The sequence below is a fragment of the Leucopleurus acutus genome, assembly GCF_964270905.1.
Source record: "Leucopleurus acutus genome assembly, chromosome: 17".
Classification (NCBI taxonomy): Eukaryota; Metazoa; Chordata; class Mammalia; order Artiodactyla; family Delphinidae; genus Leucopleurus; species Leucopleurus acutus.
The window spans coordinates 47,460,749-47,749,106 of record NC_139159.1 but is presented as its reverse complement, the minus strand read 5'-3'; the positions used below and the strand labels follow the sequence as shown (position 1 = coordinate 47,749,106).

Below are 288,358 nucleotides of genomic sequence, written 5' to 3'. Positions count from 1 at the left end.
AGGATCCCTGAAGTCATTTCCAGCTCTGACACTGGATAATCCTATTATTGCCAACCATTTGGCCACAGAATACTAGTTGAGAAAATGTCAGAGAAAACTTAAGCCCATCTGTGGAGAGAGAATGGGGAAAATTGGGACATTTTGAACTGACCAAACTTGGTAGCATGTCTGAGAAGCCAGAAACAAAAGACAGAGCAGCTCTTTATTCTGATTCACTTTTAGATTAGGTTGTTAAATGGAGAAAATATAAATTAGCTTAGGCCCAGAGTCAGGTCTTCCAGAAGGATTCAAGGGGCAATTTCCCCAGCACAGTGAGGTGGCTTTTCTCAGCCTTCTCTGTTTAATGCTCACAGCCAAAACATCACAGAGGAGAACTCCAGGCTTGAGAAAGTCATGCTATTAATACTAACACAGCCCGCCCTACTGATAACAGATGTGGTTATAATGGGAGCTGAGTGAACAAAAACACATTTCCCCAACTCCAAGCCTCAAGCACATTTTCCATCCTCTGTAACAGACTGAAACACTGGCTCAGAGCAGACGCTTTTCCTTGCTCATTTGTGGGCATTGCTTCATGCCCTCATGGAAAAGGAGAATCTGAGGTCTCTACTGGCAAGTATCTGCAGGAATTGGCAGGGCTGCAGAGAATCCCTCTCCCTTGCTTATAGGAACTGCTCTGGGGCTGGTTCCATGAAGGCCTTTTTGTCCACACACTTCATCTCTGAGATAACACATTTCTCAGAGAAAGGTTCCAGAAAGCTGAGCATTGCTGAGCTGAACCTTCACAGTCTTATGACTTATGCCTTGGCCAAAGCCACCTCCATAATCCTCTGCCGTGAACTTCATCCTGTGTTAGTGCAAAACCACATGCCATCTGGAAATAGCCTTGAGGAACTCATGCAGTAAGAGACTGAACCCCAAAACTTTACCCTCCCAAAGCCAAGCCACCACAGTTGATCACTTTGTCAACCCTGCAAGTTTCTCTGGGAAAAGAGACTGAGAAATGACGATGTGAGAACTGAATACTACGTCAGCAGCAGAGGCCTGATTTGAGCTTCTGGCTTCCAATCTTGCACTTAATAAATTAGTCCAGCCACTTCTTTGTACAAATTTACTTCTGTAGACTATGGGGAGAAACCATTGTCAACAACGTGCATTTTATAGACAAGTTCCAAACCACATAGCCTTTCATTTTTCTCAACACAGCCCTCTGTGTTGAATGATTCACTGTGGCTCTCTGAATAGCCTTCATCTGAGCATCTGGCAGGAAGGAATCTGATTTTCCAATGGATCAGTATTGGCTAAAGTGTTTGTCATTATATATACCCAGGAGTTCTGTATGCTTCGTTAGGTCAGCTCCTGTCCTTTTCGGCAGTAGCCTCAAAATCATTGTCAGGGAGCTTGGTTTACACTACCGCTGTGAAGTCACCCAGGGAAGCTCTTGTTTAGACTGGAGTTAAAGCCCTTGACTGGATACTTAAGCTTTCCCTTCCCTTTGTCCAAACTCCCAAGGATGGAGCGCCCCAGCTAGTGCCACACCACATCTGTATTATGTCTACTAAAGATGAGTTTTAGTCACCCAGAGCAGCATCCTTTAAATATTGTGTAATCTGGCTACCCAGCAATGTCTACAGTATGATCCATATTTGGTTATAATATATGTGTTAAGACTGGAAGGAAATTCCCCGATCAATAACTGTCTTTCTCAGGATGGTAAAAATCTATATGATTTGTTTTCTTCCTCCATCCTCGTATTTTCCAAAATGTCTACAAAAAACGGTATTAGTCTTTTTGTTTTAGTATTTATTTATTTATTTGGCTGCTCCGAGTCTCAGTTGCGGCATGCGGGATCTTTCGTTGCGGCATGCGAAATCTTAGTTGCAGCATGAAGGATCTAGCTCCCAGACCAGGGATCGAACCCGGGCCCCCTGCATTGGGAGCGTGGAGTCTTAGCCCCTGGACCACCAGGGAGGTGCCAAAATAGGTATTACTCTTACAGTAGGAAAAAAAAATAAAATGTGTGTGTGTTGAGTGTGATATGGCTGTAATGCCATAACCAGCATAGAGTTTTCTCTCTAGAGAGCTCAAGCTCTCATACTTAGACTGTTTATTGAATTTCCTAGAAAACTTTCTTAGCCTCAGCAAAAGTGTTTTGAAGCAATGGAATCATTCCCAATAATATCAGAAAAGATGGGTTTGAGCACTTATAAACACCAGTCCCATCATAATGGTGAAGAGTAAAGCCTACCATGATACAACTTAAAAAGCCAACAGTGAGTTAGGACAGGCACAGCAACACAGCCTAGAAAACCAAGACTTGACGGGTTAAAAAACTTTGAGAAGCAGAGGTTAAGAGTCAGCATTTTTAAGATGTCCTTGTATGACTGTACATAGGAAGAAAAATTTTTTTCAAAAACAAGGGCTCATAGGGTAAGTTTTAATAATTTAGGCAGCTAACAAAGGAGCTTTATTAGACTCAAAATTGGCATTAATCAGAATTTTCCATTAGACTCACTTTCCTTTCCATGCAACACTCAAAATCTCAAAATGCTTAGACATTAACCAGTTGTTATGAGGACTGCATGTTCGTTATTATTTTACACAGGCTGTGGGATTATTTTTCACAATAAAATTTTAGAAGTTTATAGTTGCCTGATAAAGATTCGGCCTTGCCAAATTTTGGCATGCCTTGTTTCAGTGCCCTTCCCAGACTGGATGTTTATTAGGATAATATGCTGTAATGATACTTTATGAGAGAGGAAGTTTGCATGAGACATACTTTTGGAAACAGGCCAGGATACTCAGATGTGCTATTTTTGAATTCCTAAATCCTTTCTTGTTTTAACACCACTTGATTCTAATAGTTATTAAGTAGCCCTGGAAGAAGTGGCAGAGTTTTCTTTAGTAATTCATAAGTCATACACATAAATGCCAAATCCCTTAAACAAAAGTTAGGATAGAAGGGTAGGCACAGAAACACACACACAGACACACACACACGGAACCAGAAGACAGTGTGGGCAGAAGAGATTTTTCTGAAATCCCTCTTTGTGAGCAGAGTTGGGGAGTTGTGAAAGGGAAGCCCATTTTTTTCTATAACAATGGTATTCTCTTCCCATAAAGATGTTTCTAGCGGTGATGAATCTGAATGCATTCATCCACGTACTCCAATCATATATCTTTCATGACTAAAGAATATGTTTTTGCAAGATGACTGCCTGAAATAGAGATGGAGGAGGGGAAGGGGAAGGTAAATGAGCAGCCTGTAGCCCCAGAACAGGAAAATGCATCTTCTTGACCTTGGCCATGTGACTTAACAAGATAACCGCTAGTTCTTGGTGTCCCTGTTCTAGCCAAGAGACTCTGTGACATATTATTGGGTTTATAGATAATGTGAGAGAAAAGCCATGCTCCCTAAGCCAGCATCTCCTTTTTGTATCCTGAAAGGGCCTAAAAATTTGCATTTTATAGTCACTTGAACAGGGGTGAAGATTAGAAAGAAAACATGTATTAGAAGAGCACTAGTGTAAATGGTTGAAAGCACAAAGTCCCAGGCCAGACAGCTTGGATTCAAGTTCTGACCACCACTTAGGGCTGCCAACTTTGGGCAAGCTTCTTTAACTTCTTTGTGCCTTTGTTTTCTCATCTGTAAAGTGGGGGATCATAACACTACCTGCCTCACAGAGTTTTTGAGTAGATTAAATAAAGTGAGATATATATATATATATATATATAGTGCTAAGTCTACAGGTATCGTATGTGTGTTATTATATATTGAATACCCAGTAGGTGCCAGACTCCATGTTAGGTGCTTTTATATAATGTTTTATTTAATCTTTATAGCAAATTTAAAAGGCAGGTAATATTATTTCCATTTTATATTGATAGATAAAGACATTGAAGCTCAGAAAAGTTCAGAAAATTGCTCAAGTATACATGGGTAAGAGGCCCAACTGGAAAGCATCAAATCCAGGTGTGTCTGCTCCAGCGTTATATCAAACACCATTAGTGATCCTGGCTCACTTCAGGAGCTAATTGATAAACACCTACATTATAGTCTAGACCATTACATTGCTAATCAATTTTATTGATTAGAAAATTATTCTTCTCTGCATCATCATTTGTCTAACTCATTAAAATTAATGGGCAGCATTGGGAAATATGTTTGACACCTGAAATTGAGTCACTCTGGACCTTGGGAGAAAGCCCCGTGTGTCATGGTTTTCAATGCAGTTGGAAGGAAAGAGAACAGTTGTTCCTTCCTTCCCTCCTGCACCAGACAGGAAGGGCCAGCAAATGTACAGCTGCCTCTCAACAAAGTGACAAAGCCCAGGGCAGCCTTCTTTCCTGAGCTGGGCAGCATCTGCTAGCTCAGTTACCTGGAAGTCATTCTCAGATGGGTTTTCCTTTAGGGGCCCCAAAGCACTCAGAAATTTGGGAACAGGGCTTTCCTCACCAAGCACACTCAAGCAGGAGGCCAGCCTTCCTCACAGGCTACCCTGCTCAGCTTCCTGGTTACACACAAGGAAGAGGGAAGAAAATGCAATGGAAAAACACTAATCAGAAAAAAAAAAACCCACAGCAAGCGACAGTGTTGAAATAGCACAATGATTTATAGTTTGAGTTTATAGGAGATGTTGTAGTCCTGGCTGACATTTATCATCTTTATCTGCCAAACGTTGACAAAGTCCTTTGGAAGCTTTTCTAGGGGTCTCCTGCTTGGGCAGAGGGGCTGGGGGTGGGAGAAGAGGGTGAGTATTGCTGGAGCCCAGAGAGGTAATACCTAAAAGACCCAGCAGACAGGACGCTATGACACCACCATCAGAGAGAGGCTTACAAGGGGTTGGTCTCTGTAGGGCACATGGGCTGGTCATGGCCAGAGAAAAAACATAGCTCATTGATACATCCAGAGATGAGCTTGTGACCTAACCAAAGTTACTAACTAAAGCTTTACTTTAGCACATCCAAACTGGTGTTTAAGATGAAAATAATGGATAGGCAGAAGGGGCCAACTTTCTCTGTTGGAAAAATGCTCCTAGACAACTTCTTTATACATGTGCCCTCTTTGAAGGAAATACAATGTATACATACTTGGATGCATAGAACTGATTAGCTTTTATTCATGTTACAAAGAGTTCTTTTCTTTACAAAACTTATCTTTCTGTCTACTCTTAAATAGCAAGTTCTTTTTCAAATACATGCATCTTTCTAGGCACACAACTCTTTCTAGGCGCACAACCAATACTCCTTGCTTTGCGTCAGTGATTCCCAAATAAGAATCCTACGTGGTTGCATCAGAATCATCAGGGTGTTTATTAAAAATAGATTCCTGAGCCCTTCCCCAGTCCTACTGAATCTGAATCTCTGGAGATGGAAATCTGTGGAATCTATTTGTGTGTGTGTATGTGTTTTTAAATTTTCTATTAGTTATAGTCTTTTTTTCTTCCAGTTTTATTGAGATAAAATTTACATACATCACTGTATACGCTTAAGGTGTACAGTATAATTATTTGACTCACATCCATCATGAAATGATGACCACGATAAGTTTAGGGGAATCTGTATTTTTAGGGTCCAGGTGATTCTGATGTGTGTGTAGAGCTGGAAAGCAACTCTCACACAATAGATTTCTAAAGTGTTGCATAATTTGAGTTCGGGATTAAAAAGAAAAAGGCAAAAATAAAGAGGTATAGAATACCTCTTTATTTTACTTTAATTGTTTAAAGTTTACCTAACCATGAACTATTTGAAACATATGGAAGAGCACAAAACATAATAAGAGATGCTTGTGTATCCACCAACTCCATTCCTCATTCCTTTCACTGACCTGCTTCCCCACCAATGGTGTATTGCTAAGTCTACTCTCTGTACTCTGTTATTTCCATTACGGCACTTAAATGGCTTGATATTATCTTATAAATTTGTTTGCTTTATGAGATTTTTTAGACAGGCTCATATTTTGCACTAGATTGATGTTCTAAGAGGGCAGAAGTCATATCCATCTTATTCATTCACCACTGTATTCTCAGCATCTAGCACAGTGCCTGGCGCATAGTAGGCACTCAATAAATACTTGTTGAATGAATGAATAAGAATATACCCATCCCAAATGACATATTTTTTTGGTGGCAGGAAATAAAGAAATTTATAAAATAATGATAATAGTAGACAGTAGTGCTTTTTAATGATCTTGGTTGGCAAAATTCAACAGACTCCAGAGTTCCAAAGTACTTTTTATCATGAAAGTGTGTTGAATTTGTAAACAGCTTTTTTCTGCCTCAATGGAGACGATCATGTGGTTTTTTTCCGTATCTTGAACTTTCCTTGCATTTCAACAAACTAGGAATAGAAAGAAACTACCTCAATATAATACAAGCTATATATGAAAAAGCCACAGCAAATATCATACTTATTGGTAAAATGAAAGATTTTCCTCTAAGACCAGGGACAAGGCAAGGATGTTCCCTTTCACTACTTCTATTCAACATAGTACTGGAAGTTCTAGCCAGAGCAATTAGGCAAGAAGAAGTAGTAAAAAGCATCCAAAATGGAAAGGAAGAAGTAAAATTATCTCTGTTCACAGTTGATATCTTACATGTAGAAAACCCTAAAGATTACACACAAAAAATTGTTGTAACTAATAAATGAATTTAGCAAAGTAACAGGATACAAAATCAACACATAAAAATCGGTTGCATTTCTGTACATGAACCATGAACAATCTGAAAAGGAAACATATAAACAATTTAAAACAATTCATTTAAAATAACATCAAAAAGAATAAAATATTTAGGAATTAACTTAACCAAGCAGGTGAAAGACTTGCACAATGAAAACTACAGAACATAGCTAAAAGACATTAAAGACATAAATACAGTAAGTCCCCTACATACAAACGAGTTCCATTCTGTGAGTGCGTTCGTAAGTCCAATTTGTAAGTCCACTTTGTTTGTAAGTCCAACAAAGTTAGCCTGGGTACCCAACTAACACAATTGGCTATATAGTACAGTACTGTAATAGGTTTATAATACTTTTCACACATATAATACATAAAAAACAAACACAAAAAATAAAACATTTTTAATCTTATAGTACAGTACCTTGAAAAGTATGGTAGTACAGTACAACAGCTGGCATACAGGTGCTGGCATCGAGTGAACAGGCAAGAAGAGTTACTGACTGGAGGAGGGAGAGGAGGTGGGAGATGGTAGAGCTGAAGGATCCTCAGCAATGGGAGATGGAGGGCAGGCTGCAATCTCACTCACGCCTGACATTGATGGAACGCACGTTTGCATCTTTGAAAGTTCACAACTTGAAGGTTCAAATGTAGGGGACTCACTGTCATTCAAAATGTTTAAAAAACTTGTACATGGATCTTGTGCCTAAACTCTGGCCTCAGATTTGCTACCCTGGTCAGAGGCACAGAATTGGACTGACTTGAGGGAAGGAGGTGGAAGTTGTGAGAAGGAAGGAGCCTGTTTGGCTTCCAAAAGCACTTGACCCCAAAGAACTGGGTTCTGGAAAGGCGGGGTCAAGTCCATCCCACTTTGAGGCACACCTCGAAAGTAGTAGGATCTCTGCTAGGGCTGTCTGCATGCTGTGTGAGGACCAGAAAATTGAGGCCCAGAGAAGTTAAGTGACTTTAGAGTTTCTAGGCTCCTGATTTTCAGCCCACTGCTTTTTCTACCACAATGTTCAACATCCCAAAATATGTACTATTCCATCTTCATGTGTGCATTTAGTATAGTCCTTATTTTTTTTAATAGATTTTATTTATTTATTTATTTATTTATTTATTTATTTATTTATGGCTGCATTGGGTCTTCATTGCTGTGCACAGGCTTTCCCTAGTTGGCAGCGAGCGAGGGCTACTCTTCGTTGCGGTGCGCGGGCTTCTCATTGTGGTGGCTTCTCTTGTTGCGGAGCACGGGCTCTAGGTGCGTGGGCCTCAGTAGTTGTGGCTCGCGGGCTCAGTAGTTGTGGTGCATGGGCTTATTGCTCCACGGCATGTGGGATCTTCCCAGACCAGGGCTCAAACCCATGTCCGCTGCATTGGCAGGTGGATTCTTAACCACTGTGCCACCAGGGGAGTCCCTCATCATTTATTTTTTTCAATTACTTCCTCCCATAAGTGGGCTTTTAAAAAAATTGAGGTATATGTCACATAACATACAATTCATCATTTTAAAGTGTATGCTTCCATGGTTTTTAATATAGTCACTACTGCTTTCTAATTCCAGAACATTTCCATAACCCCAAAAAGAAACCCTGTACCTATTAGCAATTACTCCTCATTCTCCATTTCCTCCAGGCCCTGGTAAACACTAATCTACTTTCTGTCTCTATGGAGTTGCCTATTCTGGACATTTCATGTAAATAGAATCATATGACCTTTTGTGTTTGGCTTCTATCACTTAAGTGTGATAATTTCAAGGTTTACTCATGTGGTAGCATGTATCAGTGCTTCATTCCATCTTATTAGCTATATTTATGGGATTTTTTAAAAACAATTAGACGTTGAATTATTTATTTATTTACTTATTGACTTCACCACGCAGCATGTGGGATCTTAGTTCCCCAACCAGGGATTGAACCTGTGCCCCCTGCAGTGGAAGCACGATGTCTTAACCACTGGACCGCCAGGGAACTCCCAGAGCTCTCTGTAGGCTTTCTATAGCGGATTCTAGACTGATAAAAGAGTAAGAGTCTTTCCCTCTGAAGATGTTTTCCTGGAGGTAGAACTTAGACGTATCTGATCTGGGGAGGATGCAGCCCTTTCCTAGCAGGCAATTTCATTGCATGCAACTCACCATGTGGACTTAATTTTCTCCCTCTTTGTACACACTCTTTCTTCTCTTTAGCTGGAGAGGCCTCATAACAGGAAGCATGCTTTCAAATTCAGCCAGGATATTGTGACCACCTTGTCCAGTCTTTAGCAGTAATGTAACTCAGAGATGCAATCAGGCAAGTGCTGCCCTGTAATTAATTCCCTTGCTTAAATATAATAAGATATCACAGAGGAAAATTCTGCTAGACATTGTGCCTAATTGTACCTGAACATAGCCCAGGATTACTGAGCCAGTTCTTCTCAAGCACAGTTCGCCTAGCAGCATACCCAGACGAATACATAGCTGGAATCAGAGGTAAACCAGCCCTATTTAAGCTACAGCTAAATACAATTCACTGCCTTGTTTCAGAGCTTGGGGTGGGTTGGGGGTAGGGGTGAGGTGGAGCGGGGGGGAGGCTGGGCTGCCATTTGCTCTTTTTCACCAGGAATATGCTCTGCTTTCTTTGTATTATAAAATAGCCCCCAAATGTGAAGGTTCTATAATTGGGAAAGCTGTAGTACCATTGGATCCATTCCAGGTGGATTTATCATCTATCATAATATAAAAGGGGGATTTGGCTTTATTTTTTAATGTTCAAATCTCTTTTAATAGGTTATATTGGGCATTCAGAATTTTTGGATTTTGTGATTGTCTTTTTTAAATTTGTTACTTTCTAGAAATTCCTTTGCTAGCTGATTTTCAAAGTTCTTCCTTGGAATAGGTGAAATGTTTCAGAAACCAGGAAGTCTTTCCTCCGCCATGTTCATGGATAATTTGGTGTGTTTTCTTAGGAAGTTTAGGTAGGATTTCATTATGAGTATTTGAATGTTTGAGATAGAGAGGAAGATGAGCTGGGGGAAGTCACTACTTGATGGCAGGACAAAAATGGGAAAGTTCAGCATTATTTTTCTCTAAAGCATGAAGTCCTACTCATGTGTCTCACATGAACTGAGAAAAGCATGTCGTGTAGAATTATTTGGCTTCAGAAATGCATTGTGAGAAGATCAAGAAGGCGTGAGTACTACAAGCCATCCACTCTTCCAGCACCTGTTGTTTGGCTGACCCACCTGTGGGCCCTTCCCATCTCCTTTTGCCCATCTCCAATCATTACGTGTTCACTTTCTCAGCCTCTGTAGCTAGGAAAGTCCATTTGACACAGTCACATGGAGAAAGCTTTTGCTTTTCTGATAAAAGAGGAAAGTATTGTCACTGTGACCCACTTCTCCTTTTCTTCCTTCCTTGAAAGTGGTATAATGCCTGGAGCTACAGCAGACTTTGAGGGCCGTCATCTTGTTAGGATAAAGAAAGGCCAAGAGAACTGCAGAGATATTAGCATGCATCACATCACTGAGCTGATGAATCGACATCATTAACTGCCTACTTCTACCCTTTGTGTGTTTGGAGAAATGTAAACCCTGTTTGTTGAAATCGCTTTTAGTCAGATTTTTGCTACTTGAATGCACTGATCACTGATACAATTTATGGAAAGAACTTCATTACATACCCATCCTCTGCTTTACTAATATTTATTCTAACACTTCTTCCTAAATGTCCATCATTTGCCTCTTTTCTCTCTCCTGTGGATTTCAGTACTAAAGTCTGTTTTTATTGTCCCTGCAGGTTCTTCTCACAGAGAAGTTTAAGTTTTAATTTTTTGCATGTGGTGGGGGGAGAGTTACAATCAATTTTGAAAGAAATACATTCATGAGTAGTTTTATTTTCAAATCTAATGTGTGTTGTTCCATTTAGATTAAAGTGTTTCCTGAGGCAGTTGCAACCCACACGTGGCAGAACCAGTTGGTGTAGAACCAAAGAGGGAAACTGTGACTGGTCTGTAAGCACAAAGCTGTCTGACTACAGGCCTGTTTGTGCATGAAAACAATGCTTTCAGAAACCCATAACCTTTAGCAACCTCAAATGCCAAAAGCAGAATGTGAAGTAACCAGAGGCAAAAAAAAAAAAAAAAAAAAAAAGAATGGGAGCCTTATTATTGAACTTTGTTACAGTACTATACCTTTACATTTTTATTTCTTAGAAGAAAACAAAAATCTCTATTTTTAATCATTTTCAATTTAATGCCTTGAATATGTGCATCTGGTCTGTTTAAGAGACTGAGTAGCTGATACATTGTTTTGTCTGTCAAGGATATTGTCCATTGTATCACATAGTTTCCTGTTTATCAAAGCCCTTGGAGAAATTCATCTGTCTGATCATAAAACTGAGAATATTTATAGCTGAGCAATAGGTTTATTTTTATCTCATGAATTGTAGCTGATTTAATTGTCAATGGGCTGCTGATTTTTGTTTTATTGGATGTTTTTTAAAAAGGTATCTAAAATGGTGCACAAGTCTCACAGTGTTAGTTTCTATTTGAAAAAAATGAGTTAGGTCAGGTTTTGATGTAAAGGGCAAGAATGACTCTGAACAATCATATACCCAACACCTCCACTTTGTGTTTTCCATTGACTCAGGACGTGCAGCGTTAACTAACATTATATGAATTTGATTCATCACTATCACCAGCTTTAAGGATTTTTCATTCTAATGACAATAAACAAAGGTTAGTGGTCATTTAAGTTAACATAACAAACAGTTCCAAAAGATACATAATTGCTTTAACATCATGATTGAAGTTTATTTTTCACTCAGGTCAAGTCCAAAATGGATGCAGCTTAACTTGAAGAAGAGACCAGCCTGGGAATCATGAGACCTTGTGTCTAGTTGGAGTTTTGCCACAGATTCACCAGGCGACCTTGAGTGAGATAACCACTTTTCCAATCCAGAGCCCTTGCAACTCATGGCTCTACCATCTTTAATACATAGCTTCCATGATTGCCCTGCTGCTCAGCATCAAGTCTGCAGAAGAGGAAAGATCCTGGATGACGGAGCCTGGGGAGGTTTTATGGGGCGGACTACTCATATTTCATTGGCCGAAAATCAGCCCCATGGCTACACCTAACTGCAGGAGAAGATGTGAAACGAAGTCTGGCTCTGTGCCCAAGAAGAAGAGGAAACAGGTGAGGTGAGGACCCAGCCAGTCTCTGCCACAATGAAACAGATAATGAAGTAAAAGATACAAAGAGTTCTATAAACTGAAGAGGATGGAAAATTCAATTAAATCTAATCACTTGGTGAAAAGATAGGCTACACCCCAAGGGGGACTGCAGAATTCTATCTACCCAAATCATGTGTTAAAAAGTGAAAGAGGCTATGATAAAATTAGGATAAGGGTGAAATTTGAAAGACACTCTGGGATGCATGGCACACTCCTCCTCCGGTGACACAGTAGACAGAACCAATCCAACTATGAAAAGCAGCTCAGTGTGTTAACCCGTTGCTCAGATAGGATCATCCAGGAAAAAAATCCTAGTCTTGTATGTCTTACTGAGAATCTGTGTGGCAGTTCTAAATAACTCCATCCTGCCTGAATTGCCTTCCTGCTCCCCTTGGCTGGTTAAAGTGACTTTACTTCCATGGAAAAGACGTAGAAAAAATATGCAGATGATGAAGCCAATCAAACTTGTAGTATTATTACTTCCGTGTTAAGTTTTATGAATTAAGTTTGTGTGTGTTATTTAAGGACTTTGAAATGTTTAAGAGAATCTAACCAATTAGCCTTGTGATTTTATTTTGAAATGATAAATTGGTACTCCATTTGTGATTTTCATCTGAAAGTTGTAAATAATTGAACATGTTCGTAAATAGTGTTTGAATGTTTAAGAGAACCCAGTTTACGACAGGTATAAGTTAGTTTTATTAGATTTGTAAGAGTTAATTGAGATGTAGAAAGATTTTACTTGCTGGGTTTTGTAAGTGTTGCCCCATCAGGCATTTGAAATATTTCAGAAAATCAAATATATCAAATTTGTAAGGGTAGTTGAAAAATATTTTAGGAAACTTAATTACATGTGTAAACGTGGTCAGTTGAGGAAACTTAGTCTTTTTAAATATATAAGTTAATTGAACACTAATCAAATAACAAAAAAGCAGTCGTTCTCATTTTTACATAAATCACTGTATTTACAAAAAGAATTTATAAGTTAGATTTATAGGTTAAGTTTGAAGGCTTAAAAAAGGTAAAATAAAGTGTTCAACTTTAATAAACTGAATATTAATTAGAGTAGATATTAGTAGTTCCTTTTGCTCACAGATCTCTCGCACTTAAATAGGTAATCGATAGGAGTAAAGAAGAGGAAAGAGAGAGAATGATAGGCATTTTCTAAAAAGCAGAACCAACAACACTTAAACAAACTGGTTTCTTTCAAAGAAAGATATCTAAAGTAGTCAAACTCCTAGAAGCAGAGAGGAGAATGGTGGTTGCCAGGGGCCGGGGGACGGGGAAAGGGGAGTTGCTGTCCAACTGGTATGAAGTTTCAGTCATGCAAGAAAGTTCTAGACACGTGCTGCACAATACTGTGCCTATGGTTAGCAATACTGTTTTGTACACTTAAAACTTTGTCAAGAGGGTAGATCTCATATTAAGTGTTCTTACCACAAGAAGAAAAAAGATAGAATGATTTGCTTGTACTTAAATTTTTTTTCAATTATTTTTCTAGTTGGTACATTGGCTTAGTTTTTCATGTTAATAATTAATATATGTTTACCATTATAAATCTATTTTTAATGCATTTAAACATAGGTATGTTACTTCTCTGGGGTTCTTAACGTTCCTGTTGGAAAACCGATTTTGTTTAAACCACAGAGCCCATTATGTTATTAGTGAGCGGACCACTAATCACCTAGTGGTAACAATAAGAGGCAAAGGGCATAGAATGGTGGAGGAAAGCACAAAATACCTTTAACATCTTCCCCCAAATACCAGGTGTAATAGCAACATTTCAGAGGAAACTCTGGTTGGATTAGCAGGGTGAGTAAGATTTTGATGGATCTGGGAGGCCAGGCCAAGAAGTTGTTTTAAGGTAGTGGGCACTGGAGCACAATATGTTAGTTACATGGTGAACACAGTTCCACGTTGTCAGCAATGCCCTCGGAAGAGTCTTCAGGCATTGGTAGGCAGGGTGGACAGCAGAGGGGAGAGATGCACTAGGATGGGCTACAACGCAAAGTAAACCAAGGGAGTTGGCTGCTGGAGCTCAGAGCCAAAGGAACGCAGTGTGGCAGTTACTGCAAAGCTGTGCTTCTGAGTGAGGACAGGGTTTCCATGAGGCTCACATTGTTGGTTTACAGTTCACTGAATTTAACAATGTAATGATGATGATGGATTTATTTTCCTTTTAAAAGTGACTCTGAGAAAGAGTTAGTAAGCCAGGGTCATAAAGACCTGGACAAACCAACTGCTCTCACTGCTTTAGACAGCCTTGACCGTGGAGTAAAATCCAGTGTTATCTGCAAGTGAGGGGATTATTATGTCTCAAGGCTAGTCAGCTTCAAGATAAAATTCTAGGATGGAATCTTCACTTTAAAAATCATTTTCATTAAGATCTGGAGAATAATTTTCAGCTATTATGAAGATACAACCTCTTAGCCATGGTTTTTAAAATATATATATATATATTTTATGACACTGTGGCAGAGAAGACAAGAGAAGCCCCTATATCCATTTTTAAAAATCTCCTTCAGTAACAGAATCCCTTGTTTTTCAGCTGGGGATATGGGTTCTCAGACACCACACCTTATGTCCCAGCTTCCCTGTTGCTAAGTTCTGACTGATGAGATGGGGACAGAAGTATCATGCGGCAGCGCCTGGGAATTTTCCTTACAAGACACCCAGTGTCTGCTCTTTGCCCTCTTTTCTCCAGCCCCTCTGCCAGGACCCAGCCATCCTGGGCCATGAGGAGGCTGACCACTCTTAGGGATGACAGAGTGGGAGGCCGAGGGGGCCTGGGGCCTTGAGGACTTTGAAGCGCTTTCCACACCAGCCCTGGGTCGCCTAACTGGACCGTCACAGGAGACAAAAATAATCTCATATTTTGTATAAGCCTCTCTTTGGGGGATTTTCTGTTACTTGAAGTCAAACTAATCCTCAGTAATATAAAAAATAAAATTCTGTTCTATTTTCTCTCACTCACTCTGTTAAAAATATTCTTTATCTTCTCTCCTCCTTCATTTCATTGTCTTCACAATTTGTCGAAGACTTTCTTTTCCAAAGACCACACTGTTTCCTAACAGCTCTCTCCATCATTCTCCTTGGTATCCTTCTTTGATGGTGTCTTGTCTGATTAAAACATACTCGGTGATTGAACATCCCCAGAAGTACATAGTCTCATTACTTAACTTACTTTGATAGAGCTTTTTTTTTTTTTTTGCAGTACGCAGGCCTCTCACTGTTGTGGCCTCTCCTGTTGCGGAGCACAGGCTCCGGACGCGCAGGCTCAGCGGCCGTGGCTCACGGGCCCAGCCGCTTTGCGGCATGTGGGATCCTCCCGGACTGGGGCACGAACCCACGTCCCCTGCATCGGCAGGCGGACTCTCAACCACTGCACCACCAGGGAAGCCCCTGATAGAGCTTTTTGCAGTTCCAATTTTATAGCTGATACCAGATTTACTTCTTAATTACATCCTCTGTCCAGCCCAACCAACAGTCCTTTGCCTCATCTATTCTGTCACTGAGGAATAAGGTCCTGCTATCTGGGTCAGGTCACGTCCACACAATCAGGCCAGGCTACACTACATGCGGCCCTGGGTATTGGAAGTCATGATCCTCCCCTAATTTCCTGCTCACATAAATTTCCCGAAACTCGCTTTCCCCTTTTGTGAACACACACCTCCAGTCAGCTCCCCTAATCTTTTCTTCCTCCTCTTCTGTTCCTAAAGGCCATTCCCAGCAGTCATTCAACCTGCATCGAATCACAGTGCTCTCAGCTCTCCTCATTTCCAAAGTTTTCTTCTGTTCAACAGACCTTTATTGATACGCTCTCTCACGCCAAGCCCTGCACTATGCTGTGGAGATATAAAGAAGATGAAGGCATGGTTTCTGCTCTTGACGGGAAGGGCATATAGCTTCCCCCTTTCTTTTTATATACTTAACACTCCTTCAATCATTGGTCCACATGAATAGAACATTTCCTAGGAATCGCCATGTTTTTCAGGGACGGGGGCTATACCACATGACCCTACTGTTCAAGCCGACAAAAGACATTCAGATGAATGTCTCTCAGGAGAAAGAATCTATCTCTCTCATTCCTCTTTCCTTACTCCAACAAATTTTTAAAGATATTTATTTATTTATTTGGTTGTGCCGGATCTTAGTTGCAGCAAGTAGGCTCCTTACTTGCAGCACGTGGGCTCCTTAGTTGTGGCTCGTGGGCTCCTTAGCTGTGGCATGCGAACTCCTAGTTGTCGCGTGCGTGCGGGATCTAGTTCCCGACCAGAGATCGAACCCGGGCCCCCTGACAATTTTGCATCAGAAATGCCTAATTTGACTTTTCCTATATGCTGCAGGTGAGATTTGGGAGGGAAGGGACTTGCTTGTTGCTTTTTTTTTTAATAAGTTTCTTTTTTAATATTTATTTATTTGGCTGTGCTGGGTCTTGGCTTGCCAGCACGCGGGATCTTCGTTGCCTCATGTGGGATCTTTGTTGCAGTATGCAGGATCCTTTAGCTGCGGCATGTGGGCTCTTAGTTGCAGCATGCGGGATCTAGTTCCCTGACAGGGGTCGAACCCGGACACCCTGAGTTGGGAGCATGGAGTCTTAACCACTGGACCTCAGGGAAGTCCCTTGCTTATTGCTTTGAAGCAAAATGAAACTTAGGTCTAGAACACTTAAACCAATTGATTGGCTCCTATTGTTTCACCCTAACAGAATTATCTGGGTATCTTGCATGACAACCTGGTAAGTAGAAGAAGGTCCATCATCAGGGGAAAAAAAAGAAAGAAAAGAATGATGGAATAGGGTATACCAGTTGTCCCAAGGAAATGTGAGACGAAGATGGGAAGAAAACTCTGAAAATATAAATCTATGAAAGGTTGTATTTCCTTTGCTTTGATTCCTCCCATTCCCCACAACTCCTGGGCTTTCCTCCTTGTCTTTGATCTGGAGGAAGTATCTGTAGCTCTTCTGTGGGGAGAAGTAAGTCCACCAAGGAGTCAGTGTTACTACTTCGCTAGCTAGGCCATCTCCGCACATGGTCCCCTCCTCACTGGTGGCACTCCCTAAAGATATCATCTTCTGGTTAATCTCTGCAATTAGCACCCACTAGGTCTTTATTATACTTTTTAAATATCTCTCTTCTTTCCTATTTTGAGTTTCATTACAAAGCCTTCCTCTGTGAACTTAGGGCACCGTGCCTGATCTTGGCCTTCCCCCATCAGCCACATGAGCATGTGGATGGGGATGGGGGCATCCAGGACAGTCCCCTCAAATGATAACTGACAGGAAAGATGAAAGTCAGGGACAATTACTACTGGAGACTTTTGAGATTTCTTGAAGTTTTTTTGCCTCCCCAGTGTTTGTCTTTAGGTATATGTGTATATGTATGCATGTGACTTTATTTCCACCAAGCAGTAAAAACCTTTAAAAATAAAAATGAGGGGCTTCCCTTGTGGCGCAGTGGTTGAGAGTCCGTCTGCCGATGCAGGGGACACGGGTTCATGCCCTGGTCCGGGAAGATCCCACATGCCGCTGAGCGGCTGGGCCCTTGAGCCATGGCCGCTGAGCCTGCGCGTCCGGAGCCTGTGCTCCGCAACGGGAGAGGCCACAACAGTGAGAGGCCCGCGTACCGCAAAAAAAAAATAAAAATGAGATTGTGTGCTTGTCTCACAATCACAGCAGAGGATGAAACTGAAGGGTGGGATGCATGCCTCTACACTATTCTGAAACTCAAACTAAGCAAAGAAAGGGGCTCACAGTGAAGAGTTGCCGGAACCCTGGGAAGAAGATGTAAGCAAAAGACATCCTTGGGACTTGTGTTATCAGTAAGAAGGAAAGGGTTGAGAAAGGACCCTGCTTGGGACTGAAAAGAGAGGGTTTTCATCGAAAGAGAGGCCCAGCTCCCCAATATTTCTGTGGCATGATAGTAGGTTTTTGACATTTCTGCACGTTTATATTGTAGATGAATGAGAGTCCAAGTACTCTAAACTCAGTCGCTGGGGCTTTCTCCTGGAAGCACCACTGTGTTTCAAGACAGAGGCCAGGATTCAAGTCCTGGGTCCTGAGACCCCTAGCTGTGTGATCATGAGTCTGCTCTTATACTCACTGGCTTCTTGGTTTCTTCCTCTGTGAGGGGGATAATAATACCTGCTTACCTACTGCCCAGTCAACAGGTATCTATAGAATATAATTACACTCCAGGTACCAAGCTAGATGCCTGGAGCCAGCAGCCTCTCGTAGCTTACATTCTAGTTTGAAATTGGACATGAACAAGTAACTGCAAGTGTGACATTGTCACAATGGAAAACTTCCCAGACGTATGGGCATATTCACCAGGGCACCTCACCTAGGCTGGGAGGTCAGGGAGGTTTTCATTGAGCAAGTTGTTTGAGCTGAGATGCAGAGGATGAATAGCAGTCAGACAGATGAAGGGGGAGGTGAGAGCTGGTCACGGTAAAGGCACAGTGGTGAGAAGACTCAGTGGGGGAGCATGTTGTGTGTTGAACCAAGAAGAGGACAGAGTGACCAGGAGCACAGAACCACACGGGGAAGGTGGAACAGACCATGCTTAGCCTCATGGGCTATAATAGATGGATTCTTAGGGGAAACAAAATGATAACTAAATGTTAACATTTCTTGGGCCAGGTGGCCTGGTCATCACCGTATGGGTATCATCTCATTTATCTCTCCCAACAGCCCCAAGGTCACATAACTATTTAATGGTGGAGCCAGAACCCAAACTCAGGCAGCCTGTCCCAGCCCCCTCCCGCTGTAATGTGCTTTATATAAAAACTCTGCAGACTCGAAGGCAGTAATGCCACTGTCATATATGGACAGTTTAAACCCGAAAGGAGTCGTTTCTCCTTAATCTCTTTTGGATAGTTCTATTTTTGTAGAAGGTGTTTCCCGAGGCCACAGAGAATGTGAAAATAAAGAAATCAGCTTCTTTTTAAAGAAACTCCTGAGGAACAAATGATTCTTAGTCAGGCTGTTTCTCTCTCTGGTCAACATCCTGGCAGGAAACTTCCAAAGCAAAGAGACTTGCTAAGGAAGGAGTGTTTTCCTTGCCTATAATTTGACTTCCTGTTTTGCTTTCCAAAATTTGCATAGATTTTTAAAATGCTTTTAGGAAAAGTGGGTTGTTTTTTCATCTTTTCCCTGAGACAAGATTTATGTTGGTGAGAGATCAGCCACAGGAGTTGCACAGGACCAGCTAGCTTGAGTTGCCTGGATATAAACACGGCTACCTCCTCTTTGAAGCCTATTCTGTGTCCCTTTACCTGTTCACTTAGAAATACCCACTCCTTCATATGTGCTCTCACTCTGGCCCCACGTATTCCTGTGGCACGTGGTCAAACTTATTTGTTTATGTGCCTGTCACTCTACCAACTGTCAGCTCCTTGGAGGCAGGAAATGTCTGACTCATGTGTTTATCCCAATGCTTACCCGGTGCCCAGCACACAGCAGCCACTCAATAGATGCTTATGGAATGAATGAGCAATGACTGCTTGAAGGGTAGCAGGCTTGAGTTAGTGCCTACTTTGTGACAAGCACTATGCCAGTTGTTTGCATGCATCGTCTCTTTAAATTCTTATGAGTCTGCTAGGCAGTTTCTCTTATTCCCCACCTTTCAGGTAAGGAAGCTGGGGCTCAGGGAGCTAAGTAAATCACACAGATAATAAACAGCTGAGCCAGGAGTCAAGCTCAGGTGTTCTTTCCCATTACATCTCTTTGCCTCTTCCCCTAAAGTGGCAGATGAAGGAAGTCAGCAGTTCAGAGCCTTTGCTGATCCTAACAGATACTGATGAGTTATTACCAGCTGTCTCCTATTTAGCATGATAAAGCTTGCTTTGGGGAACTCCGGCAGGATAACTGCCTTGATTTTCTGAGATCTTTCCTAGAAGAGGCTGCATGGAGCGGGGGACGGAAGGAGGCTGTGGGTCAACTAGCCGGGGTTCGGATCCTGGTTCTGTCACCAGCTGTTTGACTTTGGCAAGGCGTTCAGCAGTTCTGTGTCTCTCATAGAGGGACAACCACACCTACTGCACAAGAAAGTGAAGAGTCCATCAGAAGTTTCAAGCAGAGTTGCCGGCGCCCGGTGAGTGAGCACCGTATAAATGGTAGTTGTCTTTAATGTGAACATGCCCAAGAGGTGACGATGTCACTGCATCAGTGGCCTCTGGCTAGCCCTGTCCTCTAGCTTTAGCAGGCACAGGGCATCAGGCACAGCTCAATCCCTCTGCCTGTAACACCCTCCCCCTTATCAACTCGGATGGCTTGATCCTCTACAAGACACCTTCCCTTACCTCCTTTAACCCTGCTGCATGGTTTGTTTGTTGTTTATTTGGTGGTTGATTGGTAGTTGGTTGGTTTCCGGTTGGTTGTTAGTTGACTGGTATAAGGGGGATCTTGGAATCTTGACATAAGCCAGGGGATGACAAATTAGAATCTACAGGCCAAATTTCTCTCTCCCCCTATTTTGGGCCACGAAATAACAAAGGTTTTTACATTTTTAAATAGCTGAAAACATTTTTTAAAAGAATACCATTTCGTGACAAATGAAAATCACATAAAATTCAAACTTCAGTGTTCATAAATAAAGTTTTATTGAACTCAGTCATGCTCATTTGCTTACGTATTGTCTACAGCTGCTTTCCTGTTACAACGGCAGAACTGAGCAGTTGCAATAAAGACTGTATGGCCCCTAAAGCCTAAAATATTTCCTGTCTGGCCCTTTGCAAAAATAGTTTACCCGTATCTAGCATAAGCAAATAGCAGCAGAAATACCCGACCAAACCTCTTCCCTTACCCCATCCCCCAAAACAGCCTCAGTTCAGAAATCCTTTCTGATTAACAAACTGCAAATACTGCCTGAGAACTTTACAGAGTGCACACCATTCTTCACACTTTGATTTTTATTGGATGTAATCACACCTGAGCTCAGCGCAAAGGAGAGAAAACAAGGTGGAAGTAAATGAGGAAGAGAAAGAAAGGGAAAGAGGGAGGCAGTGAGAAGACTAAGCAAAGTCATAAAGAAATTTGTTCCAAACAAGCAATAACGCCAGTTAGAGAAGATGATTAATTGAGCAAATGTTGTTGAAACAGTCTAGTATTTACTCAACTGAGGAACTGACCAGTTGACAGAGATGAACTCAAAACTCCTGGCAAAATTTGCCTGTTCCAGCACATGAGGTGAGGAGTGAGGTCTCTCTACGAGAAGTCACTGAATCCCTTATGAAGAAACAAGCAGCAATTTCAGTGGTAAAACCTTAATGTTAAAAGACTATAATAATCAACAAGGAAAGCCTCCATGGAAAAAAGATGAGGATATTATTTTTAAAAATAGAAATTAAGAAGTATACACATTCACTTGATTAGCATAAATCTTATTTTTTTGAGAGAAAGAAAACCCCCAGTGATGGTAACATCAGAAAAGATCTGGTTTTATCCTTGGAGCCTAGGAACCTCATAGCAAGATTTCTAGGCACAGGCATAGGGATGGTTAAAATACCAGAATAAGCCTAGCAAGGCATTTCTCCTTTTTAAGATGAAGACCAGAGATGAAGACCACAGGAGCACAAGAGTTTGCCAAAGTCGAATCCCAGTGGGCTTTGTTTTTTCCGAGTATGCACTTGATACAGAGGAGAGATGTAAACTAAAGGGGACTCACTGAGGGATGTGAAAAGCTGAAAAATCTCATTTCCTCACCTCCAAGGCACCTGCTAGTAACAAAAGAAGATAAAAAAGGAGAAAGCAGAAAAGCAAAGCAGTGCAAGCAAAAAGATGCATGCACCCCAATGTTCCTTGCAGCACGATTGACAATAGCCAGGACATGGAAGAAACCTAAATGTCCATCAGCAGAGGAATGGGTAAAGAAGATGTGGCACATATATACAGTGGAATATTACTCAGCCATAAAAAACCTAAGTAATGCCATTTGCAAGAACATGGATGGACATAGAGATTGTCATACTGAATGAAGTAAGTCAGATAGAGAAAGACAAATAGCATATGATATCACTTATATGTGGAATCTAAAAAAAGGCTACAAGTGAACTTATCTACAAAACAGAAATAGAACCACAGATGTTGAAAATAAACTTATGGTTACCGGTGGGTAACTGGAAGATTGGGATTGACAAATACACACTACTATATATAAAATAGATAACTAATAAGAGCCTACTGTATAGCACAGGAAACTCTACTCAATACTCTGTAATGGCCTATATGGGAAAAGAATCTAAAAAAGAGTGGATATATGTATATGTATAACAGATTCACTTTGCTATACACCTAAAGCTAACACAACATTTTAAATCAACTCTACCCCAGTAAAAATTATAAAACAAAACAAACAAAAAAAGGTGGTACAAACAAGAAGAATAGTATACCAGTTGCAATGCTGTCCACACCCTGGTTCGTTCAGCATTTGCTTGTGCTCCTGGCTCTCCCAATCCAGGGGTCCTTCATCTCCCATTTGGAAGAGTTTGTTCACAGGTTTATGCAAAAACTGTAAAGGGCACCCCAATGGTTGATTTCCACCAATTAAATAGCAAAAGGGGAAGAGGAAAATTAAAAGGAACCATTCTAATCAGTACTCCTGCAGACTGTCAAGGTGACCAAAGAACAAGCTAGTCTGAGAAACTGTCACAGCCAGGAGGAACCTAAGAAGCCGTGACGACTAAGTGTATTAGTGTCATGGATGGGGTCCTGGAACAGAAACAGGATATTGGGTAGAAAAAAAAGAAATCCGATTAAAGTATGAACTTTGGTTAATAACATATCAGTATTGATTGATTGTGACAAATCTACTACAGTAACAGAAGATGCTAATACAGGAGAAAACCTTGTGCAGGGTACATGGGGACTCTGCGTTAGCGTCACAACTTTTCTGTAAATCTAAAGCTGATCTAAAACAATAAAGTTCATTTTTCCACAGAAGGAATTATTCATTCAGTGGACATTTAGCAAATGTCTACACAGCAGGCACCCTGCCATGAGTCTCACTTGAAGTCTGGAGTTTCCGTGAATTTGCATCCTCCAAACTTCCCAATTGTCTCACTACAGAAAGGGTTAAAGGAGTAAACTGTCCCCTTGACCTTGCAGTAACCAATGTCAGTGTTTTCCAAAGGTAAATAAATTCACTGTGAGATTTAATGGGTGTTAGAGAGAGAGGGAGAAGAGGGGTCATCTCTGGTTCAACAAATTTCAGAGAAATTAGATTAAAACAAATTAAACACGTTTCTTTATTATAGCACCTCTCAGAGCCTTTATTTTGCTTATGCATATTGCAGCTATCCAAAAAATATCTATAGAATGCAGCATTTCCCCAACTTATTTAACTATGAAACTCTTTTATTGCAGAACACTTTTGGGGATTAGCTTCCTCCTGAAAATACTTTGGAAAACACTATGCAATCTAAAAAGAGGACTGAAATAGCTGAAAACTACCAAAGGAAAGGCCTGATACAGTGAATTGAAAAGAAACACGATGAAAATGATCTCGTTAGACATTACTGATTTTTAACTGGTTGCCTCAGGGACCTCAAGAGCCAGAAATTCTGCCAAACTAATTGCTGAAAATTTTTCATTTTATCCCCAAGGCCTTAAACAAGAGCCTAATGGACTATGTATCTTGTTAAATGTAACTGCACGAGGAAACTATTAACATTAGGCTCAGTTGATGTCCTTTGTGGCTGAACAAAAGGCATTTGTATCTCAATCCTTTGAAAAGTTACACAGATTTGGGTGGGCAATGAATATTTGGTCGAGATTGGTTACTGCAGAGATGAATAAATCATCCCTATCTTGGGGAACAAAGACAATTCAGTTTGCAAATAGCTGCAGACACCCAAATGTACCTTGGACAGCTAGAATCTTAGGAACTCATTTATGGAAACTGTACATTTTATTCCTTTAGACATGCAACTTTCTGAACCTAAATTGCATTTTAATTTAATCAGTTTGGGCAGTTGAATCTCTTCAGCAGAGATTAAAATAATAATAGGCTCAGACGGTGGGGGGGGTGTCAGTGGTCTTACAAATTTGTTTCAAAATATAACACATGACAGGGGATAAGACTTGACTCTTGACAACACAGGCTTTGTTATGGGATACAGAAGTAGCATTTTTACCAACCTCTGACTGCCTTTAGCACAATCCTTGAAGAATTGGAAAAATCTTGCTTGAGATGCATTTAAAGTAGCAGAAAAATTATTCTTGAGGAAACAGAAGACCTGTGATAGCGGAATAGGGTAAGGAATCAGAATTCAGCAGAAAGAGTGCAGGCTTTCTCCAGGGTGAAAGAGGTGGGTTTGAATCCTAGACCCATCGCGTGGAAGCTGAGTAATCTTGGGCAAGTGACTTTTGGAACCTCATCTTCCTCATCAGAAAAATGGGAACAATAATATCACATTTGCAAGGTTGTTGTAACAGAGACAGGGTTTGCAAAGTGCCTTTTATGGTACTGGACACCTACTATACCCTTAGTAAATGTTTACTCTAATAAGAAGGTACCATCTTCAATCTTAAACAGCAGAGTTTAGCAAGGATTCAAGCAAGTACTGGAGCATCACCACAGAACAACTGGAAACCATGTTTATAAGAAACAGAGGAGGGAAAATTTTTCAGGCCAGCTAAAAGTGAATGCTGTATGGAAAGAACAACTTAATTTGCATCAGCAGGGTTTTGGAAGGCAGGCAAGACTAATAAACTTTTAGCCATTTGGCATAACTGAACTCAATTACAGTGGTTCTGCTTAAGTCAAGTTTGTCAAATGGGCTTCTCTGTACTTCTCAGGTCAAAACCTTCTAAAACTAGTAACTTCCTAGACTCAAATAAGAAAACTATTGGATCCTCAAAAATGATACAATGAAAGGGAACCAAGGAAATGTTTCCTAAAGTACATTCTGCATGTTATTCGGGGGGAAAATCATGGAATTATATAATTTAGGAGCTGTTGGGTTAAACAAAGTGAAACCAGTTTCTAGGCTTCTTTGAAAAGTAATGCATATATATTCAACACATGATAAAAATTCAAACAGTAGAAAAGCACATAAAATGAAAAGTAAGATTTCTTCTCACTTCACCTTCTGTCCCCCAGTTCTTCACAAAATCAAGAATTGTACCAGTTTCTTGTTCTTCCAGAATCATTGTACACATCTATAAGCATCTTATTTAATCAATATATAGCTAGATATAGGTAAATAGCTTACATAAGTGGTAGCACACTAAACACACTTCTGCATCTTTCTTTCTTCACTTAATATATCTCGGGGGAAATATTGGTTCACTTGGATCAGTAGTTTTCAACTGGGGGTGATGTTAGATACATCTTTGATTGTCACATCTTGGGGCGTGTGGGTACCACAGGCAACTAGTGGGTAGAGTTCAGGGACGCTGCTAAATATCCTACAGTGCACAGAACAGTCTCCTCCAATAAAGAATTATCTAGCCCAGAGCAGCAATGGTGCCGCTGAAATCTTGGTTTAGATCTATATCATTCTTTCCAATGGGCACATACTATTCCACTATATGGTTGAATCATAATTTGTATAACCAGTGCAATATAGTGGTCGTTTAGGTTATTTCAAGTCTTTGATTAGAAAAAAAAATCTGAAATGAATATTCTCATGCAATTGCAGAAGCATATCTATAAGATAATATTCTGTAAGCAGAAGGGGGGAGTCAAAGTTTGTGTGTATTTTTATCATAAATATTGTCAGTCGTCTTCCAAAGATAATATTGCAATTTACATTGCCTTCAACAATGCATGCAAATTCCTGTTTCCTCATATCCTACCCAAAACAGTGTAGTAACATGATTTTCTTTATTTGCCAATCTGGTTTAAATAGTGATAGTTTTAAAATTTGTGTTTACTTATAAGTGAACTTGAACTTTTTTTCATACATTTAAAATCCATCAGTTATTTTTGTAAACTACCTGATCAGTTTTATTTAATACAACACTTCTCAGAGACTTTAATATGATCATCTGTATTGTGACTGTCCAAGACATAGTGTTCAACATTTCCCAACTTTTATCCTTATAACCTTATTTTTAATAAATCACTTTCAGTAAACATGGTTCTATAAAACACTCTTGAAAATTACTGAAAACAAGATACCAGAATAAAATTGACTTGTGAAAGGACTTTGAAAATTGTCCAAAGAATGTATAATAGTGATTATTATTTGGTGGCATTTTTAGCAGATCTGGAAACCCCTAACTCATAGTTAGAAGCAAGATCAATGAAAACTTGAGTTTTATAGACCCCTGTCAGTACTCATCAGGGTTCTTTTCCTTGCAGACTAAAATCCAGTTGACTGAAACCCAACCAACTCAAACTAAGCTAGGCAAAAACCAAACCAAATCCAAACAAAACAATTTATTTGCTCATATAAATAAGCTTTGGGAAGGTCTTCGATTAAGCTGTGCCTCAAGCATAAGAGGTGCCAAGAACTCAGAATGTGAGGTTTTCCTCTCTTGCTCTCTCGCTTTTCCCTGCTCCTCCGTTCAGCTTTATTCTTTCAGCTGAGACACTCGTCGTTTCTATCCCCAGTATTTCACTACTTCACCATCAGAGAGATTGAAACACTTGCTCTCAGGCCCCAGGTTCAGAAGTACCAGGGAAGAGCTGGCTTATTGCCCATATCTGAGCCAAACAGTGGTGCCAGGACCAGTAACCATGAAGAGGCTGAGCGCCCATTGGTGCCTCGTGATGGCAGTAGGAGAGGAGCTTTGCCGAGAAAAAGAACAAAGAGCGGTTCTCTTTCACCAGTAGATGACATGACCTCCTCCATGTTAACAGAAGAGACAGAAACATCCCTGGAGAGTATAATCATCATGAACTAAGTGAAACTTGGCAAAGAAATTTTAAAGAATTTAATATTCAATGTCCTTGTGCAGCTTGTACAGATTTGCTAATGTTAAAAACAGCATCAGACACTGGAAAAAAGGTTCTTAATTCACTGGATTTGGACAGGTGAAGTAACAAATAACAAAAGGATTGCCAGCTGTGGGCCTTATGTAGATTTATAAGCAAGCCTTGCAAGATACAGAAAACCAATTCTCTGCTTCACATTCAAACGGCTAGAATAGTACCGAATGGGGAAAACTGGACTACTCAGTACAATAGTTTGAGCATTTATAAGTTGTATTAGCTTTCTATCCTCCCCGCCCCCCCACTTTTTTTTTTTTTTTTTTTTTTTCGGTACATGGGCCTCTCACTGTTGTGGCCTCTCCCGTTGCGGAGTACAGGCTCTGGATGCGCAGGCTCAGAGGCCATGGCTCACGGGCCCAGCCGCTCCGCGGCATGTGGGATCTTCCCGGACCGGGGCACGAACCCGTGTCCCCTGCATCGGCAGGCGGACTCCCAACCACTGCGCCACCAGGGAAGCCCCAGCCCCCCCAACTTTTTAAATTGAAGTATAGTTGATACTGTGTTAATTTCAGGTTACAGCAAAGTGATTTAGTTATATACACACTTTTTTTTCAGATTATTTTCCATTATAGGTTATTACAAGATATTGAATATAGTTCCCTGAGCGATACAGTAAAACCCTTGTTGCTTATCTATCTCACGTATAGTAGTTTATATCTGTTAATCCCATATTCCTAATTTATCCCTCCCCCCTCCCTTTCCCCTCTGGTAACCATAAGTTTGTTTTCTATGTCTGTGAATCTGTTTCTGTTTTGTATATAGATTCATTTGTATTCTTTTTTAGATTCTGCATATAAGTAATATCATATAATATTTGTTTTTCTCTGTCTGACTTACTTCACTTAGTATGATATCCTCTAGATCCATCCATGTTGCTGCAAATGGCAATATTTCATTCTTTTTTATGGCTGAGTAATATTCCATTGTGTGTATCATATATATATATATATATATATATATATATATATACACACACATACATATATATATGTAATCTTCTTAAACCAGTTGTCTGTTGATAGGCACTTGAGTTGTTTCCATGTCTTGGCTATTATAAATAGTGCTGCTATGAACACTGGAGTGTATGTATCTTTTCAAATTAGCGTTTTCATCTTTTCCAGATATATGCCCAGGAGTGGGATTGCTAGATCATATGATAACTCTATTCTTAGTTTTTTAAGGAACTTTCATACTCTTTTCCGTAGCAGCTGCACGAATTTACATTTCCACTGACAGTGTATGAAGGTTCCCTTTTCTCTACACCCTCTCCAGCATTTATTATTTGTAGACTTTTTGAAGATAGCCTTTCTGACCAGTGTGAGATGATACTTCACTGTGGTATTGATTTGCATTTTTCTAATAATTAGCAATGTTGAGCATCTTTTCCTGTGCCTGTTGGCCATCTGTATGTCTTCTTTGGAGAAATGTCTATTTAGGTCTTCTGCCCATTTTTTGATTGGGTTGTTTGGTTTTTTTGATACTGAATTGTATGAGCTGATGGTATATATTGGATATTAACTTCTTGTCAGTTGCATTGCATCATTTGCAAATATTTTCTCCCATTCCGTAGGTTGTCTTCTCATTTTGGTGATTGTTTCCTTTGCTGTGCAAAAGATTTTAAGTTTGATTAGGTCCCATTTGCTTATTTTTGCTTTTATTTCTTTTGCCTTGGGAGGCTGATCTAAGGAAATATTGCTACAATTTATGTCTGAGAACGTTTTGCCTATTTTCTCTTCTAGGAGTTTTATGATGTCATGTCATATTTAGGTCTTTAAACCATTTTGAGTTTATTTTTTTAAATGGTGTGAGGGAGTGCTCTAATTTCATTGAATAACATGTAGCTGTCCAGCTTTCCCTATACCACTTGCTGAAGAGACTGTCTTTTCTCCACTGTATATTCTTGTCTCCTTTGTTGTAGATTAATTGACCATAGGTGTGTGGGTTTATTTCTGGGCTCTCTATTCTGTTCCATTGACCTATATGTCTGTTTTTGTGCCAGTATCATGCTGTTTGTTTGTTTTTTTCTTAAACTGTTTTTTTTTTTTAATTTATTATTTGGCTGCGTCGGGTATTAGTTGTGGCACGCAGGATCTTTCATTGCGAGGTGTGGGCTCTTCATTGTGATGCATAGGCTTCTCTCTAGTTGTGGCACGTGGGCTCCAGAGCGCATGGGCTCTCTAGTTGTGGTACGCGAGCTCAGTAGTTGGGGCACCCTGGCTTAGTTGCCCTGTGGCATGTGGGATCTTAGTTCTGTGACCAGAGATTGAACGGGTGTCCCCTGCATTGCAAGATGGATTCTTTTTTTTTTTTTTTTTTTTTGTGATACGTGGGCCTCTCACTGCTGTGGCCTCTGCCGTTGCAGAGCACAGGCTCCGGACGTGCAGGCTCAGCGGCCATGGCTCACGGGCCCAGCCGCTCCGCGGCATGTGGGATCCTCCGGGACTGGGGCATGAACCTGTGTCCCCTGCATCGGCAGGCGGACTTTCAACCACTGCGCCACCAGGGAAGCCCCCGCAAGATGGACTCCTAACCACTGGACCACCAGGGAAGTCCATCATGCTGTTTTAATTACTGTAGCTTTGTGGTATTGTCTGAAGTCTGGGAGGGTTATGCCTCCAGCTTTTTTCTTTTTCCTCAGGATTGCTTTGGCAATTCTGGGTCTTTTGTGCTTCCATATAAATTTTAGAATTATTTGTTCTAGTTCTGTGAAAAATGTCATGGGTATTTTGATAGGGATTGCATTAAATCTGTAGATTGCTTTGGATAGTATGGCCGTCTTAACAATATTAATTCTTCCAATCTAAGAGCATGGGATATCTTTCCATTTCTTTGAGTCATCTTCAATTTCCTTTATCAATGTTTTATAGTTTTCAGCATATAGTTTTCAGTTTTATAGTTAACTCTTTGGTTAAGTTTATTCCTAGTTTTTTTGTTGCTGTTGTTGTTGTTGTTTGTTTGCTTTGATGCAATTTTAAATGTTTTTTACTATCTTCTTTTTCATATTTCATTTTAGTATAATTGTAAGAAATGCAACAGATTTCTGTATATTAGTCTTGTATCCTGCTACCTTGATGAATTCATTTATTAGTTCTAATAGTTTTTGTGTGGAGTCTCTAGGGTTTTCTATATAGAGTATCATGTCATCTACAAACAGTGACAGTTTTACCTCTACCCTTCCAATTTGGATACCTTTTATTTCTTTTTCTTGTCTGATTGCTGTGGCTAGGACTTCTAATACTATGTTGAATAGAAGTGGTGAGAGTGGGAATCCTTGTCTTGTTCCTGAATTTAGCAGGAAGGCTTTCATCTTTTCACCATTGAGTATTATGTTGGCTGTGGTTAGTCATAAATGGTTTTTATTTTGTTTAGATATGTTCCCTCTGTACCCACTTTGGTGAGAGTTTTTATCATGAATGGATGTTGACTTTTATCAAATGCTTTTTCTGCATCTATTGAGATGATCATGTGGCTTTTGTCTTTTCTTTTGTTAATGTGGTGTATCACATTGATTGATTTGCATATATTGAACATCCTTGTGACCTGGAATGGGTCCAACTTGATCATGGTGTATAATTCTTATGTCTTTGGATTTGGTGGGTTTTTTTTTTTTACTGTCTTATTATTTTCAGTAACTTTAATTATATATTTAAATTAGAATCCCCGATTCTTAAAAACCTTAATTTCCAGTGACAACCAAGAGGCAAGTAATAGTTACCAAAATCTGGAGAAACTATTTTAGATGATTTTTAGAACATAATTATTCTTATGGTTTACCTAAAAGCTCTTATCTCATTTATATTTAAAGTTTCATCATATCAAGTTATTTTTCTTGCTGACAAATTTGCAACAGATATAACAAGATTTCATTGAACTTTTATTAAACCTAGATGCAGTGAAAGTACTATACTTAATGTTGATGGCTCTAAAGACATGTCTATATTAATTAGATCAACAAACTTAAACATTAATACCAGGTATTAATTTAATACTATGTATTTCCCAGTTCACATGAACCTGAAACTCATTTAGCTTAATTTCTCTTGTATTTAGAATGGTTTGGTTTGTAAGCGCTTACTTTTCTTTAAGCCAATTAAATAGAGCTCATTTACAGATTAACCTCAGCAATGTTATCCAAAGACAAACAAACAGAGAGACATCATAGTTCTCATTTCAAAATTTCAGCCCTGAGTCAGGTACAGCAATGTAAAACCCATCAGTTTACAAAAGAGGATTAAAGTTGGTTTTCTGACAGATGGAACAAATCAAGCTCACTTGTCTAGATGGCTTGTCTAGATGGCTAAACCCTTTCTACTAATATTTATGGAAAACAAGTCAAGTTCTGAATTACTGTACCCGCTTTTTCAAAATTTGCATTTTAAAAAGATGGCAGAGGTAAGGGTTCTTGAGAAGACCAGATAGGACATTTGTATCCCAAAGATACAGGCAAGTTTCTCCTGGGATGACTTTGTTTCCCCTTTGTTTAGTATTTACAAGCCTCTTAAGATCTCCCATATTTATTAGAAAATCAATCAATTTGTTCCCCGCTGTCAATGTTACCCGGCCCCCTGTGGGGAAATCAGAATCCGATGCTTCAAGTGCAAGGAAGTCTGATGGCCTCTTACAAGATATTGGGGCAAGGGAAATTGCCCTGCTGCATAAGTGGCTCCTGGTCCAAATTGGGTGCCCTGTCTGGTCTTAGATGGTGATACTAAACCAGGTCCCTGTGCCCCGGAGGTTACCGTAGAAACTTCTATTTGATCCCCTTGGGTAGGGGAAACAGGAGGCAGTGAATGTGTTGGCGGCATGGGAGGGGGCAGTTGGAACAACTGCCAGTGCCGCCAGCTCGGCCACTGGGGGAGCTGGATAGGCTGGAGGGGGGTTTCAGTTTTGAAATAACATGTCCCCACTCTCATTTTTTTCTATTCACTTGTAGAACAGGTTTCCCCTTGGGTTTCCTTTCAGACCCCTGAACCATAAGGTGGCAGCCCTCTGACTCCTTTTCCTCCTGATGCAATATAGCATAAATGCTCCTACATATGGAATCTCAACTCTTTTCCCTGCTCTTTTTTTAAATAAATTTATATATTTATTAATTTATTTTTGGGTGTGTTTGGGTCTTCGTTGCGGTGCACAGGCTTCTCATCTCGGTGGCTTGTCTTGTTGCGGAGCGCAGGCTCTAGGTGCGCAGGCTTCAGTAGTTGTGGCACGCGGGCTCAGTAGTTGTGGCTTGCGGGCTGTAGTGCACAGGCTCAGTAGTTGTGGCACACAGGCTTAGTTGCTCTGCAGCATGTGGGATCTTCCTGAACGAGGACTTGAACTCATGTCCCCTGCATTGACAGGCGGATTCTTAACCACTGCACCACCAGGAAGTCCTTCCCTGCTCCTCTGCAGAACATTTCTAACTGTGAGATTGTGTAATAATTGAGTGAGCCATTCAGGGGCCATCGTTCTTCTGATCCTAACATATATTGGGTCCACACCCTATTACAATAATACATCATGTCTTTCTTAGTCATAGGCTCACGGGTATGTTTTGCCCATTTATCTAATATATTCCCCAAAGGGCTCTCCTTCAGGATAGATATTTTCCACTTTTAAAAGTTTGACAACACGAAGACAGAAAAGACGCAGACAAATTCCAACACAAAAGGCACAAATTCTAGCACTGATGCACACAAAACCAAGAGAAAACCAAGACAAGACCAACGAACCAGTTCCCAAATCGGGTAGACTTACCCTAAAAAACCAATGAACTAGTTCCCAGTGAACCGCTTCCCAGAATCAGGTAGAGTCCAACAACAATTCCCCCCTCTAGCAGGGTACCCCCACCAGATTGGCTTTCCCATAAAGGAAAAACCCAGACTGAGGGGGAATATGTTCCTAGCGTGCATGCCGGAGTGACTTACCCTCCAGAATCGAATCGAGTCCATCGACTTGTAGCCCCAGATGGAACCGAAGTTCCCGAAATGGAAGTTTGTTGGTTCCTTGCCTCAACTGCCAAGTGCTGGGGTAGCTGGTGCCGCTTCAAGGGAACTTTGAAGGGAAGATCCTCAGGACAATGGTCCTGGCAGCTGCTAGGGCCCTGCCCCAATATTCCCTGAGCGGGGCCGGCTAGCCATGAGCAGCAAGGCTCCTGGCTGGCTAAGGCAAATTTGTTACTGAGTCCAAGCTCGCCCTGCTCGCTGGACGACAGGCTAACGAATCGGAGATGAGGTGTTGAGGCAAAGGAATACAACTTTATTTGGAAATCTGGCAGACTGAGAAGACGGCAGACTAGTGTCTCTGAAAAACCATCTTATCTGGGTCTGGATGCCAGTTTCTTTTATAGAATCAGAGAGGGAGAGGCGGTGAGGAAGTGAAGTAAAAGGGCCATCAGTCTTGCAAAACATCTCCTGGAATCTAGATGCGGTTTTGTAATAGCTTTCTGTTTGCTGCTCTAACATTACCACAAGCTTAGTGGCTTACAGGATACAAATTTATCTCACAGTTCTGGAGGTCAGCAGTACAAAATGGGTCCCAGTGCTAAAATCAAGGTGCTGGCAGGGCTGCATTCCCTTCTAGAGACTTCAGGGGAGAATCGGCTTCCTTGCCTTTTCCAGTTTCTAGAGGCTGCCCACATTCCTTGGCTCTGGTCCCTTCCCCCCATCTTCAAAGCCAGCAGGTTCAGCCTTTCTCACATCACATCATTCTGACTCACGTCCATTGTCACATTTCTTTCTCTGACTCTGTCTCCTCTTCTGCCTCCCTCTTCTACTTTTAAGGACTCTTGTGATTGCATTGTGCCCATGTGGATAATTCAAGATAATTTCTCTATGTTGAGGTTGGCTGATTAGAAACCTAGATTCCACCTTCAATCTTTTTTAAAAATTAATTAATTAATTTGGTTGCTCCAGGGCTCCTTAGTTGCAGCAGGCAGGCTCCTTAGTTGCGGCTTGCAGGCTCCTTAGTTGTGGCATACGAACACTTAGCTGCAGCATGTGTGTGGGATCTAGTTCCCTGACCAGGGATCAAACCCGGGCCCCCTGCATTGGGAATGTGGAGTCTTCACCACTGCACCACCAGGGAAGTCCCCATCTTCAATCTTAATTCGCCTTTGCCATGTAATGTGCCACGTTCAATGGGGATTAGGATGCAGACATATTTGAGGAGGCATTATTCTACCTACCACACAAATTAAGAACTTAAAGACAGCATCAGGAATTTACTGGGACATGCGCGTTCCTGCCGAAGGGGGGTGAATTTCCCAGCTCCAGGAATTTGTGGCAGAGTGGGCAAATAACTGCGGCTCTCCAGGAGCCCCGATGCTCGCACCACGTTGAGGCGCCAAGCAGGCGAAACCGCAACACATCACCTGGGAGGAGGACCAGGGCGACCAGGAGGACAGCAGCCGCAGCAGGGGGCCCCGGAGCGTGCATACGCGGCGCCGGCGGCGGGGGAGCCGGGTGCTCCAATGAACTCCCCAGGGGGTGGCGATGACGTGACTGTGGACCGAGCAGGGATAAAGAGGCCTCGGCGGGAGGAGACTCACATCTGTGAGAAACGCCGTGCCAAGTTGTTCAGTTTCTCAGAGTTCTTAGACCATAAGAAAAATCGCACTAAACATCCACCTGTCCTCATCATGAACGACAGCGAGGGGCCGGTGCCTTCAGAAGATTTCTCCGGGGCTGTGCTGAGCCACCAGTCACACAGCCCAAGCAGAAAGGATGGTCACAGAGAGGATGATGGCAGCTCAGGGGACACGAAGGAGAAGCCGGGGCAGAGTCCGTCGTGTACTTCAAGACGGAGGCCGCCCTGCCACCCACACCCCAGGACATAAGCTATTTACCCAAAGGCAAAGTGGCCAACACCAATGTCACGCGTCAAGCACTACGGGGCACCGAGGCGGCCGTGAACCGGCGGAGCGTGGACGCGCCCCCAGCCCTGCTGCCCGGCGCCAGCAGCATCCCCTGGGTCCTCGAGCAGATCCTGTGTCTGCAGCAGCAGCAGATCCAGCTCGCGGAGCAGATCTGCATGCAGGTGAACCTGTGGACCTCCCACGCCCTCCACTCCAGCGGCGTGGCCGGAGCCGACTCCCTGAAGACGCTGGGCGGCCACGTGTCCCAGCAGGCTTCGGCGGCTGTGGCTCTACTTATCCGGAAAGCGGGGAGACCAGCTTTGCCCCCTGAACACCTTGAAACCAGCCAAGCTACCTCACACCAGCATCCCTTCCGTTGCCAGCTCCGCGTCCCCGGCGCTGACGCCCTTCTCCCTGAAGCCAGATGGGACCCAGGTGCTCCCCAGTGTCCTGTCGTGCCCCTCGGGGGTGTTGCTACCTCAGGCCCCAGGCTCTGTGCTCTTCCAGAGCCCCTTCTCCGCCGTGGCATTAGACCCGTCCAAGAAAGGGAAAGGAAGCCACCGAGTGTCTCCCCGGTACATGTCAAACCCAAGGACAAAGTCCTCTACAAGCACAAGTGTAAGTACTGTAGCAAGGCTTTGGGGACTGATAGCTCCTTGCAGATCCACCTCCGCTCCCACACTGGAGAGAGACCCTTCGTGTGCTCTGCCTGCGGCCACTGGTTCACCCCCAAGGGCGACCTCAAGGTGCACGTTCATCAGCATCCCCAGGTGAAGGCAAACCCCCAGCTGTTTGCCAAGTCCATGACAAGATGGCGGCAGGCAGTGGCCTTCCCTACGCGCTCTCTGGCCCTGTCTCCGTAGACGAATCTCTCTAAGGAGGGCCCATCTTTGCGATGGGGACCCCCAATGTAGGGCTACCTCAGAATCTCTCTTTGGGGACTAACCCCAAGGACCTCATGGTGGCCCATTGCCCACCAATCTGCAGCCCAGCCCTTCTCCGGAAAGTGAGGATGGATCCATCCTACCCGGGGAGAGGTTAAACCATAATCCCCTGAGGGCTGGTGGCTTCCAAGGGAGTGGGACACCTGAGCTGGGGTCAGAGACCCTGAAATTTCAGCAGCTGGTGGAGAACATCAACAAGACCACCACCGATCCCAACGAATGTCTCATATGCCACCGTGTCTTAAGCTGCCAAAGTTCCCTCATAATGCATTATTGCACCCACACCGGGGAGAGGCTGTTCCAGTGTAAGATCTGTGATTGAGCCTTCTCCACCAAAGGCAACCTGAAGACGCACTTTGGGGTGCACTGGACCAACACGTCCATAAAGATGCAGCATTCGTGCCCCATCCGCCAGAAGAAGTTTACCAACGCGGTCATGCTGCAGCAGCATATTCAGATGCACATGGGCTGTCAGATTCCCAACACGCCTCTACCGGAGAATCCCTGTGACTTTATGTGTCCCGAGCCAATGATGGTCGATGAAAATGTCAGTACAAGCATCGTCTGTCATGATGATGTCGAGAGCATCGATGTAGAGGAAGTCTGCTCCCAGGAGGCCCCTGGCAGCTCCTCGAAGCTCCCCATGCCCCTTCCTAGCATCCACTTGCCATCACCTACTCTAGGGCTGGCCTCGGTGGCTTCCCTAGATGCCCTGGGGAAGGCGGGTCTCGCTGGTCTTGTCCTGCAGCGACAGAGCAGCTGAGAAAATGGTTCAGTGGAGAGCGGTGGCTTGACCAAAGACTCTTCCTCCTCGGTGATGGGGGACCAGGAGTATCTGAGCCGAGGTCCAGATGTCCTGGAGACCACGTCCTTCCAGGCAGTCTCCCCAGCCAATAGCCAAGCGGAGAGTGTCAAGTCCAAGTCTCCCGATGCTGGTGGCAAAGTGGACAGCTCCGAGAACAGCCGCACTGAGATGGAAGGTCAGAGCAGTGGCCCACAGACATTTATCTGAGCCCAGCCAACCTATGTCAAAGTTGAAGTTCCTGGTGCATTTGTTGGTCCTGCGACCATGTCCGCAAGTATGACACCCTTGTTAGCGGTCTAGCCCCGAAGACAGCCCAAGCAGCACAGCTGCACAAGGTGCAGGAAGAACTTCTCACCTGCGAGCGTGCTTCAGATTCACGAGCAGACTCACACTGGGGAGAAGCCTTTCGTGTGTAACATTTGTGGGCGAGCTTCTACCACCAAAGGCAACTTGAAGGTCCATTATATGACGCATGGGGCCAACAAGAGCTCAGCACGCCGTGGCAGGAAGCTGGCCATGGAGAACACCATGGCTCTATTAGGAACGGACGGAAAGAGGGTCCCCGAGATATTTCCCAAGGAAATCCTGGCCCCTTCAGTGACGGTGGACCCTGTTGTGTGGAACCAGTACACCACCATGCTCAACGGTGACCTGGCCATGAAGACCAACGAAATCTCCGTGATCCAGTGTGGTGGCATTCCCACCTCCCAGTGTCGCTGGGGGCCAGGTCTGTGGTGAATAACACTGCTACCTCCAAGATGGACGGCTCCCAGTCGGCCATGAGTGCCGAGATGGAGAAGCCGGGAGCTGCCCGACAGCATCCCCAAACACCAGTTCCCTCACTTCCTGGAGGAAAACAAGATGGCCACCAGCTACGCTACAGGAGAGTGCACGTCGAAGGAGCAGTGCAGTGACCTCTCTAGAACTGTACCTTTTTTGTTTGTTTTCCTTAAAGATCCCCATCTCCTCCAGTTTTCTTCCTGATGTGCAAATAATGTTTTGAGTTGTGACCGCAACCTCAGGCACATCCTACAGTCACAATGTTGCTATGCTGCTTTGCAAAAACAAACAAACGAAAAGAAAAAAAATCATACTAAAACAAATACAGACTAGTAATTTTTTTTAATTTTGGAAAGAAGCGAGTCTTGCAGAGTACTTTTGTTACTTGCAACAAACTATATACATAAAACCTTTGTAAAACCTAGAGTAACTGTTTCCAAAGACTGTCACCTATTTCAAGTTGGAAGGTGTTGAACCACCATGGAGAAGACAACTGTTTTGCCTGTTTGGGGGTTGGGAGTGGGTAGGTGGGTACTGTGTACTTACTTCTGGGGTGACTGTATGCTGGTAAATGGACGTCTGTTTAGGGACCTGTTTTGTATTCTCCCAACCCTACACCCATTTTTCTCTTCTTTTTTGAATGTACTTTTTTTTTTTTTTAAACCAAGGTTGTAGAATTCCAATTTTTTTTTCAACCTTGGAACCTTAAGTAGAATGCCCTAAAGTGGACGGATTTTAGTCCTTAGAGAGTCAACATGTGTGTTGCTGCTTATTTAAATGCAGTTCAGTTGGAGCCCCAAGAGTGCCAAGGTCCTCCCTATGCTTTCCAGATGCCTTCTTCTTCCTAAAACCAGGAGAGGTGAGCACCTGAGCAGGGAATCTCAGGTGACTTAATTTAGTTCACCAGTGCCTACTCTGAAGAGCTGGGTATCCGTTCTTGAAGAAACAAGCTCACCAGAAGGGCATGTTTTCTTATTATATACTAATAACTTCTTATACTAATTTGTACCAGAAGTTCCTTGATTGTGACTTATGCCAAGTAATTATGAAGATTTTTTTTTTTTTCTGAGTATTGCATGAAGGCTACCAAGTTGGAACAGGCAAGTCTTGGGTGTGAAAGCTTTCATTTATCTACATCATTCATGTGTTATTTTTGTAGCTATAGTCTCTATTTTCTTATTTGATGACCGCTGAAGTGTTCCTAGGCCCTGTTGTAAACCTAAGAGTTGATGTATTCGTGGAGCAGTTGGAAGTTCAAGATGTTGTTGTGGTTCTTTTTTTCTTAATCCCCCTTTTGTATATGTGATATTAAGCAGACAATGAAGCTTTACTCTTGAGGATTTAACAAGGAAGGAGAAAGAAAGACCCACATTTCTAGGTGAAGTCTTTGCCCCTCAATGTGGAAAAGTGGATTGTGACTGTTCTCAAGTCTGTCTCTCGGTAATTGCACCTGATTTTAGGATTCAAAAAAATTTTTTTTTGTTTTGCCAAGTTGTGCCTTTCCTTCTGGAATTGTAAGTGAACACAGTAATAGGACCTGTTTACACTGTGAAGTGGATATTGTTACAGAAAATACACCAGAGGCTTTCTCACTTGTTAAGCTAATAATGCCTCGTGAATGTATTATCTACAGAGAAACCCCTGTAGTTTTTACCTGCTGATGCTGTCTGTCTGCTGGAGAATAAATTTTGGATGTTTCTTTGTTTCACCAAAAAAAAAAAAAAAAAAAAGACAGCATCAGCATTTTCTCCTGAACCATCAAAAAGATGATTGACATTTGAAATACTCCAAATGTATAAATTCTAAAGTTTAAATGTTTGAAATGCTCAGGAGACAGTTTACATGGACATGGAAAGGTAAGTCTCTCTGTAGGCTAAGCCCTAATTTAGAGGCAAGAAATTTATTGGAAAAAAATCAGGTTATTTTTACAAACTGGCTATTTATTTTTGAATAATTCAGGAAAAATTCCCCATTGCTTAATTTCAATTATATCCTCCCAGCAACAGTACTAATCATATACAATATAACCATAGCATTACATAGTACCCACGTATTAAATTTTGAAATGTAAAATACCCATAACATAAAACCAGAGGGGAAAAATTCTTATAAAGCATTTTAAAATCAGCAAAGCATTATCCTTTTCTTAGCCAACTGGGAAGCTTCTTCATAATACCACTGAGATTACTCCCTCCTTCCCTGAAGACAAAGTTATGCTTAAAGCTGCCCAAATATGTAAAGACAATGATGAATAGAGTTTACTGCAGATACATCACCAAATAAGAAAAAGGGTGAATTTTATGGTACATGAGTTATGGTATTGAATTATATCTCAATAAAGATGTTACTAAAAAAAAGTTCAGAGACTCATAAGTGGTAGATCTTCCACATTTAAGTAAGACTAGGCTTTTCAATAAGTTTATATGTCCTGAGTACTTATTAAGGACCAGAATTTTTCTAAGTATTCTCTTAGAAATACTCATCTAATCCTTACAATAACCCTATAAGATAAGCACCCCACACATAAAGAAACTGTGGCTTGCCTAAGATCACACAATAGTAAATGGCAGAATTGGGATCTGAACTCAGGCCATCTAAATTCAGAGTCCTATTTCTTAACCAATTCACTGCTTATGTCCTTAAGCGCTATACTAGGCCATACTGCTTTCTTGAATGCATGGAGTCCCTTACTAGAACACAATTCTTTGGAACCCAATTCAAATACTACTAGATATTCTAGCAAAGAACTATGGTATAAGAGGAACTTATTATTGCACTCTAAATAGTTGTATATTTTGGCAGAACTAAATAATATAATCAAGAAGAATCAGCCTACAGTCAAACCTGGTTTGATAAAATATGAAAGGTTATAAAGTAGAACAAGTCATCATAGACAAAAACCCCTTCCTCCCAAGTCCAATAGACGTTTGTTATTCTGCTGTATGCCCATTTAAATTTTTCTCAAGAAGAAAAATGATGCAATTAGAGAAGACCGTATATTACACATCCCATAAACATTTTCTTTAGTAGTCTAAACAAAGTGGTTTGACGTCAAGATAAAATATAAATATCTTCAATAACCACTTTGGTGTATAACTGCCATTAGAATTTCTATGTCACGTAAAAAAAAATACCTTTTTCTTTTGTTTCGATTTCTGTTAAGTTATGTTGGTGGGGAAAATTGAAGTCTATATGAGAAATGAGGGAAGATTTCAATAGAATTTGTTTTTTGTCTTCACAAAATAAAAGGCATACATCTGTTAAACAGAACACAAAAGGATAAGGTAGTAACAGTTCATGCTTTATAATAAAGGTGACATTTCTTTGATCTTTTGTTTTAAAATTAAGCTCAAGGGTCCTGCTTGACTAACTAACATTCACAAACCTAATGTTTTGTGCCTTACAGGCTGCACAAAGTATAGTCTTCTCAGAAACTGATGGTGCTGTTTACCCTAAAAATTTCCTGCATACAAAGGCATATTATCACTCTCACCCTGTGCCAGGGTTTCACAGGATACTAGGACAGGGGGATGGAGTAAAAACTGCATCAGAAGAGCAGGCTAGTTGGCTTGGATGTGTGCCTGTATTATAATTCCCATTACAAATGTGAGCAGTATGCCTGTGAGCTTCTCTCAGAGATGTGGAAAAGAAGAAAATGTGGCAACTAGCTACTTACTGATTGAGCTTCTTCCATTGCTTTCTTCCATGTCTCTCTTATCCAAAACCCCAGGCTTCATCTCCAAGATGCCTTTCTGATGCCTTCCGACATCTGTTCTATACTCCGCCACCGCTGAGTCTTTGTGCAAGCTGCCCAGATCCCTGGAGAAATCGTCTTCTTTCTACAAAACCCAACCTCCCTACCACCACCTGCAACACATACATACATACACCTTCTATGCTTTTTCTTCTTCAACTCACCACTGAACTCGCTTAATTCCAGGATTTTTTTTTTTTTCGATACGCGGGCCTCTCACTGTTGTGGCTTCTCCCGTTGCGGAGCACAGGCTCCAGACGCGCAGGCTGCGGCCATGGCTCACGGGCCCAGCCGCTCCGCGGCATGTGGGATCCTCCCGGACTGGGGCACGAACCCGTGTCCCCTGCATTGTCAGGCAGACTCTCAACCACTGCACCACCAGGGAAGCCCCAGGAATTTTTCATTATCTTTCTCATTCATTCATTTGATAATTTTGTTCAACCAACATCCACTCATTTAGAACAAAAACTATGTGCCAGACATTGCGAAAACAACCTTTAAGTGACATTTCTTCTAAGCAGTTTCGCAACTAACTAGCGCACGTGTATATTTATAGGATAAATCTGTCTCACTCTCCGTCCTGTTGCTAGATGGGGGCTTGCTGGCTCTTTGTAGCACTCTGGACTCTGGCATACTACTGATACTCAATAAATTCTAGCTAACCTACTAAGAGACTGATGCTGCCAACAGCAGCTATTCTAGCTACACTTCACAGTAAGAGAAAGTAAATGCCCTTTGTCTCACATTTCTGAGCCACGCCACTCCAGTCGACTTTTGACCCATCCTCCTCCCTCCCCCATCCTAGTCACCAAAACAAACATGGACTATTTATGCCCAATAAGTAACCACATATCCCATTCAACTTTGGCCAAAAACAGGAACCCTGAGGTTCAGAATCCTAGTTTGTTGTTTAAAATACTGCTTGTTATCTGTGAATTAAAGTGATGTCTTAGAATACAGGGACAAGGAGACAGGATTTGAGTCCCAGGGCTGCCACAAATCAGCTGTGATATCCTGGGCAAGCCACAAGTTTTTGGAGGTTTAGCGTCCTTATCTGTAAGACAGAAATGCTGGTACCTGCTTTCAGAGGCTCCTTGGGAGCATGAAATAGGGACTGTATAAGAGGGTGTTTTGGGGACTTCCCTGGTGGCGCAGTGGTTAAGAATCTGTCTGCCAAGGCAGGGGACACAGGTTCGAGCCCTGGTCAGGGAAGATGCCACATGCTGCGGAACAACTGAGCCCATGTGCCACAACTACTGAAGAACTATGGTCAGAGTTCTGCATCTCTCTCTCCTCCCCAGTGGGCTTTCCTTATTGACAGGAGGGGGGAGTGCAAGTTTTGATTTGTGGTTTAATTACATACTAGCTTTTGAATTTCTGAAAAAATCTTTCTAAGTAACAAATATCTGCTAAGCATTTTTTATACATTATCTTAGGAGGAAGATTTGAATTTATTATTCTGATTGGGAGTAAAAAGATAGAGTAAAAGATTGTATAATAGGTGGTTTTCAGATCAATGGATTGGGGATGATACAGTTTCCCACAAAATATTCGTGGCATGGGTTTTCCAACTTCGTAAACTTCTGCCTGACCCAAATGGACCCCCTGCTTCAAAGTGGAGCTCCAGACGTCAAGGTCTTACAGATGGGGTCTATTTTACTCCTAAGTGTCTAGGGAACCAGTATGCCCCCTACAATTCATGCCCACCCCCAATGACCCTGACTAGTGAAAATGCCAACCCCGGTGAAGCATTTCTTTTATTTTCTTCCGTATCCAACCTGTCCATTTGCTCTGCTGCATTCCCGGAACACCTTCTAGGTGTCCCTGTTGCCATCAAACCCCTGCCTTCTGCCCCAGGGAGAAGGAACATGCCTGTAGTTCCATTCAGGAACTAGAACCTCAGATGCCCCCAAAGAATATGTGAGGGTTTGATAGGGTCGTTTTGAGTCTGTCTTTTGATGCTATCCATATTTTCACATTTGCCTCTCTTTTATAAAAGGTAAAACATCTAACTTTTGGCCTCGTTTGATTACTAAACAATGTGTCCAATAGATGTGGCAATCCCATCTCTGTGCCACTCATCCCTGACACCCATCCCCAACACCTGTCCCTTAGGAAGCCACACCATTCTTCATGAGAGGTCCAGGCTGCCCCTTACCACTCGGCCTGAACTGGGGTGAGGCTTCTTCTCACAGCCATGCTCTTTGGTCCTGTGCACCCTGCTTTACTCCTCTTGAAGGAGGAAGTTTGGCCCTCAAATCAACTCTAATACTCCACTGCCTACTGCTTCCTTCTCTCCCTCCAGCTGCTTCCTCTCTTCCCCCAGAGGAGCTCTCCAAGCTCAGTGAATAAATTCAGCCCCATGACATTTGCCCCCTCTTTTTTAGAGTCTCTCATTACAGTTGCACTTTGCATAAACTTACACAACAAAATCGTGGCCAAAAATGTCATGATAATCCAATTCATTTGCTCCCAGGAACTTTCTCCAGCAAGCTGACTCTGTTGAATTAACTGAAGAGCCCTGTCTCTCTAATGTATATTCTTAGACTATTGGTCCATCATAGTCAACTCCTTTGTGCTAGTTTTTTATTTAAATTGCAGGCATAGCTGTCAAAAGATCAACAGCAACATTGAGACATAATTTATCTGCCAGCAACAAAGAAGGCTCATAGGTAAGGAAGACGGACAATCGGGAAAAAGAAAGGTCTGTGGATAGACTTGCTTCCACTTTGAGAACAGTCTGAGTCAGAACAGACAATTACAAGCGTGTTAACTGGGACACCAGCAGGACGAATCTCCTTCCATTCTAATTCACAAAGGTGTTTATGCCCCAGTTACCATTGGAAACTTTTACTTATTTCTTTGGGCTTTGAGGTCTATGACCTGGTTTTCAGTTTACCTTTTCTACTTGGCCTACAGCTTCCGTATTCGAAAGCACAGGGCAATTCCATTTTATTCGAGGCAGGAATGATCTTTCAGGACTACTCCTGAATGAGAGTCAGGAGCAGGGGAAAGATTTCTCCTCTCTTCCTCTCTCATCTCCTCTGCATTCTTCCCCACACAGCCCCAGGGCCCTCCTGACTGAACTCGAATTCTCCTATCAGCTCTTCAGCCTTGAGTGTAATCAAATGGGTTTTGCACTAAGTTAAACTTGAAATATCATGAGAAGAGATACACATTAAGTCTTATCAGTCATTTGCATTTTGATAAAAAGTAGTTGATAGTATCTCTTTTCCACTTTCCCACAGGGCAGGTTTTAAGAAAAGGGAAAAGAGCAAATGGGTCATGGACACTGAGGGGGAATAAGGGTCATGGAAGACTCTAGAGTCCAAGTGCCTACATCACAGTCTAGCCAAAAGCAGGGTCAATAGGGATTCCTATTTCCAGTTCTGCCACATCCCTTTGGCCCCACGTGGTGTCCAAAGGCAAACAGCTCACTCCTCTCATCACTAAGACATGGGAGGGAGAAAAAGTAAATGGATTGCAAGTGGGGAGCCAAAAAGAGATCAAGTCAATAGTTTGGGGTGAGGTGCGATTCCTTAAGTTTAACCTTATTTTCTTGTTCGTACCCCAGTGCAAGTTCAAGTCTTCGACTGATCTTTGTTTTCAGAGTTACAGGAGCCAAGTGACGTACAACAAAGGCACAATGATTCCTGGAGTGAGATGGGGAAGGAACCCAATGGCCATCATCTTGGGACATTGAGTCTGATTTTTGATTAAAAACTTGACCCAGAGATTTCTGAAATGTGAGTGGAAAAATAGGCATTTCAAGACTGCAAGCAGTTTTCAGTCTTATGAGCAAGGACATCTATAAGGGCCAGTCAGGACCAGCTGTATAATGTGTGAGGCCCAGCGCAAGGTGAAAATGCAAGACCCTTGTTCATAAATTTGTAAAAATTCCAAAATGGTGACAGCAGAGCACTAAAACAAACACCCCTTCTAAGCGTGGGCCCCTGTGGAATTGCACAGGGTGCAGCCACATGAAACTGGCCAGGGGGCCATTTAATTACTCAAATGTGGAGTGTGGAACCGCTTCTCACATGGAAATGGTTGAAACATGACTCCAAGGAGCATAACTGCTGTTTAAAAAACATGACTTTCATAAAGACAAGAATCTGGACCGTTTGGCTTATCACCATATCAGTGAATACAGAGCAGCTGCTCACTAAATATTTGCTGGGGGAAAAATATGAATAAACGAGCATAAAATAACGTGTGCAGTAGGAAGCTGTGTCGTTACAGACTTGTGTCTGCTTCCAAGTTTTCTCTGTAGTGACCAAGAGACACATGAAAAGATGCCCAACATCACCAATTATTAGAGAAATGCAAATCAAAACTCCAATGAGGAATCATCTCACACTGGTCAGAATGGCCATCACCAAGAAATCTACAAAAAATAAATGCCGGAGAGGGTGTGGAGAAAAGGGAACCCTCTTGCACTGTTGGTGGGAATGTAAATTGATACAGCCACTATGGAGAACAGTATGGAGGTTCCTTAAAAAACTAAAAATAGAGCTACCATATGACCCAGCAATCCCACTACTGGGCATATACCCAGAGAAAACCGTAATTCAAAAAGACACATGCACCCAATATTCACTGCAGCACTATTTACAATAGCCAGGTCATGCATGGAAGCAACCTACGTGTCCATTGGCAGATGAATGGTTAAAGAAGATGTGGTACATGTACAAAGGAGTATTACTCAGCCACAAAAAGTAACAAAATTGGGTCATTTATAGAGACGTGGATGGACCTAGAGACAGTCATACAAAGTGAAGTAAGTCAGAAAGAGAAAAACAAATGTAGTATATTAACGCATATGTGTGGAATCTAGAAAAATGGTACAGATGAACCTGTTTGCAAGGTAGAAATAGAGACACAGATACAGAGAACAAATGTATGGACACCAAGGGGGGAAAGGGGGAGTGGGATGAATTGGGAGATGGGGATTTACATATATACACTAATATGTATAAAATAGATAACTAATGAGAACCTGCTGTATAGCTTAGTGCTCTTGGTGACCTAAATGGGAAGGAAATCCAAAAAAGAGGGGATATGTGTATACATATGGCTGATTCACTTCACTGTACAGTAGAACCTAACTCAACATTGTAAAACAACTATACCCCAATTAAAAAAAAGTTTTCTCTGTAGGAAACTGACCCTTAAGTGCAGGTAAACCATTGCCTGTGCTTATGAAAACATGAATATTCTTTAGGAAGCATTTACTCAAGAAAACCAAGGGGCTGTTCACATTAAAGGGCTTGAGAGAATCTGAGCACATATGATACCCTAGAGTTGAGAGGACTGAGTGTAGCCCCAGTAGGGAGCAGGCCCTTCTTATCACTCCTGAAAGGAACCCAGAGCCTTTCTTTTACCTCAACTGTTAGAAGCATCAGGAGTGTGTCTTGAGGCATTAGTACAAGCAGTGGGCTTAAGACGATGGGCACTGCTGTCAGACTAGCTTCCTTATTGGGCAAGCTTCCTTATTGGGCAAGTTACTTAATCTTTCTGTGTCTTAGTTTTCTCATCTATAAAATGGAGGGATAATATAGTATCTGCCTCACAGGGCTGTTTAAAGGATCAAAGGAGTTTTATGTGTCACGCCCTTAGAACAGTACCTGGAACATGGTGAGTGCTTTATAGGTATTTGCTGCTTATTATAACCCTCTTTGGAAGGACACCATTGCCTGTGGCAATAACGAGGCCCCTTCAAGCACCTTCCCAGACAGTAAGCGTTGATGAAGGGAACAGGAACAGAAGAGAAGGAAAAGACTGGATGCTGCCAATCAACAAGTGTGTGAGCACTTCCATGCCTCTTCCCCTACCTTAGCCAATTGCCCAAAATAGCCAAGGAAAGGAGGGTTCTTTACTTGGTGGGGCCTTGGGGTGAGAGGGTATTGGGGGTTGACAGCCTGCAGGCACAGGAGCTTCAGGCACCGATGCTATGATGTGACTTGACACTACTTTTATTAGAGGCAGAGTTGCACGGTGGCATCAACACATCTTGATGGACATAAGCAAGGGTTCTAGAGTCAGACTGAATTCAAATCCTGGTCTATCATGTGGTCAAAGCTAATCTAATGGTGTAATTAGAACTCAACCATGAGTGATAATCTTTCTAAAAGGGCAAAGTTGAACTGGGGAGTCTAAGTCCTCCTAATTTCTCACAGAAGACCAAATCTATGTTTGAATAACCAAAAAGTCTGCTAGCCTAACAGGCACCTACGTGCTAGTCAGGAAAAGTCTTCATTTCTTGAGCCTGACAAGGCTCATGCTGGACTTTACTCCCAATTCCCCCTCTTTCCAGGAGCCCTTGTTCAGCACCAAGGGGGGACACCTTAACACATATAATCTGAGCACAGTTAACCAATGTAGTTAATATTTTAATTTGAAGGAAAAAAAACTTGGAAGAAAAATGTCATTTAATTAAAAAATAATAAAGTCTATGGATTTTACATAAATTTTTGCAAATATTCAAGATCAGGAAGACTGAATCCTGAAAGCCAGGGCCAGTCTTACTCTTGTAAGAGAATTAGGATCCTAAGCAGAAACCAAGATATATGATCATTCTTAGACGGAAGTGTTACTAAATGGTTTGCCAAACAGAGATTGGAATTGAAAACTAATGGTTACTCTCACCGCCATATACGAAGCATAGCAATAGTAATAAAACAATTTTCCTCATGAATTCGTTAAGCAAAAAATCCTAAGAGTAATTTGAGAAAGTTGTATAGTAAATTATCTCTGCCTTTTTGAAATAGGGAGAAAGCAGATACATTAAAATATCCTCTACATGTAATTTACATATAGCTGCAAGGTATAATGAAGTCAGTAGTAAGAGATGTGAAACCCTTGGATTAGGAGAGAAGAAATGATTTAAAATTTTAACAGTTACCACCGATTTTGTGTATTTTCCTGGCTTGTATTCTCCCGTGATCTCTAGAACAGTCCTGTCAAGAATGCTTCCCAAGACTGGGGATTTCTTTCCCTGGTGGTATGGAAGGATGAGGGCTGGACTGAGTGAGGATATGGGAGTGTCAGTTTGCACTTTACCACCAATCAGCTGGACTGCATGAAATGACCTTCTTTTCATTCTCCATCTGGGAAACTCCTACTCATCTTTCAAAACTCAGCTCAAGTGCTACTTCCTCCCGGAAGCCTTCAAGGACACCCCCAGGGAGAGTCTCTGGGTGCTTATACACTTTGCTCAGTCTCTTTTAGAGTATTTTTTGCTGTTTCATAATTTTGGTTTACCATACATGGTCTACTGACTAAAATATAACTTTCTCAAAGGCAGGCAACGTGACCTGCTATCTTTATTTCTTGGGCACCTAGCACGGTATTTGACTAAATAAATGATTAATTGAATTAATGTCCCTAGATACCTCATGCAAACTCTCTGGTACTGCATTTTCTTCATCTGTAAAAGGAAGGCATCCATCTGTTTTCTCAAGTTCCCATCCAGTTCAAATGTTCCTTGAATGTATAATATTTAGTTACAGATATTCCATCCAGATCTTTTCTAGGGGTAGGGCAGACAGAGTTACCTCTGGGATTCTGCCATCTCCTCTTTGTACCCTCTCCATGCATCCGATTCCCCTGCACATCCTGGATATGACTCTTTTCCACAGGCCCTTGCACTCAGCTACTTGTCAGTAGTGTCAAGGTTAAGAGCACAGATCCTGGAGACAGACTGTCTGAATACAAATACTGGCTCTAGCACTTATTAGCTATATGACCTTGGGAATGTTATTTAACCTCTCAATTCCCTAATTTTCAAATAGGGACGATGATGGTGATGATGATAATGATGGTGATAATAAATTGCGTCTACCTCATAGAGTGTCTAAGACAGGTTCTGATCAATCAGAATGAATGCCAGCCTTCCTGGACATAGGACTCTACCCCACCCCATGCTGAGTGTGTTGTGGTTGTTGACTGTTTTAGAGAATGGGAAAAATAAGGTTTTAGTAAAAGATACTACAATAGATATTTTCAATAGGCAAAGGGGGAGGCATAATCCAGGTCAAGTCCAGGTCCTAGAAGGCTCACCCCAAGACAGGTTTCCAAGCTCTGTTGATTTCACAGGCAATAAATAATGAGTCCAGGCTGTGGAACTTACTCTTCCTCTGTCTACTTTTTATCAGAAAACAATATTAGGTGGTTTCTCAAGAGTTATGTTTCTCTGATCATATCTGCAACTTAAGAAACTGTTATTTTTAATAATAGTAATTAATAGTAGAATAACACTTTATTTTTTTCATAAGATTCTCACAATCCTGTGAGATGGGTAAAGAAGTTATTATCTGCTCTTTTAAAAGAGTGATCACTAATCTATTGTATTTAGGAGTGTTAAACATGTAAGATTTTTGGCAATGCTTTGGGAACTTACATGGACATTGATGAATCAGCAGAGTAACTCAGATTCTCTCCATCAATTTCCTGGAATCTAATTGTAAATCTTGGATGATTTTAGAGTCTAAGTATAATAACTTATATTAAATGGATCCATAGCTTAGAAATTGTTGCTGTCACAAATAATATATTACTTCCCTTACTGCAAGAACACAAGGTAAGTAACTTTTTAAATTCACAGAGCAAACTAGAAATAGACATGCCAAATTCATAGATTAGGTATAAAATGATGTAGCAGGATACCTTTGAAATACAAATCTATCAGGAGCTCTATAGACCACCTCTCCTTTATGGAAATGAACATGGTGTTTGGTCACAAATTAAAATTCCACTTGACAGATTACATGGTGCAGAATGAATAATCTTCACTCAAGCAATTCACAATTATACTCCTAATCCTCTCTCACTGTTCATTATATTAATACAGACTTGACTTTTAAGGGAATGCTTGACAACGGTTAAAACTAATGCCTTAAAATGTAACCTTGGGTATAGATACAGGTCTATGGAATAGATATTAATATATAATAGCTGGATCTTCTGTATTGAATTCTAGATGGGTATTTGTTTGCTGGTAATCTTATTTGACAAGTCCAGAGAAAAAGAATTATATCAGCTCCTCACTGAATGCAATTCCGGTGATGCTTTCTTATTCCTGAGAGCAAGTGAGGTAAGCAATCTTTTTTTATTGAACAGATTGATGGAATAATATTTTGGAAAAATTATAGGGAGTAAACAGATAGGAAATGGGAGAAAAGCCACATGGGTAAGAAAAATCATGAGTTTTCACTATATAACTATAAAATATAAAGGACAATTCTTTTGGGAACTCCATAGGTCACTTGATTCAACAACAGTGATATATTTTCGTTTCAGCAAATCTTCTAAACTTTGGGAGTACGGGAGTTTTATGACATACGGCTCTCAGCACCAGCTGTGACAGAGAAAAAGGCCTGTTGATAGAATAATTCTGATTAAGATAATAAGATCCTTGGCTGGCCACATTTAATAGCCTCACAGGAAATTTTAGGGTGGAAGTCAGCCAACAAGCCCATCTTCATTTGCCCTTTCCTTTGAGTTGGCATAAACAGTAGACACTTACTTATTTCTTTGAAAAATCAACTCCTTAAAAAATTTTTAATGGAGTCATTTCACATGGTAGTCCAGCCTATATTTTAAATTAGGTAAAAGCTTTAAAATAACTCCCTATCTTACTGGCTTGCTACATCCCCTTCTTGTCCTCATTATGTCATCCTGGGCATTGTGTCATGACTACGAAAGGTGGAGGGAACATTCAAGAACTGGAACCATTTGAGATGGGAGTGCAGGAAGGAAATGCCCCATAAGGAACTCTGAATCCATGTAGAGAAGGATCTTAAATGTCTAGGATTAGACCACAGATGATTTTTTTTAAATTAATTAATTTACTTTTGTCTGCGTTGGGTCTTCATTGCTGCTCGCAGGCTTTCTCCAGTTGTGGCGAGCGGGTGCTGCTCTTAATTGAGGTGCAGACGCTGCTCGCTGCGGTGGCTTCTCTTGTCGCGGAGCACAGGCTCTAGGCACACGGGCTTCAGTAATTGTGGCGTGTGGGCTCAGTAGCTGTGGTTCGCGGGCTCTAGAGCACAGGCTCAGTAGTTGCGGCGCGCGGGCTTAGTTGCTCTGCGGCACGTGGGATCTTCCCGGAACAGAGCTCGAACCCGTGTCCCCTGCATTGGCAGGCAGATTCTTTTTTTTTTTTTTTTTTTTTTTGGTGGTACACAGGCCTCTCACTACTGTGGCCTCTCCCGCCGCGGAGCACCGGCTCCGGACGCGCAGGCTCAGTGGCCATGGCTCACGGGCCCAGCCGCTCTGAGGCATGTGGGATCCTCCTGGACCGGGGCACGAACCCGTGTCGCCTGCACTGGCAGGCGGACTCCCAACCACTGCGCCACCAGGGAAACCCCAGCAGGCGGATTCTTAACCACTGTGCCACCAGGGAAGTCCCGCACAGATGATTTCTAATTAAGAGTGTTATGGATTGAAGCATTGTACCGTCTCCAAATCCATGTGTTGAAATCCCAACCCCCAAGAGGATGGTATTAGGAGGCGGAGACTTTGGGAGATGATTAGGCCATGTGGTTTGAGTCCTCGTAAATGGGATTATCACCTTTATAAAAGAAGCCAAGAAAGTACCCTTGCCCCTTCCTCCATGTAAGGTTACAGGGAAAAGGCAGCCCTTAATGAGACAACAAGCTCTTACCAGACACCAAATCTGCCAGCACTATGATCTTAGACTTCCCAACCTCTAGAATGATGAGATATAAATGTTTGTTGCTTAAAAGCCATCAAGTTTATGGCATTTTTGTTATAGCAGTCCAAATGGACTAAGACAGGGAATTTGGCATAATCAGATTTGTGCTTTAAAAAAATCACTCTGGTGACAATATGGAGGACAGATTGGAAGGGAAAGACATTGGACTTTGTGATATTACTTGGAAGATTCTAGAAATAGGCTGAGGGGAGAAATGCTGAGAAACTGAACTAAGACAGTGACTCTGGGAATAGAAAGGAGAAAACAGATTCAAGACTGGTCATCAGGTCTTGTCCTTTCTCTCTCTGAAGTACCTCTACCAGTTTAGTCAAATGTCTCAATAATGCCCTTTAGAGCATCTTGCTTTCCTCCAGTCCAGGATCCAGTCCAGGATCACGTATTGTATTTGGTTGCTGTCTCTTTAGTCTCCTTTAATGGGGAAACATTCATCAGTTTTCCATTATCTTTCATGACACTGACATTATTAAAAAGTACAGGTCAGTTCTTTGATGGACCATTCCTTAGTTTTGGTTTGTCTGGTGCTTGCACATGATTCGATTCAGGCTATGCATTTCCAGCTGGAATACCACATATGCAATGTCATGGCCTTCACAGGGTCACATCTGGAGGCCACATGATGTCTGCCTGCTCCTCATTGGTTATATTCATCTTGATCACCCGGTCAGGGTGTTGTCTGGTTACTCCATTGTACAGTTACTGTTTCCCTTTTTGACCAATAAGCAATCCATGGGGAAATACTTTATTACCATATAAATGTTCAGCTCTGTGGCAAACGTCCCCCCCTAGACTGAGCATTCTCTTTTTTTAAAAAAAAATTAATTAATTAATTAAATTTTGGCTGCGTTGGGTCTTCATTGCTGTGCGCAGGCTTTCTCTAGTTGCAGCGAGCGGGGGCTACTCTTCATTGTGGTGCACAGGCTTCTCATTGCAGTGGCTTCTCTTGCTGCGGAGCAGGGGCTCGAGGCGTGCGGGCTTCAGTAGTTGTGGCACGCAGGCTCAGTAGTTGTGGCGCACGGGCTTAGTTGCTCCGCGGCATGTGGGATCTTCCCCGACGAGGGCTCAAACCCATGTCCCCTGTATTGGCAGGTGGATTCTTAACCACTGTACCACCAGGGAAGTCCGATTGAACATTCTCTGATGATTCCTGTCCAGATGAATTTTTACCATGTTGGTTGAAAAATGGTCATTTTTCCAGAAGCTCCTTTTTTAACTAGACATAGTGTTGCCTGAAATCTATATATATGTATATGAAATATATATGTGATATATAGTTGTGGTTTTGTGGCTAAATTCTCATAGAACTGTTCTGTGGGACTTCCGGGAAGTCTCCTTAAAAGCACAGGGGTCGGGGGTGAGAGGGTGGCAGGTGTTTATCTCCCTCCCTCCTCCTTCCTGCTGCCTATAACACAAACATGATAGCTGGAGATCTGTCAGTCAACTTAGACCACCTTGTATCTTGCAAATAAAATCCTCAAACAGGATTTTGAGGATGCCGTAACATCCTCAAAGAAAAGAAATTGGGTCCCTGTTGACAGCATGAAACTTCCAACCAGCCCTGGACTGCCTACGTCCAGACTTCTATCTTGTTTAAGCCACTATTTTGGGGATCTCTCTTACAGATGAACAAAAGCTTCTAGCTAGATACATACTTAGTAGTTGAATCTTTGAGAAAGTATGGGCAGCTTCCTCGGTAGAGCATGAAGTAAGAAGAGAGAAGGGTTAAGGATTAGGGCCCTGAAGAATACTGAAAATTACTGAATAGTAAAGGGGCCAGTGTAGAAATCTGTGAAAAAATCAAACATCAGGACAGAGTGGTGCTTCCAAAATCAAGGGAATAAAGAGGTTGAAGGGAGAATGGCATGAACAGTTCAAATATCGTAAGAGTTCAAATGAGATAAAATTGAAGAGCCTCCACTGAGTTTGGCCATTACAGGTCTTTGGTCACTTGCCAAGAAGAATTTTATTAAAATGCTCATTTTCAGTGGTTTCCAGGAAAAACATTTTACAAAAATGAATAAGAAAATTCTCTGCCCTTAGGAGCTTACTGTCTAGAAGGCAAACAGAAATTCATAATCACCATATATAGCATATTATAGGACTTAAAAATCGGTACATGATAGGAGCCGTGAAAAAAGGAACTAATTTCAGCTTGATGTACTAATTGGAGGTTATACGGTTTGAGCTGAACCTTGAAAGATGATTGGAATTTCCCCCATGAAAAGGACATTCGAGACTAAGAAAACAGAAAAAGCAAAGATTCAGAAGTTACAAAGTATAGGATTTACTCTTGAAACATCTCACTTTTCTGGTGGTGGTAGGATAGGGTTTTAGAGACTTGGGTGTAAGGTGATAGGGCTTCAGAGGTGGGCTGGGGCCTCACTGTGGAAGGCTGCATAAAACAGCAGAGAGGATGGACTTTCTTCTGTAAGCACTGGGGAGCTACCACAGGTTCTTAAGGGGCAAGTGATTACTATAAATGTTTTATAAGGATGTGACTAGAGGCCAGGTATCGGGGGAAGAAATTAGTGATGGGGATTACTTAGAAGATTTTGCCATGGTTGTGGCTAAATAGCATGAGCATAAATATGGGCAATGGCAGTAGGAAGGAAAGGAAGAGGATGAATTCAAGAACCATTGCAGAGGGTGGTGAAGGGAAAGTGTCCTGAAAATATTATTACCATAGGATTCCTGTCTTTGTAAAGCACTACCCCTAAACCAGGCTTGGGAGACCTAAACAAACCATGGAGTGATTCCTGCTGCTGTTGGTGTAGCCTTCCTCCCTAATGCCAGCTGGAGTAGCCTTCTGCTAACTATGATAACAGTGGAGAGCAGTCTGTGGTCATCAGAAGTCATTATTCTTTAGAATACCCATCTAACAAAAGCTTGCCACCACTTATTAAGTACCTAAGTGACAGTCACTGCATGAGCGCTTCGTGTATTTTACCTAGAGATCTTTACATCAATACAGTAAGGAATAATTTTCCCATTTATCAGGTGTGGAAAATGAAGCCCATTGAAGGGAGAGAACTTGCCCAGGGTCACTCAGGACTTTCCAAGTCCAAGGCACTTAGCCTGATGGAGATGATGACCAAAATGCACGAAATCCTTTGAACCTTTACTAAAACGTTTGCCTTTTCAGGATAGCTAAATTTCGGTCTTTTCCCTTTACTTAAAAAAAAAAAATCCTCCTATCTAATCTCTTGTCTTTCTTACTAATATACATCCAAATACATTGCAAGTATTTCTGAAAAAATGATTTCAACATTAGGCCTTCCATGTACTTGACTTTCTTTTTTTTTCTTTTTGCGGTACGCGGGCCTCTCACTGCTGTGGCCTCTCCCGTTGCGGAGCAGAGGCTCCGGACGCGCAGGCTCAGCGGCCATGGCTCACGGGCCCAGCCGCTCCGCGGCATGTGGGATCTTCCCGGACCGGGTCACGAACCCGTGTCCCCTGCATCGGCAGGCGGACTCCCGACCACTGCGCCACCAGGGAAGCCCTATCTGACTTTCTTGACTTCAATCCACAGTCATATATTAGATGATGCTCCTAGGTTTCCTCCATGTGCTGAACTTGGATTCTTTGTGTTCCAGCTAACAAATGATTATTTAAGGTCGGAGAGGGAAGTTGGCTGGTAGGCAACAGTCTGCCTCACACTGTTTGGACAAATATTTGAATAGTTTACTGCATTTTGCCTTTATTAAAAGAGTATAAAATATAGATAAAAGTGTTGATAATAGGAATAAGAAGCATTGGTCTTATACATTTAATACAACCATGACAGTCAGAAAGGAGCAAATCTTCAGCCTCCTCAGATGCTTTTTAGACGTCAACTGATTAATTTTTTATCCAGTTGTGATGGAAAAATGCAAAATTGAGAATATGAGTAAAGTGCTAGAACCACATTATCAGAGATTACATCTACACACACACACACAGGAATAAAATCCTCCCTTAAAATATATAATTCTCTTATTTAGCTTTCACACATTTTACTCTAATTCACGTTTTCACAAACTCATATATGAAAAGGGGACTCTCTGCTTCTCTTTATATTCGTAGTTCTTAAATCTTGTGGGCTTTTTAAAATAACTTTTCTCGTTTCTTCCTAACACCCACCTTCTTTTACCCTTAAGAGAAGTCTAATGCTGCCGTTTCCCTATGTTTAGCTCGAACTTTTCCTCTCTGTTCTGAACTGCAACCCTCACACCTTCATTCCTTTCTATCAGTTGCACTTGCTTTCCTTTCCCCTAAAATGTTTCCTAAATGTCTGGATGATTTTTCTTCCCAAAGTGATCCTAAGTGCCTTTAAGCAAAGAAATTAGGAATACAGTCAACATAAAGAAGTAAGAAGTAGAAATAGAAATAACTGATGTATTGACAGCTTCTTAGTATTTTATTCCACGTGGATTATTTCTTGATTGTGCACTTTAGACCACAAGAACTATTAGAATTCCTTTGCTTGGCACAGTCTTGAGAATCCTGTTATAAGCACCAAAGGTAATATTAAGAAATGAGATTTAGTGAATAGTGCACACAGAGGACCTAAATTCCAATCTCATGTCTGCCTTTTGTATAATAATTAACCCCACAAAATCTTGCTCATTTTAGACTTAGTAGAAGGAAAAACAAATCTAAATTCATGAAAAATGTGAATCAGGGACTATTTTTAAAAGCCAAATCGTTGTGTTATTTTCCTATACCTAGAGTAACTTGAACTGCTGAGGAGGGTTTTCTAAGCTTTGCCTACTCTAATGATCGAATAACACTTTGGGTAGTTAGTAGGACCAATTTAAATATAAATAGCAAATGCATGTATCGCCTTAAAAACCTTTCTTCTTTTAAGTAGGCTAGCATCCTAACCACACAATCACTGTCTCACTTAGGGGACTAATTTGCTCTTGGGATAGCACTGAGAGTTAGTCCCTCTATGAATGGTTTCGTTAGAGATTTACATTTTATTTTAATCTCAAGAATGAGGGTTACATCTCTGACAAAATTAGAAAGGGATTCACTGAATGAAATAGCATATGTGATTTCAACTGTGAGGGACGGGGTCAAACATTGTCTTAAGTGGTAACCCCCAGACTATCACTTTCCATTTATCATAAATAATTAGGTGGTAGTTTTGTTATGTCATCAAGTGCATGGGCCTTGGAGTTAGAAAAACAAATCTGGATTATACTGAGAATTTGTGGATTTTGAAACACTTAGATACAGCACTTAACTGATGCCACCCCATGGCCCCCCACCCCCCAAATTCTTAGGGACAAAATAAAGGGACAGCAAAGTGCCATTCAAAACCCACAAGATTTAGAGTAAAATGACCAGTTTGTATCTGGAGCACATAGCACTGTGACTTTAGACAAGTCCTGTAACCTCCCTGAGCCTGTTTCCCAGCTACAAAATGATACTACCACCCTCAGAATGCTGTTTTGAGTATTAAGTTCAATCATGCATAAGAAAGTGCTTGAAAACTGTTTAGTATCATTCAAATGCTAGAGTAAAAATGGAGGAACATTTCATTTGCATTTGCTTGTTTTTAAAATGAAACTGTTCTTGTCTTGGCCAGGGAGAAAAATTTCCTCCAACACTTGGCATCTTTTGAAAAACCAATAATAAACTCTTTCACCCATGATTGACTTGTAATCATTTCATACTTTTGTGAAAAGAAGGAAACATGATTTCAAAAGTAGTGATTTTAGACAAATTGTCAAATCACCCCTACATTTGTGACAACTTTTGGGTCAGGAAAGCATCTCCTTGTAGATGCAATGTGGAGTTTAAAGTGTTTTTTCACAGAAACATCAACAACAACTTTTAGCTACGTTGTTAAAAATTAAATTTTCCTTATGTTTCGTTTAACATGAACTTAAGTTTTACAAAGATAATCCAGTAATAGAATCCTGAGAGATGACAGGCAAGCATTGAAGGGAAGAATTGCCTTTAATGTATTTTGTATTTATACATGAAGGAAAACCAAGATAGTGACTTTTGACTAGACTAGATCATCTAACTCCAGATAGTGAAGTAATATCATCAACAATTTGTTTATTGTTAGCAGGACTCTAAGCACTGAATGGAGAATAACAAAGAGGAAACAAATATGTAATAACACATCACCTGTCAGAGTCCAGAAATATAGAAATTTCACTCTGGCTGAAATGCCAATCATTTTCCCCCTGCTGAAGTCTCCTCAGAGAGCCTGTTGCTCTCTGACCAGCTAATTTGACCAGGGACAGATACTTGGCCCAAACTGAGTCAATCAGATTTTCAGAGACAGGAAGGCTGAATTGGAGGGTGCTGGCATTGAAGATGCAAGGTCATGATGCAAGGTCATGCATTGCCAAAATCGACAGCATGGCAGCCCAAAGCCAGTGTTATGAAGGAAAAGAAAGTAAAAACTCTACAGAGAAGCAGAATAACTAATTTGCAGAGAATAAGGTGGAGCAGATGTGAAACAGGACAAAGAGATTAGGGAACCAAGTAGCTAGAAGGAGAAAGGGAAAGAGAAAGAGAATGAGAGAGAAGCTCTCCGACCATGCATACTTCCTTCAGTTGGGTTCTGAATAATGTCTTAAAATAAGTCTCCTTTCCTTTCCTTGTATGTTTTGGTTCCTGAGAATCAAGGGATACTTTAATAAGCCATTCACTGATTAGACTAGAGCCAAAAGTAAACAAGAAAGGCATCTGAACAGTCAAATTACATTTCGAAAATACTATCTACTAAAGTTCACGTGACACTAAAAGTCTTTCATTGCTTATTTAATTTCTTATAACAGCTTTATTAAGATATAATTCACATAATATAAAATGCACCCCTCTTTAATTACCTGTTTACTTTAAATTTGTTTTAATTCCACCAAGCTTCCAGATTTCATGTCTAACTCTATGAGTAGCCTTAATGACGAAGAGAGAATGGCTAGTAGAAGCTGGCACACTGCAGCAATAAAGTGAGTTGACGGCCTAGCAGCCAAGGAGGAAATAGAAAAACTGTAAATAGGAGAACAATAATTCCAAACGGGGAAAAAGGAGCAATCTGGGGCCACGTAGAGTGTTTTCATCAGGCTTTTCTAGTTCCGAGGAACAGCTCAAGTTACATCTAATATTAGGGGAAGGAGTTGTAAGGAATGAAGAAAACAAGGATCTCAACCCCTCAGGGCCTCGTGGGAACCACCAACGGCCAAATCACCAAACCTCTGGAACACCAGGCGCTGTAGCAGCGCCAGACCTCAGGAAGACTGGGACTAGGACGCCATCGAGAATCCAAGGTTACCCCGGGACTTCAACATCGCACATCATCACCTCAGTGATCAGTTATTTACGGCCTCAGCTCTCCCCTCTGGCTGCGCTTAGCAGTGTCTTGCGTCTTCTCTGTCTCCCCTGAGCCACTTCCTCAACCCCTCTTTGGAATTTATAAGCTACCAGCTCTTGACCTATTGCAACCTGCAGACTCATTCTGTTTGGCCGGTGTGGTGCCTTCACGTTTAGAGTTCCAAAGTCTTAGGGTGGGGCATGAACTTGGCCGTCACCCGAATCTTTGCCAAGCCCGGGCTACCTTCGCCACGCCCCCTTCTCTCATTTGCATAGCCCACCCCCGCTGCTGAAGGTCGGAGTTGGTGATTCCTGCTCTCTACCTCTTTTCTACCTCACAGCTTGTGCTTAGCATCAGACTTGCTTCCTCATAACTTTGGCTTATTCTACCCCATTGGCTCTCTGTGTACATGTTTCTAGCTCCCACTGTTCACCAGTAATTCCCAGCTCAAATTCCCCAGAGGGAGAATCCGAACCACACCACCCAGTTGTGGCTAAACTTTTTCCACTGGTCCATGCTGTAGACTGCTGGCCAGCCTAGAGCATGGCTGCTTTAGGACAGGAGTCCACTCTGTGTTATCAGGTGTGGCTGAGGAACTGCAGGGCCTGCGGAGAACAGAACACAGCTGTCTGGGGCTGACACCTCAGCACAGGGCCCATGAGCAGCGCAGGTACCTTTAGTTGGGGCTGAGGGAAAGGTGTCTGCAGTAATTGTCCAGCCCAGTGAAGTCTGAGGGACCTAACTAGGCAAAACCTTAAAAAGACTGAGAGAATCAGGTTCCATCTAGCGTCCTCAGAGTCTGTGATCCTAACATGGAGTCTTCAAGAAAAGGTTAAATTGTGTTCGGTGCTCTCTGTCTAAGGAAACAGTGATGTGTATAGTACGCTTTGGAAGAGTTTTGAAAATCATGAAAGTAAAAATAATGGAAGGTATTTAATGTGTATTCAGATATTTGAGAAACCTTGGATGGTAAAAACAAACAAAAACAACAACAACCAAAAAAACTTCATTTTCCATTGAAATAGGAATTTGTCCTACAGAGTTAAGAACAGAAGCTCGGAACGTTTTCTAATCCTGGCTCTGCCACTTACCAGCTAGCAAAATCTTTAGTAATTCATTTCCTCAACTGCCTCATCTATAAAATGAGGGTAATAACAGTACCTATCTTGTAGAGTTGTCAGATTAAACTAAATATTCCAAATAAAACCTTTAGAATGGGTACCTGGTGCATAGTTAGTGCTAAAAATTTATTATTATTATTGCTGCCATTGTTTTGTTATTATATAAATAAGGGAGTTATGTACTAATACATTAGTAGGATTTTTGTAATGGTTGATAACTGTCGAGATTTTTCTCTTTGTACATATATATTCTCTTTAACCTTTTGTTCTAGCTCTGTCACACAAATTATGTTGTATTTCCACATGAAACAAACTGCTTCAGTTGACTTGCTATACTCTATAACAACAGTGTTTTGTTTGAGGGGATCTGAGTTTATTTTAACCCTAGTGCTGGTCTGTCTATCCATTAGCTTATCTTGGTGCCTAGACTAAAAGGCAACCCTGGCAAGGCAACCTTCAGAGCAGGCCCCTACGTGGATAGCTGTCAATTCAAAAGTAAACACCTTTGAAAAACAACAAAGGCTATAGCTGATGCCAAAGGATTTATCTAAAGTCAGTCTCTTTGGTGTCTCTGGCCAGTTCTAGGTTGACTTCCTGCCTGGAAATAAGACAGGAAAGTGCTGGAATGGGTGCACGCCAAAAGGGCTGAGACCTGAAAGAAGTGGCACTCAATGAAACCATTAGAATCAGTGAGGGAGCTTTAGAAAACATATCACTGCTGGTCCCACTTTACACCAATTAAATTCTAAACCTCAGGGGTAGGGCAGGGGATGGGAGAGGGCAAGCAGCCATATTTTTTTAAATTAATTTTTATTGGAGTATAATTGATTTACAATGTTGTGTTAGTTTCTGCTGTACAGCAAAGTGAATCAGTTATACATATACATATATCCACTCTTTTTTAGATTCCTTTTGCATATAGGTCATTACAGAGTTTTGAGCAGAGTTCCCTGCAAGCAGCCATATTTTTAAAGCTCCCCAAATGCTTATAATGTGTAGCCAGGGTTGGAACCCCACTAGGGCTTCTGCTAATTTTCTTCTGCCACTGGGCAGGCCCTCCTCAGAAGAGAGGCTTCCGGGCAAGAACAGAGGAAAGGCGAAAAGAAGACCTTGCCCAAGAACCTGCTCATCATTGCAGCCACCTCAGGCGTTGGCCAGGCCTTACCCTCGGCTCAGCACTGGGTAGAAACCAAGTGGGAGGAGACAAGAAGATTGTGATTAGCGTCACCTGCCTTCACAGAGCTTTATAACAGTTAGGGAGTCAATATTAGCACACAAGAAATGGTCGCAGAACTGTGAAGCATTACTTTGTGGCTGTGATAGAAGGGGCATGCTCTGAGAGTTCAGCCAAGGGTGAGGTGAAGGTCAACACGGAGGAGACAAAAACCTCCTGAGGATGAATCAGATCTGGGCACAGAGGGAGCCTGGGGAAGGCAGTTACAAGAACAGTGAACAGAACGAACAAAGAAAGGGCGTGGGGTGGCACAAACAGTGATGAGACCACTCTATCGAGGATGCAGGATATTCCTGGGGAGTAGTAGGAAATGCACTTGGATGATTTAAGTAGACTGGGGCCAAATTTTAGAGGGCTGGTGTATTAGCCTGAGTCATTTAAATGTCATGAAATAGGAATGCTGTCCTGGGGTCTTCAGTAATAATAGGCAGTGTTTCTGAGTAATCTAACAGAATATTGGAGGAGACTAGAGATAGCAAGACTGAGTAATATTGATTGTTTCAATAATCCCAGTGTGGAAAAGAAAACCCTGAAGGCCTATCGGTTATCATAGAAACAGATGAAGAGTAAATCCTAGAAATAGCTGTACGTTCCTTTTGTATGTGCTTATTTTGATTTTTATCAGATTATATAATATATGCACATTATAAAATTTGAGAAATCACAGAAAAGTAAAAAGGAGAAAAATGCATAATCTCTCTAAATACAAGCAACCACTGCTTTGACATATTTTTTCCAGTTTTTCATATATTTTTATGTGGTTGTGATCTCACTGTCTAAGCAATTTTGTACCCCATCTTTTTTTTTGTTTTTTCTTTTTGCGGTACGCGGGCCTCTCACTGTTGTGGCCTCTCCCGCTGCGGAGCACAGGCTCCGCGGCCGTGGCTCACAGGCCTAGCCGCTCTGCGGCATGTGGGACCTTCCCGGACCGGGGCACGAACCCGTATCCCCTGCATCGGCAGGCGGACTCTCTACCACTGTGCCATCAGAGAAGCCCTGTATCCCATCTTTAATATAATATGTGTGAGAATTTTTCTACATCCTTAATAGCTTTAAACTTTATTATTACATTAGCTGTGTTGTCTCTATTGGTATGGATGCACTGTGATTTATTTGTAGGACAATAGATTTCAAATTTCTTTCAGTTCTTCCCCTGTTAAAACAGTGCTGAGGGCTTCCCTGGTGGCATAGTGGTTAAGAATCCGCTTGTCAATGCAGGAGACCTGGGTTCGAGCCCTGGTCCGGGAAGATCCCACATGCCGCGGAGCACCTAAGCCCATGCGCCACAACTACTGAGCCTGCTCTCAAGAGCCCACGAGCCACAACTACAGAAGCCCGCGCACCTAGAGCCCGTGCTCCGCAACAAGAGAAGCCACCACAATGAGAAGCCCACAAACCACAATGAAGAGTAGCCCCCCGCTGGTCACAACTAGAGAAAGCCCATGCACAGCAACAAAGACCCAACACAGCCAAAATTAAATAAATAAATTTATAAAATAAAAAAACAAAAAACAGTGCTGAGTAGAAGTATATCTCTATATATTAAATGTGCCCATCTTGGTTGTTATATCCATAAGATAAATTCCTAGACATGCCATTACTGAATAAAATTTTTTTTTAATTTAAAGCTCTTGCTACTTACTGAGAATTTGCATTTCAAAGTATTGAATTAATTTGCACTCCTGCCAACAGAATATAGCAATGCTGTTTTCACTCTAATTATCTTTCCTAATTTGCTAGAGTAAAAAAATGAAATCTAATTTGTATTGTTTTAATTTGTGAGGTTGAACTTTTTATGTGTCTATTAACCACTTGTACGAATGATTTGTCCATTCTCTTTTCCCATCTAGAAATAGTAAGAACAAACAAATTTTAGAATTAGTAATATACTGAGGATGAAAAAGAGAGAAGATTCAAAGTTCTTGGCCAAAATAAACAAGAGAAAGCAAAAAAATAAATAAACAAAATGAAAGGTCAGATAGCAATCTAGATAAAAATTGCAACACATATGGCAGAAAAAAGTCTGCTTTCCAAAAAATAGAAAGAGCTTATACCAATCAACAGGTCAACAATCTAATAGAAAAATGGGCAAAGGACATGACAAGTAGTTCTAGAAAAGGAAATACAAGTGGATTTTAAACGCAAACTGATACTCAGCCTCACTCCCAATAAAATATGCAAGTTAAAATGAAAATGAGATGGCGTTTTCACTTAGATTTGCAAAGACCAAAATGTTTAATAACAGACTTTCTCAAGGAGTTGTTGGAAAACAGGCACTCATCCATGGTTGATACACTGTTAATTTATGTGATCACTTTGGGGGATAATTAGACAATAGATATCAATGTGGAAAGTAGACACATCCTTTGACCAACAATTCTACTTTTGGAATTTATCCTACAGATAATTCACAATTTGCACAAAATACTATATAACCCAGATAATCATTGCAAATTTGTTTATCGGAGCATAATATTGGAAACAACCTGTCAATAGAAGATTATTTAAGTAATGCGTGGTGTATCTGTACAGTTGAATATTATGCATCCATTAAAAAGAACAGTGTGCCTTTGTGGGTACTGATATAGCATATCTCCAAGGTATTTTGTTGAAAAAAAAAGTAAGGTGCAAAGACTACCACTCTGTAAAAGGGGTGAGGGTGGGCAGGATAGATATTCGTTTGCTTGTATGTGCACAAACTTGTTTTGCATTGATACATGAGACACTGACAATAATAGTTGCATGGGGGAGGGGCATTGTGGGAACTGAAGGGCAGAGGTTTACAAAGACAATTTTCGCTCTATCCTTATGTTCCTTTTGAATTTTGTGTCATATATCTACAATGGGAAAATGTGACTGTTAAGAGTATGGCTTTTCTACATTGTGTAAAACCAAGGTTCAAAAAGGCAGCTGCTTGGATTCTCTCCAAGTTGTGATTTGGAGTAAACTGTATTGTTAGCATTCTACCCTGGACTGTAAGCCCAAGTTTGCAGTGGCTGTCAACGTTGACTTCCCTGTTGAATCACCAGCATCTAGCCCAGATGGGAGGTGTTTAATAAACATGTCTTAGATGAGTTCCAGGATTCTAATCTAAAGAACAGAAAAATGAAGCTGCCATAGAAAGAAACAGGTCAATGTGAAAGGAAGAGTCAGAGACAAAGGCATTTAGGAGTGTAAAGAAGATACCTTGCAAAAATGTTGCAAGGTTATCAGACTTCAGAAGGAGTGGGTCAGTGCCAGCCTGCTCCTCCTGTACCAGCGCTGTTGTCCACAGCAATGTCAAAGCTGTGGCGAGGAAGCTGGAGAGGTGGGCAGGGCCGAATTGTGACGGGCCCTAGACAGGATGCAATGGAGTGAGAAGAATGAATGACAGAAGTCAGAAAGAAATTGAAAGCCCAGACATATTGTTCAGACTACTTTGGCTTCAAGAAACAGATCAAAACCAAAGAGGGACTTTATTGGCTTGTGTAACTGGGAAGTCCAGAGATTTGACAGTATCGGTTAGGATATTCTTTCTTTCTCCAACCAGCACACCCACTTTTCTGTGCTGGATTTATTCTCTTGTAGACTCTTTACACATGCTGGCTTCTGACAACTCCAGTTTTATAATTAACCGGTAGGTGGTCCCAGTAGTTCCTAACAGTTCTAGTAAAATCTTAGAAATGATACTTATTGGACAACTTGAATCGCATGCCCATCCCTGAAATAATCCTGTTCAAACTACTAGAAGACCAGGCAAGTGTCATAGATCACCGCTAAAGGGTTAACACCACTTTAATCTTATGAACCAAGAGTGAGGGAGGGGTAGTCCTCCAAAGAAATCAGGATGCTGTTTCCAAACACAAAGTGCTGAACAAGTAAAAACAATAATAGCACTCCACTCTAAGCAAAAACAAAAGATCAAATGAATATTTTTCCATTCTTTAATAATAAAAATTGGAAAGCATCTTTGGAGGGAGAAAAAGTCAAGATGCTAGAGATGGTGGGAGAAATTGTGGGAGCAAACTCTGGAAGAAATGGGAAGTGAGGGTGTTCAGATGGAAACACTGGTGGTAGAAAATAATTATGGACTCATAGGGCTGGGAAGGATCATGGAGGCCACCTAATGCAGCTCCCTTTCTTCTATTCTGCGAGCCTCCACACATGAATTAGGCTCCCTTACAGGACCATTCGAACTCTACTTGAACATATTCGTAATGGATAGCTCATGATTTCAGAAAGTATTTAATTTCATTGTCATACAGGTTTGATTCTTTAAAATGTCTGCTTTTCATTGAGCTGAAATCTAGTTCTCAGTTTGCCCTCTGGGTTAACAAACCTCAAGGCTACTCTTTTCATCAGACGATCCTTTAAGAGTTGGAAGACACTTACATTCCTTCCCCAGTCTTTTCCCTTTCAGCCAAGCACAACCAGTTCTTTTGACCACATATCAGGCAACGTGGTTTCCAGCTTTTTCTACAGCCTAATTGTCTTTCTCTGGATTCACACTGATTTATATGTGTCTCTCTATGTCTTTGTCTTTATTGCCTCCCTTTATCTGGACACTATACTTAACTAATGCAACTTAAGATTTCATTGGCTTTTTTTGCAACACTGCACAAACTCTCCCATTTTGAGCTTGTTACCAGTAAAATCCCCAGGTCTTTTTTCTCATGAATGGTTGCCAAGTCAGGTTTTGTAACTATGCAAGTGGTATTTTTTTTTGAGCCAGAAGAATGGAACTTCCTAATTTTTTCTTTTCAGTCTCTTCTTGTTGTTTCTTTCAGACTCCACCCTGTTACTTCCCTGCCAAAATATGACTCTTTATAACCAGGTGGTATAAGGCCTATAGACCTTGCTTCAAAAGAAGAACCCTCTGGCGTTCCATTAACCCAACAGGTCTTTTGGCTTATGCGTGGGTCAGTTCTCATGCCTGATTCCTAAATAATCTGATAATCTGGTTTCTATTCTTTGCTGATGCCTTGGTCATATGTCGCACCACTAATAAGTGGGCAGCCTTTCTAGCCCATAGCTTGTATGTGTGTGTGTGTGTGTGTGTGTGTGTGTGTGTGTGTGTGTGTGTGTGTGTGTGTGTAACAGTTGATGAGCTTTGACCTGTGTTTCAGGTCAGTCAGCTTTGTTCCAGCTGTTCTAGGTGAGCAGACACCAGTGCCTATAAGCTGTCCCCTCCCCGACACCCATGGCCAATGAAACAGTAGCAGCCAGGTCAGCTCCAGAAAGATTTAGAATTAGTCACATCTGGCCTGTGCTTTAAAGCAGAGTTGTGAGAGGCCTAACTAACCATCACCCTGTAGCCAAACTGTCTGATGAGTCTTTGTTCGACCAAAGTCCCAGATTCCTAGATGTCCCCCCACCCTGCCCCAGTCCTTATTGGAACTAAAGCCCTCTTTACTTTTGCTGTGTCATCTAAGGTTCAGATTCCGTTATGAATCCCTCATCTGGTTCATAGAAGACACTTTTCAAGGAATGATACATCTGCTCCCAGAATTTGGAAAGGCCTCCTTGATCTAAGATTTGCTCACCACTTATTTTCTTAAGAAGCTAATATCTAGAAGGCTTTTCCTACACATCACCCAGGCCCCCCGGACTAGACTCTTTGCATATAGACCCTCCAAAGTGAGCTAGCATTTACCTTGCTCCTTGGACTTGATGATTTTGACTGCTGACCTCTCCCTGATAGAAGCTAGCTTGCCTCTATCAGGGAGAGGTTTAATTCATCTCCACTGCTTTAATTCATCTCCACGTTTGCTTTAATTCATGTCCACTGCTCTCTCAGCCTCAATACCACCCTCCTATCAGCTTAAGCCTGCTTCTGCACCAGGAGATGCTAAGTACTTGAGGCTCTGGGAAAGTGCCAATTATGATAACTAAAGAAAATGTGCAGCTGTGACACTGAGGGTGTGGTCAAAAGTGGAGCCTCTTCTCTGACGCAAAGAAGGAGGGGGTACATTGTGCCAGGGGTAGATACCAGCTGCCCTTTCATCCTGTCTCCTGTAATGCATGCATTCAAGACCCAGTGCAGTCACCCTTAAAGCAGAAGGACTGAGGTCTCAGACTCTCACTACAGTATAGGATTCACACCTCAAACATTTGAAGGGCCTACCTGTTTGCTAGGATTTAGTTCTCAGTTTTCCCACAAATCTCTATAATAGCTCATTGTCAGACTGTATCAACAGCAATAAAGAGATGATATATTTGTGCTTCTGGCTCACATATTCTGTGTCCCTGATGAAGAAATGCTGGCTTGAAGAGCAATGGTAAAGCAAAACCATCAGTGATGCTCTCATCACCTTTCCAAACTTGTTTCGTGTGATGCTCTTTTCGTATTGCTTTAAAAAGAGGAACCAGATGTTTTCCTAAGGGGAAATTTCTAACACCTTCTTTCTGAAAAATAAGTCACTGGAATTGAGAGACCATACACTCGGGATTCTCTAGGTTATGACCACAATAAAGTAATGGATGACATCACCTATAGGAGAGAGGTTTTCATGAATCAATGCAGTAAATAGAGTATAAGAAGTAATTACTAAATCTAACAGGAAATTTTCTAGTTCCTAGATACTGGAACAATCTTCCTTACCAATCCAAAATTAGTAGATCAGAAAATTCAAATAATTTTTCTTTATATTTGCTAGCCAGTCTAAGATTAAAACTGAAAAACCAAGCTTAGACGTGTGTGATTTTTTTTCAGAGCAAAATAGAAAGTACCTGGAAGGCAATCCAAATAAAATCATTTAAAAAGAAGTAATGCTGACATATCTGCCGAGGAACTGTTCACCAGAATGTTTAGACCAGGTCCAAGAATGTCAATCCGCTGGCTCCTATTCTGATTGTTTTGGGACAGAACACAAATTTCAAAAGGAAAAAACACAAGATAGCATTCAAAGAAACTCTGCCAATCCTGAATTTGAAGATATTAGCAAATGTGTTCAGTGTTTTTTCATCAAAGTACAGCTTTGATTTAATACAGACTGTTTAAAGGATTTAAGAGAAATATCATTTATTTCAGAATAAAAACTAATGAGAATGATAGGGAGTAAGGTCTTAGAAGAAGGAAGAAGGGAATGAATTCAAGGACTCATGGGAAAGGATGTAAGATTGGCTCGTCTTCTGAGACAGGAGGAAAAATAAGAAATACTTGAGTAAGAGACAGAGAGAGATGACACAGAGAAAGGGAAGATGAGAGGGTTGATGATTCCCTAAAGGCCTGGATGTTTCCAGTAAAGCAATAAGGGCAGGAAGCTACCTTTTTCCCTCGATAGACTGTAAGATCTGTTAGGGCAGGGACAGGATCTGTTTTGTCCCCTACCGTATTACCCTGCCACTTAGCACAGTGCATGGCACATAGTTGATTCTCAATTAGTATTCGTTGAATAAAATGAATGAAAGAGTGTGGGCACTAGGGACTTAGAAGAGTGGGACATGCTGGGAATGGCTATGTTAGGAATCAACCAGAAATGAATAATGTGGTTGCTAATCTGAGGTTAGGTGGTATGCATTTAAATTGAATCAGCATTTCTCTGAAATTCAGAAGCAAGAACAGAAAAGCAGACAGACGGGAACTGGCGTAACAAGAGAACAGAATGGAAAAAGGATAAGAGGGTCTAGTATGCCTGCGAGAGTGCTGAAGGTCAGGCTGAAAATGGGGTCAAGGATGGGGACAGACTGAAAGCAACAATAGATTGCCAAGGTCACAAGATTACAAATACTTCTGAGTGCTTTAGGCAAAGAGCCCCTTTAAAACACCAGTGTAGCGTATAGCTATGTAACAGGCTGAGCATCCAGTTCAAATTTTTACTCTAAATTCTGTGAATATTCAGACATGAATTGTATCTTATAGCCCAAATTCTTGTAGCCCAGTGTGTTAATTAAATGAATAAAAAAGGGAGGAGAAAAAGAAAGAAGACATGATTGACATGTGTTATGTCTATTAAAATTATGAGCTACTCAGTTTTTTGTGTCTATAAGTGTAGATAAGTATTTGGGGGTGTATGTGTAATACTATTCACAAATACACATTCCACCATAAACATCCCCAGATATTTTCTGCAGTATTGGGGTTGATAGCAATGATTGGAAAATCTGTCAATTAATTGAGTTCTGCTCTATCTTCTGTGTGGTAGGATGGAGCCAAGATCTGGTAAATACTGGGCTTGAAGACCCAGGGGACAGGCTGGAGATTTGGAATTGCTGAGGACAGAGAACCAGAACCAAATTCCTTGTCCAGAGCCCAGTTACTGAAAGGAAAGGGCCTGGAAATGACACAGTTTCACCAGGATCAAAGACCGTGGCACCAGCCAGGTCAAACAGAGGGACAAATTGGCAGGTATCATATAGAAAGTCAAAATCCAGAATTACTATGTATTTGCCTCTTTGGAAGGCCCCAACGTCAAACCCTTTGCTAAAACCCGTCAGCTGTTTAAGTTCTCTGCCTTCAGTATCAAACATATCAATATTTTCCCTTCTAGGATTTTCTATTTAAAAGGTGAATCTTGGGCTTCCCTGATGGCGTAGTGGTTGGGAGTCCGCCTGCCGATGCAGGGGACACGGGTTTGTGCCCCGGTCCGGGAAGATCCCACATGCCGCGGAGCGGCTGGGCCCATGAGCCATGGTCGCTGAGCCTGTGCGTCCGGAGCCTGTGCTCCGCAACGGGAGAGGCCGCAACAGTGAGAGGCCCGTGTACCAAAAAAAAAAAAAAAAAAAGGTGAATCTTTGGAATTAATTTTCTTATCACCTCTTCTTGAAATGTTATTATAAATTCTTTTAATTTTGTTCATGTCGTTTCTTCTGCAAATACATGTACTCATATACTTAGGATTCTCAGGTTGGAAATTCTTCACTTGTGAAATATCAATGCAAAGGTACATTAGAAGCCTAATTAAGAGAAACAGTGACTCATTGTCAGATGGGAGTGAGGTGGGAGAAGAGAATGAAAGGAACTTCCACTCTCCTCCAGATATCCTAAGTCTTCAAAACTTAGGAAAGTTTTGAATGTTTCAACGTTTCAAGGGAATCCATTGTTCATTTAAAAGGAAAACAAAAACTCTACACTTGTTTTCCTATTGGGTCTATAAATCAGTAAAATATTAAGGTGGAAACAAAAGAAATACCTCTTTGCAATTGACCATCTACTTCAGTCATACAAGTCCTTGTATTTGATTGTGTTGCAGATTTATGCTTCTAAAAATAGTATGTCTCAAGTATTCATTCTAAATCCCAAAGTGCTTGCTACTAAATTATTTTTCCTCTATTCAATGCTGAATCACAGAGAAGATAATTTAAAAGATCTCATGTGATGTATGGAACCAACATTGTACAAAATCTGGATCGGGCACCCTCCTGTTCTCGGTAAGAAATGAATTATCATACAACTTTAGTGTGTGGGAATTTTTATTTGAACAAAGCCATCTCAAAATCACTGCACTGTAGCAATTGTTTAGTTTCCCCCTCATGTCCTTGAGATATATTGTTTAAAATTTTTGCTTTTATCACAGGATATAAAACAATTTGAGGTTGAATACAGATCTCTGGCCCTGAGACTTCAGATATTTTTCTCCCTCGCTCAGTTATCCAACTGGTTTCAAATCTTATTCTCTTTGATCATGGACAAGAATGTTGGCTTGGCACAGTTATTTTAGCTCCAAACTTGTGTTTTTTTGTTTTTTTTTTTTGCCAACTCCCAAGTATGAATTTCAACAAGTTAACAAAGTTAAATTCTCCCCTCTAGCCCTAAATGTCAGTTGATGCATTCAAGGTATGACATGTCATCTCTTGTCCATCATTTTATATCGTATAGACTTTTCAATTAGCCATTTTGAATTCCAGCCACATTTGCTAGGAAATAACTGTTTAAATACGTCCTCTCCTAACACATTTCTGATGGGATTCCCCTGGCAAAGGTAGATGGGATTTTTAAAATTGGAACCATACTAGAAACAGAATTGTTTTTGGTAATTGCTGATGAGTTTCCTGGCTAGCATACATGGAGCTAAAGTGACAGTTCCATTGAACAGCATGGATGGCAGAAAAGGGTGAAAGATGGCACCTGCAGAAGCTGTCCACTCCCAGTAGGGCTTCGTTCGGACTTAGTTGCCTCTCCCCAGTGTTTTCTCCCTGCTTAAATGTTTTGTATCTTCTTACTGTTTCAGTGCTGAGATTCTGCCAAAAATACTAAACACGATTTGAAAGGAAAAGAAAAACATAGAGATAAAACTTCCCAACATGGTATTACAGGGAGGAATAACATTTTCTTTCTTCCTTACAATTCTATTTTCCTACGACAGACTATCTTCAATAAAAGCCACTGAATCCAATATCCACTCATCTTAAAATAATACTATTGATAACAGCTAATATTTACTGAGCTATTACTAAGTGCCAGGTACAGTGCTAAATGCTTTACCTTTATTATTTCATCTAATGCTCCCAGAAACTCTAAGAGGGAGATATTTTTATTACCCTCATTATAAAGATGAAACAGATATAATGGAACCTTGATCTATGAGCATTTATCTGCCTGTACGAGTAATTTTAGACCTTTTATTGGAAGGTCTCTGAGAATTCAAGTGCACACATGTATTTTTTCACCCGCTGAATATGAATACCTACAAGTATAATCAAAGTGGAAGTGGGCCACAAGATGGGTTGTAGTATTTTTAAACTTTTAAAAGAGTATCTTTAGTAATTCTGCTTCTACGTATATACCCCAGAGAAACTCTCCCATTATACTAAAAGAGATATGTATAAGAATGCTCATTTATATAGTAGTTAAAATGAATAAACTAGATTTTCATGTATCAACATGGATAGATCTTGAAAACAATGTTGTGTAGGGAAAAAAAAGACTATAGAATGATATGAATTTATAATATCATTTATGTAAAAAATATAATATCATTTAGTAAAACTGATGTTTGGAACATAAAACAACAGAATATGTTATTTGGAAATAAGCATTTTTATAGTAAAAGGATAAAAATGTGAGCCAGAAAGGTAGAATTTTCAGGATAACAGTTGCCTTGGGAGGAAAGGGATAGGATGGGGGGAAGGGACAAAGTAGGCTTCAACTCTTTGTCTCATTTCTTTTGCTATAGCAAATAATACCAATATGAGAATATGTTAACATTTGTTCTGTCAAGAACTACATGAGTCCGCTACCTTATTTTCTGAAAAATTTTTATATTTTAAAAATAATTCCATCTTAAGAAACACAAATAGGTATATTCACGCTGGAAAAGGGCAGGGATCACTATACAGAACATTATCTCCATAATTTGGGGGTAAAATTTTTCTGAAGCAGATTTGACTAGGTGCCCAATTTATTTATAAAATAACTCAGTATACCATCCATAGAACAGCTAGCTTTGAGTCTTATAAATTCAGTGCAACCTCCAAACCAAACTAGTTATAAAATGTATTCTTCAGTAATTTCATTAAGGTGAATTTTGTGGTTTCATATTAGCTGCAAACCGAAGGAGCCAGACCGCAAGATCCCTGCAATATTATCAAGGCCAACAGAAAGAACAGTTGTCTGGGGACTGTTACGGGCCACACGCTTCTGGCCAAAGACTCCTCTTCATGGGTCATCATTATTCCTGGACTGTACATCCCCAAATCTGACTCCCTGGCCACCCCTCTTCCTTTCCCTTTCTTCATCTCCAACAGCACAGGATTTCACTGTGAAGGTAAGCACTCCTGATTGCTATCTAACTAGGCCATGTGGTTTCAGTAGTGAGCGTTCTTCATTACATGATTTGGTATAAGGTTCTGGGTCATAGCTAAAAATATTTCAGCTTGAAAATTAATCTAATCTCTTGTTTGTTTTCTTTTGTTTGGAATATTTTCGCTTTTTAGACAATAATGTAGTTGAAGAATGCTATACCCAGCATTACTTAAAGTGCTATTTATTTGTTAACATTATATTTTGTAAGTGAGAAAAGTATTCCTCGTGTACATTTAAAAATAATCCCCTTCAGTTATATAACTAGCAATCAGTACCAGTTTGTTTGTGGGCATGTGTTCATATATATTTTTTATACCTGCCTTGTTTCAAATAGCATAAAAGCTGGGTTACAGATATAGATAGATAGATAGATAGAGATATAAATAACACCAGAAAAATTAAATCTGAATTCAGTGAAGACATGGAAACAGAGGATTTAATTCAGGAGTTAAGTATGTAAAGTGCATCCTGTTCAATATTATACACAGGCCGGAAGGATGCCTCATACATGGCTCTATGCTTCCTCGCAGCCAAGGAAAATACTGTCAGTCCCACAATTGGCTAGCCAGAAAGCAAAACAAATGGGAATAATACACAAGGGAAACACAACTATACCAGGTGCGAAAACTAAAGAAAAACATTTTCCAGATATTGTTAGAGTAAATATAGCAATAAATTTCATGGTGCTTTCCTATAAATCCTTTACTATAGGCCCAAAGTATGATACCAAAGTAAGTTCATTAAGAAATCAGAGGGAAGAAAGGAACCACGGCATGGTATTGGAGGCTGGGAAGGTAGGACGGGGGTAGCATAGGCACAATCCAGGGGCTATGGCATTGCAACTGTTGGTCTTGACATGAGGCTCATTACCAGGATGACCATATAATTTATTGTCTAACCCAGGCCCCTTTGAGAGTGAAAGGTGGTACTATTGGGACTTCCTTGGTGGTCCAGTGGTTAAGACTCCACGTTTCCACAGCAGGGGGCACGAGTTCGATCCTTGGTTGGGGAACTAAGATCCTGCATGTCCTGCAGCATGGCCAAAAAAAAAAGAAAGGTGGTACTATTAATTAAGCCCACACACAGGTATAAGCCTGGAGTGTCCTGAGCCACCTGGGACATACAATTACACTAAGTCCTTGTTCCTCACCCAGTGACATCCTGCTCCCATTGCAGCCCACCACTGTGGACCTTGTCAGCCGAACTCATTCTGTCCAACCTGGAGTGAGTCTAACCAGCTCTAGTTATAGGCGACTCTGGGGGTTTCTGGCCCAGGTCACCAGCATGGGGTTGGCTTGCTCATGAGTCAGCCAAAGAGGGAAGGTAATCAAGAAAGACTGGAGTAAGCAACGGGCAATGTCATAATGGCTGAAGCAGTTAAGCTATAGTTCTCAAACATGTGGTATGAATTACCCAGGAATCTAGCTCAGTAAGCACCCCAGGTGATTCTAGCAATGATGCTTCTAGCCTAGGCTTTGAGAAATACCACCCTAAAGGCTTATTAAATAGCCCTTCAGGGAGTCTAACCTTCCTACAAGGAAGAGTACCTTGGGTGGGCTTTGGGGAGGATACAGTGCCAGTTCCCTGTGCAAGGTCAGAGCAGTGGGATAGGTGGATCAGAGGCGCTCAGCGTTCAGCTACCTGAATGACTTTTCCATTGAGAGGCCTAGGTTCTCAATTTGGAAGAGAAAAGGTCTCTCCTCTCCGGATTCTCTATATGGTCCTAACAATTAAGAGAACCACTCAAGCCGGGACACAGACGACCCCAATTTTTAAATCCTAGCTGGAATATCTCCCACTCTAGTGAGTTTCCCTTTACCTAGAAATAGTAGCTAACATTTACTGATGATTTGCTACGTGCCAAGCCTAAGTGTCGTATCTGCATTTACTCGTTTAGTCCTGAGAACAACCCAATGGGGGAGGTACTGTTTTCACCCCCATTTGATGGTGGGGCATGTTGAGCACACCCAAGGGGAAATGTACACAGTGTGGTCTCTGTCTGAGGCACCCTTGTGGTAATGCAGGCCACAACCTTCACAGTCTTACACACTGGGCCCAACGTTGTGGGTCATAGAAGTTTGGTAAATTTCCCAAGGTCCCGCAGCTAGAACCCAGGTTCTGAAATCTCATAGATGAGAAAAAGGAGGGAACTGGCTAAGAAGACATTTCTATGACCTGCCAGGAAGGGAACTGGACCAATTTGGGAATCGATATATGTAATCACAGAAGGATAGGTAAGAGTGAGCAGTTAGGAAGTAGCACATTCCAGTGAACCAATTGTGGCAACTGAGAATCTCCCAAGTCTTCCTGGATGAGGTCCCAAGACTGCCTCCCCAAACCGTGTTAAATGATGATGGTGGAAAAAAAAAACCTAAGCTCCCCTTCCTGGTTGCATATTTTCCAATGAAGTGACCCTAAGGCTGAGCTTCTTGCTTCCAATGTCCTGTCCGGTGTTCCTACAACATGTTTTTATCACACTTTTGGCCCTTGTATTAGAGTGATTTTCTATGTGTCTGTTTCCTTGCCAAGTTTACAAGCTTCTTGGAAGCAGGGACAATACTTTACCATATTTGTATCTCTCATTGCCCAGGGAAGGCATGCCATATGTGCATGGCTAGGCATCTTTGATTTCTTCCTTCTTCTCTTCCTTATGTGTCAGGATTAAGCTACCTGACTTCAAAGTGTAGTGGAAAAGACCTACAAAAATAATGAAGTGCTTTACACAGAAAATTATAGATAGGCACAGGATTGCTGTGGAGCCAGAAAAGATGGGCTCAGCTTAGCCTGTGAGGGCCAGCAAAGGTTGATAAATTGAGCTAGACAGAGAGAAGGGAGGGGGCGCTCTAGGCAGAGTAGATGGCATGTGCAAAGAAAAGAAGATGCTCATGTGTGAGAGAGAGAGAAAAGAAGGAGAGGAAGGGAGAAAGGAGAGAGGATTTGTGGTACTGCAAGCAGCTTTGTGTGGTTGAAGAAGTTTTCACTTTGACTGTGTCGCCAATGGAGGGGGCTGGGGTGGGGATGGGAGAAGGGTAGGAGCTCTGGAGCCAGACAGCCTGCATGGTCCAAATCCCAGCTCTGCCACTTACCAGCTATGTAACTTTGTGCAAATGACAACCTCTCAAGCCTCAGATCCTCATTTGTTAATGGGATAATAATAGCACCTACCTTTTGGGACTCATAATTAAATGGCCTAATACTTATAAAGCACTTAAAACAGTGCCTGTCATATAATGTGCATTCAATAGAGAGTAGTTATTATTGTAACCCCATTGCTCTCTTTCTCTCATTCCCTACTTTTACTCCATTCCAAGTAAGTCTTATCAATTCTTCCTCTAAAACAAATACCAAGACCATCCTCTTTTGTCACCACCTTGGTCCAAAGAACTATGATTTCTTTCCTGGATTCTTGTAGTAGCCTCCTAACTGCTCTCCCTGTTTCTGTTCTTGCTCTGTTACAATCTGATCCACAAAACAATTAGAGTGATCTTTTTCAAAGGTAAATTGGGTGTCACTCCACTTAAAAATCTATTGTTTCTCATCACACATCATCCCAACCATTTAGAATTCTTATCATGACCTTAAAAGGTCATAAATAGGGCTTCCCTGGTGGCGCAGTGGTTGAGAGTCCGCCTGCCGATGCAGGGGACACGGGTTCGTGCCCCGGTCCGGGAAGATCCCACATGCTGCGCGGAGTGGCTGGGCCCGTGAGCCATGGATGCTGAGCCTGCGCTTCCGGAGCCTGTGGTCCGCAACGGGAGAGGCCACAACAGTGAGAGGCCCGCGTACTGAAAGAGAAAAAAAAAAAGGTCTTAAATAATCTGGCTGCCTCTTACCTCTCTAAACCTACATCACATTCCCCCTTACTCACCATGCTTCAGCCTCTAGTTGCCTTGAACTTGGCAAGTTTGTCTTGCTAGAACCTTTGCATCTGCTGTTCTCTCTGCCTTCCCCACCCTGTAACTTGTTTGCCTCCTTCTTGTCTTGTACTGGGTTGGCCAAAAGGTTCATTTGGTTTTTTCCATAAGATGACTCTAGTAGCACTTAGTTGTCTTTAACTTCATTCGAAACAGTTTTGTTAGATTGTATGTGACAGCTGTCATATCAGCGTGCATTTCAAAAAAAGTCATCAAAATTGGTGAATTTTTGTGTAGCCATTTTAATACTGAAGATGGAAGAAAAAAGCAACATTTTCAGCATATTATGCTCTAGTATTTCAAGAAAGGTAAAAATGCAGCTGAAATGCACAAAAAAGATTTGTGCAGTGTATGAAGAAGGTGCTGTGACTGGTCGAACGTGTCAAAAGTGGTTTGCAAAGTTTCGTGCTGGAGATTTGCTGGACGATGCTCCACGGTCGGGTAGACCAGTTGAAGGTCACAGAAATCAAATCGAGACACTGGTTGAGAACAATCAATGTTATACATGTGGGAGATAGCTGACATACTCACAATAACCAAACCAAGCATTGAAAATCATTTGCACCAGCTTGGTTATGTTCATCGCTTTGATGTCTGGGTTCCACATAAGTTAAGCAAAAAAAACCTTCTTGACCGTATTTCTGCACGCAATCCTCTACTTAAAAGTAATGAAAACATTCCCTTTTTAAAACAAATTGTGACAGGCGCTGAAAAGTGGATACTGTACAATAAAGTGGAATGAAAGAGATTGTGGGGCAAGCGAAATGAACCACCACCAACCACGCCAAAGGCCGGTCTTCATCCAAAGAAGGTAATGTTGTGTATATGGTGGGATTGGAAGGGAGTCCTCTATTATGAGCTCCTTCCAGAAAACCAAATGATTAATTCCAACAATTACTGCTCCCAGTTAGACCAACTGAAAGCAGCACTCGATGAAAAGCATCCAGAATTAGTCAACAGAAAACGCATACTCTTCCATCAGGGTAAGGCAAGGCCACATGTTTCTTTGATGACCAGGCAAAAACTGTTACAGCTGGGCTGGGAAGTTCTGATTCATCTGCTGTATTCACCAGACATTGCACCTTTGGATTTCCACTTATTTAGGTCTTTACAAAATTCTCTTAATGGAAAAAAATTTCAATTCCCTGGAAGACTGTAAAAGGCACCTGGAACAGTTCTTTGCTCAAAAAGATAATAAGTTTTGGGAAGATGGAATTAAGAAGTTGCCTGAAAAATGGCAGAAGGTAGTGGAACAAAAGGGTGAATACGTTGTTCAATAAAGTTCTTGGTGAAAATGAAAAATGTCTTTTTTTTTAAACTTAAAAACCGAAGGCACTTTTTGGCCAACCCAATAGAACCAGCTCAAATGTCAGAGGAGTGGACTTTAGTTTGAGACACCAAACTGAAGTAACAGGCTCCCTGGTTTCTATATGTTACTCTGGTAAATTTATTTCCTTTTGTTTATGTCTCTTTTGTTATTTACTCTGCCTTCCCCAACTCTGTGCCCCAGAATATATGTTCTATGAGAGCAGAAACAAGGCCTGTCTTTTTCATTGCTGTATTCCCAGTTTCAATAACAGCAAATCTCTCTGCCTGAACTAGGCACCCAATAAATATTTATTGAATTGATATTGAATGAATTAAAAGAGAGTAGGGAAAGAAGGGAGAATGCGGCCAAAAATGAAGGCAGCTGGGGCCAATTATTATGGTTTTGCAGTAATCCAGTGAGAAATGATGAGGCCCTCCAGTGGTTTTCAGCCTTGGCTCTGCATTGGAATCACCTGGGGAGTTTTAAAAATTACTGATGCCTGAGCATTATCCTCAGGGTCCCTGATTTAATTGGTGGATGCAGCCTGGGTGTCAGGATATTTCTTAAAGCTCCAGAGGAGATTCTATCATGCAGCCCAAGCTGAAACCACTGCCCAAAGGCAGAAGGGGGATATAGAAGAGAGTAAGTGCAGGGATGTTTAGGACATGCAATAAGCAGGACTTGGTGGTTAACTACAAACTGGAACTGATGAAAAGGAGGGTGCCTAGGAAGAATCCTAGATTTCTGGCTTGGGCCTGGGTAAAAGAGAGAGGCAAGTTTTGAGAAAAAGATAACAAATTATGTCTTGGACAGGCTAAGTTTGAAGTGCCTGTGGGGATTTGAGTGGAGATGTTCAATAGATATTTCTTTAATAGATTTACGTTGCCCTAGTGAAGAAAAGGAAATCCCTCTAGTTTTTAAGATGACAGGGAAAGGCATCTCCGGAAATTATGACAGAGTACAAGACCATTCCCACTCTGCACAGACTCTTTACTCAAAACTCCCTTCCAAGACAATGCCCCATCAGTTCTGAAATGTTGTTCAACATGTTGATATATTTACAGGAAGGATTATATTATGGATGGGTACCATCCTATAAATCCATTTAACTTACTATTCTTGTATTACCTGTAGGCTTAAAGTATTCCACTGATTAAATTGCTGGCAGCCTCCAAATAGCATTTAAAGGAATATATAACAGCTTTAAAACTTTCTGATAAATGAAAATGAACATACGCATCATTACTTCCTTTAAGAGTTGTGGTCAAATATACTTAGACCTAAACTGCTTAGAAACCTTGTTTAGTCTTTTAATTGGTAAATATTTACTGGGTTACCAAAGATACCAAGTACCCTCTGAAAGACCATGGCTCCTTGGTTTGTTTCTAATTTAAATTAGATACACTAAAACAAGGATTGATAGGGAGATATATTTAGTTAAGTAACAGATGGCGAAAGGACATTTCTGTCCAGCATCTATCACATTCCTGTTTCTCAGTATTCCAAAGAGTGACTAAATCTTGAAATCAAGTAGGAAGGAATGGACTGAATGTGTTTATTCAACGAAGCTGAACTGATGCCCAGTCATGTGTAGGTTAAAAAATTCAAAGGGGGTATGGCTGGCTTCAAGGATATGGGGGGTGGAACGGATAAAGCGGATTAAAGTAATTCAGAAGGTATCAAACATAACTGAAATATGAATTCTGAATTCTTAAGGGACTCTGTGATATCAAGTGGGAAAGAAAGAGGTGAGTGGAAGATATTCTCCGAACCCTCACGCAAGGTGTTCACCTGTGGCTAAGGGCTGTTCCTAGCAGCCCCTGCGGAAAACTAAGGTCTGTTAAAAGAAGGGTGCGGTGGGGCGCCGCCACCCTGAGGGAAGGACATTTCCTCCCGGAGAGGTTTGAAACTCGCTGCAGCACCACCGCCCTGCTCTCCCTGGGGCTGCCAATCTAGCAGGTGAACCGTGAGAACACAAAGGAATGAATAATGGCGTGCGAAACGCCGAAAGCCGGGCTCCGCAAGTCCAGCATCTCCCTACACCTCCAGCCACTCCCACCCGTCCTTGGAGGAGACACCTGCCCCACAGCCCGGCCCGCTTCGGGGAAGTCTTGCGGGATGATGGGCAGGAAGGGCCGCTGATAGCCCCGGGCGGGTAGACAGGCGGGAGGGGCCACACTCCCAGCAGCCCGAGTCGCTGGCGGGGAGCTCCCGGGCGTGCGCGGAGCGAACACGAGCGAGCGAACAGCCGCGTCCCAGAGCCGCCCGCGACGGGCCGGGTGGGCGTGACGCCATGACGCAAGGCACGCGGGCGGTGCGCAGGGGCGGGGCGGGGGCGGGAGGAAGGAGTGGGAGGAGGGGGCGGAGACAGCGGGGGCTGAGGGAGGGGGAGAATGGCAGTTGCGGCGCTGGTTCCCGGGAACAGCAGTCAAGACAGAACTGCGGAGGAGGAGTCCGGGAAAGCGGCAGTCTGGACCCCTCCTCTCCGTTCCCCCCGCCCCAGCTGAGAGGCGCCTTGGCGGGTCTGAGGAACCCTCCTCCGTACTTCCTTTGGCTGCTGCCGCCGCCAGGAGATGGGCCTGCTCGCCCGCAGCCCTGCGCCCTGCGTCTCCCTGAGGAGTTGAAGGTACTGGCGAGTACGGGGGGAAGCTGCGCCCGGGAGCCAGAGGGCAGGGGCGGCTCCAGTTTCCGACACGGGGCGCTCCGGCTGCTACCCTTGCGCCCCTCCCCGGGACGGAAATGGATTCGGAAATCCCACGGGAAAGGCGCCCCTGCTCGTGCTCGGCGCGGGGCCGGGGCGGCCCGGGGGTCAGGCCTCGGGCTGGTTCCGCGTCCCCGGCTTGGCCCCGGCGCTGGCGTTCCGTCGGCCGCGCGGGCGGAGGGGAGGCGTGGGATACGCCCCGAGCTCTGTCCTCCTGGCCCGAGCAGTCTGGGGCGAGGGCGGCCGACCCGGCGGTGTTGTGACGGGCGGAGGCGGCGCTCCCCTCCTCACTTCCCCAGCCCCTGGAGCAGGCGACGCGGAGGGCGGCCGCGGCGGGGAGGTGGCGGGGGCGGAGCGCATTCCTGATGGGTGAAATCGGCTCTAACGGGACTGATTTCCGGGCCTCGCTGCAAATTTGGAGCCGGGGCCAGCGCCCCCCACCCCCTGCGGCTGGAGGCCTCGGGGAAAAGAGAGGCAGGCACTGGGGAACGTTCATCCGGGGGACTGCCACCCCCTGCAAAAGCAGAAATTAAACAGACGAAAAATGGTGGGGTCTTGGGGTAAAGTATGTCTTAAGAGGGGTCCTTCAGGGTTGTCTCCCTCACACTAAACCTTCAGGGAGTTCTCATTTTTCATCCAGCCAGTAATGCCACTATTTTTAATTTCCAGTTTTTCCTATCATTTGGCTTCCCCTCTGCCGTTGCCCTCCCCCCCACCCTTTTCATTAATGGAAAGAAGGAAAATAAGTTCAGGGTTCATTAACCTCGCGACAAAGGGCAGTAAATAAAAGAGGGGAGAGAATGGTTAAAGCTACATATGGGAGAAAGAAAGGTCTTATTTTTTTCCCATTAGCTCTTGAAGGTAGAAATATACGAACGATGTTTTATTCTGGTTAATATTTACTATTCAAAATGTTGCGGAACGTCCTGTTGGGTGGACGTTGGAAAGAACAGCATTTAAATGCCTCTGCAGTTTTCACACCCAGGTGTTGGCTGCAAACGCTAGTATTAAATGTTAGTAAACGGTGGAGGAATAAAGCAATCCTTTCCTCTGATCGGTTGCCTTAAAATGTGATTTTTCCTTGGCGTTCCACTTTTCTTTTCTTTTCTTTTTTTGGTAGTAACATGGCTGTCTTTTTATTTATACATATGTATTTTTTATTTTAACCTAATTCCTTGACCCTTTTTGTTATGTGAAGTCTGACGGTATGCCCAAGTTTCATTTTCGGTTTTGCCATTAACCATCTTAATGAGCATCTTTATGAGTCAAAGTGTTATTACCGTATTGGCTTGTTTATGCTTCCTTAACACCCAACTGTCAGAATTGAATCAAAATGTAAATATTTCTATTTAGAAAATGGCGATTATCTATTGTTGAGGCTTATTTTCAAATGTTCTTTGCTTGCTATGTGCAATTCCATGGTAAATATCTAGAATTAAGTCTTGGGACCTAAACCACATTATGCAACAACAACAACAACAACAAAAACCCTTTTTATTTGTTAGTTTTATTCCTCTTTCTATTATTGTATACAGTGTAACTGAAATTTAAATTTCATGTGTCCTCAAAAAATATTTTAATGTCACCACAAGGTGTCTTTCTGAGGAAAAAATTACATTTGGCAACTAATGTTAGTGTAGTTTTTCAGTATCTGTGACTTCCAGGAGGATTCCAGTAAGATTAACTTTTAAAACTGTAACATTATTTTAGGAATTGAAACACAACTCAATTTTTAGTCTCCAGATAGTAGCTACTTGAAATATTGTTGTTTCGTTTGAATGACGCCTCAGTTGAGCATTAGCGTTTATATAAAGAACGGTCCATTTTACTGTCTTCAGACCAGTATTGGAATTTTTAAAATTTTGGTGGTGATTTGTAGAATTTTGGGTGCCTTTTTACTTGGTTAAATGAAACTGTTTTTTTCTACCTAACATATGAAAGATACTAAGATTATTGTGTGTTTTTAAAGCTACTTCAGCATTTTAGTGGAAAATAAATGCACTTCACACATTTGAAATAGAGGAAGTCATAAGGTCATATTTTTGCAGTTGTGAATTAAGACACTTGGGGTCGCCTCTCTTCAATGGGATCAGATTGAAAGATATTATTCTCACGGGGTTGTTAGATGGAATTAAATATAGGTAATTTAAAACAAACTCTTTTATCATTTGAAAGACTCTCTTGTATATTATGGCAGGTTCTGATTTTATCCTTAACACTTCCTTAGATTTATCACAGAAATTCTTTGGTTTCTAATCATCCCTGCCCACACTGCCCCACCCCCAACCCCCCCAATCTGGAGGGCGCTGAGGATTGAAAAACGTAGTTTTCTGAATTTTTCAAGGAGAGAAGGAAGACAAATATTTGTGATAACACGTCAAAATCCCTGGTCAGGTGCTGGGCAGAGAGTAAGCTAGGGATAAATTTTGTTGCATTTATATCTGAATTGCCTCTTTCTATTTCTTCCCTACTCAGATTATAAAGGAAATCTTAGAGAATTGTTATTTGTTTTTCTGATGCTTCTAACAAGTGACAGTTGATTGTCAAATGCAGGCTGGTTTCGTGTTAAGCTTTATGATCTTTTATCATTTAAGGCCCATGTAAAAATTAGGCCATTTTAGGCTGAAGGCCAAAAAAAGGTTGAATTTCGAAATTTATATTTGATTATATTGGCATTGTGTTTGGCAAACTAGCACTAGTAGTTTAATGATGGTCTGAAAGGACCCATGGTCGTACATGAAGTACTTTAGCTTAAAGGTTTTGGTTTGATCTTTTTTTTGAGCAAAATGTTAATCTGATTACTTATGGAGATCACCTAAATTTTCCTTAGGTGATTTTTTTTCTCCAGTCAGGAGTAATTATTATTTTTCTTTGGCTTTATAATTTTTAAGTCATGAGGTACCAGCTTTTGTTAGTTTTGTATAACCCTGAAACAACTATATATATAACCACACCTGCACAGCTAAAGACTGTGGGATACTGTTCCTTTGCTAAACACATCTGTATTTCAGATGACGGTAGAAAAAAGGCAGTGAAATCATTTTGGGTGTTTAAAACTTGGATACTTCGTTCGTTTCTCAATAGCTGTCATATGTCAGTAATACTTTCTGTATTAAACTGAGAAAAATTAGCACCTTTTGATAAAGTAGTTTTTGCTTGTATTGCTCTGTTTGTAGCTGTCAATAAAACCTGAACAATTAATTTGTTTATTAATGACATTTTCTCGAAAGCTAGGATATTAGCCTAAAAAGCATTATACATTCTTGTTCTATTGATGTTACCTACTATTTTCTTTCAAAAGTCATTTACTTGAGAAATGCTACTTGTTAATTTGTTTTTGAAGTCCTTCTTGGTAGTTTCCTTTTTTGTGTGTGAGTATACCAGTATTTTTTTTTTAACATCTTTATTGGAGTAAATTGCTTTACAATGGTGTGTTAGTTTCTGCTGTACAACGAAGTGAATCAGCTATATGTATACATATATCCCCATATCCCCTCCCTCTTTCGTCTCCCTCCCACCCCTCTAGGTGGTCACAAAGCACTGAGCTGATCTCCCTGTGCTATGCGGCTGCTTCCCACTAGCCATCTGTTTTACATCTGGTAGTGTATATATGTCTGTGCCACTCTCTCACTTCGTCCCAGCTTCCCCTTCCCCCTCCCCGGGTAGAGTTTTCTTCTGTGAAATCCTCAGTAGGATAAAACTAATAAGGAGTTGTTTTACCCCTCAAATAAATTTGTGCGTTGAATTTTGAAGCAAAATCCTCAGAAATCACCCTAGTTTGTTTAAGCCGAAAAGAAACTTCAAAACTCAGTCTTGGGTTCAAAAAAACTGAACTTAGCCCCTTAAAATTATGTACACTTAACATTTTCGACCTCTGTCCTCCTCTGGAGACCCCTGAAAGTATAAACAGCCCTGCTGTAATGTGAATAGCAAGCAAGGTTGCCAGTTGTAGAGACTTCTGGTAGAGATGAGCCGTAGGAGGGAGCAAACTAGTTAGAGGGAAGGAACAAGAAACCAGGAGAAGCTATAGGGAGTGAGATAGTGTTAAGCTTCCAGATGAATCGTATATAGCATAATAATATAACTAATGTATCACAAAAGTAGATGGCCATTACTATAAATCTGCTGATGATTTATGTTTTGTGATTTCTAAGTCAGGTATTGGCATTTGCTCCCCAAATGGTGAAGTACTCTAAGTTATTCTTATGCATATGAGATAATACATATGAAATGTGCAGTAGAAGTGTAGGAGATAATGTAAACTGTATGATGCCAGGGACCATAATCTTTGTTCACTCTTAAGGTCTCAGCACTTAGCATAAGGCTTGACAATGATAGGTGTCAGATAAGTATTTGCTAATTGAATAAAGTTATGTATTGTAATGTAACTATTTCATAACTCTCTCTATAGCAGGGCTATCTAATAGAAATATAACGTAAGTCATAAATTGATTTAAGATTTCCTTGTTAGCCACATTAAAAAGTAAAAAGAAACAGGTGAAATTAATTTTCATAATATATTTTATTTAATGCAACATATACAAAACCTTATTGTCTCAGCATGTATTAGTGAATGACTTTACATTCTTTTATCCATACCAAGTCTTCAATCCACCATGTGGTTAACACTGGACAGCACAGCTCTAGGAGTATTTTGTATGAAATGTTTTTTCCTTTCCACAGAAATTCTTTAGTCTTTTTTGATAGTCTCTTCTTTTGTCTTTTTTGATAGTCTCTTTCTAACATGTCTTTTGAGTCCAAATACAGAAGCACATATGTCATTGAATTGGAATTACTGAGTTGGATTGAAAGTCAGGATACCTGACTTCTTTCGTTTGTACAACTTTCCCAAAATGGCTCTGCCTCACTCTCTTTCCCTGTCTGTAAAATGAGGGAGAATGTGCTATCATCTGTTTCATTTGATTAGTATAAATTATGTCTTTGAAACACTCTTAACTACTCAGACAAGACTATTACAAAATAGATTTTTAAATTATTAGTAACTTGTCATAGCAAATCTCAGTATAAAAACAGAAGGAAAAAGTACCCATGAGACTACTGGTGCGGAGGTCCTGTTACCTCCCACACTGGAATAAGTTACAATGAATGAATCAATACAAGATGCTCCTGTAACATTGAGTCAGGAGAGGTGACTAGGTCTGCTCCAGAACCAGATTTTAAACCTCTGATCTATTTAAATATTGCCTTAACTAATTTATCCTTCAGTTTTTGTTTGCATGAATAACCTACACTTCTTACATAGGCATCCTTAAATCAAAATCATGAAATAAGGTCCTTTGGGAAGAGAGGGTGGGGACTGATTAAGTGCATTTAAGTGGGGGAAAATAAAGCAAACATTTAGAAAAGTCTATCATCACATCCTATAGTACAGGATATGTACTGTATAGCACAATAACTGATTCTTTTATCCAAACCAGGGGTTGCAGTGGTTACCTGGTAAGCAGTTACACATAGCCAAATATAGCTAAATCAAATACGTAGCCAAATCAAATAGGTATCTCCTTATAGCCATATCCTTTCATTAAAAATAATAATAATAGTAACTTTAAAAAAATTATAGATGAACATCCTTTGACTTTTTGCATAAACATAACACACTTTACTGATGACCTTAGTAAAAATTTCTGGAGTCATATAGTAGATTGTGTGGTGGCCCTCAAAAAGATGTTCACATACTAATCTCTGGAACCTGTGAATGATACCTTATTTGAAAAAAGAGTCTTTGCAGATGTAGTTAAGGATCTTGAGATGAGGAGATCATCCCAAGTTATCTGAGGGGTCCAAAATTCAATGGCAAGTTGTCCTTATAAGGGAAAAGCAGAGGGAAATTACAGATAGACAGAAGAGGGGAAGATGCACAGAAGAGGTGGAGGCAATGTGAGGCATGGAGGCAGAGACTGGAGTGATGTGGCCACGAGCCAAGGAATGCTTGTAATCACCAGAAGCTGGAAGAAGCAAAGAAAGATTCTCTCCTGAACCCCCAAAGGGATCGTAACACTGCTGGATTTGAGGCTTTACCTTCCAGAACTGTGAGAAAATAAATTTCTGTTGTCTTAAGTCACCCACTTTGTAGTAAGTTGTTAACAGGAAACTAATATACAGTCAAAGTAAAAAGATCTGTGCTTACCTTTGTTTTGTATCATGCATTGTGACTCTCAGAGACCAGACAGCCCTTCCTTTAGAATTCTTATCCGTTCTGAGAAGTATCAGAGGAAGTGTCTTAATACCCTCAAGTCTGAACAGGCCTAAGAAATAGCTTATATCATGTAAGATACACTGTTATTGTCTCTCAGGTCGGTCTTAAGATACAGTTTATATTTAGGGGAGGGGGCAAGTGTAATACTGATGGGATAGACCAAGAGGTTTTGTCTCATGAGGGTGTGATTCCTTCCACCTTCCCTATCTCCTTTACTGGAGCCTCCTCTTCTACCCTATATCTTAAAGTTGGAATGCCACAGGGCTCAGTCCTTACCCTTCTTTATTTATTCCTCTGGGGACTTCATCCATGCTTGTGATTATACCCACCATTGGTATAACAACTCTTCCCCAAATTTTATCTCTAAGCCAGACTTTTTTCCTGAACTCCATGCCTGTTATGTGGGTATTTGGCTGTACATTCTCACCTAAGGTTTAAAGGCATCTCAAACTTAAATGTCTGAAAATGAACCCCTGCTCTTAGCTCCTCCCTGAACTTGTTCTTTTCACAGCCTTCTCCATTTCAGTGGACAGCAGTTTCAGCCTTCTGGTTAATCAGGGCAAAATCCTCTTGGAATCCATCAGGAAATTCTGTCAGCTCTAGTTTCAAAAGATATCCTTATGCCCATCATCATCTCTCTCCTAGAGTATTGCAGTAGCCTTTAAACTGTTCTCCATGTTACTGTCCTTACTTCTTTCTTCTCATTCTATTCTTAACACTAGAATTATCCTTTGAAATTATTCAGATTCTAAACTGTCTCTGTTTAGAAGCCCCCTAAGTTTGCCCATCTCGCTTAGGATAAAAGCCATAGTTCTTACAGTGGTCTATAAAGCCATACACAACCTGGTCCCATAACGTTCTGACCTATCTCGTATATTCTTTGTTTTGCTCATTTCCCTCTGGCTACATTCTGGCCTCTAGGCTATTCCTTGAACATACCAGGCACATTCCTACCTTAAGGCTTTGCAGTGGCTGTTGCCTTTGCCTTGGATGCTCTTTCCTCAGATTTCCTCGTGGCTAACTCCCTTCAAGTCTTAGTTTAAATGTCATCTTTTCAGTAAGCTCTGATCACCCTTTAAAAAATTGTAATCAGTGCCACACGTACACACACTCTTGATTACCTTTACTCTGCTTAACTTTTTCCCCACATTCTAGCAAAGAATCACAGTAAAATATTTAAGTGAAGTATTTAGAAAATTGTAAACTTCTATATAAAAGTATGAAACAATTTTTAGTAGTTTATCTATAATTACTGACCTAGAATGATTTGTGGAAATAAGGTAGGTGTTGGGCCTTGAAAGAAGAGTAGGACTTCAAATAAGCAGAGAAGGTGGAAAAGAGTATTCAGGCAGAGACAAAGACATAGGAAACATCACGGAGGTGAAACTATGTTTTGTTGATATATTTAACAAGTAGACCAGTTGGCTAGAGTGTGTTTTTATATAGGAGAATGGTGAGAGACTAAGGTAAGATTGCGGAATGCCATGTAAAGCTTAAAGTTTGTTTACCTGTGGGAAGCAAATGGATGTTTGTAAGCAGAACTTAACAAAAGGCCAACGTGATAATTCAGAAACCAGGTGATTAATGAAGGTCTTGTGGAGGAAGTAAAGTAGTAGAAAGAGGACTGAGACTTTGGCTCTGCCACATTAGCTGCATGGATAAATCAAATAATCTCCAGACCAGCACTATCCAATAGAACTTTCTGCAGTGATGGAAACATTCTAGACCTGCACTGTCCAGTATGGTAGCCAGTGGCCACATATGGCTGTAGAGTATTTGAAATGTGACTAGTGTAACTGAGGAACTGGAGTTTAATTTTTTTTAATTTTAATTAATTTAAACTTAAATAGTCTCATATGGCTAGTGATGATACATTCGACTGAGTAGCTCTAGAATACAGTTTTCTCACTTATAAAATGTAAGGTTAGATTGAAACATTAGTGGCACTAGAAGGATAGGTTCCACAGCCAAATAAAGTTGATGCAGTGTTCTGAGAAAAGCAAATGGGTATCTAGCTAGCAGATGCACCTGTGCATGACTAGTATTTGTGAAACAGTTCCAGGTTTGTATCCTTTTCATTTTTTGTATCTCCATGACTTATTTGAGATCCCCTCTGTCTCTTGATTGCTGATTTTTTAAATTGGTCTTTAGGTTGATGCTTCCTATAGTTAAATATCTAATACATCTAATTTAATAGTATGTTTTATAATTATAGTTAAATCTATCTTGTTTCTTTTGAATTCTTAATGAGAAAGCCATAACAATGAAAAACCTTTATGATTGTTTACCTGTTGTGTAATTCTTACCTAGATTCTTCTGCTTTCCTTAGAAAATACTCCCTTACTTGTTTTCTTCCCCTATAAAATTAAGAAATATTTCATTTGTATTTCAGTTTTGATTTTATTTTCGGGGGACATGTTTAGAGAGAAGCTCTATGAATGCTGTGTATCCAAAGGAAAATAGACACATGTTGCTTATTGTGCCTCTTGTTTCCCAAGAGATATTGTTCCTTCTGAGAATTACTTTATAATTTGCAGAAAGTTTTAAAAATAGCTTTTAGAACTTATAATCAAATAGCTCTTCCAGCCTGTGCCCTACCTAGTTATGTACATACGTCATAAAATTAAGCGCGCGCACACACACACACACACACACACACACACACACACACACACACACACACACACACACACACACACACACACACACACACACACACACACACACACACACACACACACACACACACACACACACACACTGATTTACCCTAACCAGAGGTTTCCGCTTCCCCCACCCCTCATGTTCTTTAGGAGAAAGAGACAAATGAAATTCCAAAATTGGAGAGGCAGGATACAAAAAAAACAAACAAAAAACAACTTCTAGAAAAAATGGTAAGGACAAAATTAGCCCAAACATTTAATATTTGTAATTGTCCAAATAGTAGAATTATTCAGATTAGTGATGAAACTGGTAAAATTCAGTTTGCAAAGATAATACTCATTACACTGGATTTACTAAGACCAAAGAGTATACCGACACTGTAGAGAATTTGGAGATATTTTTAAAAGAACAGAAAGAAATATAAATTGTCCACTTTTAACCCTAGAGTATGGTATGTATTACAGCTGTCTATATATTTGTATATTAGAATCATAGTCTTTCAGAACTAAGGGGCCTTAGACATTACCTCATCCAATCACTTTAGCTTTCAAATAAGGAAGTTTAAATTCAAAAAGTAGACAGACTTGACTAATATCAGACTAGGTTAATATTTCCCTTCTGTTGATGTATAGCAATGAGTATTTTAACCAGTTCAAAAAAAGTTTTTTGACAGTTGGATATCTTTTTTAAACCTATTTAAAAATTTTTTCATGTCTCTGGGCCCTCTTATCATACCCATCGTTTTGCACTACGCTTTTCCTGCCTTTTCCCTATTGGTGTATTGTTTGCCCTTCTGAACAAAGAGTGCCTGGAATGGGCTAGTCAAAATGTTTTAAATCTTTTTTCTTTAATTGGAAAATGGAATGAATAATGCTTTTTCTTTCTGCAGCAGATTTTTTTTTTTTTTTTTTTTTTGCGGTACACGGGCCTCTCACTGCTGTGGCCTCTCCCGCCGCGGAGCACAGGCTCCGGACGCGCAGGCTCAGTGGCCATGGCCCACAGGCCCAGCCGCTCCTCGGCATGTGGGATCTCCCGGACCAGGGCACGAACCCGTGTTCCCTGCATCGGCAGGCGGACTCTCAACCACTGCGCCACCAGGGAAGCCCCAGCAGCTTATTTTTGTAATGGATTGAGTAATGAGTATTATTTGTAATGAGTATTATTAAAACCACGTAGTACCATTCTCTTCTACATCCCAAACAAGAATAGGCTTAAATAGATAAATGTAGCAGGTGTATGTTTGTGAAGCTGTTTAAGAACTATCTCTTTGGGGAGGCTTTGTGGCATATGGGAATAGTTTATTCTGAACTTTTAGTTTATGTTTCTAGGCGATCATAGGAATTATGTTAAGGATAGAGCTCAAGGTAGTATATTTGAGTTTTGATAAGCATTCACTTTCCAAAAACCTTGCTGGAAACTGATATGTGCCTATGTTAATGCTCTGTTGAGTTACCTCCACCTCCCCCATATATAAAAGTAGTTAAGTTGAAATTATTTACCCCATTTTCAATATTAGACCACTTGTCATAGGTTTGTAGCTATATAAACATAGCAAGGCTGAAAACTATATTTATGTTGGAGAAATTCGTGTACTATAATGATGTATTCCAAACTTGCAAATGGGTAACTATTCTGATGACATTAGACAAGCCATTTCAGAGCCAACAGTTTGTTTCATTTTATTTCTAACCTTAAGCATGATAATCTCTTTTTAAACAGTTTTATCCAGTAAATGGTTCAGTTACATTTGTGCCATCTCCTCAGATATTTGTAATAGTTATAGCTAATATTTGTTAAGTGATTAATATGTCATACTGATGCTGGATTCTTTATATATTTTATTTAATCCTAGTAATAATCTTGTGGACTGTAGGTTATTTATTATTCCTATTTTACAGTTGAGTAAACCGTCTTAGTAATTTAATGCAATGTCACACAGCTAGCTAATAAGTGTCAGAATCTGAACTTGAACCCAAACTTTGTGACTCCAAAGTCTGTGCTTTACGGTTTGAATAAAAAGATGCTATCATTACCCCATATTTGTATAGTATTTTTAAAATTTCCCGTCCAAGCTACTCGTAAGTTATTCCCTCATTTTATCTTGGGTAAGATAGTTGTGTCTGAAACAGACAACCCCAAAATCTCAGGTGGAACACTATAAAAGTTAATTTCTCACTCACACAGAGAACCGTGTGGATGACTCAGGTATCCCAATTCCTTCCATCTTGTGACTCAGCTGTCCCCAGAGGCCTACTTGGAGTCAATCACTAAAATTACTATATTCAGCCAGCTAGGGAAGAGGGAAGAGAGAGAGCTTAAAGGATGATTGAAAGGATGATTTAGGGACTAGTCCTGGAAAGGGCGTACATCATTGTACTCACATTGCACTGGCCAGGACTGGGTACATGGCTGCATTTAGCTGCAAATGGAAGGAAAATGAAACAGGTGGGTATAAAACATCATCTGTGCCACAGATGATACAGAGAGGTTATTGCTGAACTAAAGCCACAAAACCACTTGGTAGCTATCTATAGAACCTAGATTTCTTAGATCTGCGTATAATAGGCTCATGTTTCTGAGGAGACATTCCAGTAATTAAAAGGCTTTTTGGTTGTATTTCTAGCACCGTTGCTGACTCTTTCTCATTGGGCATCAAACATTTTACTTCTTTGTGCCTGTTACATTTTAAATAGGAATATTGTTATTGACTTACCTTATGAGGAATGATAAACTTAAAAAAAAGTTTTTCCGTGGTAATTGCCATTTTAAGTGAAGATGACATTATTGCTTTATAATATCTTTATATTTATACTCAATTGTCCTTTGAATATACAACAGTTAGCCTTGTTAGATTTTGTTTTTTAAACATGTGATGAGTTATTCTAGGCTATCTACATACCTTATATTTATTCTTGCATTCTGAATCTGAGACATTTGTTTAGGGATGAACGTTGTTTTTTAATGTTCCCCCAAACTTAACTCTTTTGGAAGGAACTGCAACTTCAAATCTTAAAGGAATAGAAGTATGTTCTAACTGAGCTAATAGTTATGAATATTGTACTAATAATATAAATTAGTGAGAACAGACACAATTTATAGAAACTGATGGTAACTTTTACTGGCAAATTAAATTCTGCCATCTCTTCAGTAGCAGTTAACCATTTGTTATACTTCAGACTCCTTGCAGAGTCTCTTGAAAGCTATGGATTCTATCTCTAGAATATACCTATATTCACAATTTAGTACACAGTTTTAGAAATTTCATGGATTTCTCTGAAGCCTATCCATGCATTAGCTGCTATTTTTAAGCATTTTTATCCTTCTCCAAAAATTTATTACCGTGCCTATTATATTTTTACTTTAACAGACTGTATAAAGAGATGTTTAATGAGTCAGTTTTTATAAGATTTATAAGGAGAGTCTATTTCCTTAATATTATTTGGACAGCAAGAATTATGCCCAGAGCCTGCACTGCTGCTGTAGCTGAATTTCCAGCTATATTGGGGAATAGATTTATTAGAGGAAAATATGACATTTCCACATTTGACACTGACAAGATGAATGACATAAAATAACTTTAAACATTTAAATAACCTTTTTGAGCAATATCAAACTTCATTATAATGAACTTTAGTGATTTATCACTGTTCAGAGAAAGCTGTATATGAAAATCCAAGTAATTTAATGCCTCAAATTTCTCTTAATGAACTTCTTGTTCAGATGTACAAAGGTCTGTTTATTTGGGGCCAAAATTAGCTTGTGTGCAGATACATCATTTCTAGTACATCACTTCTAGTTGTGGTCGATCAAAGGATGACTTATGATAGTTAATTCTGTTTTTTGGTAATCAACTACTACCAAATTGTACCTAGGCATATTTAAATTTGTTATGTTGTTTGCAACTCTGTATATAGGAAATGCTATGGAAGATAAATATTTCCTTTTTTCAGTGCCTTTGGAACCTTTATTTAACACTAGAGGAAGAGCAAGGCCAAAAAAGTGAATTAAGTTTCAAGGATATCCCCCACTGTTTATTTACCATATTTGTTTCTGAAGTTACGCACAGTGAGCTAAACTAATTTCTCTATACTAGATCATTTGGTCAGATAACTAGTGATTCTTCTTTGTACAACTTAAATTATCTGCTATTTATTATACTAGAAAACCATTGTCACTGTGAAAAATAGAGTGCTGTCAGAAGCACATATTTATAGTCATTTAGAAAAAAAGCTTTAAATGGGATATTGATAAATATTTGTTCAGATTATGGGACTATCACATATGCTCAAATATAAAATCAAGTCTTTTTTCTTTCAAAATTATGCTTATGAAAAAAGGGAATCACTTTATTATAATTTATATCCTTGCCAAGTCACTAATATTACTGTTTGGGGAAGACATAGTCTGAAATGTCTTTATTCAGTGCTTGGTTAGAATGCACTAGAGTGAAAGTTCCACCGAACAAGGGCCTTGTCTGTCTTGTTCACTATTATATGTCTACCACCTAGAAGAGTATTTGGCACATGATAGGCACTGAACATATTTGTTGAAAGAGTAAATGAATTAATGATTATAAAGAATAATGAATTAATGCATGCTTAAGCTAAAATTTCCTATGACAGCATCGTTTACAGATTCAAGAATACTGTATCTCAGATCCTTTGGTAAAGGTCTCCTTTGGAAAACCGCCAAATGTTTTTCCCCCAAAGTGTATACAGCTTTCCTCTTGAGGAAAAGTTCATGCAGCACAGGGCAGCTGAAAATCAAGCAGAAAACTAAAGTCTTACTGGCCTAAGGTGTCAAGGGACGGAATTTGGGACTGCTGGAATGGCTGGACATTGAGTGGATAAATCCCAGAAAGGAGGGAGTTGTAGTAGGATAGCCCTAAAATCTATGAAAAAACTCCCCTGAAATACCTAGGTGACCCCTGAACTCTGCAGAAAGATTCCAAGGAGCTCAATGGAAAATAATAGCAGTTAGGCTGAAAAAGCTGACTATAGAGATTTCACCTGCTACTCTCTGCAGGGGAGACAATTTGGTGTTTGATTCCCACCAAATTAAGGGGTTTTAAACATTTGTGCCCAGAGACCCATTCTAAAACACAAAACCAGCCTCCACAAGTTTGACTTTATTAGCCAGTGATTTAACTGCCAGGTATAATAAAAATCCTCACTCTTAGGAGCAGATAAGAAGCTGTAAAAGTCTCTACTGCATAACATCCACAAAATCCAGTTTATAATAGACCACTACTAGACATGTGAAGAATCAGGATAATGTGATTTAATGTCAAGACTATCCACCCCAAAATGGTAGCTGACCCTAAAATTAGCAGAATTAGCAGACTTTAAAGCAACTGTAATATATTCAGTGACCTAAAGGGAGATGCATGATCATGATGACTGAATAGATGGGCAATTTCAACAGAGAAATAGAAACTATAAAGAAGAATAAACAGTCTAGAACTGAAAAGTACAATATCTGAAATAAATATTTTACTGAATGGATTTAACAGCAGATTGGAGAAGGAAGAGGAAAAAGTTGATGAACTTGAAGCTAGATCAACAAAATTTGCCAATCCAAAGAATGGATAAAAAAGATTACAAAAAATGAACAGAGCCTTGATGGCCAGTGGGACAGTATCACACTAACATGTGGGGCTTCCCTGGTGGCTCAGTGGTTGGGAGTCCGCCTGCCGATGCAGGGGACACAGGTTCGTGCCCCGGTCCGGGAGGATCCCACATGCCGCGGAGCGGCTGGGCCCATGAGCCGTGGCCGCTGAGCCTGCGCGTCCGGAGCCTGTGCTCCGTGGCGGGAGAGGCCATGGCAGTGAGAGGTGCGTGTACTGCAAAAAAAAAAAAAAAAAAACAAAAAACTAACATAAGAATAGCAGAAAGAGAGATAAGAGACAGACATAGCAGACAGTCGGGCAAAAAATATGTTCATTGAACCCCAGCTAGGATAAATAAAAGGAAAACCACATCTAGGCATATCTTAATCAAACTGCTGCACATCAAAGATGGAAAGAAAATGTTAATGCAGCCAAAGGGGGAAAAAACCCACATTACTACAGAGGAATTACAATATCAGTGAAGGATGACTTAATCAGAAATGATTGGAGACCAGAAGACAATGGAATGACCTATTTAAAGTTCTGAAAGGATAAAGCTATCAACCTGGAATTCTATATTCAGAACAAAATATCCATGAAAATGAAGGTGGAATAAGGACATTTTTCAAATAAACAAAACTTGAGAGAATTCATTGCTAGGAAACCTGCAACACCAAGAAATGCTTAAGGAAGTTGTTCAGGCTGGAGGGAAATGACATCAGATGAAACTTGGATCCACAAGAAGGAATGAACAGTACCAGAAATGGTAAATATGTCTATAAATAGATTTTATCCTCAGAAAATACTTTGTAAGCATATAAAGCAATGAAAGAAGAACTTGGTAGATGTGACTAAATAAACATCTTAAACTTCTTCAAAAATCACAAAATTAAAGGGCAAATATTAAGAGGAAGTAAATATGAAAGATTTAAAATCAAAGAGGACCATTAATGTTCCAGTGTTAAAATGGGTAAAACACATGAACAGATAAATCATTGAAAAAATAAAGAGGGCTGTAAGCGTGAACAAACGTTCAATTTGTTTAGTAATCAAAGAAATGGAAATGAAAGTACTTACTTTTTTTTGCCACTTAGAAAAAACTATTGAAATGATATAGGGTGTTGATGAGAATTCAGGGAAGTAAGCACCTTTCCAGTTGGTGGGAGCATAAATTGGAATGAAACTGTTGGGTAGTTTATTTCAAGAACATATTTTGGAAGTCCATACCACCTAGGTAGCAAGAAATTCATACACCAAGAAATAGCCTACCAAATTAGGTCAGAGGTAGGTAGAAAGGAGATCATTATTCAATAAGTGGTGTTGAGATAACTAGCTAGCCATTTAGGAAAACTCAAATTTTGATCTTTACTTAGTCCTAACATGAAAATAAATTGAAATGGATGAAAGATGTAAACAATAAACAAATCATAGAAGTACCAGAAAGAAACATGAGCAAATTTTAAAAATATAATCTTGGAGTGAGCAAGATGTTCCAAGACAGATATAGAATCCAAAAGTCATAAAGAGAAAGATATGTTAATTTGAACACACACACACACAATTTTAAATTCCTACATTGGAAAATTACCATACAGTTTTTAAAAAAATTTATTTGACACATAATAACAAAGTTCCTTTACATAAAAGGCCTTATACCAACAGCAGGATATGAACATGTGGTTAGTTCACAGAAAATGAAATGTGACTTGGAAACGTTTGAGAACCACATATAATACCAAATATATAGTCATTAAAATTTTTTCTTTATTCCTCATCTTCTCTCAACCTCTCAGCATAAGTATATCTGGCTGAAAAAGTTTAATGGCCTGTTATGCTTTTGTAATATAAAATAGTATTTTAGTAGCATCTAAAATAGAAAGTCTCATTTCTTTATGTTCTTGATTCTCACTTGAGTATGAGATAGCTCAGGCTTCACTAGTGACCAGAATTAATGATCAATAGAAACTGTGCTGGGAATCTCTGTACCTATTCCCTCCTCACTTCAAACAAACAGAAACAACTTTATACTTAGTCCTCTTTCTGTTCTCTTCAACAGTGCTCTTAAGTGTTTTTGCATTCTACTTTTATTACATTCATGTTTTAGAGGTGCTGAACATCTGGGTGTCAGACATCAGTAAAAGAAATTGAAATCAGAAACCGTTGGTACTCTTTGCTCTTATACTTAGCATTTATCAACACAAAATTACTGGATTTTCTCTGTCTTACCTTTGCGAGAAGTAACAGAAGAAACCTAATTTTAGCTGAATAACAGAGGCAGAAACAGATATTCAAGAGTATAATGGGGTTTTCTCTTGGTAAATTAATTTCTTTATTGTCTATAAACTTTATTTTGCCTAGCATTCTATCTCCAAAATACCCTTTCATGAGTCTTAAATCACATAAGCATGTGGGTGGTTAGTAGATGCTACTAAAACATTTGTAGTTAGGAGATGTTTATTGGTTGAATATTTTAAATCTGTAATTCTTAAAGTTGTATAATGTCAGGATATTCAACATGTCTTATTTATCCTGTAGCACAAGGGTCCCCAACACCCCTAACCCACGGACCACTGCCAGTGGCAGCACAGCAGGAACCGGGCAGCACAACAGGAGGTGAGTGGCAGGTGAGCAAGCGAACCTTCATCTGTATTTACAGCCGCTCCCCATCGCTCGCATTACCACCTCCTGTCAGATCAGTGGCGACATTAGATTCTCATAGGAGCGTGAACCCTACTGTGAACTGCGCATTCGAGGGATCTAGGTTGTGCGCTCCTTATGAGAATCTAGTGCCTGATGACCTGAGGTGGAGCTGAGAATATGATGCTAGCACTGGGGAGTGGCTGCAAATACAGATTATCGTTAGCAGAGGGGTTTGACTGCACAGAGACTGTAATTAATTGCTTGCAGACTCATATCAAAACCCTATCAGTGAGTGGCAAGTGAAAACAAGCTTAGGGCTCCCACTGATTCTGCATCATGGTGAGTTGTCTAATTATTTCATTATATATTACAGTGTAATAATAATAGAAGTAAAGTGCACAATAAATGTAATGCACTTGAATCATCCCGAAACCGTTTCCCCACCCCCGTCCATGGAAAAATTGTCTTCCATGAAACCAGTCCCTGGTGCCAAAAAGCTTGGGGATGGCTGCTGTAGCGCTTGTGGGGTAAAGATTCTTTTCACAGTTTAAAAAGCTGGATGTAGTAAGATTGTATCACTTACAGAGAATCTTACAGCAATAACAAGCCAAAAGCAAAGATATGAACAGAATCCTCAGTTCCTCACTTCCACTTATGTGTGTTCTGCATCATAATTTATTTATCCAGTGTTTATTAGGCACCTACAATAAGTTACAAGTTGTATTAGGTACTAGAGATACAAAGCTTGTCTTACATTTCACTTCAGCTAACATTTAGCATAGTGCCAGGTTTTAGCACGTGCCAATTTCACTTTCTTCTCATAACATCTATTTGAAGTAAGTGGTATCATCCATATTTTGTAGTGGAGATCACAGACTCAGGAATGGACATTATCTGAGATTTTATAACTAACAGTGGCTGACCAGATCTTGACTCCCAAATTCTCTTCTTTATACATCCAGACTGGGTGTTTTTTATTTGCCCCTCCAGATCCACTCCTCATCCTTCCTTGACTTTCTCTGTGCCCCAGAGGAGGTTGACCTAGTCTAAGGACTGCCTCACTTGGGCTCCTTTTTTGGTTTCTTGTTGGATTTAGCCAGTGTGAGGCATTGGCGGATATTGGAGATCCAGAGAAGAGAGAAGCTGGGTATTTATTCTTCCAGTTGCCATTTGACAGCTCTCTCCCTGCTCCTTCTTTCAGAAGGCTGGCAGTGGCTTCCTGAGGACTTTGCCATCCCTGTTAGTTCCTTTAACCCTATCCACACCTTTGTAAATGAGCCCTTCAGTTATCTCTTTGAAACTGCTTTGTTTTTTTGCCAGGACCCTGACTGATACATAACAGCTTTTCAAACATGAGCTACTATTTTGTATGGATTTGAGTTTTCTAACTGTTTTTATCCTGTGTTTATAAGTTGAGCATTTAAAATCTGCAACACATTTTCATGTCAAACAATATTGTAATTGTTTATTAGGTGTTTCACCTGGAATGGTCAACTTCCATAGTTTTTACGAAGAATTAAAAAATAGCGTGCTGCCAAATTAGATGTATTTTATGATGCATCAGTACGAAGTTATCAGCACTTCTACTACATCTTTGGTCCATAAAGCTTTGACACGTCGTAGAAATACCTTTGTTGTGGGCTGTTCCTATTTCTTAATTCCGTATTCCTCAAGAGGTACAAAAAAGTTAGAATCAAAGAGATCTTGACTTTAAAGAGGTATAAACACTGGGCTAGAGAAGGTTAGGTAAGCAGGTTCAGGTCTTTGTCCTTCATACCAGTCTCAGGTGCTAGTCTTCAATTTAAGTACATAAAAAGGTCAGGAGGTGGGGCTCCTTTGCCAGCGATAAAAACTAATTTTTCAACCAGTTTCTTCAGGGGGATGAAAGTGTGTAGCAGCAATTGGCAGAGAGTCTTCTTTACTTGTTGGAGTTGTGCTAGACTGGGAAAGAGAGGGAAAGAGAGCCATTTCTCATATTTTAATTAGCAGGTGATTGGAATTTCTTGTGACATTGGTGTTAAGAGAATTGCCTCCTATATGATATTAGATACTTGGTTGAAAATACATAATATGGGGTCTACTTGTATTTTACTCTCCTTTTCTGTTTCACTAAGCTCTTCTAGCATCTGCAGTTACAGATCTATACTTTTATTTAGAGGGGAAAGGTATCCCCACTAAGCCAACAGCCATAACATCATGGAGGCCAACCTCAGTTATCTTTTTCCCCCACTGCTTTTCTTCATGTTATCGATGTGTTGTACTTCGACAAATCCTTGTGATAGTAAATCAGTTTAAAGAATATCCAAAGTTGGGGATTATTAGGAGTTGTATATATTTCAAATTATATCATTAAGTACATTTACTGACTCTCGTCTTCTGTTCCTGCTCTGAAATGATGTAAACTACTCTAGGTTTTTAATACATAATTTATTTTGCATTTGATCCAGTAGACCTCATATTTGTCTTTGTAAACTTGGTGTGAACTAATTGGACGTTTTAAAAAGTAGAGCATGTATATGCCTAGGAGGCATGACAGTGAAATAACAAGATTTTTTTCTTGTGCTTATGAAATAGTATCATCACTTCAGTGACATTGTGTCATTTTAAGAAATACTCATTTGGTATTTATTCACAGTGTCTATGTTCCTCACTTCATCTTGGCTGTGTGTGGTATTAAAGAAATCACAATATTCAAGTTCTACATTTAAAACCTTATTAAAACATTGAAGGTAATCAGGGCAGAAAAACAAGTGAACACTGTAAAAATTTCTTATCTGAGTTATAAAATGTGAGTACAGTTTAGTTAGGAGGAGAGAAAAGGGAGTGGCATTTCAGACGGGGGAATGGCTTGAATAAGGCATGAAATTGAGGGATAGTTAAGACCAGCCCTAGATGATATGTAAAATATAATTGTCTTTTGTTTTCTGCGACAATTTTTGAGATACTGATAGTGACTGGAGTTGTTTCATGAAGGCAGCTGCAGACAGATGATGGTACTGAGGCCGAGATATCAGAAGACCTGAATTTGACCCTGAACCCTGTTATTTCCTAACTGTGCAACATTTACCCTCTCTGCACTTCAGTTTTCTCATCTATCAAATCAGGATAATACCCATTCCATAGGGCAATGAAGTTTAAATCAAAAGTGCTTTAAAAGCACTTTAAAACTCTACTGTGTAGTGGTATTATTATATACAACATATTTTCCCTTATTTTTCCAACCAGCAACCCAGCTCTTTGTTTTAGAACTCAAATAATATTTTTGTCTTAATGGTGTGTGCATTTATGAGGCCGAACATAACAGTAGTACTTACAGATTGATACAGTTGATAGTTTAAAAAGTTGAGTTCAAAAAGAATAGTACTGGGGCTTCCCTGGTGGCGCAGTGGTTGAGAGTCCGCCTGCCGATGCAGGGGACACGGGTTCGTGCCCCGGTCCGGGAGGATCCCACATGCCGCGGAGCGGCTGGGCCCATGAGCCGTGGCCGCTGAGCCTGCGCGTCCGGAGCCTGTGCTCCGCAATGGGAGAGGCCACAACAGTGAGAGACCCGCATAACGCAACCCCCCCCCCCAAAAAAAAGAATAGTACTATATTAAATGATGCAAATAATAGATTTTTATTTTTCATTGGAGAATAAAATCAGCTTTTTCTAAAAATAAGTAAAGTTTCTAAATCACTGAAAGTTTTTTTTTATAATTTCACACATTTTTGTCATCTGTTCAAATTGGCAGAATTTCTGTAGTGCTTTTTTTTTTTGGTGGTTAAGGGTAGTCTCAGAAATCCAAGTTAGTTTACTAGTTTCTAAGTGTTTATGCAAATAAACAGTTTGATTAAAAACTCTTTGTTGTGGGTGAACCACATAATCTTAATTTCATATACCACTAGAATAATTAGGTTTAGTTCTTTACTTAATACTCTTGAGTCTCTGATTTCCCATCTGCAAAGTTAGAGTAAACTTTATGTATATGGCTAAAACTTGTATATTGTAAATCACTGAGAGGAGGGGAAGGAGGGACGAATATGTCCACACTTCAGGGTGGTGGGGTGAAATATTGACTATATCTTTTGAATCTGCTGTTATGCAGGGCCTCTTATTAATCTTGTAGGTGGCTTGCAAGATGGCTTCTTTTCTTTTTAAGATGAATTCTGTAATAGCCTATAGTTTGTCATAATGTCTGAAAGACTCCCTCTAAATCTGGTGAAAATGGACTCAGCTGTTTTCAAGAGTTGTAGTAACAGAGACAAATTTAATATATATAAGTTTATAACTATTGGTTTTGTGATATATATTTCTTCTCCAGACATATCGCATTGAGTACAGAGACCCATGTCTATCTTGTTTATGGTGGTAACCTCCTGAGGTTTAGCACATGCTAGGCTTAGACTTTAACTTTGAAATTAAGCCAAAGTCCCCTTGATTGAGGCATTCCCAGTACTGTTGAGTCACGTGCTTTTAGACACCTTTCATGGATTTTTTCTACAGATAGTCATTAATTTATGTGGTTTTTTTTTTTTTTTTTTTTTTTGCAGTATGCGGGCCTCTCGCTGTTGTGGCTTCTCCCGTTGCGGAGCACAGCCTCCAAACGCGCAGGCTCAGCGGCCATGGCTCACGGGCCCAGCCGCTCCGCGGCACGTGGGATCCTCCCGGACCGGGGCACGAACCCGCGTCCCCTGCATCGGCAGGCGGACCCCCAACCACTGCGCCACCAGGGAAGCCCTATGTGGGTTTTTTTTTTAATGTCTCTCGTATCTCTATACATAGGTTTTTAAGTACTACCTCACTATAGCCCCATAGGCTGAAAATGACTATAAACTGAGGTTTTTTTTTTTTTTTAATGGCACTTTTATTTTCAGTACCTAAACTAATGAAAAGCAAGGAGCCTTGTTTTGGAGGCCAAGCCTATAGAATTCTGTTTTTAAGTGAAAGTGTTTAGCAGACTCTCGTTAGAATTAGTGGTTCTTGACCAGCGTGTGCAACTAAATTACTGAGGAACATTTTCAAAATATACAAGTTCTGGACCACATCCTCAATTTGATTGGGTAGCTCTGGAGTGGAATACCTTTTTTGTTGTCGTTGGTGGGGTTCAATTAGCTGGGGTTTTTTTGGTTTTTGTTTTTTTTCTTTTTTTTGCGGTACGCGGGCCTCTCACTGTTGTGGCCTCTCCCATTGCGGAGCACAGGCTCCGGGCGCGCAGGCTCAGCAGCCATGGCTCACGGGCCCAGCCTCTCCGCGGCATGTGGGATCTTCCCTGACCCGGGCATGAAACCGTGTCCCCTGCATCGGCAGGCAGACTCTAAACCACTGTGCCACCAGGGAAGCCCTTAGCTGGTTTTTTTTTTAAACTATACGCAATAGATGCTCATGATACAATTGTAAACTATGCAGAAAGCAGAAAGTGAATACTAAAGATTATTCTCCCCAAGGTAGCCATTGTTAATGGTTTAACATTTTTCCAGAAATTGTGTAGATACATGTAAACCTCTGTGGGTGCGTTTTTTTCCACAAATGGGTTCATACTATACATACTGTTTTGCAGTTATTATTGTTCACTCAGTATTATGTAGCGAGATCTTTTCCTTATCATTGCATGTAAGTTGTGGTTGGCTCCTTTATTTTTACCAGTTCCCTGTGGGACACAAGTTATTTCCAGGTTTTGTGTGGGGCTTGTTTGCCTTGTTTTGTTTCGTTTGCTTGTATCAGCTAGGCTGCAGTGAGTTTCCTTGCACAGTATTTCTTTGCACACTTGTGTCATATTTTCTGAAGGATAAATTTTACATGTAGGATTGCTGGTCAAAGCAATTTTGAAGTTTAATAGATAGTGCCAAATTGGTTCCCCAGAGTTGTGCTGATTTGCGGTCCTCCCAACAATATGTGAGGTGCTTCTTTCAACACACGTTCACCAACCCTTTCAACCTTTGTCAGTCTGATGTGTACAAAGATGGTGTATCTAGTGTTTGAATTTTCATTTCTTTAGTGTTGTTGAACACTGTTTCCTATCTTCCTAATTTTTGTGATTCTTTTTCTCCAAACTTCCTCCTTACATCCTTGCTCATTTTACTGCTAGGTTGTACATCTTCTTCTTACTTATGTGTAAAAGCTGTTTGTATACTAAGGAAATTTGTTCATTGTTATACATGTTTTACTAATTTATCACATCATCCTACTCTGTAGTATTTTTTACCATATAAAAATATTAAATTTTTTAGTATTCAAATTTGTTTCTTTTCCTTTGATGCCTATTTGTTTATTTGCAGAATGTTTTAGGAAGTCTTCCTAAGTGGGATGACAGTATGTTCTAGTTTGCCCCTGTTATCCTAGTTTAAATATTAATAGCACCTCCATTCACTCTTACTAGGTTCTTTTTTGGATAATGAATTATATGGGTATCAAATTTCTAAAAGTGTGTTTTGAAAAATTCTCCAGCTGATATTCATTAAATACCACTGGTTTAATGTTTTAAATGATAAATTCTTAGGACAGAATCCCCAAGATAGAGTCCCTCTGCAGTTCTGTTCATTGATACATATATTGAACCCTGGAGTACAGAAAGCATTTTGAGATACAAGAGAAAATAATAACTATAAAGAAGAAAATATGCAGAAATTTTTAGTTCATTTACCATCACACTCTATATTTCCCTCAGAATTAAGGGAATATGCTGCAGATGATGGGAAAATATAAACTGATAGACATGAGTAAAGTTTGCCTGAGTGAAATTGTGTGGATATCACCTCAGGGAGCTTTTTTTTTCCTTTGACCTTTAATCGTGGTATAACAATCACCGAGAAAAATGCATTAATCATGAATCTGTGGGTCAGTGATTTATCACAAAGTGAACATACCTTTGTAACCACTATACATGTGCCTCTTCCTTTGTGCCTCTCCTCAAAAGGTAGCTACAGTACTGACTTATAACATCATAGATTAGCTCTGTCTGTTTTTGTTTTGTTTTGTTTTGTTTTGTTTGCGGTACGTGGGCCTCTTACTGTTGTGGCCTCTCCCGTTGTGGAGCACAGGCTCCGGACGCCCAGGCTCAGTGACCATGGCTCACGGGCCCAGCTGCTCCGCGGCATGTGGGATCTTCCCGGACTGGGGCACAAACCCGCATCCCCTGCATCGGCAGGCGGACTCTCAACCACTGCGCCACCAGGGAAGCCCAGCTCTGTCTGGTTTTGAACTTTATTTAAATGGAATTATACAGTACATATCCTTTTATGAGAGATTCATTCTTGTTTTATGAGTAGCAGTATTTTGTTCAGTTTCATTGCTTTCTGGTATACCAGAATATACCAGAATGTGGAATGAATATACCACAACTTGTTTATCCATTCTACCGTTGATGGAAATATGGGTTGTGTCCAGTGTTTGGGCTTATTATAACTAGTGTTGCTGTGAATATTGTTATGTAGATGTTTTGGTGCATGTGTGCATTCATTTCTCGTGCATTCATATCTAGGAGTATAAATTGGATAATAGAGTATCCCTGTGTCCAAATTTGGTAGATACTGTTAAACAGTTTTTCAAAGTAGTTTTCCAGACTCCTACCAGCAGTCAACATCTTTGCTAATATTTGGAAATGTCAGTTGGAATTTTAGCCATTTTGCTGGGTGTGTAGTGGTCTCTCAGTGTGGCTTTAATGTGTACAACAAATGATGTTGAGCACTTTTTCATATTCTTTTGTGAAGTGCCTGTTATGTCCCTCACCCATTTTTCTATTATATTGTCTGCTTTGTCTTGTTGACGTCTAAGTATTCTTTCCATATTCTGGATACTGGTCCTTTATTAGTTTTATGTGGCAAATGTCTTCTCCCACTCCCTTAATACTGTCTCTTCATTTTATTGTAGTCCAATTTAACAATCTTTCATGTTATGGTAAGTACTTTAGTATGTTTTGTTTAAGAAATCTTTTTGTTGAAATATTCTCTTCTGTCAACTCCTAGAAGCGTTATGATTTTACTTTTCACATTTAGATCTATGAACCATGAATTGATTTTTATGCAGGGGGTTAGCTATAGGTTAAGTTCCTTTTCTCTTCTCAGATGGTAACCAGTAAAACAGCACTATGTTGTTTTTGTTTTGTTTTTGACAAGGCCATTCTTTACGCTCAGCAGTGTCACTTTTGGCAATAAGTTAAGTATCCATGTGTATATGTGGGACTTTTTTCCTGGACTGTGTTCTGTTCCACTGGTCTTTGTATCCATCTTTGTGATGTACCACACTGTCTTCCTAATTACTGTAACTTTATAATGAGTCATTATATCTGGCAGTATAAGAGCATCCCCTGCCCCCCCCCACACTTTGTTCTTCACAATTGTGTAAGCTCTACTTAGCCAATTGTATTTGCATGTCCATTTTATTGTCAATTTTTTTTAAACTCCTAAAGGCAGTGGGAATCATTGAGGTTTGAGTGTGATAAAAATCATAAGTTTTGTACAAGATTTTTTTTTTTTTTTTGTGGTACGCGGGCCTCTCACTGCTGTGGCTTCTCCCGTTGCGGAGCACAAGCTCCGAACGCGCAGGCTCAGCGGCCATGGCCCACGGGTGCAGCCACTCCGCAGCATGTGGGATCTTCCTGGACCGGGGCACGAACCCGCGTCCCCTGCATCGGCAGGCGGACTCTCAACCACTGCCCCACCAGGGAAGCCCTGTACAAGATTTTAAGAATAAGCTCAGCTCAAATCTAGACTCTTAAGATTAAGTAATATCCGTGTTATATCAGCATTGGTTTTATATTCTCTTGTAGACTACTCAATTAACTGGCCTTATTTAAAAAAATCAAAACCAAAAACTAATGATTAAAGAACATACTTGTTTGAAGTTTCATAGAGAGTTTGTAAGTTTATTAAGAAACATGCAATTAAATAATCTTGGTGTTTTTGTTTTGCTTTTCAGAACATCTGTGATAAGTCTACCATAAATTGAACTCCTTCAAGAATTCTCTGAAGGAACCAAATAGGATTTTCTTACATCATGACTTAATCTGAATGCAAGAACAAGAAACAGGTTTTATCTCTAAATATAATGAAGGCCTGTGTGTAAACACAGACCCTGACTCAATTCTAATGAGCATTTTAGACATGAGTTTACATCGGCAAATGGGTTCAGATCGAGATCTTCAGTCTTCTGCTTCATCTGTGAGCTTGCCTTCAGTCAAAAAGGCACCCAAAAAAAGAAGAATTTCAATAGGCTCTCTGTTTCGGAGGAAAAAGGATAACAAACGTAAATCAAGGGAGCTAAATGGCGGGGTGGATGGAATTGCGAGTATTGAAAGTATACATTCCGAAATATGTACTGATAAGAACTCCATTTTCTCTACAAATACCTCCTCTGACAATGGATTAACTTCTATCAGCAAACAAGTTGGAGACTTTATAGAGTGCCCCTTGTGCCTTTTACGGCATTCTAAAGACAGATTTCCTGAGATAATGACTTGTCATCATAGATCTTGTGTGGATTGCTTACGACAATACCTAAGGATAGAAATTTCTGAAAGTAGGGTTAATATCAGTTGCCCAGAATGTACTGAACGGTTTAATCCCCACGATATTCGCTTGATATTAAGTGATGATGTCTTGATGGAAAAATATGAAGAATTCATGCTTAGACGGTGGCTCGTTGCAGATCCTGATTGTAGGTGGTGTCCAGCTCCAGACTGTGGGTAAGAAGATTTTGTTTGATTTTTCTTGAGTTAATTTTTTTCTCTGTGGATAAAATAAGAATTTGCTGACTGTTACTCAGAAGAAAAATCTTAACATGCCAGGTAATTCATTCATTCAGTAGACAGTAGACAAAAATATGTTGAGTATGTACCATGCATCAGGGACAATGTTAGATATTAAAGGCAGGAATCTTGTCTTACTCATTTTTGTATTGTCTTTGCATCATATATTCACTTAAGACTGTTTTCAGAAGAAAAGGATAAGATGGTAGAGTGCAGGATCTAGTCCTATTTATTTTCCCCATCCATTTGGAGAATTTTTATTTTGTTATAATAGATGAAATGAGCAGACATTTTGTTTGTTTGCTTTTGGTGGGGGAGTCACTTGTTTAAACTTAAATGACCCTTTTGAAAGGCACCTTAATGCGTGCCACAGTATGATGTGTTCATGAGTTGATGTGTTCTTGAGACACAAGATCTAGAGGTTATGAAATACTTCATTTGCCTCAAGTTTTTGAATTACAAATACCATTTTCCCAATATTTAAAGTAAAATAATTTTGCTTGTATATTTGGTTATTATGTTAACAGCAGCTCCTGTTAATAGGGTATTTACCATGTATGGTTGTCAGAACTAGAAAAAAATAGTCATATGCTTTTCACGAATAAGGAAAGCCATAAACCCTGGATGAGTTTAGCATACCATTAGTAAGCCAGAGATTATAAATAAGAGTTTGGGAAAACCCAGAACTTCCAAGATTATCTGGGTATAATCAGAGACAAGGCTGAAATGTGAGTTTGATTTATCAAATGACAATTTCAGGACTCTGATCAAATCCATTATTAAAAACTTATTGAGCAGCAAATTTTCAGATTGTATTTAGTCTACCAATTCCATAATTTTAAGTGAGAAAGGTAATAGTATGTTTCTAGCCTGTGCAAATTCCATCAGTTTTCCCAGGTATCACTAGCACTTGACTGTCCACCAGGGATTTCTGTGAAACATAAAGCATTAAAAATATTAGATTATCTAATTATTTAACATTTTATGAATTCATTAGTTGTGTGAAGGACTCGGAGGTACTGTTCAGTATCACATTTGTATTATGATCTCCTATACTGCAGGATGCTTGTACTGTAACATAAATAACAAAATAATATATTAAAGATACTTTCTAAACTGGGCCAAGGTTGGCTGTGCTTCCAGGTGTATGGTAGAGGCAAACTCTGGACCTGTGAAGGGTTAAATTCTCAAGAAAAAGATGGGGAGAAAATAGGGATAATGAACAGTGCCTTTAAATAATTTGAGCTAGAGAAGAAGAGCTTAGATTGTAATACGATTAGATTGTAATACGATAGAGCTTAGATTGTAATACGATACGATTGTATCACTCTTGATCCCATGGACCCCTGCAGAATATTTTCACTAATGCAGGTGTGTACATTCATTAGAGTAGATTTCAAGTTGATTACAAATTTTAGGTTTAAAAAAAAAAGCCTTTTGCAAGTCATTATAGCAAATACCGTATAGCAAGAGTTCAAACAGAAGTATTTTACATTTCATCTGGACAAAGTGTGATTTTCTAACTGTCTTTCATGGAACCCCAGGATAAGAGGTGTTTCACAAGTTCCTTTAAGCATTTAATAGCTTTAAAAGAAAATGTGTGAAAATGATGGAACAAATTAAAAGGAGGCTTTCGTGTCAGAACCTGTGACCAGGAGAGACTGAGAGAGTAAATCCAGGAGCACAAGCTTTCTGGTCCCTAAATAGGTATGTTCTCCTGTGCTGGGTTGATGGATCATGTCATCATAGTGGATAATATCAACACTATCAAGCTAATAGAACACAATAGATAGGGCTGACGTAGATTCTCACTTGTCTAAGAACTTGATTTGGGGACTTCCCTGGTGGCGCAGTGGTTAAGAATCTGCCTGCCAACGCAGGCAACACGGGTTCAATCCCTGGCCCAGGGAGATCCCACAGGCCGCAAAGCAACTAAGCCCGTGCGCCACAACTACTGAGCCTGTGCTCTAGAGCCCGCGTGCCACAGCTGCTGAAGCCTGCGCACCTAGAGCCTGTGCTCTGCAACAAAGAGAAGCCACCGAGATGAGAAGCCCGTGCACTGCAACGAAGAGTAGCCCCCGCTCACCACAACTAGAGAAAGCCTGTGCGCAGCAACGAAGACCCAATGCAGCCAAAAATAAATAAATTAAATAAATAAATTTATTAAAAAAAAAAAAAGAACTTGATTTGGGGGGAAGAATGCCAAACCAACTGGGAAAGGATTGATTATTCACCATATAGAATTGTGAAAATTAGCTATTTAAGGGGAAAAAATTAGATTGTCACCACATATAATAAATTAAAACAAAATCAAAACAGATTACCGAGGTAAGTTATATAAATAAAAGGACAAAATTAAACTAAAAGAAAATATAGATTGATTAGATCACTTACTGCTATATTATTTAGTAAAATTGAACACACATCCTGTAACTTAGAAGATCCACTCCTAGTTAAATGCCTCAGAGAAACTCTTTACTTGTGTGCCAAGAGCCATCTAGTTAAGAGACATGTTTAAGAATGTTCATAATAGCAAAGAAACAAACAAAAAAGTTCATTAACAGTAAAATGGATAAATGCATTTAGTCTCATGGTTACCTCTTGTGAGGAAGAAGAAGGATGTGAATTTCAAAGGGGCAATCAAGGAACTTCTAAAGCCACAGATAAACAAGGTAACCATAGGTTCTGGTTTGCCCAAGATAGTTCCAATTCATGCTTATGGCACTGGTGTAAATTTTAATAGCATTACCTTTCTTTTTCAGGTGTTCCAGTCAGGTTGTGAATTATATGATCACCCTACTGATACTATTCTTAACTTGTGTGGTAGATTCAGGGGATATTCATTTTATTATTCTTTATAAATCCTTTGGTGTATATGACATTTCTCAGTAAATTTAAATTTTTTTCATAATCTCATACTGTTAGGTATTTTTCACATTTTCTTCTTATTGAGACATCATTGTTAAAAAATAATATGGCTTAGGTATTCTAAGTATTTTGGAGAGGAAGACATGAATGTTAAGTATAAAATAATCTTAAAATAATAAAAACACCTACTTTAATAGATTCCTTTATTATGAAAACCACTTGATTGTTACGTAAGTTTAACAGAGAATTAGTCTTGATTAATTTGGCTATAAATTAATTTTTGGTTTTAGTGGTTGTTAGTAGTCTTACGCACAAAGGACAAAGAAAACATGTCACAGAGATTAATCACTTTGTGTATTTTCATTTGTATTCAATTTGTGCTGGCTCACTAGATTAGTAAGAGCATATTTTATATACTTGATTACGTTATAGGTTTTATGGTTGTGTTATGTGGAAAAGATCACCTGTGACAAAATTTATACATATGCTTTGAAAACATAGAATACTGCATAAGACCTCATTACAAATTACAATTGTACCTGGCATGAGCGTGGACAGACCTGATTTTGAATCTCTATCCTATCATGTGTTAAGGATTGAGAAGGTTTTTAATGTTATTGGTAGCATAATTCCTAGCACACAGTAAGCTTTTTATAGTTCTTATTTATCACTCCTCATCTCCATTTCTGAAGTTTTGTTTTTATTTTTTTAAATCAGACAGTTCTTCAAATATTTACTGCACCCGTGTGCCAGGCACTGGGAATTTTTAATAACTAACAAAAGATGAAAATCTCTGCCCTCTTGGAACTTATTAAAATCTTTGGATTCACAGAGAGAAATTTCTTATTTAAACTCCATTTATTACTGAAATCTGGCACAGAGGATACTGGTAAATATCTGACTGTTTGACAGTTATTCATAGCAATGCATAGCCAGTAGTACGTACTAGGACCACAGGCATGCGTGTAGTATTTTAATCCCTTTCATTGTACAACACACTTAAAAGACTTTTTTCCAGAAATGCTAAATGTGAAATTATGTTTTCCTCTTGCTTTTGATACTTACCAAAATGACCATTTTCTGTATCTGACACCAGTTTTACTTAAACGTGTAGTTTAACACACTGAGAAATATTGCCCTTAGCTCAGAGTAGAAAGAAAACCTGACCTGGTTTCTATTTGAGACCTCTGAGGGTTTCTGACCTAATAGTCTTTCCTCTCTTCTGAGGGCCAGGGCAGATTAAGCTTGTTTAAAGGACAGTATGTATTTCTGAAAACCCTTCTTGCGAAGGGGTCTAGGAGGCCAAACCTGTGTGCTGTGATTTAACCGGGGTGAAGTTATCTGGACTGCTTCTAGAACATGCCAGTCTATACAGGTTCAGAGAAAAATCTGGCCATGGCTGAGGAAAAGAATTACAGTGAGGGACATGTAGGAGGGGAAGCATAAGACCTGCCTTGGATAAAAATATCTATTACCTCTGCCTAGGAGGCTTAGTTTGTACATTGTCTAGGCAGATAGCAAAAAACTGGCATCTTGGTTTCTGTCATCACTTGTTTCAATTGGCTAAGACTACCCTTCTACTAGCACACATTATCCATGTCATCTCATGTGAGTGCTTTTGACTTTACTGGGGAGATTTGTATATGCAGGAACATTTATCATACTAGAATATAGTTAATGATTTAATGTCTGTGAGCCCCTCAAGAGTAAAAATAAAAAGTATTTTTTTCTTTATAACCACAGGTTAACCACATGCTCAATAAAGAGTTATTGAATGAACAAATCTGAATATATGCCATTAATGTAAATCGTATGTCTTAGGAACAGTTAATAAACCATTTTTAAGCAGTGTGCTCAACTATAATCATGTTTGTTAAGCTTTGAGCTGATTTACTGACATTTAAATGGCTCTAAATAATAACTTACTCTGGTGGAAGATACTGTTCATAATGGACACTGTTCATAATGGAGTGGCACCATAGGCTTAGGAACTAAGGAACATGTATTTTTAGAATTTTATTCTATCTATATGACTCTCATTCCCGTCCTGCAAAGAAGAGTTTTAGCCATAACTTGCCCGTCTTTTGACATGCTGGAAATGCTTTTGTAGGCTAACCTTTTAGAACAGAGAACAGGTCCAACTTTGATTTTCTCCCGAGGAAACAAGTACATGTGTCTGAGAAAACAAGAACCGAGTTGATACATAAGACACAGGAGACATATCAGCTTTCTTTTACTTCTTTTAATTAGCTAAAGAAGTTAGCTTTAGATATGCAGCCCAAATGGCCTAACACTCCACCCTGAAATTAGACAGACTTCTGCAAATAATCTGGGCGGTTCTCTACAACCGTAGACCTCCCCTCCCCTACAGCATGTACTGGAAAGCAGAACAGAAAGCATCCTCTCTAGGAAAGCAGATCCTGAAAGGGGGAACCAGGAGATGAGCCTCACTTGGTCTAAACTGTCTCTCAAATATATTAATTAAGTCACTCCTTTTCCACGGAATAATAGTAACTTCTTGCTAATGGGATCATGAGCCTGTTGATTTGAATATAAAACTTGACTTTTCCCCTTAACTGGATCAAGTAATTTTGGTATTTCTGATTATATTTTCTTTGTTCTTTAAAGGTTATGTTAAAGCTTTGTGCTTTTGGGGGAAAAGTTATCTTGGACTCCTGGATAATCTTTCTTTTCTTTTTTCTCATTTTTTAATTAAAAATTTTATTGAGACTATTATATCTTTCTTAGGATTCCATTTCATGTTTGGTATAGTTTGTTCTTCTTACTTGTTCCTTCATGAGGAATTTGCTCTAGGCAGAGTATACGACCCTAGTTGGTATTCCTACCTCCTCAATGCTAATTTGTGGAACTCTAGTACTGTGAAACACTCCCAGGAAATACATGTCATGGTCAAATAAATTTGGAAAATAATGTTTACTATATATGTACATTATTGGTATGTTAAAAATTATTTTAGCAAATCCTATAGTAAAAAAACAAACAAAAAAGTACTTTAATTTTGCTTAGCATGTCCCTAACTTGACCATTGAGTTCTTTCTTAGTATGTTTCACCTATTAACAATCCAACAAATAGAAAATATTTCTGGAAAAAGTGCCTGTTTCAGTCCTTTTCCGTCTTTCCCACTTTCTTCCTATCCCTCCACTGCTGCTAAGTAGGAATGTTTAAACATTTCAAGTAACTAGAGATCTTCAGCTGAAAAATAGAGACAGAAAGTAAGACCTGAGTTAAATAAGGGATCATAGAAGGAAATGGAACTATCTTCTGAACCAAGATTTGTGTACTGTTTAAGCCAGAGATGTTTACTTAGTTAACTAGTATTATTCAGTTATTTCTGTGACCTTCTGCTGAGCCTGTTATTTTCTCAAATAATACCTAATGCATTAGAGCGTTGAAATTTTTCTTTAAAGCAAATATTTTATATTTAATTTAGTTTTACCATTTGCTTCCATTATAATTTGAGAGCTGTTCTCCAGTGGAAAATAAGTTTGGCTCCCACACAATGAAAATCATCTTCAAGAGTCCTGACATTCTGTTTTCAAAATATGTGAATGCTAGGTACATTTAATTGCTCAATATATAATAGAATGTGCTTAACACAGTTACTAAGATTGAATGTGTATGAAAACGGAACACTTACATAGTAAACTCTCAATAATTGTTAGCATAAGAAAAAGGTTCTAGACAAAATACCCTAACTTTTATAGTTATCAAAATTCACAGTCATGAAAATATTTGGTTAGTATTGTTAAAGATAATCCTGTTTTTCTTTGGAATTTGCTTAGATTGAATGGGACTTAAATGTTTAGCTCTGGGGTAGGACATCTTAGCTTTTCTATTTAAAAAAATACTGCAGGGCTTCCCTGGTGGCGCAGTGGTTGAGAGTCCGCCTGCCGATGCAGGGCTGGGCCCGTGAGCCATGGCTGCTGAGCCTGCGCGTACGGAGCCTTTAAATTTTTAAAAAAATTATTTAATTTATTATTTTTGGCTGCGTTGGGTCTTCGTTGCTGCACGCGGGCTTTCTCTAGTTGTGGCGAGCAGGGGCTACTGGGCTACTCTTCGTTGTGGTGCGCAGGCTTCTCATTGTGGTGGCTTTTCTTGTTGCAGAGCACAGTCTCTAGGCGCATGGGCTTCAGTAGTTGTGGCTCACGGGCTCTAGAGTGCAGGCTCAGTAGTTGTGGCGCACGGGCTTAGTTGCTCCGCATCATGTGGGATCTTCCTGGACCAGGGCTCAAACCCGTGTCCCCTGCATTGGCAGGCGGATTCTTAACCACTGTGCCACCAGGGAAGCCCTATTATGTCCTAATTTTTGAGATACATCAAAATCTACATTTTCACAAAAGCCAAGTGGCCAGATGTTTAATCAGTATTCATCCAAGGTCAAAGTGAAATATCACCAGTGATGAACTTTTGAGATACAGGAATAAATATAAAATTTTATTTTAAGAATTAATTTTTTAAAATTAGCCATCATATTAAATGTTTGACATCATGATGCGGGAATGGTAATTAACTAATTAGCTAACATGTCAGCTGTTAGTTTGCTCCCGGTAATTACACTGCATATTTAAAAAATTCTAAATAGATATCTATAAGCAGTCATTTTCAACAAGCTTAAGTCTCTAGACTCAAAACTTTAAGTAATTTTTATCTTAAAGCAGTTTATAAAGCTCTTTGGAAATCTGATTATTGAAAAGAAAATATGAGTCCTCAGTTTTTTCGCCATAACCCTTCATGTTTTTATGGGTATTTTGCCAGATTTTGGAACTTGTGAAATTTTGAAATGGCAAAATTGACATTCTGCTTTTAATTCTTCTTGTCAAGATGTGAAGAATTCCCTAAAAGGGCTTTTTCTTGAAAGGCTGTCTCTAGATAGCCTAAATCACTAACTAGAAATTAAGTCAGTTCTTAAAAGTTTTGCTTAGTGATATACTAGTACACTGAACAGCCTCTACAAAGGTTAGAATTACGATATAGCCCAATTTCTGCTAATCTACCTCATATATTTTTATAAATATTTGTTTTCCCAGAAAGAATATTTTCTTCCTAGATTTATCTAGTTAAAGCAATCTCGATGTTCATATTTACTGTAAATCTGTTTCCCTATTTAATTATTTGAAAGTTCTTAAGCTTGTGTCTAAATTTGGCTTTCACAATCATCACTAAGAATTACTGCATTTTATTCTTGCAGCACGGTGTACATTTATACTTCAGTTGTCCAGTAAGATTTCACCATATAAAGCAGTAAGCTTTTTACTTACATTATTTATATAGATGTAGAAATGATAATGGTCATTAATCAAGCATAAATCCAGAGGTACTAGAAATGTCATTGAAGCAGTCATTTGCTTATTTGGCCTTCTAAAGGTCAAGGCCAAAGCTGAAGCTGTTTTTGGCTGAATACTGAGGCTAAGCCAAACTTTAGTGAATCCCTATTTTATGTTTGGGAAAACTTAGTTGTAGGGAGATTGCGTAGCTTACATAAAATTATACAGGTAATAAGTGGTAGAAGTGGAGTTTGGTAGTCTAAACTTTTCTTCTGCTTTTATAAATTGTGACTGACTTAAAAAAATAGTTGGTCATAACATAGTCCCCTACACACACACGGGTTTCTGCATTCTGTCTCTCGCCTTCCCTCCTTTTTTCAAGAAAAAGTAGGGTAGAGAAGAGGTTTAGAAGAGAATGCCATTTCCTTTTCACTGAAATTACTACTATTATAAAGACTGCTTTAGATTATAACTTGGGAGAAAATAAAGAGTCTTTCAAGAATTGTTTTCTTTTTATTGAGACTCCAATGAGTAAGCCGTCAGGGAAATGGAACTTTCCTAGATTACCCTGTGTTGGTTTAAATTGCCTTTAATTCAGTCGTGTTTGAACACATTTATGAAGACAATGGTAGTTGGAAAATGGCCTATCAAAAATAAATTGGGGGCTTCCCTGGTGGCGCAGTGGTTGGGAGTCCGCCTGCCGGTGCAGGCGACACGGGTTCGTGCCCCGGTCCGGGAGGATCCCACATGCGGCGGAAAGGCTGGGCCCGTGAGCCATGGCCGCTGGGCCTGCGTGTCCGGAGCCTGTGCTCCGCAACGGGACAGGCCACAGCAGTGAGAGGCCCGCGTACCGCAAAAATAAATAAATAAATTGGAATTTCATATGTAAAATTTAAGTTTAAAGGGTGAGATACTAAGATACTAAGCAAGAGGTCCAAAATTGGAGGAACTTCCTTACTCCTAACATTTTGCATAATTTAATAGATTATCTTGAAATTCAATAAAAATCTCTGTTACAACAATTATTTAAATTTTATTCCAGTAAGAAGAGGAGCCCTGAAAAACTTCCCTAAATTTCTAGGCAAAATGTTTGATATTTACAAAAGCCTCTTATGCATAGATGACTTGTTTGTTTCTCTTTCAAACACTAGGCTTTTTTAATTGAAAGTTTTATTGAGATGATTGTAGATTTATGTGTAGTTGTAAGAAATATTACAGAGATATTCTTTATATCCTTTAAACAGTTTTCCTCCGTGGTACCATTTTGCAAGGCTATAAAGCAATATCACAACTAGGATATCGATATTGACTCTTATTCAGGCTTTCCCAGTTTTACTTGTATTTATCTTTTTGTGTGTATTTAGTTATATACCATTTTATCACCTGTAGGTTTGTGTATCCATATCTACCACCATAGTCAAGGTACTGAGCAATTCCATCACAACAAATATCCCTCATATTGCTCTTTTTCGCTCCTGCCTGCTCCTTGACCCCACCCCATTCCTAACTGCTGGTCACCACTGATCTGTTTTCCATTTCTAAAATTTTGTCATTTCAAAAATGTTATATAAATAGAATCATAGGGCTTCCCTGGTGGTGCAGTGGTTGAGAGTCCGCCTGCCGATGCAGGGGACATGGGTTCGTGCCCCGGTCCGGGAGGATCCCACGTGCCGCGGAGCGGCTGGGCCCATGAGCCATGGCCGCTGAGCCTGTGCGTCCGGAGCCTGTGCTCCGCAACGGGAGAGGCCACAGCAGTGAGAGGCACGCGTACCTCAAAAAAAAAAAAAAAAAAAGAATCATAAAGTATGTAACTTTTTGAGACTGACTTTTTTCACTCAGCATAATACCCCAGAGATTCATCCAAGTTGTTAAGTGTATCAGTAGTTCCTTTTTGTTACTGAGTAGTATCCCATGGTATATATGCATCACAATTTGTTTAACCATTTACCTGTTGAAGAAGGACATCTGGGCTGTTTCCAGTTTTGGGGCTATTACAAATAAAGCTGCTGTAAACATTTGTATACAGGCTTTTGTGTAAACTTAAGTTTTCATTTCTCTGGGATAAATGTCTAAGAGTGCCCAGAATTTATTTTAAGTCAGAAATTCTTAAAGTGCCAAAAATATTAACTCAGAAAATAGATATTAGTCACAAATCTGCTGTTCTCAGGTTTTTTTTCTGAAGCAAAATAACAAATTTCCTGATGGAGAAGTTAGAGTTTGTGTACCTTTTATTAGGAGATTGGCACCAAAGACAACTTCTGCCATGCATCTTAAAAACAAAAATATGAGAATTTATGCATAAACACAAGATATTCACAAAATGTATGAATTGGCCTCATTTGCCATTAACTGATAGGTGTAGCTGATCCATAGTCATTATAATTTTAAATAGGTAATTTTTTTATCTTTCTGATTTTAGCATTAACAAGTAGTTGTAAAAATTAGAAATATGTAAGTATATAAAGAAGAAAACACCCTAATACCAGGGAAACTACTGTTAAGACTTTTGGTATATTTCTTTTTAGTCTTTTCTATGTGCATATAATACTAACTTAATAGAATTTTTATAAAATTAGGACTAGGCTATATATACAGTTTGGTGTCCTAGTTAAAAGTTGAAAGTTAGAAGTTGAAAATTAAACTTTAATAATTTTTTTAGGCATTTATATGTCTTCATTTGTGAACTGTTTATTTTTTCCCCATTTTTATATTGATGAGATAGCTAGTTTTAGGGTTTATGTCTGTTAGCTCATGCATAAGTAGAAAACTTCTGAAATAGCATTTAAATTGGGTAGTATTTTTACTTAATGAGTATCTCTTATTTTACATCACATTTTAAATCTTTTTTCTTGTTCTGTAAAGGTATGCTGTGATAGCATTCGGATGTGCTAGCTGTCCAAAATTAACTTGTGGACGAGAAGGCTGTGGAACAGAGTTTTGCTACCACTGTAAACAGATTTGGCACCCCAATCAGACCTGTGATGCTGCTCGACAGGAGAGAGCCCAGAGTTTACGTCTGAGAACTATACGTTCTTCGTCCATTAGTTATAGTCAAGAGTCTGGAGCAGCAGGTATTTACATCTAACTTCTTCTAGTAAATATTTGACACATATAGAACACCAGTTATTTTAATTTAAAAATGTAATATTCAGTCCTTATATCCTTTCAATTTTCTAAAGTGTTTTATGTGTTAGCATTTCTGTCCCAGAAGCACTCATTCTTTCTGTAGAAGAAAGTGGTATTGAGTTGGAAAGATTTTATTGTCCAAAAAAAAAGGAAGAAAGGAAGTGTCAGTGATGATTTATATAACTGATAGCTGAAGGTGGTCTGAAACTGATGTTTATAAAGGTGTTTTATGCAAAGCTTAGCAACTATTTTAAAATATATATTAATTTTGAATATATTACCCTTAGAGATTATTTCTCATTGTATAAATATCACCCAGTTACAGATTTAAAACAGTATTTATTTTTGGAATCCTTTTCATTTACATGTTTTGTGAAATACAATTTTTATTTACAGATATTACCAATTCCAGGATCAGGGATTCAGAATCATACCTTGGTGAGGAGTACACTAAGAACTTTGTGACTTTGGCTAGGAATTTAAAAATTACTTGGAGATCTGTACATGAGCAAACATATACATCTCATAAATCTTAAAAAATTTTTAAAAAGTCTGACCATCTTAATGTTCTTTGAATAAAAATTCAAAAAAACTAATATTTCGTAGAATTTTCACTGTTTATTGGAACTTCAGTCATTTTTAGAAAAATATTAACTTTTTTCATTGATTATAAAAGGAAAAAACTTGGAAAATACAGAAATTTATCAAGAAAATAATTTACATTCCTACCAGCAGTGTATTAAAATAGTCATGTACTTTATGCTACTAGAAAAAAAAAGTCTTAATATTTAAAGTTGAATTTAAAATTAAATAAACTTTAAATTCAACACTTAATATTTTATACAATGGACATGGATTTTCTTGCTTGTTCACTGGTTGACTTGTTTTATTTCCTTTCCTAAAGATTTGGGGTAGAACTCCAAAGGTATTAATAATAATCTGTAGGTATTGGTTCAGAAGCAATTCAGAGAGGACCTGAGTACACCTAAACTGTCCTCTGTAGAGTCAGCTATAGCTATTAAGTGGTCCCCTTGGAAATGATATCCCTCTTCTCTAAGTGGGGATGGATATTTATTGCTTACAGGACACACAGACATATAGAGTAGGAGAATGGACTCTGGAATCATCGTCTGGATTCGAATTCCAGCTTCTTCACTTATTCTCTGTGTGACCCTGAGCAAGTTACTTGCCTCATCTATAAGATAAAGATACTAATAATACTTAAATCCATAAGGTTGAAACATTTCCTAGCTCATAGTAAGTGCTTTGGCTATATGAGATAGGGAAACTTAGAGAAACCACAGTCCCCTGCTAGAGATTTGCATATATCTGAACCATCATTAAAGAAAAAAAAAAAAAGAAAAGAAATGACTAAGAGATGACTTTTGTTATTAATTTTAAAGTAAACATCATGATTTAGTCACATCCCAGAGAATGTTGGTCTTCCTTATAGTCATCGTGGGGGATTTTATGTTTATTTAGCAGTGCTGTCCTGGAATGCCTTACTGGTCATAACCCTTATATGTTCACTTAAAATTATCCCTTTAATGTGAGTTTGATTTCTGGGGATAACCAAAAGTTCCGTTGCAGCTAAGTTTAACACCTAGAGTAACATGCCAAGTTGAATCACTGGTTTGGTGTGGATCCAAAGTAAGATGTGCTTATATGATCATGAGTGTGACTTTTTATATATATAAAGTAGCTTTGAAAGTAATTATAAAAGAAAAACTTCCAAATGATTTGAGTTAAATAGTAGCATTGTTGGAATAGCCTCCCTCCCAAGGTGATTATTTTAAAAAATAAACTTCATTTGGAATTTTTCCATGTTGATTTAAAAATCTTATCTCATTGTTCTGAAAATATAAGGTACATGCATTTTCACCTACAGTGTTCTAAAAATAAAAGCTCTCAGAACAAAAGTTTAGTGGTAGTTTCCTTGATGTAATCTATAAAAAAATTAAAACTTTGAACTGGGCTTTTCACTGACTTGTGGAAAGACAAGAGGAAAGTAAACTACCATCTGAAATAGTTTTATTAATTCCTGTTGTTCTGGGTATCGTGGTGTTTTTTGGTCTCTCGTTGTCATGATACATTAAAAAATAGTCTGCACTTTTAATAATAATTGCTTGGTATAATAATAATAATTGGTTGGCTACTTCTTTCTAATCAGTTACCTGAAGTTAAATAAGTACGCTTAATTATATGGTACATTAAATAATTTCTATATGATTATATTTGTCTTTAAACTCTGACAGTATTGCATCTACATGAGACTCTTATAGCTACCAGGGAGTTAACACACTTTGAGTTACTGCATTTTAAATGAAACACATATTTTTCATTTTTGTTACCATGTTTCTCCCCCTTTATAAAAATATATTTAATTGGCTCAGCTCCCCACCTACCCCTATCCCCTATTACTACCACCCATAAAGATATTCACTGTTAACATTTTGTTTTAAGTCTTTATAGGCAATGTTGCAGGGGCAGGGGAGTTTAAAAACAATTTTTGAGAACGTAATATTTGGTAACCCAGTGTTTTTTTCTTAATATGACAATGGCACATATTTTAACAACAAATAGAAATACAGTAATTTAAAAAGACAAAAGCTTTGCCAAACACTTTAAATAGAAATGGAAAACTTTTTTTTTTTTTTTTGTATAAAGGAGCTGTGGATTAATTGATGCTTGGGGAGTGGGGCATCATTTGACCATCTAATCATTAAAACAGTTTTATTTAGGATTTTTGCATTTGGAGGCTATTTTGAGAGAAATACATTATCTAATGTGCACAGTAAAAATTTTTTTTTTCCAGTTTGTTGTTCCAGAAACGAGACAAAGCAGACAAAACAGCTTTTTGTAGACAAACAAGTATGCAGAGAGTGAAAGCATGCAAGTACAAATATATAAAAGAGACACATATCATTAGATTGCTTATGGTGTTAATTCTCTAACATGTAATCTTAGCATATTAAAAGGCCTTTTTGTGTTTTTAGAACCATGAAAATGAATGGGAATATCACCTGTCAGTTTGTTCTGAAGATTGCATATGTCAGAGCCAAAGCCTGAGTCTTTTTACTCTCACCACTAATTGGGATATTTACTATTTGAGAATACTCTGAAATGAGGAAGTTTATCAATTAATATGCCACTTAAGCAGAGTATTAGCATTTCTTTAATGTACTAGCTATTATATTAGCTATAAAAGCCAGCTTTTTTTCATTCATGCCCAGTGTTAAAAACATTTTCATGCAGACTTTGTGTTCTTTGGATCGTTTAAATCATGACTTATGGATTTTTAAATTTTTATATTCTAGTAATTATGTGTTTTGGTCTGGCTGCATAGAGTTGTCAGTTTGCTCAAAAATGTTTGAATCGTTAAAACAGTAATTGTGAGCATCGACCAGTTCTTAAGTTAAAAAACAGCTTTGGCCCTAAATGAAGCGCTAAGGAAACCTGAATTCACTGATAAAGCACAGGTAAAATTTGACCATAAAACTTGTAGAAGGGAAAATAGAATATAGCTTAATGCTTATCATGTAAGAAATTGAAACAAATACTTGAATTCAGTGGCTTGCACTATACATATCTTTTCTTAACTGTCTTATGTGTAGTTCGAAAATACAGGTGATTACTAGTAACAGTAAATAATTACTGGTTGCTATTTAAATAGATGCCAAAGTTCAAAATAGTTGCATAATTTGAGATAACTCTTATTCTGTGTCAGCGATTCCTAAAGTTATGTACCACTTGATTGTAACTTGGCATCTTTGTGCATTGTAACCATATTACTATACACGAAGCATACCACAGCATTTGAATAAATGAATAAAATGGACGAAGTTAACTAATTAAAAACAGTCATGAGCATAACCAACAAATGGTTGCTTTAATTCTGAAACTATTTTCCATTAAGTGTTTATAACCATACAACCCGTACTTAACCTCTTACCTCCTCCCTTTTATCTGAGTTCTGATTCTTTGCAAGGCCCATCTATCTATTGTATGAATTAAAATACGAGAAAAAGGCTGCTTTTCTACAGATACCTGTATTATTTTTACAGTGCCTATAGTTGATGTTACCTAGAAGAGAGGAGTAAACTCATAGTGCTATTTTTATGTAGTGCTTCAGGTTACTGTCAAATTGTCACTTGCTGTTAGTATTCATTCACTAAAGGAATAGTATACAGAATATCTACATTTAATTTAAGTGGAGATGGTTAGAAAAGTCCTAGAACTTGAAGTGCTGCTCATTGAAGACAGCTATGGGGTGGGGACAAAGACAAACTTTATATAGTTCCCGGTTTGCCTCGAGCTGCCCTTGGTTCTCATTTCTCTTTTTATTATTTTGTTATTCTTTATTCTCATTGTTCTCCTACTGTTGGAAAAATGTTTACAGTTTGAAAATTTAATGTAAAATATGTTCCTTTCCTTGGAAGGGAAAAAAAAGTGCTTTATATACTAAAATTAGCAGGCTAAATCTATCGGTTAACAAACCATACATGTTAAGATATTTTGGCAGTGCTATAATTATCTACTAGAAATTGTTATTTTTAGACCAGTCTTGTATACTAAACATGTCTATTTTCTTAATAGCTGATGATATAAAACCATGTCCACGGTGTGCTGCTTATATAATAAAGATGAATGATGGGAGCTGTAATCACATGACATGTGCTGTCTGTGGTTGTGAGTTTTGTTGGTTGTGTATGAAAGAAATCTCGGATTTACATTATCTAAGGTAAGCTTATAGAAGGGGCTATTTATATCTAAATATAATTTTATATTGTAAGACAAAAGGACTTTTTTTGGAAACAGCATTATCCTTAGTATTCTTAAGCTTGGAATTTATATGATACTTGAAGAGATCTATTTTATTCTAGCTACATAAATTTAATAGGAACCCAATTATTGTGCCAGTCATTTGAGATTAATAACTAGTCAAAAATAGGAAATGGAAATTTCTTCTTTTTTTTTGTTTGGCTTTGTTTTGTTTGTTTGTTTTTTGGCTGTACCACGTAGCTTGTGGAATCTTAGTTCCCCGACCAGGAATTGAACCTGGGCCTGACAGTGAAAGCGCCAAGTCCTAACCACTGGACTGACAGGGAATTCCCGGCTTTGTTTTTTGTTAAGCTAGAAAGTTAGCATTTAATACCCCATGTAATTATGGTAGGTCATAAATATTTCCATTTAATTTTCTCATAAATTTCCTCATTTAGGCCACTGAGTGAGTTTATGATCTAATCAGATAATTATGTGCCTAAAACAGGGATAAAATAAGCATATTTTGCATTAATTTACTCTTCCAAAACTAACCTAAGGTTTTGAAGCTAATGGAGGACTAGGGATAAATGTTTAACCTGAATCCCAGTTATCGGTATCCTTTTAATGTAATTTATGGTGGTGCTTACCTTGATATTTTAGCTTTTAGTAAACTCAGAATTCAAAGAAAGGGGAAAAAAATCCTCATTCCTAAATTTGAGAATTCTTTTATAGTTATTGCTGAATGTATTGTAGTAAATTGTTACTGTGATGTTTTGCAACAGTTACTTTACATTGTAATTTTTTCCTTTAGTCCATCAGGATGTACTTTTTGGGGGAAGAAACCCTGGAGCCGAAAGAAGAAAATATTGTGGCAGCTGGGAACACTTGTTGGTGCTCCCGTAGGAATTGCTTTAATAGCTGGCATTGCTATCCCTGCCATGATTATTGGCATTCCTGTATATGTGGGCCGTAAGGTAAAATGCTTGATTCCTTGTTAATTTATTATCTTATTTTAAATCTTTAGATTTAGGATTGATGGTTTTGCTTTGTGTTTGTTTTGTTTTTTTATTTATTTGTTTTGAAAGACAAAGGTCATTTTTGGTATCTTAAGTGTAAAACGGTTACTGTTTTTTCATAAGGTAATAAATTTTCAGTGTTTGGCAAGCTTATATGTATGCATAAAAAGTAGACTTGCTTTAAAATTATCTGAATCTTCAGTACATTTGCATTATAAACTTTACATATAAAATATTAAAGAATCCACACCTGACATTTTTTCTCATGGGTATGTCCTTGTAAAGTCAGGTCTATAAGGTTAATAGAGAAATAACATATGCCCTCAGGCAAAGAATAATTAGCCAGTTCCTGAATTATTTCCAACTTGAAGTCAAAGCTTTTGTTTTCTTCAGATTACTGCTATTAGTAAATACACTATTTTGTAGATTACAACAATTTTGTGAAAGTCTGAACACCTAATACTTGCCACTGGCCTGAGTGATACTTCATTGGCTAAGCAAATAATTCTTTTTTGAAAGATTAAAGGGATAATGTACAAAGTGGCTAAGAAGTCTGCTGCTGCCTAAATTAGTAGACTATCAGAATTGAGAAGTAACCTCAGAAATTATCTAATCCCAACCCTGTAGCCAAGCAGAACAAAGTATAGGAATTTTAAAAAGGGGAACTAACATTTGTTGAGTTCTAACTGTGTGGTAGATGTTTTATATACTTTGACTCATTTTAGCCTCACAGCAATTTATATGTTAGAATATTGAAGTTTAGGAAAATTTATGTAATTTATCTTTAGTTACACAGGAAGAAGCAGAGCTGGGATTTAAACCCAGATGCACAAATTCTTTATATAAGATCCCTGATAAATTTCAAGCTATCCATTTGGGCACTTCAGTGATGGGGAAACCACCAACTCATGAGGCAGCCCATTCTGTTGCCAGGGAGCTGTAAGTGTTAGAAAATTCTTATGTTGAGTCAGAATCCATTTCCCTTTTAATTGTTTCATTTAATTCTAGTTCTGACTTTCAGGACTCAAGACAAGGCTGATCCTCTTTCATACAACAGCCATGTTTTTTTATGTTCAACACATATTACTTTTATAATCAGAAATAACAGTACATACTATTTTTTAAATTAGCTTGAGACTGAGGACAAACATATTTATGGGCCGAATGTTTATTTCAGAAGGTAATTGTTTAAAGTCCCAAACATAATACTGATTATAATAATTTTTCGTAAGTTGTCCAAAGCAAGGTTTTGCCGAAAAGAAAACTATTCAGATACTTAGAAGTAGAAGGGAAAGAAAGACTGTTGTACTGCATACACCTACAAATAATTTATAGAGGAGAGATTATTTACCTCATTGTTCAGTCTTAGGTGCAGTAACGAGTCTCCTTTTTTCAAACCTGTACTCAAATGGTTGCAAGTTGATGAATTAGTTTTCCACTGAAACAGTGTTCTCTGGGGTGTGTAGGGTTATAAACCAGCCCAGGAAAACCTATTAAATTGATAAAGTACCTAAAAGCTGAGCCTTTCTTTACAAACAAATAGCAAATGTGGCACAAAATAGTAAAACAGAAAAAATTAAGTTGAACCAGAAGTAGTGGGATGATATGATCACTGTAGTTGAACATTGGTGCTTGAGGATGTGGAATTATCTGGAAGACTCTTTCTCCTGGCAGCCTGCCTTTGCAAGTCTGCTCCATCAGTTTGTAGCTTTGTCTTTTTTCTGCTTCAGTGCTGAGTTTTGTAGGAATGAGGGTGGTGAGGAACAGGTATTAGCTAGAGTACTGAAGGATAATGAAAGGTACTTTGGGAAGGTCTGCCATCTCTGCCTGTATGGACTATTTAGGAAGTGTAGAGACCCATTCCCTGGAACATATAGTCAGTTCTGGGAAACAGAATTCTGACTAGGAAATAGAAATGTTCCTTTCCCCATGCATGTTTTGCCCACCTCCCCATCCCAGCTTTTTCACTGTTTAATACATCCCATAAGACTCATTGTACTTTACAGCCTTCAAAATAACCACATAATAATGATAGATTACTTTATTATGCCTCATCTGTAATATTGTTTTTAAGTCAAGTATTTTACTTTAGAGACTACCTGTACCCTTTTGAGGCTGTTTTGAATCTGTCTTGAAACAGGGGGAAATGTACTTTATTAGCTTTAGCCCTTGAAAATCACAAGAACAAAGATACTGAGCTATTTCCTGAAGTTCATATAATAATCTCACAAGTAACTTTCATGGTGATATTAAGTTCTGTTTATTAACAACACCTGTACTCTACAAAGATGCCAAGTAGATCTAACTCCTGTCCTCTGGCAACATTATTTGTTCTTTTTTTCTCTCTGTACCCCTTACTTTGAGCTATAAATGAGAGCCCAGGGTCCTGAGTCATTTGATAACATTTTTCTTCATAAAAAGGGATCTGAGAAAAAAATTGATTCTATTTAGTGATGTTTGCTTATTAGTACTGCTTTTTAAGGTCAGGTTTTTTTTTTTTTTTAGAGACTGTGTAAACCTCTCCTAGAAGCCAACTAATTAGGGATGCTTATTTAGAATTCTGTGGAATGATACATTTCTTAGAAGTAATCCTGTTGATCTAACATCCAACTCATAACTATGTTGAAAATAATGTTCTTAATTCCTTCTTCTTTGCTCAAAACATGATTTATACTGTTCTTGAATAAGATTATAAGGACTACTTTTGCTCAAGATTGATTAAACACAGAGTAAAATCTATTAAATCACTGTCTTATGTAACCAAACTATTAATAAGGAGCAAATTATATATAAGAATATGGTTTAAGAACAATAATATGTTTACCTTGAATTTGGACACTTAACTATGAAATTATAAGGTAAATCACTTTAAACTTCTAACAAATGTAGGTCTATTTCATTTAAATTAAATATGTAATGTGTTTTTTCTTTAACCCATCACCCCCATTTTTCTTTTTAATTCAAGATTCACAATCGATATGAAGGCAAGGATGTTTCAAAGCACAAACGGAATTTGGCCATAGCAGGTGGTGTAACATTGTCTGTAATCGTATCTCCAGTTGTAGCTGCAGTAACTGTAGGTAAGAAATGCTTAAAAATTCTAATTACCTCAAATTTTATAGAATTAAAGTTTTGTGGAAGAATTTTGAAAAACAGAGCATTATATTGTTGAAGATAAGAGAGTTACTTTATTTATTTAGGGGCAGTTTGAGCCTACAGATAGCCTCTCATTCTGTAACTATATTGGTTAAAAGTAATATAAACTCAAGAGCCTAGCCTTAGGGATAGTTGGTAAATTATTAGTGGTTAATATCCCTTCCTCCCCACCAAAACACCGTTTAGAACCCTGGCACTGAAAAAGAAAAAAGATTTACATCTTTTTTTTAACCTCATATGTGTCACCTGAGGCTAGAAGCTTTGAATCTGCTTGCATCCTTTAATAGTTGGGTAAATCCGCTTTTGGCAAGAGTTGCAGAACCCTAACACTTTTCTCCTGTACACCTTCTCTTGAAAAGATTTTCTGAAATGTGTGTTTCTGTAATTTATTTTTTGGTTTGTAATGACCAATTTAATTCCTCTTTAGGTATTGGTGTTCCTATTATGTTAGCTTATGTCTATGGTGTTGTTCCGATTTCTCTCTGTCGAAGCGGAGGTTGTGGGGTCTCAGCAGGCAATGGAAAAGGAGTCAGGATTGAATTTGATGATGAAAATGATATAAATGTTGGTGGGACAAACACAGCTGTAGGTAAGTCCTTTCAGCAAAGGAAGAAAATGTACGTACTAGTAGTAATAGTGTAAGGCTGTAGGTAACATTCAAGTCAGAATTCCCATTGCTCTCTTACTAGCCCTAATAGTATTCACCCAGAAGTACGTCAGAGAAATGAGCTGCTGAGGAAAGGTGAATGGATGAAAGAGGGTGGGATGGTTCTGGGTACCTATAACCTCTGATGGAAATGTAATGTCTTAGAAATTCTAGATTATTTTGTGTAAAATGTTACAAATCAGTAATAAAAGGACAGAAGAGAACTGCAATTTATAAAAGAAGAAATGCAGATGCCCAATGAGTAGAAAATATCTTTAACCTAATGTTATTCAAAGAAATAGGAATTATAACAAAAACTGGAACATATAAAGGCCCTCATAGACTACCATTAGGAGTACAAGTTAATAAGCTTTTTTAAATGTGTGTGTTCTTTTTAAAGAAATTCCCACAGTTCTCGTTAGAGAAATTGTCTTGGGGAAGTACAGGCATACCTTGGAGATGTTGTAGGTTCGCTTCCAGACCACCGCAATAAAGCAAATATCACAATAAAGCAAGACATGAATTTTGGGGTTTCCCACTGCATATAAAAGTTATGTTTACACTATACTGTATATTAAGTATCTACCTGAATTTAAAAATACTTTATTGCTAAAAAATTTTAATCATGTGAGCCTTCAGCAAGTCATAATCTTTTTGCCAGTGGAGGGTCTTGCCTGGATGTTGGTGGCTGCTGACTGATCAGGGTGGTGGTTACTGAAGGCTGGGGTGGCTGTGGGAATTTCTTAAAATACGACAACAGTGAAGTTTGCCGTATCAATTGGCTCTTCCTTTCACGAATGATTTCACGTGCAATGCAGTTTGGTAGCATTTTACCCACAGTAGAACTTCTTTCAGAATTGGAGTCAGTCCTTTCAAATCCTGCCACTGCTTTATCAACTAAGTTTATGTAATATTCTACATCCTTTGTTGTCATTTCAACAGTCTTCATAGCATCTTCAACAGGAGTAGATTCCATCTCAAGAAACCACTTTCTTTGCTTATCCATCAGAAGCAACTACTCATTCATGAAAGTTTTATCATGAGATTGCAGCAATTCAGTCACATCTTCAGGCTGCACTTCTAGTTCTCTTGCTCTTTCCACCATTTCTGTAGTTACCTTCTCCACTGAAGTCTTGAACTCCACAGAGTCATCCATGACAGTTGGAATCAGCTTCTTTCCAACTCCTGTTAATGTTGATATTTTGACCACTTCCCATGAAACTGAATGTTCTTAATGGCATCTAGGATGGTGAATCCTTTCCAGGAGGTTCTCAATTTACTTTGTCCAGATTCATCAGAGGACTCATTGTCTGTGGCAGCTATAGCCTTACAGAATGTATTTCTTAAATCATAAGACTTGAAATTTGAAACGACTTCTTGATCTGTGGGCTGCAGAATGGGTGTTGTGTTTGCAGGCATCTTGTCCTACATCTCCATCAGAGCTCTTGGGTCACCAGGTGCATTGTCAATGAGCCAGTAATATTTTGAAAGGAATCTTTTCTTTTTCTGAGCAGTAGGTCTCAACAGTGGGCTTAAAATATTCAGTAAGCTATGTTGTAAATAGATGTGCTGTCATCCAGGATTTGTTGTTCCATTTATAGAGCACAGGCAGAGTAGATTTAGCCTAATTCCTAAGGGCCCTAGGATTTTTGGAATGGTAAATGAGCATTGGCTTCAACTTCAGGTCACCAGCTGCATTGGCCCCTAGTAAGAGGGTCATCCTGTCCTTTGAAGCTTCAAAGCCAGGCATTGACTTCTCCTCTCTAGCTATGAGAGTCCTGAACAGCATCTTCTTCCAATATAAGGTGTTTCATCTGTATTAAAAATCTATTATTTAGTGTAGCCACCTTCATTAAGCATCTTAACTAGATCTTCTGGATAACTTGCTGCAGCTTCTACATCAGCACTTGCTGCATCACCTTGCTTTTTTATGTTACGGAGACGGCTTCTCTCCTTAAAGCTCATGAACCAACTCTGCTGGCGTCAGACTTTTCTTCTGCAGTGTCCTCACCTCTCTCAGCCTTTGTAGAATTAAAGATAGTTAGGGCCTTGTTCTGGATTAGGCTTTGGCTTGAGGGAATGTTGTGGCTGTTTTGATCTTCTATACAAACTACTACAGCTTTCTGCATATCAGCAATAGTCTGTTATGCTTTCTTATCATTCATGTGCTCACTGGAGTAGGACTTTTAATTTCTTTCAAGACTTTTTCCTTTGTGTTCACAGCTTGGCTAAATGGCACAAAAGGCCTAGCCTTTCAGCCTGCCCTAGCTTTCAATGTACCTTCCTCACTAAGCTTAATCATTTCTACCTTTTGATTTAAAGTGAGAGATGTACAATTTTTCTTTTCACTTAAACATTTAAGAGGCCATTGTAGGGTTATTAATTGGCCTAATTTCAATATTGTTGTGTCTTAGGGAATAGGGGGGCCCGAGGAGAAGGGAGAGAGATGGGGGAACAGCCCATTGGTGGAGTGGTCAGAACCCATACATATTTATCAATTAAGTTAGCTGTCATATATGGGTACGGTTCATGGCACCCAAAACAATGACAATAGTAACATGAAAGATCACTGATCGCAGATCGCCATAACAAATATAATAATAATGAAAAAGTTTGAAATATTCCAAGAATTACCAAAATGTGACACAGAGATGCAAAGTGAGCAAATGATGTTGGGAAAATGGCGCTGATAGACTTGCTTAAAGCAGGGTTGCCATAAACCTTTCACTTGTTTAAAAAACAAACACAGTATCTTTTTAAAATTAATTAATTTACTTTTGGCTGCGTTGGGTCTTCTTTGCTGCGCGCGGGCTTTGTCTAGTTGCAGCGAGTGGGGGCTACTCTTCGTTGTGGTGCATGGGCTTCTCATTGCGGTGGCTTCTCTTGTTGCAGAGCACGGGCTCTAGGCACGCAGGCTTCAGTAGTTCTGGCGCGCGGGCTTAGTTGCTCCACGGCATGTGGGATCTTCCCAGACCAGGGCTCGAATCCGTGTCCCCTGCATTGGCAGGTGGATTCTTAACTACTGCGCCACCAGGGAAGTCCCAACACAGTATCTTTGAAGCGCAATAAACTGAGGTTTGCCTGTAATCAGGCATATGTGCAAAGATAATGTTCTCTTCCTTACCTCCCGTTCTCGCTTGAACTCACTCCAATCTGATTTTGGTCCCTACCATTCCAAAATTTCCTCTCTGCCACTCCACCAAAGCAGAGTCACCAGTCACCTCCATGTTACCAAATATAGTGGTCAATTCTTGATTTTCATCTTACTGTAACAGTACACCTGACATGGTAGAGCATGCCCTCCTTCTTAAAACATTTTCTCTACTTGTTTTCTGGATAACCACTTCTCATCTCATCATATCTCCTGGCCACTCCTCAGCTTTCTTTGCTGGTTCATTTTCCTCTCCTAACCTCTAAATTTTGTAGTTTCCCAGGGCTCTCAGTTCTCAGATTTCTCTTCTTTATCTACATGCACTCCCTAGGTAATCTTCTCTGTTAAATAATATATAGACAAACCACTTTTCAGTTTACGTTTAGGCTAGAACTGTCCTCTAAACTTCAATTCATACATCTAACTCTTCTACCTAAGCTGCACTGGAACGTCTAACAAGAATTCCAAGCTTAAGAGTCTGTAACCAGACTCTTCACTCTAAAACCTGTTGTCCTCTCAGTCATCCTTCCCTTGTTTAGTAGCCTCTTCATTCTTGCTGTTGCTGTGCCAAAACCTTTGCTGATGATGACTGACTGATGATGACTGATGATGACTCTCCCTTCTCCCTTTTTACCCTACATCTGATCCGTCAGCAAGTTCTGCTGCTTCCTTCAGTATTTAGCCATAATTCCACCATTTCTCACCATCTCTACTGCTATTCCTCTAGTCCAAGCTACTCTCTTTTATCCTGGGTTATAGTAATAGCCTCTTAAGTGATCCATCAGCTTTCAGCTTCCACTCACCATTCCACATAATGATATTTCTAAAACATAAGTTAGATCTAACTTGTGTTCAAAATTCTCCCAGTGCTTCTAACTGTACCAGGGGCGGGGGGATGGAATCGACAGTTGCTACCATGGCCCATAAGTCCCCCTCTGGTCTTTCCTGAGCTACATCTCTGAACTCTTCCCTTATATCACCTGTCCTTAATGTTGAGGATGCCAAACATACTTCCACTTATAGGCTTTTAAACTTGCAGTTTCCTCTGTCTGGAATACTCTTCCCCCAGATAATTTCATGGCTCACCTCTTCACTTCCTTTGAGTCTCTACAGGTGTTACCTTATCAGAGAGGCCTTCTCTGATCATATATCACTATATAAATCACTATATAAATCACTATTTTTTATCACTATTTATATATCACTATATATATTTATAAATCACTATTTATATATTACTATATAAAACAGTACACAGGCGCTTGCGTGTGCACACATAGACACGCACTCCTCATCACTCTCACTGCCTTTTACTCACTCCCCTTTACTCTGCTTTATTTTTTCTCACAGCATTTATCACCATATAATTTTATTTATTGCTCTCCCCAACTAGAGTGTAAGCTTTTTGAGGGCAGGTTGTTCGTCTCTTTGATCCACTGTGTCCCCAGTACTTAGAAACAGAGTTGGGTTATATAATAGGAACTCAAATATTGGAGCAAATAAATAAATCCTCCAATATAAAGCCTGTGAAAAGTATTGTAAGATTGGAATATAGTGGTATCAGATCTTGAAATAGCTTGTAGACAGTCAGAACTGTGGAATATATCAAGAAGTCAACTTTTGGCCCATTCTTATTGTCCTAGAGAATACTAAGCTCTTTAAATAACACCCTTATTGAAAACTGTCACATAATTTTTCTCAAAGTCAGCTAAATTCTTCAACCGTCAGGTTCTTTATAGAATTCCTAAATCTTCTTGATTTTCTTGTAAAGTACAGGCATACTTCATTTTATCGCACTTTGCAGCTAATTGCATTTTTTGCAGATTGAAGGCTTGTGGCAACCCTGAGTTGTCAGATGATGGTTAGCATTTTTTTTAGCAATAAAGTATTTTTTAATCACTGTATATACATTTTTTTTAGACATAATGCTATTGCACACTTTTCTATAGTATAGTGTAAACATAACTTTTATATGCACTGGGAAACCCAGAAATTCATGTGACCCACTTTATTGTGATATTTGCTTTATTGCCATGGTCTGGAACCAAACCCACAATACACATCTCCAAGGTATGCCTGTAGTGACCATTTAAAACTGAGGGCATCCTTAATCCAACTTTACCCTGTGAGATATTTCCGTTTACTCTTATCCCGCGGTTACGTTATGTGTTCCTGACTCCAGACACCTTTTCTATTCCTGTGTATGTTTTATACTTTATATGAAAATATGTCCTATCTGAAATCATGACAGACTTTATGGAGAGGGAAATCAATAATCACACTTATTTAATTTCTTTGAAATATTTGCATTTAGACACAACTTCAGTAGCAGAAGCAAGACACAACCCTAGCATAGGGGAGGGAAGTGTTGGTGGTTTGACCGGCAGTTTGAGTGCAAGTGGAAGCCACATGGATCGAATAGGAGCCATCCGGGACAACCTGAGTGAAACGGCCAGCACCATGGCGCTCGCTGGAGCCAGTATCACAGGGAGTCTGTCAGGAAGTGCCATGGTAAACTGTTTTCACAGGTGAGAAAACTGTGCTTTGTTTTGTTTTGGTTTGGTTTTGCCTTAACTACAAATTATTAATTATTATAGATGAGAGTTTTGAACACAAAGCATGATGATGACATATAATCTTACTGTGTCAGGGTTGAAAACAGTAAGGTTTCAAAAACGGAAATTTAGTGGTAAACAGTAAGGAGATTTGATGAGGTAAAAACCAAGTCTAAGGGATAACATGCCATTTTTTTCACTGCACTTGTCAGATTTTATGTTATGAGTCAGTGCTGGAGCTGCCTCGGTGAATACTGTAAAGGCAGTGATTAAGCTTGGACCTTACCTCTGGAAGTGGCCACAGCTGTTAGGAAATGAGACGCTGGCTGAAGCCTGGGGGAGCAGGTGGAGTCAGGATATCCGGAAATGCAAGAACTGAGGCCGAGAGAGTCTGCCTGCGTCCTTTTATGTATTAATGGTTATTTAATTCTCACGAAGTCTTTTACCCAAAGCCATGTAGATAAGTAGGATAAGTTAAAGCATTTTTATCTTCTTTTGTTTCCTCTTTAATTTACTTTTCTTTACTTCTGTTTACTAGCTTTGGGGTTTTTTTTTAAACGTAGGGGAGAGTACATGAATTAAAAGATAAATCAGGGCTTCCCTGGTGGCGCAGTGGTTGAGAGTCCGCCTGCCAATGCAGGGGACACGGGTTCGTGCCCCGGTCCGGGAAGATCCCACGTGCCGCGGAGCGGCTGGGCCCGTGAGCCATGGCCACTGAGCCTGCGCGGCCGGAGCCTGTGCTCCCAACGGGAGAGGCCACAGCAGTGAGAGGCCCGCGTACCGCAAAAAAAAAAAAAAAAAAAGATAAATCAGTTATGTTTATCTTATTTTTAGGTAGTGTGCTTTTAAACACAAACTCTTAAGTTATAGTGGTGTATATTATGTCTCTTGTTTTTGATAAATTTATTTGTTTTTGGCTGCATTGGGTCTTCGATGCTGCACAAGGGCTTTCTCTAGTTGCAGTGAACGGGAGCTACTCTTTGTTGTAGTGCACGGTCTTCTCACCACGGGGGCTTCTCTTGTTGCAGAGCACGGGCTCTAGGTGCACGGGCTTCAGTAGTTGTGGCACGCAGGCTCTAGAGCGCAGGCTCAGTGGTTGCGGCGCACGGGCTTAGTTGTTCTGCAGCATGTGGGATCTTTCTGGACCAGGGCTCGAACCCGTACCCCCTGCGTTGGCAGGCAGATTCTTAACCACTGCGCCACCAGGGACGTCCCTATTATGTCTTTTTTAAAGAGTCAGGTGTTAAATTTGGGACTATTTTTAATATATAGATGCCCAGGATTTTTTGAGGCACTGATTTGTCATGTAGAAGGGTTTTTAATGTTTTCTGATTTGGTGTTTTGCACTGAAGTGTGGCAAGCAAAGCACCGCATCATAAGTAAGAATATTGGAGCATGTTTAAGTTAAAATCCTTTATGTTCTTTTTGTATTACTCTGTTATTACCTTACTTGGCAGACAGCTAATTTTACCATTTTATCTGGATGGCTGGTACTGTTCAATGTGCTGCAGTAGAATTTGAATAATCAAATAAAAGGAAACTTAGAAAAATAATGTTTATAGTTGTTTCTAAAATAGCTTCTTGTTACTGAATTATTTAAAGATACATTCTCGTAGTAGTGTTGATATTATATGTAGTTGATTTGTTTTCTAATACCCCTCTCTTTAAGGTTGGAAGTACAAGCAGATGTACAGAAAGAACGGTACAGCCTAAGTGGAGAATCTGGCACAGTCAGTTTGGGAACAGTTAGTGATAATGCCAGCACCAAGGCAATGGCAGGATCCATTCTGAATTCCTACATCCCACTGGAGAAGTAAGGAAAAAAATTGTTATAAAGTCAGAAGTATTTTTTAAATTAATTTGTAAAGAATTATCCCTATCATTAGGCAAAATTATTGTGAATAATGGTTATCTACTGTTAGGTTCTCTGCAAGAAGAAAGTGGTGAGATGTCCAGAGTAGGCAGATCCATAGAGACAGAAATTAGGTTAGTGGTTGCTAGGGGTTGGGGAGGGGGAAGAATGGGAACTGGCTGCTAATGGGTTTCTTTTGGGGATGATGAAAATGTTCTGAAGTTCAATAGTGGTGATAGTTGCAAACTCTGTGAATATACTATAAACCACTGAATTGTGCACTTGAAACAGGTGAATTTTATGATATGCAAATTATATCTCAATACAACTGTTCTGAAAAAAAATGGAGAAGGTAGCATAGTACCTGGAATAGCATTAGCAATGAGTGTAGTTGCTTCTGTTTTATTTTAAATTTAAGTATTATTTTAAAGATAGTCCTCTTATTTCAAGCAACTTTTTTCTATTAGTAGAATGTATCCTGCATTAATTTGTTCTAATAGCTTTTATATAGTCTTTGAAGTTTTCACACAGAAGCCTCTCCCCCTATGCTGTCATTTGCATTTTTCTTTTTAAAAAGAGGAAGTCAGAAATTTATATGTGTTACTCTTATGTTCCAGAGAAGGCAACAGTATGGAGGTTCAGGTAGATATCGAGTCAAAGCCATCCAAATTCAGGCACAACAGTGGAAGCAGCAGTGTGGAGGATGGCAGTGCCACCCGAAGTCATCCTGGGGGTTCATCCAGTGGCTTGCCTGAAGGTAAATCCAGTGCCACCAAGTGGTCCAAAGAAGCAGCAGCAGGAAAAAAATCAAAAAGTGGTAAATTGAGGAAAAAGAGTAACATGAAGATAAATGAGACCAGAGAGGATATGGATGCACAGTTGTTAGAACAACAGAGTACGAACTCAAGTGAATTCGAGGCACCATCCCTCAGTGACAGTATGCCTTCTGTAGCAGATTCCCACTCTAGTCATTTTTCTGAATTTAGTTGTTCTGACCTAGAAAGCATGAAAACTTCTTGTAGTCATGGTTCCACTGATTATCACACCCGCTTTGCTACTGTTAACATTCTTCCTGAGGTAGAAAACGACCGTCTGGAAAATTCCCCCCATCAGTGTAGCATTTCTGTGCTTACTAAAACTGCTTCATGTTCAGAAGTTCCACAGTTGAATCATATTGCTGAAGAACATGGCAACAGTGGTATAAAAACCAATATTGATTTATATTTTGGCAGTGCACTAAAAGAAGCAAATAACAACCACTCACATCAGACAGTGGAATTAAAAGTTGCAATTCAGACTGATATATAGACCTACAAATGCTGCAAAATAATTACCACTTGAAAAACCTTGTTTGGAGCTGGTTGAACTGCACGTGACTATTTTAAGTTTCAAGTTGCCAGCAAACGCTGGGTTGCATCATCATAATGCAGATACATTTTCTGTGTTCAACAAAGCATTGTGTTTCATGTGGATCTTAATTACCAAACTATGAAATGAAGGCTTTAAAAGTGCATTATTGTAAGGACAGTAATTCTTAAGAGAATTATGTTTTGTGTGTTTGCCACAAAACATTGCTTGAAGCACATACTTGTGTATTTAGATAGAAATTTGGCTTAATTTATAATCAATATAAAATACTAATGCAGTTCTACAGCATTCTTATGAAGAGAACTTGAGGCTTAGGGCTAAGTGGTTAGTGACATTTTATTGAAACCACTAAAAGATACTGTTTAAAGAACCTTGCAGGTTACTCGCAGTATATGATACACTTTGTAACATTTATGTTCATAACTGGGCATAAATTTCATTTTTTTCTTCATATGCAGTGTGGATATATACAGCTTAATGCAGCCCATTTGCTACCATTTGGATACTTAGACACTTTGAGCAAGATTGTGGCAGTTTTTGCACAACTTTGAAATAGAAACACCTGGTACCCTATATATCTTGTATATTGTTGCCATCTTAGAAGAAAAGTGTAAAAGTAGGTAATTAAGTATACTGACAGCACCAAATAAAATATATAAAACTGCAAAATAAAATTCCATTAGTTTATAAGTATTACAAAAAAGTCACCTTTCATTAAGGGGAAGTTTGCACCCCACTGATTCTTGGTGCCTTCAGAATAGAGTAGATTTTAAGGACCTACTTGTTTGAGGGTTTTGCTGTATTGTTTTCCATAATGTCCTCTCTAGCCACCTTGGATTATGTAGAAAAATACAGGGTAGAGAAACATAAATATGATTAACAGTAACAATGCTGAAAAAGTATTAGCCTACCAAAGACACACTCAGGCTTTAGTGAATAACTTTACATAACCTCAGTTTTTAGCACATGTATATCTTCTCCAATCATGAAATCAAAGCACGGTGCAGAGTTTGTACCAAGTACTAAGGAGGGGTCTGTATATGGCTGGCTTTATTTTCCTTTGCTTTTGTTTATGGAAGATGTTCAGCTGACATAAACAGAAGTTGGCCAAAATATTGCCTATACTGTTAACTTCCAGTATAATTCACTTAAATAAAACAGGCTAACCTCAGTTAAAATATTCCATCTTATGTGTTTCTTTTAAGTATTACCATTATGGTGCTACAGAGCTTTTTCTTTTGATAAAAAGAAAAATGCCATGGGCTGCAGTCTTCTTTCATCATTTTTCTCACCAGGCCCATTAATATGCTTATAACACTAGTGCCAGTTATTTTATTTTATAATGCTTATTATGGTATTTGTATATTTGTCTGCATTCCAATTTTGTTCAATAGTGAGTGTGTAAACTGCATACATGAAATAAATGTAAATACTAATGTATCGCTGCCTATGGTTTGTGCACTGACATTTTTATAAGAACAGGAATATTCATTTGCCATGTGGCAAATTTGTAAATATTGCAAGCCACTGAGAGGATTCTGCATTCTAGTCTCAGCCTAGAGGGAAGCATCTGCTGAACTTCTCAACAAACAGTGTTAGAAACTATCCTTTCTTCATGTCGAATACCTGCCTTTCCTCCAGAAAGAAGCTGCTTTATTCATCACCATAAATTCATTTCTTTAAAGTATGTTGGTTGAAAAGTAAATAGAGCTGTCATTTAAATTGTGAAGAGATAAGCATTATAAATCCTCATCTTAAAAGAAAAGTAGGGTTTCCCTGGTGGTGTAGTGGTTAAGAATTTGCCTGCCAATGCAGGGGACACGGGTTTGAGCCTGGTCCAGGAAGATCCCACATGCCGCAGAGCACCTAAGCCCGTGCACCACAACTACTGAGCCTGCACTCTAGAGCCCGTGAGCTACAACTGCTGAGCCCGTGTGCCACAACTACTGAGCCCGTGCACCTAGAGCCTATGCTCTGCAACAAGAGAAGCCACTGCAATGAGAAGCCCGTGCACCACAACGAAGAGTAGCCCCCGCTCGCCACAACTAGAGAAAGCCCGTGTGCAGCAACGAAGACCCAATGCAGCCAAAAATAAATAAATTTGTAAAATAAAAACAAAGATTAAAAAAAAAGAAGAAAAGTAAAAAGGTCTTAAAAGACTTTTAAGAGATTCTACTCTGGCAACATTAGATTATGAAACTAGAGCCATTTAAATTCAAGCTAATAATTGTAATGAAACGCTTTCTATTCTCATAGCCTCTATAAAATACATAGATGGTTTTTCTGTTTTCCTGTTACATAGTTAATACTTCATGAAAATAATATATATGAATATGTTGACTGCCTGCTTGACATTTCTGTAAAAAAGCTAAAGAGTAAATGGAAAGCTAAATGATCTTAGGAGGAATACAGCAAAGGCGGTGCCGAGTTAGGAGGCCTGTGCAGTCGGTGCACCCCATCCCTCTCCTGGTTGTACCCCAACCAGTACTGCCTCAGTCTCACTTTAAAAATGGCCTAATCCTTTCAACTGACTTAAGAAGTTCCTTCAAACTTGGATTAATTAAGGACCAAACCAGATTCCTCTGGAGCTCAACCTTGGGCTATCATAGCATAAGAGAACACTCCACAGTTCAAGACAGGCCTTAACACATCAAAATCTTTTAAAAGCCCTTTACACTTTGCTTTCTTTAAGGGGAAAATCGCATAGTGGTGAGAGAAAGAATACACAGATAGTGATCATATACCCTAGTGTTTATTGTGTGGGCTACCAGTTTAACTGAATTCTCTTAAATGTACAAATTTCCAGCTTCAGAGCACTGAGTTAGTAAGCTTTTTATGTTAAATTTATACAATTCATCTTTCTTATTTTCACCAGAAATTGGGTTAATTTGTAAATATGTAAGATTTTCCATAGTATATTGTCTAGTTAAATACAAATTTTGGAGAACTTCCCCATGATGATGGAGAAGGAAGACTAAACTCACCTCCTCCCACGGGCACACCAAAATTACAATGATTTACAGAGTAATTATCTATGAAAATGACCCGAAGACTAGCAGATAAGATTTTCCACAGCTAAAGATATAAAGAAGGGGCCACAACAGATGCGTAGAAGGCGTGGAGACTCGGTATAGTCAGGACTCACACCCCCAGGTCAGTGACCCACAAATGGGAGGAATATCACAAGCACAGAGGTCCTCCCCAAGGAATGAGGGGTCTGAGCCCCATGTTGGGCTCCTACCCCAGGAAGTTCTACGCCAAAAGATGAGCCCCCAGGACATCTGGATTTGAAAATAGGGCTTTTTAAAAACATGCTGATTCTAAAAAGCAGAGCTTATGTTTGAGAGCTGGAGGGCTATAGGATAGAGAGACTCTGCTCTTAGAGGGCACATGCAAAGTCTCATGTGCTCAGAGTCCCAGTGCAGAGGGAGAAATTCGAAAGGAGCCCAGGTCCTAGACCCATGCACTTTTGCACAGCAAAGGAAACCATCTTAAGTGAAAAGGCAGCCTACTGAGTGGAAGGAGATGTTTGCAAATGATATGTGTGATAAGAGGTTAATATCCAAAATATATAAAGAACTCATACAACTGAATATCAAAAAAAAATTCCGTTAAAAAAAATGGACAGAGGACCTGAATAGACATTTTTCCAGAAAAGACATACAGATGGCCAACAGGCACATGAAAAGATGCTCAACATCACTATCATTAGGGAAATGCAAATCAAAACCACAGTGAGATAGCCCCTCACATCTGTCACAATGACTGTAATAAAAAAGACAACAAAAACAAGTAACAAGTATTGGCGAGGATGTGGAGAAAAGGGGACCATCCTGCGCTGTTGGTAGGAATGTAAATTGGTACGGCCACCATGGAGAACAGTATGGAGGCCCCTCAAGAAACTGAAAGTGGAATTACCAAATGATCCAGCAATTACAGTTCTGGGTATTTTTCTGAAGAACCAAAAACACTAATTTGAAAAGATAAATGCACCGCTATGTTCATAGCAGCATTATTTACAATAGGCAAGATGTGGAAGCAATCTAAGTGCCCATCAGTAGGTGAATGGATAGAGAAGGTGTGTGTGTATGTGTGTATATACACACACACACACACACACACACACACACACACATATAGTGTTGGCCAAAAGTTCAGGTTTTTCCATGTGAATATAAGCCATAAAGAATGAAATTGTGCCATTTGCAGCAACATGGATGGATGTATATAGGGCATTATGCTAAGTGAGGTAAGTCAAAGAGATATCATATGATCTCACTTATATGTGGGATCTAAAAAAGGAAAATGAAAACAGACTCAGATAAAGAGAACAAATGGGTGGTTGCCAGATTCGGGGGAAGGAGGGTGCTTTGGGCAAAGTAAGTGATGAGGATTAAAAGATACAAACTTCCAGTTATAAAATAAATGAGGTCCAGGGATGTAATATACATCAAAAAGAATATGGTCAATAATATTGTAATAACTTTGGAGACAGATGGTTACTAGATTTATCATAACGATCATTTTGTATGTAAATGTCAAATCACTATGTAGTACACCTTAAACTAACATAATATTGTATGTCAACTATATTTCAATTAAAAATAAAAAAATAAACTTTGATCACCAAAGGATAAAATATATGTTGAAAACCATCAGAGCTATTAATTCATACATAACATGAGAAAAATACCTAAACTCCTACTCCTTATATCATTTTGCCAATTTTAGAGTCAATTAAGATTTTCAGCTACATTTTATATGGCTCTTTTAATGAGTTTGTTTCATTTATTTCCCTTAATTAAGTATGAGATATCATTGCTTAAAGCCAGTATTTACATACTGGTGGTTTCTGGATGCCCAAAATAGTATTCTAAACCTGGGAGAGTTATAGCATTTTGGTAGCCATCAGTTAATATATGAATAGTGAAGGAGAGTTTGCAGTTTATAAGTTTAGTTCAAATTTAATCACTGCATTTCCTATGCCAGTGAGAATCTTTGTGATTTCTGCCAATTTATTTATTCATTCAACAAAGAGTAAATCTGGAGATACAGCATTGTACTAAATAAACATTCTCTGGTTTCAGCAAGCTTATAGTCAAGCGAGTGACATAAATAAAACATATACACATACCTTAAAATAATGGATGCTATGAAAATATGGGATGGGGGGAAAAGTGACCAGAAGTATTGGGTAGTGCTGTTTTATACAGGGAAAACTGGAAAGATGTCTTCTTAGGTGCCATTGGTACAAAGATCTAAAGGAAGTGAGGGAGGAACTATGAAGACATACCTATTGGATGAGCATTCCAGAAAGAGATCTTCCCCCAGGTGAGTTAATGGATGAGTTAGACGTCCGTCTTGGAATTTGTTTGATATCTAGAAATATGTTGGCCACCTTTTTTTTCTTGGAGAGTGTCTTGACTGTTCTTAGCACTTTACATTTCCATAAACATTTTAGAATAACCTCGTTGCATTCTATCAATTTTGGTTGGGATTGCATTGAACCTATACTTATTCCTCTAGAGATCTTTCACATCTTTTTTTAAGTTTTATTCCCGGGTACTTGATTTTTTAGGTATCATTTTCTGTTTGTTAGTATATAGAAATGTGGCTAATTTTTATGTAATGATTTTGCATCTAGGGAACAGTACTCTTAATTCCAAGAGTTTACCTCTAGATTCTTTGAGATTTCTCTATACACAGTCGTCATCTGTGAATAATTATTTTTTTATTTAACAAACACTTTTACAGTGCTTTGTAGTGTCAAACACTTTCTGTGTACTTTTAAAATATTCTCGTTGACTCTTTAGAACAACCCTGTGAAGGAGGTACTCATTATCCCCATTTTACAGATGAGGAACTGAGACACAGGGTTAGCATTTTGCCCAGAATTACATTGCTGGTTAGTGGCAGAACAGGGATTCAAATATTTCTCTTTGATCGCTGCATCATATATTTCTTTTTCTGGCCCATTTGGACTGGCTAGGACTTCAAGTGCATAATGCTGAATAGCAGTGGTTTTGGGGGCATTGTTAACTCGTTAATAATCTCAAAGGGAACCCTTTCAACATTTCAGCCATTAATTACGATATTTATATTTCAGTTATATTTGTAGATATATTTGTAGATACCCTTTATCAAAATTATTAAATTCTTTTCTAACTCTTAGTTTGCCAAGAATGTTTACCTTGGGAAATATGCTGAATTTTATTGGCTGCTATTTTGGGGGGAGGGTCATCTATCATGTAATTGTGATTTATTCCTTTAATGTGTTAACATAGTGAATTTGATTCTTTAAATGTTAAACTAACCTCCTGGGATAAACTTCAGTATCAGAGTATGTAAGACTGGAATTATGTCTTCCTTGAATGTTTGGTAGAAATTGTTACTAAGGCTGTCTGGACCTTCTGAATTTTTTTTTTTTATACCACGGAGGTCCACATTTTCAGGGTTAGTAAGCAATTCCTTTTCATTTACATAATAGGAGCAGCAAGGTGTGGCAAGCTCTTTCCTCTGTGATCACAGAGTTTGCTAATCCTAGAGTGTGGCAATTTGCTGGTTGTCTGGTGCTGACATATTCCTGCTTTTATTGTTTTTCTTTGCAGCTTTTTGCCTAATAATGTTGGAGCACCTATTTCTGCTACCTTTTGGCCTGCATGAAGGAGGTAAAACTTAGATATTTCACAACCCCATGTGTACCAGGTGCCTCCAAATTCTGAATTCAGGATACTAGGAAACCAGAAACCTTAAAAAGAAGGAAACTGTAGGCTCTCGGGGGCAAGAACTATATCTTTACTTTTTCCTATGTGTGCGCTTAATAAGTACTTCATCTACGGAGAGGGAATTGAGGATAAGCTTGCTATGATGGGACAGAACAACTGAGCAAAGACATGAGAATATTTGTGGACCAAGGCCTCAGAGTTGGTGACCAATCACTTCATTACATTGTCCACTAGAATAAGTTTTGAAACAAGACAGTGGCTGAAACTTTTAACAAGGTTTTATGCCAAATAGGTTAATTCATAAATATTCTAGGATGTATGACAGCCACTGGAACATCTTTTTTCAGGGTTGGAATAGCCAAGGCATTTTACTTTTGTTTCCGGGGGCTTTTTTTTCTGTTTAAGGAAAATGTAATACGTTCAGCTAAATAAAGAATCATCGTTGCTTTAGAGGTAATGTGCAAACTGATGTTTTAGAGACAAGTACTACTGAGAGTTTAAATAAACTGTGCACAAAAGACTTTCTTTCCCCGTCCCCCTTTTTCCTTTCTCTTTTTTCTTTGCTCCCCCTTTCCCTTCTCTACCCTTCTTCCCACATTATCTTCCCCCATAACCACTGAAAATGACCAAGTATGTGTGATAGCATAGCTTTCTCTACATTCATATAATCTTACACAGTGCGTATATGTATTGATTATTGTCGCGATTTTCTCAATATCTCAGAAATCAGTCCGAGTCGCGTGGTACAGCTCCAGTTCATTCGTTTTGATGGCTGCATGTTCATGGGTATGCACTTTGTGTCTCTTTTGTTTTGTTTTCCTCTCTACAAACACTGCAAAAAACATCCTTATACATAAGTCCTTGTTTTCTGGTGGTTTGGAGTATGGGAGATGGATTCGTGGAAATCAAATAGCTACATTGAAAAGTATATGTATTTTTAACTTTAATAAGATTATCAGATTGCCTTCCCCAAAAAAAAAAAATTGTCACAATTTCCAATTCCACTAACAATACATGAGTCCTCTTTCCCCTGTATTCCACCGACAATAGATATTAGGAGCTTTATAGTTTTTGCAAGGCTGTTTGGTATAAAGTAATACCTACTACTTAATTTTTCATATCCCTATGAGTGAATTTGTACATCTTTTTGTGTGGTTTTCTTTTTTATGAGGGGAGGGAAATGATGGTATTTGATTTGCTGTTCTCTAAATTGACTTTAATATTTTTTCTTATATTTTTTGAGTTGTTTTCTCCTTGTCAGTTTAAAAGATATCTTTATTATATATTATAGCTATCATAATAGCTATATATTATATATATTACTATTAAGTTATATTTTTATTATATTTTTCTCTAAATCTAGTATTTGATTATTGACTTTAACTTTTCTTGCTGTGCACTTTTTTCTTCAACTTTATTTAGAATTTTTTTTTTTTTTTTTTGGCTGCGTTGGGTCTTCGTTGCTGTGCGCGGGCTTTCTCTAGTTGCAGTGAGTGGGAGCTACTCTTTTTTTTTTAACATCTTTATTGGAGTATAATTGCTTTACAATGGTGTGTTAGTTTCTGCTTTAGGGGGCTACTCTTTCGTTGCGGTGCGCAGGCTTCCTTGTTGTGGAGCACAGGCTCTAGGTGTGCGGGCTTCAGTAGTTGTGGCATGTGGGCTCAGTAGTTGTGGCTCGCGGGCTCCAGAGTGCAGGCTCAGTAGTTGTGGCGCATGGGCTTAGTTGTTCCGCGGCATGTGGGATCTTCCCTGACCAGGGCTCGAACCCATGCCCCCTGCATTGGCAGGTGGATTCTTAACCACTGCGCCACCAGGGAAGCCCTATAATATTTTTAAACTTAAAGAAGAGTTGCAAAGATAATTCAGAGGCTCCCCATACACTCTTTACTCATATATATTATTTTGCCATATGAAAGCTCTAATTTTCACATGTGTCTAATGGTATATTTCAGGCCTCTAATCGTGGTTAAGGTCTCCCCTGCTCCTAAATGATACTTAGTCTCCTAGGTTTCTTGAGAGATTGTTATTTAATTTTTTACCTTTAATCTGTATTGAATTTATGTTTAGTATGTAATATGGAGGTCCAATCTTATTTTCTTCCGTTTAGAAAGCTGTTTGTGATGACACTGTTATATAATCTATCCTTTCCCTGTGATCTGAATACCGTTTTTATACTGGAATTTCTAGATTTCTACAAAAAAGCCTGCTGGGATTTTTATTGTGATTCAATTGAATCTATAGATCAATTGGGGGAAAATTAGCATCTTAATGATATTGACTCTTCTGATCCATGAATACATTGTATCTATCCATTTAGTTTTTAAAATTTCTTTAAACAGTGTTTTGTAGTTTTCAGAAACTGTTTTTGTAGATTTTTTTAAAAAAATCTCAGTTTCTGATTTTTCATTAATAGTATACGGACATACCTTGTTTTATTGCACTTGGCTTTATTGTGCTTTGAAGATACGGTGTTTTAATAAACTGAAGTTTTGTGGCAGATGATGGTTAGCATTTTTTAGCAATGGACTTTTTTTTTTAATTTATTTTTATTTTTGGCTGCGTTGGGTCTTCGTTGCGGTGCACGGGCTTCTCATTGCAGTGGCTTCTCTTATTGCGGAGCGCGGCGCACAGGCTTCAGTAGTTGTGGCGCACGGGCTTAGTCGCTCTGTGGCATGTGGGATCTGCCCGGGCCAGGGCTCGAACCCGTGTCCCCTGCATTGGCAGCAGGACTCTTAACCACTGCGCCACCAGGGAAGCCCATCAATGGAGTATTTTTTAATTACGGTGCATACAATTTTTTAGACATAATGCTACTGCATACCTAATAGACTACAGTATAGTGTAAATGTAACTTTCATATATGCACTGGGAAACCCAGAAATTCATATGACTCACTTTATTGTGATATTCACAATAAACCTGCAATATCTCCAAGGTTGCCTGTATAGCAATACAATTTTTGTAGATTGATCTGGAAATCCTACAAACTTCTAAGTCATTTATTAATTCTAATAATTTTTTGGCAGATTCTCTAGGATTCTTCTACACAGACGATCATGTCTACAAATAAAGACAGCTTTATTTCTTCCTTTCCAGTCTGGAAGCCTTTAGTAACTTTTCTTTTTTTCCTTCTTTTACCGGCTTCAACCTCCAATACAGCATTAAATGGGAATGGTTAAGACTAGACATGCTCGTTTCCCATTGTAGCATGGAAGTATTTAGTCTTTCACACATCCATAGCTTTTATTCCTTCTGATAAATTAAAGGGGTGACCATGCTTAAAGGGGTGACACACTTAAAGGGGGTGACCTGTTTGAAATGATTGGAATTTGACCCTAAGTTGTCTGAATTGGATGGTTTGCTTTTTTCCCCCCTCAATTTTAAAAATTGAGATATAGTTCACATATAAAATAAGAAAAATAGAAAACCGAGTTTGGTTTGTAAGTATCCTGACTGGTTTCTGACCACTTCGCAGTGAAGCATGCCGACAGTGGCAGAGTTTCAAACTAAGTTTCCAGTGCACTGTGACCCTGGAAATTCTACAGTAAAGTAATTCAATCAGACTGAGCTCTTTCTTCTCATCAACGCAAGTCAATTTAAAAATATGGCTTAGATTTTACCTCTTCCTGAAAATGTTCTTGATTAACTTTGGCCCTTTTAATAACTTTGACACTTGAACGTTATATTGATGCTTTTTTTTTCCTACTAGAGTCTCTTGAACTTGGTTTTATTTTCCGTTTCTTCCAAATTAGTCATAAGCTCATTAAAAGCAGGAGCTATCTTTTTATTTATCCCCTACAATACTTTATTCGGAGGGTCATAAATAGTTTAGTTCACTTAGATGCTTATGCAACTCAGATATTAATTAGTTATTACACACTCAGCTTCTAGGACAGTGGGTGTATATTCCAACTTGCCTAAGAATCACAAGAAATATTTTAAAATTTAGATTCCCAACCCCTGGACTCTAAGATTTCCAAGCGATTCTGATGCAAATATTCCAAGAACTACTGTTTGAGAAATATTTAGAGTGTCACTGTAAAGTTCTCAGTAATAGGAACTTCTCTAATCTGAATTTTGGAAACCAGGGTACCTTTTAGGGCAGTGTTCTTTCAGATTCATTCATTCAACATTTGCTAAGCACCTACCTACCTATGCCAGACTGTGAATATACATCTGTGTTGGCTCACTCTCAAAACAGTGACAGGTTGGAAAAGACACACGCTCTTACAAACAGGTTGTTAAACTCAACGTGTGGAGTCATCTCTTGGCTGTTGTGACATGACTGATTTCCAGGAGATGGCACCAGACCACTTCTCTGGCTATCCCATTTCTATTGGCGTGGTCTTAATGTGTGTGACTTACCCAGTAAGTAAATATAAAGGTGTCACTAATATTTGAAAATAGCTTTATTATCCTTTTCTAACAATATAGATGAGATCATTATACTTATGGGAAGAAAGGAGTTCTATACATAGAAGGTAAGATAAGGAACTTATGAAATAACACCAGGCATTTTACAAGAACTACATAATCCTACAACCCTGAGTGGTAGGAAGGTATCCCTCCTCATTTTGCAGATGAGGAATCTAAAGTCTTCAAGGTTATACAGCTCCTGAGTATCAATTAAATCCTGGGTTGGGATTTAATTCTAGGTTTATCTAATGCCAAAGTCTATGCACTAAAGCAGTTTCCCAGAAAAAAAGAAGGGGCAGCTCTGTCTCCTGCTGCTTTTTCACTGATCTTTATTAATTAACCTTCAACCATCTCTTTTATTTGATTTTTGGCAAAAGGTATCAAAACTGATAAACTTGATGAAATGCATTGTATTCTGGAGACAGATTTCGCACTAACTCGTGTGGGGAATTGAGAGAGGCAGCAGCCCATGACTTCCACATCAGTCCTTAGGGGTCCTTTTGGTCTGGGTGGTGCCAACTGGCTAATAGAGTAAAACAAATTCCTAATGAACCCGCTTTGCTTCATCCTGTTTCTAGATAGCAAACCCATGAAATAATAGAAAGGCAAGTATAATAAACTATCTTTGAACTCACTCTAATGTAAGTTTTGCTATAACTCATGATTAATCTTGATATCTTGCTCATGAAGGAGGTACTCTCTGCATATGCCTAAATAGATTAGCGCTCATTCTGGGCAATTCAGAAGTATAATAGCCAGTTTAGATTCGGTATTATAGCTGCCCTTACAGCTTTGCTTCTTCGCCTTTCAGTTTCACCTCCTTTGCCCACAAATCTCAGCAAAAGGGCAAAACCAACGCAGTCACCACTTCTCAGCGTTTCATACTATACAATATTCTGTTGTGTTCTTATTTGGGCTTCAGTATAAATAAAGGGATTAGCTTTAGGTGAGACTATCTCTAAAAAATTTCCTTTAGGCTACAAGAGTGTAACACAATTCTATGACTAAGAAAAGCCTTCTGGATTTGATCCAGGTGGTTGAGAGCAGTTTCAATAGTGATGGGAGGTAGAAGCCAAATGTCTTTCAAAACAGGAAATTTGGGAGGTGGGGAAAATGGAGAAAATTATCTATTTTTGAAAACAGGATGGTGTAGAAAAGGATGGAAGCTTGGATGTTGAAAGAGGGACTCTTCTTTAGGTGGGAAGAGTTGAGTCAGTTTGTAGGCTGAGAGTGGGGGCAGTAATAGAAAGGGACATATTGCAGATGGAAAAGAGGTGTTATTCTTGGGGGTGGGATCAAGGATCAGCATTAGGAAGGAGAGGAATACTGCTTTCTGGGAGAGAGAAGGAGCAGGGAACATTTGGTCATAAGCCAAGAGGAAGGGAAGCTGATTGGAGCAGTCATATGGGATGGCCTCAGTTATTTCTGCTAAGGTCAGGAGGCTGAGGGCAGCCAGGGCAGTGGACCATGGGATCATGTGGTAACAACTGCAGAGGGTGGACATTAACTGATGGGCCATAGTCAGGAGACGTAGAATCCTAGACTCAGGTTCTATACAGAGGGAGCTTTCATATTGTCCATGAACCAGAAATAATGATAGTCTCTTGTGTCGTGTATAGCTTAAAAGGTATTTTCATAGGTTATTCCACAACAAACATGATTGTCAGCGAGACGGTATCTACTAATCATTTAAAAATATGCAAACTTAATGATTATGATTTGCTCAGGTATATTGTCATGTATAGTTTTCAGAGCCTGTGTTTTTTTTTTTCTCTCCTTTTCTGTTTTACTATTTTGTCCTTCACTCCTAGTCTAGAAACTGCTTAAAAAGGTCCCTAAGGCATGAGTTTAAACTTTGATGATAAATCACCCTCACTCTAATAGAGAATTACTTTGAGACTTTTCTACTTCTGGATGCATGATTTACAGCAACCCATCAGATATAACAAGTGCAAACATCCTGCTGAAATAATTTAATATATGTACCCTAACATATAATGATAAAGTTAGCAATGCTTCTCATTCATTCCATGCAGATTTATTGAGTCCCTACTGTGTCAGGCATTTTGCTGATCAAGGTAGGGAACAGAACTAAACGAGACATTTTCTGTCATAGACAAGTCAACTCAGAACACCGCAGCAGTGCTTAGAGCTATGATAGAGCTGTGCACATGGCACCACGAGGAAACAAAGACAGATCATCTAACTCAGCCGAGGGAGGTGAGGAAAACCCTCTGGATTTTAAAATCCATTTGAACTGGATTTTAAAAGATGACTAAGAATTCACTCTTGTGGGTTTTTCTGGAGGGAAGAAGGAAGAGAGAAGAGCATCGGGAGCAGGGAAACATTCCGTGCGAAAGCAGTCAGTGTTTTTTTGTTTTGTTTTTTTATTTTATTTATCTATTTTTGGCTGCGTTGGGTCTTTGTTACTGCACGTGGGCTTTCTCTAGTTGCGGCGAGCGGGGGCTACTCTTTGTTGTGGTGCGCAGGCTTCTCATTGTGGTGGCTTCTCTTGCTGTGGAGCACGGGCTCTAGGCGCGTGGGCTTCAGTAGTTGTGGCACGTGGGCTCAGTAGTTGTGGCTCGTGGGTTCAATAGTTGTGGTGCACGGGCTTAGTTGCTCCGCGGCATGTGGGATCTTCCCGGACCGGGGCTTGAACCAGTGTCCCCTGCATTGGCAGGCGGATTCTTAACCACTGTGCCACCAGGGAAGCCCTGAAAGCAGACAGTGTTGAGTGAGTGCGCCATACTGGGTAATGAAACAAGTTGCCTGGATGAAATATTGGATGTGGAGTTTGAGAGAGCAAGGAAAGTCTAGGATGAAGCCAAAGTTCCTGGCCGAGGCCAGTGTATGAATGCTGGTAACTTTCACTAAACAAGTGAAGCCTAAGTTTGAGGGAACAGAGTTTAGTTTGGGGGACATTACATTTGTAGCAATGAGACATCCAGGTGGAGATGAACCATTTGAAGTTGGCTTTACAGGCCAGGAACTCATGAAAGATTTAAGGACTTCAGGTGGAAGAGATATAGAAACAGACTGTGAGAGGTTAAGTCTTTGGATATAATTACAAACAATCCAAAATGTCAGTGGCCCAACACAAAAAAGCTGCTTTCCCGGTTAGGCTCTCCGCCCAGGGCAGGTTAGCTGGCCTCTGCTTCGGGCCCACACTCACTCAAAGCACCAGGCTGTTGGAGGGGTCATCATCTTGTGACCCACTAACTGGAACATGAGGCCTTCTCAGTCACTGCAGCGAGGGAAAAGGCTGTGTGGGGGCTTTGTGCCAGCTCGTGCGTACTCTGGCCCAGAAGTGACGGACAGCTTTTACCTGTACCCCAGCGGTCCCCAACTTTCTTGGCACCAGGGACCCGTTTCGTGGAAGACAGTTTTTCCACCGACGGGGGTGGTTCGGCGGTAACGTGAGCGAACGGAGAGGATGAGCCAGGCGTGCTGAGTGCGAGTGACGGGGATCGGTGGGGAGCGGCAGTGAAGCCTCACTCGCTCGCCCGCCGCTCACCTCCTGCTGTGCAGCCCGGTTCCTACCAGGCGCGGACCACCACGGGTCCGCGGCCCGGGGGTTGGGGACCCCTGCTCTACCCTATTGGCAGAAGAGGTCACCTGGCTCCAGCCAATCACAAAGAGGCTGAAAAGTACCGTTTTGGGTATGCCCAGAAGGGGAAGAAAACCAGGTACTGGTTAAGAGTGGTAATGCCTGACTAGGAAAAGAACTATTTGTATAATTAAAACTCTGATATCACTACCATTTCATGTGCAGCATGCAGCTATATCCAATTATAATTCCTTCAGGCTTTATCACACAAAGCTTAGGCTCCACTAGTACTAAGGTGAAATGCAGTTCCCCAAACGGTCCAGATATTTCACCCTTTCATTCAACACGCACCATCACTATGCCTCTTGATGCCTTTGTGTCTCCTCTGCCTGGCACATCGTTTTCTCGCATCCAAATGGCAAACTTAACTCCTTGAAACCTTTCCTAACCTTCTCACGGCAGGGCTGGGCACTCCTCTTGCCCTGCATAATCACTCTAAATACCTCTATTGGGGTACCAAAGTTGGTAAATTTACATATCCATTGCCTCTACTAAGCTGTAATTCTTAAAGGCCAGGCACCTTACTCATTATTCCATTCATACATTTAAAATTTTCCTTTACACAGCACAGTGCATATGAGTTCAAAAGAAAGACTGCCCAGGTTTGAATCTTGGACTGGCCATTTGCTGCATTTGTAATCCTTGTTAATTCATAAGGATTTAATTTAACTTAAATTTTCTGTTTTTAATTTTCTCTGTGCCATGGTTTCCTCATCTGTAACAGAGTTGTTATTAGGATTAAACTAGACAATGTATGATAAACTAGGCACAGTGCCTGGCACAAAGTGAAGCTAAAAAAAAATATCACTTGCAATTATTTTTACATTGAAATATATTTGGCATATAACATTGTATAAGTTTACGGTGTACTACATGTTACTTGATACATTTCTATACTACAGTATGATTGCTGTGGTACTGCTAGCTAGCACCTTTATCACATCACATAATTATCATTTCTTCTTTGTGGTGGGACTAATTAAGGTCTAGTCTCTTAGCAAGTTTGATGTTTATAATACAATATTGTTATCTATAATCACTATGCTGTGTTAGATCTCCAGGACTTATTTATCTACTAGTTGTTAGTTTGGACCCTTAAACAACATCTCTTCTATTCCCCCACCCCTAACCCCCTGATATACACCATTTTACACTGTTTTTATGAATTCAGCTTTAAGATTCCACATATAGGTGGTATCACACAGTATTGGTCTCTGACTTATGTCACTTAGTATAATACCCTCAAGGTCCATCCACGTTGTCACAAATGACAGGATTTCCTTCATTCTCATAGCCGAATAATATTCCTTTGAGTATATATATTCCATATCTTTATCTATTCATCAGTTGATGGGCACTTTAAAGTATCAGGTCTTGTAAGTCCTTGATCTATTTTTAGTTAATTTTTCTGAGTGGTATAAGAGGAGTCCAATTTCTTTTTTCTGCATTTGTTTACCCAGTTTTCCCAATACCATTTGTTGAAGAGACTACCCTTTCCCCATTTGGTGTTTATGGTTCCCTTGTCTAATATTAGTTGGCATATATGTGGAGGTTTAATTCTGGGGTCTCTATTCTGTTCCATTGGTCTGTGTCTATTTTTATGCCAGTACCATACTGTTTTAATTATTGTGGTTTATTGTATAGTTTGAAGTCAGAAAGTGTGATGCCTCCAGCTTTGCTCTTCTCTCTCATAATTGCTTTGGTTATAGGGGTCTTTTGTGGCTCCATACAAATTTTTAGGATTTCTATTTCTGTCAAAAATGCCATTTGAATTTTGATAGGGATTGCACTGAATCTATAGATGGCTTTGGGTAATATGGACATTTTAAGAATATTAATTATTCCAATTCATGAGTGTGGGGTATCTTTCCATTTGTTTGAGTCATCTTTGATTTCCTTTTTTTAAAATTAATTAATTTATTTTGGGCTGTGTTGGGTCTTTGTTGCTGTGCACAGGTTTTATTTAGTTGCAGTGAGCAGGGGCTACTCTTCGTTATGGTGCGCAGGCTTCTCATTGCGGTGGCCTCTCTTGTTGCAGAACATGGGCTCTAGGCTCAGTAGTTGTGGCTCGCGGGCTCTAGAGCACAGGCTCAGTAGTTGTGGCACATGGGCTCAGTTGCTCCACAGCATGTGGGATCTTCCCGGACCAGGGCTCGAACCCATGTCCCCTGCAGGTGGATTCTCAACCACTGCGCCACCAGGGAAGCCCATCATCTTTGATTTCTTTAAACAAAGTCTTGTAGTTTTCGTTGTACAGAGCCTTCATTTCCTTGAGTAAATTTATTCCTGGTATTTTGCTTTTGATGCTATTGTGAGTGGGACAGTTTTATTTTTCAGGTGTTTCATTGTTAGTGTACAGAAATGCAACTGATCTCTGTATGATGATTTTGTATCCTGCAAATTTACTAAATTTGTTGATTAGTTCTAAGAGTTTTTTTGGTTGAGACTTTGGGATTTTCTATATGGTCGTCCCTTGGTATCTATGGGGGACTGGTTTCTGGAATCCCCACCAATACCAAAATTCACAGATGCACAAGTCCCTTATATAAACCTCTCATGGATTCTAAATCTGTAGATTCAGTCAACCCCAGAATGCAAGCCATGGATACAGAGGGCTGACTGTATATAAAATCATATCGTCTATCTGCAAATAATGAAAATTTTACTTCTTCCTTTCCTATTTGGATGCCTTTTCTTTGTCTTGCCTAGTTGCTCTAGTGAGAACTAATGATACTAGTATTGAATAAGAATGGTGAGAGTGTGCATCCTTGTTCCTTAGAGGAAAAGCTTTCAATTTTTCACTCTTGAGTATGTTTGCTGTGGGCTTGTCACGTATGGCCTATATTATGTTGAGGTTATGTTTCTTCCATATCCAATCTGTTGCAGGTTTTTATCATGAAAGGATGTTGCATTTTGCTATATGCTTTTTTCTGCATCTATTGAGATCATCATGTGATTTATTTCTTTCTTTCTGTTAATATGGTATATTAGATTTATTAACTCACATGTGTTGAACCATTCTTGTATCCCAAGGATAAATCCCACTTAGTCATATATTTAGTTGTTCCTACGTTAAGCCCATACATCTTTATGATTGTTATAAATTCTTGCTTACTGACCCCCTTCATCATTACATAATGACTTTCTTTGCTTCTTGTTATTGTTTTTGGCTTAAGGTCTATTTTGTCTGATATTAGTATGGTTATCCCCACTTTTTGTGGTTTCCACTTGCATGGAATATCTTCTTCCATCCCTCATTTTGAGCCTGTGTGTCTTTAAAGCTGAAGTGAGTCTCCTGAAGGAAACATATAGTTGGGTCTTGTTTTTTTAATCAATCCAGCCACTCTGTGCCTTTTAACTGAATTCAATCCATACATTCAGAGTAATTATTGATATGTACGGACTTACTATTGCCATCTTATTGATTGCTTTCTGGTTTCTATTTCCATTGTTTCTTTCCCCTTTGTTTCTGTTTTTTCCTTATGTTTCTTTTTCCTTTTGTTTCATCTTGGTAAACTGGTGATTTCCATGGTGATATGCTGTTTTCCCTTTCTGAAATCTTTCATGAATCTGCCCTAGACTTTTGCTTTGTGGTTACCATGAGGCTTAGCTAAAACAGCTCATAGATGAAACAGTCCACTTTACACTGACAGCACCTTCATTCACCTATGAAGACTCCTTCCTTCACTAGCCCCCCTTTTACATTTTTGATGTCACAATCTATCTTTTTATGTTGTATATTTAATTATAGTAGCTATAGTTACTTTTAATACTCTTTTCTTTTAACCTTTATCTGTAATTGGTGGCTAATACACCATCTTATTATAGAATTAGAATTTTCTAAATCTGAGCATGTATTTTTCACCTTTACAGGTATAAAGGTGTTTTCATGTCATTGATGAGCCTCTTTTCATGTCAGCTTGAAGAACTCCTTTCAACATTTCTTGCAAGGCAGGTCTAATGGTGATAAACTCCCTCAGCTTTTGTTTGTCTTGGGAAAGTCTTTATTTTTCCTTCATATCTGAAGAATAACTTTGCTAGATAGAATATTCTTGGCTGGGAGTTTTTAATCTTTCAATGCTCTGAATATGTAATCCCACTCTCTCCTAGCCTGCAGGGGTTTTGGTGAGAAACCTGTTGATAGCCCAATGGATGTACCTTTGTAGGTTATACTTTTTTTCCCCCCCGGCTGCCTTTAGAACTCCTTATCTTTGATTTTTGGTAGTTTCATTACAACGTGTCTTGGAGAAGGTATTTTCACATTTAGATAACAGGGTGATCTATTAGCTTTGTGAATTTGGATGTCCAAGTCTCCCCAGATTTGGGAAGTTTTCAGCTATTATTTCAGTAAACTTTCTGTCCCCTTCTCCCTCTGGATCCCCAATTCTTCTAGTATTGATATTTGCTCTCTGTCTCAAGTCCCATAGAGCATGCATGCTTTCTTTGCTCTTTTTTATTCTGATTTATTTCAAAATTCTCATCCCCTAAGTCATTTATTCTGTCTTCCATCTGCTCTGCGCTACTGCAGAGGCTCTCCAGTGCATTCTTCATCTCATTCACCAGAATTTCTGTTTAGCTCTTCTTTTTTGTGATTTTTTTGGTAAAGAGTTAATTTTGTTCACGTATTTTCCTTCCTATTGTCATGAAGCTGTCTTTCTGAGTTTTCTTGTAGCTCACTTCAGAACAGCTTCTTCAGAAGAGTTTCTTCAGAACAGCTATTCTGATCTCTTTATCAGCTACATCAGAGTATTCTGTCGCTTTGAGCCCGATTGTTGGAGAATTACTGGTATCTTTTGGAGGTGACATATTTTCTTGATTTTTCATGTTCCTTGTATTTTTGTGTTGCTGTTTTTGCATTTGAAGTAGCAGGCACCTCCTTAAATCTTTACTGGTTGCCTTCAGTTGGGATACTAATCATTGGTGTTGCTATATGAGGGGTTTCCCCGGTTTCCGCTCCACTCTTCTTGTTCTGCCTTGTGGCAGAATCCTTAACCTTTTATGTTTCTCCTTATTCTTAGAATTCATCAGACCGGCTGCTGGAAACCTCTCCTTTGTCTTCCAGAAGGTAGTGTTATAGCTCCAGTTGCCATTTCTCCCCTACCCACAGACTCTGGTCCATCCTTCTGAGAATACTCCAACTACTGCACCTGCTCTCACTGCTGCAGCACTCAGGAGCATGCAGAAGGATCTGGTCACAGAATGGCAGGAGGTGTGGGTTTAGCACTTGGGGTGTTGGGGATGCCCACAGACCCAGTGGGGAGATCCCTAAATAGGGTACTCCCAGAGGCTTGTGGGCAGACTTCCTGCTGAAGTCCTGAAGCTGTCTGCAGAAACTGTGCTCCTTTAATGCCCTTGATATTCTTATCTGCTTCCTTCACTTTCTCTTCCCTTCCTTCAGTCATGGAGGTCCTCCCTCAGGACTCCGGCTGGGGAGAAACAAGTTTCTCCAGGTGTGAACCCAACAGTTGGGACAGCCCGGCACTTGCTCACTGCTTACCACCTCCTCCACGGGAGAGGCTGCCCCATGCAGCTAGTACTGGGTATGTAACTGTCAACAAAAGAGAACGTTTCCTTTTTATGTTTCTACTGTAAAGTTACTAACACACTCCATCATGTACTTGCACAGAAACTTAGTATCATTCAAAAGGAGAAGACTGTTTTGTTCATTTGCTTGAAGACTAGAGTTAAATACCCATCACAGCAGATTTTCATTTATGAGCTTAGGAAAGAATAGTTTTTTTAAAAAATGGCACAGTTTGAAACCATTTACCCACAATACTTTAAATATTCTTTAATTATTAAATATTAGATAATAATGGATATGGTAATAATGAATGTGATAGTCATCTTTCGTCTGCTCTTCTAAAGAGCAAGAAAATGCTTCAGAAGAAGAAACCTGACCAAAGACTACAGAATTAAATGACAGCACACTGATAGAGACCTGAAGGTTTTATGGTAAGAAACACCTTTACTCTGACCCAGTTAACAAGGGAGCTCTCAATATAAAGAGTTCTTCACTTTCCCTTTTGCACGAAGGGAATAAATATGATTATGCTTAAAGGAGGGGGGGAACAAAGAAAAAAGAGGGAGAAGTCATTTTAAATGTTTGGGGGAAGTGTGGGAGTGACAATTCAAATAGAAATGCAGGCTTAGTTGCTTTTATATAGTGGTTGTTTCGTTATTGCTTATATAAGCAACACATAAGGGAAACTTGCCTTTAAAGATCTAGTAAAAAGTAGAATTTCAGGCAATTTTTGTTCTTAATTATTAGGTAATGCTTCCATATTAGAAAAAAATAAGTTCCTCTTATAGCTCTAAATTAATAATCACAATTTATTTAATAATCATTTCATATTATAGACTTAAGTGTTACATTTCATCTTAGAGGCCTGTAATCCACAAGGAGTATAAAATGGGATTTATATATATCTTAGCAGGAAATAAAAGTGATGTAATAATCACTTAATGATTTTCACTTTTAAAAATGAACTGTAAAGAAATACATTTCTATCAAACTTAACAGGACTCCTTCATACCCAAAGAAGTGTAATTTAACTCAAAATTTTAACAAGTCAGTTATTAAAAGAAAATGTATAATATAAATTAAAATGCATCTTAACGAGTTCCAGATATACTTATTAAATATAAAGATGTTAGCTCTGGTACATAAGAAAATATTTACAACTAATAAAAAGCAGATTGTAGAATATATGTGTTCTATGTATAAAAATAAGTAAAATAGTTTATAGTCCAGACCAAGGGATCTTTTCTAAGCCAGGTTTTATCCATGCAACTCTATTACAATACCATCTCATTAGCATTACTGGGACACATACATGCATGGAAGAAATCTAACAATAATCTTTATTTAAAGCTCATACTGCCTTTTGAGGGCCTGCACGTCTTCTAATGTAAAATGTTTGTTTGGTGTGTCTGAGAGGTCATCAAAGAGCTGTTTAATCTGCTCCTTTTGGCCCTTGCTAATCAGTGTCAACATCATCTGAAAGAAGGAGAAAAATTATATTAGCATACAAACTGGCATTTTAAAGTTGTTATAAAAACCCTAAAAAAATCAATCTCCATGAATAACATAGTTTGACACTTACTTTAAACCTTTCTGCTTTACTCAGATATAAAAGATGCTGATATACCAAAGAAGGATCTTTATCAATAAGATTATTTTTCAGAGACTGGATGAGGAGCAGGAATGTATCCCCTTCAAGTTTGTTGCTCAACAACACTGGCAAGTCTTTCGGTTCAGTGATGGCTAACAGGTGTGCACAGGCTTCTTCATCTTTCCTAGTACTGACTGCGTTTATAACCTGGCCAAATTCGTAAGCATTGTTAGGCTTGGGGATTGGTAGTTTCTCATAGAATTCTCGTGGCCCGTTGCTTGTGTCCCCCATCTCAGAAGCACGGGAGTCAGTTGAGACGTCCTCCGAGGTCCTTTCAGGCTCCTCTTTCTGGCCTTCATTCACCTTCAGGGGGAGACAGATTACACCGTGACACAACAGCCACTGCACACACCCCAAGTTACCTTCATTAAAACGGGAAGGGGGCTTCCCTGGTGGCGCAGTGGTTGAGACTCCACCTGCCGATGCAGGAAACACGGGTTCGTGCCCCGGTCCGGGAGGATCCCACATGCCGCAGAGCAGCTAGGCCTGTGAGCCATGGCCGCTGAGCCTGCACGTCCGGAGCCTGTGCTCGGCAGCAGGAGGGGCCACAACAGTGAGAGGCCCACGTACCGCAAAAAAAAAAAAAAAAAAACCCAAAAAACGGGAAGGAACTGAAAAACACAAATGGACTGTAGTTTAGTCAAGTTCTAAGTGAAAAATATATAACTTGTAATAATCATAAAATCTACTTTTTTTTAGGAACTTTTAAAGTATAAGTATCCATTCATAAAAGCATTCATTTTTAAAGTTTAAAAAAAATCTTGACACTGAGAATATGACAGTGAAATTTTATAATTTTCCACAAGTAAAAGCTGCTGCATGGAGGAAGACCTGTAACAACTTTATATCTCTTCTTCATGATAAATTTTACATTTACTTGTTTCGTTACATTTGATAGAGAAGTCAACTTACATTTTTCAATTCTCTTAAAACAGCTTTTTCCTTCCCTCCTTAGAGGGAAAAAACTCCCTAGCTTCTTTCACATATTAGCCTCTAACTCTTAGTAGAAATGTAAGATGATAGGTAGCTGATATAGTATTCATGAATACACAGGAATCCAAGAGCTGACATTCTTCACTGAAGGCAAAACAAAAGGCTACAGCACAACGCATTGAGTTGTCTGAAATCACAAAGGTAGGTTTGATTCTAGGGTAGTCCAGGACCCCTGATGAGGCCGGTCTTGTTTACAAGTTTACTAAAAAAGTCTAAATCAATCATGAGCCCTCTATGGGGTGTGGCGTGCAGGACCACTGAAATTGAATCAGTCCTGTAGGGTTCTCTGGGTCGACCAGGAAGCAAAGCTCAGCGGCCACAGGCTCGCAGGGCAACCTGGAGTGGAAGCAATAAAACCACAGGCCAGGTGGTACCGGGGGAGGGGAGCACAGAAAGGAAGAATGCAGACACCCAAGGGTCCTTGGACCCAAGCTGGGAAATGCAATGGCTAATTATCACAACAAAAGAAAAATCTTGTCATTAATTTGTTAAAATGTCTTCATTGATCATCAGAATAAAAACATGAAAAATTTTAAAGTCATAGGAATATGACCTCAGAATCCCATATGAGTATAGGATCTCCAAAAGAGTACTTTCAGAGATAATCAAATACACATACCTCTTCAATCTCAATTTTCCTTCTCTCCTTTTCTTTGTTGAATAATGCTGCATTCTCCTGAACATTCAGGGTTCTGGTTACCTCCTCCAGTTCCATTTTTGCCTCAATAATATTTGGGTCTAGTAGGAGAACTTTATGGAGATCGTTTAAACTTTTCTGATAATTCTGAAAGCAGGAAGGCAGAGAAAATAATTTTCATACATAAAAGGAGAAGGGGCACAGATGAGCCCAGGTGGGAGTGAAATTGGTGAGATGAGTACACAGAGTGTGTGTAGTGGGTTCCATTAGTACCGCAGTAGTAAAGTTAGGCCTATGAGATAAGTCTTGGGCTAAAATATTGTAGCCCACAACACAGTGGCCATCCTCTACAGAAGAGTGAGCCCGGAATCTGGGGTTAGAAGGCAAGTTAAGTTCTGTACCACCACAGCTTTCATAGTCCCTGGCACACACAGGCATTTGTGGTCTGCTGAATGAATTGATGAAAGAGCGAACAGCCTCACATCAGCACCTACTAGTAATGAAAGCTTGAGCAAGATCCCACTTCAGCTTTCTGAGCTTCAGTTCTCTCATCTTGAAAGTAAGGATGAAAAGAGATTCTACTCTAGTTTTCACGAGGTTGTGCCGAGTAATCAGCTCATTAATAAAATAACATGGGAGTGGCTTAGCCTTAGAAAGAGCTGGGCCAGTGTTAGCTGTTACCATGATGCCCTGTTCTGTAACACCCTTCTGGTTGCCTACTGCTCAAACAGCCTAGAGTCAACCATTATTCCTCCATAAAGAGTCAGGCAATACACTGGAGAGGTTGAGGGGAAGGAGAAGGGATCTACGCTTAACCAGACACTGCACAGAACCTGCTGGCAGAGACGGACACCGCAGAATCACAGTCTGCTGTGACAAGCCACATTCTAGAACTACAGACTAGACCCGTGTTTTGATTAAGCCAAAATTAATTCTGTGAGGAGGCCAGGAATTCCAATGACGTGTCACCTCTCAAGTACTCACGACATATAATAACAGCATGCACTGGACGCTGAAGCACAGGTAAGATAAGCTGGTGGTTACGTGACACTCCTGGGGGACGAGCTGTAATGCCGCGGCCCTTCCCACTCCACCCAGCAACATACTAGAGCAAGAGTGATGTGTTTAAAAGGGATAACCTTAAACCTGCTCTAATGTATTTTTTAAAAAGGTAAATTATTTACAAACTGTAGTACATCAGCGCTATTAACAACAATCTCCACATAGCACTTTGTCACAACAGCGCAGTTGGAAAACCTGCTACAAAAGGCAAATGACACTGTGTTTCCATCCTAGGTGTTCAGGCACGGAATCATACTGAAAGGCAAGAAGGGGGGGCAGCGGGGCAAGCTGAGGGAGTAATAATAGCTAACTCTTACCCGTCTCAACATTTTGCAAGTATTCTTATTTTAGTCCCACAATAGCCCTATAAATACTGTTACTGTCCCCATTTAAAGATGAGGAAACTGAGGCATAGAAAGATTATCTTTGAGATGATGAAAGCAGCACTGAGCAGAAGGTGAATGATAAGACGGTTGTGGAGCTCAAGTGAGAGGCCTGAAAATGGAGACTTGTGAGCTGCAGCCTTGGAAATAGAAGGCCACCGGCAAGGAGTTGACATGACTATTTTTTTCATCCATTCAAGGAACAACTGTGCCTAAAGACCAATCTGTCTGGTTGGAAGAAACCTAAGAAAGCAAGAAATACACTTTGATAAATGTTAAACAGAGGCAGGCAAGTGTGAAGAGAGGGCCTGACAGCAGGAGGCACGGGGATGGCCATGGAGCAGGGAGGCGGTGACAGAGGAGGGGCTGGGGTGCCGGGTCAACACAGCATCAGACCAGATCCGGCCCTCCGTGGGCCAGGGGCTAGGACACCATGGGGGAAAGGATAGCCGGGGCCCCGGCCCTTGTGGAAGCTTACGTCTTATGAGGGGAAACAGTAAGAAAACAAGTGAACAAATGAATAAATAAAGTAAGCGTGCAGTGTCATTTATGCAATTAAGAGAAGCAAGGATGGAGACGGATGCTAACGAGGGGGAGGAGTCTCCTTTGACACGGGTGTCAGAGAACAAAGGACCTGAAGGGAAGCCAGCCACGCAGAGTGGGGGGCAGAGCAGAGCTCACACAGAGAGAGAAGTGCGGCTCCAGCAAAAAGGAGGACGTTAAAAGTTGCTAATGACCTTATCAGGCCTCAAAAAAAAAAAAAGGTAAAGTATAATCACGTGTTTGTGATAACATTTACTATTAATAAATGTGCTTAAACTCCAATAACAGCAATTATTTTAGACGATATTACTCTTTTTGATACTTTTGGCCTGATAGCATCCCCGGTTGGCTGTGAATTCCCTAAGGCAGGCACTATGTCTTACCACCTCTATGCTCCCAAAGCCTAGCACGTGAGTGGCACTCGACAGAAGACATAAATTGTAAGTAAAAGCAAAATGTTCAATTATCTTTTCTTATGAAGAACAGCTGAACATTAAGGAAAGCCCTATATTTTTCAAACCTGGCACACAGAAAAAATAAAATAAAGCAAGCTAGAAAACGAACAAAATATCTGAGAAAGCACAGGCAGGGCCCCAGCTCCCTGTGAGCCTCTGTGCCACCTGCTCACCAGTCACACAGGGGAAGCCAATCCAGGTGTGAGTTCTGATGCGTTTTATAAGCAGTGGTAGCCTTTGAAGATCCTGAAATTAAATTCACTTGGCACATAAACTACAGGGTATACAGATCAAGTTATAAGAAATCAAACCAGGAAAGATGCCAGCCTCATACTCCAGTGGGATAGCATTACTAAAAATTGGGATTATCTTTCTGCATCATAATACAATTTCTAGAATTCATTCCAAGGAAGTATAAAATTCCGGTCTTTCATTAGGTACAACTTCTGACTTTGAATCAAGTAAACAAGTTCAAAGAGTCAGGCAGCCAGTATGGGATAAACCTGTTCTAAGGGTCTGGATATAAACTCATGAGTCATGCAGATCATGAGTACCTCACGGACCCAAATCCATCGGGTTCAAAAACAGTTGAGTAAATTTTCAAGAAGCCTCTTTTAATTCATGGTGCCACACACCACCTAGGAAATCTTTACATGAGGTTTACAAATGAGTATGTTGCTAACAAAAGAAAGGGGAGGGGACTGGTCAGGTCGCCTGGGCCCTGGGAATACAGTGAACACACTGTGAATACACGACACAGTGCAGCTGTGGAGCCGCTGGGCTGGTGAGTGGGGCATCCACATGCTGGGAGGGTGACGCACCCCAGTTCCATGGGGACAGAAGCTCCTGCGCTCAGGACATTTCTGGACCTCGCCCTACACACCTCTTCACTTGCCTGTTCATCTGTGTGCTATATAACAAACTTAGAAGGGCAGGGGAGGGGAGGAAAGGGAGGGCAGCTGCATGGCCCCGCTGGTCAGGGGTAGAGGTGTGGCTCCACTGCAGCCTGAGGGGATCTAGGACCTAGAAAAGCCTGAGCACTCAGTGCACACAGGTCGTACTCATTTGATACAGGACACAAAAACATGACCACCCTCTCTCAACAAAACCTAGGTTTTATGGAATATATTTTTAGATATTTCCCTGTCAGTGATGGGCAGGGAATTACAGGAACTCTCTCAAACTCAATAAGGTCAACACTCCTCCCTCAAATCTCTCCCTCCTGCTGTACACCCTCCCGTATCACACTGTACTGCTCAGCCACCTGAGACAGAAACCTGTACTTATCCAAAGAAAATGAAAACACTAACTTGAAAAGATACTCCCATGCTCACTGCAGCATTATTTACAATAGCAACCTAAGTGTCCACCAGTGAATGAAGAGAAAGAAAATGTGGTATATCTACACAATGGAATATTATTTAGCCATAAAAAAGAAGGAAGTTCTGCCATTTGTGACAACATGATGGACTTTGAAGGCATCATGCTAAGTAAAATTAGTCATACAGAGAAAGACAATTACCTTATGATCTCACTTACATGTGGAATCCAAAAAACCCAAAAAAACCCACCACCAACAAAAAAAACCACCACCTGAACTCACAGAAACATAGAGAACAGAATGGTGGTTTCCAGAGGCAAGGTAGGAGTTGGGGTGTGGAGGATGGGTGGGAAAGGTTGAAGACCCTCAAAAGGCACAAAATTCCAGTTACAAAATAAGTCATGGAGATGTAAACAGCATGGTGATTCGAGATAGTAATCGTGTATTGTATATTGGAGAGTCTCTAAGAGAATAAATCTTAAAAGTTCTCGTCACACACAAAAAATTTGTAACTATGTGTGGTGAACTACACATATTGTGATCATTTCACAGTATATACAAATACCAAATCACTATGTTGTACACCTGATACTGATATAAAATGTCAATTATATCTCAGTTAAAAAAAACTTTAAAGAGGAAAAAAAAAAGTCAATGACCTGTACACTGACAATGTGTGAATTTCATTGTATTAAACCTTAATCAACTTGATTCTTTAAAAATACCATTTCAGGAAATGCCATTTCCCAGTATGATCTGATTTTTCCTTGTCATGTTATTTTCTACAAATGTGAACATTCACTCAAGTTTTCCACACAGAAGAATCATCATAAAGAAAAATGTAATTATACAATACTTTCCTTGAAAATAATGGTGTGGTTTTCTTAGAGAAGAATGCCATCCTATAGCCTCACACTGACCACCGGCCAGTTTACAGCCCAAATCACAACAAACTTCCCCGCCTCTGCCATGTCTCTACCAACGTCCATGGGGTGAACACATTCTCCGTTCTGATACCTCCCACCCTACAGACAACCCCAGTCCCCTGCTAGAGGAATCCAGTGGCGGTGATGATGGCCTTCAGTAATTCAAACAAACCTTCCTGTCCTTTAAAGTGGACCTATTATAACTAACAACACTCCTTAGAAAATCAGGAAATAAATCATCGCTTTTGAGCTGGAAGGAATCTTAGAAATTATCTAGCTCCACATTATAGTCCGGGGAAATCTGAGGCATCTTCCAAGGTTTGGGGACTGCTGAGTACAGAACTGGGATTAAATCCCAGGATAATGTCACTGCCATTCCTTGAGCCCACAATTTATGTTCATGAAAACCACATGATCTGTTCAGAGCTGACATTTATATATTAAAACGAAGATTTCCTCACCTTGAGTCCTTTGTAAGCAAGAGCTCGTCTATAGCATGCCTTCACATTCCCGAGATCTATCTGAAGCGCCTGGTCACAGTCCTGCTTTGCCTCTTCAAACTGGCCCAGCTTCAAGTAACAGAGGGCTCTGGTATGTAATGGAACTCAGCATTATGGAAGTAAAAACAACATATCTATAAACTTGGACAACTAACAGAAATCAGAAAATAGATAAACAAGTCCGTTTCTACACCACAGCTGCTGCAATTGAAACCTAACATTTTCCTCCAATTATGGCATTTTCTTGCAATACTTGAAATTAGGGCCCTGGGGATACAACCGCAATCAAAACAGTCCCGGCCCTCAGGGAGGCTGCAGTCTAGGGGAAGAGACAGTCAAAAGAAGCAAACACAATAAAATCTGTAGAGGATGCTCTGGTAGCACAGAGCTGAGACTCTCATCACATTTGGTGGAGCTGAAGCAAGGGGAGGAATAGTCAGGGAAGACTTCCCAGAAGAAGTGACGTTTAAGTTGAAGCCCAGAGTACAAATTGAGAATTATCCAATGCGAAGGCACTGGGCTGAGATTTAATATGTAGGGAGGGCACAGCACATGCAAAGTCCTACGGTGACAGAGAACACGGTGCTCTTGATGGACTAAGAAAAGAGCGCTATGGTGGTGATGAGGCTGGGAGAGTGGGAGGCCAGATCAGAAAGGTCCCGGCAGGAGGCTGAGCTTTATCCCAAGGTTAATGGTAGTCCAGTGATGGGTTTTTAAGCAGAGGCTGATCTGTTCACCATGTTTTAGGAAGATCGCTCCAGCTGCAGCATGGAGAATCAGAGGGAACATGACTGTGCGGGGATACCTGGGAGGGCACTGCAGACATCCAGGGAGAGCCGGTGTCAGCGGAGGAGGGGCTGACGGTGAGGGTGGACAGAAAGGCTCACGCCCAAGAGGAATTTAGAAGGTAGGACATCTGAGCTGCTGACAGACTGGAGAGGGAGGCGTGGGTCAGGGATGATAACCCACCATGAGTGCAGAAGGGAGGGAGGTGCTCAGGTCCGGGGCTCAGAGACAAAGATTTGGGGGACATAATTGGAAGGTGGTAAATGGAGCTGGGGAGAGGATTAAATGGCCCAGAGAACATTAGAGCAGACAAGGGATCTATGCCTTTAGAAGCCCGAGAACACCAGGGAAAGAAAAAAGAAAAGTGAGAAGGGGAGAGCCAGGCAAGTGAGCTGTCTGCACCGCAGCCAAGAGGAGAGGTGGTCTCCAGGAAAAACTGAGTGGCCAGTGATGCCCAAGGCCACCGAGGCTGAACAGGAGAAGGGTAGAAAAGTACCTGTTGGGTTCAGTGACAGAATCTTTCACAAAAAAGGCTGCCAAAAGAGGAAAACATGTACAAAAACAAAGCAGTGAGAGATTAAAAGTTTTTTCTGAAATGGCTAGGAGAATCCATGCTGAGCCCCTATTTAGGAACCATACCTTATTCTTCCTTGTCACTGCAGACTCTATCTATGCCCTAAAAATCCCCAAATCACCATATTCTAGGTTAACTATCTTTTTTACCATAATGTGTTAAACATGGCACCTTGAGCAGCATTCTGGAAAAATCTGCCCATTCCTACTACACATTAGAAGATGCTGGGCCCTTCCCTTAGCACTTCAAGAGAAAAGGGGCCCTTAAGACACTAGTTTGAAAGGCAGCTGATTCCTGCCCCCACTCTGGAGGACCGCGCTGAGGCCTCCTCACGAGCCGCGGCGAGGCCACACACCACGGAGAATCAAAGCAGCACCAGCCAGGGCAGCCATGGCCACGCGGGAACCTAGCGCAGTCCACGTCAGACCTTCCAGCTCCGAGACACATCATGTTTTCAATCTCTCCGATAGCCCCACCTCTTTAAAAAACACTCACTTAAAACAATTTGCTATATAGAGTCTCAGAATCATGGGAATAAACTTCGGCAAGTAATTTATAATTTTTTCATCAAAACTATGAACATAAGAAATATAGAAAGTCACAAAGAACTTGCCTGTTTGTATAAATGGCACATTCCTTGTTAATTTTTAAGCATTCACTGTATTTACTAAGGGCATCTTTATAGTTTTTGTCCTTTACACATTGATTTCCTTCTTCTTTAAGGGTTTTAAACATTTCTTCATCTATGGGACACACACAAAAAAGAGCAAGTATTCATATAAGCACCTTTACAAAACTGTAAGTAAGTGACCACAACCATACAGAGCTAAAGTCTAAATGGAACGAAACGTTGTATACAAATTAAAAAGATAAATTGGCTATAAGTAAAAATGATTATACAATTATGACACTATTTTTTCAAATTAGAGAATAAAATACAAGTGATTCTATCCTTTTATCCATATTGGCACGCCTTCTTTTCTCTGCTGGAGATAGAAATATCTAGTGTTTGGTGTAGTAACTATTTCATGAAAAGTGAACAAACCAACCCATTAAAGCCTGAATTAGACATCTTCCTTGGAATCACACCTCCTCCACTCTCTGCTCCTAAGGTTTAAGTAAAGCAAATCCCACCCTAGCCCTACCTTTTGGAGTAATCTTTGTTTTACTAACCAGCACACTATGTTCCCTTGGCCACAATAATCTAATTGGTCAGGAATGGACCTATGAGAGCCAATGAGCTACAATAAGATTTTAGTGGCAGCTTCTGGTAAGGTAATTCTTGCTCTTTGCCGTGGAACATGAGGATAAAAGGAGGAGCTATTTTGCCATCGTGTGATGCAAGGGGAGAATCTGTCTGAGAATGGGGCCAACAGAGCAAGAGAGAGGCCAAGACAGACAGCTAACGAATAACCTCTGAGTGCCGAATCCAGTCATCCCTGCAGCCATCCTACTTGTGGCCTTTTCCACAAGGGGTGCCGATACACAACCTCTTTTGCTTAAGACAGTAATGGTTGGGTTTTCTGTTATCAGCGATCAGAGTCCCAACTATTACTATTGCCTATTATCTTGCCGTGAGCATGGCTGACTCCTCACTCAGGATCCATTTCCTTCTTCCTAAGGGTACCTCAACATTCATTCAGCTATCACTCCTCTCCTACTCAGCCCATGTGTCCAGGGGAAGCTGACCCCACTGATCGGGGAACTCATGGCATGGCATTTCTTCATTACAGGGAGGGGTTCAGCAATGGGCACATGACCCATTAGAATAAATACCAACAGAGCTCAGCCAACAGAATAACAGGCTAAAAAAGCTGGGTCTTTGGGGCAACATATCTCCTCATTCTTAAATTAATGCCACCAAAAGCAATGGTGCCTCTCTCCTTTTGGACATTGATATGTGCAGACATGAAGTCTAAAACTGCTACATTTCTATTATTTCTGGCCAGAGCCTGAGCCCTGACAAGTTGTGCCTGATTTTAGAGCCTGTCTGGGCCCTTTCAGTTACTTGAGCCAAAACTATTCCTTACAGTTATAAGTCAACAGATACTCTGTTACTTGCAACCAAAGTTTTCTAACATACATAAAATGTTAAAATTTAAAGTTTTAAATCTATGTAATAACTTTATGGAGTATCTTGATATAAAATAAAATTGCATAACAAATTTTAAAATATGCCTTTAAATTCTGTGATCTAAAAATCTTGATAGATGTACTGAATTTATAGTATAAACTTGGAATGTAAAAAATAATCTTATTTGTCCCTCTGCACAAATGGCATGACATATTAACTTTTCATCCTTTATTTCAAATTACAGAATATTTCTGCCTAATGTTTCATGTTTCAAAAGAACTCACACTATGTGGCCAAATGACAGTCCCCATAAATCTTGGTACATCTAAGCTCTGAAACAGAATATTACAGAGGATTTTTTTTCTTCCAAGTTGCTGAAAAACTTTCCTCAAGCTTTTCTTCCTACATTATTTTTAAGTCTTTGGTATCCAGTCTCACTAATAATTAGTACACAAATATGAACAGAAAGAGCTGATTATTCTTGTGCTCATGATTCACTATCACATATCTATAGTATGGTTAGTATATGCACGTTCTTAGTAATGAATAGCTACCCTTTACTGAGTAAACGCTTTGTGCCAGGCCCCATTCATAATGGATTCTAGAAGCTAGAGATCTCCATGTTTTTCCCAGGACTGCTGAACCATCTAAAAGCCTTGGCAGAAGTTCCCGGCATCTTCATTCTAGGCAATGAAAAGGGTGAGCCATTGGGACATCATGGCTCAGCACGTCTGCAAGATGAAGCTCGACACAGACACACATGGGGTTCCTAAGCAGGCAGGAGAAATGGAGCTTCAGCCAGCTTTCAAGCAGAAGGCAAGCGTGAAGCCACATTAAACACTCTGCACAAAGTTCTGAGATAAGCACTGTGAGGATGTATGTATGGATGTGAACAACTACGATACAAGGCAGAAGGAGGTACTGCTAGATATATGTTGTAGGGCTTTTTTTTTTTGAAAACCTATAGTTTATTTTATAAGAAAATTGGGATTAAATTACAAGGATCCATGTGACCCCAACTTCTGTCAGTCGTTTCATGATTTGTGAGGCTCTGGTCCCTTCCCTTGGCATGGTGGCACAGCCTGAAAAAAATGTATACTTTCTTGTTGTTACTTAATAGAGATCTTCCTGGGCATGTTCCCCAAAACACTCCACAGGATGGGAGAAAGGTGCTACTACAGAGTAACAATTTTTGTTCCTACTCCCTCTCTGCTTTGTAAAACCAAAGTCAGATGTTATATAGCCCTATCCCCAACCTTAAATGTAAACAACCAAACGATGTTTAAATTAAAGCCTTGCATCTTTGGCATTCTCGAATTTCTGCATGGTGAGATTTATAAAATTCATATGGAAGTACACAGAAGTTCTTATAATAAATGATGGCATTCCCTAAGACTTAATCTTTAGATCTCTCAATTATACTTTGTAAAACCTTGGTGATCTCATCTAACCTCATAACTTGAAATATCATTTATAACCTGCCTGCTTCCAAGTTTATATGTCAATACAACCTCCCTCCCCTCTCAAACTCTAAGTTCTTTTGAATGTCTAGTAGGTTTTCTGAACTTGATGTGTCCACAATTGAGTTCTTGATTGTTCCAAATCTAATTTTTCTGCGGTTTTACCATCTAATAAATGGCACTTCCATCCTTCTACTTACTCAAGACAGAAACCCTGAAATTATCTGCAGCTCTTCTCCCACATCCAACTAGTCAGCTTTACCTTTAAATTGTAACTAGAATCTAATAATTCTCACTACCTCTTCTACTACCCTCTTTATTCAAGCCACCCTTATCTCTTGACTGGATTATTATGGTAGTTTCTTAATGCCCCTATCTCTTCCTTCCTTGGCTTTCTATAACTGAATCTCATCACAGTAGCCAGGGTGATTTGTAGGGCTTTATTTTGCTTGATTATTTCAAAAACATCAATCTCATTAAACTAGCCTTGCCACATACATGGTGTGTAGAGAACTATATGCTACTCAATTCTTTTTTCTTATTTTTAATAATAATGCTGACTTAACGTTTATTAAGAGGCTACTATAAGCTTACACAGTCAGCACATGTGCTAAGTATTTCAAACGCAACTCTCCATTTATTCCTGAGAATAACTCCATGAGACAGTTACTCATACTTCCCCCTTTCATATACAAACACTGGAGGTATGTGGCAACTTCCTAAGACTCTGCAGTTAGAAAGAGGGAGAACAGGGTCTTAACTTAAACCCATAGCGGACGCCTGAGTTCAGGCACTTATCCTTCTGCTTTACTGTGAAAATATATGCACAGCTCCCGATAACCTTCAGAAGAAATAAGTGTAGGCTTCCCCTACCTGTGATGCCCGGTTGGTGATGGCTGCAGGAACTTCCCACTTGGTCTGGCGGCGTCTCTGCCACAGGCCGCCAAGCTCGCAACTGTGCGGAAGTGGGCACAGCAGGAATGGGCGACAGCTTCTCCCGCCAGCTTGGTCCATCCAGGGCCATTAGGATTTTTGTTATCCTAAAAAGAAAATCAGATTCCTCTGTTGATCATGCAATTTGCTTTCTACATTACTGGAGGTCATATCAAGAGTAAAATGTACAAATGCAATGCATTTCTGTACTTCCCTGTAGAAAGCACACAATCAAGCCATTTGCTATCCACATAAACAGTCTTAAAAAGGACTCTTAAAAATTGCCCCAGGGCTTCCCTGGTGGCGCAGTGGTTGAGAGTCCGCCTGCCGATGCAGGGGACACGGGTTCGTGCCCCAGTCCGGGAAGATCCCACATGCCGCGGAGCGGCTGGGCCCGTGAGCCATGGCCGCTGAGCCTGCACGTCCGGAGCCTGTGCTCCGCAACGGGAGAGGCCACGACAGTGAGAGGCCTGCGTACCACAAAAAAAAAAAAAAAAAAAGCCCCAAACTATGTAACTTTAGATCCTTTTTGCATCACAAGAAAAAATTAAGACATTCCTAATTAGTTTAAAAAATTTTTAATGTATATGCAATAAAATTTTAATTTTTAAAAAAGTGAAGTATAAAACTGAAAGTTAGGAGGCCTAGAAGAAATATCCCCTGTATAACATTTCATATAATTACTAAATTGATAATGTACTACTCTTGAGAATAATCAGAATTACTTTGGAATTTCTATGCCCAAAGTGCATACGAAACACAGGTATATAACACTGGCTGTTAAAAGTGATGAGGAGTAGCAGTTACATGGAATAGTGCTTCTTCTGGAAATATTTACCTGTGGTTAAGATACTCTTTACCTTGTGTTTTTTTTTTTTGTTTTTTTTTGTTTTTTTTTTGCGGTACGCGGGCCTCGCACTGTTGTGGCCTCTCCCGCTGCGGAGCACAGGCTCTGGATGCGCAGGCTCAGCAGCCATGGCTCACGGGCCCAGCCGCTCCGCGGCATGTGGGATCTTCCCGGACCGGGGCATGAACCCACGTCCCTTGCATCGGCAGGTGGACTCTCAACCACTGCACCACCAGGGAAGCCCTACCTTGTGTTTTTTTACATCTCTAAAATTATCCACTCTTTATGTTTTCATATGCATAAAGATGAAAGAATAGGATATTGGAGTCTACTACGAGGGCCCTTGTATTAATGACATTTGCTAATGGCTATCATAATATTGAGATAACATCCCTGATTATCACTTTCTCATCACTTTAAACTTACAAAATATCATACTTAGATTTTAAAACAAAACTGAATTATGTCTTTGGGAAAAATCTGGTTTCAAAAAAAAGGTGGTTCCTACCCACCAGAAAGACAAGATCCAGCCTCATCCACCAGAACACAGGCACTAGTCACCTCCACAGGGAAGCCTACACAACCCACTGAGCCAACCATAGCCACCGGGGGCAGACACCAAAAACAATGGGAACTACGACCTGCAGCCTGCGAAAAGGAGACCCCAAACACAGTAAGTTAAGCAAAATGAGAAGACAGAGAAACACACAGCAGATGAAGGAGCAAGGTAAAAACCCACCAGACCAAACAAATGAAGAGGAAATAGGCAATCTACCTGAAAAAGAATTCAGAGTACTGAGAGTAAAGATAATCCAAAATCTTGGAAACAGAATGGAGAAAATACAAGAAACGTTTAACAAGGACCTAGAAGAACTAAAGAGCAAACAAACAATGATGAACAACACAATAAATAAAATAAAAATTCTCTAGAAGGAATCAATAGTAGAATAACTGAGGCAGAAGAACGGATAAGTGACCTGGAAAATAAATTGATGGAAATAACCACCACAGAGCAGAATAAAGAAAAAAGAATGAAAAGAATTGAGGACAGTCTCAGAGACCTCTGGGACAACATTAAATGCACAAACATCTGAATTATAGGGGTCCCAGAAGAGGAAAAGAAAAAGAAGGGGTCTGGGAAAATATTTGAAGAGATTATAGTTGAAAACTTCCCTAATATGGGAAAGGAAATAGTTAATCAAGTCCAGGAAGCACAGAGTCCCATACAGGATAAATCCAAGGAGAAACATGCCAAGACACACATTAATCAAACTATCAAAAATTAAATACAAAGAAAAATATTAAAAGCAACAAGGGAAAAACAACACATAACATACAAGGGACTCCCCATAAGGTTAACAGCTGATCTTTCAGCAGAAACTCTGCAAGCCAGAAAGGAGTGGCAGGACATATCTAAAGTGATGAAAGGGAAAAACCTACAACCAAGATTACTCTACCCAGCAAGGATCTCATTCAGATTCAACAGAGAAATTAAAACCTTTACAGACAAGCAAAACCTGAGAGAATTTAGCACCACCAAACAACCTTTACAACAAATACTAAAGGAACTTCTCTAGGCAGGCAACACAAGAAAAGGAAAAGATGTACAATAACAAACCGAAAACAATGGGTAATAGAAACATACATATCGATAACTACCTTAAATGTAAATGGATTAAATGCTCCAACCAAAAGACATAGACTGGCTGAATGGATACCAAAACAGATCCATATATATGCTGTCTACAAGAGACCCATTTCAGACCTAGGGGCACATGCAGACTGAAAGGGGATGGAAAAAGATATTCCATGAAAATGGAAATCCAAAGAAAACTGGAGCAGCAATTCTCATATCAGACAAAATAGACTTTAAAATGAAGACTGTTACAACAGACAAAGAAGGACACTACATAATGATCAAGGGCTCAATCCAAGAAGAAGATATAACAATTGTAAATATTTATGCACCCAACATAGGAGCACCTCAATACATAAGGCAAATGCTAACAGCCATAAAAGGGGAAATCGACAGTAACACAATCCTAGTAGGGGACTTTAACACCCCACTTTCACCAATGGACAGATAATCCAAAATGAAAATAAATAAGGAAACACAGCTTTAAATGATACATTAAACAAGATGTACTTAATTGATATTTATAGGACATTCCATCCAAAAACAACAGAATATACTTTCTTCTCAAGTGCTCATGGAACATTCTCCAGGATAGATCATAGCTTGGGTCACAAATCAAGGTTTGGTAAATTTAAGAAAATTGAAATCGCATCAAGTATCTTTTCTGACCACAATACTATGAGACTAGATATTAATTACAGGAAAAAATCTGTAAAGAATACAAACACATGGAGGCTATACTACTAAGTATACTACTTAATATACTATACTACTACTATACTATACTACTTAATAACCAAGAGATCACTGAAGAAATCAAAGTGGAAATCAAAAAATACCTAGAAACAAATGACAATGAAAACACGAAGACCCAGAACCTATGGGATGCAGCAAAATCAGTTCTAAGAGGGAAGTTTATAGCAATACAATCCTACCTCAAGAAACAAGAAACATCCCCAACAACCTAACCTTACACCTAAAGCAATTAGAGAAAGGAGAACAAGAAACCCCACAAAGTTAGCAGAAGGAAAGAAATCATAAATATCAGATCAGAAATAAATGAAAAAGAAATGAAGGAAACAATGGCAAAGATCAATAAAACTAAAAGCTGGTTCTTTGAGAAGATAAGCAAAATTGTTAAACCATAGTCAGACTCATCAAGAAAAAAAGGGAGAAGGCTTAAATCAACAGATTTAGAAGTGAAAAAGGAGAAGTAACAACTGACACCGCAGAAATACAAAAGATCATGAGAGATTACTACAAGCAACTATATGCCAATAAAATGAACAACCTGGAAGAAATGGACAAATTCTTAGAGAAGCACAACCCTCTGAGACTAAACCAGAAAGAAACAGAAGATACAAACAGACCAATCACATGCACTGAAACTGAGACTGTGATCAAAAATCTTCCAACAAACAAACGCCCAGGATCAGATGGCTTCACAGGCGAATTCTATCAAATATTTATAGAAGAGCTAACACCTATCCTTCTCAAACTCTTACAAAATATAGCAGAGGGAGGAACACTCCCAAACTCATTCTACCAGGCCACCATCACCCTGATACCAAAACCAGACAAAGATGTCACAAAGAAAGAAAACTACAGGCCAGTATCACTGATGAACACAGATGTAAAAATCCTCAACAAAATATAAGCAAACAGAATCCAACAGCACATTTAAAGTATCATACACTTGGGTTTCCCTGGAGGCGCAGTGGTTGAGAGTCCACCTGCCAATGCAGGGGACACGGGTTCTTGCCCTGGTCCGGGAAGATCCCACATGCCGCGGAGCGGCTGGGCCCGTGAGCCATGGCCACTGAGCCTGCGCGTCTGGAGCCTGTGCTCTGCAACGGGAGAGGCCACAACAGTGAGAGGCCCGCGTACAGCAAAAAACCAAACAAACAACAAAAAAGTATCATACACCATGATCAAGTGGGGTTTATCCCAGGAATGGAAGGATTCTTCAATATACGCAAATCAAACAATGTGATAAACCATATTAACAAAATGAATAAAAACCATATGATCATCTCAATAGATGCAGGAAAAGCTTTCAACAAAATTCAACACTCATTTATGATAAAAACACTCCGGGAAGTAGGCACAGATGGAACTTACCTCAACATAATAAAGGCCATATATGACAATCCCACAGCCAACATCGTCCTCAGTAGTGAAAAACTGAAACTATTTCCACTAAGATCAGGAAGAAGACAACGTTGCCCACTCTCACCACTGTTATTCAACATAGTTTTGGAAGTTTTAGCCACAGCAATCAGAGAAGAACAAGAAATAAAAGGAATCCAAACCAGAAAAGAAGTAAAGCTGTCACTGTTTGCAGATGACATGATACTATACATAGAGAAGCCTAAAGATGCTACCAGAAAACTACTAGAGCTAATCAATGAATTTGGTAAAGTAGCAGGATACAAAATTAATGCACAGAAATCTCTGGCATTGCTATACACTAATGATGAAAAATCTGAAAGAGAAATTAAGGAAACACTCCTATTTACCACTGCAACAAAAAGAATAAAATACCTAGGAATAAACCTACCTAAGGAGACAAAAGACTTGTATGCAGAAGACTATTAGACACTGATGAAAGAAATTAATGATACAAACAGATGGAGAGATATACCATGTTCTTGGATTGGAAGAATCAACATTGTGAAAATGACTATACTACCCAACGCAATCTACAGATTCAATGCAATCCCTATCAAACTACCAATGTTATTTTTCACAGCACTAGGACAAAAAATTGCACAATTCGTATGGAAACACAAAAGATCCCGAATAGCCAAAGGAATCTTGAGAAAGAAAAATGGAGCTGGAGGAATCAGGCTCCCTGACTTCAGACTATACTACAAAGCTACAGTAATCAAAGAGAGCATGGTACTGGCACAAAAACAGAAATACAGATCAACGGAACAGGATAGTAAACCCAGAGATAAACCCACGCACCTATGTCACCTTATTTTTGATAAAGGAGGCAAGAATATACAATGGAGAAAAGACAGCCTCTTTAATAAGTGGTTCTGGGAAAACTGGACAGCTACATGTAAAAGAATGAAATTAGAATACTCCCTAACACCATACACAAAAATAAACTCAAAATGGATTAAAGACCTAAATGTAAGGCCAGACACTATCAAACTCTTAGAGGAAAACATAGGCAGAACACTCCTATGACATAAATCACAGCAAGATCCTTTTTGACCCACCTCCTAGAGAACTGGAAATAAAAATAAAAATTAAAAAAAACAGACATTTCTCCAAAGAAGATATACAGATTGCCAACAAACACATGAAAGGATGCTCAACATCACTAATCATTAGAGAAATGCAAATCAAAACTACAATGAGGTATCACCTCACACCAGTCAGAATGGCCATCATCAAAAAATCTACAAACAATAAATGCTGGAGAGGGTGTGGAGAAAAGGGAACCCTCTTGCACTGTTGGTGGGAATGTAAATTGATACAGCCCCTATGGAGAACAGTATGGAGGTTCCTTAAAAAACTAAAAATAGAACTACCATATGACACAGCAATCCCACTACTGGGCATATATCCTGAGAAAACCATAATTCAAAAAGAGTCATGTACCCCAATGTTCACTGCAGCTCTATTTACAATAGCCACGACACGGAAGCAACCTAAGTGTCCACTGACAGATGAATGGATAAAGATGATGTGGATAAAATATTCCATATATACAATGGAATATTACTCAGCCATAAAAAGAAACAAAATTGAATTATTTGTAGTGAGGTAGATGGACCTAGAGTCTGTCATACAGAGTGAAGTAAGTCAGAAGAAAACAAATACCGTATGCTAACACATATATATGGAATCTAAATTAAAAAAAAAAAAGAAAAGCTTCTGAAGAACCTGGGGGCAGGACAGGAATAAAGATGCAGAAGTAGAGAATGGACTTGAAATGTACTTGGGGAGGGAGAAGGGTAAGCTGGGATGAAGTGAGAGAGTGGCACGGATATATATACACTACCATATGTAAAATAGCTAGCTAGTGGGAAGCAGCTGTATAGTACAGGGAGATCAGCTCGGTGCTTTGTGACCACCTAGAGAGGTGGGATAGGGAGGGTGGGAGACTCAAGAGGGAGGAGATATGGGGATATATGTATATGTATAGCTGATTCACTTTGTTATAAAGCAGAAACTAACACACCATTGTAAAGCAATTATACTCCAATAAAGATGTTAAAAATAAATAAATAATTTTAAAAAGGTGGTCCCCAAGACTGATAAAGTTACTGGTAATTAGTAGAATGCATTCCAATTAGTGAGCTCAGTAGTACTTTTTCTGTGAAAAAAATTTTATATTTATATAGAGGCAAATGTAATACATACACCTTCCCTGCAATTTCATAAACCGAAATTTCAATAGTGATCTTTGGCTATGATAACCACATCTCATATATTTTAGTGTAAAAAATAAATTTGAAAAAATAAATGTATAACCACCCACAATAGCAGAAGAAAAAGAAAGAAAATTTTAGAAAAAAAGAATTTTCAAGCAAAACTTGTATTACCAGCAGAGAGGTAAGGAAGAAGCAGCTGAAAAGAGATGATGTGTTGCCTGGGAATAAATAAGTATATGCAGGGAAATGTAACACGTAAGATTCCTGGGGAGGGATATGGTTAATGGAAGACACACACAAAATAGGCACAGATGTTTAAATTTAAGGAAAAAAAAGCTGCTGTGGCTTTGGTGGCAAAGCAAGCATAAATATGGGATTCATGAAAAGGTATAGTGAAATTTTCTAAATGGATATTTTATAGAAGATATATATGGCAAAACCAGACAAAGCCTCCTCATCCTATAAAACGATGTATCAGCAAGAGCCATTCAATTAAAAAAAATGAGTCTTAAAAGTCAATTTGTGTAAAAGAACCTTCTTGAGTACATATAAAAGTTACAATACAATCCTCAAAAAGCTAAACAGAACTACCATATGACCCAGCAATTCCATGCCTAGGTGTACGCCAAAAGGAACTGAAAACACGTATGCAAACAAAACCTTGCACGTGAATGTTCAGAGCAGCACCATTCACAACAGCCAAATGGTGCAAACAGCTGAAAGGTCCATCAACGGATGAATGGATAAACACAATGTGATACATCCATACAACAGAATATTATTCAGTCATAAAAAGAAATGACGTCAACACACATGCCACACCGTGGACCAACCTTGAAAACATTATGCTAAGTGAAATAAGCCAGACACCAAAGGTACTTATTGTATGGTTCTATTTATATGAACTATCCAGAAAGGGTAAATCCACAGAGACAGCAGATCAGGTGCTTGGAAAGGCAGAATGAGGAGTGGCTGCTTAAGGGGGACAGAGTTTCCCTTTGGGGATGAAATATTTTGGAACTAGTTAAAGGTGCTGGCTGCACAACACTGTGAGTGTACTAAAGGCCGCTAAACTGTACACCTTAAAATAATTTAGCTGTTATGTGAATTTTACTTCAATATTTTAACAAAGTATAATGCAGAAGCTTCAGAAATGTGAATGCCCAGTCTTTCAGACATAAATTCCTCCCTTCAGACCATTCAGCCTATCATTATGAACCAGATTTCCTAAACACCTCCTCAACAGGCCCCTTGTCTCTCTGTCAGATGCTTCCTTGTTTCATGAGAACCCCTAACCCTGGGAAAAGATCCTACTTTCCCCAACCATCTCGGAGACTCCCACACAGAGGATGGGCAGATTAAGAGCAGAATTCCACAGCATGGGGGAGCCACGCTCTGTCTGTTGGAGAATGCATTCATTCCACACAATTTTACTGAGGATGCCTACTGTACAAAGTACCGCAACTACAGAGACAGATAAAACACAACCCCGACCTCCAGGAACTCCTAGAAGAATAAGAGAAAAAGAACTTTACAAAAAGAGAAGGCAGAGAATTTACAAACAATATGGAAAGAAGGCATAGGTGGTAGGAGAGGAGCCTGAAGGGCACGTGTGCTGGGGAGATGGTGGATCAGGGAAAGTCCTCTTCTTCGGGACAAGAAGGAATTAACCAGACAAAAAGGGGGAAGAAGAGCCTTCAGACACATATGAGGAGGCAGCAGATGACGTGCAGCGAGGCAGCTGTGCAGCAGGAGAAAAGGCTTGGAGAGCTCTCAGTGACACGCCTGATTTTACAGGATGGAGACCAAGCCGTGAATGCCCATGGTTCCATCTGGTCCCACTCAGATCCAATAACCAACATCTACCCTTTACTTCCGGACAGGCTGGGACCAGACAGGTCCTGAGCGACCACAGAGTAGAAGCACCAAGCCCACTCTCCACACGGATCTTTCCAAGAGTTTTTCTCCAAAGTGCAGTGGGACCACGTGGGGAGGTAAGGCAGGATCTCAAAGAAGGAATTAATCCGAAACCTGCCATTCTCATTTTCCATAGCTTTGTTCAAGGTCCCCTCGTGGTCTCTCAACGCCCTTCACCTCTCCAACAACTGTGGCCCACACAGACAAAGGCAGCCTCACCTCTCTGTGATCCCCACCTCACTAATGTTCACACTTGGGGAGAATCTGTCTTATGTTAAGTTGTTCCCCCCAGCTATGTTCTAGTTTACTTAAAGACAGAGGCTATGTCATTTTTTTTTTTTTCCCTTTCTGTCTTTTTGTGGGGAGTGGGGCATGGTACGCTAGACCAACACAAGGCTCAGTGTACTATACACATACTTGGAAGAAATTATACTTTGGACAAATGGGACCAGAAAAATATTCTACATACCTAGAAATGTTATCCAAGTAGTAATTTTCAAAGTTCACCTGAAAGCAATTTATGAAGTCTGGAAATTCTTACCTTCCCATTCTCACCCAGGGGGTAAATAGGTCATAATATAAATTAGAACCAAATTCTGTGCTATTTTGCCATTTTAAGTTAATACTCATCCTAGATGAGTGTCTATTTAAAGGGCACATAACACAAATATCTAGCAGGCCCATGAAGATATCCATCAAAACCATTTGGTTTTGAAGGAATGAAAGAAGACAATCATTCATGTAATGCCAATAACAAAGAACACATCTACACTTTGACATCGTTCTTGAAGGAGGGGAGGAAAATAAAATCTCATTCCATTAGAAAACAACTAGACCTCAGGCGGCTGCCTCTGATCAGGTTACCTGTTAACACTGTCATTTGCTATCTGGATTCCGCAGTCTATTTGCAACACTGTTTTATAATCCACATAAGCTTTCTGATACTGCTCTAAAGCTTCATAGGCCATTGCTCGTCGAAGAAGAGGCTTGATTGAGAATGGACGAAGTTCCAGAGCCCTAAAGGAGACAGAAATATTACACTGTCATTTGTTTTGAAAATTACTCCCTTACTTACGCTAACTGAATGTATCCGATAGGACTGGACTCTCACATGCATTCATATCTGATATTTTACCTTGGAGATCTGGCAACATACCAGAAAGGCAAACCCAGAGTAGCAGAGCAATCAAATCTGTGGTTACTTCCTTTCTTTTAAAACAGTATCGAAGCCTGCTCTTTCCCCCGGTGAGACTGAACTCCCCGAGAGCAGGCGGTGCCCTCCCTCCCACTCCCCTGTGTACTAGCAGAGCCTATCATGGCACCAAGCACAGAGTAGGCTTTCAACAGGTTCTTGTTATTGACAGATTAAAAGGAAAATTTTTATTTGCACCTATGTATTTAATAAGGCACTTAGCACAGAACCACAAAACCTACACTGCATTTTGAAAATAAGCTCTCCAAAACTTAATACAGTTGATTATGATTTACTTGCTGCCAAAGGGCTTCAAACATAGACCCGAGGAAATCAAGGGAGTAAGTACCCAATAATTTCTTGTAAGTCATGAATTTTCACCTTGTACTTTTTAGCCTATGAAGCATTTCCAGTATCACTAGAGATGTATTTCAAGGTTATGTTCCTTGGTTTTGTCTGAAATAACTGCTTAAAGCTACCTCACTACTTAAGGCACTTCATTATATTCTGAAACAAAGAATACAATCAAAAGATTGTATTTATGAATGAAAACTATTGTACTCTTAGTTTTAACAAAATCAGCTGAAACTGTAAAGAAGTACTCCGTGCAGAGATCCTATGAAGAGCTAATAATCCACTAACAAATCTCCGTGCCAGACTGCCCACAGCGGGCATAAAGGTTTGCTCTTCTGGTAATTCTTATGCATGAGCAGTTTATAGATCAGACATAACTTGCTTCAGGAAAAGCACGAGTGAGGGCTTCTTGACTTTTTCCCCAACAGTCCTAGAGATCTGCTGTCTATACCTGTCTATAGTGATCTGGAAGGAGGAATCTCCGACAACATCTGCCATTGTTAGTCTCTGCAGACATTCTCATCTAATGTCACAACAAGCCTGCAAGGTAAATAGTAACATGTTCATGTTGCAGGTGAGGAAACGGAGAGACACAGGGAGCAGTCTGCCCACGTGCCCGTTCTTCTGAATTTAAGCTGCAGGAAAACACTGGCGTTGCGGGAGCTGATCACCACTGTATCCCAGTGCCTAGATCACTGCCAGGCCACTGGAGGGACTCAGCAAACCCCTCCCAAATGAACCTGCAGGGCCTACACGCTTTCTACCACGAACAGAAACAAGAGCACCACAGATAAAGGAACTCAGAGTCACCTGCCATTCAGGGATCCCCAACCCGTGGGCCACGGACCGGTACCGGTCCACGGCCTGTTAGGAGCCGGGCTGCACAGCAGGAGGTGAACGGTGGGTGAGCAAGTGAAGCTTCGTCTGCCGCTCCCCATCTTCGCAGCCCCTTGCATTACTTCCTGAACCATTCCCCCAATCCGAGGAAAAGTTGTCTTCCGCGAAACTGGTCCCTGGTGCCATAAAGGCTGGGGACCACTGCTCTACATCGTACAGATACTCAACTGGGTGTGTTCCTCAGCTGTGTATCATAGAATTTGTTCTAGAAATGTCATTAAACCTAATTAGCTTCATTTCTTTGAAAAATAACCAATTTTGCTTTGCCTAAGTGTTAGGATTGGGGATGATTTTAATGATCTTCTTTGCGTTGTACTGGGTTTTAAGACTTTTTTGTATAATAGGTATGTATTACTCTTGTGACCAGTAAAAGTTATTTTAAAAATAATTAAAGTCTATTAAAAACACTCAAACACTAGAAAACAGGTTTCTGGGCATCTGTACCACTACCTTAAATCTACCTTAGTTAAATGCTTAGGGAATATTAACTACACAGTGATTATAAATATAGGTCACAAACACAAGACTACCCCCATTTTACCAAAGACTTCCAACACCCAAGGTGCTATTTATCCACAAGAGAGACCTGAGGTAGGCGTGGAATCTAAAACTGAATGAGATGATGCATTTAATTTTTAGCATTGCCCAGCCAAGTAAATGCAAGGTTTTTTCTCTTTAACCGCAATCCTGAAAATGAATGTGAGCTTTTAAGTGAGAATTCCACTAGAAGGAAAAAAAAAAAGCACATCCATTCATAAAAACAAACACAGAAAACTTTTAAACCAGAGTTTACAAAAGCTTAACTATTCAAGTTAACACAGTTAAGACTCTTAAATCGTCTTCTAATTTCAAGTCCGTCTGTGAGCAACAAAGATGAGAAAAAGCAGAGAATTACCAGGCAACATTCATTCGTCTTGATTCTGTCAGAATACCCTCAATGGAAAATCAGTGAAAGATTTCTGATGTGGTTTAGATAACCCAAAAGATTCTCTGACAGACGGGAACAGTGAAGATTTTTCTTTTAGCTGATAAGCAATTATGAGAATGACAAGTAATTTCTAGAAATAATTCTAGAATTTCTAGAAATAATTCTAGAATTATTTCTAGAAATTGTTTTATTGTTTAAAATCATTTGGTTTTAAACTTTTCTTAGGTGTCATAACCCTGTTTCATGCTTCACCTGGAAGCCTAACCTAGAAACCTGGAGATGCTGAGGGGAGGAGAGGGCAGGGCCTGCAGCCACTGAGCTCCTCAAACAGCCTCATGCTCCCAGCAGCTGCTCTCCATAAGCCCCTGGGAAAGAGCTCAAGGGAAGTGCTTCAGAGTAGGCCCCAGGAGTGTAGACACTTAAAATCAAAGACTTTTCCCCAAAAATGCATACAAAGTTATTTCATAGGTTCCCCCTCTCCCTTATTTTAAACTTTGCCCTGGGCAGTTTTTCTTTTTCGCTGTTTGAATCCTGCTACCACTTGTTTTGTAATAAGCGCTCCTGCAACAGGAAACAACTCTCCAAGGAGCAAAGATAATTAACTGAAAAACTAAAAAATAGGCTCCCTTTAAAATGTATGTAGTATTTTTCAGGTGAAGAGAAAACAGTCATCCTTCTGCTAATAATTGGTTCCTAGTTTATACATATTTAAATACAGCCATATTTCAACATGTTCACATAAGTAAATCATGGTTTCCCTGGCACTGAAATGAGATTGAGAATCGCTGCTTTGGCGTAAAAATCACACCATGCTCCTTATGCTAAGACTCATACACCAGGTATCAAAGAAAACATCTAAGTAGGTCGGCTTCTAGAAAGGTCAGTACTGACCAGCAGAACCAGATTCCTCAGCCTAGAACACAGCTTTTAACTAAGGACACCTTACCTAAACCACCACCCACCTCCCTCCCTCCCTCCCTCCCCCGCAGGCAATCTCCCGCTCTCCTCCAGGGCAAACCTCCATTCTAGCGCCCACCCCCACTCCTGACCCCAGAGTCTCCTCTGTGACTTCCTCCTGGGTCTACACTGAAAAAACGCATTTTAGCAAGAAAATGTCTGCCACCTTACTCTCACTTAAGGATAAAGTGAGTCCACTGTTTGTAACTAGAGTCCTGAACTCACTCACTGAAGGAAGACCTAAGACAAGTCTGAAGGGTAATATATTACCATCACACACTTGAACTGAAAGATTCTTAGCTGCAAATCACAACGTGCCTGATAATCTGCAAATACACGTGGTCTTGTTGTTAGTTATGGGCGGCGGTAGTAAATGTTTAACAACCGGCTCTCCTGAGAAAAGAGGCCCAGGTTTGGGGCATTTGCCAATTTTCATGGTATTAGTAGTACTCCAACCATGGCAGATTTCAACTACCAACTTGACTTCAACCAACTCACAAGATCCTGAAAACCTAACAATTAGCTGGTGTGAGATAGCACAGCAGTAGGTGGGGTCTAGAGTCAGACCAATGTGAATATAAATATTATTGATTTTAAATATGAATATGTAAAATCGGCAAAAAATCCAAGCAGCTCACGGCCTTCTTTTTAAACTGCAGGCACAGATACCAGCAAGATTTTATCCATATCAATAAACTGATACTATCAATGGAAAAAAAAAACTGTTTACCTTATAATCAAGGTGTCCACACATGCTACTGTCCAAACTAGGGCTTCTGAGAGTGAAAGGGGATGATGTTAACAATTATACCAGACTACAGGAGTAAACCAAAACTGTGAAGGTTAAACCAGTACATATGGCTTCTTATTTTTTAGATGCACTAATAGTAGCTTCTTTCCAAAGGGCTCCTGAAGCAGGCTTATTATTTAATGGTAAAATGATACTTTTTATTCATGTAAATATATTCATCCATCTCAGCATGTAACTTGTTGAGTACCATGGGTGACTAACATGCTTGAGGGATGCAACCCTATGATACATGATTCTTGACCTCAGGGAGCTTAAAATCCAATGCAGTGGATGACATAAGTACCTACAGGTGTGAGAGTGACAGTGCAAGCATTACAGCCATGCAGATGACCAGGGAGCCTGAGGTGATCAGGAAAGCAGAGAGGATGGGGAAGCTGAAGAGGAAGGATTTCTGAAAAGCAAAGATGTACAGAGGGCATTATAGATATGAACCAAATGGGAGCAGAAAACTTTTTTGGGGGGCAGTGTGGTGACAGAGGAGGTTATAATTATCTAGAAGACCATACTGAGCCACTGAACACCCGCTGAAACAGTCTGCACAAAATAATGCTTCAGGAAAAGCTATTCTGATGCCACAGTGGATTGGAGGAAGCAGAGACTAGTTAGAAGGCTTCTCCAGTACTCTGAGACTGATGTGAAAAAGAGTATGAATTAAGGTGATAGCAGTGGAAGTGAAAAAAGTTTGCACAATCTTCTATAATTGTCTTCATATATGTGAAAGGATTTACAAGTTTTATGTATTAACCAATTAACACATCTTAAATGTCTTAATTAGACTCTTACGCAGAAAATTTAGTATATTAAATACTGCATTCATCACAGTGAAATGATAATATCTTGACAAAGCTGAAAACGGGCAGTTTACCTGTTACAATCTTGAATGCAGCCACTGCAATTTCCGTCTTTTAGGTAACATGCTGCTCTATTTGAATATAAGATACTTAGATCATCTGCATTTCCACTTCCTAAAATCACATTTAATTAAATACAGTTAAAATCCATTAACGAAATCACAGTTCAACAGACAACTGAGGTCTCCCGCGGCACTGCAGTCCTACACCCCGCTGCTAATGCAGCTCCGAGGACCTCCCTGTGCCCGCAGTGGCCAGAGAGGCCAAGCCCGTAAGGGACCGCTGCAACCGTGCCCCGCCCGGGCACACGCTACGCGTTCCAAGGTACAGCTCCCGGAAGTGGAGTCGCTCCCGCCCTGCCCTCGGTTACTGGGAAGGAACCTACAGGGCGAGCGCCTGTCAATCGGGAGGTGGCCCGCGCCTCTCCCGCGGTGGCCCCTTTAGGTCCCGCGAGCCGCAGCCCGAGGGGCCAGGGACCCCGTGGGCGAAGCTCACTCACCTGCGGGCTCCAGCTGCGCGATCACCGCCGAGTACCTGAGAGCCGCCTCGGCGAACTGCCCGTTTTTAAAGAGCTCGTTGCCCTGGCTCTTCAGGCCGGCGGGGCCGACTGGGGCGGCGGGCGCCGGCGCCGGCGGCGTGCCAGGTCCGGGGGACGCGCCGGGACCAGGGGGCGCGCTGGCCGCAGGGCCCCCGGAGCGCCGCCCGCCGCCCGGGTGCCCATTAGAGCCGCCCGCCGTCGCCGGGGCCCGCGGCCGGTCCCGCTTGTCCGCGCCGACCTCCGGCGCCCGGCCCCGCCGCGGCGCGCCCCTCTGCGGCCGCCTGCCGCCCTCGCTCTTGCCAGTCAGCTTCTTCTGGATGTTGCCCATGGCGCGCGGCTCGGCGGCGCGCCCGGCATGCGCCGGCTCCGCGGCCTCTGTGGGGAGTGGATGCGGGAAGTGAGTGTTTGCATCATCGCGAGCAACTACCAGGGAGGCCGCGGCGGTGCCGGCGCAGGGGCGGGGTCGCGGGAGAAGCCAGGCAGAGTGGGCCCGCCCCTCGGGCGGAATCCGGCGGTTCCGGCGCCTTTGGGGGGCCGGTTGGCCCAGAGGGTTAACAGCGGAGGTCGCGCTCCGAGCCCTAGTGGCTTCCCGGGCTAGGGACGGAAGCCAACCCCGGATTTAACTCTTCAAACGCTGAAGAGCTTGGGACGTGAAAACCGGCATTTCAAAATCATTCCCTTCATCAACGTATACGTATCGAGGTAGGTCTTACAAAATATGTACTTTTCTTCCATTTACAGTTTAGAAATGAATGAATGAAGTTACTAAAACTTGAATACAATAATTGCACCCAAAGTTAGGGCACCCTTTCCTTATGTTAAGGGACTGGGAGAAGATAATTTGAAAAAAAAAAAAAGTCCAAGTGATTTTTAAGCCATTTAAAAATGATTTTAGCAAAGAACTCACATAAAACAGGCACCTGGTTTTTAAAGTGAACCTTAAAAAGACAGTAAAATTTCCAGTACAATACCTTATTCAAACTTAAAAGTTCCTTTGATCTTGATTGAAAGATTTCAGGTACTTATCAGAGGTTAAATAATTGATTATTGAATTGATATTTAAATAGGCAAATGATGCATAAATATTTCATTGATGGGTGTCTTAATATTTAAAACAAAGCAATTCATCATTTCAAAGCACTACATGCAGAAACTTCCCAGCTTTCTCTTGTAACAAATTCTAATCTGATTTTTAATGAATCTATTTCCCATTCTGTTTCATGAATGGTAAAGCCAGAATTTGAAGCACAAAGACAGAGGAAGTAGAAAACCACTAGTACTTAAATAAAAATCAGTGGATGGATGATCACCTTAAGGCAAGCAATGAGTATAAAAACACACTAATTAATAAATACAGCTTTCTATACAGCAGAATAACATCCAGTTTTGGATCACTAACCAAAAGGGGCTTAACAATAAAAAGATGATCTTATTATAGAGATAAATCCCCAAATGGGACCCAGAGCAAGGCTCCAGTACTCTTCATCTGGTATCTGCTGCTCAAGTCCCACCCAGCATAAAAATGGATGGAAGCTTAAGTCAGTGTCAGTAGAAACGATGGACAGCTAGTATTATTTTCTATTCCCTTGTATGTCTGACCAATACTATTACTAAATAGCTGCCATTTATTTAGAACTTAACATGGGTCAAGACCTTTACATACATTATCATTTTCATTATCGTTAATCTTCATACCAAGTATTGTCCCCACATTACAAATGAAGCAAGAGAAACACATGGAAGAAGCTAAGGAATTCTCTCAAGCATGAAGAGCTAGAAACCAACATAACTGAGATTCAAATGAAATGAATGCTGTACCTCTTTCCTTAAGACTGAAATGCCCCTTAACATTTTCCTGCAAAGGTAGAGGCCTGAACATGAAAGACCTGTGAGTCCTGTTGGGTATTTAATTACCTGTGGGACATTCCAGAGGAGTTGTTCAGGAGGTAGCTCCAAATGTAGGTCAGATGAGGCCTTATCTAGAGACATTGACTTGGGAATTGCTGGCATAAAAAGGATCACTGAAGTTTGAGTGTGAATGGAGTCACCGAGATCTTCCAAAGGATCCTAAGAAATAAAACACTTAAAGGGGGGCTTCCCTGGTGGCGCAGTGGTTGAGAGTCTGCCTGCAGATGCAGGGGACACGGGTTTGTGCCCCGGTCCGGGAAGATCCCACATGCCACGGAGCGGCTGGGCCCGTAAGCCATGGCCACTGAGCCTGCACGTCTGGAGCCTGTGCTCCGCAACGGGAGAGGCCACAACAGTGAGAGGCCTGCATACCGCAAAAACAAAAACAACAACAAAAACAAAACGCTTAAAGGATGATCAGAATCTCCAGTGGAGATGGAGGAGTACCTAGAAATGAGAGAGAAAACAGGAGGGTGTACTGCCTCAGAAACCAAGAAGAAAGAGTATTTCAGGGAGAAAGGAGTAAACAGTAACCAATATCAAAGGAAGGAATGGCCAAGAGTTTTGACTGCATAAGGATTAAAGAAAATCATTAGATCTGAAGACCACAAAGACTTCAGTACCCTGGGGTGGGGTGGTTTGGGTAGCTGGTAGATACAAAAATCCTCAATGAAATACTAGCAAACTGTTAAAAGGATTATACATCATGACCAAGTGGGATTTATCTCAGGAATGGAAGAGTAGTTCAACAGTAGAAAATCAATCTATGCAACAGATGACATTAAAGGACAAGGCGAAAAACTGACACGGTCATAACTGACATTGAAAAGGAACCTGACAAAATCCAACACCCCTTCATGATAAAAACACTCAGAAAACTAAGAAGAGAAGTAAAATTTCTCAACATGATAAAGTACTTTTATGAAAAACAGCTAACATCATACTCAATAGTGAAATCCTGAAAGCTTTCCCCTGAAGCTCAGGAACAAGACAAAGATGCTGTTTTCACTGCAGCTACTCAACATTGTACTGGAAGTTGTAGCCTGATCTATTAGACAAGAAAAAGAAATAAAAGACATACATATTGAAAAGGAAAAAGTAAAACTATCTCTATTCATAGATGACATGATTATCTACAGAGATGACATGATTATCTACAGAGATGACATGATTATGTCATAGATGACATGATTATATATAGATTATCTATCTATACCTATATATATATATACATATATATATATATGTACATAAATGTACATATATTCCCAAAGAATACACACACACACAAACCACTACTAGAGCTAATAAGCAAATTCAGTGATTTCAGAGTACAAGATCAACATACAAATATCAGTTGTTTCTATAAATCAGCAATGAAAAATCCTGAAAGGAAATTACGAAAATAATTACATTTACAGTAGCATCCAAAGGAATAAAATATTTAGGAATAAATTTAACCAAGGCAGTGAAAGACTTGTATAATAAATATTGCTGAAAGAAATTAAATAGGGCTTCCCTGGTGGCGCAGTGGTTGAGAATCTGCCTGCTAATGCAGGGGACACAGGTTCAACCCCTGGTCTGGGAAGATCCCACATGCCGCAGAGCAACTAGGCCCGTGAGCCACAACTACTGAGCCTGCACGTCTGGAGGCTGTGCTCCGCGACAAGAGAGGCTGTGATAGTGAGAGGCCCGCACACCATGATGAAGAGTGGCCCCCGCGTGCCACCACTAGAGAAAGCCCTCGCACAGAAACGAAGACCCAACACCAACACAGCAAAAATAAATTAATTAATAAACTCCTACCCCCAACATCTAAAAAAAAAAAAAAAAGATCCTTTAAAAAATAGAAATTAAATAAATGGAAAACCATCTCTTGATCATAGATAGGAAGACTTAATGTTGTTAAAATATTAATACTATACAAAGCAGTCTACAGATTCAACATAATCCCTATCAAAACTCCACAGTCTTTTGGGCAGAAATGGAAAAGCTGATCCTCAAATTCATGTGGAATTTCAAGGGGCCTAGAATAGCCAAAACAATCTTGAAAAAGAGAACAAAATCAAAGGACTTACACTTCAGACTTCAAAACTTATGGAAAGCTACAGTAATCAAAACAGCGTGGTACGACATAAGGATAGACATATAAACCAATGAAATAGAGAGTCCAGAAATAAACCCATGCATCTATGGCCATGTGATTGTTTTCTTAGGGTAAAATATGTTTGAATTTTTATCAAATGCAAATCAATGAAACATCTAAAAACCACAGCTTTGGACCATGTCAGTCAGGTGGTTTTTTTGTTTGTTTGTTTGTTTTAATACACCTTTATTATTTTTTTTGAGGTATAGTTGATTTACAATATTATATGTTTTAGATGTACAAAATATTGATTCACAATTTTTAAAGGTTATATTCCATTTATAGTTATTATAAAATATTGGCTATATTCCCTGTGCTGTATAATATACCTTTGTAGCTTATTTATTTTACACATAGTAGTTTGTACCACTTAATCCAATACCCCTACCTTGTCCCTCCCTGCTTTCCTCTCCCCTCTGGTTTGTTCTCTACGTCTGTAAGTCTGTTTCTTTTGTTATATCCACTATTTTATTTTATTTTTTAAATTCCACATATAAGTTTTATCATATAGTATTTCTCTTTCTCTGACTCATTTCACTAAGCATAATACCCTCCAATTCCATCCATGTTGTTGCAAATGGCAAAATTTCACTCGTTTTTTAAGACTGAGTAGTAGTCCAGTGTGTGTGTGTGTGTGTGTTACATTTTCTTTATCCATTCATCTGTTGATGGACACAAGTTGCTTCCATATCCTAGCTATTGTAAATAATGCTGCTATGAACATTGGGGTACATATATCTTTTCAAATTAGTGTTTTCTTTTTTTTAACATCTTTATTGGAGTATAATTGCTTTACAATAGTGTGTTAGTTTCTGCTTTATAACAAAGTGAATCAGCTATACATATACATATATCCCCATATCTCCTCCCTCTTGTGTCTCCCTCCCACCCTCCCTATCCCACCCCTCTAAGTGGTCACAAAGCACCGAGCTGATCTCCCTGTGCTATGCAGCTGCTTCCCACTAGCTATCTATTTTACATTTGGTAGTGTATATATGTCCATGCCACTCTCTCACTTCATTCCAGCTTACCCTTCCCCCTCCCCGTGTCCTCAAGTCCATTCTCTACGTCTGCATCTTTATTCCTGTCCTGCCCTTAGGTTCTTCATAACCAATTTTTTTTTAGATTCCATATATATGTGTTAGCATACAGTATTTGTTTTCATTTTATTTGAATACATACCCTGGAATGGAATTGCTGGATCATATGGTAGTTCTATTTTTAGTTTTGTAAGAAACCCTCATACCGTTTTCCACAGTAGCTATACCAATTTACACTCCCGCCAACAGTGCACAAGGGTTACATTTTCTCCACATCCTTGCCAACATTTGCTCTTTGCGGTCTTTTTGGTGATAGCCATTCTGACAGATGTGAGGTGATATCTCATTGTGGTTTTTTTTTTTTCCCCTGACCATTTTTTATTTTATTTTATTTGTATTTTTTTTGCGGTAGGCAGGCCTCTCACTGCTGTGGCCTCTCCCGCTGTGGAGCACAAGCTCTGGACGTGCAGGCTCAGCAGCCACAGCTCATGGGCCCAGCCGCTCCGCAACATGTGGGATCCTCCGGGACCGGGGCACGAACCCATGTCCCCTGCATCTGCAGGCGGACTCTCAACCACTGCGCTACCAGGGAAGCCCTCTCATTGTGGTCTTGATTTGCATTTCTCTGATGATTAATGATGTTGGTCATCTTTTCATGTGCCTGTTGGCCATTTGTATATCTCCTTTGGAAAAATGTCTATTCAGGTCTTCTGCCCATTTTTTAATCGAGTCGTTGTTTTGACCTGGGTTGTTGGAGCTGTTTATATATGTTGGATATTAACCCCTTATTGATCTTATCATTTACAAATATCTTCTCCCATTCAATAGGTTGTCTTTTTGTTTTGTTGGTGGTTTCCTTTGCTGTGCAAAAGCTTTTTAGTTTAATTAGGTCCCATTTGTTTATTTTCGCTTTTGCTTCCTTTGCCTGAGGAGACAGATCCAAAAAAATATTGCTACAACTTATGTCAAAGGATGTTTGGCCTACATTTTCTTCAGGAGTTTTATGGTTCCTGGTCTTACATTTAGGTCTTTAATCCATTTTGAGTTTATTTTTGTATATGGTGTTAGAAAATGTTCTAATTTCATTATTTTACATGGAGCTGTCCAGTTTTCCCAGAACCACTTATTAAAGAGGCTGTCTTTTCTCCATTATATATTCTTGCCTCCTTTGTTGTAGATTAATTGACCATAAGTGTGTGGATATGGCCAACTGATTTTGGACAAAAGTGCCAAGTCCATTCAATGAGGAAAGAATAGTTTCCTTAACAAATGGTGTTAGGACAACTAGATTTCTACATGTCAAAAAACAACAACAAAAACAAAAAATCAAAGCTAAGTTGGACTCCTTCCTACCTCAACTAATCAAAATAAATCAATGACCTAAATATAAGAGCTAAAACTGTAGCACTCTTAGAAGAAAACATAGGAGTAAATCTACATGACCTTGGATTTAACAGTGGATTTTTTTTTTTGCCATACCACGTGGCATGCGGGATCTTAGTTCCCTGACCAGGGATCAAACCCATGCCCCCTGCATTGGGAGCATGGAGTCTTAACCACTGGACTGCCAGGGAAGTCCTAATAGTGGATTTTTATATATGACACCAAAGGTATAAGTAACAAAAGTAGATAAATTGGACTTCATCAAAATTAAAAACTTTTGTGCATCAGAGGATATTATCAAGAAAGTTAAAAAACCCACAGAATGGGAGAAATTATGTGCAAATCAAGTATCTGATAAGGGTTTAATATCCAGAATACAAAAATAATGGTTACAATGCAACAATAAAAAGACAACCTAATTTGAAAATGGGCAAAGGACTTGAATAAACATTTCTCCAAACAAGATATACAAATGGCTAATAAGCACATGGAAAACGGTCAACATAATAAGTCATTAGGGAAATCCAAATCAAAACCATAAGGAGTTACCACTTTACACACATTAGGATGGTTATACTCAAAGAGGCAAACCATAACAAGTGTTTGCAAGAATGTGGAGGAATTGGAATCCGTATATGTTGCTGGTAAGAATATAAAATGGTATAAACACTTTGGAAAACAGTCTTGCAGTTCCTCTGGAAGTTAAACATAGAGTTACCATATAACCCAGTATTCTGCTTTTAAGTATATACCCCCCAAAATTAAAAACATATGTACATGCATAAACACAAACCAAAAATACTTGTACATGAATGTTCACAAAAGCATTATTCATAATAGCCAAAAAGTGGAAACAACCCAAATGTCCATCAACTGATTAATGAATAAAGAAAATGTGATATTATCAATGTAAGAATATTATTTTCCATAACAAGGAGTGAAGTACTAAGACACTGGTCTTAGTAATATTTTTTTGGATATGTCTCCTCAGACAAGGGAAACAAAAGTAAAAACAAACAAATGGGACTACATCAAACTAAAAAGTTTTTGCACAGCAAAGGAAACTATGAAAAAATGAAAAGGCCACCTACTGAATGGGAGAAGATATTTGTAAACCATATATCTGATGAGCTAGTATTCAAAATATACAAACAACTCATATAACTCATAGCAAAAAAACCCAAACAACCCAGTTAAAAAATGGGCATAGGATCTGAATAAACATTTTTCCAAAGAAGACACACAGATGGCCAACAGGCACATGAAAAGATGCTCAAAATCGTAAATCATCAGAGATTGAAACGACAAAGAGCTATCACCTCACACCTGTCAGAATGGCTGTTATCAAAAAGACAACAAATAATAAGTGTTAGTGAGGACGTGGAGAAAGTGTAACCCTGGTACACTCTTGGTGGGAATGTGAATTGGTACAGCCAGTATGGAAAAGAGTATGGAGATTCCTCAAAAAATTAAAAACAGAACTACCATACAATCCAACAATTCCACTCCTGGGTGTTTATCTGAAGAAAACAAAAACACTAATTAGAAAAGATATACAGACCTCTATGTTCATTGCAGCATTATTTACAATAGCCAAAATATGGAAGCAAACCACTAACAGATGAATGGATAAAGAAGATGTAGCATACATATATAAATAAATGTACATAAAATATATAATAGAATATTACTCAGCCATAAAAAAGAATGCAATCTTGCCATTTGTGACAACATGGATAGATGTAGAGGGTATTATGCTTAGTGAAATAAGTCATACAGAGAAAAACAAATACTGTATGATTTCACTTATATGTGGAATATAAAAACAAAACAAACGAACAAACATAAAACAGAAACAGAGTCATAGATACAGAGAACAAACAGATGGTTGCTGGAGGGGAAGGGGCTGAGGGAAAGAGAGAAAAAGGTGAGGGACATTAAGTAAAAACTTCCACTTGCAAAAATAAATGAGTCACAGGTATGAAATGTACAGTATGGAGAATATAGTCAATAATTATGTAATATCTTCATATGGTGACAGATCATATAGACTTACTGTGGTGATCATTTTGAAATGTATAGAAATACAAAATCACTAAGTTGTGTAGCAGGAACTAACATGTTGTCAGTCAATTATACTTCGAAACCAAATAAACAAGCTCATAGAAAAAAAGATCAGATTGGTGGTTACCAGAAGTGGGGAATGAGGGGAGGGGGAAATGGATGAAGGCAGTCAAAAGGTACAAATTTCCAGTTATAAGGTAAATAAGTACTAGGGATGTAAGGTACAACATGATAAACATAATTAACACTTTTATATATGAAAGTTTTTAAGAGAATAAATCCTAAGAGTTCTCATCATAAGGAAAAATTTTTTTTTCTATTTTAAAAATGTTGCATCTATATGAGATGATGGATGCTTTCTAAACTTACTGTGATAATCATTTCATGATATATGTAAGGAAAATCAGTATGCTGTATGCCTTAAACTTTATACAGTGCTAATGTCAATTATATATTAATAAAACTGGAAGAATAAAAAAGGAATGAAGTACTGATACATACTTCAACACTTCAACATGGATAAACCTTGAAAACATTATGCTGAGTGAGAGAAGCCAGACACAAAAGGCCACATATTGTATGATTCCATTTACATGAGATATTCAGAATAAGCAAATCTGTAGAGACAGAAAGTGGATTAGTAGTTGCCAGGGGAAAGGGAGATGGGAGTGACTGCTAATGGGAATGGGATTTCTTTTTGTGATGATAAAAATGTTCTGGAATTAGACAGTCGTGATGATTGTACAACCTTGTAAGTATACTAAAATCTACTGAATTTGTAAAGGATGAATGTTATATGAATTATATCTCAAGTTTTTAAAAAGAATGCTTATTTTACCTTACCATTGACAACAAAGAATACTTTTTTTTTTCCATCTCAGTCAATTTGATGGGAGAAAAAAAATCTATATTTAACTTTCATCTTTTTATTAGCAATACAAAAATGTATTGATCGGGACTTCCCTGGTGGCACAGTGGTTGAGAGTCCGCCTGCGGATGCAGGGGACGCAGGTTTGTGCCCCGGTCCGGGAAGATCCCACATGCTGAGGAGCGGCTGGGCCCGTGAGCCATGGCTGCTGAGCCTGCGTGTCCAGAGCCTGTGCTCCACAACAGGAGAGGCCACAACAGTGACAGGCACGCGTACCGCAAAAAAAAAAAAAAAAAAAAAAAAAAAAGATCATTTAATTTCTTCATTAGTGATTTCTCTGTTCCTATGCTTTGTTCATTTTGGTACTAAGCTCTTTAACTTGGTCTTATTGTTTTGTAAAAGCTCTTCATATTTAAGGTCATAAACCCTTTGCCATTTTACTAATTTGTCATTTGCCTTTTATTTTTTTTATGGCATCTGTCTTATACAAGTTTTTAATTTTTACATAATCAAAATAATTCATCTTTCTCTTTATGATTTTGTCTGTTGTTTTAACTCTTTGAAATCCCCACCCTTCCAACCTCCTGATCCCACCAATTCTAGGACAAGAGGAATATTTACATTTTATTCTTCTGTTTGTCAATGACTGTTTAATTTTCTTATATTTCATTTTTAAGTGGAGAATAAGCAACAACACTACGAGGGAGTCTAGAGGCTTACTTTCCTCTGACAGCCACTTCTAAATATTCTCTACTAGGGAAGGAAAACACAAATAGGGAGGTTTCCGAGAAAGCCCATGAACTCAAATCCCAGATCCAATCAGCCTGGCAAGGACAGGTGTTTCTTCATAGCAGTCCTCAAAAGGACAGGTGAAGAAAGCCTATCAATCGTCTTATCTCAGTACGTGACACAGAGTAGGTGCTCAGTAACTGTCAGCTGTTAGATTAAACCCATTGGTTATGTTGTACCTCAGTCTGGATGACCTGGGCCTGGCCAACCCAGGTGGAGCCCACAGGGAAGCAGCAGTATCAGCCGAGGATAGAACACACTAATTGCTGCATTTTCCCATGGTCTTCAGGGCTCCCTGCATCATACCCCATAATGACTAAGAATTCTTTCTTGGAATGTGGTGGGAGGGGAACCACAGGCAAAGATTCCAGTTTGATAACCTCCCTCTGGGCTTTCACATTATTTTCCTAAAAGTGACTTGGATTTCTCCTGTCTTGTCAAAGGCTCCAGGACCTCTTTTTACATATTATCTAACAATGGAACTTGGTAAAAATGAACATAATATAGTCCCATTGTTCTTATTTCATCTTAAAAGCACTACTTCTGGGCTTCCAGCCATTTAACCTACCTAATCTTGATTTGCTTCTGATAAAAGGGAACTAACTGGTCTTAAAATTTATATCCTTCCTCATCAAGACATTTTTGTTTTCTGAATCTTGCATACTTTTATATATTCCCTAATCTACAAAATAATTATGGGGGGGCGGGCATGAGTGACAGGATCAGAAATGGTTCTCTTAAAGCTCTGCCTGCTTGGAAATCTGAATGGGAATATTGCTTCCCTATGGGCCTTACCTTAGGGATAACCACCTAATTCAGAGAGAAACATAACAATCTGTTAAGTGATATTACACTACAGTAATCCTAACTCAGAGTTTTAATCATGGAACCATATGTATTACTAATTTTTGATTAGCCCTTTGCTGTTTATCTCTATTTGTGAAGAGGGCATTTTATTATGTTTACTGAGATGCAGTTGACACACAACACTGTTTAAGTTGTACGGTATGGTGATTTGATACACATATATACTGCAGAATGATTACCACAATAAGGTTACTTAATACATCCATCACAGAACTACTATTAATTTTGTAGTAAAAATATTTAAGATCTACTGTCTTAGCACCTTTCAAGTATATAATACAGTATTGTTAACTATAGTCATCATGCTATACTGAATCCCCAGAACTTATTCACCTTATAACTGGAAGTTTATACCCTTTGACCAACTTCTCCCCAATACCTCCAACCCCTCCGCCCTAGAAACCACCATTCTACTCTCTATTATTATGAATTTGGCTTTTTTAAGATTCCACACCATAAGTGGGATCATAGAGTATTTTTCTCTGTCTGACTTATTTCACTTAGTACAATACCCTCAAGTTCCCTCCATGTTGTCACAAACGGCAGGATTTTCTTCTTTATTATGGCTGAATAATGTTCATGTGTGTGTCTGTGTTGTGTGTGTGTTTGTATCACACTTTCTTTACTTATTCATCCTTTGGTGGACACTTAGATTGTTTCCATATCTTGGTTATTGGGAATAATGCTGCAATGAACAATGGATATCTCTTCGAGATAGTGATTTCATTTCTTTTGGACATATACCCAGAAGTGGGATGGCTGGATCATATGATAGTTCTATTTTTTAATTTTTTGAGGAACCTCCATACTGTTTTCCATAGTGGTTATATTCCCACCAATAGTACAAGAGTTCCCTTTTCTCCATATCCTTACTGACACTTGTGATCTCTTGTCTTCTTGTTGATGGCCATTCAAATAGGTGTGAGGTGATAATCTCATTGTGGTTTTGCTTTGCATTTCCCTGATGATTAGTGATGTTGAGCACCTTTTCATGTACCTGTTGGCCATATAAATGTCTTCTTTGGAAAAATGTCTACTGAGTTCCTCTGCCCATTCTTTAATCAAAAATGATCATATTAGTCATTAACCCACTTGTTTCTCAACATATGTTCAACCTCTGATAAGAGTTCTTAGTACAGCGTCAGCACAAGAGTGGATAAACACCAAATTATATCTGTTTCTTTGACAGTGTAGCCCGGTGATATTCAGCCTGGGTTTTATAGAACCTGTACTTCCTTAGTTGGTATCTAATAACCATGTTTAAGAGATACACTTTGGAATCTCACAGATTTGGGGCCATATCCTAACCATATGACTTATAACCTATGCAAATGTGGCAAATAACCTTTCTAAGCTTCTGTTTCCTAATCTATAAAAGTATGGATATTATAGCTTCCTTGAGGATTAAGTGAAATAATATAAGTAAAGCATTTTCACAGTTCTTCAAGTGTGCTAATTGTTCCCCCCCACCAAAAAAAAGTAGTGAGAAGAGCAATTCCTGTCAAGATGGAGTAAACATAATCCACCCTGTCTCTCACACTGAATACAACTAAAAACCTGGGACAGAATTCATGGAGCAGTTATATGAGGACACTGAAAAGTAAATGGTAGCAGGCTGATTGGGGAAAGGAACTAGAATTGGAAATACCTCCCAAACAGCAGTGAGTTTCTCATTTTTCTTTCCTCTGATATCTCCTAGCCTGGGTCAAAGTCAGTTTAAAACCCAAAACTGCACTGGGTATGGAGAAAAAGAGCTTTAGGAGGTCCCCTTTATTATTTATCTTAAGAAAAAAAAGAAATAGTTGGCCCCTATGGGGAAATTCCCTATTTCTATTTGTTTGTTTGTTTGTTTTGTTTTTCCTTTCTCTCCAATCCCAGCTCCCAGGCAATCCTTCAGAAGCTGCAGTAGCAGCCAAGTAGATAGCTAAAACTTTGAAGGAGAGGAACTCTTATCTCTGGTCAGAGAAACTATGGTCCCAAGGATATCCCCATTGCTTTTTTTTTTTTCTCGTTCCTCTTGCTGCTCACTACTGGAGGCACATAGTCATGGGAAGTGTAGAATTAAAGTGTGGCTTTCTAGCCAAAGGAAGAGGAAGGAAAACATCTGGCATCCAGAAAGAGTAGGGAAGAATCACAGAGAGGAGGGAACTTAAGAAAACAATTGCATAAAATTGTAACTGAAATGAGCTTACCCACCAGGTGATCCATGTGCATAAATTTGACCTTAAACATCCTACCAAAAATTTTGAGAAGTGAATTCCAGGGGAAACCATTACCCAGGCCCCAGTTGGTCATGGGGTGGTGCACAAGTGGGACAGATCCAAATAGTGCTGCAAAGGTTTTGAAACTAAACTGACATTAGAACCATAGTCCATGGAAGTCAGGTAGGAGAACTGTTACCCAAAACTAACCAGATTGATTAACTGCTTTAAAGTAAAAGTTCCCCATCAGATTTAAACAAAACTGAAAATCACATATAATAATATTAAAAATTGCTAATATACAGTACAAAATTCCTTACAAGTGAAGAAGAAAGAAAATCTCAACATGTGGCAAAGAAAAAGGCAATTAAGTAATACTAAACCCTGGATAACCAGATGTTATGAATTCTCAAACAAAGACTTTAAAGTGGCAATACTAACCATGCTCCAAGAAATACAGGCAAACACTCTTAAAATGAATAGAAAGATTAAAAAGTTTTGCTGAAAAATAGAAGATTTCAAAAAAAAAAGAACCAAATGGAAACATTACAATGGAAAAATACAATAACCAAGATAAAAAAATTCACCAAATGGCTACAATAATACAATTGAGATGAGAGGAAAAGGTCAGTGAACTTGAATATATAGATCAAGAGAAATTTCTCAATCTTAACAGGAGAGAGGAAAAATAACTGGGGGAAAAAAAGAACAGAGCCTCAAAGTCTTGTAGGACAATACCAAATGGTCTAACAATTGTGCCACAATACTCCCAGTAGGAAAGGAAAAATAGTGTTGTCCAGAAAAAAATTTGAAGAACTTAGCACTGACAACTTCACAAATGTGGCAAAGACATGAACTTACAGATTCAAGAATCTCAGCATACTCCAAAAGGATAAATTCAAAGAAATGCACGTCAAGACATATGATAATCAAACTGCTAAAAAATAAAAACAGGGCTTCCCTGGTGGCGCAGTGGTTGAGAGTCCACCTGCCGATGCAGGGGACACGGGTTCATGCCCCAGTCTGGGAAGATCCCACATGCCGCGGAGCGGCTGGGCCCGTGAGCCATGGCTGCTGAGCCTGTGTGTCCGGAGCCTGTGCTCCGCAACAGGAGAGGCTGCAACAGTGAGAGGCCTGCGTACCACAAAAAAATAAAAAAAATAAAAATAAAAACAAAGGAAAAAGTCTTGAAAGCATCCAGAGGAAAACAATGCATCAAATATAGGGGAACAACAATTTGAATAACAATGGATTTCTCATCAGAATCATGAAGGATAGAAGGCAGCAGGGCAAAATGTTTAAAACGCTGAAACAAAGGACTGTCAAACCATAATTCTATATCCCGCAAAAATATCCTTCAGAAATGAAGGTGAAATAAAGACATCCTCAGTGAAGGAAAACTAAGAGAATTCATCTCTAGCAGACATTCTTTAAAAGAAATGCTAGAAAAAGAAACGTGTGGAGAGTTCCGGGAAGATGGCGGAAGAGTAAGACGCGGAGATCACCTTCCTCTCCACAGATACACCAGAAATACATCTACGCGTGGAACAACTCCTACGGAGCACCTACTGAACGCTGGCAGAAGACCTCAGACCTCCCAAAAGGCAAGGAACCCCCCACGTACCTGGTTAGGGCAAAAGAAAAAACTAAACAGAGACAAAAGAATAGGGACGGGTCCTGCACCAGCGGGAGAGAGCTGTGAAGGAGGAAAAGTGTCCACACACTAGGAGCCCCTTCGCGGGTGGAGACTTCGGGAGGCGGAGTGGGGGAGCTTGGGAGCCGCGGAGGAGAGCACAGCAACAGGGGTGCGGAGGGCAAAGCGGAGAGATTCCAGCGCAGAGGATCGGGCCGACCGGCACTCACCAGCCGAGAGGCTTGTCTGCTCGCCCGCCGGGGCGGGCGGGACTGGGAGCTGAGGCTCCGGCTTTTGTCGGAGCGCCGGAGCGCCGGGAGAGGACTGGGGTTGGCGGCGTGAACACAGCCTGCAGGGCGTTGGTGCGCCGCGGCTGGCCGGGAGAGAGTCTGGGGAGGGGTCTGGACCTGCCGAAGAGGCAAGAGACTTTTACGTCCCTCTTTGTTTCCTGGTGCACGAGGAGGGGGGATTGGGAACGCTGCTTGGGAGAGCTCCGGAGACGGGCGCGAGCCGCGGCTAAGAGTGCGGAGCCCAGAGACGGACATGGGACGCTAAGGCCGCTGCTGCCGCCGCCAGGAGGCCTGTGTGCGAGCGCAGGTCACTAGCCACACGCCCTTCCGGGGAGCCTGTGCAGCCCGCCGCTGCCGGGGTCCCGGGATCCGGGGACGGCTCCCCCGGGAGAGCTCACGGCGCGCCTCAGGCTGCAGCATCACGCCGGCCTCTGCCGCTGCAGGCCCGCCCTGCACTCCGTGACCCTCCCTACCCCCCGGCCTGGGTGAGCCAGAGCCTCCGAATCAGCGGCTCCTTTAACCCCGAATCAGCGGCTCCTTTAACCCCGTCCTGTCTGAGCAAAGAACAGACGCACTCCGGCGACCTACACGCACAGGCGGGGCCAAATCCAAAGCTGAGCCCCTGGGAGCTGTGAGAACAAAGAAGAGAAAGGGAAATCTCTTCCAGCAGCCTCAGAAGCAGCGGATTAAAGCTCCACAATCAACTTGATATACCCTGCATCTGTGGAATACCTGAATAGACAACGAATCATCCCAAATTAAGGAGCCCTGTGGATGAAAGGCTCTTGGTGCTGCAGCCAGGACTCAGTGCTGTGCCTCTGAGGTGGGAGAGCCAACTTCAGGACACTGGTCCACAAGAGGCCTCCCAGCTGCACATAATATCAAACAGCAAAAATCTCCGAGAGATCTCCATCTCAACGCCAGCACCCAGCTTCACTCAACGACCAGCAAGCTACAGTGCTGGACATCCTATGCCAAACAACTAGCAAGACAGGAACACAACCCCACCCATTAGCAGAGAGGCTGCCCAAAATCATAATAAGTCTACAGACACCCCAAAACACACCACCAGACGTGGACCTGCCCACCAGAAAGACAAGATCCAGCCTCATACACCAGAACACAGGCACTAGTACCCTCCACCAGGAAGCCTACACAACCCACTGAACCAACCTTAGCCACTGGGGACAGACTCAAAAAACAACAGGAACTACGAACCTTCAGCCTGCAAAAAAAAAAAAAAAGGAGACCCCAAACATAGTAAGATAAGCAAAATGAAAAGACAGAAAAACACACAGCAGATGAAGGAGCAAGATAAAAACCCACCAGACCTAACAAATGAAGAGGAAATAGGCAGTCTACCTGAAAAAGAATTCAGAATAATGATAGTAAGGTTGATCCGAAATCTTGGAGATAGAATGGACAATAGAATGGACAAATTGCAAGAATCAGTTAACAAGGACCTAGAAGAACTAAAGATGAAACAAGCAACGATGAACAACACAATAAATGAAATTAAAAGTACTCTAGATGGGATCAATAGCAGAATAACTGAGGCAGAAGAACGGATAAGTGACCTGGAAGATAAAATAGTGGAAATAACTACTGCAGAGCAGAATAAAGAAAAAAGAATGAAAAGAACTGAGGACAGTCTCAGAGACCTCTGGGACAACATTAAACGCACCAACATTCGAATTATAGGGGTTCCAGAAGAAGAAGAGAAAAAGAAAGGGACTGAGAAAATATTTGAAGAGATTATAGTTGAAAACTTCCCTAACATGGGAAAGGAAATAGTTAATCAAGTCCAGGAAGCACAGAGAGTCCCATACAGGATAAATCCAAGGAGAAATACGCCAAGACACATATTAATCAAACTGTCAAAAATTAAATACAAAGAAAACATATTAAAAGCAGCAAGGGAAAAACAACAAATAACACACAAGGGAATCCCCATAAGGTTAACAGCTGATCTTTCAGCAGAAACTCTGCAAGCCAGAAGGGAGTGGCAGGACATATTGAAAGTGTTGAAGGAGAAAAACCTGCAACCAAGATTACTCTACCCAGCAAGGATCTCATTCAGATTTGATGGAGAAATTAAAACCTTTACAGACAAGCAAAAGCTGAGAGAGTTCAGCACCACCAAACCAGCTCTACAACAACTGCTAAAGGAAGTTCTCTAGGCAAGAAACACAAAAGAAGGAAAGGACCTACAATAACAAACCCAAAACAATGAAGAAAATGGGAATAGGAACACACATATCGATAATTACCTTAAATGTAAATGGACTAAATGCTCCCACCAAAAGACACAGATTGGCTGAATGGATACAAAAACAAGACCCATATATTTGCTGTCTACAAGAGACCCACTTCAGACCTAGAGACACATACAGACTGAAAGTAAGGGGATGGAAAAAGGTATTTCATGCAAGTGGAAACCAAAAGAAAGCTGGAGTAGCAATTCTCATATCAGACAAAATAGACTTTAAAACAAAGACTATTAGAAGAGACAAAGAAGGACACTACATAATGATCAAGGGATCAATCCAAGAGGAAGATATAACAATTGTAAATATTTATGCACCCAACATAGGTGCACCTCAATACATAAGGCAAATACTGACAACCATAAAAGGGGAAATCGACAGTAACACAATCATAGTAGGGGACTTTAACACCCCACTTTCACCAATGGACAGATCATCCAAAATGAAAATAAATAAGGAAACACAAGCTTTAAATGATACATTAAACGAGATGGAGTTAATTGATATTTATAGGACATTCCATCCAAAAACAACAGAATACACATTTTTCTCAAGTGCTCATGGAACATTCTCCAGGATAGATCATATCTTGGGTCACAAATCAAGCCTTGGTAAATTTAAGAAAATTGAAATTGTATCAAGTATCTTTTCTGACCACAACGCCATGAGACTAGATATCAATTACAGGAAAAGATCTGTAAAAAATACAAACACATGGAGGCTAAACAATACACTACTTAATAAAGAAGATATCACTAAAGAAATCAAAGAGGAAATCAAAAAATACCTAGAAACAAATGACAATGGAGACACAACGACCCAAAACCTGTGGGATGCAGCAAAAGCAGTTCTAAGGGGGAAGTTTATAGCAATACAAGCCCACCTTAAGAAGCAGGAAGCATCTCGAATAAACAACCTAACCTTGCACCTCAAGCAATTAGAGAAAGAAGAACAAAAAAACCTCAAAGCTAGCAGAAGGAAAAAAAGCATAAAAATCAGATCAGAAATAAATGAAAAAGAAATGAAGGAAACAATAGCAAAGATCAATAAAACTAAAAGCTGGTTCTTTGAGAAGATAAACAAAATAGATAAACCACTAGCCAGACTCATCAAGAAAAAAAGGGAGAAGACCCAAATCAATAGAATTAGAAATGAAAAAGGAGAGGTAACAACTGACACTGCAGAAATAAAAGAGATCATGAGAGATTACTACAAGCAACTCTATGCCAATAAAATGGACAATCTGGAAGAAATGGACAAATTCTTAGAAAGGCACAACCTGCCAAGACTGAATCAGGAAGAAATAGAAAATATGAACAGACCAATCACAAGCACTGAAATTGAAACTGTGATTAAAAACCTTCCAACAAAGAAAAGCCCAGGACCAGATGGCTTCACAGGCGAATTCTATCAAACATTTAGAGAAGAGCTAACACCTATCCTTCTCAAACTCTTCCAAAATATAGCAGAGGGAGGAACACTCCCAAACTCCTTCTACGAGGCCACCATCACCTTGATACCAAAACCAGACAAGGATGTCACAAAGAAAGAAAACTACAGGCCAATATCACTGATGAACATAGATGCAAAAATCCTCAACAAAATACTAGCAAACAGAATCCAACAGCACATTAAAAAGATCATACACCATGATCAAGTGGGGTTTATTCCAGGAATGCAAGGATTCTTCAATATACGCAAATCTATCAATGTGATAAACCATATTAACAAACTGAAGGAGAAAAACCATATGATCATCTCAATAGATGCAGAGAAAGCTTTTGACAAAATTCAACACCCATTTATGATAAAAACCCTGCAGAAAGTAGGCATAGAGGGAACTTTCCTCAACATAATAAAGGCCATATATGACAAGCCCACAGCAAACATCATCCTCAATGGTGAAAAACTGAAAGCATTTCCACTAAGATCAGGAACAAGACAAGGTTGCCCACTCTCACCACTCTTATTCAACATAGTTTTGGAAGTTTTAGCCACAGCAATCAGAGAAGAAAAGGAAATAAAAGGAATCCAAATCGGAAAAGAAGAAGTAAAGCTGTCACTGTTTGCAGATGACATGATCCTATACATAGAGAACCCTAAAGATGCTACCAGAAAACTACTAGAACTAATCAATGAATTTGGTAAAGTGGCAGGATACAAAATTAATGCACAGAAATCTCTGGCATTCCTATATACTAATGATGAAAAATCTGAAAGTGAAATCAAGAAAACACTCCCATTTACCATTGCAACAAAAAGAATAAAATATCTAGGAATAAACCTACCTAAGGAGACAAAAGACCTGTATGCAGAAAATTATAAGACACTGATGAAAGAAATTAAAGATGATACAAATAGATGGAGAGATATACCATGTTCTTGGATTGGAAGAATCAACATTGTGAAAATGACTCTACTACCCAAAGCAATCTATAGATTCAATGCAATCCCTATCAAACTACCACTGGCATTTTTCACAGAACTAGAACAAAAAATTTCACAATTTGTAAGGAAACACAAAAGACCCCGAATAGCCAAAGCAATCTTGAGAACGAAAGAAGGAACTGGAGGAATCAGGCTCCCAGACTTCAGACTATACTACAAAGCTACAGTTATCAAGACGGTATGGTACTGGCACAAAAACAGAAAGATAGATCAATGGAACAGGATAGAAAGCCCAGAGATAAACCCACGCACATATGGTCACCTTATCTTTGACAAAGGAGGCAGAAATGTACAGTGGAGAAAGGACAGCCTATTCAATAAGTGGTGCTGGGAAAACTGGACAGCTACCTGTAAAAGTATGAAATTAGATCACTCCTTAACACCGTACACAAAAATAAGCTCAAAATGGATTAAAGACCTAAATGTAAGGCCAGAAACTATCAAACTCTTAGAGGAAAACATAGGCAGAACACTCTATGACATAAATCACAGCAAGGTCCTTTTTGACCCACCTCCTAGAGAAATGGAAATAAAAACAAGAGTAAACAAATGGGACCTAATGAAACTTAAAAGCTTTTGCGCAGCAAAGGAAACCATAAAGAAGACCAAAAGACAACCCTCAGAATGGGAGAAAATATTTGCAAATGAAGCAACTGACAAAGGATTGATCTCCAAAATTTATAAGCAGCTCATGCAGCTTAATAACAAAAAAACAAACAACCCAATCCAAAAATGGGCAGAAGACCTAAATAGACATTTCTCCAAAGAAGATATACAGAGTGCCAACAAACACATGAAAGAATGCTCAACATCACTAATCATGAGAGAAATGCAAATCAAAACTACAATGAGATATCATCTCACACCAGTCAGAATGGCCATCATCAAAAAATCTAGAAACAATAAATGCTGGAGAGGGTGTGGAGAAAAGGGAACCCTCTTACACTGTTGGTGGGAATGTAAATTGATACAGCCACTGTGGAGAACAGTATGGAGGTTCCTTAAAAAGCTACAAATAGAACTACCATATGACCCAGCAATCCCACTACTGGGCATATACCCTGAGAAAACCATAATTCAAAAAGAGTCATGTACCAAAATGTTCATTGCAGCTCTATTTACAATAGCCCAGAGATGGAAACAACCTAAGTGTCCATCATCGGATGAATGGATAAAGAAGATGTGGTACATATATACAATGGAATATTACTCAGCCATAAAAAGAGACGAAATTGAGCTATTTGTAATGAGGTGGACAGACCTAGAGTCTGTCATACAGAGTGAAGTAAGTCAGAAAGAGAGAGACAAATACCGTATGCTAACACATATATATGGAATTTAAAAAAAAAAAAATGTCATGAAAAACCTAGGGGTGAAACAGGAATAAAGACACAGACTTACTAGAGAATGGACTTGAGGCTATGGGGAGGGGGAAGGGTAAATGGTGACAAAGCGATAAAGAGGCATGGACATATATACACTACCAAACGTAAGGTAGATAGCTAGTGGGAAGCAGCCGCATAGCACAGGGAGATCAGCTCGGTGCTTTGTGACCGCCTGGAGGGGTGGGATAGGGAGGGTGGGAGGGAGGGAGACGCAAGCGGGAAGAGATATGGGAATATATGTATATATATAACTGATTCATTTTGTTGTGAAGCTGAAACTAACATACCATTGTAAAGCAATTATACTCCAATAAAGATGTTTAAAAAAAAAAAAAAAGAAAGAAATGCTAAAGGAAATACTTCATGTGTAAAGGAGATGATAGCAGGAAGAAACATGTACCATTAGGAATGAAGGAAGAACAGTAGAAATGATAAATATCTGAGTAAATAAAGGACTGTTTTTTTTCTCCTCTTAAATTCTTTAAAAAATGTAGAGAGGTTGAAAGCAGAAAGCATAACATTGTCTAATGGGAATACCAATGAATGTAGATATAACACATGATAACTACAACATAAAGACAGTGGATAAAGGGACTGATTTGGTGGTAAGATTTTTTTTTTTTTTACATTCCACTGGAAGTGGTAAAATATTAATTCTAAGTAAAATGTGGAAAGTTAAGTATGTATATATAAATTCCTAGTGGGACCATTAAAAGGATGTACAAAGAAATACAGTAAAAAACAATCAATATTTTAAAATGTAAAACTAAACAATATTTAAATAACTCAAAAGAAGGTATAAAAGAAAAAAAGTTGAAAAAAAACAAAGGGAAGAAACAGAAAAACAAATAATACAATGTTAGACCTACTACAGACATCAATAATTAATTGTAAATGGTGTACATATACCAGTTATAAAACAAGAGATAGTAAGATTAAAAACAAGACCCAACTATTTACTGTCTAATAGAAAACCACCTTAATTATATAGGTAGGTTAAAGTAAAAGCCTAGGAAAATATATAGTGAAAATATTAATCCAAAGAGAGACGAAATAGCTATATTACTGTCAGACAAAGCAGACTTAAAAGCAAGTAAAATTACCAAAGATAGAGAAAAGTTATATAATGATAAAAGGATCAACTGACCAACAAGTCACAGAAATCCTAAACGTGAATATTTCTAACAACAGAGCCTCAAGACACATGAAGCAAAAACTGGTACAACTAAAAAGAGAAATGGACAAATCCACAACTGTAGACAACAATACTCCTCAATAAGGAATATAAAAGTAAGGAATATAACAAGTAAACAGAATCAGCAAGGATAAAGAACTAAGCAGCACCATCAACCAACTTAATTTAATTGGCATTTATAAAACACTCCACCAAAAAACAGCAGAATAACATTCTTTTCAAGGGCATGTGGAATCTGCATCAAGAAATAATACATCCTATGTCATAAAAAAAAGCCTCAACAAATTTGAAAGTAATAATATAACACAAAGTGTATTCTCTGACCTTAACGGAGGTAAACTTTACGGGTTTTTATTTTTATCTTTTTATTTCCATTCTTTTTAAAATTTTTTTATTTAAAAAAAATTTAACATCTTTATTGGAGTATAACTCCTTTACAATGGTGTATTAGTTTCTACTGTATAACATGGAGGTAAACTTTAAATCAATAACAGAAAGATTACTGATGTCTCAAAAATTTGGAAATTAAATATGCCATATGGGTCAAAGAGGGAGCCTTGAAGGAAATTAGAAAGTATTTCCAGTTGAATGACAATGAGAATACAACATATCAAAATGTATGGGATGCAGCTAATGCCACACTTAGAAGAAAGCATAGCATCAAATGCTTATGTTAGGGAAAAAAGTTTCAAATCAACATTCTAAGCTTCCATTTGAGAAACTATCTTAGAGAAAGAGAAGAAAAATAAACCCATAACAAACAAAAAGAAGGAAATGATAAAGAGCAGAAATCAATGAAAATGAAAAATATAAAAAGGCAGAAGTGAGGAGAACTTCAAGATGGTGAAAGACTAAGACGTGGAGATCACCTTCCCACCCACAAATATATCAGAAATACATCTACATGTGGAACAACTCCTACAGGACACCTACTGAACGCTGGTAGAAGACCTTAGACCTCCCAAAAGGCAAGAAACTCCCCACATACCTGGGTAGGGCAAAAGAAAAAAGAAAAAACAGAGACAAAAAATAGGGATGGGACCTGCACCAGTGGGACGGAGCTGTAAAGGAGGAAAGGTTTCCACACACTAGGAAGCCCCATCACTGGCAAAGACGGGGGTGACGGGGGGAAGCTTCGGAACCACAGAGGAGAGCGCAGCAACAGGGGTGCAGAGGGCAAAGCAGACAGATTCCTGCACAGAGGATCAGTGCCAACCAGCTGTCACCAGCCCGAGAGGCTTGTCTGCTCACCCGCCAGGACGGGTAGGGGCTGGGAGCTGAGGATCCTGCTGCAGAGGTCAGATCCCAGGGAGAGGACTGGGGTTGGCAGCATGAACACAGCCTGAAGGGGGCTAGTGTGCCACAGCTAGCCAGGAAGGAGTCTGGGGGGGGAAGTCTGGAACTGCCAAAGAGGCAAGAGACTTTTTCTTGCCTTGTTGTTTCACGGTGTGCAAGGAGAGGGAATTCAGGGCACGGCCGAAACAAGCTCCAGAGATGGGTGTGAGCCATGGCTATCAGTGCAGACTCAAGAGATGGGCATGAGATGCTAAGGCTGCTGCTGCAGCCACCAAGAAGCCTGTGTGCAAGCACAGGTCACTATCCACACCTCCCCTCCTAGGAGCCTGTGCAGCCCGCAACTGCCAGGGTCCCATGATCCAGGGACAACTTCCCTGGGGGAACACACGGCACGACTCAAGCTGTTGCAACGTCATGCCAACCTCTGCTGCCACAGGATCGCCCCACATTCTGTACCCATCTGTTCCCCTGGCCTGAGTGAGCCAGAGCCCCCAATCAGCTGCTCCTTTAACCCCATCCTGTATGAGCGAAGAACAGATGCCCTCAGGCAACCTACACGCAGAGGCGGGGCCAAATCCAAAGGTGAACCCCAGGAGCTGTGCAAACAAAGAAGAGAAAGGGAAATCTCTCCCAGCAGCCTCAGGAGCAGTGGATTAAATTTCCACAATCCACCTGATGTACCCTGTATCTGTGGAATACCTGAAAAGACAACGAATCATCCCAAATTGAGGCAGTGGACTTCGGAAGCAATGATATATATATACATATATATATACACATATATATATATATATGTGTGTGTATATATATATATTTCTTTTTTCTCTTTTTGTGAGTGTGTATGTGTATGCATCTTTGAGTGATTTTGTCTGTATAGCATTGCTTTTACCATTTATCCTAGGGTTCCGTCTGCCCTTTTCTTTTTTTTTTTAAGCATGGTTTTTAGCACCTTTATCATTACTGGATTTACTTTCTGGTTTGGTTGCTCTGTTCTTTCTTTCTTTGTTTTTTTTTACTTTTTAAATTTTTAATAATTATTTTCTATTTTACAACTTGATTTTATATCACTTTCTTTCTTTCCTTTATTCTCCCTTTTATTCTGAGCCGTGTGGATGACAGTGTCTTGGTGCCCCGGCCAGGTGTCAGGCCTGTGCCTCTGAAGTAGGAGAGCCGAGTTCAGGACATTGGTCTACCAGAGACCTCCCAGCTCCATGTAATATCAAATGGCAAAAATCACCCAGAGATCTCCATCTCAGCGCCAAGACCCAGCTCCACTCAACGACCAGCAAACTCCAGTGCTGGACACCCTATGCCAAGAAACTAGCAAGATGTAACACAATGCCACCCACTACCAGAAAGGCTGCCTAAAATCATAATAAGGTCACAGACACACCAAAACACACCACCAGACGCAGAGCTGCCACGAGAAAGACAAGATCCAGCCTCATCCACCAGAACACAGGCACCAGTCCCCTTCACCAGGAAGCCTAAACAACCCACTGAACCAACCTTAGCCACTGAGGGCAGACACCAAAAACAATGGGAATTACAAACCGGCAGCCTGCGAAAAGGAGACACCGAACACAATAAGTTAAGCAAAATGAGAAGACAGAGAAACACACAGCACATGAAGGAGCAAGGTAAAAAACCCACCAGACCAAACAAATGAAGAAGAAATAGGCAGTCTACCTGAAAAAGAATTCAGAGTATGATACTAAAGATGATCCAAAATATTGGAAATGGAATGGAGAAAATAAAAGAAATGTTTAACAAGGACCTAGAAGAACTAAAGAGCAAACAAACAATGATGAACAATACAATAAATGAACTTAAAATTCTCTAGAAGGAATCAATAGTAGAATAACTGAGGAAGAAGAATGGATAAGTAACATGGAAGATAAAATAGTGGAAATAACTACTTCAGAGCAGAATAAAGGAAAAAAAATGAAAAGAATTGAGGACAGTCTCAGAGACCTATGGGACAACATTAAACACACCAACATTTAAATTATAGGGGTCCCAGGAGACAAAAGAAAAAAAAAGGGACTGAGAAAATACCTGAAGACATTATAGTTGAAACTTCCCTAACGTGGGAAAGGAAATAGTTAATCAAGTCCAGGGAGTGCAGAGAGTCCGATACAGGATAAATGCAAGGAGAAACATGCCAAGACACATATTAATCAAACTATCAAAAATTAAATACAAAGCAAAAATATTAAAAGCAGCAAGGGAAAAGCAGCAAATAACATACAAGGGACTCCCCATAAGGTTAACAGCTAATCTTTCAGCAGAAACTCTTCAAGCCAGAAGGGAGTGACAGGCCATATTTAAAGTGATGAAAGGGAAAAACCTACAATCAAGATTACTCTACCTAGCAAGAATGTCATTTAGATTTGATGGAGAAATTAAAACCGTTACAGACAAGCAAAAGCTAAGAGAATTCAGCACCACCAAACCAGCCTTACAACAAATGGTCAAGGTACTTCTCTAGGCAGGAAACACAGGAGAAGGGAAAGACCTACACTAACAAACGCAAATTTTAGAAAATGGTAATAGGAACATACATATCGCTAATTACCTTAAATGTAAATGGATTAAATGCTCCAACCAAAAGACACAGACTGGCTGAATGGATAAAAAAACAAAACCCGTATATATGCTGTCTACAAGAGACCCACTTCAGACCTAGGGACACATACAGACTGAAAGTGAGGGGATGGAAAAATATCTTCCATGCAAATGGAAATCAAAAGAAAGCTGGAGTAGCAATTCTCATATCAGACAAAATAGACTTTAAAATAAAGACTATTACAAGGGACAAAGAAGAACACTACATAATGATCAAGGGCTCAATCCAAGAAGATATAACAATTGTAAATATTTATGCACCCAACATAGGAGCACCTCAATACATAAGGCAAATGCTAACAGCCATAAAAGGGGAAATTGACAGTAACACAATCATAGTAGGGGACTTTAACACCCCACTTTCACCAATGGACAGATCATCCAAAATGAAAATAAATAAGGAAACACAAGCATTAAATGATACATTAAACAAGATGTACTTAATTGATATCTATCAAAAACAAGAGAATAAACTTTCTTCTCAAGTGCTCATGGAACATTCTCCAGGATAGATCATACCCTGGGTCACAAATCAAGCCTTGGTAAATTTAAGAAAATTGAAATCATATCAAGTAACTTTTCCGACCAAAATGCTATGAGACTAGACATCAATTACAGGAAAAAATCTGTAAAAAATACAAACACATGGAGGCTAAAAAATACACTGCTTAATAACCAAGAGATCACTGAAGAAATCAAAGTGGAAATCAAAAAAATACCTAGAAACGGGCTTCCCTGATGGCGCAGTGGTTGGGAGTCCGCCTGCAGATGCAGGGGACATGGGTTCGTGCTCTGTTCCGGGAAGATCCCACATGCCGTGGAGCAGCTGGGTCCGTGAGCCATGGCCGCTGGGCATATGCATCCAGAGCCTGTGCTCCGCAATGGGAAGGGCCGCGACAGTGAGAGGCCCACTTATTGCAAAAAAAAAACAAAAAACAAAAAACCTAGAAACAAATGACAATGAAAACACGATGACACTAAACCTATGGGATGCAGCAAAATCAGTACTAAGAGGGAAGTTTATAGTAATACAATACTACCTGAAGAAACAAGAAACATCTCAAATAAACAAGCTAACTTTACACCTAAAGAGATTAGAGAAAGAAGAACAAAATACCCCCAAAATTAGCAGAAGGAAAGAAATCGTAAAGATCAGATCAGAAATAAATGAAAAAGAAATGAAGAAAACGATAGCAAAGATCAATAAAACTAAAAGCTGGTTCTTTGAGAAAATAAACAAAATTGATAAACCATTAGCCAGACTCCTCTAGAAAAAAAGGGAGAACACCAAAATCGATAGAATTAGAAATGAAAAAGGGGAAGTAACAACTGACACTGCAGAAATACAAAGGATCATGAGAGATTACTACAGGGAAATATATGCCAATAAAAAGGAAAACCTGGAAGAAATGGACAAATTCTTAGAAAAGCACAACCTTCTGGGACTGAACCAGGCAGAAACAGAAAATATAAACAGACCAATCACAAGCACTGAAATTGAAACTGTGATTAAAAATCTTCCAACAAACAAAAGCCCAGGACCAGATGGCTTCACAGGAAAATTCTATCAAACATTTATAGAAGAGGTAACACCTATTCTCCAGAGGGAAGAACACTCCCAAACTCATTCTACAAGGCCACCATCACCCTGATACCAAAACCAGACAAAGATGTCACGAAGAAAGAAAACTACAGGCCAATATCACTGATGAACACAGATGCAAAAATCCTCAACAAAATACTACCAAACAGAATCCAACAGCACATTAAAAGTATCATACACCATGATCATACACATACACATACAAAAGTATCATACACCATGATCAAGTGGGGTTATCCCAAGAATGCAAGGATTCTTCTTTATATGCAAATCAATCAATGTGATACACCATATTAACAAATTGAAGGAGAAAAACCATAGGCCCATCTCAACAGATGCAGAAAAAGTTATCGACAAAATTCAACACGCATTTATGATAAAAACCCTCCAAAAGTAAGCACAGATGGAACTTATCTCAACATAATAAAGGCCATACATGACAAACCCACAGCCAACGTCGTCTTCAACGGTGAAGAACTGAAACCATTTCCACTAAGATCTGGAACAAGACAAGGTTGCCCACCCTCACCACTATTATTCATAGTTTTGGAGTTTTAGCCACAGCAATCAGAGAAGAAAAAGAAATAAAAGGAATCCATATGGGTAAAGAAGAAGTAAAGCTTCCACTGTTTGCAGATGACATGATACTATACATAGAGAATCCTAAAGATGCTACCAGAAAACTGCTAGAGCTAATCGATGAGTTTGGTAAAGTAGCAGGATATAAAATTAATGCACAGAAATCTCTTGCATTCCTATACACTAATGAAAAATCTAAGGAAACACTCCCATTTACCATTGCAACAAAAGAATACAACACCTAGGAATAAACCTACTTAAGGAGAGAAAAGACCTGTGTGCAGAAAACTATAAGACACTGATGAAAGAAATTAAAGATGATACAAATAGATGGAGAGATATACCATGTTCTTGGATTGGAAGAATCAACGTTGTGAAAATGACTATACTACCAAAGCAATCTACAGATTCAATGCAATTCCTATCAAACTACCACTGGCATTTTTCACAGAACCTGAACAAAAAATTGCACAATTTGTATGGAAACACAAAAGACCCCAAATAGCCAAAGCAATTTTGAGAAAGAAAAACGGAGCTGGAGGAATCAGGCTCCCTGACTTCAGACTATACTACAAAGCTACAGTAAATAAGAGAGTATGGTACTGGCATGAAAACAGAAATATAGATCAATGGAACAGGATAGAAAGCCCAGAGATAAACCCATGCATATATGGTGACCTTATCTTTCAAAAAGGAGGCAAGAATATACAATGGAGAAAAGACAGCCTCTTCAATAAGTGGTGCTGGGAAACTGGGCAGCTACATGTAAAAATAAATGAAATTAGAACACTCCCTAACACCATACACAAAAATAAACTCAAAATGGATTAAAGACCCAAATGTAAGGCTAGACACTATAAAACTCTTAGAGGAAAACATAGGCAGAACACTCTATGACATAAATCACAGCAAGATCCTTTTTGACCCACCTCCTAAAGAAATGGAAATAAAAACAAAAATAAACACATGGGGCCTAATGAAACTTCAAAGCTTTTGCACAGTAAAGGAAACCATAAACAAGACCAAAAGACAACCCTCAGAATGGGAGAAAATATTTGCTAATGAAGCAAATGACAAAGGATTAATCTCTAAAATTTACAAGCAGCTCATGCAGATGAGTATCAGAAAAACAAGCAACCCAATCCAAAAATGGGCAGGACCTAAATAGACATTTCTCCAAAGAAGATATATATATTGCCAAAAAACACATGGAAGAATGCTCAACATCAGTAATCATCAGAGTAATGCAAATCAAAACTACCATGAGGTATCACCTCACACCAGTCAGAATGGCCATCATCAAAAAATCTACAAACAATAAATGCTGGAGAGGGGGTGGAGAAAAGGGAACCCTCTTGCACTGTTGGTGGGAATGTAAATTGATACAGCCACTATGGAGAACAGTATGGAGGTTCGTTAAAAAACTAAAAATAGAACTACCATATGACCCAGCAATCCCACTACTGGGCATAAACCCTGAGAAAACCGTATTTCAAAAAGAGTCATGTACCACAGTGTTCATTGCAGCTCTATTTACAATAGCCAGGACTTGGAAGCAACCTAAGTGTCCATCGACAGATGAATGGATAAACAAGATGTGGCACATATATACAATGGAATATTACTCAGCCATAAAAAGAAACAAAATTGAGTTACTTGTAGTGAACTGGATGGACCTAGAGTCTGTCATACAGAGTGAAGTCAGAAACAGAAAAACAAATACCATATGCTAACACATATATATGGAATCTAAAAAAAAAGGTTATGAAGAACCTAGGGGCAGGACAGGAATAAAGACGCAGCCCTACTAGAGAATGGATTTGAGGACATGGGGAGGGGTAAGGGTAAGCTGGGACAAAGTGAGAGAGTGGCATGAACATATATATACTACCAAATATAAAATCAATAGCTAGTGGATAGCAGCCGCATAGCACAGGGAGATCAACTCTGTGCTTTGTGACCACTTCGAGGGGTGGGATAGGGAGGGTGGGAGGGAGATGCAAGAAGGAAGAGATATGGGGATATATGTATATGTATAGCTGATTCACTGTGTTATAATGCAGAAACTAACACAGCATTGTAAAGCAATTATACTCCAATAAAGATATTTTTTAAAAAAGCAGAGAAAAATCAATGAAACATTTGAAAAAATCAATAACATTGATAAACCTCGAACTAGACTGACAAACAAAAAAGAGAGAAAACACAAATCGCCACTCTCAGGAAGAGAGGATATCACTACAGGTCAATCAGACATTAAAGCTATAATAAGGGAGTACTATGAACTGTGCTTATAAATTCAACAACTTGGATGAAATGGACCAATTTTTTTGAAACTACTAAACTCAGGATTCACTGAAGAAAAACACAGATAACCTAAACAGTTGTATGTCTACTAAAGGAATTAAATTTGTAATTTTAAATCTTTCACAAAAGAACCTCCAGGCCCAGATGATTTCACTGGCAAATTTTACCAAATTTTAAAAGAAGTAATATCAATTCTACACAATCTCTTTCAGAAAACAGAAGTGGTGGAAGCACATTCCAGCTCCCAACTTTTCTGATGTTGCCATTATCCTGATACCAAAACCAGACATGTACAGTACAAAAAAAAAGAAAAACTATAGTCCAATGTCTCTCATGAACATAGATGCAAAAATCCTCAACAAGATAATAACAGACAAAATCCTGAAAAGAATAATACATGATGATTGATGGGGTTTATCCCAAGAATTCAAGGCTAGCTCAACTTTTGAAAATCAATCAACATAATCCAATATACTAACAGATTACAGAAGAAAAACCACATGATCAAATCAATTTCTGCAGAAAAAGTATTTGAAAAGTTTACATCAATTTGAGATGAAAAGTTCACATCAATTTGCGATTAAAAGTCACAGTCATGTAGAAATAGAAAGTTACTTCCTTAATTTGATGAAGCCCATCTCTCAAAAACCCAGTTAACAGAAAACTTAATGACAGAAGACTGAATGCTTGCCCTCTAAGATTAAGAACAAAGCTCATGGTTGTTCACTCTCACCATGTTTATTCAACACCATAGCCCTTAGCCAGTTCAATAAAGTAAGAAAAAGAAAGAAAAAAGGTATAGATTGGAAATTAGAAAAATAAAACTGTTCTTATCTGCAGACCATGTAATTGTCTATGAAAAAAATTCCAAGGAGTCTACAAAAAGAATCCTGGAACTTATCAGTGAGTTAGCAAGACTGCAAGATACAAGGTCAACATATTTTTTAAAATAAATGATATTTTCATACTCTAGCAATGAACAATTCAATTTTCAATTTTCTGAAATTAAAAAAATATTCTTTACAATAGCTCCAAAAAATCTAAATACTTAAGTATAAATTTGTCAAAGTATGTGCAGTATCTGTGTGCTGAAAACTTAAAAAACACTAATGAAATAAATCAAAGAAGACCTAAATAAGTGGAGAGATATACCATGTTCATGGATTGGAAAAATCCATATAGTTACAATGTCATTTCTATAAATTCAATGCAGTTCCAATCAAATTCCCAGCATGACTTTTTTTAGGTATAAAAGAACTGATTTAACTACCTCATATTTGCAGTCCAATTATACTCTACTATATACTATAGTGATATACAGTGGGAAATTCCTTGTGTTTTGCAGTGAGTAGAAATATAGATTTTAGTAATATAACAAACAGGCTTGTGGTAAAATAGTCATCAAATATATGTGACTGTTAAAGTGATTTTATGTAATAAAGGAATATACTTGAATATTAAGAGAAGTTGGAGGAATGCAGCATGTGAAAAATAAAATATAATTGAAAAACACCTGATTTTAAAACTATGTGAAAGGCAAAGGAACTAGAATAGCCAAACTATTTTGAAAAAAAAAATAAAGCTGAAGGAATCACACTACTTGATTTTAAGACTTACTATAAAACTACAGCACTCGAGATAGTGTGGTATTGACAAAGGGACAGATACATAGGTCAGTGGAGAAGAACTGAACCCAGCGTTAGATTCTATTGGCTACACAAATATGGCCAACTGATTTTTTTTACAAAGGTGCAAAGGCAGTTCAAAGGAGTAAGGATAGTTTTCATCAAATGGTTTTGGAACAATTGGACATCCATATGCAAAAAAGTGAAACTCAATCTAATCCTCACACTTCATAGAAAAATTAACTCAGTATGGCTAAGTGAAATAAGTCAGACAGAGAAAGATAAACACCACATGATCTCATTTATATGTGGAACCTAAAAAGAAAAACCAAACCGAGCTCACAGAGAACAGACTGATAGTTGCCAGAGGCGTATCTCTGTGTGTGTGTGTGTGTTTCTGTGTGTGTGTGTACATGTGCACACATGTGCAATGGGTGAAGGGAGTCAAAAGGCACAAACTTCCAGTTATAAAATAAGTCATGGGGATGTAATGTACAGCATAGTGACTAGAGTTAATAATACTGTATTATATATTTGAAACTTGCTAAAAGAGATCTTAAAAGTTCTCATCACAAGAAAAAAATTTTTTAACTATTATGGTGATGGTTTTTAACTAGACTTATTGTGGCAATTACTTCACAATATATACAACTATTGAATCATGTTGTACACCTGAAACTAAGAGAATGTTATATGTCAGTTATATCTCAATAAAAAAATTAACTCAGAATGGTACATAAGTATAAAACTATGGAACTTTTAAAGGAAAACAGGAGAAAATCCTCATGATTTTAGCTTAGTCAAAGCATTAAGATATGACACCAAATCACCAGCCCATTAAAAAATTTTGATAAACTGGACTCTAATCAAACTAATACCCTTTTTTTCTGTGAAAGACACTGATAAAAGAATGAGAAAAAACAAGCTACAAATAGGGAAAAAATATTTGCAGATCTCATATCTAACAAAGGATTTGTATCAAAAATATGAAAAGTACTCTCAAAATTCAACAGTAAGAAATCAACAACCCAACTTTAAAAACTGGTGGAATAATTTCAACAGATACTTTACCAAAAGTGATATAGACATGGCAAATAAGCACAAGAAAAAATGTTCAACATCACTAGCCAATAGTAAAATGCAAATTAAAACCACAGTGAGAAACCACTATACACCTAATAAAATGGCTAAAAAAATTTTTTAAATAAAATACCAAATGCTGGCAAGAATGTGAAACAGCTAGAACTCTCATGTGTTGCTAATGGGAATGAAAAATGGTACCACCATTCTGGAAAAACAGTCTGGAGATTTTTTATAAAGTTAAACATACACTTGTGATATGACCCAGCAGTCCCACTCTTGGTATTTACCCCAGAGAAATGAAAACGTACGTTCACCCAAAAACCTGTGCATGAATATTAATAGCAGCTCTATTCATAAATTACCAAATACTGGACAAAACCCAAATATCCTTCAACAAATGAAAGGATAAACAAGCTGCAGTATATCCATATAATGGTGTATTACTCAGTAATAAAAAGGAATAAATCAAAGATACATGCAACTACATGAATGAATCTCAGTGACATTACACTAAGTGCAGGAAGCTAGTCTCAAAAGGTTATATACTCTCTGATTCCATTTATATGACATTCTGGAAAAGGTGAAACTACAGGAACAGAGAATAGATCAACGGCTACCAAGGCTTGGGGTGATAGAAGGGTTTGGCTAAAAGGAAGGCAAAAAGAGGTGTTCTTTTTTGCCTTCCTTTTAGCCAACAATTTGTGATAAAATATTTCTGGATCCTGACGGTGGTGGCTGTTACATGAAATTATACACGAGTTAGAACTGTATACCCAAAAGTCCATTTTTACTATATGTAAATTTTAAAAAATAATTTAAAAATAGTGGTAATTAATACAGTTTATATTATATCTTGTTCCAGATAAGATTTTAAATGATTTCCTTTAATTGTAAGATGCTTGGCTAATTATCTTAAGCTAAATATAAACATAAGAAAAACATTTGCTCCCAGAACTTGCTTAAAGGTGAACCTCAATCGGGACTTCCCTGGGTGGCGCAGTGGTTAAGAATCCGCCTGCCAATGCAAGGGACACAGGTTCAATCCCTGGTCCGGGAAGATCCCACATGCCGTGGAGCAGCTAAACCCGTGCGCAGCAACTACTGAGCCTGCGCTCTGGAGCCGGCAAGCCACAATTACTGAGCCCGTGTGCCACAACTACTGAAGCCTGCGTGCCTAGAGCCCGTGCTTGGCAACAAGAGAAGCCGCCACAATGAAAAGCCCATGCACCGCAATGAAGAGGAGCCCACGCTCGCCGCAACTAAAGAAAGCCCACATGCAGCAACAAAGACCCAACACAGCCAAAAATAAATAAATAAATTTATTTAAGAAAAAAAGGTGAGCCTCAATCCTTGAAAAGCTGCTTACCTTAAACTCTCCTTTTTATCCCTTTGATGCTCTCACTTTCTTTTCCATCTTTCTTGGGTGCTCTACTCTGCCTCATCTCTTTCCCCCTTCTTTTCTGTGCTTTTTTCTTTATCCTAGCTTAACTGATCATATTTTAAGCTGATATATATATTTTACACTATGTATTTTGCCACGAATGAAAACAAACTTATACTCCTTGTTCTTTCTTTAAAGTTGAATGACTTGAACATTTTATATTTCCCTAAAATAAAATATTCTGTCAAACTACTTAAAGTTGGTTTTTACCTGTGAATGATTTTCAGAGCTGACATTTCCCCTTCAGTTGCTCAGGGGCTCTCAAGAAAAAAGAAAAACTTTTCCCCCCTGGTCAAATGAAAAGGCAGATTTTTCCCCTTAAAGTTGATGTAATTTTCATTGTCTTATATTATGAAGATTAAGCTTTATATAGTCTAGATTCTTATTTTTTAAATTACATCAAAAGTGAAATTGCATATTTAAAAAAAAAAATTGAGAGGCACGCATAGCTACAGGGCATTCCAACAGTGCATTCATTTTTAGGCAAACAACCCCTTTGAAGCCAACATATTTGTTTGCAACCAAGTAGCTATACATAAAACAATCACCTAAGAGATGGACATAATGGTGTCACAGAGGCAGCCATTTGTGTTTAAAGGTGATAATCAGGAATTAAATTGAGCACTAGAAAAGATGTCAGATTATGAAGAAAAATGGGTTTGGGAGATTGTATTAAGAAAAAGATTTTTTTTACAGTATGCGGGCCTCTCACTGTTGTGGCCTCTCCCTTTGCAGGACACAGGCTCTGGACGCGCAGGCCCAGCAGCCATGGCTCACGGGCCTAGCCACTCCGCAGCATGTGGGATCTTCCCGGACCGGGGCACGAACCCGTGTCCCCTGCATCGGCAGGCAGACTCTCAACCACTGCGCCACCAGGGAAGCCCCAAGAAAAAGATTTTAACTAGACTTATCGTCGTGATAATTTCACAATACATACAAATATTGAATCATTATGTTGTACACCTGAAACTAACATAATATTATAAGTCAATTATACCGCAATAAGAAAAGAAAAGAAAAAGAAATGAGCTGTGTTAAGAAAAAGATGAAGGGAAAACCTGCTTGTAGACTTACAAGGTAAAGGCTAGAAAAATTTGGTAGACTAAGAATTTCTGTACAAAGAGAAAATTTGAGCCAGCTCATCATATAACAAGATAGGGTTTTTTTTTTTTTTTTTTTTTTGCATAAACCAAAGAGAAAAGATGTCTTACTGTTATCTCCAATGCCATCTTCATGTTTTCTTCCACTGTCCTTTTCATTTTCATCTTCTGAGTTTTCTACTTCCTGAATAACCATCCTTTTCCCTTTGGTTTGAGTCTCAGATGCAGGTTCAGAATTTTTCAGATCTCTTTCAACCTCTAACAAGGTTTTCTGAAACATAATCGCCACATTAAAGAAAACTTTTTCCTTTAGTAAAAAGTATAACCATTCTTGCAGGTAAGAATATCAAGATATTAAAAAGTGAATAAAGATAACTAAGATAAAGCTTCTTATGGTGATCTTTTTCTTTTCAAACAACTTCACTGCTTTGTCTGATTAGAACTATACATGTCCACTGTAAAAAACTTAAAGCATAACAAGTATAAAAGAAGGAAGAAAAAAATCATCTGAAATCCTGCCACTCAGATAAACTATTGACATTCTGATGATCATCTTCCTGGATATATTTGTATGCATATACAAACAGAGGTGTCCAGTTTTATACAAATTAAACCATACTATACATGTTTTTTTAAGAGTCATGTTGAAAGTTCTTTAATATTTTATGCCAACTAGAAATTTAAAAAAATATATCAAACCATTTTGCTTCCTTCCTCATCTTTAACACCTTACTGAGGTGTAATTGACATAAACTACACATACTTTAAAGAGCACAAGTTTTAATAGATTTTGATATAATAATAAACATATCCATCATTCACAAAACGTTTCTTCCTATCTTTTTATGATTTCCTTTTGCTCATCCCTGCAACCACTGTTCTTTCTGTTACGATAGATTAGTTTGTATTTTCCAGTTTTTTATATAAGTAGAATCATAATACATGTACTCTTTTTGTCTGGCTTCTTTCACTTAGAATAATTATTTTGAAATTTATCCATGTCGTCTTATGAACCTATTAGTTCATTCCCTTTTATTGTTCAGTAGTATTCTATTATATGCTTATAAAACGATTTGTTTATCCATTCACCTATTGATGGACATTTTAGGCTATTTTCAGTTTTTGGCAATTACAAATGAAGCCATTATAAACATTCGTGCTTAAATCTTTGTATGGACATATGCTTGTATTTTTCTTGGTGAATACTCGGAGTGGAATGACTGGGTCATGCGGTAGGCGTATGATTGTTTTGTTTAACTTTTTACCTGTATTCCAAAGCAGTGGGATCATTTTATATTCCCAAGTTTCAGTTCTCCCACAAGCCCACCAACACTTAGTATGGTCAATCATTTTCATTTTAGCTGTCTAACAGGTTTGTAGTGGTATCTCTTGTGGTTTTATGTTTCTCTAATGACTAATGACATTGAGCATCTTTTCATGGGCTTATTTTCCATTCACATAACTTTTGGTGATGTGTCTGATCAAATATCTTGCTTATTTTTCATCAACCTGTTTGTTTTCTTGAGTTTTTTAAAGTTCTGTATATATTCAGGACACAAGCCCTTTGTTGGATACATGATTGCAAATATTTTCCCCCAGTCTATGGCTTGTCTTTTTATTCTTCTGATAGAATAAATAAAAACTTTTTAATTTTGATGAAGCCCGATTATCAACTTTTTATAGATTATGCCTCTGTGTCACACCTAAGGAATATTTGTCTCATCCAAGGTCATAAAGACTTTCTCTTATGTTTTCTTCTAGAACTTTCATACTCCAAGTCTTATATTAAGGTATATGATCCGCTTTGAGTTAATCTTTACATATGGTTAAGGTAAAAATGCATTTGGTTAAGGTCTAAAGTTAATATGTAAGCATGAACTTATGTTGGATAGTAAAATTAAAAGTGGTTTTCCTTGTTTCAATTTTTTTTTAGAATATTAAAATGCTAACTTTTTAATGAACATACCATTATAAAAAGGAAATACTATGGGGTGAAGATGTGTTCCTAAGCTGCACCCTAAACCTAATCCACTGAAATGCTGACTTGATAAATGCAGCTGATACAGTAGGGACATCAGCTGCCTCTCAGAAAGAGTTAGATAACCTGAAAGGTATGTGGAAACAGTGACAACTTATTGGTGGAAGACAGTTCTCCAGGGGTTTCCCATATTTCTGAATATATTGTAAGCAGAGGAGCTAAACCACCTTTGTTCTAGACTTTTTTTTTTCTTTGATTTATAACAACAGGAATTTATTTCTCAGTTCTGAAGACTGGGAAGTCCAAGTTTAAGGTGCTAGCAGATTTCGTTTCTGGTGAGGGCCTGCTTTCTGGTTCACAGACAGCTGTGTTCCTGCTGTATCTGCACTTGGTGAAAGGGACCTAGATTATCTTTTTAAGGATGTTTGTACTGAGAACAGCCCTGGGAAATAAAGAATGCCCTATCTGGGCATTCTGCCGCCCACACGGAACTTGGTGGCCAGGGTAACAGACATGAGCTTCAAGCTCATCAGCTTGCCATGCCATGAGTAGCAAAGTCTTTTGTGCCTGACCCAGGAATCTTGTATATTCTTCTAGGCCACCTTGCTAATTTACATGTAGGGTAAACTCTCAGGCCCTTCACAGCTCTTGACACTTACCTCCACTCCTTAGGATTGAATACAGATCCCCTAAGTGCATATCTGAGTCAGTTTACTGTTAGAGATGCTATGGTTACCACGCAAATTAAGGAATAAACACTCTTTTATGGCCATCAAGCTCCTGCTTAATCCTACCTAGGAAAGTTCTACACCATTTGCATAATAAATTGAACTTGGCTCAAAGAAAAGAATTGCCTACAAAGCTTCAGGAAAGAGAAAATTATTTGTCCTTCAGGAGTAGGTTTATGATTTTGGACAATTTAAGAGCCAGCTTTCTTCCACTTCAAATAGACGTTAACACTGGGAATATCTGAGATGTACCTCTCTTTATTTTTTTTTAACATCTTTATTGGAGTATAATTGCTTTACAATGGTATGTTAGTTTCTCCTTTATAAACAAGTGAATCAGCTATACATATAAATATATCCCCATATCTCTTCCCTCTTGCGACTCCCTCCCACCCTCCCTATCCCACTCCTCTAGGTGGCCACGAAGCACCAAGCTGATCTCCCTGTGCTATGTGGCTACTTCCCGTGAGCTATCGGTTTTACATTCGGTAGTGTATATATGTCCATGCCACTCTCTCACTTTGTCCCAGCTTCCCCTTCCCCCTCCCCGTGTCCTCAAGTCCATTCTCTGCATCCACCTCACTACAAATAACTCAATTTCGTTTCTTTTTTTGTGGCTGAGTAATATGCCACTGTTTATATGTGCCACATCTTCTTTATCCATTCATCTGTCGATGGACACTTACGTTGCTTCCATGTCCTAGCTATTGTAAATAGAGCTGCAATGAACATTGTGGTACATGACTATTTTTTGAATTATGGTTTTCTCAGGGTATATGTCCAGTGGTGGGATTGCTGGGTCGTATGGTAGTTCTATTTTTAGTTTTTTAAGGAACCTCCATACTGTTCTCCATAGTGGCTGTATCAGTTTCCACTCCCTCCAACAGTGCAAGAGGGTTCCCTTTTCTCCACACCCTCTCCAGCATTTGTTGTTTGTAGATTTTTTGATGAAGTCCATTCTAACTGGTGTGAAGTGATACCACACTGCAGTTTTGATTTGCATTTCTCTAATAATTAGTGATGTTGAGCAGCTTCTCATGTGCTTCTTGGCCATCTGTATATCTTCTTTGGAGAAATGTCTATTTAGGTCTTCTGCCCATTTGTGGATTGGGCTGTATTTTTTTTGATATTGAGCTGCAAGAGCTGCTTGTAAATTTTGGAAATTAATCCTTTGTCAGTTGCTTCATTTGCAAATATTTTCTCTCATTCTGAGGGTTGTCTTTTCGTGCTGTTTATGTTTTCCTTTGCTGTTCAAAAGCTTTTAAGTTTCATTAGGTCCCATTTATTTTTATTTCCATTTCTCTAGGAGCTGGGTCAAAAAGGATCTTGCTGTGATTTATATCATAGAGTGTTCTGCCTATGTTTTCCTCTAGGAGTTTTAGAGTGTCTGGCCTTACATTTAGGTCTTTAATCCATTTTGAGCTTATTTTTGTGGTGTTAGCGAGTGTTCTAATTTCATCCTTTTACATGTAGCTGTCCAGTTTTCCCAGCACCATTTATTGAAGAGGCTGTCTTTTCTCCATTGTATATTCTTGCCTCCTTTATCAAAAATAAGGTGACCATATGTGCTTGGGTTTATCTCTGGGCTTTCTATCCTGTTCCATCCATCTATATTTCTGTTTTCGTGCCAGTACAATACTGTCTTGATTGCTGTAGCTTTGTAGTATAGTCTGAAGTCAGGGAGCCTGATTCCTCCAGGTCCATTTTTCTTTCTCAAGATTGCTTTGGCTATACGGGATCTTTTGTGTTTTCATACAAATTATGCAATTTTTTGTTCCAGTTCTGTGAAAATATGCCAGTGGTAGTGTGATAGGGGTTGCACTGAATCCGTAGATTGCTTTGGGTAGTATAGTCATTTTCACAATGTTGATTCTTCCAATCCAAGAACATGGTATATCTCTCCATCTATTTGTATCATCTTTAATTTCTTTCATCAGTGTGTTATAGTTTTCTGCATACAGGTCTTTTGTCTTCTTAGGTAGGTTTGTTCCTAGGTGTGTTATTCTTTTTGTTGCAATGGTACATGGGAGTGTTTCCATAATTTCATTTTCAAATTTTTCATCATTAGTGTAAAGGAATGCAAGAGATTTCTGTGCATTAATTTTACATCCTGCTATTTTACCAAATTCATTGATTACCTGTAGTAGTTTTTCAGTAGCATCTTTAGGATTCTCTATGTATAGTATCATATCAACTGCAAACAGTGACAGCTTTACTTCTTTTCTGATATGGATTCCTTTTATTTCTTTTTCTTCTCTGATTGCTGTGGCTAAAACTTCCAAAACTATGTTGAATAATAGTGGTAAGAGTGGGCATCCTTGTCTTGTTCCTGATCTTAGTGGAAATGGTTACAGTTTTTCACCATTGAGTATGATGTTGGCCGTGGGTTTGTCATATATGGCCTTTATTATGCTGAAGTAAGTTCCATGTATGCCTACTTTCTGGAGGGTTTTTATCATAAATGGGTGCTGAATTTTGTTGAAAGCTTTTTCTGCATCTATTGAGATGATCATATGTTTTTATTCAATTTGTTAATATGGTGTATCACATTGATTAATTTGCGTATATTGAAGGTTCCTTGCATTCCTGAGATAAACCCCACTTGATCATGGTGTACAATCCTTCTAATGTGCTGTTGGATTCTGTTTGCTAGTATTTTGTTGACGATTTTTGAATCTATGTTTATCAGTGATATTGGCCTGTAGTTTTTTGACTTCTTTGTCTGGTTTTGGTATCAGGGTGATGGTGGCCTCGTAGAATGAGTTTGAGAGTGTTCCTCCCTCTGCTATATTTTGGATGAGTTTGACAAGGATAGGTGTTAGCTCTTCTATAAATGTTTGATAGAATTTTCTTGTGAAGCCATGTGGTCCTGGGCTTTTGTTTGTTGGAAGAGTTTTAATCAGTTTCAATTTCAGTGCTTGTGATTGGTCTCTTCATATTTTCTATTTCTCCCTGTTTCAGTCTCAGAAGGCTGTGCTTCTCTAAGAATTTGTCCAGTTCTTCCAGGTTGTCCATTTTATTGGCATAGCGTTGCTTGTAGTAATCTCTCATGATCCTTTGTATTTCTGCAGTGTCAGCTGTTACTTCTCCTTTTTCATTTCTAATTCTATTGATTTGAGTCTTCTCCCTTTTTTTCTTGATGAGTCTGGCTAATGGTTTATCAATTTTGTTTTTCTTCTCAAAGAACCAGCTTTTAATTTTATTGATTTTTGCTATTTTTTCCTTCATTTATTTCTGATCTGATCTTTATGATTTCTTTCCTTCTGCTAACTTTGGGGGTTTTGGTTCTTCTTTCTCTAATTGCTTTAGGTGTAAAGTTAGGTTGTTTCTTTGAGACGTTTCTTGTTTCTCTTAAGGTAGTATTGTATTGCTATAAACTTCCCTCTTAGTACTGATTTTGCTACATCCCATAGGTTTAGTGTCATAATGTTTTCATTGTCCTTTGTTTCTAGGTATTTTTTGATTTCCACTTTGATTTCTTCAGTGATCTCTTGGTTATTAAGCAGTGTATTGTTTAGCCTCCATGTGTTTGTATTTTTTACAGATCTTTTCCTGTAATTAATATCTAGTCTCATAGCATTGTGGTCGGAAAAGATACTTGATATGATTTGAATTTTCTTAAATTCACCAAGCCTTGATTTGTGACCCAAGATATGATCTATCCTGGAGAATGTTCCATGAGCACTTGAGAAGAAAGTGTATTCTGTTGTTTTGGGATGGAATGTCCTATAAATATCAATTAGGTCCATCTTGTTTAATGTATCATTTAAAGCTTGTGTTACCTTATTTATTTTCATTTTGGATGATCTGTCCATTGGTGAAAGTGGGGTGTTAACGTCCCCTACTATGATTGTGTTACTGTCGATTTCCCCTTTTATGGCTGTTAGCATTTGCCTTATGTATTGAGGTGCTCCTATGTTGGGTGCATAAATATTTACAATTGTTATATCTTCTTCTTGTATTGAGCCCTTGATCATTATGTAGTGTCCTTCTTTGTCTCTGATAATAGTCTTTACTTTAAATTATATTTTGTCTGATATGAGAATTGCTACTCCAGCTTACTTTTGATTTCCATTTTCATGGAATATCTTTTTCCATCCCCTTTCAGTCTGTATGTGTCCTTAGGTCTGAAGTGGGTCTCTTGTAGACAGCATAAGTACGGGTCTTGTTTTTGTATGCATTCAGCCAGTCTGTTTCTTTTGGTTGGAGCATTTAATCCATTTACATTTAAGGTAATTATTGATGTGTATGTTCCTATTAACATTTTCTAAATTTTTGTCATTTGTTATTGTAGGTCTTTTCCTTCTCCTGTGTTTCCTGCCTAGAAAAGTTCCTTGAGCATTTGTTGTAAAGCTTGTTTGGTGGTGCTGTATTCTCTTAGGTTCTGCTTGTCTGTAAAGGTTTTAATTTCTCTGTTGAATCTGAATGAGATCCTTGCTGGGTAGAGTAATCTTGGGTGTAGGTTTTTCCCTTTCATCACTTTAAATATGTCCTGCCACTCCCTTGTGGCTTGCACAGTTTCTGCTGAAAGATCAGCTGTTAACCTTATGGGGAGTCCCTTGTATGTTGTTGTTTTCCCCTTGATGTTCTTAATATTTTTTCTCTGTATTTAAATTTTGATAGTTTGATTAATACGTGTCTTGGCATGTTTCTCCTTGGATTTATCCTGTATGGGACTCTGCGCTTCCTGGAGTTGACTATTTTCTTTCCCATGTTAGGGAAGTTTTCAACTATAATCTCATCAAATATTTTCTTTCTTTTTCTCTTCTTTTTCAAGGACCCGTATAATTCGAATGTTGGTGTATTTAATGTTGTCCCAGAGGTCTCTGAGACTGTCCTCAATTCTTTCCATTCTTTTTTCTTTATTCTGCTCTGCAGTAGTTATTTCCACTATTTTATCTTCCAGGTCACTTATCTGTTCTTCTTCTTCAGTTATTCTGCTATTGATTCCTTCTAGAGAATTTTTATTTCATTCATTGTGTTGTTCATCATTGTTTGTTTGCTCTTTAGTTCTTCTAGGTCCTTGTTAAACGTTTGTTGTATTTTCTCCATTCTATTTCCAAGATTTTGGATCACCTTTACTATCATTATTCTGAATTCTTTTTCAGGTAGACTGCCTATTTTCTCTTCATTTGTTTGGTCTGGTGGGTTTTTACCTTGCTCCTTCATCTGATGTGTGTTTCTCTATCTTCTCATTTTGCTTAACTTACTGTGTTTGGGGTCTCCTTTTCGCAGGCTGCAGGTTTGTAGTTCCCATTGTTTTTGGCGTCTACCCCCACTGGCTATGGTTGGCTCAGTGGGTTGTGTAGGCTTCCCTGTGGAGGGGACTGGTGCCTGTGTTCCGGTGGATGAGGCTGGATCTTGTCTTTGTGGTGGGCAGGTCTGTGTCTGGTGGTGTGTTTTGCATTTTCTATGATCTGATTATGATTTTAGGCAGCCTTTCTGCTGAAGGGTGGGGTTGTGTTCCTGCCTTGCTAGTTGTTTGGCATAGGGTGTACAGCACTGTTGCTTGCTGGTAGTTGAGTGGAGCTGGGTCTTGGCGTTGAGATGGAGATTTCTGGGATATTTTTGCTGTTTGATATTACATGGAGGTGGGAGGTCTGTGGTGGACCAATGTCCTGAACTCAGCTCTCCCACCTCAGAGGCACAGGCCTGACTCCCAGCCTGGTCACCAAGACCCTGTCATCCACACGGCTCAGAATAAAAGGGAGAAAAAAAGAAAGAAGGGAAGTAAAAAATAAATAAAATAAAGTTATAAAATAAAGAATAATTTTTAAAAATAAAAACAAAATTTGAAAATAATAAAAAAGAAAGAAAGAAGAGAGCAACCAAACCAAAGAACAGTTCCACCAATGATAACAGATGCTAAAAACTATACTAAAAAAACCCCCCAAAAACGGACAGACAGAACCCTAGGACAAATGGTAAAAGCAAAGCTATACAGACAAAATCACAGAAGCATACACATACACACTCACAAAAAGAGAAAAAGGAAAAAAAAAAATATATATATATATATATATATATATATCATTGCTTCCAAAGTCCACGCCCTCAATTTGGGATGATTCGTTGTCTATTCAGGTATTCCACAGATGCAGGGTACATCAAATTGATTGTGGAGCTTTAATCCACTGCTCCTGAGGCTGCTGGGAGAGATTTCCCTTTCTCTTCTTTGTTTGCACAGCTCCTGGGGTTCAGCTTTGGATTTGGCCCTGCCTCTGCGTGTAAGTCGCCTGAGGGCTTCTGTTCCCGCTCAGACAGGACGGGGTTAAAGGAGCATCTGATTAGGGGGCTCTGGCTCCCTAAGGCCGGGGGCGGGCCGGGTATGGAATGTGGGGCAAGCCTGCGGTGGCAGAGGCCGGTGTGATGTTGCAACAGCCTGAGGCGTGCCATGTGTTCTCCTGGGGAAGTTGTCCCTGGATCACAGGACCCTGGTAGTGGCAGGCTGCACAGGCTCCCAGGAGGGGAGGTGTGGATAGTGACCTATGCTTGCACACAGGCTTCTTGGTGGCTGCAGCAGCAGCCTTAGCATTTCATGCCCGTCTCTGCGGTCCACGCTAATAGCCGCGGCTCATGCCCACCTCTGGAGCTTGTTTCGGCAGTGCTCTGAATCCCCTCTCCTTGCGCACCACGGAACGAGGCAAGAAAAAGTCTCTTGCCTCTTCGGCAGTTCCAGACTTTTCCCCCCAGACTCCCTCCCAGCTAGCTGTGGTGCAGTAGCCCCCTTCAGGCTATGTTCACACAGCCAACCCCAGCCCTCTCCCTGGGATCTGACCTCCGAAGCCAGGGCCTCAGCTCCCAGCCCCCGCCCGCCCCGGCAGGTGAGCAGACAAGCCTCTCGGGCTGGTGAGTGCTGGTCAGCACCGATCCTCTGTGCAGGAATGTCTCTGCTTTGCCCTCCACACCCCTGTTGCTGCGCTCTTCTCCGTGGCCCCGAAGCTTCCCCCCTCTGCCACGTGCAGTCTCCGTCCACGAAGGGGCTTCCTAGTGTGTGGAAAGCTTTCCTCCTTCACAGCCCCCTCCTACTGGTGCAGGTCCCTTCCCTATTCTTTTGTCTCTGCTTTTTCTTTTCTATTTTGCCCTACCCAGGTACATGGGGAGTTTCTTGCCTTTTGGGAGGTCTGGGTTCTTCTGTCAGCGCTCAGTAGGTGTTCTGTAGGAGTTGTTCCACATGTAGATGTATTTCTGATGTATCTGTGGGAAGGAAGGTGATCTCCACATCTTACTCTTCCACCATCTTGAAGCTCCTCATACCTATTTCTTAAAGCTGTGTCTTAATCCTCAACATCATTTTTCCAGCAAGACTGATATCATTTTAACATAAATACAGAAATAGCAAACTATAGAATTAGGTGAGGTATCACTTTCTGTACTTACTTTGGCCAACTCATTATCAGGTTCAACAGCCAGTACTTTATTCAAATCTTTTATAGCTTCCTGGAGCTTGTTTTGATGTTTATACGTAGTGGCACGGCGCAGAAGAGCTGAAAATTTACCAAAATAAAAGACATACTTTAACATATGGCATTATGGTTATAACACACTTTTCAAGTGTAAGTATATATGTAACATAGAACAGTTTAGAATGCAATTGTGCAAACTACACCAACTTCCAACGACCTGGCCCTCTGGGTGCTCCAGTCCCTGCCAGCTCCTCCAAGGGCTGAGAGACTCGGTACCTCACCCCTCAGAAGCACCATGCTGTGCTACAATAATGGGAAGGTCTTCACTAAACAGTAACACGTTCCTCCTTATAATCATCACTAGTATTATTTCCACTGTATGAACATTTAGAAAACCCCTCCTTTAAATTTAGTACATTACTGAGCAGCACCTGACCCAGAATCTGGGCTGTTAGTGAAATCTCTATAGCACAGGGAACTGAAGGAATCCTGGTGATTATGTCAACTAGGTTCGGAAATTGAATACTTTAGCAATTTGTATCAGGGTTTTTTTTTTTTTTTTGTAGGTTACAATATCTAATTTGATCATTTTTTAATACTGAAATGAATGCCTTCCTAGTCCAATTGTTATTAATTATATAATGAGAGAATTTTGTGTAGTTAGACATGATTTTGAAAAGAATCAGTCTTGGTAATTCTGAAAAGTGAGATATTTATATCTGATTTAATACACTTTTATTTTTTTATTTTAGATTTTTTTTTTTTGATGTGGACCATTTTTAAAGTCTTTATGGAATTTGTTACAACAATGCTTCTGTTTTATGTTTTGGTTTTTTGGCCACAGGCATGTAGGATCTTAGCTTCCCAACCAGGCATTGAACCCAGACCCCCTGCATTGGAATGTGAAGTCTTAACCACTGGACTGCCAGGGAAGTCCCAATATGCTATTTTAAAACATAAATTTCACTAGTTTGATTTTAGTCCTAGAATGAGCCACGAAAATCTAGAGGATAAATCATTTTATCATAAGTGTAATCAAAATTGTAGCATAAGTACAAGTTTAGCTTTTACTATTACTACTCAGATTTTAGAAGGGATTGTCCATAAAGAAATATTCATGATATAACAATTACCATTTTTAAAGACTTTTTACTTTGGAAAATACTTTAGATTCACATAAAGTTGCAAAGCTAATACAGATAGTTCTCATATACCTTCACCCAGCTTTCACTAATGCTAACATCTTATATGTAACTACGGTAGTTTTGCCAAAACTAAGAAAATAACATTGGTACAATACTGTCAACTAAACTACAGGCTTTCTTTGGATTTCACCAATTTCTCCACTAATGTCCTTTTTCTGTTCCAGGATGTAATCAAATACCACATTGCATTCAGAGCAATTATTTTTTGAGTAAAAAATAAAATTTTGAACAGGAAGATATTTATCCACTTAAGAAAACCTAAGACTTTTCAATGCTTTATGGCCATAATGATGGCCATAGTGGCTCTGTCAAATTTTTTTTTAAATAGTGAAGATTCTGGTGCTTAAGGAATTATTCAATCAAGGAAGAATGAAAACAGAAGGCCATTCTACTGGCAGAAGAGTAGCACAGTGGTTGAATGTGGGCTCCTGATGTCTCATCCAGTGTTGAATCCTGGCTCTGTCACTTACTAGCAGTGTGATCTTAGGTGAGTTGTTCAATCTCTCTATGCCTCAGTGTCCTTTTGTAAAATGAGTGTGCTAATAATAGTACCTGCACATTTACTGAGCTGTTGTGAAAATTAATGGAGTTAATACATGTACTACATGGCACAGGGCCTGGCACAGTGATGGTGTGGGCCCATCAGGAGATCGTAAAACCTTTACCAGGCACCTGCCTAAAGCTGGGAGCCCACCGGTACTCTGTGATAGAGACAACATACAGGCACGGGAGAACTCTACTGGGGAAAGGAGAGCAATCTATTATGATGACAGTCAGTCTGATGCACCGGGATCCACCCTCAGCACAACCATGGTTTCTGCCCATCCATGTTTGTAGGCATGTGAAGAAAAATTAAGTGGTTATATTTATCTGAATCCGTAAGTATTTAAAGAAATAGAATGAGTCTGTTATAATTTATGCCACTTCCTTTTGGAATGACTCCCTGATAACAGAAAAGGAGAGTGGAGTCTGACTTGCATACTTCAGGCTCGGACCACAGCAAGGTGGTGCAGTCACTGAGACAGGAAATCAGAACAGAGGACAGGTGTTGGTGGAAAGACGTAGTCAGTTTTAGACACATTTAATTTAAAATGTCTATGGACATCTAGGTGGAAAAGCCCACAAAGCAGCTGGTAGAAAGTTCTAGAGCTCTGGTGTGGACTTATTGTATTATATTAATACATATTTTTAAATCTATATTAAATTATACTTAAATTTATTTTTGAATAAAAAGATACAGTTCAATAAGCCAGTCACAAAAAGATAAATACTGTATGATTTCATTCATATGACATACCTAAAATAATAAAATCACAGAGACAGAAAGTAGACTGGTGGTTGCCAGAGGCTGGGGTGGGTGGAGAGAATAGAGAGTTGCGGTTTAATGGGTGCACTTTCAGATTTAAAAAGTTCTGGAGATGGATGGTAGTGATGACTGCACAACAATATGAATGTACTTAATACCACCGAACTATTCACTTAAAAATGATTAAGGTGGTAAATTTTATGTTATGTCAATTTTACCACAATAAAAAGAAAATTGAAAGAAAAAAACACAAACCACAATTCAAATGCAAGCATGAGATATTTCTTTTAAAACACATGTACACTTTATTCAATCAGTCATCTGGGATTATTAGCTACTTCAATGCAAATAATTAGGAACTTAAATTCCAAGTTAAACTTGTAATTAAAAGTAACTTGAGGAAGGTAATGATTCACATATAGAAATCTGAGTTTATCTGAAATATTTTTAGTGTAAATATAAGTGTCTACAAATGGTCTTTAACAGATCCTGTTGCAAATTTAAAGGTATTCTATAAACACTTTTACCCTTTAAGTTCCCAGGTTCTAACTCCAAGACCTTTTCACAATCCTGAAAAGCACTATTCCAGTTCTGTAATTTGAGTTCTGCTTGAGCACGATTGTTATAGGCTGCTACCGTGGGAAGCACTGATATGCTCCTGTAAAAGAAACACTTAATGGCAACAAGCAGATGACAGGAAAACATAAGATAGAGAAACTCATCTAAAGTTGTAAGTAAAACAATCACAGCTCGTGTTATGGGTGCAATTGTGTCCCCGCAAATTCGTATGTTGAAATCCTAACCCCCAGCACCTCAGAATGTAACTATACTTGGAGATAGTCTTTAAAGAGATAATTAAGTTAACGTGAGGTCATGAGGGTGTTCCCTAATCCAATATGACTGGTGTCATTATAAGAAGACGAGATTAGGACACAGACATGCACAGAGGAAAGCTCACTTGAAGACACAGAGAGAAGATGGCCATCTACAAGCCAAGGAGAGAGGCATCAGAAGAAACCAACCCTACAGACACTTTGATCTCAGACTTCTAACCTCCAGAGCTGTGAGAAAATACATTTCTGTTGTTTAAGCCACTCAGTCTGTGACAGTTTGTATGGCAGCTCTAGCAAACGAATATGGCTTGCATCATCAAAAATAATAACATACAATTCTATAAACATATTAAATCAATGTTTGGACAGAAGCTTAAATATCCAGTTAAGAGATTTAAAGTTGACTCCGGCTTTAGAAGTGACATGATCACTTAAATACCCACAGATCTCTTAAAAACCCAGTTTAGTTAACATCAAATATCAAATACATATTTTTTTACGCTTTAGGGACAAGTTTCTAGTACAAAAAAAAAGGAGCAACCAACCACAACTAATATCCTTTATTAAGTTGTTATTGTGTTAACAGATACAAATTAGTCTGTAATCTAAAAGTAAATTTAAATCTAAGGAAATGATAATTTTATCAAAGGAATTTAATTGAAGGAAACAAGAGAGTAGTAGTAATTGAAGAATACAGACCTTAAGAGAGTAAATTTTGCTACATTAAGGGTATGAATGCAAAATAATTAATGAAAAGAATTTAAAACCTACCTGGCTGTTGCTTAAAAAACTGATTTGGAATGCTGTAAAATAATGTATTCCTAGATATAGGAAACATAAGGGTATTGGTGCACTAAATTTTCTAAATCCAGAAAAAAAAGGGGAAAGTCACAAAAAGTGTCAATTTACTAAGATCATTAAAGATGAATATAAAGAAATTACACAGTTGGGTAGAGACCAAACATGGAAAATACATGTAAGAATAAATAACACGAGTACCTGACACTAAGCACTTCCCACATGCCAGGCACTAAACAGTCAACTCATTTAATCCTCATTATAATCCACGGAGGAGGCATTACTGCTCTTACGATTTTACAGATGAAAAAATAGATGTAACGGAAAGGTTAAGTAACATGCCCAAGGCCACAAGCTTGGAAATGGTAGAGTCAGGATTTAAATCCCAACTGTCTACTCCAGCACCTGTTCTCTTTACCATCGTGTTACCCTGCCTTTCAGCATGTTGTTTTATTTAATCCTCACAGCTGCTCTGAGGTAGGCACTGTTATAGTCTCATCGCATTGAGAAGACTGAGGTAAGAGAGGTGAAGAATCTACCCAAGGCCAGAAAAGTGGCAATTTGAGTTCCCTTAACCATTGCAATATGCTGCTTTAATTCTGCACCTCTGTGATTTCTTCAAAGAGGAAGACAAGAAAAAGTTTGTTCCCTGTAATAGGCAAGAGATTCTCCACTGGTGGAAATCTACAAAAAGACAAACAAAATTCCAGAGCTGACATCCACCTGCCTGAACAGGGGAGGCTGTACTGAATGAATGATACCTCAATATCCTCTTTACTTTGTATGTTCACTTAAACAGTTGAGCAAACTTCTTTACAGACACCAACAACATTAAAAAAAAATTTTCTTTCCAAAGGTGGAAGCAAGATCGTACAGAGTTTAGCTCTAAGATAGCATTAGTGGTTGTATAAGCACAGTTTGTCTCTAACAATATTTTAGGAAATTAGTTTACTTTTCATAGACTGTAAGAGCTTCATAAGTTCATGCAAGCGTACAATGAACATCTACTATGAACCAGGTACTCTGCTGGGTATTAGGGATACAATGATATTAAAAAAATGAGAAGTGGGCTTTATTCTTACAGAGCTTACAGTCCAGTTAGTGCCAAATCACACACACTTGAATTGTACCTCCAACAAAGTAGAGTTAAGATTACTATACGGGTATGTAAATTGGGGGGGGGTTTAAACTGAGTAGGGTGGAGGTTTAACCTAGTCTGAAAAGTAAAGGCAGACTTCCCCAAAGAAGTGAGACATGGGCTGAGATCTGAAGAATAAGTCAGAATTAACTAAATCATGAGAAGAGGGTAAAGTATGCTAGATGGAGGACCCAGCATATGCAAAGGCCCTGTGGTGGGAGGTAGCACCATAAGTACTAGGATCCAGGCAGTCTGACTATAGAACCTGAGTTCTTAACCTCTATGCTACATGAACTTTCTGTCGAGTTCCATTCAGACAGCTTCTATTTTCTCTGTAAAACAGTAAAGTTAGAACCTCTGTCAAAAGTGGGGATGAAGTGGGAGCTTGGAGGTTTAAGGAAATTATTGAGAAAACAAGGCAAACGCAAGTGAATTTATGATAAATCACAAGTACAATATCTTAAGTGGTTCTGACACTGATTATTTAGCTTACTTACATCATTTCAACAATTAAATTTAAACATTATCATTTTTTTAAATGGCAAGTTTTGCGCTTTCCTGATGGTGCAGTGGTTAAGAATCCGCCTGCCAATGCAGGGGACATGGGTTCGAGCCCTGATCCAGGAAGATCCCACATGCCGCAGAGCAACTAAACCTGTGCGCCACAACTACTGAGCCTGCTCTCTAGAGCCCTCAAGCCACAACTACTGAAGCCCGTGTGCCTAGAGACCGTGCTCCACAATGAGAGAAGCCACTGCAATGAGAAGCCCGTGCACCACAACGAAGAGTAGGCCCCACTTGCCACAACTAGAGAAAGCCTGCACACAGCAATGAAGACCCAACACAGCCAAAAAAATAAAATAAATTAAAACATAAATAAACAAATAAATGGCAAATATAAACCACAACGAAAATCTGCTCACCGAGTATAATACATCACAGCCTCTTCATAATCTCCTGCATTAAAAGCTTCATTACCTTTCTCCTTTTCATGAATAGCAAGAAAATCCTTTTCCTTCTCAGTTAGACCTAGAAATAAATGTTACCTGCTATAAGTAAAAACATAACTTAGTATAACTTTAACAAATTTAAATCCAAGAATGCTTATTTTAACAGAAGCAGAAAATTATAAAATAAATAAAAGAAGATAAAAGTTTCCTAAGTTTAGAGATATTTCTTTTCTTTTTTTTAATTTATCAGAATTTTTGAAGGTTTAGATTTTTTGAATAATTGTTTTGTTTTACTTTAATGGTACTATACACCTGTGGACTTCAAGTGAAAACAACCTGCTCCATCTTTTTGTTTTGAGGCAAAAAGAAGAAAATTTGAGGGATTTGGAGGAAAAAAGTGATTTGAAAAAGGGAATGAAAAATGAATTACAGTAAAAAAATAGGTTTACATATATATTTTTAAGTCTTACTAAATTTAAATATCGTAACTCTTACTCATAAAATTAAGAAGTTAAAGGATAGAATGGAATTTGTTAGAGGTGGTAAGCTCTAGGAGAAAATCCACAAACTTTTCATGGAAATCTGCAGCACTTAAAAGAGAATGTCTTTGGGTCAACAGCTTTTATTGTATTTCAAAAAATTTAGAGACTACTAAATTATTCTTATTTTCCCCCAATTACCTGCTGTATCTAGTCTCGTCTCAATTTTAGACAAATGCAACTTGTTGTTTACTACAGTTTTTTCTTTGTAATCTTCATCAATTTTCGCACATTCCTTTTCCACGTCAAATCTTAAATGAAAGAATAATAAAACTAGAAAAAAAAGCTCAATACAAACAAGAGAGTAAAATTTATTATTGATATTCTTGTATTTGTATCACCGTGCCTTTAGAAATAATATTCCAAAAATATATGATAGGTTTGTATTAGAAGTCATCTCTATTCTTTCCTAGAAAACATGGAATTTAGTGAGAACTTAAATATTAATCAGACGTAAACAGTGTGGAACTTTGGTATTAAAATTGTGACCAATTTCTCTTAATTTAAAAATTTGTTATTGTTTATTTTGGATGGCTATAAGTATTACATTAGTTATTTTTGGTTACCCTTATAAATAAAAGGATGCAATAGTTTTTTATTTAATGAAAAAACAAAATCAAGAGTGCTTAATCCAAATACTCTTAGTACTCTACTGACATAACGATATTTGATATGTTCAGGTCTAAAACAATAAAGAATTTATTACAGTATTTTATGGTAGAGAATTTTTATATACAGAATTATAAAACATACTTATCCCACTCTGCATAATCCCTCGGAATTTTCTTTTTAGCTGGTCTACTTTTAGAATTTTTTTCCTGAAAGAAAAAATTATATTTTATGAGATATTTAATATAAGATTAGCAGATTTTCCTATAAATGTGTAGTACTGGATTAAGGTACACAAATTGAATGGGTAAGAAAAATAGGTACCCTTGACGTTACAACAACTCCAGTATTATAATTTTTTTAACATAATAATATACAGCAGGTTAAAAAGTAATTTTAAATTTGTAGTTAATTATGAGAGTGATGGGCAGGACTTTAGGTACATATATAAAATTTTAAAACTTTTATGTGTGAAATGTGATTATTATTGATTTTTCTTATAATAGAAAAGTACTAAACTATCATTCATTCTTTTAAAACCTAGGCATTGAAGAAATAAGAATAACTACTTTGCTGTGTTAGACAGAGCTGTTTTGCTTGCAATGACAGACACCCAACTTGAACTAATTTTAGTTAAAAAGAATAAATTATTGGCTTATGTAACCAAACTGATGAAAGGGCAGGGGTATTTCTGGATAAAGGGTTCATACACCCTCTTTCTACAGCTCTCCCTCTCTCCCCTTTTCTCCTTCTCTCCCCCAGAAGTCTCTGCTTCTCTCTCCCTGATTTTGTTTTCCCTGCTGTCTGCTTGCTTTTTCTATGTAGTTGCAAATGTGGCCACACACAGTCTGGGATTATAACCTCACAGGCCTCCCAATCAGAAAAGAAAAGGAGAGTGACTCTTCTCTCCATCTTTAGTTAGAGAAATCCCAGGGAAGGACTCTGATTGGCTAGCTTCAGTTATGGGCCCATCACTGACCAAGCACTAGCTTGGTGCTACTAAGTGGCTCAACCCAGGTCACATGTCCACTGCAAGCACCTTGAAGGGAATGGGAGGAAAGCAAACAACAGCTCACAAATAGTTTCTTAAATGATTTCTTAAAAGTCATAATTTGAAACCATTTGAATGGGTCATTTATACAAGCACGATTTTGTACCATTGGTCATTAGGAGTTACACAGATCTTCCAAATATTCCTACATTTCATTATACAATTAAAAAATCATATCTGTTAAAATCCTCATGGAGTTCACCGACAGGCACATGCAAAGATGCTCAACATCACTAATCGTCAGGGAAATGCAAATTAAAACCAGGAGATATCACCTCACACCTGTCAGAATGGCTATCATCAAAAAGACCATAAATAACAAATATTAGAGAGGATGTGAAGAAAAGGGAATCCTTGTACACTGTTGGTGCATCCACTGTGGAAAACAGTATGGCAGTTTCTCAAAAAACTAAAAATAGAACTACCCTACGATCAAGCAATTCCACTCCAGAGTATATATTTGAATAAAATGCAAACACTAATTCAAAGAGATGCATGCACCCCCATGTACACAGCAGCATTATTTACAATTGCCAAGATCTGGAAGCAACTTAAGTGTCTATCAACAGATGAATGGATAAAGAAGAAGTAGTGTATACAAACATAAAAAAGAATGAAATTTTACCATTTGCAACAACATGGATGGACTTGGAGGGTATTATGCTAGGTGAAATAAGTCAGACAGAGAAAGACAAATACTATATGATATCACTTATATGTGGAATCTAAAAACTAAACTAGTGAATATAACAAAAAGGAAACAGACTCATAGATACAGAGAACAAACTAGTGGTTACCAATGGGGAGAGGGGAGGGGGAGGGGCAAAACCAGAGTAGGAGATTAAGAGGTACAAAGTATTATGTATAAAATAAATTAGCTACAAGGATATACTGTACAACACAGCGAATATGGCCAATATTTTATAATAACTATAGATGGAGTATAACCTTTAAAAACTGTGAATCACTGTTATAACACCTGTAACTTGTATAATATTGTACATCAACTATATCTCAATTGTTTAAAAGTAAAAAAAAAAAAAAACAAAAAACCTCATGGAGCTCATCATAAAAGTCACTAAGCGTCTCCCTTAAGGGGAAATTTTTTTTGTCACAAGTAGGTATTTGAGAGCCCCCAATAATATGAAATACTCCTGAATTCTACCTGAAAGCTCAGGTTTTAGCACTGGCAGCAAATACTGTTCATTGATTTCTTTGAAGTGATAGACCACTGCACTATTTCCAAGAAAATGTCTGCCAAAAACTCAACTCTGAATAACTATAGCTTGTCTGTCAGTCATTTCTTCAAGTAAAAATTGTTCCAGGAAAGAGTTGCTAATTCGGCTGGCGGTCAATCACACAAGTGCTTTTTCTTATGATAACCATCATATTTCATTTCACAGTGAAGTGCCTTCTGTGTACTCCTCATTTTGTCACACAGAATATTTTTTTAACATCTTTATTGAAGTATAGTTGCTTTACAATGGTGTGTTAGTTTCTGCTGTATAACAAAGTGAAGGGGCTATACATATATCCCCGTATCTCCTCCCTCTTGCGACTCCCTCCCACCCCTCTAGGTGGACACAAAGCACGGAGCTGATCTCCCTGTGCTATGTGGCTGCTTCCCACTAGCTATCTATTTTACATTTGGTACACACAGAATGTTAAAAAGATATGTCCTCAAGATTCAAGATTTAATGACAAAAAAAGTTTTATTGTTTCATCAAAGACACTTTTAAGTTAAATTGGAATTTTTTACTATGAGTGCACAGCAGTGGAGAAAACAATGACCACTAGTCCAGTTGGTGCCACTGCCTTGATTCATGGTAAGGCACCAGCAGGTTTACCCTCAGTGCAAATGTCAACCGAGTGAAAGAGACAAAAGCATCAGCATTATTTTTTAAAATAACATTGACTTTCTGGATCCCCTAGAAGGATCTCTGGGACAATCAGCATCCACGGGCCATACTTTGAGAACCACTATACTACTAGTCTGTCTATTCCTACTGGACTATAAGCTCTTTGAGGACAGAGACCAAATGTTTTTTGTTGTTATAGTTTCAGGACACAGACTTAACACATAACGAGTGTTCAATAAATACGAATTCACTGATTACAGACAGTAGTATCCTTCCTATACTTACTTACTTTGTACCTCAGTTACCTGAGTAATTCCTAATGAGTAAACGACCCAGGAAGGTAAATTACCAAGGAGCAGAGTGATGAAAAGGCTATGAATGTTTTTCAAATAAAACTGGGGACTCAAAGAAGAGACGAGAAAAACAAGAATGACTCAACCCGAAATGAAGAGACTTAGGTAAGCATCCTCTTAAAGATGATAGGAATAAAAGAAAAAAAAAAAAGAGGGCAGAGGGAATGGAATGTGTGATCCAAGTGAAAGCCCACTGGAGACAAGGGCTGGGTTCTAATAATATCAGGGTCAGGTGGATGCCAAGAAGCTCAATTTTAACTTGAAGTTAAGTGAACCTGGAACTCCAACAGGCCCCTTCTCTATGGAAGCCATGGGTTACCAAGGAGAGATCTGCATGGCAAAATAGGGACCAATCTCAGAGGAATAAAAATGAGGGGCTGGAGATGGGGGGAGAAATGCACTAAACAGAGAAATGACATCTATAACTGCTTGAAATCCATGTTTAATGGGTTAAACAGATTAATTCATCTGTTTAACGCTTTAAATCATACTTAATTGTGTAATAAACTACTCCCTCTATACCTCTATTGGATACATGAAATTACTCCCTGAAACTCTTACACACTGAATTGGATCTTAAGTACTCATCAAAACTTGTCAGAGTAGAAGAGACAGAACAGCAAAAGAAAAAATGAGGAAGGTGGTAAACCCCAGATGCAAGCCTTCAAATGAAAATACTGTTTGATTCTGATCTCCAGGTGAGGCCTACTCCAGAAGGTGATGACACACGATCACCTGAAAAAAAATCCCCAGCTGCCTACAGGACATCACACTTCGGCTACACTGATTAAACCAAGATAATGTTCTTAATAAACAACAACTTTCTCCCCCTACCACTCACACCCCACACCAAAAAGGCCTACCTTGGCAACATGAAAATGGCTGGTTGAACCACGAACTGGAGGCAAATTATCTTCCATTGCTGGAAATGTTTCATTTTCTTGAAAGTGTATTTTATCATCTTCTTTTTTAATTTCTGATACCCAACTCTAAGAAGAAGAGAGGAAAAAAGAAGGTAAATATACAGTTTGAAATAATTAACCAGGCATTAGAAAGGACTGTACATCATCATAGTTTACTGTGGGTCAATTTTTAGGTGACAATTTGATCATGCCATTTTCCCTACCTGAAATGCCCTTCTTACCCTCTCGTTTTTTTTTCAACTGTAGGAAAATATACAATAACATAAAATGTATCATCTTAACTATTTTTAAGTGTATAGTTCAGTATTGTTCAGTATATTCATTGGTGCCCTTCCTACATTCATTGGTGCCCTTCCTACTTTATTTATCTTACAAGATCTTTTTCATCATCCCTTCCAGCAAGCTTTCTCTGAACTTCCTGGTTGGGCTAAAAGTGTTCCTCCTCTGTGTTTAGCATAGATTTTAAATCCTCTATTTATTGTTTGTCCCTCTTACCACACTGTAAGTTCCTTGAGGGCAGAGCCTATGTCTTAATATCAAGAACCTTAGCACATCAGCTGCAACTTAACATACAGATTAGATTGACCCAGTCTCCAACTCTAGCAGTTTGACAAAAGGAACATGCTCCTTTCTGTAGATAAATATTAATTACTTCAGATTCCACTGATTTTTTTTTATATACAGTGGTCAGTATAAAATATACAAATAATAAGACAAAGAAGCAGAAAAACATTACCCACAGTCAACAGAAACAGACTCATAGAGTGGACGGATGTTGGAAGTAACACATAGGGACTTAAAAACAGCTACAGTAAATATGTGAGGAGGGTGGACAACATGCATGAACAATTGAGAACTTTGGGAGAAGAATGGAAACTTTAAAAAGATTTAATGGAAATCCTGAAAATGAAAAACTCAGTATCCAAAATGCATCTATTTGATTAACAGTAGAATGGACACAGGGAAAACGTGGACAAAAAGAGAATCAGTAATGTTATAACAGATGTGAACATTAACCAACTTGACCTAATCAATATTAAAAACTTCTATGTTATTTTCAAGACCACATGGAACATAGGCCAAAAAAAGTCTCAATAAATTTGATAGGGGTGAAATTATACAAAGTATGGTATCTGACCACAACAGACCTAAACTAGAATTCAGTAATAATAAGTATTTAAATTATCCCCAAGTAATTGGAAATTAAACAATACACTTATAAAGAGATCATGGGTTAAAAAAGGAAATCAGATGGGAAATTGGAAAATAATTTGAACTAAGTGATAATGAAAACATGACATATAATTTGTAGGATTCAGATAAAGTATTAGAGAGAAATATACAACTTTAAACAAGAAGAAAGGCTTAAGATCCAATTATTTAAGCTTCTACCTTAAAAAACTAATGAAGAGAGAGAAAACACATTAAAGCCAAAGTAGGTAGAAGGAAATAAAAATATTAAAAAATAAAAGTAGGAATCTGTAAAACAGATAATAGAAAAATAAAGAAAATCAACATTCAAAACTAGTTTTTTTGTTTTGTTTTGTTTTTGTTTTTTTTTTTGTGGTAAGTGGGCCTCTCACTGTTGTGGCCTCTCCCGTTGTGGAGCACAGGCTCCGGACGTGCAGGCCCAGCGGCCATGGCTCACAGGCCCAGCTGCTCCGCGGCATGTGGGATCTTCCTGGACCGGGGCACGAACCCATGTCCCCTGCATCGGCAGGTGGACTCTCAACCACTGCGCCACCAGGGAAGCCCAAAACTAGTTTTTCTGGAAATAAATTAATACAACTGACAAACACTTAGCAAGACTAGTCAAAAGAAAGTGAAAGGAAAAAATACAAATTACTAGTATCAGGGATAAAAGAGATACGTCACTAATAATTCTACAGATATTAAAAAAAACAAGGGGATGTTTTAGACAAATTTATACCAATAACTTTGCAAGTTAGATAAAATAAACAAATTCCCTGAAAAACTTAACTTAGATACAAGAAAAGGTGAAGTACTTAAACAAAAAACACAAAAAGACCCAGCACAGTGTCTGGCATATACTAGGTTCACAATAATGTTTATTAAACTGAATCGTCACAGAGGCCAGAAAAACTGAGTAAGATATTTCCTTATTATCTGTGAAATTCTATTATTTATTATTCAGCAGATATATAGTGAGGGTCTAATATTTGTCAGACACTCTTCAAACAGGGGCTAGGATAAACTATATTAACTGTCCTACCCATATAGGAAGCAGGGAGGATGAAAAGGAGGCAAACAGGAGAAACAGGAAGAGAAAAAGAAAAACAAGGGAAAAAGTATGAAGGAAAGGAGATGAGAAGGAAACTAACTTAAGAATTGACCGAGAAAGAACAAACAGGCCCTGCAATTAAAATGGCTGTTTACCCCTCAGAAAATAAAGCCAAAGAACGCTGGACAAAAACTGCTATTTTAACCTGTAGATTAATTACCAAATTTTCAAACTCAAGTCAATAAAATGACAAAATGAGAAAGCTGAAAGTTTTTGAAAATTAGCATTCTGAGTTAGAGAATACACATAACTCAAAATTGTTTTCAAGTGTATGATTTACCTCAGAAGAAAATACGCTGAATAAAATAAAGTAAAACCAAAATATTTGTTTTCCCAGAGTCTGTTTAAAAATATATATATTTCTTAAGCAAAATGAAGCCACAAAGGAACTATGAGACGATATAGGTAAATATGTATCTGGTGGAGACAGAGTCTTCCTAAGTATAAAACAAATGTAAAGATCATAAAGGATAAAATCAAGAGGTGTGGTTACATAAAAATAAATAAGTAAACATCACACACAAAACTTACAAGGCAAATTAAAAAATTGAGGGAAAAATTAAATATGTAGGAAAGAACTCTTACAAATAAATAAGAAACATATCAATAGAAAAGTCAATACAGGAGCTTCTGGCTCTGACAAAGTAACAGGGACTAGATTTACCCTCCTGCCTAAACTTTAGAAAACCCGATATATGAAACAATAGTTTTCAGACACTGGACAACAGGTAGCACAGGACAATAATTCTTGAAAGAAGGAAAACAAATGAGGTAAACCCTACATTTGCTCCAAACTGACTGCCTAGTGTTTCCAGGCTACAGCATAGGGAAAGGAAACAGTCTTAGGTCTCAATGAATTTTGAAGAACGGAGGTCAGACTTTGGGGAGACTGAGGAGGCAAGACTTCTGAGAGGAGAGAGCTGGACAGAGAGAAAGCTCTGAAGATAACCCGAATAGCCCTGAGTCTACTAAAGAAACTGAATTAATAGTTAAAACCTTACCAATAAAGAAAACTTGAGGGCCAGATGGCATCAATGGTAAATTCTAGAAAACATTTAAGGAAGAAATAATATCAATTATACACAAGCTTTTCTAAGAAACAGTAGAAGAGAGAATACTTTCCAACTCACTCTGAGGTCAACAGTACCCTGCTAAGAAACTAGACAATGACATTACAAGAAAACTACAGGCCAATATCTCTCATGATCCATAGACACAAAATGTCCTTGACAAAATTTTAGCAATCCAATCCATATGAAAAAGATACATCATGATGAGTAGGGTTTATCCTGGAATGCAAGGTTACTATAACACTCAAAAACAGTGTACATAAATTACCTTATTAACAGACTACTAAGAAAACCATATGTTCATCTCAATAAATGCAGGAAAAGCATTTCACAAAATTCAATATCCATTCATGATAAAAATTCTCCATCCATCAAACATGGAACAGAAGGGAACTTCCTCAACCTGGTATAGGACATCTATACAAATCTAAAAGTAACATAATGAAAGGCTGGATGATTTCACCTAAGATTGGGAACAAGACAAAGATATCTGCTCTCATTTCAACATTGTACTATAGGTCCAAGCCAATGGAATAAGGCAAGTAAAAGGAATAAAAGGCAGCCAGTATGGAAAAGAAGAAAATCTTTCAATATTCACAGATGCCATAATCTTCCATAAAGAAAATCCAAGGAATCTACAAAAAAAGCTACTAGAACGAATGTGTTAGTTTGAATTAAACAAGACACAGGATACACAGTCAATATAAAAAGGCCAATTTTAGATAACTATAAGCCTGCAATGTACAAGTAGAAATTAAAATTAAAATTCTACTGATATGAGGTATCTAGATTAGTCAAACTCAAAGAACCAGAAAGTAGAATGGTCAATAGATGCAGAAAAAGCTTTTGATAAAATTCAACATCCATTTATGATAAAAAACTCTCCAGAAAATGGGCAAAGAGGGAACATACTTCCACATAACAAAGGCCATAAATGACAAACTCACAGCTAACATCATACTCAATGGTGAAAAGGAAGAAGAAAAGGATGTCCAATCTCGCCGCTTTTATTCAACAAAGTTTTTGAAGTCCTAGCCACAGCAATCAGAGAAGAAAAAGAAATAAAAGGCATCCAAACTGGAAAAGAAGTTGTTAAACTGTCACAATTTGCAGATGACATGATACTTATTATACATAGAAGATCCTAAAGATGCTACCAGAAAACTTAAAGCTCATCGATGAATTTGGTAAAGTCGCAGGATACAAACTTAACACACAGAAATCTGTTGCATTTCTATACATTAACAACAAAAGATCAGAAAGAAAAATTAAGGAAACAATCCCATTTATCATCACATAAAAAAGAATAAAATACCTAGGAATAAACCTACCCAAGGAGGCAAATGCTCTGTACTCCAAAATCTATACGAGGCTGATGAAAGAAATCGATGATGACACAAAGAGATGGAAAGATATACCATGTTCATGGATTAGAAGAATCAATATTGTCAAAATGACTATATTACCCAAGGCAATTTACACATTCAATGCAATCCCTATCAAATTACCGATGGCATTTTTCACAGAACTAGAACAAAAAATTTTACATTTGTATGGAAACACAAAAGACCCCAAAGAGCCAAAAGCAATCTTGAGAAAGAAAAATGAAGCTGGAGGAATCAGGCTTCCTGACTTCAGACTATGCTATAAAGCTACAATAATCAAAACAGTATAGTACTGGCACAAAAAACAGAAATATAGATCAATGGAACAGGATAGACAGCCGAGAAATAAACCCATACACCTATGGTCATTAATCTATGACAAAGGAGGCAAGAATACACAACGGAGAAAAGACAGACTCTTCAATAAGTGGTGCTGGGAAAACTGGACAGCCACATGTAAAAGAATGAAATTAGAACATTCTCTCCCACCACATACAAAAATAAATTAAAGGGCTTCCCTGGTGGCGCAGTGGTTGAGAGTCCACCTGCCAATGCAGGGAACATGGATGGGTTCGTGCTGCCCCGGTCCGGGAAGATCCCACATGCCGTGGAGTGGCTGGGCCCGTGAGCTATGGCCGCTGAGCCTGTGCGTCTGGAGCCTGTGCTCCGCAACGGGAGAGGCCACAACAGTGAGAGGCCCGCGTACCACAAAAAAAAAAATAAATAAATAAATAAAAATAGATTTAAGACTGGATACTTTAAAACTCCTAGAGGAAAACATAGGCAGAACACTCTTTGACATAAATTGCAGCAATATCTTTTTAGACCCATCTCCTAGAATAATGGAAATAAAGACAAAAATAAACAAATGGTACCTAATTAAACTTAAAAGCTTTTGCACAGCAAAGGAAACCACAAACAAAACGAAAGGACAACCTACAGAATAGGAGAAAATATTTGCAAATGATGCAAATGACAAAAGATTAATCTCCAAAATATACAAACAGCTAATACAGTTTCATATATATATATATACATATATATATATATATATATATATATATATATATATAAATCAAAAAAATGGGCAGAAGATCTAAAGAGACATTTCTCCAAAGAAGACATACAGAAGGCCAAAAGGCACATGAAAAGATGCTCAACGTCACTAATTATTAGAGAAATGCAAATCAAAACTACAATGAAGTATCACCTCACGTTTGTCAGAATGGCCATCGTCAAAAAGTCTACAAATAATAAATGTTGGAGAGGGTGTGGAGAAAAAGGAACTCTCCTACACTGTTGGTGAGAATGTAAATTGGTGCAGCCACTATGGAGAACAGTATAGAGGTTCCTTATAAAACTAAAAATAGAGTTACCATATGATACTGCAATCCCACTCCTGAGCATACATCTGGATAAAACTGAAATTGGAAAAGATATATGCACCCCAATGTTCATTGCAGCACTGTTTACAATAGCCAAGACATGCAAGCAACCTAAATGTCTATCAACAGGTGAATGGATAAGGAAGATGTGGTATATTTATTCAGCAGAATATTACTCAGCCATAAAAAAGAATGAAATGATGCCATCTACAGCAACATGAATGGACTAGAGATGATTATACTAAGTGAAAAGCCAGACAGAGAAAGACAAACATCATATGATATTGTTTTATACGGAATCCAAAAAAAAATGATCTAAATGAACTTATAAACAAAACAGAAATAGGCCCACAGACATAGAAAACAAACTTACGGTTATCAAAAGGGAAGGGGGGGAGGGATAAATTAGGAGTTTGGCATTAATATATATATACTACTATATATAAAATAATCAACAAGGACCTACTGTGTAGCACAGGGAACTATACTCAATATTTTGTAATAACCTATAAGGGAAAAGAATCAGAAAAAAGATAGATATATATGTATGTATAACTGAATCACTGTGCAGTACACCTGATGCTGACACAACATTGTAAATCAACCATACTGCAATAAAAAAATAAAAAAGAATGTAAACGGATCAAAAAATAAATAAAACAGAAAGTAGAATGGTGATTGCCAGGGGCTGGTGGTGGGGGTGGGATTGGAGAGTTGTTATTTAATGGGTAGAGAACTTCAGTTTTGGAAGATGAAAAAGTTTTTGAGATTGGTTGCACAACAATATGAATATACTTAACACTAATGAACTGTACACTTAAAAATGGTTAAGATAGGGGCTTCCCTGGTGGTGCAGTGGTTGAGAGTCCGCCTGCCGATGCAGGGGACACAGGTTCGTGCCCTGGTCCGGGAACATCCCACATGCCGTGGAGCAGCTAGGCCTGTGAGACATGGCCGCTGAGCCTGCGCACCCAGAGCCTGTACTCCACAACGGGAGAGTCACAACAGGGAGAGGCCCGCGTACCACAAAAAAAAAAAAATGGTTAAGATAATAAATTTTATATAAACCAATAAAATTTCATAACTGAAGTGACTAAGAATGAGCAAAAAAATTTAAATTAAAACATTAACTTTTACAGTAGCATAAAATATATTAGATACTTAGAAATAAATTTCATTAAAAATAAGAAGTATACACTGAAAACTATGAGACACTGCTTCATTAAAGATCTATATGAACAGAAAAAATATATGTTCATGGATCAGAAATCTCAATGTTGTTAAGATATCAATTCCTCCAAAATTGATCCACAAATTCAACACAATCCCAACTCAAATACAAGCAAGCTATTTTGTAGAAATTGGCAAGCAGCTCCCACAGGGACCCGGCCTGAGGAGCAGAGGCGCTTCGAGACTAGGGCGGCGCGAAAGCCGTGTGGAGGAAAGGCTCTTGGTGCTCCAGTCAGGAGTCAGTGCTGTGCCTCTGAGGTGGGAGAGCCAACTTCAGGACACTGGTCAACAAGAGACCTCCCAGCTCCACATAATATCAAACGGCGAAAATCTCCCAGAGATCTCCATCTCAATGCCAGGACCCAACTTCACTCAACGACCAGCAAGCTACAGTGCTGGACACCCTATGCCAAACGACTAGCAAAAGAGGAACACAACCCCACCCATTAGCAGAGAGGCTGTCTAAAATCATAATAAGTCCACAGACACCCCAAAACACACCACCAGATGTGGACCTACCCACCAGAAAGACAAGATACAGCCTCATCCACCAGAACACAGGCACTAGTCCCCACCACCAGGAAGCCTACACAACACACTGAACCAACCTTAGCCACTGGGGACAGACACCAAAAACAACGGGAACGACGAACCTGCAGCCTGCAAAAAGGAGACCCCAAACACAGTAAGATAAGCAAAATGAGAAGACAGAAAAACTCACCACAAATGAAGGAGCAAGATAAAAACCCACCACACCTAACAAATAAAAGGAAATAGGCAGTCTACCTGAAAAAGAATTCAGAATAATGATAGTAAAGATGATCCAAAATCTTGGAAACAGAATAGACAAAATGCAAGAAACATTTAACAAGGACCTAGAAGAACTAAAGATGAAACAAACAACAATGAACAACACAATAAATGAAATGAAAAATACTCTAGATGGGATCAATAGCAGAATAACTGAGACAGAAGATAGGATAAGTGACCTGGAAGATAAAATAGTGGAAATAACTACTGCAAAGCAGAATAAAGAAAGCAGAATAAAAAGAACTCAGGACCGTCTCAGAGACCTCTGGGACAACATTAAACGCACCGACATTCGAATTATAGGGGTTCCAGAAGAAGAAGAGAAAAAGAAAGGGACTGAGAAAAATATTTGAAGAGATTATAGTTGAAAACTTCCCTAATAGGGGAAAGGAAATAGTTAATCAAGTCCAGGAAGCACAGAGAGTCCCATACAGGATAAATCCAAGGAGAAATACGCCAAGACACATATTAATCAAACTGTCAAAAATTAAATACAAAGAACGCATATTAAAAGCAGCAAGGGAAAAACAACAAATAACACACAAGGGAATCCCCATAAAGTTAACAGCTGATCTTTCAGCAGAAACTCTGCAAGCCAGAGGGAGTGGCAGGACATATCTAAAGTGATGAAAGGGAAAAACCTGCAACCAAGATTACTCTACCCAGCAAGGATCTCATTCAGATTTGATGGAGAAATTAAAACCTTTACAGACAAGCAAAAGTTGAGAGAGTTCAGCACCACCAAACCAGCTTTGCAACAAATGCTAAAGGAACTTCTCTAGGCAAGAAACACAAGAGAAGGAAAAGACTTACAATAACGAACGCAAAACAATTTAGAAAATGGGAATAGGAACATACATATCGATAATTACCTTAAATGTAAATGGACTAAATGCTCCCACCAAAAGACACAGATTGGCTGAATGGATACAAAAACAAGACCCATATATATGCTGTCTACAAGAGATCCACTTCAGACCTAGAGACACATACAGACTGAAAGTAAGGGGATGGGAAAAGATATTCCATGCAAATGGAAACCAAAAGAAAGCTGGAGTAGCAATTTCATATCAGACAAAATAGACTTTAAAATAAAGACTATTACAAGGGACAAAAAAGAACACTACATAATGATCAAGGGATCGATCCAAGAAGATATAACAATTGTAAATATTTAGGCACCCAACATAGGAGCACCTCAATACATAAGGCAAATGCTAACAGCCATAAAAGGGGAAATCGACAGTAACACATTCATAGAAGGGGATTTTAACAACCCACTTTCACCAATGAACAGATCATCCAAAATGAAAATAAATAAGGAAACACAAGCTTTAAATGATACATTAAACAAGATGGCCTTAATTGATATTTATAGGACACTACAACCAAAAAAAACAGAATACACATTTTTCTCAAGTGCTCATGGAACATTCTCCAGGATAGATCGTATCTTGGGTCACAAATGAAGTCTTGGTTATTTTAAGAAAATTAATATGGTATCAAGTATCTTTTGCGACCACAACACTGTGAGACTAGATATCAATTACAGGAAAAGATCTGTAAAAAATACAAACACATGGAGGCTAAACAATACACTACTTAATAACGAAGTGATCACTGAAGAAATCAAAGAGGAAATCAAAAATACCTAGAAACAAATGACAATGGAGACACAATGACCCAAAACCTACGGGAAGCAGCAAAAGCAGTTCTAAGAGGGAAGTTTATAGCAATACAAGCCCACCTTAAGAAACAGGAAACATCTCGAATAAACAACCTAACCTTGCACCTAAAGCAACTAGAGAAAGAAGAACAAAAAAACCCCAAAGTTAGCAGAAGGAAAGAAATCATAAAAATCAGATCAGAAATAAATGAAAAAGAAATGAAGGAAATGATAGCAAAGATCACTAAAACCTGGTTCTTTGAGAAGATAAACAAAATTGATAAACCATTAGCCAAACTCATCAAAGAAAAAAGGGAGAAGATTCAAATCAATAGAATTAGAAATGAAAAAGGAGAAGTAACAACTGACACTGCAGAAATACAAAGGACCATGAGAGATTACTACAAGCAACTCTATGCCAATAAAATGGACAACCTGGAAGAAATGGACAAATTCTTAGAAATGCACAACCTGCCAAGACTGAATCAGGAAGAAATAGAAAATATGAACAGACCAATCACAAGCACTGTAATTGAAACTGTGATTAAAAATCTTCCAACAAACAAAAGCCCAGGACCACATGGCTTCACAGGTGAATTCTATCAAACATTTAGAGAAGAGCTAACACCTATCCTTCTCAAACTCTTCCAAAATATAGCAGAGGGAGGAACACTCCCAAATTCATTCTACGAGGCCACCATCACCTTGATACCAAAACCAGACAAGGATGTCACAAAGAAAGAAAACTACAGGCCAATATCACTGATGAACATAGATGCAAAAATCCTCAACAAAATACTAGCAAACAGAATCCACAGCACATTAAAAGGATCATACACCATGATCAAGTGGGTTTTACTCCAGGAATGCAAGGATTCTTCAATATACACAAATCAATCAATGTGATAAACCATATTAACACACTGAAGGAGAAAAACCATATGATCATCTCAATAGATGCAGAGAAAGCTTTTGACAAAATTCAACACCCATTTATGATAAAAACCCTGCAGAAAGTAGGCATAGAGGGAACTTTCCTCAATATGATAAAGGCCATATATGACAAACCCACAGCCAACATCATCCTCAATGGTGAAAAACTGAAAGCATTTCCACTAAGATCAGGAACAAGACAAGGTTGCCCACTCTCACCACTCTTATTCAACATAGTTTGGGAAGTTTTAGCCACAGCAATCAGAGAAGAAAAGGAAATAAAAGGAATCCAAATCGGAAAAGAAGAAGTAAAGCTGTCACTGTTTGCAGATGACATGATACTATACATAGAGAATCCTAAAGATGCTACCAAAAAACTACTAGAGTTAATCAATGAATTTGGTAAAGTTGCAGGATATAAAATTAATGCACAGAAATCTCTGGCATTTCTATACATTAATGATGAAAAATCTGAAAGTGAAATCAAGAAAACACTCCCATTTACCACTGCAAGAAAAAGAATAAAATACCTAGGAATAAACCTACCCAAGGAGACAAAAGACCTGTATGCAGAAAACTATAAGACACTGATGAAAGAAATTAAAGATGATACAGATGGAGAGATATACCATGTTCTTGGATTGGAAGAATCAACATTGTGAAAATGACTCTACTACCCAATGCAATCTACAGATTCAATGCAATCCCTATCAAACTACCACTGGCATTTTTCACAGAACTAGAAAAAAAATTTTCACAATTTGTATGGAAACACAAAAGACCCCAAATAGCCAAAGCAATCTTGAGAACAAAAAACTGGAGCTGGAGGAATCAGGCTCCCTGACTTCAGACTATACTACAAAGCTACAGTAATCAAGACAGTATGGTACTGGCACAAAAGCAGAAAGATAGATCAATGGAACAGGATAGAAAGCTCAGAGATAAACCCACGCACATATGGTCACCTTATCTTTGATAAAGGAGGCAGGAATGTACAGTGGAGAAAGGACAGCCTCTTCAGTAAGTGGTGCTGCGAAAACTGGACAGGTACATGTAAAAGTATGAGATTAGATCACTCCCTAACACCATACACAAAAATAAGCTCAAAATGGATTAAAGACCTTAATATATGACCAGAAACTATCAAACTCTTAGAGGAAAACATAGGCAGAACACTCTATGACATAAATCACAGCAAGATCCTTTCTGACCCACGTCCTAGAGAAATGGAAATAAAAGCAAAAATAAACAAATGGGACCTAATGAAACTTCAAAGATTTTGCACAGCAAAGGAAACCATAAACAAGACCAAAAGACAACCCTCAGAATGGGAGAAAATATTTGCAAATGAAGCAACTGACAAAGGATTAATCTCCAAAATTTACAAGCAGCTCATGCAGCTCAATAACAAAAAAACAAACAACCCAATCCAAAAATGGGCAGAAGACCTAAACAGACATTTCTCCAAAGAAGATATACAGACTGCCAACAAACACATGAAAGAATGCTCAACATCATTAATCATTAGAGTAATGTAAATGAAAACTACAATGAGATATCATCTTACACCAGTCAGAATGGCCATCATCAAAAAATCTAGAAACAATAAATGCTGGAGAGGGTGTGGAGAAAAGGGAACACTCTTGCACTGCTGGTGGGAATGTGAATTGGTACAGCCACTATGGAGAACAGTATGGAGGTTCCTTAAGAAACTACAAATAGAACTAACATATGACCCAGCAATCCCACTACTGGGCATATACCCTGAGAAAACCATAATTCAAAAAGAGTCATGTACCAAAATGCTCATTGCAGCTCTATTTACAATAGCCCAGAGATGGAAACAACCTAAGTGCCCATCTTTGGATGAATGGATAAAGGAGATGTGGCACATATATACAATGGAGTATTACTCAGCAATAAAGAGAAATGAAATTGAGCTATTTGTAATGAGGTGGATAGACCTAGAGTCTGTCATACAGAGTGAAGTAAGTCAGAAAGAGAAAGACAAATACCGTTCGCTAACACATATATATGAAATTTAAGAAAAAAAAAATGTCATGAAGAACCGAGGGGTAAGACAGGAATAAAGACACAGACCTACTAGAGAACGGACTTGAGGATATGGGGAGGGGGAGGGGTGAGCTGTGACAAAGCGAGAGAGAGGCATGGACATATATACACTACCAAACGTAAGGTAGATAGCTAGTGGGAAGCAGCTGCATAGCACAGGGAGATCAGCTCGGTGCTTTGTGACCGCCTGGATGGGTGGGATAGGGAGTGTGGGAGGGAGGGAGATGCAAGAGGGAAGAGATATGGGAACATATGTATACGTATAACTGATTCACTTTGTAATAAAGCAGAAACTAACACACCACTGTAAAGCAATTTTACCCCAATAAAGAGGTTAAAAAAAAAATAAGAGAGAGAGAGAAATTCGCGAGCAAAGGACCTGGAACACCCAAAACAGCTCTGAAAATGAAGAACAGAGTTGGAGGACTTGCACTATCTGATTTCAAGACTTAGTGCATATATGGGAAAAGAATCTGAAAAAGAATATATATAAAAATGTATAACTGAATCACTTTGCTGTACACCTGAAACTAACACAACACTGTAAATCAACTATACTCCAATATGTTGATAAAATTAAAATTAAAAAATAGACTTACTGTAATGAAGACAATGGAGTACTGGTGTAAAGACACACATTTAGATTGATGAACAGAATAGAGAGAGTTCAGAAATAGACTTAAACATACATGGTCAGTTGATTTTTGATAATGGTACCAAGAATTTCAATGAGGAAAGAATAATCTTTCATTAAATGACAAGTGAACTTTTGGATATCCATATTAGTATGTACAAATATATGTATGTGTATGTATGTATATATTTGTGTGTGTCTAAAAAATGAAACAGATCTTAGACATATATCTAAGAGCTAAAACTATAAACTTTCTAGAAGAATCATAGGAGAAAATTTAGGGATCTTGAATTAGACAAAGATTTCTTAATAGGACACAAAAGCACAAACTATAAAAAGAAAAATCGGTTTCATCAAAAGTAAAAACTTTTGCTCTTTCAAAGGTACTGTTAAAAAAATGAAAAGGCAAGCCACACAATATCAGAAAATATTTGCAAAGATGTATCTTTGTGTGTAAAATACATGAAAGACGTGTATTTTACAACTCAATAAGAACACAAAAAATCTATTTCTTTTATGGGCAAAGGATTTAAAGACACTCTACAAAAGAAGATATATGGATGACAAATAAGGACATGAAAAGCCATTCAACATCATTAGTTATTAGAGAAACGCAAATGAAAACCACCATGAGATACCACTATATACCTAATAGAATAGCTAAAATTAACAAAACTGACAATACTAAGTATGGACCACAATATAGAGCAACTGGAACTTTTATCCATTATTGGCAGGATTGATTGCCACTTTGGAAAACATTTTGGCATTTGTTCATCAATGGGTAAATGGTTAAACTGTGAGATATCCATACAATTCACTACTACTCAGCAATTAAAAGGAATGAACTGTGGACACATGCAACAACATAGATGAATCTCAAAAGCATCATGCTAAGTGAAAGAACCCAGACATGAAAGAAGATATACTATATAATTATATTTATATGAAAGTCTAGGAAAGGCAAATCTATAATGATAGGAAGCAGTTCAGCAGTTGCCCGGAGCCAGGGTATGGAGTCAGCACTGACTGCAAAGGGGCAAAACAAAACTTTTAGGGATAATGGAAATATTCCACAGCAAATGCAGTTTGTCAAAACTCAGTGAAATTACCATAAAATCGCTAATTTTTAAAAAATTGAAGTATAGTTAATATACAATATTATGTTAGTTTCAGGTATACAACATAGTGATTAAATATTTTTATAGATTATACTCCATTTAAAGTTATTACAAAAGAATTGCTCTGTTTCCCTGTGCTGTACACCCTTGTTGCTTATTTATTTTATACACAGTAGTTTGTATCTCTTAATCCCTTACCCCTATCCTGCCCCTCCTTCCTCCCTCTCCCCACTGGTAACCACTATTTTGTTCTCTATGTCTGTGAGTCTGTTTCTGCTTTGCTGCATACATTTGTTTGTTTTATAAAATAGCTAATTTTTATTGAATGTGAATAATAACAATAAAGCTGATTAAAAGAAATCAGTAAAGACACATACAGGTCATTAACAAAATATGAAATTCAAGTGACAGATTTTTAAAAATTTAACGATACTAGTAAACAAACAATACACTATGTACTATCATTTTTTAACTGTTTAATTGACTTTAAAATGTAAAGAATGATTACAGTTTCCAGTGAAGAGTACCTGAAGTGAGCATTCTTACACACTGCTGGTGGGAGAGTACAAAGGTACAACTTCCTGAGAACACAGAAATGTGTTTCAACAGCCTTAAAAATATTTAGAGCCTTTGATCAAGTAATTTGAATTCTAATAACTTATCCCGAGGAAACAACCAGAATGGTACAAAAAAATTATGAACAAACGTAACACTATTTATAGATGCTGACTGAATTATGTTCCTTTCATAGGATGGGATATTATTCAGTCATTTAAAATACATGTGCAGGGCTTCCCTGGTGGTGCAGTGGTTAAGGATGTGCCTGCCAATGCAGGGGACACGGGCTCAATTCCTGGTCCGGGAAGATCCCACATGCCGCAAAGCAACTAAGCCTATGCGCCACAACTACCGAGCCTGCGCTCTAGAGCCCGCGAGCCACAACTACTGAACCCATGTGCCACAAATACTGAAGCCCGCACGCCCAGAGTCCCCGCACTGCAACAAGAGAAGCCACTGCAATGAGAAGCTCGCACACTGCAACGAAGAGTAGTCCCAGCTCACTGCAACTAGAGAAAGCCTGCGCACAGCAACAAACATCCAACTCAGCCAAAAACAAATAAATAAATAAATTTATGTTAAAAAAATAAATAAATAAAATACATGAGCATGCCCTCCCCACCCTCCACCAACAAATCCACAGACATACACACATGCACGCACACACACACACACATTCACAATATTCTCCTCGGTGTAAGAAGCAACCAGTACCACCTAAGTAATTACTACTAAAAGCCCTTTACTGACAAAAAAAGGAAGCCTAGGATTTCAGATAAGTAAAGTAGATATATATCCACGACAATGTCACAAAAAGTGATGTTACTCTATACCTTTATATCACCGTCAATTTTTTCCCATTCTTCTGCTGTGAAACTGGCTGCTGTCGCTGCAGGTTTCTCTCTCCTCAAAGCTCTACTTCCAGGAGCCAAGCCTGAAAGGCGCTTTTCACAAAATTCAGTAAGTTCAGGATAATATCCTTCCTCACCAGACCTTTTAAAAAATTCAGAATTTTAGAGTTACCACTTCATTTAGAGATCATATAGACCAGTGGTTTGCAAGCTGGGTTCCATGGAGCCCAGGGGTTCCACAGAGATCTCACAGTCTGCCCCTAACGAGGATGAAGGCTGAGCTGCTGCCTTCCCCTCACCGTCCTCAATTAGAGCAACCTCCACTTTCACATGCTAATCTATGGAGTATGGCGATGAAGGGGGAAAAAGGAGCTCCAAAGAAGACATCAATTTCCATCACACACTTTAAAAGTTGAATAGGTAACATTTTCTCTCCTCTTTAGCACACATATATTCATTTTGCATATAAGGTAATTTTAAACTTATAAATGGAGATTCATTATTAGAGACAGGCAAAGAGTGAGACTTTGGACTTACTTTCCAATGAGGAGTTACTGTTCTAGCTCATTTTCTTTTTCCCCCCAAAGGGATAGGAAGAAAATGGCAGAAGAACAGTTTAGAACAACACACCTCTAAATTCAACCACTCAAGGAACAGAATTCCTTCCTTAGTTATACAGAGACATGCGTTCTCTTTTGCTTTTTTTTTTTTAAGGAAAATCAATCTTTTCCCCATTTCTTGTGAATCTGTTTACTTCTAAATTTTTAGAAAAATAAAAATAAATCCCATTTTCAAAGTAAATTAAAAACATAATCCCAAGTCAATACAATTTAATTAGGCTATTCGTAAAATGTCTTTCAAACTCTTTCATCCCAATAAACTTCGCATTTTCTTTTAGTCTTTAATCAAATAAAAATGAAAACGTTCTTATATGTTGAGAAAAGCGAGAGGGAAAACAATGATATGATGAGGCTATTACATCAACACTGGCTGGGGACAAGCAGAGATGCTTAGGAAGGACAGGAGGCTAAAGGTGATAAGAAGGAAAAAGGAAAAAAAGAAAGAATAAGGAAAGGACACAGCAGTAAGGAAGGGCATCAGAGAAAAGAAAAGAGAGAACCACTGCCGAGCAAAAGGAATACTACTGATGTCCCGGAAATGGGCAGTTTGTGCTCATAAGTGCTTCTGCAGTAATGAGGCGATCCTCCAAATGAAAAACCCTCAAAAAACCCCAAACAGGTGGCACAGGTTGGTAGGCCACAGGGCAGTGTTTCCTGTAGAGTTCCCTTGACCACCCGCATGATCAGCCAGTGTGCTCGTTAAAAACACGTTCCTGGGCTCCACTCATGATTTCCTGAAGCAGAATTTCTAGGAGTGGGGCCCTCAAATTTCCATTTTCTAACAACCATGTTTGGCAAATATTAAAGTTTGACAATCACAGCCACAGGGCTCTTACCCAGAAAAGGCCTTGATTTCCTGACTTCTGGGGTCCCCCCCATCCCATCCCCCATGCGACGGCTCCCAGTGAGTCACCCACCTTTGCTGGCAGATAGTGTGAAGTGGGAGAGTGCCAAAGCACTTTATCAGCATACGCAGGTGCCTCCTAACGGCTGCTTTACCGGTTCCTAGAAAGTGCCAGGAAGCAAGAAAAATGCCCTCTTGGATACTAATTAGCCTAAGTCTTGTGCTGGAAGTAGATCTAGCCAGAACCCGCCAAACTAACCACAGGATTGAAACCACTATTTTGGAACCTAACATGGACAAAAACAACAATTTCAATATTGGAAAATCTGCTCCAAAATTTCTAATGTAGCTTTGAATTTTAGAAGTCAACAATTAAAATTGGCAAACTGAAACATGATATGATTTTTAAACGCTTACCTGAGCACACAAAGAATTTTTTCCAAGTGTTTAACATCTGAACATTTTTCAATATACTTGAAATCCAAATGTTCAACAGGTATTTTAAATGTTTTTGTTGTTCCAAAGCCCCACAATGATGGATAATCTTTGGCAGTCATGGCTGAAATATAGTGTAGGAAAATAGTTATGAATCTAATATATACATTAATACTCAATTTGGATAGTAGGAACCATCTAGGTACTTCTGTAATATTTATTTTTCATTTCTACAGAAAAGGAGATGGAGTATTTCTTCTAAGGAGGAAGCTACTCATTGTAAATTCTCTCTCCCTGATAAGAACAGTTAACATTCATCGGGCTAAATTACTATATACCGACTTCCCTGGTGGCGTGGTGGTTAAGAATCTGCCTGCCAATGGAATCCTGAAGCCCCTGAGATTTTATGATTTGAATAAAATGTGGTGAAAAACATTTGAAATGATAAAGACACCTCTTACCTAATCAAGCGAATTTTATTCTGAACTGTTTCAACGTTTCTGAGAATCCTTTTGGAAAACTACCACTTGGGGGGATGGGGGTGGGTAGGAGAGATTCTCAAGACCACAAAACGTTAACTCTCAAACTCCAAAAAACAAGTCATACAATACTTTGCTCTATTTAGAACTCTTCCACATCTGTTTGCAATTTCTTTGCCTCTGATTAGAAAAAACTTTGGTCCTAATTGGCGTTAATTTCTTCTCCACCGTCCTAATCCACATCCATTTCCCATATTTCCTAATCAGTATATCAGTAATACCTCCAGCACAAACTGCAATGGGCTAGTAACACGAAAAATGGTTTTCTTCCACCTAGGCACGTTCTTTCCAGCATCCACAGGGCTGGGCGCCACCTGCAGCCAGAGACCGGAAGGAAACGGCATCCTCCAGCAGTAGCAACGGTTTCTATGTACAGCGCGGGTCAGGGACTGCCTGAGATCCGGGAGCTCTACAGCCAACCCGCAACGGTCAAGGGGCACTTAAGGACTCTACGAAACTTCTCCCCATTCCTCTGCTTTGTTCACAAGGACCGGTGGTCGCCGCCAGAGCCCGGGAACCTCCCCGCCGCACCACCACCTCCGCGTTGCCGCTCTGCCCCAACATCCGCCACCGTCAGCCCCGAGAAACAGAAGGCCCCCAGGCTGTTGCCCCGGCCGACAAGGACATCCCTCCAACTGCAGTCCGATAGTGCATTTGCTCCTCCGGGTCCGTCTTCCACCCCGGCTCCCAGAGGAAGGGATTGCGATGGAGAGACGTAGTTTACTCCTGGCCTGCAGATACTCACCTGGTTCAGACCCCAAGCCTTGCGGAAGCCGCAGCCACACACCACCAGTCGCGCGGCTCGTAACCAAGGAGGAGCGTGTCGCCCCGCCCCACTCACCCCACTCCGGCACCAGAGGGCTTGCGGCGGACCGCCGGGGGCGGGGATTAGGGCGTCTGCGTGATGACAGGCTAGTCTCCGGTTTGCCATTCGGCTGATTGGCCTTGCAGACCCAACTTCACCCGAACAGAAGAACGTTAGCCGAGAAATAAGAGTTGCAATTCCACGTGCCCTGTAATTTTCTTTTCACGCACACTTTGTTTTTTTTCTGGTTACAATTATGTACATATACAATTATGCTGAATAAACAAGCAGGATAAAAACTAACTCAAAGGAAATGGACTATGCAGGCAAATGAAAATTACCACTATCATCTTCATAAAGACATTGCGTCCAATAATTAATAGATGGATTAGAAAGTAAAGTTGAAGAAATCTTTCACAGAGCAGATAAAGAAAAAAAAGGAAATCGAAAAAGATGAAAAAGTTAGGTCTAATATTAGATTTAAAAGATCTAGAGAGAATACTGAGGGTAGGAGGTTATCAATTCAAGAAAAATTTCCAGAATTGAAGAGCTTGAGTTTCCAGACTGAAAGCACCCACCAAGTGACCAAAACAGGGAAGGAAAACAGACCCATACCAAGGCACAAACTGCAAAATTTCAGGACACTGGCAAAGAAAATTCTAAGTTTCTAGAGCGAAAACAGGTCACATACAAAGCATTAGGAAGAATAGTTTTGGACTTCCCCACAATAATACAGAAAACTAGATGACATTCTGACACTGGGGAAGAACACAAGACAGGTCATTTCAGGCAGAGAGAAAGGCAGGAGCACAGGTAAAAAGGTCCGTTATCTGCTTAAGGAACTGCAAACATCTCCTTAAAACCAAGATTGAGAGGTGGGCTGAAGTGGTGACAGAGGCAGGAAAGGAGTCTATACTATTCCCAAATATACTATTCCCAATAGTTTTCGTTTTATCAAAATGGGAAGCTACTAAGAATTTTCAGCAAGACAGTGCTGTGCAATTTCTATTTTACAATGAGCAAGCTGGGAATTCCCTAGTGGTCCAGCGGTTAGGACTCTACAATGAGCAAGCTAAAGAGTATGGAAAACAGCAAGACCAGTAACTGAGACTAATCCTAAGACTGATACAAGCACCTGTGCAGAAAATGCTAATACTTTCTGTAATGGTGTTAACAGTTATTAGATTAAGAGTTTTTATGGAGTATTTAATTTTATCTTGCAGCAAACCTTTGACATAGGTGCTATTATTTCATGCCCATTTTACAAATAAGGAAAGTGAATCTTGGTAGTCACTGACACAGAACAAGGGACACTCTGGGAATACGGACCCAAAGCCTTTTGCCGAAGTCCATACTGTTTACTGTGCTCCTAAGTACTAACGAATTCACAAGTCCTATTCAACTTCAAAACATATCTCACAACCAGCTACTTCTCACTCCCTCTACGCCTACCCTGGCCCAGCCACCATTACTCTTAGCCTGAACTTTTACAGGTGGCCCCTAACTGGCTTCCCACCATCCCGTCCCTATATTGTCCGTTCCCACAGAACAGACCCAGTAATCTTTTAAGTCTGGACAGAGGGTGGAGGGTGGATGGATGTGCATGTATTTGTACACGTAAGGAGGCAACTTGTTTTTACGTGTTCTCAGTTTACACTTTCTCACTTTATGTGATATTTTAATCTTCTTAAAATTGGTCATTTATGATTTCATCTACTAGTTTTGAATGTCATTAACTTCAATCTCTGAAGATAGCTTCAGAGTCTAAAAGCACTGAACTATCATTAATTCCTTGACTTTGACAAGCTGAAGTCAAAAGAAATAAACTGGCCAGTAATTGAGTAGCAGCGCTGGATTTGAACCAATTTCCATGTATTGATATTTTTGATGGACCTGCGTGTCTACAGCCATTGGTAAGCAGTTTAGTAGGGGACAAGTTATGTATTAGCTTCAAGCTCAGATTTACTGATTTTTATATTTATAGAGTACTATTCAAAAGGATCTTTTAAAAGCAATTTTATATCTATTTTACCTTTTCCTAAAACTATCCAGGTAGGCAAGAGGTAAAATTACATCCATTTTATAGATGATGGGGACACGAAGAGGTAACTGAAACGATGGTCTTGAGTTCCAGTGGTTAATACTTTTCCCATTAAACCACTGTCTAGTTAACCAAATAACAGTATTCAATTAAACTATTGATACACAAAGGAGCTATGATGAAATTAGAATAGTTAAGAGCAACATTACCCAATGAGTTGTGGTTTAGGAGGCTGTCATAAAGAGATATTTATTGGGACTCTTGTACAAAAAGGACCAGCTCAAGAAGGAACATGGCAGGGCTTCCCTGGTGGCGCAGTGGTTGAGAGTCTGCCTGCCGATGCAGGGGACATGGGTTCGTGCCCTGGTCTGGGAAGATCCCACGTGCCGCGGAGCGGCTGCGCCTGTGAGCCATGGCCAGTGAGCCTGCGCTCCGCAACGGGAGAGGCCACAACAGTGAGAGGCCCGCATAGCACAAAAAAAAAAAAGGAACATGGCAGAATTACAAAATTATGAAAGCCACAGTCCAGGAAAACCTGGACCAAGGAAGCATTCTTTAAAAATCTTGAGTATGGTAGTACTTTGTATAGCACATGATAAATTTACAGAACTTAATATGTGAGGATGGTAGTAGAAACAATGTTTTGTTTTCTTTTTTAAACGGCACAGTTGCACAGTTGATACTTTCAATGTGCAAGACACACAAAACTATTAACAAAGTTGAAATATATCTAATCGAATCCTGGAACAGATGGAGTATCTGAGCATCCATATCCCTATCAAGGCGAAAGCTTTAAACATTCATCCAATTTAGTGTAAACCAACTCCTATTTTTTCTATATCCTGAAAGCAGAGTTTTTTACCTTAATGAATGATTACACCTGGGAAACTGCACCTGCCTTAATAGTCTGCTTCATCCACTTTACTTGGGGTTGATTTTGCCTTAGAGAAAGCAATCATTAAAGTTTCTTTTCCCTTGCCAAAGATTTAAAAAACAGTCAAGCATTATATACAAATACAGAAAGGCCTATGCCAAGTTAACAAATAAATTATAACTCAAAATGAGGTATGCACACTGATAGTAAGTGCGCTGGTATACTCTATACAAAATGAGGCTGGAGAGTTTACAAACAATTGGTGATGTAAAACAGTGGTTTCCTAGGAACTTACTTAATCAGACCTTTAAAGGGCCCTAGCAAACTTCATTTTTAACAAGGGCCCCAGATGATTCTAGGTTTTGATTGAAGTGTAGTTTGGGGAATCACTTTTAACCTTCATTGTGTGTCAGATTACATATACGATAAAATTAAATTACAAACCATGTAACTGAACAAAAATATCTTTATATAAGCTATTAATAGATACCTAAATACAATATGGTTTTTAAAATGAAATCATGTGTATATAGTTGTATTCATAAAGTACACTAATCAAAAGCTATATGACAACATTAACAGCAAATCCAAATCCAAATGAAGACATTCCTCTGTATTTCATCTTTCATCGAGCATCAAAAACCACCACTATACAAAAACTGAGTTAAGGACAAAATAAGTACTTCAAAATTATATTAAAAATTTAATACTTCCAAGTCACTTTCTCTTTGCAATAAGCTAGTTATTTAATCTAAAATGCACAAAAGAATGAAGTTCACTATTTACTATGATAATTAGAAATGAACTAAAAAAATAAACTCTTTTAATTATTAGCCCCCCCCATGATACAAGAGACCAATGCACCAAGAAACACTAAACACTAGAGACCAATGCACCAAGAAACACTAAAGCAGTGTTAAAAGTGATAATTTAGTGATCTAAAAAACACTGGTAGTTATTATATAACAATTTACTCTCAGTCTTTCAGCTAATTTGTAAGCCTCACTTATTCCATTAGGTAGCATACAAACTCAATATCTGTATTTCTCCTTGTATCATTTAGTTTGCCCATAAACTGAAGCTCAAGAATGAGTACTTACATACAGAATCCCTGAAAAAATACACTTATGAAAGCCCAAATCAACTAGTATTTAGATTATTTAGTATATGTCTATACCCTGGAGTACTGGTCCATGAAAATGCTAATCATGGCTTTTGTTTTTTTGGTAAGCAATCCAAGTTGTTACCATTTTTACCAGAAATTAGTCTTTGACTATCAAACCATGCATTATTTTTCACTTCCTCTTATCTCATAGTCATAAAGCTTAGTTAGAAGGATACGTCTTTTAGTCCTTTTCTTGTACATTATTCTGTATCCACATTCTCTGCAACGAATTGGATCCCTTGATTTTATTTCATTTTCTGTGTGACATTCTAGAAACAAAACACGTTTATTCAATGCCTAAAAGAGAAATATTACAGACGAGCAAATTATCTTAACCATACTTTTCACCCAAAGCACTAAAATATAGTATACTCAGTCTCAAGGGTATGTTGCCATTACCAACATACTAAGGGAGAAAGAAAAAAAGAGTGGCAGACAATGCATTTTTCCTAGGAAAGAAAATGAAATCTTAATAAGAGGATTTTTTTTAAGATTGTTAAAGTTGTTCTGCTTTCTAACTTTAAAGATGACTCATTTAAGCCAAAGATAAATGCAATAATTTTTTTAAAACCGAGGTGAAATACTCTTACTTTTGTGTTACTCTTACCTCCACAGATATATATCATTGGCTGCTGCTTTGGGGGTTGAACGTCCTTCTGGGTGTCCATTGTTGTCCCTGAAATCACAGACTCAAATATTTAATATCTCAAATGGCATCCTCACAAATCTAACCAGGCCTCATGTTTCTCGGAGAAAGCTAAAAAGGTCCCAATTCCTAATCTGTGCTTTTTTCAAACCCTATAGGTGGGTCTAAAGAACGAAACAAAAAAACAACGTATTGTGCATTTACCCCCAAACTGGACACAATAATAAACACTTTACATATGTCATTTCAATTATGCATGCCATTTCATTATAATCTTTACCACAATTCTAGGAGGTATTACTCTTATTTTACAGATGAAGGAACTGGGGTTTAAAGAAGTTAATTTGGGCAGGATTATTCATCTGTTAAGAGTCAGAGATTTAGATCTGACTGCAAAGCTCGCGTCTTCATTTAACACAAGTTCCAAACTTTAGCAAGAGATTGCCAAAAAACTGTATCCCTCAACAGGAGAACGTGCGAACCGAAGATAAGGGAAGAACAAAGAAATAACTCCCAACAGCTAAAACGCCAACAGCTAAAGAGGCAAACAACCCAACAGCTGAAGAGGCAAAGGCCTAACAGCATCGACTCTATCCCCAGTCTCTCCCGACTCTAACCCCACACCAAACCTGTTTAGCCCCTAGCGTCTTTCCAGTTTTGGCCCAAATACCCACCCCCACAATCCGCCAATTACCTACCCACGTAACACGGAGAAACTTCCCCGCTTCTCCGAACAGATTACGCCTCGCCGCTGTATGGCAGCCAACTTCCGGCGCTGGCTTATGACGCAAGAGGAGTCTCCGCCCCTTCCGCCCCAGGTGTGGCAGAGAACGTCGGATTGAGTACAGGTGGTGAAGCTGGTTTGTTTTGTTGTTGTTGTTTTTTGGGGGTTTTTTTTGCGGTACGCGGGCCTCTTACTGCTGTGGCCTCTCCCGTTGCGGAGCACAGGCTCCGGACGCGCAGGCTCAGCGGCCATGGCTCACGGGCACAGCCGCTCCGCAGCATGTGGGATCTTCCCGGACCGGGGCACGAACCCGCGTCCCCTGCATCGGCAGGCGGACTCTCAACCACTGCGCCACCAGGGAAGCCCAGCTGCTGCTTTTTCTGTATTTCAGACTCCGGACAAAAGTGCTTGTTTCGGTCTCACCTGTTTTCACTTTTCAGGGAAGTAAAGCGTTTTAGAAGCTCCTCAAGTCGAAGGAGGTTTGTTTCTCTGACATATGAAGTCGGTAGAAAGTAACACTTTTCCAGGAGGGCAGAGGGTTAGAAGAGAAACCCAAGTGAAGTGCTCGTGGAATCCTAGGCTGACCGTTACTCCGAGGAACGTAGAAGAATCGGCTCCACCGCTGATTTCCACGTAGAAAAGCACTTTTCACATTATGCATTTCCAGTCGTTTGATACCTGTGCCGGGGCAGTGGAGCAGCCGCCCCTATCCTTCCTTAGAATCATTTCGTTTTTGCTTTTCGCCCCTTTCTCTCCTAGGCTCCCGTCATCCCTGTAACCCCCTCCTTTTACTCGTTTTAAAGCACAGGTGGGCTTGCGGGCAGCTATGTCAATTACTCCCACTTAAAGCTAAGGGATTTAGGTAGTGGTAGCTGTCCATTGACCCTCCTTTCATCCCATGTATTAATTCCTTCCCAGAAGAACAAAACGACTTGTCCAGTGGAGGCGTGTTCTTTCCAAGATCAAAATTTTAGTGAGACTAGTAACAGTTGGGTTCACAACATTTGCATTCGTTTGCTTCTTTCACAGCAGGTATTTTACTTATATCAGGAGAGAGAAGAAAATGAAGTTATTAAAAATTTAGAAACTAACCAGTTGTTAATAACTATTTTAGTTAATCTGAGAAGCAGGTTTCTTTCTGCCCAACATGCACTACTTTGGTTTTTATTAAGCAGGCTATACCGCTTTTCGGTCTTCCATCCAGCAACTTGGGAACCTTGAGCCTCACCTTGCACTTCCAGAAGGAATTCCAACTGGTTGCACCTCCACAGACCAGCCTGAGAGATTTAACTCGATTTTCTCAGTCTTCCTAGCTGCCGATTTTAAAATTTCCAGGAAACACAGTGGACTGTCCTGCTTCTTTCTCCACAGATAGGCTAAGATAGAACATAAATATTTTAATCATCAGCTCTCTTACGAAATACCCCTCCTCTTAGCCAAAGGGAAGAGGTAATCCAATAGAACAGTCAAAATTAGCTTCACTCAAGAAATATTAGGTAAAACCATTGTCATGATAAGAGAAAGATTATGGAGTGATCCAGAAAGTGTAACTTTAATCATTGCAAACTGACCTGGGTTCTGACTATGCAGCTTGAGGTTATCAAGATGATGCTGGCACATAACACAGTTTGTGGAGATCAGAATGGATCAACACATGTAGAATACAAATGGGTCCTGGAACCCTACAGAGGGTTAGGGTAAAGACAAGTTATAGCAAGGAGATCCAGAATTTCAACAAGAGTTCATGTCGAGGCTAGTTCCCAATGCAACATTCTCTTTCCTATCAGCAGGAACCAGTAATTTTAGGATCATTTTGGAGCATGGTCTGTGGACGCTGTTATCAATGGTGACAGCTAACTTTTCTTGAGCATTTGCTACGTGCCGGACATCATCGCATTGCTCTCTCTTAATGAGGGCATTTGTTTTGCCAACTTGGATACTAGTGTTTTTAAATGCTTACATTGCAATAATATGGTTATGGAGATGCAAGTTACTATTTTCCCCCTGAGTATCTGTTTTCCTTTTTCTTGATCATACTCATTTAAGTATACCTGCATAGCTTGACTATCATGGTGATGGAAAACCCTTTCAGTATGTTTTCCTGGATGGTCTCCAAAAGAAGCGTTAGCTCTGTGGAAAACATATGGGTTTTAGAATTCTGAGGTCAGTAATGAGATTACACCCAATCCAGAAAGGGAAGGGAAAAGGCCAAAGACTGTGATGTGTAAAGAATAGGAAAATATAGCTCAGTGGCTTAAATTTGCGGTATATGAGTAAAGCTAGGGCAAGCTACATGTAACTAGGTGTCTTTTTGCCATTTTTGGGGTGGGGAGGGGTGTAAAATTATTCTTCGAGTGAATAGAAGGGAGTTATGATACATTCTTTTACTCTTCAGTTGTAACAAAATATCTAAAGAAAAATTACTAGAGAAAGAGAAAAGGGCAATGTTTAATCATGTTTTGGGGTCGTGTGGCTTTTATTTAACCATAGGCAAAATCCCCTGCCCTGTTTACAGTGGAGTGGGGAGCAGACCTTACACAAAGTAAGTAAATAATACAGTATTTTATAAGGTGATAAATTATATGGAGAAAATTCAGGAGAGGAGGCTTGCAAGTGCTGGGCAGGGAGTGGCAAAATAGAGGCTTGATTGTAATAGAGACTGGTTTGAGGACCTAGAAAGGACACTACTCATTCTATCTGAACGTGTGAGGGAGGTGCCATCTTGAAGAATGTGTGTAATTCACCAATTCCTTGCCTTAAGTCCTACAGGTACCACAAACGTAACAACCTCGCACTAAATTCATCTTATTTTCTCCCAAACCTGTACTCTTCGCTCCTCACCCCCTGCTGCATGCAGTTCATTCAGCCAACTGAATCAGGTGTAGGTTCTTCTCCACCCCCATTATCTTCCAGAGTAATGCAGTAGTTTCCTAAGCCACCCTCACCTCTCTTCCTTCTGTCTTCCATTCTGCCACCAGAGTGGTCCTTCTAAAATGTCCTACATTGCCTGGGACTTCCCTGGGGGTGCAGCGGTTAAGAATCCGCCTGCCAGTGGGGGACAGGGGTTCGAGCCCTGGTCCGGGAAGATCCCACATGTTGCGGAGCAGCTAAGCCTGTGCACCAAAACTACTGAGTCTGCGCTCTAGAGCCCACGAGCCACAACTACTGAGCCCGCGTGTCTAGAGCCTGTGCTCTGCAACAAGAGAAGCCACCGCAATGAGAAGCCTGCGCACTGCAACGAAAAGTAGCCCCCGCTCACCGCAACTAGAGAAAGCTCGCGCGTAGGATAAACTTCAGACTCTTAATGTGCATCCAAAACTCTCCACGGCTTGGCTTCTTCCCCTTGTCAAGAATTTTCTTTGCCCTTTCCTCAAACCAGTCTTAGTTTCCAGCTGTAACAAATTATTTGTAGTTTCTCTAATGTGCCCAACTGTTTCAATTTTCCTGCTGGTTTTGTTTCAAGTTTAGAATCACCTGTTATCTGTCTTTAACGATGCTACCCTTCCTTCAAAATCCACCTCATATCACAGTCTATATAAAGGTAGCTCTGCCCACTCTTCCGCTGTAGATTTAGTTGATCCCTTTTCTTTTGTGTTACTACCATTCCTCTACTATAGCACTTACACCAGTGAGCCCTTCAGGGCAGTAACTGCACCATTCCATCTTTGTATTCCCAGTACCTAGCCCAATAATTGGCACATAGTCAGAGCTTAATCATTGTTAGTGAGTTTGATTTTGGATATATGGCATTTAGGATAACTGTGGGGCATCCACATGGAGAAATGTTCTGTCGGAGGAGAGTGGTAGCAGTGGCTGTTACTGGCTTTAAAGTAATCCTTTTAACTCTGAATGAGAATTATGTAAGCACAGAATGGTAAAGTAAGAAAAATGTTGGGTAGGACGCCCATTTAGGGAGTAAGTAGAGGAAAAGAAGCCAGAAAAAAAGAATTAGGAAGAAGTTGCCAAGAGCAGAAGGATGGAGCCTGGCACATAAAACATCCCTTTTTAGATGCCAAAAAAAACAAGCATAATGATGTCTAGAGATGCTGTAACCAAGTTAGTCAAACCTTTCAGACTTTATCCTGTGTATAGCTGAACTTCTAACCTAAAATGAGTCATTCTGTTTGTAACCTGCTTTTCACCCTTGATTTCATCTCCGGAAACATTTTCAAGTGAATGTTTTCCTACATTATTTTTAATAGCATCCCACTGTAGGACCTGTTAACCTTGCTATACAGTGTTCCCCAAAGTTAAAATGGGGAGGGGAGAAGAGCCTATCAAATTAGGAAGCCCTCATGGAGCCTCGGAGGGGTGTGGGCATGGAGGGATGGGAAAGCGAGTACAGACTTCCTCGGGCGGAGGCTGGGCCGGGGGCCTGCGGGTCGCGGGGCCGCCGGCTGGGGCGCCGCGGATTGAGAGGAAGGGGCGGCGCGGGGCGGCGCGGGGCGGCGCGCAGCGGTTACTCAGGGCGGGCCGTTCAAACCGAAGGAGGGAAACGCGGCGGCCCCACACGAAGCTGGCGTGGGGGTTGCCATAGCCTGGCGTCGCTGAAGGCGAGGCCGCGGCTCCTCCCTTGCGCTCCAGAGGCAGCCGCCTCGGTCCTCTCCCGCCCGTCGACCCCGTGGGTGCGGCCGCCCCGGGTCTCCAGGTGGGCGGGAGCGGGGGACGCCAGGTGTGTGCGGACTGGCCGGCCTCCGGGCTTCCCCGGCCCCGCGCCCGCTCTCGCTCTGCTTCCCGGGTGCCGGGACTAGAGAGGCGCCCCGACGCCGTTCACTTTCCCCTCGCTCTGCTCCAGGAGACGGCCCACCCTCCCTCAGCCCGTGGGTGGCTTCCTGGGCCCTGGGGCCAGGCCGGGCCTCCCTCCGACAGCCTGGCCTGGGGAGGGTCCGCGGAGGGACGAGAGGCCGATTGACGCCTTGCGGAGACCGTTAACCACCCACCCGCCGACTGCTCCTGGGGGAGGAGATGACCGCGCTGCAGCTTACACTGCATCTCAGAAACCCCAATTTGGGAAGTTTCCTCCATTCCAAGGCTAGCTGGAGAAAACAAAGATATTAAAATCACTGTTGTCCGGAAAGCTGGAGGAAATTCAAAATGATTTAGGCCTTTTCAAGTGTTAGAACTAATCCCTGTAGCATGTACTTCACGTATACAAATTTTAGCCGGTATCGTGCTACTGCACGTTTTAATGAATTGTTCAAATTAAAATTTTCTCTTTAAGTGGTATTACTTTGGCACGAATTTTAAAGGCAAAGTGAGAAATTTCCTTTTTTGGAAGCCTACATAACGTTGACGTCTAAGAACTCAAGATTTACTGATGGTAAGATTTTACACTTTAACAAATGAAGGAAATTTGGTTCTAATTTGTTATCATATTGTAAGTACTTCATTGAGTTAATCAGTTTTTTTTTTTTTTTTTAAGAGCGCTATAGAGATAAGTGTTCTCAATCCTTATCAGGAGTCTGGTTTTAAAAAACGAATATTGAAGAGGCTTGTTTGATTCATCAGTGAACTGTTGAATCAGTAAAATTGAACAAGTCAACAGGCGTTCCACGATTTTGCATAAATAATTTTAAATTTAAAGTTTGAATAACCACATTTTGTTTGAGACCAATGTCTTGGGTTGAAAATGATGAAAGGTGAAAAAAATGATGACATCAGAGAAAGCACGGTGGAAGCAACTTCAAATGTGTAGATGAACAGAAAAAATTAGGAAGTTTTTTGTATGTTTAAAGCAACCGGTTTATGGTTTTTAGCAGGGAGAGGATGATCTCTGCACCCCTACTCGTTTCTAACAATTTGCCTCTCAGATTCCCAAATTCTAGCATGGTGAGACACCTAGTGGTGAAGTAGCAGAATAGTTACATTTGTTGTAACTTTAAAAAAAAAGGCTGGGACCTAACTTTACCAAATGAGTGAAAACTGTTAACTTAATAGAGTGATTCTCAGAGAGGGGGAAATATTCGTGGATGGAGGTGTAATTTGAAAACACATTCTATCTTATTAACTTAATATTTTGAAAACAAATTGTTTAAAAATATAATATGAATTATAGAAAGCAAAGTTTGATAATTTTGGCTGGTAAGCATGTACGGAAGAGAGCAGTGATTGTCATAATCTGAGGGAATCTAAATCAGAAGAGAACATGTGTGAGATTTACCAAAACGGAATATAGGTTTTAAAGACTGAAAAACACCTAGATACTTTGCCCAGTAATAATGATCTCCTAATGGTCATTACAACATAAACTATTTGGTTTTGTGGTTATTGTAGCAATTTTTTAAGCTCATTCATTTACATATATAACTGATGTAACTTAAGCATAAATAAATTACTTTCCCATTATACTCAACTAAAATACATCTTCCCAGGATCTTTTTAATAGAGAAGAATCGTGTACTTGGCCTGGAGAAAACTTTGGAAGAATGACAATTTTCTTAGTGTCCCTTGAATAGTCTGCAGAAATATATGCTATGATAACTTTCTTATCTTTTCTTCTTATACTTTGAGCTAAGATGTAATTCAAGTTTCCACAAAGAAGGAATGCAATGATAGCGTTGAAAAGGTGAAAGAGTAAAGTATTTCCTTAAAAACAAATGAGTAAAGTATTTCCTAGTGTCATTCCTTACAAATATAATTACTGAATCCCATTTCTTCTTTAAGGAATGTACTTGAATTCTTTATTTGCAATTTCAAGAATATTATAAAGGGTGGGTTTCCCCCAAATAGAAAATATTTAGAAGATGAGGCATGAATGAGTATAACTTGCCAGGTTTGACATGGCCATGTATCTGTGGGGCAGGGGTTCATTTTGGCTAACTCAAGAATGTGTTAGTAATTTATTAGTGAGCCAAAGAGTCTTTGCAAAGGTGAAAGTCTGCCAATTTAGACCTTGTGAATGGTCAGGAGGACTGAGTTTCTGAGACAGGCCCGTGTTACAAGTATAAATGACATTATCCTAGAGTTGTTTAGCCATATTGCAGTTTAGTCTAGTGGCAGCACTTACGTGACACATTTCCCAAATACATGTTTAAAAATCAGCATATAGTTTTTTTTTTTAAGCAGCTTTATTTTCATCGCAAAATATCGAAAGGAAATATCCAACTGACAAAATATAGGTCAGCACAAATAAGCTAGAATATTAAAACTACAATAATGTACTTTAGCGCTGTAAAAGTCATAAAGTAATAAAATCATCTAAAAATGATGCCATGAGATTTTTTTTTTTCTCAAGTGTAGTTCAAGAAAATATTTCTGCATGGTGCCTAGACTATGCTTAGTCAGGTAATCTGTGAATATTTATTTCCTGGAAATTTTGGTCTTCGCGATGTTAAAACATTGTTTTATGTAAGAGACACGTGAGTATAGTGTAATTTGTTTTTTAAAGTAACTTTTTTATTGCCATACAATTTTCCATTATTATTTGTGCTCATAACAAGTAATGTATTTTGGTGTAAGCCGCCAGACTGTTCATTTCAAAGGAAGAATAAAATTTGTTTTCACTTTGTAGAAACAGAGATTTTGAAGATGTCAGAAAGGCATTCAGGTCAAGCTGGCACTGGAGCAGGAAATGAGGTGGACTCTCCTATTGTCAACATCAAGTCGTCCAGCTTTGGAGACTTTTGTTCCACATCTTCATTTCAAGATAGTGGCTACAGTGAGCTGTTAAAATCGTGCAGCTTTGATAATACAGATAAAGAATCATTTGGAAAGAAAGAAAGAGGCTCAACTTTAATCCATGAACATCCTGAAACTTCAAGTCTGGCCTTAACACATAGTTTAGAGTCTCCCACTCAAAGAAAGAGATTTGTCTTCCCCAGGAAGGAAAAGGATAAAACCCCAGACCTTTGTGAAACTCCTAAAGTGAGTGGAAAAAAATTTTTACTGCGCAGAAGATTGGACGTATCTTTCTCTCTTCTAAAGGGGGACTTTGAATCACAAAATAGTTCTCTCGAAAGTAGTACAAGCCAAGTTCCCAATTTAGAAAAAAATATTCCAAGCAGTGCTTCAGGTTTCCCAAGGCAAAATAATTTTAGTTCTTTAGTTACTAGCACTTTGAAAACAGAAGAAGCGACTTCCAGCAGTCAAAAATTGAGACTTAATTTTTCTCAACAGAAGACGTCCACAGTTGATGATTCCAAAGATAACTGTAGCCTATTTGAAGTTGAATGTATATCTCCAATTCAAGGCAATAGTTTTAAAGACTCTATCACACATGACTTTAGCGACAGCAGTCTATGTATTAATGATGAGAATACATATCCTGAACTTCTGGGCTCTTCGGTCAGTGGAACAACTTGTGGAACAGATGAGGACATATTTGTGACTCCAATAAGTAATCTTGTAGCAAATGTTAAATTTAATGTAAGTCAAAGGCTTTCTCCTTTAGGTGAAGTGAGACGCAATATTTCAACACCTGAAGACAGTGGCTTTAACTCACTTTGCTTGGATAAATCAGAAGATTCCCTCACTGACCAAGAGGGCTCTTTCCAAGAACTGCTTCAGAAACATAAGGGAACTCTCAAAGTCAGGGACACGGTAAGAAGATCAAGGCGTCTTGGAAGATTAAGAAGACTGTCCACCCTTAGGGAGCAAGGCTCACAATCTGAGACAGAAGAAGAAAAGCAGCCCAACCTCTCTGGCTCTGAATCAACACCAGTGGCCACTTCAGATATCTCAGAGAGTCAGCCAAGCAGTGACAATAAGAGTGGGGATTTGAGTTTAAGCTTTAAGAATTTATCAAAGACCCCAGCCTTGCAGTTAGTGCATGAGCTCTTTATGAAAAGCAAAAGGAAAAGACTCCAGCAAAGCGGTGCACGTGAATTGTTAGAAGAAAGGGACGGGGGGAAAATAGCTGTACTACAGCGTGTACTTGCAGGCCTGATTGGCAAGAAAATGGGTATAGAAAAACTGGACATCTTAACAGAATTAAAATACAGAAACTTAAAGCATGTTCTTGCTATGGTTTTAGATTCCTTGGCTGCAGAAAGCCTATGCAGGTAAGAAATTTTTTTTTTCTGAAATAAAACTGCCTTTTATCACTTTTTTTTTTAAGTTGGAAAGCTTTTCTGTTAGTTGAGTACTTTTTTTGAAATTTTGTTTTAGCATCTCTATCTTGGATACTTTATATTTTGTCAAAGGTGGTTTAGTGAAATTCTTCAGTGTCTCAGAAATTTCACAGAAATTTCAGTATATTGAATGTTGCTTCATAAGTAAAGAGAAACGAAGTCACATATATAGGAGTATTGAGGGTAGGAACTAGAGTTACAAGACTAAAGAGAGACTGTGTTTATACTGGCAATTTTGCGAAGTGCAGGACTATCAAAAGACAAGGCCCTTGGGAATGCCATGACCAGGAAGGAGGGAAGCCATGTGGAACAGGATTTTTGCAAGATCATGGTTGGGGAAGGACATGCAAGAGAGTTAGTGAGCCTCTTTTTCCATAGGTATGTGTGAAGAGTTGGGTTCATAGAATCCTTACTCTTTTATGGCCCCTGCGTCTATTAAAACCCTTCTTAACCTTTTCCCCATAAATTAAGTGTAGGCTATTGTAGAGAATTGTAGAATCTCATTGCTGGAAGTCTTCTGAAATGTCTAGTCCTATCATGTATTTTGCAGATGAGAAAACTGAGCTCCAGAGAAGTGATCTGCCAATGGTCACTCAAGGAGACAAAAACAGATCCAGGTCTACAGCTGAGCCCTCTGATTTCTAAGCCCATATTTTCCCAAAACTCTTATTAAGGTTTAAGTCCTTTCAGAATAGCCTTGATCAGGAATGTCTTTGGTGTAACCCAAGTAGGATGATAAGCAGATTAATGGCCTACATACATGTGCCTTTAAAAAAATGTTCAAATGAGATAAATTACTTGTTTAAAAAAATAAGGAGATGGCTGCGACATAGGAATTTTATTTTTATATGCTGGAGTATTTGGATACAGACCAGTTAGAATTAAAACTTGGGTGACTCTTTTGGGTGCTCGCTTGTAGGAACAAATGATATTCAGTCATATTTCAATAATTGCCTTTGCTGCCATCCCTCTAGATTTATAGTATTTGTATTGCAGAGTGCATGTATAATCTTGGCAGTGCTTATTCTTGGTAATATGAGAAATTACGGTAAGTTGAAATAGCTGAGGCAAATACCCAAACATGTATTTCATTTCTTCCCCATTAATGAGTGACTTTCTGCCTATATCTCTCCATCTATCTGATATAAGGCACATGTATCGGCTTAAGGAGAGGCAATGGCAATTCAAGTGGCCACAGTAACTGGAAGAATAGTAGTGTTGACAACTCAACTATAACCTGGGGCCCTCCATAACCTTCTCCTGACCTCATTCACTTTGAGTGATTTGTTAAGTTAAAGTAATAAAAAAGACCATATTAACAGTTGCAGGATTAGCTTTTCTTTAATAATGAATGTAGTCCAAGTTATTGATAAATAAGCAATCACTAGACATAAATTGTGTTTCTCTTTAGCTGCTTTAGTCTTATAAACTTTGGTTTATAAAATAGGAACTCTGTAGTGCTACCCATAATAATGTTTATTACAGCTGACCCTTGAACAGCCAGAGATTAGGGGCGCTGACCCTCTGCCGTGCAGTCTAAAAATCTTTGTATAATTTATAGTCAGCTCTCCATATCCGAGTTTCCTCCGTATCCGCGGTTCGGCATCCCTGGATTCAACCAACCAGTCTGTGTAGTATTTACTATTGAAAAAATCCACCTGTAAGTGGATCCACAGAATTCAAACCCATGTTGTTCAGGGATCAACTGTATTTGACACTTAGTACTTCCAATAAAGAATTGATTGCTTTTGTGTTTATTTAATCAAAGTGACAGAAATTTGTTAAATACAATAATAGGAGAAATTTATAGAATCTCTTGCACTACAGTTGATAATCATTTGCTGCATGTCATGTTCCAAATTTTTAATCTTAGTGTCATGTTTAAGTTAAATCCTCTTAATTTGCCTCGCAGTGGACTCATTTGGGTTTATATGAAACTTTGTTTTTTCCTTAACCATTTATGAGATAGTAATCTGTCAATATGATGCTGGCATATTTTAATAGGTATTCTTTCACAACTATGCAGATCAAGTCATATTTTTAATGTAAAATTTTAGCTTTAAATAAACTATCCAAAATCTTTAAAATGAATTTTTCTTATTGTCATGTGTGAAAAATATTAATTCTGTGGAATATATACAATATAAGGATTGATCTTTTTGTTACAGTATTTGGAAAGTGAGTAGAAATTGGCGTGAAATTATTATTCAAGATAAAAAAGCAAATCAGAGGAGGAAATTTCATATCACACAACTGAAAACAGATACTGAGGTAATGTATATAATACTATTCTGAAATGGATTTGTATAAATATCTAATAATCCCATATGGCTGGACAGCCTCATTTGGTTTTCCTGCTATCTTGCTATCTTTTAACCTTTCCATTTACCAACATTGACTCATAAACTGTTTTTTTGTTTGTTTTTGGCTGTGCCACGTGGCTTGTGGAATCTCAGGGATTGAGCCTGGGCCACGGCAGTGAAAGCCTGGAATCCTAACCACTAGGCCACCAGGGAACTCATGCACTCATAAACTCTTTATTTTTCCCAAACTCCATCTCTACCCAGTGCATCAGTGGAGTAGCCTAACTGACATCAAGAACATCTTACTGGGTTTTGTTGTTAAGTGTGTATGCTGTTAGCAGTATTTGAATACCATTTGAATAGGATATGCTGGACCCTATTCATAGTTAGACATCCTTATAGCATTTTCCCATCCAGTCTTTTGAGTAGATACTACATGCAGTTGCTCAGATTACAATGTGAACATTTGTGACATGATCCCTTGCTTTCCTGGCACTCATACCCAGTGCCAGTGGGTGATACCCAGTGGGTGATAGTTATAAACAGGTGATTACAGTACAGGTGTGTTAGAGGAAGCCCAGAGTTCTCTCTATTGAACATTTAAAAGGAGTGGGGATCAAGAGGAGGAAAAAATGCATCTCAGCTGAGAGCTGAATAACGAGTTAGGGAAGGTGTTTCAGCAGAGGGAATAGCATATATGGAGGCCTGGAGGTGAGTAAGCATGGCAGATTAGTACTTGTAAGACATCATAAACTTGTGCTCTCTTGAAGATTTGAGGTCCAGCTTTGAAGTTACAAGAAAAGTTTTACAGAAGCTGATTAATTCTTTCTGGGGATACTACTTTGTATAACAGGCATCGGATGACTCTGGCACCCATATTTACTGTATATTCAACTTTTAGACCTTTCTTAGGCATCAATACCAAAAGAAACTCTGAGAATTAATTTTCTTATTCTTGTCTAGTAAAAAGTGTTTAATAACATAAGTAAATTTATAATTTGGTGAAATATAATAACTGAGATGAAGCATGGTATAAACTAATATGAACACCTAGATACAGATTGGGGAGTTTCTCATTCCAAGGAAATATTAGGGACCGCTATTAACTAAAGTATTGACTTTCTATTTTATTTGAAGAAACGTTTTACCTTCTCACCTATAATAATCCTTCACGACTGACTCACGGCTCTTGGCTACTGCTGCAGCTGCTGGCTCTGGGAGCTTATAATACTGAAGATATAAATTTCCTTCTTAACATATCTTTTTAGAGTGGCTCCCTACATGCTAAGGACAGACCAAAAGCACATTTTTAAGCAAGTACCCATTAATATTAAACTTTTAGCTCCATGTACTCTTTACATCCTATGTGGAAGAAACATGTTGTATTGGTAAGCCTTTGGGTAGTTCTAGATAAAGCATTCTACCCTCATATCCTAGCCACCAATTTGTTTTTAACTTGGTTTCTTAAAGGACTATACTTTTTCCTTACTTGAGTATTTTCCTTTATTCTGATTTGCTTTAAATTTTTTTTTCAGTAGACACAGTACATGGTTTAAAACATCACATTGCACTTTAAGGCTTATAAGAAAGCACATATTCTCCTGCCCTTCCTACTCTTGATTCTTGCCCCATCGAGGCAATCACTTTTTAGTTGTGCCTTTTGATATTTACCTCCATATTTCTGAATGGCATGCCTTTACTGCTGTTTCTTCTTTTGTTTTTTTCTATAGAGGGACTAGGTGAGTTCTCTAACCTCTCACCACTACCTATCTACCCACCTCTCCCTCTGAAGTCCTTTCTCCTATCTTATGAATGTAACTACACCATTGTTTGGGAGCAAATTAGAATTAGGTGCTGACATCATTAAGACTGTGTTGAGATTCTTATGACTTTTTGACAGCTGTGACATGTAGTACAGTATGATTATACCTGTTATACCTTTTTTCCTCAGAGTTAATAATTGCCCAGTTTCTTTCTTTCTTTCCTTTCTTCTTTTTTTTTTTTTTTGCTTATTGTTTCTCTGTACAGATCCCTGACTCATCTCCTGTTATCCACCAGAACTGGAAATCTCCTCTTAACTCTGAATGTATCAGGTATTCTACCTGTTCCCTCTTTTCCTCAGAGACATCCTTCCAGATGCCTTTTGCCCTCCTCTTCTGAAATGGACTGGTTGCTTTCTACCTGAACTATCCTAATGTATATCATTAACCAAAACAGAAAAATTATAAAACAAAGTTGTTTGGTGGTTTTCCTCATACTTGTATAGTGTCACTGAAAGCCCTTTATATGTAAAAATTAAAATGCACACACCAGCTATGTGTGATAGGATCTCTATTTAATCTGTTTGCTTTGCAGCAGTGAGAATGACCATTAAAATCAGAATATCACACTTTTTCCATTGAATTTCTTAATTTACTGTAGTCTTCACTGTTTTCTTATAATCATGGAAATGAACATCAGTAAGGTGACTCCCCTGTCACATTTAAATATATTCTGGTAACGTGATGGAGACTATATTTTGAAAAATGTTGGTGCTCATGAATGCGTGCCTTTGTTGACTGCTTGACCTTATACTGTTCAGAGATAGTAGCACACATTTTAAGCTCCAACAGGGCAGGGATTAGACTGTTTTATTCACTCGACACCTAGTAGGTGTTTTATGAATGTTTGTTAAATGAATGAATGTTTCTTCTGTGGATGAAATTTGCTTCAACAACATATCTCTATTCATTTTTTGGTGCATGCAGCATCACTGTGTTTGCCAACTGCATCGAAATCCAATGGGTGTCTTCTTTTAGTATGCTCTTGTGTCATACGCTTCTAGCTTAGGCTGCAAATCATTTATAAAGTGTAACATAAAGAGATGTATTGAGTCCTTGAATAAGTTCAACTGTATTAATTCTAATTTCTGAAAACCAATATTCATCCATCACACTTATGCATATGTTGTTAAACTGTTAATGGCATAAGTTTTCATGGCCAGCTAACTTCATTCCTATACTTATCCTACTGTCATTTCTCATATTTTTAACTCTCCCCACTTAGGAGCCAACTCTGGCAAAAGGAGACTATCAAGGGAGAGGAAACACAATTATAGTTGGACACTTAAGGAAATTCACCTGTAGTACATTTTATTTTGATAATTGGTTACAAATGCCAATTTGTTAAAAAAAAAAACTTACTATTTTTTCTCATTCCCAACCTTAACAAAATAGAAGGCTATAAGGATTATTCATTGAAAATATTTCTTGGCTAAATATTTGAGTAATGTGGAAATCCAGTTCAAATAAGAGACATTTTTTTCTCCTTTTAAAATATCAAAGCTGTTTAAAACTCAAGTGTAAAAATTAATCAAGCATTGCAAGTATCTGGTATTTGTATAAACCAGCCAAACAAATTGGGTTTCATGGTCTAACCAGGCCCATTATTTTTCTGACATGCGGCTAAGGTAAGAAACCTTCAAAGAATTCCATGATGTCCCATAGTAAGCTTTGATTCACCTCCTCTTACACCTTGGCCTAAAAGGGGACTTGGTAAACTCTGATCTGTGGGCCAAATCCTGTCCATCACCTGTGTCTTTAAAGTAAGTTTTATTGGAACACAGCCCTGCTCTTTTCATTTACATATATCCATAGCTGTGTTTGCTAAAACAACAATTAAGTAGCTTGTAACTATCTGGTCCTTTTCAGGAAAAGTTTGCAAACCCACGCTCTAAACAGAAAAATAACCAAGCATGCAAACTTAAAGCTAGCATTTATTGTCTTAATTTTTTCTTTTTCTTTTTCTGACTTTTAAATGCTAGATGAGAGGGTTTTTTTTTTTTCCTTTCCTTTTTTCTAAAAAGGAAAGGTTTAGGGAGAAAATTCCAGTAGTGTAAAACCACTTCCAAACATTTAAATACATGTGCATCAGAAAGCTGTCCTGGAACTTTTGATATTACAGTGTTGACCCCTCTTGTCTTTTACCACAGGGGGCTATATTAAATGTTGATGATGCTGCCACTCGGCTCCATCTTTTAAATCGATCGGCTTTAAGATCTGTGCAAGCACAGGCTAGGACACCAGGTTTTCAGAAAGAACAAGTTTCAACATTTTCTCCTTGGGGAGAAGTTTTGACACCTATAGCGAGTTCTTCTGTTACTCACTTAAGTAGTAAACAGGAAGAATATGTTAAGGTGAGTATCGTAAGTTATTAAATATTTGCAGAGTTTGAAATAAAGCAATTCTCTATGCGAAAATGGAAGATTTAGTTTGTGTGCTTTTACTACAGGTTGCCAAAACACTTTTTATTGATGAAGCATTAAAACCTTGCCCAAGGTGCCAATCCCCTGCTAAGTACCAGCCTTATAAGAAAAGGGGACTATGTAGCAGCACAGCCTGTGGTTTTGACTTTTGTGTGTTATGTTTGTGTGCTTATCATGGGTCTGAAGAATGTAGTAGAGGAGCAGCAAAGCCAAGAAATAGAAAAGATGCTCTTCCAGGAAGTGCCCAGAGTAAGCGGAATTTAAAACGCCTCTAAAGAGACTTCACATATAAAAGAAGGATTCCCTCTAAGCAACATTTTGTTTGGCTTAAAATTATGAATATTTTGAAAGCATGCAAGTCTTCCCATCAATGACAGATGATGATTTATTTCCTACTTTGTATATATTGTGATCCATGTCATTGTATGTTTTCTTTAAAGTAGTGAGCTTTGAAAAAATCTTATTTTACAATGTCATTTTTACTCATTTTAATAGTGTTTTTAAATAAAGAATTTTCAGTGTTATATATATGTATTTAACTGTTTCATGTAACATTTAAAAATTGTGCATTTCATCACTATGTGTTGAAATGTTCTTTGATTACTTTTCAAAAGTAGTTTTCCAAATAGTATTAAAAATTCTGAACTTGAGATAGATGGCCTTATAGATTTCAAAATCTTTGAATATTTGACTGAAATGAAATGTAAATAAAATGTTTTCAGAAGTTCTGTTGAATTTATAATCTCAATCTTTCTCTTAATTTAATTAATGTCATATTTGGGCAGACTTCTGGTTAAATAAAATTTACTTAATATTGATAACTAAGATGTAAAAAGTAAATTATTAGATATATGTGGTTATTTACCATGAGAGTCTTAGGTAATAAACACCCATAAGTCACACGTAAGTTTCCTTTACCTTGTTACACATGAAATTGTCAGTAGTGCAATGTAGAAATCTGGAATCCTATCTCTGGTCCATGAGGAGGCACTTTGTATATTGCAGTCACATTGCCCTCTCAGTGTGTCACATTTGTCATCTTATGGTTGCTCAGTCCATTAAGAAAGTAGTATTTTATTTCACTCTGGTGGTGAAAAAGAAGATTTTACCACATTTAGTTTTAGAAATCAATAATCTACATGTGTTCCTCTCTACTGAAGGAACTGTTAAACGATGGAAGTTCAATTAAAAAAAAAATTTCTGGCTTTAAATTGGGATGAGTATTGTAATAAAGTCAATATGAGTGAAATAGTATAAGGACTTAATACCACATATTTAAATGAGTTTACAATAAAAATAAAACTTTCTGAAGATAAAAGATCAGAGTAGAAATTCAAAAGTTAATGAGTGAAGCTAATTCCAAGCTTCTTATTGGTAGGTTTTACATTTGTGATGAGTTCAAGAGGTAGGTAGGTTAACTGGAAGAAAATCATATGGTATTCATGAATAACTTTATTAAAGTCTCCAGATATCCAGAAAATAATCATCATTATTCTAATTGTTGTAAATTATTATGTATTATAGTAACTGGCTGGTGCAGCTACCCTAGCCATATGTTCCAATAGCGTCCTGTGCTTCCTCTGTCGTGGCACTTAGTTTCACTTTGCTTAACTTGTTTTTTAATTTTCTTTCCTCATGAGACTGTAAGCTCTGTGAAGGCCTGTCAAGTAGCAGGTGCTCAGTAAATATTTATTGTATGAGTGGATTTTTTTTAGTGCTATCAGTGTTAACTTTTTATCCAAGTAAACCATTATAATGCTATCCTAATAATTTGTTAATTTTTAATGCTTGATTTCATGGATTAATGCTTGATTACATGAAAAAGTAGAATCTAAATGATTTCTTAAATTGATTTTAAACGTGTAATCTAATCAATAGATTTGTTTGGTCTACTCACTCTTTTAGCTGATTTTTCTATAACTAGTTAGGGTGTAATGCAAGGAATACTAGGCCAGGAATCAAAAAGCCTGGGTTGGTATCCTGAACTACTTACTAGCTGTGCCCTTATGCAAGTCACTTATTGATTCTGAGTATATTTCTTTAACTATAAATAAGGGAAGTTAAAAGAAATGATGTATTGTGAAATTACCCTGTTAACACCAATCAGTGTTACTACACGTTTGGCTGTATGTGAATACAATAAAGTGAAATAACATTTGTGGGGATAGAGCATATGATCTTGATATCATTAACACTATGCTGAATGAAACTGTAAAGTCAACCTCTAACCTGCTTGTGAAAATTATTTGGTTGGAAAAAAAATTCAACAAACAATTAATTGAGCATTTGCTATGTCCAGGCACTGTTCTAAGTCCTTTACATGAGTTAACTCATTTATTCCTCAAAGCGACTCTATAATGCAGTTATCATTCCTTTTTTTTTATCAGGAAACCAAGAATCAGGTTAAATAATCTAAAATCACACAGATAGCAAGTGTGGGGAGCCAGGATTCTAGCAGAGGTAGTCTGCCACTTGTATGTGACAAAACTCTTTGCAGAACCCTTGTTGATAAATTCAAGATGCATATAATTACCATGTCTTCAATGGAAGATTGTTTTGCCATTTAAGAAAAATCTTTTGGTATACCAGGAAAAAAATTCTAAGTTAGAACAATTATGCCTGAATAGAGTAGTTCCTTAGCTCCTGAGTGGCTTAAACAACTATCTCATTTGATAAACTAAATGAACTGCATGAAT

General features: G+C 39.1%; 4 protein-coding genes and 1 pseudogene across 7 annotated transcripts; 3 read left to right on the top strand and 2 right to left on the bottom strand.

Annotated features, from left to right (window-relative positions):
* Positions 1-34,033: 34,033 nt before the first annotated feature.
* LOC309974002 (sal-like protein 4) lies at positions 34,034-37,389 on the top strand (annotated as a pseudogene). The gene has a single exon. The product of its transcript is annotated as a sal-like protein 4 (transcript).
* A 43,290-nt stretch (positions 37,390-80,679) lies between these two features.
* Positions 80,680-142,183, top strand: RNF19A (ring finger protein 19A, RBR E3 ubiquitin protein ligase). 3 transcript variants are annotated; one of them, XM_082858565.1, is made up of 11 exons: positions 80,680-80,912; positions 98,012-98,089; positions 107,010-107,775; positions 118,855-119,063; positions 123,715-123,859; positions 124,694-124,856; positions 127,864-127,978; positions 128,482-128,643; positions 134,166-134,379; positions 136,076-136,219; positions 136,876-142,183. In XM_082858565.1, the coding sequence occupies exons 3-11, from the start codon at positions 107,102-107,104 to the stop codon at positions 137,564-137,566; spliced, it is 2,517 nt and encodes an 838-aa protein (XP_082714691.1). In that variant the 5' UTR covers positions 80,680-80,912; positions 98,012-98,089; positions 107,010-107,101; the 3' UTR covers positions 137,567-142,183. The 3 variants fall into 3 exon arrangements, with proteins under 3 accessions (XP_082714691.1, XP_082714693.1, XP_082714692.1); XM_082858566.1 differs by lacking the exon at positions 80,680-80,912 and adding an exon at positions 91,060-96,242; XM_082858567.1 differs by lacking the exon at positions 98,012-98,089.
* A 16,078-nt stretch (positions 142,184-158,261) lies between these two features.
* On the bottom strand, positions 158,262-264,284 carry SPAG1 (sperm associated antigen 1). Its single transcript, XM_082859139.1, has 19 exons — positions 264,015-264,284; positions 263,237-263,378; positions 261,338-261,497; positions 245,278-245,403; positions 241,296-241,360; positions 240,684-240,793; positions 239,977-240,082; positions 236,812-236,942; positions 233,748-233,854; positions 223,773-223,932; positions 187,477-187,890; positions 186,992-187,091; positions 181,852-182,004; positions 172,137-172,303; positions 168,343-168,472; positions 166,331-166,457; positions 161,162-161,326; positions 159,481-159,852; positions 158,262-159,374 (listed from the first exon to the last, which is right to left on the bottom strand). Exons 2-19 carry the CDS (start codon positions 263,374-263,376, stop codon positions 159,243-159,245), a joined length of 2,865 nt encoding a protein of 954 aa, XP_082715265.1. The 5' UTR covers positions 263,377-263,378; positions 264,015-264,284; the 3' UTR covers positions 158,262-159,242.
* Positions 264,285-267,961: 3,677 nt separating this feature from the next.
* Positions 267,962-270,097, bottom strand: POLR2K (RNA polymerase II, I and III subunit K). Its single transcript, XM_082859049.1, has 4 exons — positions 270,023-270,097; positions 269,286-269,354; positions 268,855-268,947; positions 267,962-268,161 (listed from the first exon to the last, which is right to left on the bottom strand). The coding sequence occupies exons 2-4, from the start codon at positions 269,344-269,346 to the stop codon at positions 268,139-268,141; spliced, it is 177 nt and encodes a 58-aa protein (XP_082715175.1). The 5' UTR covers positions 269,347-269,354; positions 270,023-270,097; the 3' UTR covers positions 267,962-268,138.
* A 7,463-nt stretch (positions 270,098-277,560) lies between these two features.
* Positions 277,561-285,937, top strand: FBXO43 (F-box protein 43; the record flags this gene model as incomplete). The annotated part of the gene is made up of 4 exons (XM_082858377.1): positions 277,561-279,047; positions 281,285-281,387; positions 285,390-285,593; positions 285,689-285,937. Exons 1-4 carry the CDS (start codon positions 277,576-277,578, stop codon positions 285,935-285,937), a joined length of 2,028 nt encoding a protein of 675 aa, XP_082714503.1. The 5' UTR covers positions 277,561-277,575.
* Positions 285,938-288,358: the final 2,421 nt, after the last annotated feature.

Bases quoted from the DNA above. Each gene is read 5' to 3' on its own strand.
- RNF19A (XM_082858567.1), top strand. From the start codon at position 107,102: ATGCAAGAACAAGAAACAGGTTTTATCTCTAAATATAATGAAGGCCTG. The intron at 119,064-123,714 runs GTATTTACATCT...TTTTCTTAATAG, and splicing joins TCAAGAGTCTGGAGCAGCAG to CTGATGATATAAAACCATGT. The intron at 136,220-136,875 runs GTAAGGAAAAAA...CTTATGTTCCAG, and splicing joins TCCTACATCCCACTGGAGAA to AGAAGGCAACAGTATGGAGG.
- SPAG1 (XM_082859139.1), bottom strand. From the start codon at position 263,376: ATGACTGCCAAAGATTATCCATCATTGTGGGGCTTTGGAACAACAAAA. The intron at 182,005-186,991 runs GTAAACTGCCCG...TGTCTCCTTTAG, and splicing joins TGCATTCAAGATTGTAACAG to GGCTCTGGAACTTCGTCCAT. The intron at 161,327-166,330 runs GTGAGGAAATCT...TCCTGCTTTCAG, and splicing joins TTGCTTACAAAGGACTCAAG to AATTATCAGAAAAGTTTAAA.
- POLR2K (XM_082859049.1), bottom strand. From the start codon at position 269,346: ATGGACACCCAGAAGGACGTTCAACCCCCAAAGCAGCAGCCAATGATA. The intron at 268,948-269,285 runs GTAAGAGTAACA...TTTTGTTTCTAG, and splicing joins AATGATATATATCTGTGGAG to AATGTCACACAGAAAATGAA. The intron at 268,162-268,854 runs GTATCCTTCTAA...GTTTTTGTATAG, and splicing joins CAAGAAAAGGACTAAAAGAC to TGGTGGTTTTTGATGCTCGA.